General features: G+C 38.6%; 1 protein-coding gene and 1 non-coding gene across 3 annotated transcripts; one reads left to right on the top strand and one right to left on the bottom strand.

Moving 5' to 3' along the window:
• The first annotated feature begins 97,405 nt into the window (after window positions 1-97,405).
• Peli2 (pellino E3 ubiquitin protein ligase family member 2) lies at window positions 97,406-272,289 on the top strand. Of its 2 annotated transcripts, XM_076850452.2 has the most exons (7): window positions 97,406-97,554; window positions 131,638-131,677; window positions 147,498-147,627; window positions 252,515-252,616; window positions 262,237-262,434; window positions 263,835-264,023; window positions 267,547-272,289. In XM_076850452.2, the coding sequence occupies exons 2-7, from the start codon at window positions 131,670-131,672 to the stop codon at window positions 268,111-268,113; spliced, it is 1,194 nt and encodes a 397-aa protein (XP_076706567.1). In that variant the 5' UTR covers window positions 97,406-97,554; window positions 131,638-131,669; the 3' UTR covers window positions 268,114-272,289. The 2 variants fall into 2 exon arrangements, with proteins under 2 accessions (XP_076706567.1, XP_076706566.1); XM_076850451.2 differs by lacking the exons at window positions 97,406-97,554; window positions 131,638-131,677 and adding an exon at window positions 97,889-98,221.
• LOC143395974 (U6 spliceosomal RNA) lies at window positions 189,965-190,068 on the bottom strand. The gene has a single exon (XR_013090879.2). It is a non-coding gene; the product is annotated as a U6 spliceosomal RNA (small nuclear RNA).
• Window positions 272,290-288,358: the final 16,069 nt, after the last annotated feature.

Below are 288,358 nucleotides of genomic sequence, written 5' to 3'. Positions count from 1 at the left end.
TTAACACTCTCCTCCTGACTGACAGACTCTCAAGACATGAAAGTACAATCATGGGAAATAGGACACAACTTATAAATGGCCACGTGGACATATGCTTTTCTGAAAACCTAAGAGCCGTAGGCTAAACTCTAATACCACAGTTCAATAAATTTAATTTTGCATTTTTTTCTTTCCATTCATATTGTCCCTTAGAATTGTTTTTTAAATGTTAGATGGCTTTGGAAAGCTGTGTACTAGCCGCAGATTGCATAGAAAGCTGAAGTCAATAGTATGCAGTGTAGACCGTGAGCATTATGGGTGTTATCGGGAATTCGACACATGTTTAAGGTTCATGCAGCCTTCATGAAGCTTAGACCCTGCATGAGATCTCATAAGTGGCTTGATGAGGATTTTAATATGCATTGTCACTCCCATTTTCTTTAAGTTGAGCTCTCTCCAGTTCAATGTCAGCGGAGGAAAGTGGAGTCACTCGCCCTGGGCAAAATGTCATAATCCCATGATGCATAGAGAGAAGGAGCTGGAAGAAAGGAGGACTAACGGGAGGCCCAGGGTAAATGGTGAGCTGGCCTGTGCTAATTATGGCAATGTGATTGGTCAAACAGAATCACACAATCATGATGTCACTCTTGAAGTTTTTTCTTTCTGCCTTCTCTCTCTCTCTTTTTTTTAAATTAAATTTCTATTTCTTTTTATTCTTTTTTTTTTTTTCACCCAGAAACAAAAATATGTATTCAAAAGACAGGTCTTAAAAACTTGAACCAAGAAACATCCTTCCCAGTAGAAACATACTGAACCACAATTTGACTTGGGACCTGACGAAGTCAAGAAATGATCTTTTTAAATATTCTGATCAGAGGCTTGGAAAACAGAAAATGTAAAACTTCAGCTCAGAAGAGTGTGATTAACTCGGAGCGGATGTGCTGGTTCTAGCCACGTAATTTTAGGCATTCTAATTGGCAGTTTAAAAATAGCAGCCACAGCCTTCTCCTCTGCACAGTTATTCTCTTTGTTTCGCTCAGGACTTTGCATTGTATTTAGGGAGACTTCAGGTTGCAGGGGCTGCCAGGGCACTATGAGATTTCCCTTACCATCTTCCCAGTGGGCCAGACTCCACCCTGAAACCCTGCAGGGTTATACAAACCTGTGTTTTCTTAGGAATACAACCTCCAACTCATGGACATATTCCCCTTCCTTCTCTAATCACTAGGTGCTTATGGGACAAGCTTCTATGATGCTATTCAATTAACTCTGTTTCTGGGTACCTTAAGCTTCCGGCTGAACTGCATCATTTACTTACCAGGTAATAAGGAGAGTGAGGGACATCATCAGGAAAAAAGAAGATACTGATTTTAAATAACCATGCACTTACCAAACTCTTTCTGTATTCTGCAAGGATAGGTCTAGAGGCAGAAACAAGTGTTCGTTTCTCTTTGCTGCTATTTCAATTGGCAGCAAGATAATGCATCAGCAAAGGGACTCACAACAAAGCTACAGTTTTCCCTTTTGCATCTCTAAGGAGCCCTAAGAGTTCTATGTGGTGAGGCCTAAAGTCCCTCATTTTTACCTAATTGCAGTCTCTGAAGTTTCTTTCTGAGAGACTCTTGCAACTTCACTAAAAAGGGGTGAGATACAAAAATGGCTTGAGGTACAGAAGCTGCTCACAGCAACACAGGAACTGCTGCCCCGAGCAAAGGGTTCGCTGGGGCCCAAGCTGAGGGGTTCTCCATTGGCACCTGCTTTCCCTGTGGGACCTTGTTAATCATCCCCGCTTTGAGTTTTATTTACATGGAATTTCTCACTTCCTAACCAATGAGGCCACAAACACATAAACTATATTAAGCCCATCAATCCCAGACTGCCAAGTCCCTGGAATATCAGCTCTAACCTGCAGTGAGTAATAAATTGCCCTGTCCGTTTGCATGGGGAGCCTTCTGTGTGGGGAGAATGCTGCTCTTCCTGCTCCCCTCCCCAAGGGGACCTGTAGCCACTGCTCTCTCATGAATCTTAAATCCTCTTAGGCAGCATTTTGAAAAACAGGAATAAAGCAAAGTTGTTTTCTCCTGGCTGTCTGGGAGCAGAAGGGTGGAGCCTGTTGGTAGGATTCTTATCTTTCATCCCAGGCTCTTAGAAAGGTAGGAATGTTAATGGAGGCTTGCAGCCCTCTCCCTAGGACCTTGTCTCCTCCAAGCCCCTTCCTGTGGAGCTAGTAAGGAGAGTAAAGACCCACACAGCAAAAGGCCAGTCCTCGAGAAGACAGGTTGAGAAAGCAGCCTCAGTGCCCAGAAGGGATTCAGGGGGAGACTGTTCTCTCCAAGTCACCACCCAGCCCTTAAGCATGTCAGTCATCCATGGGACCTGACAAGTGCCCATGGAAAAGTGAGATCATCTGAGCTGGAGGAGGCCCTGCTACCTTTTCCAAGCATGAGGGTTGGTTAAGAACACACTCCAATGGTTCTCAGTGGGACGAAGCTGTGTTGGCAGAAATGGCTTGGGATTGTTATTGAAGTCACTTGTAAGGACACTGGTCCATTTTCCTTTTATAATACACAGAGAGTTAGGGTCTGGGACATCTAAGGCCCTGCATCCCTAAGGCTTAAAAAAAGTTTGGCCACACCCACTTTTCCTGGACTCATGGAATTGAGCCATGGTCCCTGGGTTCCTTGTTTAATCACACAGTATGGGACTCCCTGTGTGCTTTGAAAAGAAGCCTGTTTAACCTTTTCATTCCATTCTTCTCGTTCTTTACAACTTGCCAACCAGCCCTTCTGCATATCTACAGACCTCAGAGAGTGGGTCACCTTCCCTTGATTTTATTTTATTTTATTTTTTTTCATATTTGTATTTCTTCAAACTTCATGGATGAGATTTTTTGGAGCAGTTTTAGGTTGACACGGAAAAGAATGGCAAGTAGAGTCTCCACACGGTCTCTCCCCCACCCCCACCCCAGTTTCCCTTATGATCAGCACCCTCTACCTTATATCAACATTATGAAAGCCAGACAAGGAGAACTACTGTTATAACCAAAGATTTTCACCTCCGTTATCTCATTTAATGGAGACTGTTCAGGAAATAAGTTACATGATTGTGGACATGCATGTCTTTGATTATGGAGGTCCCCAGCATCTCCACCCCACTGCAGTTCTCAGGCACCTAATCTGTGCTCAGGATGGACTCATTCAAGGACAGGTGCTCAAGGTGAGTTGCTCGATACCCAGACTGTTTTCCCAGACACTGGACTATTTCCTATGGCTACCATAACGAGTTGCTCTAGATGCAGAGGCTTCACAGAGCACAAACTTATGATCTTTTAGTTCAGAAAGTCAGAAGTGTGAACTGTGTCTCAGTGTGTCATTAGGACTGGATCCTTCTGAAAGCTCTAGGGGAGAATGTGTTTCCTTGACTTTTTATCTCTAGAGGCTGCCTGCATTCCTTGGCTCTAGGTCCCTTCATTATCCTCAAAGCCAACAATGGTGGCTCCATCTTTCTCACATCGCATTTCTCTGGCTCTTCTTCTGCCTTCCTCTTCCATTTATAAGGACTTCTGTAATTAAATGAAACTCAAGTGCCTAAAAATGGGTACTCTTCTCATTTCAAGGCCAGCTGATTAGTGATCTTCATTTCCTCTCTGGGTTTAATCTCCTCCTTGCCTAGTGAGGGAACATAATCTGGGTTTCTGGGAATTAGGATGCGGACATCTTTGGAAGTCATTGTTCTGCCAACCACATGGGGCATTCTCCTGGAGCAGCGAAAGCCAACCTTATCCTGGCCCAGGAGTAATCGGAGACAAAGCCCAGCCTCTTCATTCAGTTCAGCTGTCCCTTCCTCCACAAAGCCCTCTGTCTTTGCTGATCACTGAAGAAGACAGTGGACATGTGTGGCTTTTGAGCATTTGAAATGTGACTGATCTAAGTATACTGTACATACCAGATTTCAAAGCCTTAGTACAAATATAAAAGACCTTACTAAAGTTTTTTTAAACTATTGATGACATGTTGAAATGAAATATTTTGGAATATTGGGTCAAGTATATTATGAAATTAATCTCACTTGTTCTTTGATTCCTTTTAATGTGGCTACCAGAAATTCTAAAATAGTAAATGTACCCTGTGATGTGCTTTTTTTTGGTCACTGCTTTCTACAGTAGCTCTGGGATGAGCCCAGAGCCTCTTCCTTTGCTCCCGCGGCTCTGTATCCCTGCCTCGAACATTTACACTGTAATTATCAGTTTGCATGTCTACCTTCCCCACCGCGTGGTGAATTCTTATGTGTTATTAACCACTGCATCTCTACTAGAAATGGATGATAAACTGACTCTAGGAAAGAAGCAGGGATAGACAGGGGGAACTGCAAACTGCCTCAGAGTCTTCTGCACACAACCCACCAAGGACTTGGTGGCGAGATGGATTGTGCTAATCCTATCTCACTGACTATAGTGGATTTTACTTTTTAAATGTGGTACCAGGAATTAAACCTAGGGGCATTTAGCCACTAAGCAACATCCCCAGTCCTTTTTTATATTTTCTTTAGAGACAGGGTCTCATTGATCATTTAGGGCCTTGCTAAATTGCTGAGGCTGCCTTTGAACTCACAAACCTCCTTCCTCTGTCTCCTGAACCGATGGGATTATAGATGTGCACCACCGTGCCCAGCTGACTGTAGTGGCTTTATACTTCAAGATTATTATAGCCCAAACAGAAGAATCAAACCAAAATGTATGAGTTAGAAATCACAATTTTAAAAACAAAAACTTATTTTGGTCCATGATTCCAAAGTAAGGAAGGAGAAGGAGTCAAGACAGGCCACTGATGGAGTTTCTCAAGTGACCAATAAATTGTTGACTTCTTAGCACGTAACACTGGGGTCGCTTTGCGTGGGTCTGTCCCGGAGGCCTACCAACCCTGGCACACTCACACTTGCAATCTCTGTGGTTCATCTCAGACTGTTAAAAAGTCGAGGTCACCCTGCAAGGTGAGGTCTATAAATTTCCAACTCCCAGCCTAAATGTGCAGAAAGTACTATAGTGTCTCCAGCCAGATTTCACCGCCACAGGAGGTGAGGGAATCAAAGGCAGGGATTGGTCTTTAAAGGGCCTGACAAAATTTATGACTCAATTCAAAACCACTTGTAGTTTATCAAAGCAAGGGAAATGGAATCTCCGGCTCCAGGGCAGGAGCGGATTATCTGTAAGCCTGAAAGAGGAGCCTGTCCTTCTATCCAGTCTTCCATGCCAGCAGAGTCTTTCCCCAAATTTCACCCATTTAGCAGTTTAATCATTTCATGCACTAATTATACAAAATTTATGAATGACTAATTGGAGAGTCCATGAGCCTCCTGGTACAGCTCAGTGACAACCTGGAGCAGGAGAAATGCAGAGCATGGGGGGAGGGGCAGAGTCCAAGGCTTTGGGTTTAGTCTCAGTCTTGATCACTTTTCTGAATGATCTTTGCCAAGGCAACCATATTCTTCATCTAACAGATGAAGAGAGTGAAATGAATGGTCCCTCATCAGATAGTCTCTAGCTCTTTGCTAGTAGAACTAGAACTTTGGAGTCAAATCTGTGAGTCACAAGAACAAGTCCATTGAAGCACATTGTTAAGTTTCTGTACATTTATCTTAGGCTCTGAAACATAAGTGTACCTAACAAGAATTGCATAGTTTCAATTCAGTTGTCCCTTATAGCTGCTAGGAATAAGGGCCTGGCCGAAATGTCTTGAACACACAGAACCTATTTCTATTATATATTAGGAAGTCTGGGGGTACATAGAAACTGACTTCAGTTCAATAGCACAAAGATATCAGAGCTGAGGTCTTTGATTTGCCTGAGTTTTTCCTCATTGTCTCAAGATGGCTGCTGGAGCTCCAAGCATTACTGGACATCAGAATGAGCAGAAGGGAAAACAGGGCTTTATTGGAAATCCCCACTAGTGACTTTTGATTACATCACATCTGGCACAACTAAGGGTATAGGAGGCTGAAAAATTTAAGTCATATTTTCCCTCTGGCTAGGTACATTTTGGGCTCTAATAACACAGAGAGAAGAAGAGGAAGATGAAGAGTAGGTGAGCAACTAGAAGTTTTTTTTTTTTCAATTCACAACCAGCAATTCAGTAGTGTGGGAAGACAGGAAGCCAGTCTTGAGGTTCCTGTAACTAAACTTATATGAGGTCTGATCAAACTTTTCTATCTACTTGTATTACTTTTCTCTCTCCTTTGAATGTTTACATAAAAAGTTATTTTGCTCTCCTTAAGTTCCCCAGAATTGTCTTTCTTATTTGCTCAGTGACCAGCAAGGAACTTGGCCCATAGCAGGTTCTAAAAACCATGCTATTAAATTGAATTATTGGATGAATGTAACTAAATTGGGTGCTTGGGAATAGAAATATTTTCATACATATGTACATATCATATATACTGATAAAACAAATCATTAATAGTCTCAATTGTTCCAGGTAAAGAAAACAGTTCCCAGGGAAGTATGCCTCCTTTAACATCTCTGCAAGTTATATGACCCTGCAGGAAGTTGCTTGAATGATGGAATAAACCCAAGCTTCCTGCTCACCCTTCTATGCCCCTCTGGAGCTTCTCTCATTTTGTAAAACTTCTCTCTCTCCTTTGTCTAAAAAGACAAGACTCCTGTCACTCACAACAGCACCTGCCATGCACCATGCAGGTCAGGGTGAAGATTCTACCACTGATCTCTTATCCTCACTATAAATCAGAATCATAGAGGAATTTAAAAATACCAATTCCCAAGACTCTGCCCTGGCAACTTGGATCCAGCAAGTCAGAGATGGTGTTCCAGGGTCTGTGATTTTATAAAGTGATCCAGGCAACTCTGATGTGCAGCCATGTACAGATGTCCCTGAGGCGGTCCTCTCTTCTTTGTCCCAGGTCATGTCTTTCCTGTGGAGCACTTACCATCACCATAGGAGCTGGCTCACCTGCACTAACCTGCCCAGGTGGAGGCCATCTTTTCCCTTAACGTTCCCATCTGCAGCAGATATCCAGTGCCCCGTGCCTGGGAGGTGCTTTGTAACTGTTTGTTACAGTGTTTGAATAAATTGAATGGGTAATTATTCACCTCTGCAGACTCCACGCCATGCTGAGAACACTAGCACAAAGTAGCTCATCTCACCTAACATGCAACTTGTCTTACTTTAGAACTCAGGGACAGAATACACTCTGGAAATGACCAAAAAGGCATTTCTAATGCACTTGGTGGTAAGTCACCCTGAGGAGTCTTGAACAGAAGTTACCTTTTTATAAACAACATATTTACAAATGATTCTGGTGCCAGTTACCTAGAAAGTTGAACTGAAATAATTCATATAAAGTGCTTGCTCAGCACAGTGCCAGCAGTCAAATGATTGTTCAATGAATGTTAGATGATGATGATAATGACAACTATAATTACAAGAGTAACTGCTGCTCATCAAAAGAAACTTAGAATATAAAGCGTAAAGAAGAAACCCAGTCTTTACCCTTAATCTTATCCACAGAAGCAATAGCTTTGAGACATGATTTCTTCTGGTGTCCCCCCCAGGCATCTATATCAACAAGTATTTTTAAAATATAAGAAGTATATATTGAAAGTATGAATGTTGTATTTTCAAATGTTTTACTAAATCATTTTGAGATATGATGACTGTTTTAGATATATTTATAAGAAATATAGGATAAATTTAATATTTTATATTTCATACAATACATATATACATTTATATAACCTATAGAATACAGCATGCGCAATATGAATATTATAACATGCATGCATATATAATTTATACTAAGTGTATATATATTATATGTACTACAGATACATATATGGATATTGCATATATAATACATTTGCATAAATACGTAATATACACATTACAGTATGCACATCTATGTGTATATTAGAGATAAACATATCCAGCTTTGTGTCAAGCAGCATTATTCCCCCAATGGCTCCTTGTTTCCCACTGTTTCCCCAGCTTCCCTGGTCTGGCGACCTTTGTCTACCAGTCTGTGTACCTCTGTCTGGAGAGCCATCCTCTGCTCACACAAGGCCAGCCAGGGTGGCAAAGCCAAATCAGTCTAACCAGGATGATAATGGTTATGACAAGGAGCCTGAGTAGTCTTTCCCTGCTAGAGGGTCTCTGCTGAACTCTTGGTCACTTTATGTTGCTAATGAAGGGGACTCTGCTCTCAAGCTGTGACCATGTTCCCTCAGTCCTCCCTTTCTGCCAGTCAGAAAGATGACATGTGGGCATCCCTCTTGGTTGCCACACGTTAAGCTTCATCTCACAATGGGCACTTGGTCTATAGTCATCCTGGACATTTGAAAGGGACATTGCTATTTCCTACAAGCTAAGTGAATCGTTTCTAGCCAAAGGTAAAAATTTGCATTTCAATGATCAGCAAGTTTGAGTACTTTTTAAAAACTGGCCAGAGAGGCTCGGCTCCCGTATACAGGTTTTGTTAATGAATTTGGCAGAGAGGAGTTGCATTCCTAGGCAAAGTATGAGAACAAAAAGGACCTGTTTTCCTATGTAATGAATTGCTGAGAAATTATTCAAAATGTGACTTAAAAAGCTTCTAGCCAGTGAGCTCAATTCTGTGAGCTGTGAATTAGATAAAGGGCTTTTATGAACCCACAGAGGGAGACCCTCTAAGGATTTATGTGGGTGAGGAGAGAATGTCTCTCCGGGGCCACCACCCCCTCCCAAGGACTGGTGCATGATGCAGAGGCCCAGAGACATTGCATACCAATGCCAAGACCAACTGGAGCTGCAGCGAGGGGCGGGCGGCGGGCAGCGTTCCGGCTCCACACTTGCCCCAGACTCTCGGCTGCAGCTCACACCAGAGCACAGAGAACTGCACCTGCCCTGTTCCAGGAGCCAGAATGGCCAAGAGGACAAGCAAAGCCTCCTCCACAGCCCCATCACCATCTTAATGTCTCTGTCCCGTTTCCCAGTAGTGATTCAGATCAGGAGATGTGAGCCTCCCACGACACTGAGACTTAGAGCTCTTGTGTGTACAGGGAGGAGTGTTTGGAGAGGATTCCATGAAAATGAAACCCCACCCAATGGGAACAGAATCCCCCTTACAAATGGAGCTCTAAGAGTGAAAGAGGAGTGCCAGCCAAGACTGTATCAGACAGCGATGACAGAACCTTGTGATGTCCTTTATCCACGCTTAAGGATAAGGGCATTCCTGGGCACACAAAACTATTCAATGCATTGACTCCCCTCTTCCCACCTAAATGTTTTCTAGTACAATGGACACAAACTCTATTTTTGTCCCCACAGGGGAACCTTGACTTTTTTCATTTTGGTTACCTATCAGGACTCCTGCCTGCCCTGAGCCAGGAACACCTCAGATTGACTCTGCCTCATGCCACTGCCCACTCCGGCTGTGTGTGCCCTTGGACTGCCAGCTTGGAGCTCTGGCCTGGCTCCCATGAGCCACTTGGGCATGAGGACAACCTGGATATGACATCTGTCGGCCCAATGGCGGCCAAGATAGTCTGGCAACACCTATGTCGTCTGATGCTAGAACGTTCCAAAAACTATCTAGCAATCTTTGTGACTAGTGGCCATGGAAGCCACAAAGGATTTCCTCTATTACCTGAGTTTACACATTGTTTGAGAAGAGAATAGCAAATAAGGGGCAAGAGGGTTTTCTTATATTGGGAGCCAGAAAAATATAATGGGCAAGAGTGTCCTATTGTGCCAGACCCTACCAGCATAAAAACTAAAACAAACAAAAAAAAAAAAAAAAAAACCCAAATTCCTTCTTAGATAGTCACTGGATTTGGAGATGTCATCATTCTAGGGGTGAAAATTTCACTTCCAAAAGCTATCTTCCTGAAGTTCTAGAAAGCACAGACCTAAGAACCCACATCACTTCTTGTGAGCTAGGATAGATCAATATGGACAACAGTTTTGGTGGGTCCTGGAGGCAAGGCCTGGAAGGTGTTTGGCTTAGCTGGTTAGAGCCCTGCAGCAAGCTAAGTTTGAATTTCCAGGTGGCCCAGCCAGCTTCTTTCCATCTGTGGCTCCACTTGTCACCCCTCGTTTTATGGATGGTCATATTAGAATAGATGAACGTGTGTTTCCTCCTTTAATCCAATACACCGGCATTGAGTACAATACCCAAAATTTTAGTAGGTGTTTCAAGATATAAAAATTAGTATAAGTTTATAAACTGGTTGAAGATTGCTTCAAATTTATCATTTTCTTTTTCCTCTTCTTTCTAAGGTTCTCACAGTTTATCTGGGGGCTCCCAGTTTCAGAGGTCTCGGTCCATAGATGGCAGGCTCCATTCCATGGGGGTCCGTATGAGAAAGAACATCATGGTGGAAGTGTGTGGTAGAGGGAAGCAGCTCACATCATGGTCAGGATGTAGAGAGAGAGACTCCACTTATCAGATACAAAATATATACCTCAAAGGCACGCCCCAAATGACCCACCTCCTCCATCCACACCTTATCGGCTTTCAGCTAGCACTCAGTTAATCCCATCAGGGGAAGGGGATTAACTCACTGATTGGGTTAAGGCTCTCATAACTCAATCATTTTTCCTCTAAACCTTCTTACATTGTCTTACACATGAGCTTTTGGGGAACACCTCACATCCAAACCATCACATTTCTCTTATTTAAAATAAAAAGATTTAAAATAAATAACTACCTTGTCTTTAAGATAATAGGAAATTAGCTAAGGACTTAATGAAATTGTGAGGGAGACAGGTGATAGCTGTTAATATACTCGTAAATGGAGAAGATGCTTGTTGTAAGTAATACACGAGGCAAGCTCACAGCAACCGACCAGGTTTGGCTTTTAAAAGTATTTTTTCTCTCAGAGGGAGTGTGACATTTGCAAATTAAAGATTTACTATAGAAGCCCAGATAGTTATGACATGAAAACTACAGTTTTCAAAAATACTGGCTGAAGTCATTGAAAATCCCTGCATGATCAAGCAAAGTTTAGGGAAACCCAACTGTTTTTCAAGCATTTGGAACTGAAGTGGAATGAATTAAATGACAAATCTCTCTGCCCTTCCACTTTGTCATGAAAATATTGAGTGCCTTATCAAATGAACGCATCATGATGCATAATTTATTTTAGGACTGGGATAATTTGCAGGCACTATCAGTTGGCAGCATAGAACAGAAAAAGTAGAAGTCCTAGTATTTGGAATAGGACAAGAGCTTACATCTATCCCCAAGGGAAGTCTGAAAGCAGCTAGGACCAGAGCTGTTCCGGGTGCTGTACTGAGTCCTTAGAGACCCAGGACCCTCACAGCTGTCTGCTCTGCCCTCCCTGGGGTCCTGAGTTGACCTCTTGTACTTCAGCCTGCCAATCCCTGCTCCAGGTAGCTAGGTGCACATAGGGGCCAAGAGCACGTCCCTCCCTTTACAGAGACTTCCCAGAAGCCATATGAAACTCTGTGACTAAACCTAGTTACAAGGTCATCCCACTCCTTTAGATCCGGCGAACATAGTCTGCCAACTGGGGGGTAGTAACTATCAGGAAAGAATAATATTAGCAGAAAGGGCGGGGCTAGGGAGGTAGTTCAGGGGCAGAGCACTTGCCTTGTACGTGTGCCGCCCTGGGTGCCATCCCACCAGCAGTGGGGAAAAAGGAAAAGAACAGGAAAAAAGAGAAAGAGGCTGAATGGATGTCTGGAGAAAACTAACAGTCCCCATTTGTGTGTGTGTGTGTGTGTGTGTGTGTGTGTGTGTGTGTAAAAGAGAGATAGGGAGAGAGAGAGAGAATGAATGGATGAATGAATGAATGAGAGAATGGCAGCAGGAATTCAGGAATCCTGAATCTTCCAAGGCTGAAAGATATCAGTGCTTCCTGAGAGGAAGCTATGGAATTGTTCATGACGGTGGATATTTAATTCTTACTTCTTTGTAAAACTTTGTATTCTGGCTTCCTCTGCTTTGTCTTTCATAAAAACATCAAGACCAGAAAATGCACATGAGACATTTCCATTAGGCTTGGCTTTTTATTCATTGTATCAGGTGGGCTGTTCGTATGTTGGCTGATAATGGCTACAAGTCAAGATTTTAATGATAAAAGTAAAATATGATGTAGCATTTTTCTCTCTTCCCATGCATCTTTTCAAGTTCTCTGAAAAATGAAAACAAACAATCATAGCTCTTAGACTCAATAAAATTTCATTTGGTTGAAACATTTGGATGATGGCAGAAAGGGGAATAATTCAGTTTGAAGGAGATAGACTTAAATAAAGCTCTTTCTCAATCATTGGCTGTCAACATCCCACCACCACCTCCCCACTTCTCTGCAGGTTTCCAGCATCTAAAAGGCCCTTTACAGGAGGGAAGTTTTCCATACACACAGAATCACAAGGGGATTTTAATACACAGCTGTTTGGTTGACTGGTGAGAAAGTGAGTTGCTTGGTGAGATAAGAAGGATCAAAGAATTCATAGAGACCTCCACCAAGATGTCACAATGTGTCATACTTTGGTGCCCTGTATGCAAAACATGTAGCAGAAATGGGTTTCTTAACGTGCCATGTGAAATTGTCCGTATTTGACATCACACTCGCCATTTCATGGGATTCAGTCTAGAAATGAAGAGAAAAAGGAAGAAAGCACAAAATGATATATCTAGGATCACGGCTCTTGGACTCACAGTGACATGTGGGAGTCTACTTCTGGTGGGATCACGAGGACTCCACATGCTCCATGCAGGATCCTTCAAGCTGTTACTTGAAGGAGTAAAGCTGCCCTCACCCTAAAAGGAGTCTGAATAAAGCCACTTGAGGCAGTGGCTCTTGGTAAGCTATAGGTCTAGGGAGCTAGAGAGACCCAGACTCAATCTCCCAAACGAAGACACCGGCTGGGTAGGTAGATCTGTATCTCGCCAACATCATCTCAGAAAAAAAACTGGACTACGGTTTATATAACCAAAACTGGGCACTAAATAATGACATCCATAAAACCACTGCACAGAGAAGATTGAGAAAAAGAAAGGAAAACACTGAAAATTGAACTGCAAACCCAAATTCCAAAAGATGTAAAGCAGTTGAGTGCTAACATAGGCAGTCAACTTTTTAGTCTTTAGCATGGATTTATTCAAGAGGAAATGAATTTTTTTTGTCAAAAACTTTAAAACGTGAATAAAAGAAAACAAGGATAAACTGAATAAGACTGGGAAAAGTATAACAGGAAATTTTCAAAATTCAAACATAGTCGAAATAAAAATGTAATAGATACAGTTTAAGCAAGATTAGAGTAAATTAAGAGACAGCAGATGAACTAAAAGTCTCCAACATATATCTAACAGAAGTTCTAGAAAAAGAGATGGGAAAGAGTCATAAAGTTATTCTTTCTTCAAATGAGAGAGAATAATTTGACTTCTAGTTAAAAATGCATTTACTACTACTTCTTGCCAAGACTTTACTAGCACGACAGTAAAATAATAAAAAGGACACAAATCTATAAAGTTGTAGATAAGAGACAAAAATAAATATGAAACTTCAGAAGATGGAAAGTAAATGAAAAAATTATAGCAGATTTGGCAGATGGGAGCTTAAAGCCAATCCAGAAAGGAGGAACTCAACAATAACCAACTTGATTCACACCATAGGATACAAGAATGACTCAAATCTGCCTTAAAAAAAAAATCTTCATAAATCTAACAAGATACCTAGATACTCTTTCTTACCAGATACATCCAGGTGATTGTTCCTTCTCATTCCCTGGGAGAAGACTGGAGTTTTGCTTTTTGAAGAAGTTGACTAAGGGACTGTGGACCAGGGAAAATAGGACAGATGAACAAATTGAGTGCAATTCCAAATACTAAAGAAATACATTTCTATATAGAAAAGACCACCAAATTCCACCCTTTCAAATGGAAAAGACCCATACTAACGTATGTCATTTTAGAATTTCTGGGCTCTGAAGGTTAAGAAGAGAGCCTGATATATTTCAATTACTGTTTCTAAGAATTAAAGCATAAAGTATCAAAAATAAAAAGTGGAGGGGGCTGGGAGTGTGTGTGGCTCAGTGATAGAGCAGTTGTCCAGCATTGGCTCTATATTTGATCCCCAGCACTACACACACACACACACACACACACACAAACACACACACACAATTCAAACTGCTCAACAGGTCTCCAGTCTAGAATTTTATACCCATCTGCCACAGTTCAGTTGTAGACCCATGTGTGAAATGCTTGGTCCCTAATATTGTGTTATTGGGAGGTGGTGGAATCTTTAAGAGGTGGACCCTAGAGGGAGATCCTCAGGCCACTGGAGGCATGACTTTGAAGGGGATTGTGGGACTTACACCCCTTCCTCTTCCTCTTCTTCTTTTGCTTCCTGGACATAAGGTAAGCACTCTAGGCCATTGTTGTCTGGTGCCCGCCGCCCCCCCACCCCCCGACCAAAGGCCTAAAATCAAGGGATACAAACATTCATGGACTGGAACTTCTAAAACAGTGAATCAAAATAAAACTTTTCTCTTTATAAGTTGATTTTCTCAGGTATTTTGTTATAGTAACAGAAAGCTGACTGACATATCAATCAAACTATTAATCAAGGGTCAACTCTGTGCTAAGTATAGTATCAACACTTTAGTGAACAAATTGAATGAGAGTGTGAACAGAATTAGAGAAGTAAAACATGAAAGGAGGGGAGGGGAGTTGCTTACAGAACAGAGCTATGGTCTTTAAACACTTCTATTCACATAACACTTAAAATAATTTTTAAAAACTATGAAACCTTTTGTGTATTTTTAGATTGACACCTGAAAATTTTTAACATAAGTTAAATTGTTACAAAGGATATAATTTCCAACCTATTGTACCTTTTGGCATTTAAAAATAGAACTTTTACATTGCCCTTTAAAAATTATCCGAAGAAATCTAAATATCATAGTAATCTCATACATGTTATCCATTTTAAAATGGATGTGTTATAGCTGAGAAAAAAATTCTATTGCTTCAAAGGCTATATAAAGATAATACCAAAATAGAAAACTCTATAAGCTCAGCTTTGAAAATTGAAAATTTCTACATCATTCTTTCTTCCACTCCAATTCCCCCCACAGAAGTTTACCTTAACATAGTGTTTTTCCTTTAAAATCTTACATTTATTCTTTGATTACTCTTTGTAACAAAAAAAATCATATACTGTACCCAGATATATAAATAAATTTAATTTTTTAAATTTTCTGTGATCAAGTCTTTGAATCATAAAATTTCTTCTGGATTAATTATCACTACAAATATTAGAAATATTAAGTTAATAAAAACAACAAGAATGTGTCACATTATTTGATAATTATTAAATGTAATATGAATAGGGCATTTACATTTTTCAACTTTTTCTCACATGCATCAATAGAGGGTATAATTGGTACTAAAAAAGTTATAATTCATCAACAATTCTATTTCCAATTTTGTTTTAATTGATATAGACTGAAAAGCCATATTTAGCACAGCATAGCCATTATCTTTACAGACTGTAGCACCAATCAACCTGAGTTCAAATCCCAACTCTGTCACTTACTACCTGTATTCATTAGTCAAAACCATAATTACATACCTGAGGTAAGCTACTTAGGAAGAAAAAAGGTTTATTTAGCTCACAGATTTGGAGGCTGAAGAGCATGGTGCTGGCATGGGTTTGGTTCTGGTGAGGGCCCTTTCAGCAGCATCACATCATGGAAGATGGCAAAGGTGGGAGCACATGTGGGAACAAGTGACTGTGTCTTGATACAAGAAGCTAGGGAGAGGCTGGATGAGGTCGGGCTGAGGCTTTAACTAATGATCCCCTTGAAGAACCAATGAGGGTTCTCTGAGAAATAACTTGACTTTCAAGAGCATGTCCCCAATAGACCTAAGGACCTCTCACCTTGTCATGTTAGGGACCAAGCCTCTAATGCATGAACTGTTGGAGGACAAATCACATCCAAACCAGAGCACTGTCTCTGTAACTTTGGACAAGTAGTTACCCTCTCTGGGCTTCCTTTATTATGTGTAAAATAAAGACAACATAAAATTTACCCTATAAGTTTCTTTGGAGTATTGATTAAATGAGTTAATTCGTGTTAAATGCTTAAACCTTAAGTTTCACATAAGCATTTAAGCAAAATGAGTAGATGAACTAGTTTTGCTATAGTAGCATTCCCCACTATGCTTATTCTCTGAGATATATGCAAAAAAAAGGAGAGAAAGAAATCACATGATGATTTTATTATCCAAAATTATTAGATGAAACTAGATTAAACTGCATTTTTGTTTAACATGTGCAGAAGAGCCCGTTATTCATGTTCCTGACAGAGACTCTCTTTGAGGTGTAGGACCCCAGAGCACTCCTGAACTGGAGCCACCTCACTTGAGAAGGGAATTGTTACCAAGTTATCAGAGTCATTTTCTTTCTCAGAACCTGCACTATTGTCATTAACTTTCCTTTGTCTGGTGACCCAGAGATCTGTATACCCATGGAGCATCCTAGTGCATTTATAAATGGAGCAGCAATAATGACTTGTTGCTGGAAGGCAAGGTCACAAGAAGACCAGTTACAAGGAAGGGTGTTCCTGGAAGTAAGGGTCTTCAGACTGGCCCCCACAGAACTTCCCTTGTCCTTGGCCATGGTTGGAACTCCCTAGCCGTGCTGCCCATTTGGAGGTCCACTGATGACATTCCAGCTCCAGGAGTAGAAGTGGCAGACTGGGGTTCAGTTCGGTATACCCCAAAGGAAGTGTCTGGAACAACCTAGTTTATTAAGTGACCTGGGAAGTTTAGATGCCAACAGTTTTGTACAATTTGTTCTTCAGTTTGAAGTAGAGGGGCCGAGACACAAAGCCATTCTCCAGAGCCAGAAAGAGATCTAGTTCCAAGGATCACCAAGACTTAACTCCCAAGATAAATACCACCATAGACCTCACTATTGCCTGTTAATGAATGGACTTGTGACTCTTTTTCTTACCTGGAGAAAATTAGCTTTTGTTTCTTAGTTAAAAACATGGAGATTTGTCTGCTGTTTGCTAGGACTGGGGGCTTCAGGGACATGGCCGAGTCGTTGGCCACAGTGCCTCAAGCATCAGTGAACATGGCCAGGCAGAGCCTGATGTGGACCACACTGTCCAGGTAAGCCACTCCGTGTTTCCAGGACCACCTCCTAAAGCCAGAGAGGGAATTTCCCTCTGTACTGGAGCATTCATCAGCCTGAACCAAAGGATGTTTGGTTAAATCCAACTGGAATCACCCCACACAATTTAAGTCAGAGATGTGTCTGGCTTTCCCTGTGCCTGTTGATACCAAATTCTCATATACACCAACCTCCACTGCATTGCTTGGAATGAGATTTTTTTTAGCTGTATACACACACACACACACACACACACACACACACACACATTTTAAACTCACAAGTGAATTCTAGTCAAATGGTTATTTTAAAAATTACCAGTTATTTTAAAGATTCCAGATCACTGCTGGCTGGAAAATGCTTCTTTGTTTTCATGAGATGTGTGTGGGTGAGCTATTGCCATGAGGTGCCCATTCGGACTATGATTACCCCAATAACACATCTAACCTTCTAGCCTCACACACTGACACATCAAATACCAATTAAATGTCACCTGGTAGAAACTGCTCTCAGATTATTATATTTTGTTGTCTCCCCGACACACATACACACTTTTTGGCAGGGCTATGATGCCCATTGTGCTTATTTACTTGCACAGAGATTCAAGAAGTGTGTTGAAATTCTATGTAGTTGTAAGAGGCTTCTCTTGGCCCCAGATGCTTTACACAACTTTACAAAGGTGTCCTGTAACCCAAAGCCAGAATTTAGAGAAGTTATAGGACGTTCCCATAGACAGAAAGAATGAGAAAGTGTCAAAGAAAAGGCAAAAAGTCACACTCTGAAAAACCCGAGGAGATTATTTGTAGAAACAGCCTCAGACAACGAGGACTGGCAAAATTATTTTCCAACATTTGATGGCCTAGTATCACCAAGGGAACTTTCCATCTGATTAAAAATAATTACTGCTGGCATTAAATCCAATTGGAATCACCCCACACAATTTATCTTCTATTTCATGCTGCTACCATATGCCCGACATTGTGGAGCAGAAACATTCTCTTTCATTCTGATAAATAGTACTTTGTAAATATTTAGAGACGGGAGCGCTGGATCGCTGAACAATTCTGACAGGGAACATGTGCAGAAGAGCCCGTTATTCATGTTCCCTGGCAGAGACTCTCTTTGAGGTGTAGGACCCCAAAGCACTCCTGAAGCTGTGAATTCCCTTCCCAAAAGTCTTGTTGAGAATCAACAGCAATTGCAGGAACACGGTTGGGCTCTCCAGCATGAGCTGAGCTTTCCAAAAGAGCACATGTACTTTGGAGTGAGACGTTTTGCTGTCTGGCTAGTGCTGTATTTGTTGAAAAACTGCTCTATTTAGTAAACAGGCTTTTCCTGGAACACTTGATTCAAGAAAGAAGCCATACCTAATGTGACTTTATTTGGAGAAAACAAATTCAATGCAGTTTGGGGATTTCTTTTTGTGTGTGGGGGAGAAGGGGCACTCAAACACTGAGCCACATCCCCAGCCCTATTTTGTATTTTATTTAGAGACAGGGTCTCACTGAGTTGCTTAGCTCCTTGAACTTGGGATCCTCCTGCATCAGCCTCCTGAGCCACTGAGATTACCAGCGTATACCACGCCTGGCTCTTTGGGGGATATCTATGGAAGAAAGTATTTTCCCCTAAGATAAAAGAAAGTTCTTCTCCACTCTATTTAAGAGAGAGCTGCTTAGTGGAATCCTGGTCATTCTCTCCCTCCCTGTGAAGAGATGTGGCACTGGGACATGGGGGACTGATTGTGAATGGCCAACTCTTGCTCTCTCTGGGGCTCTCAGGCCTCAGAGTCGCCTCTTCATTGCTCTATTTTTGCTTCCTTGCAGCAAACCATCTTCCTTACCCCCTGCACTAGGCAGCCAGTATCCCTTCTCCAGTATCAGTAAGCAGTAAGAAGTCCCAGGCCAGGCTCCACTCAAGTGGGCTCTCCAGCCAGTATCTGGAGTAGCAAGTTTAATAGTTTCATATTTGTGGTCTCAGTCCCTGGTGAGAATATTTTGGTGGCTGGAATTCTAGGATCTTTAAAGTTTGTCTGATTCACGTGTTGGACTCTCGTCTGGCTCTTCTGGGGACTAGAACATGGCTATGATGTCCATTGTGCTTATTTGTTTGTGGGTGTGTGCCCCTCAAAATTGGAACTGTTAGGGAAAGATAAAAAAATAGTCATTGCCATATTCAAGTACCATTGGACTCATGTTGGAAATTTCTGCTCATGGCATTTATGGGCATTTTACAATTCCCCTCCACCCTGCAAATGAGGAAATTTTCCCCATCAGTGATTCCAATGGGATCATTCGTGATGCTTTAAGAAGTGTAGAGAAAAATCATTCTCTGTTTCCAGAAAAAAAATTTAATGGACTTTTTAAAAGGTGTATCCCATCTGTCCATGGGGATCTTCATGGGGGGATCCTGACCCCATTCTGAAGTCTTTAGCTATAACCTTAACAGTGAGGGAGACCAAGGCTGAACATCTCAGGACATTAATCTACCTCTTACCTGCTCATTGTTAAAAGTCATTTATCCATCTTGAATATCTCCCTAAATATTTGTCAAGTGTAATTGATGAAAGTGAAAGAGTTTTTTTCCACTCAGCAAAGCCAGGAATGGTAGCTCTTTGATACAGAAAAAGAATTCTATGAAACTAATGTCAATGACCACTAGAAACAAAGAGAAAGGGGAAGAAATGGGAGAAAAATGTAAGGCCGGGAGCCACTACATTGTTATCACAGTGCCCAGAAAAGATGTTCTAAGGAATTAGAGAGGCTGCTCTCCTTTTTCTTCTGAAACTATGGACCAGAGCCAGGCAAGCAATCAGAAAGAGGGAGCAGGAGATTAAAAGGGGACTATTAGCAAAGTTTTGAGAAACAGGAGGGGAAAATATGTGTCAGCATATATTTTCTTCTGATTAAACATGCACAGATAAAATTAAATACCAGGGCTTTTCTAAATAGTCACCAATTTTTATAGCTAAGTAGTAGACTTAATGATACTTTAAAATAGCATTTCTATAGAATATGAGTTCACAGTTCTTTATCCTTTACCAAATAAAAAATACGTAGAAAATTTCGAGTTTTATAGGTTATGCGCCCAGCTGAGAAGGGTTTAACACCTCCTTTATGGAAAGAATGGATGATTTGGAAAGAGCAGTTTCAGCATTTTTCACCAAATAGTGAAAAGGAAAAGTTTTTTCACTTTGGTAAAAAGAATACACGCATGAGGACTGCAGCCAAATTTGTTGAAGCCTGAACAATTCGTTTCTGACGTGTGTAGCATTTTCTGGTTTTTCACCATGGTGGACTATGAGATAGAGGAATACAGTTTGGGAAGCCCACAGTCTCCTGATTCTTTTTGAAGAATATTGAAAAGTATGTTGTGGACCATGAAAGAGGAGGAGCCTCTTCTCCCATTGCTGAGACTTGAAGAGAACAACTCAAGGAACGAAGCATTGACGCACAGTGATAAATTAAACCCACAGCTCCATCTTACATTAGCTTGGTGACATGTTAAGAAATATGGGAAGGGGCTGGGGTTGTGGCTCAAGTGGTAGAGTACTCACCTAACACGCGTAAGACACTGGGTTTGATCCTCAGCGCCATATAAAAATAAAAGATATTGTGGCCACCTAAAACTAAAACTAAATAAATATTAAAAAAAAAAAAAGTATTGGAGACACTTTAAAAACAGATATGGATAGTTCCTGGCTAGAGCTTCGGGGCCAACTTAAAGGTACCACTATTAGCACGTGCCCTTAGTGCTTTTGAGAAGTCACTGGCACCTAACGCGTCCTGTCTCCTGGAAATGTGATTTTTGCACATGCCATCACAATGTGACCCTCCCCTCCTTTCTACCCTTCTCCATCTCGTTCAGTCTGCAAGGATTCTATTAAATCACATGTGCTGAAATTTCTTGACATACCCAGGTAGTTGTTATTTCTATATCAGCCTGTGAGACTTAGTATTTATATTGCCATGAATTTAGCTGTATTGAATTTATGAATTTTGCTGTATTACTATACTGGGGTGACATAAACTATCACTGAGTCATGATTCCATCCAGTACTAGGATACTATCACTTTATTTTTCTGAATCAAATTTAAAGAGTCAGAACCCGCACTGGACATGATGGAAAACAGCAGTTAGTTCTTATTGGGATTCCTCACTCCGCATGCCCCATCACATGAGGGCCCCATGGTTGAGGCATGGGCTGGTCTTCTGCCCTCACTGGGTACTGCTGAGGGGCTCCTTGTCTGTGCTGACCTTGTCCTTTGATCAAAGTCAGCTCTGCTTTCCATGCCACCTGGGATCTGAGAGTCTCCAAAATGGCTGTGGTGTCTTCTCTAAGGACATTACTCTGCCATTTTCCTCTTAGGTTTGGCAAACCTTATAGGGTACTTACTATAAGAATTAAGTCTCAAAAACCTTAGAATCTGAAAAGCTCAACCTTAGTCTGTTCTCAAGGAATCTTCAGCTCCCTGGTTCCCTGTATCATTTCCAACTCTACCACTCCAAACATTTCCCAGTAAACACATTTCCTTTGGCGAATCCAAGAGACTGTCTTTCAGTGACTCTTTGGAAGTACATCCTGAGCATGGTGTAGAAGAAGGATTACTAATGCCCATAAGTTTGTTTTTTTTTTCTTATTTACCCAATTATATTCTCATTTGGCACTCATCCATATAGAACTTTATAGTCTTACCTTTTCAAGTTCTGCCCGAGTAGATCATAGACACAGAGTATACATGAGAAGTCTTGGTGAACCTACAGAGCCAACAAACAGATGATCTATTTTTATTGAAAGACAGAGAAGAGCTAGGGGCACGGGGAGGGGGAGGCATTGCTGTTGTTTATCCTGACCATTATACCTTTTTTCTTTTTGCTAAAACTATCAATAAAATCAAGTTTCTTGTAGGGCTTGTAGGGTTTTCGGAGTATGTGTGTGTGGTGCTGGTGATTGAGTCCAGGGCCTTGGGCATGCTGGCAGTGCTCTACCACTGAGCTTTGCCCCAGCACCTTTTTGAAAGGACAAGAAGACTCATTTGTCACTTCTGAATTCTACTCATTTTTTAGACTTGGTTTAAATATCATCCGTTCCATGAAGCTTTACCTGACTTCTCTAAAAGGAGCGTTCTTTCTCTTCTATAATACCCCCGATAGCTTACCTTTTCATTCTTTTGCTCAGCTGTAGATATTGAAGAGGCAAGAGTGAAGTGACCAAAAGCACAGATTCTGGGGTTAAACTACTTGAGTCCAAAATATGGCTATGGATTTTCCTTAGGTTTGTGACTTGGAGCAGGCGGCCTCTCTTGGAAAATCATGATTCCATAGTACCAACCTCATGAGAATCATATGAGTTTATACATAGAAGGCACTTGGAACAGAGTAGGTATTCAGTATGTCTTAGCTGTGAACATATGCTGATGTGACTAATGCTATTTTAGTGTTAATTTAGACATCCCTGATCACAGTAGTGAGATGACAATCACCTGGAGTGGAAGGACAAGAGAAAAATAAAATTTTCAAAGAAAGAAAATTTTAAGAATTTTCACTAAGAAAAATAAAATTTTCAAATAAATCACTAGAAAACTCAATTGATAATGTGTTACCTAAATAAAGCCCTTTGAGAAGAAAGGGCTTTATAGAAGAAAATTCTTTAGTGAGCATATCAAAGAGTGCTTCTGAAGTGCCTGAGTGTTGAAAACAATTTGTTCCCTCCAGTACCTGTGAGATTTAATCTGCTTTAAACAGTGTATACGGGATCTATACACAGTGTTTTACAAAACCAAATAAATGAGTGTGGTTCTACTTTTTTTTTTAATTTTTTAATATTTATTTTTTAGTTTTCGGTGGACACAACATCTTTGTTTGAATGTGGTGCTGAGGATCGAACCCGGGCCGCACGTATGCCAGGCGAGCGTGCTACTGCTTGAGCCACATCCCCAGCCCTGGTTCTACTTTTAAAAAAAGAAAATACCATCTTATTTTCAATAAGTCCAGCAAGGCTCCGGGGCTCATGCCTGTAATTCCAGCTGCTCAGGAGGCTGAGGCAGGCAGGAGAATCACAAGTTCATATCTATCAGCCTCAGCAACTTAGTGAGGCCCTAAACAACTCAGCAAGACCCTGTCTCCAAACAAAATATTAAAAAAGCCCAGGGATATGGGTCATTGTTTAAGCGCCCTGGGTTTAATCCTTGTTACTAAACACATAAATAAATAACTGTAAAGTCCAGTTACATGATATCTAAAGGATGACAAATACTAATTTGGTCCAAATCAATGGAGTTTTTCAACTTTGTAATATTTCTGGGAGCTGATTGATGCCTATAAAAATTGGTCTTTAAAAGGGTAACAGAGATGTGACTTAGTCTGAAGCAAATTTTAATGGAAACAAATTTTGAGATGGAGATTTGTTTGCTGGCAGTGTATTGGGGGAGTGCTCAAAAACATACCTGTGAGGAAATAAAGAAAGCAGGATTGGGCAGAGGGAGAGGGGGTCTCTTTTGATCCCACAGGGAGCTCCGGAGCTTGGATGGCCCTCCCAAGTCATTTTATTGAGGGAAGGATCCAACCACCACTGTGCTGCCTGCCCCCACACACACTGACCAACCCAGGGAAGGAGAGGGCATAACATTGGGCAAAGTAGCTTCCTTCAGCTATTGGCAATTCCTAAAGGGCAACTTAGCCGTGACCTTTTAGTAGCTGACACTGTAGGAAGTTGGGGGGAATGAGTATCTAGATTCTAAACCCAGGATCTAGGTGCCACACCACAGCATCCATAACACTAAAGGGTCAATAATTCAGGTGACATAGACCCTCCTAGTGGATCCTGTGTTTAAAACACAGGCGCCTTATGTGTAAATTGGAGATGCTATATGAACAGTTGCCAGGTTAGAAGAAAAGAATCATCTGCATCTGTGTTAAATTAAATATCCACAGACAGACCCTTTTCAAGGCTTATACTGCTTTAAGGAACAAGTTACCAACCCCTTGTAACTTTTTCCCTAGGACCAAAAGAATACCTCATCCATCCCTTGCCTAGTGAATTTATCTTGATTCTCCTTGGGAAAGTAAGGGCGGAGTGGGGATAGGAGTCCATATGAGAATTATATGCACAATGAAACTCACAAGATTTTTCTTCCTCGCTATCAAATCTATACTGAAAAATGAGAAAATAGAAGAATTCTGCACATCTTTTGCCCATCTAACTCCTTTAAGAAGTCATAACTCAGAGTACTTGTTTTAAATCTGATTAAAATCCAGGAGTAAACAATGCATATTAATTGATCCATGCATTTGGGTGAATAATAAATTTGTGTCCCTAGATTGATTTTTCTGAGCAAGCCAATAAAGTGAGTAAACCTTGCATTATTTATCACGGATCATCCTGTGCAATGTTTAAGTCAACAGAACTGGTGTGCTTTCTGCTTCTCCTCCAGGAAAGCAGCAGGCTTATTTGGGAAATATCATATTTTTATACAGCATCAGATTTTTACTCTTTGTCTTTCGAATTTAACAGCAAGGCCATCCGGAGCATTCTGCCTTCTTGCCTATCAGGTAGGTGGAAATGTGTACAAGGAGAGATAGTCCATCTGTAACCTTAGAAAGAAAACAATAGACCAAAATGAAACCAAGTGTATTTTTACCAATCAGATGAGTCATTTCCCCCAAGAGGTTAATTATCATTAATGACTTTAATTAAGGAGTCATGTGAAGTATTTATCTTAGAAAATGTGGATCCATGTGGGTTTGCACTATCGGATTTTAGCTCTCTGCTGTGATAGCACTCTTTCAAAACACTATTAATGTTAAGTCTCTTTGGTGCTATAAGCTAAGGCTGTGTAGCTTGAGGGCATATTTTACAGTGACATTGGCCAGGTTTCGCCTGGCATTTAACTAACTATGGAGCCAGAATTATTCTTGCTCATTTGAGGCTTCCAACTTGGAATTTGTAAGATAAATGAGTCAGTTGCATCTATTCTGTAGCAATTAACTGGTAATTGGGGCATTTAATCAGAAAACCGACTTGAAGGACATTTGCCTGATTAGATGCTGTTGGCTTGAAAAAAAAAAAAATACTCCTAGTTCATCTCATTCATAGACTGTATTCACACCCTAAGTCCAGATCACACCCAGATCTAGCTTGTCAATTAACATTTTACAAATAAATGGGTACTTAAGAAAATGGGTACTTATGAAAAATTAATAGTTTTAGGAGCAAATCTTATGCAAAATACTCAAGTCAATAATAGTCTATTTTAAAATTGTTTATCTTCTTGGTGCAAGGAAGTTACTTGTAGGGATATAAACAAGAATGACATAGTTGTTGAATTCAAGAAGCCTAGAAGACCTATGTTTTATTTCAACCAGAGTATAAATCAAGGTAAATAATTGCCTCAATTTCCTCTCTGAAAACCAGATGACTATCCAACTTCATAATCTACACAGTGAAGACATAACCTATTAGCAACGCTTTGTGGTTTATTAGCAAAAGTCAGTAGTTTAAGTCCTGGCTGTGTATTAGAGTCACCTGGAATGTTTTCACAGCATGATTCCCGGATAACACCTGATATGGTTTGGATGTGGGTTGAGTGTGACATCAGGGACTCATGTGTTGGGGGCTTGGTCCTCATTGTGGTGACGTTGGAAGGTAGCAGAACCTTTAAAAGGTGGAGCTTAATGCAAGCTAATCAGGTCATTAAGGGTTGCTGCACTTGGAAAGGGCTAGCGTAGTTCTCCTGGGACTCAAGTTAGTTCCCATAGGAAGGATTATTATAAAAGAGCAAAACTGGCCCTCTGTCTTCCCTGGCTTCCTTTCTTGCCACGTATTTGCTCTTGTAGGCATTCCTGACACAGTGATGTCATCTGCCATGAGGTCCCCATCAGCTGAGGTGACGCTGAACCTCTAAAACTGTAGGTAAACTAAATAATCCTCTTTTCTTTACATATTACCCAGCCGCAGATATTTGTTATAGCAATGGAAAATGGACAATACAAATCTGTTAAACCAGAATATCTGGGCATGGGACCTTTACATCAATTTTTAAAAAGTAAGTTTGATGACTTCAGTGTGTTAAGAAATGCTGATATAAACCCGGAACAGTATGCACACCTATAATCCTAGCAGCTTGAGAGGCTGAAACTGGAGGATCACGAGTTCAAACCAGCCTCAGCAACATCGAGGCACTAAGCAACTCAGTGAGACCCTGTCTCTAAATAAAATACAAAATAGGGCTGGGGATGTGGCTCAGTGATAGAGTGCCCCTGAGTTCAATCCCCGGTACCACTCCTCTCTCAAAAAAAAAAAAAAAAAAAAAAAAAAGAAATGCTGATATAAGCAAATAAACTATTATTTAGATTTAAAGGTATAGATATAGGATTGTGGTAGGAGTTGGTAGATCCCAGCAGTCTGTGAGCCATAGGAAACCATAGGAATGGATACAAAGGAGGTGGCGTGGAGGTTGGGGGCATAGGAATCAAGAACTCATCCTCTGGCCATCGAGTCTGGCCCTGTTGTTGCCTCTCCCCTCATGAAGGTGACCTCACTTGCCAGCAGAAACTGGTGGAAGAGGATGGATAGCCTCTGCGTCATATCCACCTTCCAAATCCCAAACAAGTATCATGTGAAGGCTTTGCACCTCTGTAGAGTGAGAAGACAACTGCAAAAGCAGGGTGAAATGTGGGTTGAGCTGGACAACCTAAGTATTCTTCATTGTCCCCAATACAATGGCAGGGCAAGAGTTTAATCAATCAACCAGATTATTTGATCGGTTTTCATTTGTGCCCTCCTTTAAGGCTTCCACCCGACCCACATTAAGTTTGGTGTCCCCAGGGCTCTATCCTAAGCCTGTGATGTTTTGTGCCCAACAGGCTAGGAGCCCTTCCGAGGAAATTATCCTTATCTCCTGGTCTTAACCACTATCTAAATGATGTCAGTCAAACCCATATCTGTAGCTAACACCTCTCCCTGGACTTTAATTTTGTACATTTAATTGTCAGCTCCACAGCCCCTCCGAGTCCATGTAGTGCCCCAGGTCTACTTGTCTGATGATTCTAGTTGCTATGAATGTCACCTTCATCCACCCAGGTACCTGCTGCATTCCTAGACTGTAGGTTGTCTCCTTGATTTGCCTCATCTCCCATATTTACTCTGTAACAACTCTGAGTTTTCTCCTGTTTTAGTTTTTGTCACTGTGACCAAAAGATCTGACAAGGACAATTTAGAGGAGTAAAAGTTTATTTTAGTTCATGGTTTCAGAAATTCAGTCCATGGTTGCCTAACTCCATAGCTCTGGGCCCAAGGTGAGGCAGAACTTCATGGCAGAGGAAAGCAACTCAGGACATGGTGGCCCGGAAGCAGAGAGACAAAGAGCCCTGCTCAGCCACACCCAACCTGCCTGCAGTTACTGCCCAGCTAATCCCTAAAATTAATCCATGGATTCTGTTACACCTCTCATAATCTAATCCTTTCATCTCTAAATATTCTTACATTGTCTCATCCATGAGTTTTTTGGGGACACTTCATATCTAAATCATCACAATATCTCTCATTCATCCTGTCTTCTCCAGCCCTATTACCACTTATTTTAGTTTAAGCCCACATTGTCTTTCGTTGGATTCCTGCAACTGCTACCTGGTTGATTTCCCTAGCTCCAGTCTTCGATTCCTCAAATCTGTCCTCCATATAGTTGACAATAATTGCATTAAAAACATGATCACATCAGCTACCCCTCAGACCTCAGCTATAGCTCTTCATCACATATTGCAATGACATTAAACTCACATTAAAATCTATGAGTCTATTTTGAGACATAGCTTGGCAGCTTTTAAAACTATGTATGCCTGACTTAACTTTTCTTCTAGTATGTGCTGGGTTTCTGGCCTAATGCCTAGGTCCTTGATCCACTTTGAGCTGAGTTTTATGCAGGGTAAGAGATAGGGATTAAATTTCATTCTACTACATATGGTTTTCCAAGCACCATTTGTTGAAGAAGCTATCTTTTTCTCAATGTATGTTATTGGTGCCTTTGTCTAGTATGAGATAATTTTATTTTTGGGGGGTTATCTCTGTGTCTTCTATTCTGTTCCATTGGTATTCTCCCCTGTTTTGATCCCAATACCATGCTGTTTTACTGTAGCTCTATAGCATAATTTTATGTCTGGTATTGTGATGTCTCCTGCTTTGCTTATCTTGTTAAAGATTGTGTTGGCTATTCTGGGCCTTTTATTTTCCAAATGAATTTCATGACTGTTTTTTCTATTTTTGTGAAGAATGTTATTGGAATTTTGATGGGAATTGCATTGAATCTGCCTAGAACTTTTAGTTGTATGACCATTTGACAATATTAATTCTGCCTACCTGAGAACATGAGAGTTCTTTCCATCTTCAATGGTCTTCCTCGGTTTCTCAATTTCTTTCTTCAGGGTTCCATACTTCTCATCATAGAGGTCTTTCACTTCTTTTGTTAGATTGATTTCCAAGTTGATTTTTTTTTTTTGGCTATTGTGAATGGAATGGTTTTCCTAATTTCCCTTTCAGCTGATTCATCATTGGAGTATAGAAACACAATTGATTTATGAGTGTTAATTTTGTATCCTACTACACGAATGAATTCATTTATGAATTCCAGAAATTTTCTAGTGGAGTGTTTTAGGTCTTCTAAATATACAATCATGTCATTGGTAACCAGAGCTGATTTTTATCTCTTCTTTAATAAGACTTCTAAAGTGCAAGAAGTAAAATCAAGAATCAATAAATGGGATGGCATCAAACAAAAAAGCTTCTTCACAGCAAAGGAAACTGAAGAGAGAGCCTACAGAATGGGAGAAAGTCTTTGCCACCTGCACCTCAGATAGAGCATTAATTTCCAGTTTCCATAATTTTCCAGTTCCAAAGAACTCAAAAAACTTAACACCAAAAACAAAACAAATAACCCAATCAATAAATTGGCAAAGGTACTGAAAATGGCAACAGTCAAGAATACAAGTAACAATAAATATTGGCAAGGATGTAGGGAAAGATGTACACTCATACATTGCTGGTGGGACTGTAAGTTGGTGCAACCACTCTGGAAAGCAGTATGGAGATTCCTTAGAAAACATGAAATGGAACCACCATTTGACCCAGCTATCCCAATCTTCAGCTTATATCCAAGAAACTTAAAATCAGCATACTACAGTGATGCAGCCACATCAATGTTTATAGCAGCTCAATTCATAATAGCTAAGCTATGGAACCAAATGAGGTGCCCTTTAGCAGATGAACATATGTTGAAAATGTGGTATATGTACACAATATTACTCCGTCATAAAGAGGAATGACTTTATGACATTTGCCAGCAAATGGATGAATCTGTAGACAATCATGCCGAGTGAAGTAAGCCAGTCCCCCAAAAAGCAAAGGTCAAATGTTTTCTCTGACATGTGGAAGCTAACCCACAATAAGAGGAGGAGTGATGGGAAGAATAGAAGTGCAATAGATTAGACAATAGGGCGTGGAGGGAAGAGAGGGAGTATAGATAAAGGAAAGACCGTTGAATAAATCTGATATAATTTTCCCATGAACATACATGAAAACAACACAGTGAATCCTACTAACATGTACACCCATTAGAATGGAACTCTTAACTAGAATAAATATACCCCCAGCTTGTATAGTTATATCAAATGGATTCTGCTGTCATGTATAACTAAAAAGAACCAATAAATAAATTTTTTTAAAAAACTATGCCTGAGTACCACTTCAGATCAATCAAATCAGAATCTGGGGAGAGAGTTTGGGAATCAATATGTATTTTCTTAACTTCCTAATTATGTATGTAGCTAGAGCACATTATATCACATTTCTTTTTTTTTTTTTTTAAAGAGAGAGTGAGAGAGGAGAGAGAGAGAGAGAGAGAGAGAAATTTTTGATATTTATTTTTTAGTTATCGGCGGACACAACATCTTTTGTTTGTACGTGGTGCTGAGAATCGAACCCGGGCCGCACGCATGCCAGGCGAGCGCGCTACCACTTGAGCCACATCCCCAGCCCCATATATCACATTTCTATTGCTAAAAAACAAAACTTAATCGATCAACAACTTAATAGCATAAAACGGTCACTATCTTATTTTACCTCTTAGTCTTGTGGATCGTGAAATCATACAGGTTTTGCCTGGGCAGTTCTGCTCTAAATCAACTGAGATCACTTGCTGTTATTTAAATGGTAGAGGGTGCATGATGGCATCACTGAAGTCAGAACAGGTGGTCTTCACTGAAACCACAGTGTCTTCACATGGTCTCTTCAGCACAGCAATCTCAGATTAGCTGGTCTTGTTACACAGCCTTGCTGCACCCATCATGGTCGCTAAGCCAGCAGTACTGAAAGCTTGTTAGAAAATGCAAAATCCCTGGCCCCACCCCAGACTTTCTGGATTAGAATCAACATTTTATAAGATCCCTGAGTGATTCACGTGCCTACTAAAGTTGGAGAACTACTGACCTACAGGCCAAAATCTGATTTCCTTATGAGACTTGATGTCTTCTTTTATCTGGCACTTCCTACACCTCACCAGCTTAAATATTCTTCATCTTCCCCTCCTGGACTTTGAGCTGTAAGAACATTCAACAGCTTTTAGTTCCTTTCACTTTGAGCTCCAGGCTTTTACACATTGTCTTCTCTTCCTGTGTTAGATACTGACAAAGACCCAGCAGTAGAAACCAACCGAAATGAAACACAAAGAAAAAAAAAAACAAACAAACAGATAACATAAACAGCAAATCCGTGAGCTGTGAGGCAACATTAGGTGACCCAGAGACAAGACATGAGAGTCAAGGATGGAGAGATCCCTGCTTCCTGGTTACCAAGTGCACAGCTCTGCTCCACCATATGCTCCCCATTGTGGTGTCAGTTTACAAAATAAATCATAGGATTATAAGTTATTTTTAAAAAGGAGGACTGAAAAAAAAAATATATATATATATAAAGAAAATTTCCCCCAAAAGTTTGCAGATTATAATCCTATAGTTTCAAGAAGTTCAATAAACTACAACCACAGACTGAAATATGAATAACACTACACTAAAGACATCATAATCAGATTGCCTAAAATTAGCCATAAAGAGGGGGATCTTTAAAGCAGCTACAGCAAAATAGAGAAATTATTTTCAGAAAAACAAAATCACAGCACACTGAAATCACCAGAAACAGTGACAGTCAGGAAACAAGAAGGCTGTATCTTTGAAGTCTTGCAGGTAAAAGTTAAAAGGACAACAACAAAACAATAACAACAAAAGTCAAATCCAGAATTCTATAACCAGCAAATTTATCTATCTGAAGCAAAGATTTTCAGACATACAAAAACTAGAAGAATTCATCACTGACAAACCCTTCATTTCTAGAAATGTTATTGGAAGTCCTTCTAGCAGAAGAAAACTATTACCAGATGGAAATCTGAATCCACACAAAGGCACGAGGCACCTTCTTGCCAACAAATACTTTCTTATTTTTAATCACTTAAAAGGACAACTTGCCATCTAAAAGCAAAACAGTAACCATGTACTGTGAGGTTTATAATATCCATAGAAGTGAATTATATGAGCACCATACACGAAGACCTGGAGGAGGGAAAATTAAGATCATGATGTTAGGTTCTTATGCTGTACGTGAAGTGGTATAATATCACTTATGGGAGATTGTGATTAAGTAAAGATACATAATATAACTCCTAAAACAATTTTTAAAATAAAACAAAAAAAAATTATAACTAAGGCTGGGCATGATCCCAGGGGCTCGGGGGGCTGAGTGAGGCAAGAGGATGGCAGGTTTAAAGTCAGCCTTAACACGGCTGTAACCATCTAGAGAGGCCCTGTCTCAAAATAAAAAATGAAAAGGGCTGAGGATGTGGCTCAGTGGTTAAGTGCCCTGAGTTTAATACCTGGCACCAACAAATAAATAAATAAATAAATAGTAAATAAATATATATAGTAATTTTACACACACACATACACACACACACTAAGGAGTCCAATAAGATCACACTTTACTTCCAGAACTCTAAAATGACCTTAATCACATTAAGAGATTTAGTTGGGCGCAGAGCCCCTGCAGCAATGATGAGTGAGACTCAGCCTGGGATCCCACCTGCCACTCACTTAACATGGCCACTTAACGTGGATAGTGTCAGGCCAAGCTGGGAATCTGCAGCCCTGGTCCTTGCAGGTCCACAGAGCTGCCCCTCTGTTCCTCTAGCCACCTGTGGAGGTAGGAATTCACCCCTCCCATTGTTGAGAGACTGGAATGATGCTACTGTACCCTGAGGCCAGAGATCTTGTCACCTCTCTGGCAAAGAAAGAAGAATGCTCTTCTGTATTTAGCCCAGGTAGAGAGAAGGGAAAAGAGGACAAAGGGTTGTCAGTAAGGTTTACTGAGCCCCGAAGTGCTGTACCGCTTAATATAGAGCTTGTTCTGTTTCACACAACTATGCACTGTTTCTACAATGACAAACTGTGTCACCTAGGCTAGGTCAGGAAGATTCTGCTGTCAGCTGTTGGGCCATTTCTGGAATTACCTCTCCATTCCGGCTCTCTGGGCCCTCCTCCTAGCTCCCTGGGATAACATCTCTCCAAAGACTCAGTTGTTCTTCTGGCTCCTATTGAGGCCAACCCAGTCCATCAGAGATGGCTGTTTGGATGTGATTCCCAGTAGTGGACAGGATTTGAGTCCTTTGTTTTCTCCTGGAGTCTTCAGCCCCCATGTAAATTAGTGGACAAGGAAGGAAATGTCAAGGGGAGGAGCAGAGTCGAAATCTACTTACCAGAGACCTCCAGGGCTCCGTTCCTGCCTGATGGAGACTCTGCACTGTCAGCATGTTACCTTTATTTTTCCTTCACGAGTTCCATTTGATTATCACATGCACTCTGTGAGCTGGATATTATCCAGGTACTTCAATCGAGGCTCAGTGAATTATAAGTGAAGTAGTAGTTTTAGAGACAACAGAAATTAGTTGGAGAAGGTAAGATGGGCCAAGCTTTGAAAGAGAAAGATTTAGAAATTATCTGTGACAAGTGGCATTTGGAATGCTGAGTCTTTGGACAAGGTCAATAGCCTTCGCAAAGAATTCAAAGACAGAATGAGCATGATATGCTGGGGAGGGAGTAAGGAGACAGCCCCCTGGGACAGAGCTCCTGCTGGGAAAAGGCTGGGGTGGGTGTGGTGGGCTGTCTCCAGGGGTATTCATAGTCAGGCAGGAGAGGTGAGGTAGGTTATTGAGCAAGGACAGAAATGTCTGCCTAGTATAAAAATGACATGGGATTTTAACAGGGTCAAGAGCTTGAGAGGAGAGAAGAAACTTGGGTCAGAAATTGCTATAGAACGAGAATGACCTGATGTGAGGTGAGGACATACCAAAAAATGACAATTAAAAGAGGTCTGTTGAAAAGGAGAGCCATTTTGGGAGGAAAGACAAATTCTCTTTGGGACATGTTGAACTTGAGGTGACGGGAGAGTTTGAACTCTAAAAAAAAAAGAGAGAGAGACATTCTTAAAGGAACACATCTATTAATTATAAGGTTGGAGTTCAACTCTTGAGAAGAGTGAGTGAAGATTGAGTTCCCTCATTATAAAGCAACTCTGCAATGTCTGGCATTTCCCACAGGTGGACATGGAAAAGTGGTCTTGGGAGTTATAAATAAAAAGAAAGTCACCAGGAAAATATTCTGAACTGGGTGATGGGTGACCAGAGGACACAAGTGTTAGTGCGGAGGGCAATAGTGTATTCATTTCTTCTTCAGTCAAATCAATCAGAATCAGAAGGGTGCACCCAATGGAAGAGAAGAGAACAAGTTTCTGAGCTCTCCAGGGCTTTGGGTATTATTTTAGTAAAAGACATAGTTTAGTTAAAAATCTTAAAATGTCGATGGGAAACTTGGGCCAGAAGTTCGAATTGATTCTATAATGTGAAGAAGAAAAGTTGCTGCTCTAATCACAACAGTGTTCTGGAAAACCCTTTGACCCACTGAACATCTTGTAGGTCTTAGTCATGCAAATCTATTCCCTGAGCATTAGAAATTCCAATGGATATAAGTTAGGTGGAGAGGAATTGGAGAGTGGGGTTTAGAGGTGGCGGGGATCACTTGATATGCAGGGGAGGGAGGAATAGAAAATGAAATTTGCCAGAAGCATCTCTGTAGAGTGGTCAGTGTGATATCTTTGTGGAGGAAAGGCAAGCTGGATGGTCTAATGTTCAAAATTGCTAAGATCTTAGGTTAAAAACACTTCTTCTTTGAAAGAATAAAAAAAAATCCTAAGATAATTTAAATAAAACACAAACCGTGAAGAAGTTTGATAAATTTGATTTCATTGAAATTTAAAACTTTTGCTCTTCAAAATACAACATTTAAGGAAACGAACAGGGAAATCACAGAGAGGGAAAAAATGTTTGTAAAACATGTAACCAGTAGAGGACTTTTATCCAACATATAAAAAGAGCTCTTATAATTAATTAGCAGGAAGATAAACAACATAGTAAAAATGGGTTAGAGATTTGAACACTTACCAAAAAGGGAAATATGAATGGCAAATAAACTCATGAAGAGTACAACTAACTATTCTTAAAGGGAATGCCCATTAAAATCACAACTAGGTATCATTACATGATCCCTAAAACAGCTAATTAAAAAAGACTGCCAGTGATAAGTGTTGGCACAGGTATAGAGGAATTAGCATTCTCATCCATTGCTGGTGGAATTCTCAAATGGTACAATGGTTTTGAAAAAGAATATGACAGTCTTATGAAATTAATTGTACCTACATGTGACTTAACAGTTACCAATCTTGCCTATTTTTTCAAGAGAAAAATATCTACACGCAGACTTTTAAATAAGTGTCTATAGCAGACTAAGCAACAATCAGCTGACAACTCAAAATATTCAGATGTCCACTCACACAGGAATAGACACTTAACAGTATACTTATACAATGGAATACTACTCAGAGGGGGAAAATAATACCTAGATATTGATACAGGTATTCACCATCTAACAAAACAAAACAGACACAAAAGAATATGAGTGTATTCATATGAAATTCTAAAGTAGTCTATAAAGACAGAAAGCGGATGAGTCATTGTCTGGGGCTAGGGTTGTGGTGGGAATGACCAATGGGCTCAGAGCACTTTTTGGTATGATGGAAGTGTTCTGTAGCTTAATTATGGTGGTGGTTACAGAATAACTACATTTGTAAAACCTCATTTAGCTGTGCTCTAGAAAGTATGCATTGAGGTATAAATGATACCTCAATGAAGTTGATTTTTAAAATATTTTCTTACCCCCCAATAGTCAATAGAATATCTCCCATTGTACAAAGAATTGCACAAGTGTTTTTAGAAATTAAAACACTTCCCATCAGGTTTAACATGATGTGAAATAAAATAACATATTTGCCTCAGTGAGAACAACCAAAAATCCAATTATTTGAGCAAAGACACACTCCTTGAGCCAATGACAAAAACGCGAACATGAACTTGAACTCTCCCATTCCCACCATCCACTTCCCAGAATATGACAGAAGTCTCAGGGTTGGGGATATTTGGACCTCTGTAAGATTGAGAACCTCACAGGAGGAGGAACCCCTCTTGTCTAGATCTCAACTCCCAGAAAAACCTTCACCCAGACCATTCTGAGATGGTTTGCTGAGTTTGGATCAGTATTTGAAAGCTTTGTATCAGAGATTAAAGGATTTTTTAAAATAAATTCTCAGTGCCTGTTATTCTGTGATGAGATCCAGTGATGATGTGAATTAAGTCCAGCCATTAAATTCTTTTATTTCTTCTCTTTGCAAATACTTGCAAAGTCAATCTTCTGTCTCTTCCCCATTCCTCCATTTTTCCACCCTCCTCCTCTCTTCTATCTCTGCTGTGCTTCTTTCTTTTTTAAAAAATTTTTTTTAGTGTTGACGAACCTTTATTTTATTCATTTATTTATATGCGGTGCTGAGAATTGAACCCAGTGCCTCACACATGTGAGGCAAGCACTCTACCACTGAGCCACAACCCCAGCCCCTTCTTTCTTATTTTCTGCTTCTCCATTCTTTATCTATCTTTACTGACTTAAACATTATCTTAAGCAAAGCACTTCTGCCCCTCATAATGGGACCATTAATTATGCAAGAATAAAAAAATTATTGATTCTATAATATTAGGCATTATTTTTGTTTAACCCCCAATCACCTACACACACACACACACACACACACACACACACACACATGGCCATGCTGGACTTCAGATGATTTATTTAAATGGTAAAGTTCATGAGGGTGGATTGGATCCAGACTATTGAATTATCACCTAAAAATAAATAATAAAAAAACTGACCAAAAGGTCTAGCTCATTTATGAATGAGAGCTTTTTATCACTTCACACAAAACACAGCTGTCCTCATATTGTCCTCCTGTTGCTACTTCAAGTCTGTAGCATTTCATAGTAAATAACCATCAAGTGATGCTACACCAAGTTTTTGCAAAGAGCTAAGCAAATTTACTGACAAGAGTGGCAAAGACGATAAGTGTTATTTTTGTGTTTCTTTTGTTGGGTTGGTTTTTTAAGTCCGAACTTGGTAAAACTAAAAACACATAATCAGTTTTGAGACAGACATTAAAATCTTCTGCAGTTCCCTGGAGAGAACAAAAATAGAAAGCTTCCAGAGCGAGAAATAACTGTGGTTATGTGGAAAGCTTCAACCCTCCGTTTTCTCTCTCCATCCATCCAAGGGCTCCAAGAGCAGCTTACAATTAGGGAGAGAGAGAGAAAAAAACCTTTGAGAACTTGTTCTAAAGGGGGTTATTTTGGGGAAAGTGTAATTGAAAAAAAAAACCATGGCCAGTTGGTTTAGAATTTGCTCATGTAAAATGCATGCCTTCCAGAACGTACAAAGGATTCTTGTTATAAACCTCCCTGGTATCACTGAGGAGACTTGGTCTACTGGCAAATTTATCGAGGGATTTCTCAGCTTAAGTACTATTTGCCTGTGAAATCTTTTGCAGATGGTAAAATTATTTTAGTTCATTCTGATGTCCTCCCAATGTGTTAAGAAAGAAAGAAAGAGAGACAAAGAAAGAGAAAAGAATTAGACCTATAAGTTGTTAATGCTAGAATCTAATTAGACACATCATCCAGATATTTTGCAAAAAGTCATAGTATCTAGTTGATGTCAGCAAACCTCATTTAAAAATAGAAATAAAGAAATATGTCCCAAATAATTGATGTTTTCTGGCAGCAAACAGAAAACTAAAAGAAAGAAAGAAAGAAAGAAAGAGAAAGGAAGAAAGAAAAGGAGGAGGAGAAGAAGAAGGAGGAGGAGGAGGAGAAGAAGGAGAAGAAAGAAGTTGGGTGGAAGGAAGGAAGAAAGGGGGAAGGGAAGAAAGTCAGTAGGAAAAAAGGAAGGAAGCTTCATTTTACTTCAGAAGGAGAATTTTTTTACTAGAGAATGAAATCCACTCATCTTCTACTAAAAGTGTCAATTTTCAGCACATGGATCACCGCTTCTGAGTAAGATGCCAACTGTGTGTCATACATGCTTTTGACAAGAAAAGGTTCTACTTTAAAACCTCAGGTTGGCGTCATATCACCAGAAAGTCAACCAACCATGAGAGCTAAGGGGTGGCATTTGTATTAAAGACTCCTGATGAACCCTGGAGGGAGAGGTGAGCTCTCTAGCCCACAATACTAAATCACGTTAAGGAAAACAGTGGACCCAAATTCTCACTGGGGACTGGGTGACCACAGCTTACACAGGGGTGAAATGCTGGCTCCTGGAGGGTAGGGCACACATTTTTCCCCATGCAGTGGATGATAATCATAACTGGGGTTCAAAGGAGAAAACGGAGGAGCCTTCACTTTGAGAGATTAGATAATGTGACCAAGTCAGAAAAAAAGAAAGAGCAGAATTTTAACTCCAGTTATGTGACCACAGGTTTCACCTCCCATGGTGTATGGACGGAGAGACATCATTAGGAATACTACTGCCTATTTCCAATTTTCAGAGGTTTTTTTTTTCCCCTATGGTCCATTAATCACTTCTTTACTTTATCTCCATCCCCAAACGGCAGTGCAGAGAAAGGCAAAGATGTCTCTGTAGATTTATACAAAGAAATAAACAAAGGCCTACCTCCCGGATACCAGCAGCTTGACACTGAAGCCCTGAAAATCAATGTGAAGATGGGGTGGGAGGCGTAGGTGGAAGGAGCAGAAATGGGACAAAGGACATGCTAGACACAGGCTGCATTTTTCTGTTTACCTAAGGATTTCTGGTTCGTACTTATCTTGGTAACTCTTCTGTGCTTCTTTTAATGTAGAAAGGAAACTGTGTCACAGAGAGCTGAAGAGAACTCTGAAGTTTTGGGGAAGAGCCAAGAGATTGCAGTCAACTGGAAGAAGATGAAGAGGGTCACTATTTATGGTCCTCTCCGACTCCCGTGGCTAGCATTCCAGCCCAGAGACAGGTGAGCACACCAACATGTTGGAAGATGAACCATTGAAAAATGGTTCTAAAAGAAACATCTTCCCTTTCTTGCTTCAGTGTTCAGGACTCCCCCAGTGGGAAGACATGGACTGTCCACCATTAGATATTCACACAAGTAAACAGACTGTTATAACGGATGGCCAAGCACAAAGCCCATTGCTATCAAACATAGGGACTAAATGCACTGACATCAGAAACCTCCTAGGAAGGGCAGCCTGAGAGGGCAGCCTGGAGGGACTTCATTCTGATGTTCCTGGGACAGGAATTCAGATGTTCCCCTTGGGGCCCTGAGCTGTCCCGCCTTTTGTTGGTCTCTACCTAACACTGTTTCTAGACCCCAATCCCTATCCCCCATCCCATTTCCATTTCCCTCCTCAACTTTCACACGTCAATGAAGAGATCCATGTGTTTTAACAGTTCCCTGAAACCCTACATGCCCACCCTTATTGACCTGCCTTTTTATTAAACATGTTAATCTAATCATTTTAATAATCCAAGTCTGCCTCACTTATTTAATAAATATCAGCAAAGATTTGTTACATAGATGTGTTTAGTGAGAGTTTCTGCAAACTAGGATAGTCAGTGCCCTGCCCTTGAACCAAAATCAAGACTTCTTTCAAGAGGCCAACTTTTGGCAAGAAATGCCCTGTTAATGTGGAACCAAACATGTTCTTTCCCAGTAATAGAGCAAAATAAAATAAAAATTTGGGGAAAAATGTGCAACTGATTTAACTATGGATTCAAGTATTATTCAGTAGTTCAAAGCATATTTTTTTCATAGGCCTTCTTTGTTCTAATTTTTTCTGCAAAGTTTGTGTAAATATAAGAAACCCTAATAGGAAAAGTGGGATTAACTGAGGGTTTTGCGCTAATTCCTTTATGTGCCTCCTGCTCAGGTCTTGAACTGGTAACAGAGTGTGGGTGGCCTGAAAACCACAGTATAAGCTAAGCCTGTGTTTTACAAATCAGATTGATGAGTATCTACCAGCAGTTTCAAAAAATGGGGGGAAAAAGAAAGGAATACAATTATCAGCATTTGTCACATATAGAAGAGTTAACCTCTTTTCATTGGATGTTTGCTTCTGTTGTATGTGTTGGTTCTTAATTTTGATATTTCTATGGATCTCATAAAAAAATTGAAAGCTAATGACCAAAGAGACAGCAGAGAAAATAGTGGTTTCTGTTAGAGGAAGAAAGTTGTATTCAGGATGCTAAAAAAATCAAGAGAAGGAGTTTGGTTTGGGGTAGAATCTATTGTACATTCTTAAGTGGAGAAATGATATGATAAAGGTGAAGTTTTTTAAAGAATTTTGCATGGGTGGCATGCGTGATAGCTTGTTGTGGTTAGGGCCAGATAGGGAAACTGGAATATTTTTGAAGTTTCTTGAAAGAGAAGCTGATTCTTGCTTGATCATGAAAAGAAGTTTTCATATGAATTACTGCATCACTCATGGAGATGCTGGAAAAGTTAGAGAACCAGGTTCAGTAAGTCAGAAGAAATAAAGGGCGCTATAGAGCAAGAGCCATGGTGGAAATGACTCCTATAAAGCTTGTCTGGAGAGGATTCCTAGAGTACAGCTGCTGAGTACTAGACCCCGGAGCTGACCTGATGTGGTAGAACCCCCTTGAGTCACCCTAAAGACATCTACAGGCATTGCTGGAACTACTGCAAATCCTGCCCCTGTTAACCACTAAGCCTACACTTAGTGTCCAGGGTGAGTACTTCTGATTAGCCAAGTCCAGATGTGCATCTGAGCTCCAGCAGCAAGAGAAGCTGCTCTTTTTGGCTTCTCCAGCAGAGAGAAGTCTCTGCCTCCCATCAAGATTCACACACTGGAGAATTCTCTTTACACAGGAAAAGGACTCAGTTGATAATGGACCTGCTACAGTAGTGTGCCAGTTGAGGTGGTAAGGGTTTGGAGCAGGATGGTAACAAAGAAAAAGAAGCTGAAAGAACAAAGCGGAGAGATTGGGGAAGGAAGAAACAGAGTTGGTGATGGACTGTGTATAGATGATTAGCAATGGGAAATGGAAAGAGCCAACTCCAGGCTTCTGTCCTGAAGCTGATAAGAGCAGGTGGTACTGCTGACAGTTACAAGAACTGAGAGAAGAGGAAACCAAAAAAAGATCATGAAGTCATATTTAGTGGGGACAGATGGCCTAATTGTCTTTTGAGTTAGTGGTTATGGTAAATGTAGCTCCTTCAGCTAATCCCAATCTTTGAGATCATCCATAAAGACCAATTGCACATCATTGTCTTGAGTGGCTCTTCTGTATAGTGTCACTGGAGGTCTGACCTTCTTGTGGGTTCAGGACTTCCCAAATCAGTGTTCCCATGTAGCCTGTAACCTGCACCCTACACCATTTTGATATTTATTTTTACATGCATTTTAAAGACTCAAGTTAGGAAAAAGAACTTTAAAAAATAATGCTTTATTTCTTTTAAAACTCTAACACATAACACCCACAAGAATGTCAATTTCCATTGAGATTTAACAAATGAAAAGACCCAAGAATGTGTGTATAGTGAAGAAACAGAGGCACAGATATGCACTGGATGAGAAATCTACATAGCCCTTCACCACCCATGCTTTCCCTTGCCAAGATGAGGTGATGTTCTCTGCCTGTCATATCTCCAATGCCTTTTGTTGTTCCCACTTGGGATTAGGACTAGAACCCCAATCCATTGATCTATCATGATGGTGGGTAAACTTATTCATTTTGCATCTTAATTCTGACTACAACTTCTCACTACTCCTAACTTTGCAATTAAAAAAAATGTAGTGGGTTGGGTTGTTAAGAGCAGATGAAAAGAATAGACCAGAGAGGGGTTCAAGTTAGTTTGCAGCAGTTCACATCTACAAGAATGGACTTGAAAACCACTAATGGTCCTGGAGTATGACTTCCTTGGTATCCCCTTTCCTAGCTATTCTTTCCCACATCTTTCCAAACGCAAAGCCCATCTTATGTGTTTCAAATTTCCTTGCTTTTAAGATGAAAGCAAGATATTACAGACATATTAGTAATCCTAAAGCTCCTATTTCCCATCTGGCATCAGGATCTCTGTGTTTCCCAAGTTTTCTTACTTACCTTGTATTACAGAAAAAGAAAATGAGAATGTAGAAATAAGGGATTGCGTTTTAATGGGAGTTGGGTGAATGTCAATAAACTGGGAAACTCAAGAATGTTTTCCTGTTCTAGAAAAATATAAAATAAGACTAAAAACCAATGCTTTGATATGTTTAAAATGAAGCCAAATAAATTATTTTTATAATTTTAAAGACCATTACAAACCAGGACTTCAGACTCCAGTTTTCCCTTCCTCACAGGTGCTAGACAAGGGCAAGTGCAAGTGCTCTACCACCCGGGTCCAGGAATACATCCTTTTGTTTGTTTGTATGTTCTAGCATCATGCATAGGGCTCAATAATTGTTTCCTAGTTTATTAATTAATCATGAGTCAGGGCCCAGGTTTCAATTGTAACCTTGATTCTAACTAGCTCTTGGGCCTGAAAAGATTTGTTTTCTTTGGATCTTGATTTCTTCATCTATAAAAATTTGGGGCTGGCTAATACCTCTGAACTTCCATTCCAGATTTCATGGTCCTGAAATGTTATGTGCAAAATTGTTTGTGGGTGAGTCATGTAATATTAAAGTTTGCCTTTAAGAAAATTTCTAGAGTAAATCCTCAATGACAGGTGAAGGTAAGACTCCTCCTCACTAGCTCAAACATCAGGACAAGAAACCTGATTAATTTGAGCTGGGGGAGGATGCTTATTTTAAGATGTTGGAAGGTTTTATGAATTCCTTAGGTTATCAGTTCTGAAGAAATTCAAACTTAGAAAATCTATGAGAACAGGGTGCGGGATGGGGGAAGCATCCGTTAAAAAGAAATGACAAAAACTGCCACAGGGACGACTCATGGGAAAATAAAAAAGGAAACATTTCTGTCGACAGATATGTACATGTATTTTGCCTTGCCTGGGTGGATAATGGATCTTTTTGAAAGCAAATTGTTGTATGCTCAAATATTTTGTAAGTGCAGGTTTTTATCTAATGGGATTCTTAAAACCATGCCCAACCACATTTTGATCTTTCTGCATACTTCTTCACATCAAATTCTGCATTCTACAACCAGAAAGCCAGTTTTTAGAAAGATGCCCTGGTTGAAGAGAGGTTGAGCTCCACCTGGGTCCCTGAACTAAATGCATTTCCACCTTAGATAAGGACCAGAAGGAAATATCCTGTGCTGATATTTGAAACACAGATAGAAGGTGTTTGACAATTTTGCCAATGTCTTTCATAAAACATCTGAAAGAGCAAATACCACCCGACCATCTCTGAACAGTATCTCATTTTGCTTTAGGACATTGATCATATTCTGTTCCTTCCTCTGCTCTGCTTTAATCTCATGGGGGTTTTCATTAAAAACTGATCTGAGGAGCAGAAGCCATGTCAATGTTATGAATGGGGTCGAGCTTCTGATAGCATCTCTTATCAGGCTGGGAGGGAGATGGCAGCTGAACTGGCATGCTGAGTAAAAAACAAACAGGAGCCTAGAATCTGCCCCGGGGAAGCAGCAAGGAGAGTTTGACTGCTGAAAGCTGGTGTGGGTCAGTGCTTCTTGGGTTCGACAGCTCGGACTTGTAAGCCAGTGCCAGTTAGAGGAATGAAAGAGAACATGAGGCTCATGGGGGCTCCTGCCCACAAGAATCAATGCCATTTACCCAGGGAAGGAGCGTGGAGCCAGCCCAGAGCACACTGCTCCAGGCTGCCTCTCAGCATGACCTGGGGCATGCAGAGCTGCTTCATAGCACTAACTCTCTAAGCCAAGGCAGGGAACCCAAGATGCTCAAAGCCAGCCATTTCCTGGTCCCCAACTCTAATATCCTTCCTCTCCTCTCCAGCAGGATTCAAATGAAGAGGTGGCAACAGGCCAATCCACCCAAACAATTAATAACCAATATTTGTTAAGTGGCTCTGAACCTAGCAATGTGCTAAGCGCTCTCTATACACTACCTCTTAAATCTGTATAGTCTCTATGGTGGAGAAACTATTTTCTAGGTAAGAAAACTGAAGCACAGAGTAAATAACTCACTCAAGGCCTCCTTGAACCCAGGACATGAGATTTCACAATCCACACCTTAACTACAAGGATCAAATAACTCCAAGCAGTTAGCAGAGGTACCTGACACAGTGAGTATTAACAGATGGATTAGCAGGCATGTGGCCTTGATCAGTTTTTTTAAAAATATATTTTTATTTATATTTTATTTTATCTTTAATTTTTTTGACAAGGTCTCAGAGACTCAAAAGTTGCTAAAACTGGCTCTGAACTTGGATTTGATCTGGTTTAATGGTAGGTATAGTAAAGATTAGTTGCAATAGACCCTGTCTTTACATAATTTATACCACCATATTTTATTACAAAGACTCTGCTTTTAATTTTAGAGATAATTAACATGTTGAAAACATGTAAAGAAATCATTTGTTCAGGATCAAAGTTCAATTAGAATTATGAATAAAATAAGGTTTTAAGATCTCTGCCACAAGAAAACCTTTATTTTTCTATGACTGATATTTCAGGGCTTATCCAACAGGGAAGGAGAAGTCCAGAGATTTGAGTGTAATTTTGAAAGATCTGCAGTCTGGGAGTCAAAGAGATCTGAGCCTTAGACTGTTCTGCCGCCTAAGACTTGGAACAAAGCTTTTAGAACTCAAGTTCAAGTTTCTCATCTGAAAACGGAGGGTGATTAGATCAGTGTCACTCTGGAGGCTGCTAAGAAAAGAACTTGCCTGTTCTAGGAACAGGGGATGTAGAACACTTGCATGGCACGTATGAGGTCCTGCATTTGATCTCCAGTGACCCCCACCACCACCAAATAATAATTTGTAATATTTGCCAATTTCTCTGGTGTAAACACTACTACCATGACTGATATCAAGCTCCAAGCTGATGTCACTGAATGCAGGGTGGAAAAGAAATGTGTGGTTAACTCTGGCCGACCATCATAAACTGCTCACAGTGCCGTATAGATAAATCCATCAGATTGACTGTCTCTGTGATTGACATACACAAGCAGTCAGAAAGCTCAGGATGGAAAAAGGGGTAACAAAGGCGAGGGTAGGATGAAAACAGGAAAGAAAGATGGGAGATGCTATCTAATCAGTGGTCACTCATTCAATAGGTGTTCACAAATAGCTCTTTTTTATAAGTTTCCTGGACACTGTGTAGTTGGGGGTAGGATAGCAGCCCCATTAAGATGGGAGCAGATATAACCCTTTTCTACAATTAATTGGTTTGCAATCAAGTTTTGCCGAGAGCTGACTACTGAATCCTGGCCAGTGCTCACAGTGATGGAAGGTGATCCTTTCTCAGGTTTTTACACTGAGGAAATGAATCCGTTGAAACAATAGGGAGACCTTGTGGATAAGGTTACTGTGCATTTGGTTGTCTTGCTATTAACATCTAAGGGAAAGGAGCAGAAATCCATATTACCATTTCAAGAAGAGAAGGAAAAGCAAGATGTCCCAGATGTATTCCACCACTCACACCGAAGCAATTAGCTACCATACTGCAATTGATTCTTTGGGCCCACTACCCTTGTTTTGGGGGTGGGGAATAGAGAGTAAAACAAAGAAACCAATTCAGGCCAACTGTTAAAACTGATTTGAAAAGAAGCTTGATCCAAAATTCCTGTTTTGCTTCAGTGGAAGAATTCGAAGATATAGTGATGGTACATTGCAATATCTACTGCTTGATATCTATTTTCAGGCAACCCCAGTTTAGCTGCCTGACATATTTATTTATTCATTCATTTCTGCATCAAGTATTTATTGAGGGTCTTCTAAGTGCCAGGCCCTGCAGTAGGTACTAGAGATACAACAGAGAATAAGAGAGCTATAATGACTCTCCTTATTAAAATCAACTGGAGGAACAAAAAACCAAAAATTAAAAATTAAAAAAAAATTTAAATCTACTGAAGGGATTCAGGAAGTAAAAAGCTGTCAAATCAATGGTAACCAACTGTGTAGGTACCGTTGAGCCTCCTAATCAACAAATCTGAATTCAGAAATACATTGAAAGGAAAACCTTTTTGAGTGCTGACTTGACATGATGTCCAAAAAGTTTCCAACTTCAGAGCATTTCAGATTTTGGATCTGTGAGTTTGGGAGTAAGGTGTTCTACTGGTGAAGTCTATGCAAACATTCCAAAATCTGGAAAACTCAAGAACAGGAAACACTCTGGGCCCAAGCATTTGGGATAAGGGATACTCAGCCTCTACTAGGAAGAAAACAAACAAGAAACTATGATAAGGGAAAACATTGGTAATCTCATTTTAGGCTACTCAGGAAAGTCCTGAATAGAGTGCATTCCATGTAGGCATGAAAGATGGGGGATCAGTCAATCAAGTTATAGAACGAGGGAGAAGGGGGAACTTAAGGGTAGATTGAAGAGCCTTTAAGGCAAAGAAAATAATACCTGCAAGGACCTAATGCAGGAAGGAGTCTAGTGTACTCAAAGCTAAAATTAAGACTAGACAAATCTACAAAGACAAAGTACATTAGTGGTTACCTTGGGCTAGGGAAGTTGGGGGGATATGAGAAGTGCTGGCTAATGGGTACAGGATTAGGGGGGTTATAAAATGTTCTACAGTTGATTGTGGTGATAGTTATGAACTCTGAGCATACTGAAAAATGATGAATCATATACTTTTTCAAAGTGGGTGAACTGTATGGTATTTGAATTACAACTCAATACAACTATTTTTTTCTTTAATTTTTTAAGTATCTTAATATCGGGGGCTGAATAATCAAGGATGGGGAGAGGAAATAAGATGAAGTTGGAAATTCTCAAGCAGGCCTATGAGCCCTTGGCAACAAAGTCAAATTTTATTCTAGGTTCAAGGGAAGCCATCCCATCAGTACTGTGAGGATTTGGGGTGGAATGGAGTGGGAAGGCAAGAATGGAAAGAGAGATAATAGTTAGGAAAACATCACCATAACCTATGTGAGATGTGATGACTAGATGACTAAACCAGATGGCAGAAGTGGGTATGGAACAGAGATGGGATTCAAAATCCGTTTTGAAGGGCATCCCTGATGGGAATTGGTGAAGAATAAACGTAGGAGGTGAAGCTACAACAGAGAGCAAGCTTTCTCATGATCTTCCCCCACAGCAGCTTCTAGATTTTGAAGAAGGAAACACAGATCACAAGAGCCCCTGTGGTCATTCTGGCCCAGGGCAGCCCTTAAAGACTGTGTTCAGGGGCTGAGACTGGAACAGGGGTGATGTCCTGCGGACGCCTAGACTGAACCCCCTTCCCTCTCTCCCGGAGGCCCCCTTCTTCTTCTCCATCTGGATTTGTTGCAAGACCCACAGATCCCAACAGCCCTTGCTGTGTCTTGCAAACTGTGGAGGATCCCTCCACTTTACATAAGCTGTGTTAGAAAAAGATGTTAACTGGGCAACGGGAAGAGGAGGGAGAGCCCAGTAAACAGAAGGCTGGATTTTTCTCACTTCCTTGGGAACCTGTCCACTCGCCGGCTCATCATCTGCACTGCAATCCCGTTTGGCAGGAAGCGAAGTGTGGGCTGGATTGGCCTCCTCAGAACATCTAACTTGTTTGACTCCCAAAGAATACTGAGACACTAAGCCCTGGGCCTTTGGCAATCTCTCCCTGTGTGTACACTGTGGATGTTGTCCACTCACTGACCCCAGGAACAGAGAGCCTTCACGGAACAGCCTGGACCCAACCGCAGCCCCTCTGAGTCCCTTTCTCCATCCGAGTGGCTGGAGAGTCCTGGTATCCATATGGCTTTTAGGCCAAAAATATGTATTCCCTCTTCCCTGTTCACACCTCCATCCCGTCTTTCCCACCTGCCTCTTGAAGCAGAATGTGGAGCATTGAAAAAGTAGTTGTAAAGCGTGGACTGCGGAAGCCAACGGAATCCAACTTGCTGGGTTATCTTGACCAAGGCACTAAAGTTCTCTGAGCTTCCATGTTACATACTTCACCAAGGGCTACCAAACAACAACAGCAAAAACATGGGTAAATATGAATAAAGTAGGACACAACACCAAACTGTTTCTTTGATATTCGACAAATATCGACAGACACCTATTTTAGGTGGGTCTTGCTGGTAATGGGGATACGGTGGTGAACAAAGCACATGAAACCCTGCACTATGGAGCTTATGTTCTTTTCTATAACTTTGAAAACTTTGTGATGCAGCATGTATACGAAAAAGGACACAGATACTAAGCATACAGTTTGATGAGTTTTCGCATACGTGCATATACCAACGAAAACATCAACCAGACAAAGAAATAGAACATTCTCCAAGTATCAGGCTTTCTTTTTTTTAATGCTTCTTCCCAATGCACCACTCCCACCCTACATCTGCCTCCACCAGAGGTAAACACTGTTCTGAATTCAATGACCATAGACTTGTTTGCCTCTTGAATTCATGTAGATGAAATTCATGTCCTTTTGACTCGCTCTTTTGTATTTGACTTCTTTTACTAAAGAAAAATGTTTGTGAAAGTTATTCATATTGTTGCATGGATTACTAGCTTTTTTCTTTTATATTGCTGTATGATATTTCTTTCTCTTTATTTTATTTTTTCAGTCCTGGGGATTAAACCCAGGACCTTGTACATTCTAGGCAAGGGCTCTACTACTGAGTTACATCCCTAACCCATATTGCTGTATAATATTTCATTGAATTAATATATTATCATTTATCTGTTCTAAAATGAATATGGACATTTTTATATATGTCTTTTGACGCACTTAGGCATTCACTTCTCTCATACATACCCTTAAGTGTCAAATTCTTAGTACATGCGTAAATTTTGGTCAACTTAGAGCACACCGACAGTTTTCCATAATGGCTGTAATAATTATAGACTCATCAGCAATATTCGAGATTGCAGTTGCCAGTGGAAAAAGGGACATGATGTAAATTTAATAGGTTATGCAGCATGTTAGAAGGTGATAAATGCTATAGAAAAATAAAACGGGGAAAGACAGACTTAACTTCAAATGGTATGCTCATTGATGTGTACCTGTTTTATTTTTTTCTAACGACTTTCTAATTGGCATATTTGGAGTTGATTTGGTCATTATTTAAATCAAGAAATATTTATTGAGCACTTACTATGTACTCAGCACTACATTAGGGGATATGAGAGCGTAAGGCAAATTCCACAATTTGAGGGAGTTTACCGTGTGGGTGGAGGTCACATTGAGCATAAGGATCTAATCAGAGGGAGCAGTGCTGTCCTGTCAGAGTGATGGGAGCTTTCCAAGGGAGAGAAAAGGGCCAATCCTACTAGCAAGGAAGGGGACTCCAGAAGAGAGACAGAATCATGTGCCACGATGTGCCTTTATTGTTTTCTCACTTTCCTCCTATTTTGGATCCTCTTCATTTGGTGTGTGTATATGCTCAGAAAGGCCTCTGATATCTTTGTGAGACTGTAATCTGACCTTACTGGAGGGCAGTGAACCATAAGTTCCTCCAGATGTCAGTCATGGTGGGTGCATTTGTCCTTTCAATAGACACATTTCCAGACTTGGGCCAGGTATTCTTCTAGATGAAAAGATAGAGCTGCATTCGAACGATCTTGGCCCTCAAGAAGTTGATGGTCCAGCAGGAGAGAAAAAATCAACATACAAATAATGATAAGGAACGAGAAAAAAAAATGTCATAAGCGAGGTGTTAGTAAAGCATTTCAGGCATTTGGAAGAGAAAAAGATGTGGAGAAATCAAGTCACCAGAATTCCATGCCAACAACACACATGTTCCCTCTCATTCTCTTTCCTTCTCCCTCTCTCACAGACGCTTGTGCAGACACACACACACACACACACACACACACACACACACACACACAACAGAATTAGATATTTCTGCAGCCAGGAGCAGAACCCATACTTGTCTAAATGACTGCATCTTTTCTGCTTTGAACCTTTTTCTATCACACTCTGAGAACTAATTCTCTAAATGCTGCTTATTAAAAACAAACAAACAAAAACCCTCTACCTTATGATCCCAGCCATCCTATAATGGGGATCTAGAATCCCCAAAGCAGCCTGAGGAGTCCAACCTTTGAGCTCAGAGTAGTACCTGCTGGCTGACAAGTGCGGCCTGTGGAAAAGAAGAAAGAGGAGAGAGAATGCAGGAGAAGAAAAGAGGTGTGATGAGGGAAGAGAGGAAATCCTGAAGAAGAGGGCTCAGACACTTGCCCTCATCTCCAGGCACCTCAAGATTTTATCTGTTTCTTTCATTGAATATGAGGCTGGTGATTGAGAAAAAGCCATGTGGATGGTGTCTATGGGACTGCCTGTCTTTTGTCCTTCCTCTGCTCTGCTTCTGAGAACAGGAGTGAGACAGCTGGAGCTCCAGGCCCCATCTTGGGCTGCGAGGTTAAGACCACACACTGAAGATGGCAGAGTTGGAAACGAAGATAGAAGAAGCTGTCAAGGAAGCAGAGCTGTCAAATCAGCCCTGGATTTTCTTCCTCCACAGAAATACAGTCCTCACTTGTGTAAGACACCGTTATTTTGGTTGTCTGTTATTCACAGTTAAACATAATCCTAATGGATACAGAATTGTTTCTGATACAGAATCATTTTCTTGACAAATTGAAATTTACAAACCAATTACCAGATGATTACTATTACACATGATGAGAGCTGCTATGATCTTTCTTCCAATTATATTTTAAATCACACAAGTAATTTCATACATTCAAACAATGTGAAAAAATTATAGTAAAGACTGACAATTACTCTTTAAGATTCTCCTCCCCCTCCTCCCCTACCCTATTCCATTCTCAACCTCCAAAGCAAGCATCCAAAGTAAGTGCGAGGATCATCTCTTAGGTCTCTCTCTAGACGTTTACAAACACATCAAGGCTCTGATGCACTTCTGTTTTAAAAAATGAGATCCTTCCCAGGGGCTTGGGAGGCTGAGGCAGGAGGATCGCAAGTTCAAAGTCAGCAACAGCGAGGTGCTAAGCAACTCAGTGAGATCCTGTCTCTAAATAAAATACCAAATAGGACTGGGGATGTGGCTCAATGGTAGAGTGCTCCTGAGTTCAATCTCCAGTACTTCCCCCCAAAATATGATTCTAACATGCATATTATTCTGCAGTGTTTACCATTTAATGATGAAATATGACTTCTGTCAAGGCTGAGATATTCTTTTCACCCCTTTGAAGTACTTCATATGTATGGATGAATGATAACTAATCAATTACACTTTAACATGGTTTACAACTTTCATATCATAAATAATGCTTCAATCAACAACCCTGTGCTTGTGAATGAGATTTTAGTAGGATGGATTTCTAGAAGTGGATTTGCAAGGTTTTGACCTTCTGAAGTGGACTTCAACTTTCTTAAAGGATTGAAAGCGATGTGGCAGGTGTTTTGTTTTGTTTTGTTTTGTTTTGCCTCCCAATAGCAGCTGCAAGATGATAGAGCTAAAGAATGAGACAGGGCTAATGGGAAGGTCAAGCATCCTGCTCACCATCTAGCCATAGGAAGCAGAAAATGGAGAGATTCTATCAACTGAGGGAGGCCTATGAGTCTAGTGAAGGGACAGAGCCTGTGGTCACATCTGAGCTTGTGACCAGCTGAGCTGGATACCCCCTTCACCCAGCTTCATGCATGGTTCTTTGTGGCTGATGCAGTGCCAGGCTGGATTCGGGAACAGAAAAGACCTTCCCAGGGACAGTTATGCAGTTCTGCCATTTGTTCACATTCCCCTCACCATATCTGATTTTAACATCTGCTGCGTGATGTTCATCCTAAGAGTGCCCCACTGTTCTGGGATCAGTGCACAGCATCACAACAGCTCACCATTTCCCAAGAGTAATAAGTGAAACCAGCCCACGGCACATTTTGAGTGGGAGACTGGATCTATAAAGGCCAACTATTTTGGGAAGGAGGCCAGAGGCTTCCTAACCAAACAAGCACAAATTTCGTTTTCTTTTGCATTCAACCATTTCCTTTCATTCCTAATCTATTTACAGATCCCCTGGGATAGGTCAAATCTGTCTCAGCATACCGCTGCTCAGCAGAATTATTGACCAGACTTGGGGCCTTCAAACTCTGGACCAGAAGTTCTTGACCTTTCTTTGGGCCATGGATCCATTTGGCAGTCTGCTGAAGCCCATGAATTCCTTCCCAGAATGATGTTTTTAAGCAGTCGATGTAAAATACATGGAGCTACAAATGAAATGAGTCATCCAAACGCAGTTAGTAAAAATGTTGAAAAATAAGTGTGTGATAGAGTATGCAGTCTTTCTATTTAACATTAAATAGTAATATTCCACAGCAGGAGGAGCGCCTGGCATCATTCTGAAGAAGTGACAAGTGTGAACAATGTTTGAAGATGTCTGCAATAACCAACAAATGATATGGATATATCTCTGATGACTAAGGACAACAAACTCAAGGATCCTACTAATGCCACTGTGGTCTGTTGCTACCCACAGAAAGCAAACAAAATTTGAGTCTGAAGTTCATGAAAAGAAAGATGCAACTTTTCTCCACCCTAGTTCACAGACCCTAAACTCTAGTTGAAGAACCCTCCTGTCCTCTTCCCTGCCAGCCCTCTCACCCTGGTGTCCCACAGGCAACTCCCAATCAGAGTGGAATGAGCTCATCATCTTCTGCTGCTTCTCCACTCCCCATAAACAGAGACACCCCACCCATTACCCAAGCCTCAGACCTGGTTCTGACCTGGGGCTGCCTTCTCCCTTCCCTTCTAGGTCATTCTTCTCCTTGTTCTTCCCCTCATGAGTCTCCTCCCCACACTGCTAACTCCCTCCATTTGGTGTCACCCGGGTGGGCTCTCGTACTAGCCTTCTGCCCCTCTAGTCTGTCCTCCACATGGCTATGGGAACAGTTGTTCCAAAACAGCAATATGTTTACAGCTTCAGTGTTTAAACCCTGCCATGGCTGCAAGATGGAGCCCAGAAGGCCTTCTGAGGTCTTCTCCTTAGTTTCCTCACCACCTAGTAAATACTTCATTAAAAGCTCCTATAATATTTTATTTGGCTTACATATAATATTTTATATAATATTTTATTTGGCCCTTGTCACATTTATTGGCCTATCCCTCGATGATCCCCTTACCAACACTCCATGTCCCAATCATAAGGAAAGGTTTCCACTCCTTCTGCATCCCAAGAGACCTGACCTGTTCCACTCCACTCCCTCTCATCTTGACTCATCTGGCAAGACTTCCACAAACCCTTTTTTATCAGCCTTCATCCCTGCCCCTGTCTTTCACAAGTGGCAGTGGACACACACACACACACACACGCACATGAAGCTGGTTGACCATTTTCCCCTTAGTTTCCTCACCACATAGTAAATACTTCATGAAAAGCCCCTGTAATATTTTATTTGGCGTATGCTTCTATGTGACAACCCTTTTCTAGTAGACACTGAGAGTTCCTCCAGGACTACGTTTCTGCTTTTGTTTGATTTCCTTTTGATTCTCTAAAATCCAACACAGTATCTAGCACATCGAATATGCTTAATAAACGTACGAGCATTTTTAAAAGATAAACAACCAAATAAAGACTACAATTATTCATGTACATTAATAAGAAGAAAGAAATGCACCCGCAACTTCTAGCATTTAAATAAAATGTCAATCATGGCAGCAGATCACAGAAAAGACTAGTGTGGAGTTAAACATGCAGAAACGCAGAGCACACGGAGTATGAGCTAAGAGGGATTTTCCAGCTGTATCAGTCAATCCTCTTTTCTGCATCAGAAAGAGGCACTCCTCCATCCTCTATCTCTTTTACTCTTTTACTCTTCCAGCCTTCTATTAAGCATGCTCCAGGAAGAGCTCCAGGAGAGAACTCAGGCATAAAGGAGGCCTGTATGTATTCTACTTTGTGTCTCAAGTCTGATAAAAAGAATCCTGAACTCACTCTGCATGATAGTGCACACCTCTAATTCCAGTGACAGGGAAGGCTGAGGCAGGAGAATCGCAAGTTCAAAGCCAGCCTCAACAACCATGGGGCGCTAAACAACTCAGTGAGACCCTGTCTCTAAATAAAATACAAAATAGGGCTGGGGATGTGGCTCAGTGGTCGAGTGTCCCTGAGTTCAATCACCAGTACCCCCTTATCCCCAAATAAGAGAATCCTGAACTCCATCCTTGGTATAGCCTGCTGACCTGCTATGAAGCAAGTCCTGGGAACAATAGGCATTGCTGACCCCAAGAACTTGTTTTCTTGTCAGTATTTGGGAATTCCAATTTCTATGTAAAACAAATTCCAGATTTGGAGATTTAAGGAGGTCAGTTCTGTATTTCCAACAGAACAAAAAAATATTTTTTTTTTTGGCTTTCTACTTTATCGGGTCTATGTTTTCTCTTTTCTGGGACCAAATGTCTGACATTCTTATTTTAACTCTGATCCCTTTCCTTAGTTCAATATATCCCTTGGTAAATGGTTGTTACTCCCCATCCACCATGTTAATTTGCAAGCAGCCACTAGACAGTTATTTACTGGTGCCATGGAATCTCTACCCAATTGGTGTGCAGTAGGGGTGAGGCAGGGATAACTTCTGTTTTCTAGAATTCTTCTAAATGAAAAATGAAATTTGACCTTTCTTCTTATTCTAGTTCCATGCTTGATATTGTATTATTCCTATGGGCTAATAAAGACATTGATGAGTTTTTATGTTCACAATTTGAGGATTGCTCGCTTTGGAAAGATTATTGCATTAGCATCCTATCTCTGTGTGCCTGTGGCCAGCAGAACTCCTTAGGCACTTAACTGTATGAGAAGTAGTTGGGCAGAAACAAGGGTCTCTAGTTAACTTACCAGCACCTTCAGCTTTCTCGTTAGGAAGATCCTCATTATCACTGACTTGAGAATTGCAGCTAGGTACAAGACAAATGGGATGGTGCCACAGTCATTCATCAAATGAAGGGAGAGTGTGACCTCTGCCATCCATTGGCTGAGATGAAAAGCTTTGGCATTAGCACAGTTAAAATGGTGGACATGCCTGTACCCATCCGTTCAAGTCCAGAGTAAGGACATGGCTAGGGGTCATTTGGCTGAGCCTTCTCCTCCTGCACAGAGAGAAGTTTTATATAATTCAGTCTCTAATTCCAAAAGTCCAAAGCCTTTCATTGTTTTCTATGTTGTGAGAGACTCCTCATTCTGGGCCTTCCACACTTTTAAGAACAGAAGAGAGAGATCTTTTGCTAGATGTTTTTGGGTACATAGGCATTTAGTGGCAGCTTTTTAGAGAAAAAAACAACTCTCCCACCAAAGAGCTATCTTTAGCAAGGTCTCCCCTTTTTCTTATTTTGGAAGCATGAAGTGCACATTTCTTTGGCTAATTAGTATTTCAAAAGCAAACCCAGACACAAGGCAAGGAATCCAGAAAGTTTTTAATTTGTAGAAATGTTTTAGTTTTGATATAGCCCAGGCAATTTAAATATATGCTTTATCAGAGGCAAGGAGGTTGGGAAATGAAGGTCTCCGGAACAGCCTTCAGAGGGCCTAGTATGGGCAAATGGTTTTGTGTGCTAAGGATGCAGGCTCGGTGGGTGGGGGTCCAGGAATGTGTCCCCTCAACTCAACTTCCTGCACCTTCACATAAATCTACTTTAATCCCCTGTCAGTCCCTCTACTACTCTAACCCTTAAAAATAGATGATTGCCTTCCAGGTAAAACTCGGGCAAATTAAAGTAAGAGTACCACCTGGGCCAGAGGGTTGGATCCTCTAAAGGTAGCAAGAAGGGTTGCTGAGCCATTAGCTGAGGCACCACCACAGCCCTGTATCAGGGACTACCAGGTTCTAGGATTCACGGCTGAGCCCAAAGAATCACGGCTGTGCCCACAGATGCCAAGCCAAAGGAATAAGGGAGAGGACATTCCAGGCCACTAACCCCAGATTTCTGAGATATAAAGCTTATATCAGAGCACACAGAGTATGAGCTAAGATGGATTTTCCAGCTGTACCAGTCAAGGGCATTCATGAGTTGACATCAGTCCTCTTTTCTGTATCAGAAAGAAGCACTCCTCCATCCTCTATTCCACAGATAAGCCTCCGTCAATGTGCTGGATTCACACCCCTTCCCTACGCCATTGTTATGGTTTGGGTAAGTGTTTCCCCAAGATTAAAGGCATGCTCCCCAGCGGGTGCTAATGGGAGGTGCTAATGGGGGGTGGGCTAGAGGGAAGTTCTTAGGTCACTGGGGACAGGCTACCAAAGGAGATCTTGGGACTCTCAATTGTCCTTTCTCTTGTTCTTGTTTTCTGACTCATGATGTAAGTTCCTCTGCCCCATATTCCTGCCATGATGTGTTGCTCTTGCCATAGGCCCAAAAGGATGGGGTCACTCAATCGTAAACTGGAAACTCCAGAGCCATGATTCAAAAGAAATCTTCTCTTTTTATAAATTAACTGCCCCGGATATTTTTTTTATAGTGACAGGAATTTGGCTGATTTAATATCACTGTGTTCTAATTATTCAGTCTCTGGTATCTTCAATCTTTCTCTCACCACTGAATCCTTTTTTTTTTTTTTCTTTCCCAAGAACTGAGGGTTGAACTCAGGGTCTTGCATATACCAGGCAAGCACTCTAACACTGAGCCACATCCCCAGCCTGTTCCACGGAAGGTTTCATATCATCCCATAAACTTGTTCTAATTTTTCCCACCTGAGGAAAAAAAAAATTCTTTCGCAAAGCTGTCTTCTCTCTTCTGTGACAGAGAGAGATGAAAGAGGAGGAGAAGGGGAGAGAGAGAGAGAGGTAGAGGAGAAAGAGAAGAGAAGGAAGTCCTTCATGTTTAAAAAAAGAAGAGGAAGGAGAAGTATATTACAGTTTTAAAAATTGAGAAATTTTTAAATAGTGAAAAAACAGCCCCACACCTTGTGCTTAGGTTTCTGTCTCTTCTCCAGTCTCTCATCCTTCTCTCCATGTACGGGTTCCTTCTCCAGCAGATTCTCTGCACAGCAAGAAAGTTTACCGTGGGCATACCACACAGTTTGCAATCCAGAGTGAGAAAGGACACGTTTTCTCTGATATCTATATCAAAATCTCTGGGAACACATTCATTGTCCTGCATGAGTTTATGCCCACATTGGGTGTTCATAAACAGATTCTCTTCTTGGTGGTGAGGAAGGGGACTGATTCATAGTGTCTGCCAATTTCTGTGGTGCAAAAATCCCCATCATAACAATTTTAAGATACCAGTGTGAGGTTCTTTGTTAACTGCAAGGAGCCCACTCCAGCACATCACTGATCCAATCATTGTAGTCAGGATGAGATAGATACTCTTTCCATCTTAGGGCAAAGGACCTAGTACAGTTTGTACAGGACAGCATGAACATCTACTTCAGCGGATTTACATGGAGTAGGGAAAGGTGGATGGCCAAAGGATAGATGAAGAATTAGGACCAGAAAAATGGAATGAAGCCCTGGCATTGAAAAACAGTACATGCCCATTTGGCTTAGGGTTTTGCTGTTGTTGTTGTTGTTGTTGTTTGTATGTTTGTTATCCTTTCTTCTTCCCAGTATGTGTGTTTCTTCTGTGTGATCCCATCTATCTCCAATGACATCTACACTCATGAAATAATGATGTGCAACGTCTTTATCTTCCACCTTGGCTTGGCTTCTGATCTCCAGTCTCATGTATCACCTGTCAATTAGATATCGACATCTGGATGCTCCCCAACCACAAACTGTATTTTCATAACTGAATTCATTCTCTCTCCACACAAGCATATTGACTTAGAAACACCAAATCATCTCTGAGTCATTTGACTCTCCTTCATCCCCACGCTCCCTCCCCTAACACACACCACTAAAGTCCTGTGGGTTTGTGCCTCTACAACATCTTTCAGATGTATCACTTTTATCTCCCTTCCAGGGCCACTGCCCTAATTCAAATACACAGTGACCACTGGCTGACACTCTTACAGTCACCTCCTACTTGGTTTCTAAGCCTCCTCCTATCCTGCAAACTCAAACATAGCCTTTCTGTGGTTGTGATTGTGCCCTGTCCTAGGGTCAAATCCCTGAAGGGTTGGTGCCTAGGATACAGTCCAGACTGTTTAGCAATGGTGCACTTGCACTTGGCCTTTGACTGTCTGGATCTATCTCCATCCCCTGATCATACCAGCATTCCCAGGCTACTGGCCTTCACATGTGCTGTTCTTTTCTGCCTGGGATTCCTCCCCCACCCTCTATCCTGATGCATAAACTCTTTCTTATCTTTCAAAGCTCAAAATGAGTGTGAATTTCCCCTCCCTATCCATCTCAACTCCAGAACTATCTATGCTCCAGTTGTTTGTGGTCTAAACCTTAATAATAAACCTATACTGTATCAGGATTAACCATTTATTAATAAATATTTTTGAATGAATGAATTCTAGGTATAAAGTGGATGAGAATGGCATATGATTATATTCACCAAGTTCTTTAGTATTGGTCTTTATTTCAATGATCCAAATTCCTGTTCTCCTTTAGAAACAGTTAAAGATTTGTTTCTGTGTTAACAAAAACAATAATAACAATAATAAGTCCTCTAGACAAAGTCTTGGCATTCATCAGGAAACAATTAGTTGAAAGATGCTGACAGTTCAAGGATAGCTCATTTCCTTTATTTAAAAAAAATCTGTGCATTTCATATCCAAATGAATACATTTTTCTATTATTTCATTTATAATTAAATATATTTTACTATTAAAAATTATTTTTGAGACTTTACCTTCTGCTGCATCTTTCTGTTAAAAGGCAAAGTGCTGCGTGATTTAACAACAAAACCTATTCAGAGTGAAGCTGGCATCTAAGTCATTTTCTGCTCTTGGTATGACTCAACATATTAATGTGCAGGAGAATTAACTCTTACATCTCTTACTTTGCCAAAAGACAAATTTAAGCATAAGAAAAGTCAAGTTTGACTTGAAGGAAAAGAATTGGATCAATGAGTTCCCATTCCTCACTCTAGTCTCTAGGATACACTTGCCTTCTTAAGGATAATTAAATAACTTCAAGTGGGAAATTAAATAAACAGAACTTATTACTAAATAAGTAAGGATTTTGTTATTATGTAAATGGTAAATGGTAGGACTAAAGCAGAAAGCTAAAACACAGTCTAATCAAAAAGGGTGGACTGTGGAATGAACACTAAATCCAACTACACTGGTTTCAAAATCTCATCTGCCATTTGCAAGTTCTAGAGGACAATATAGTTTTAAAGTTTAGTGTCATCCTTGTTATAATAATTCTCATAATTTCTTGATATTAACAATAACATTTGAGTGTCTACAACATGCAAATGAAGATTATTAATAGGTCTTGACTAAATTATCAAACATTTGACCCTAGATTGAAGCTACTATGGTCCAGTCCTATCCACCAGGATAGATAGAGGTCTGTGGCAGAAATAGGAAATACATGGGATTTAGCTGTTTTTTCCTTTCTCCTGCACTCAAAGTCAACAATAACAAAGTCATACCACTCACTACTGTGATCTGCATGCCAGTCTTCAAATCTTCAGTATAATATTGTTGGTACCAATCATCACTAAGTGATCACTGTAGCTCCACATTTTAGTCAGGAACTCATCAGAGCTGAGCAGATGATACACTCAAAATGGTCATTTTAGGGCTGTCTGATACAGAGACTATTGTTAACCTTTACCACTCATAGGCCTGAAGGAACAAATGGTTGTAAGAATTCAGAAGGAGTGGTTGTATGGAGAGAACATTTAAAGGAAGCCTTCAGTGGAATGAAACAGGAGAGCTTTTGCAACTGGGCAAGGAGGAAGATGGGAACACAAACACCCAGACTTCGTTCTTCTACTACATCCGGTCTCCTGACAGCGTGTTCCAGTAAAAAGCCTAGTTGGTACAGTCTGTCTGGGTCAGCTCCCTATTGCATGGAGCACACTGGAGAGTAGGTCTAGACGCAAAATGTAGGAAATCTGATTGCTACCAGGTTGAAGTATGCTGCCATTTGTAGTTTACCTCATTGTACTGTCTCCACATGTGAGTGCAAAGACCAAAAGACACATGGTGGCTGTGAATGCTAGGACACCATTGATTTTTCATGTCTTCATTTTCCCAGTAGTAAGGCAGGAGTGAGCCTGCAGACCTCTCCAATGGGTGATGCAATTCTCCAAGTTTAGCATTCTAAACCCACTGGATTTTTGGCAAGAGAGTATCAGCCGATGTTGTTAGAGAGATGTGATAGACTATTTTGTTTCTAACACGTCTCAAGCAGAGCACCCAAGAAAAATTTCCTCCTTCTTTTCATCTGTCTGCAGATGGGATCCTTGTTTCTCTGCAGTCATCTGTCAGAGTTACGATCTCCCCATCTGAGCCCCCAACAGGCAAAAGGGTGAGGTTTCCAGAGAGCTTATTCATACCCAGTCTCTGTATCCTTGAATGAAACTTGATATCTTGATTCTAAGTTTCTTATGATCACCCAAATGTGTCTTTGAGGTCTCAGCCCCGTGGTGTTACTTTGTTGGTTTCTTTTCTGTTGTGAAAAATGTTTGTATTCCAGTTTTTAGAAACAAAAGATTTTTAAACTGTCCTTGGGACATTCTAGGAAGGATGGAGAAAGTTTTGTCCAAGCAGGGTTTGCATTAGCACCTGGCCTGTATTTAAATGCTCCCATCAGAAGAACAGCTGTGGGAGCTCAGTGTGGTTAACCATAATATTTATTGTTAATGCAAAGAAAAATGGGAAAAGAAAGGGAAATATTTGGTAAAAATGAATTTACTATATATCACTGTCTCTCCCTTTTGGAATGAGGGAACCAAAGAGGGTACCAAGACAAAGAGATGCAAATATGTATTCTATATACAATCTATCACTATTTTTCAACTGGTCATTTAAAAACTCATTCAATATTTTCAGTCAGGGTGGTCAGTGTGTCTTATTTATAGTGTTTCATCAGGAAAATGAAAAGAATATTTCATGGCATATTTCCTAGTTGTATTTAAAGATGTTTGTCTCATTTTCATATTTAAAGACTACTTATGAAAAAATCTCTCTCCTTCTGACACTTTGTGTCTGAAGATATTCCAATTTTTTTTTATAAATAATAAGCTTCAGAATATCCTTGTTAGAAACATGATTTTATTCTCCCCGCGCTGGGGAAAGTAGAGAAATAAAAGCCCAAAGCCATGGGACAGAAGGAATGGGATTCCTCCCTCTTCTGTCTCCTCTGCCTCTGTGCTTGCCCATTTCCCTAAGCTCTCCTTGGCCTTCCCTTTTGCTCTGTCTCGATCTTCTCCCATGGTCCCATCAACCCCATGTCCTAGCCCCTTCGGTGCTTTATTCCTGTGATTTCCCTTCCTAACATTTATATTTCTTGCCTTCCCTGAGCCATCCTACATCTTGGAGTCAAGTTCCTAAGAGGTTGGGTAAACCGGATATTCGCTCACCACCCCCTTGTCCTTCCTCTGCTCTACTCATTCCATTCAAATTGATTCACCTACCGTGGAAAACACTCCATGGAGGTAAAAAGGTGCCTAAAATATGGTACCTGCCTATGGAGCTTAGAGTCCAATGACAGAGCCCCAACAGCTCAACGTTATAATACACACAATAAAAAATACAGAAATGGGGAGCTGAATAGTGGTGGGTTTTCCAAAGAAGAGCTGATTCTAACCAAGGGTGGAAGTTTCTACAAGATTTTGTGAACGAAATGGTTGGCAAAGGACCTCCACCCGAGGAGGCTGAGCAGGGAGACCTCCAGCCAATCAGAAGACCCACGGCCTAAGCTAGACATGTGGCTGCTCACCCAGGGACGAGGGAGGACTGTGAGAGTGACCCGATCATGGAGGCAAAGAACACAGCAGGGAAAAGAAAGGTGAACAGCAGAGGCCAAGAGACTGGCTATATTTGAGGAAAAGAAGAGGAACAGTCCTACGAGGGGGCTCAGAGAATAACTGTCAGAGATTGGAATAAACTAGGAGTCCAGTGGCAGGAAAATTTAAGAGATGAAATTCCAAAAGAGGGAGTAGGTAATAATAGTTATGAAAAGAATAACAACTAACTTTAATGGACTTTTTACTATGTTCCAGTTATTATTCTAAAGCACTTAACAAAGCTAAGTGGCAGAACTAGACTCGTACCAGACTTGACCAATGCCGACACTCTTTACTCTGCAGATGCTAAACAGAATGGAAACCTCAACCGTGTATTTTCCTAGGGTAGTCACAGGAATCCACTGGAGGAATCTCAAGTGAAAGATTTCAGTGATTGGGATAAGTGGCAATAAAAGGAAATAAAGGTATTGACATTAGTGTCTTCTCCAAAATGTTAGCAGCAAATCTTAAGAAATAGGGCAGTGACTTAAGGAGATAAGAAGATACTTCCTAAAATGGGAGCTACTTAGATATTAGGTTGATTATGAGCTTGAAAATTTGAGAGAGATTCCTATTGAGAAGGTAGGAGAAAGTGGGATCAAGAAGACAATAGAAAGATTATCTTGGAAAGATGAGGGACCTGGCTCGTGGCCTCTGAGATAAGAAAAGGAGAACAGGATAAGTATTAAGCAAATCAGACGCAAAGTGTGGCAGAGTGTGAGGGAGTTCACCAAGGTCATCTCCACCTTCCCACCAAAGGTTGCTAATAAAAGGACTGGGAACTCTGAAAACAGAAGACGGCGTGACCCTGTAGGTCACAGGCTTGGAAAAGCAGAACTGTACAAATTAGCAAATCTCAGAAGTATGTCTGGGACACAGAATTCAGAGCAGAGAAACAACATTTCATGAATGGAAACTGGTTTTGAAAGTAAACCATCCCCCCATAAAGCAGATTCACATTCCAGTTGGGTGCCTAGACTTCTACTTTTATTCATTTTTTGGTTAGAAAACAGTAGACCAAATAGTTGGGACATCTGTATAACAGAGAGACTGCTGATAAATTAAAAGTCACCTTGGCAGAAAGCCGTGTTCTGAATGCCCATTGTATAACAAAAGGATCTTTGTAGCAAAAACCTCACAGAACAAGGGCTTGAGGTAGGAGCTCCTGCATTACCCAAAGAGGTGAGGGCCAGGTCAGGAAAATCCTTCACTTAAGACACTCCATCTGCCCCTTCTGGATGATCATAGAGCAAAGTATAGTGAAAAGAGTGTAGCTGTTGGTCTCTGAGAGCCCAGGGTTCAAGTCTATGGCCTCAGTTGCACCTAGTGTGCAGCTTTTAACAAGTTACTTAATCTTTCTGACACTTATTCATAAAATGGAGATCATAATACCTACCATCCAGAACTGTCAGAATTAGACAGTGTGCGGTGGCGCACGCCTGCAATCCCAGAGGCTCAGGAGGCTGAGGCAGGAGGATGGAGAGCTGAAAACCAGTCTCAGCAACTTAGTGAGACACTTAGCAACTCAGTGAGACCCTGTCTCTAAATAACATATTAAAAAGGGCTGGGAATTTAGCTCAGTGGTAAAGCACCTCTGGGTTCAATCCTCAGTACCAAAAAAAAAAAAAAAAAAAGAATTATTGCAACAAACCCCTTTCCTTTCCTTTAGCTACCTGACCTGCCTGGACACCTTGAAAAACCTCTGATTCTAAGTTGTGGAAAAGAGTTCAAAAATCATGAAAGCAGAGCCCTACCTTGTGTCTCACAATGTTCCTGCCCCTGGCCCAGCCTCTACCTTCTCTCCTATCAGTGTCATGCCCTGGCCTTATCCCTGTCCATGGCCACAGTTACCTGGGCGATATTAGTTCTGTCCTTCCCACCTACCCAAGAATGTTTGCCCTCGTACTTCTCCCCATCTCTCTCCTGCATCTTCGAGTTTTCTCTCTGCAGGATCCTCCTGATCAGCTTGCAAACATGCTGATAGTTTTGCCCCCCCCCCTTTGTCTTCTAGTTAGACCCCATTTTCCTCCTTCCTTTTAGAAGGAAACCCTTTGAAAGAGACATCTGTTCTTGTGACCTCCAGTTGCTTCTCTCTCTCTCTCTATCTCTCCTTCCTCTGCACTGACTGTTCAAGTTTACCAATGATCTGCTATATTGCTATTTTTTTTTTAGACTTCATCTTGGTTGACATACAGGCAGCATTTGACAAAATGGAATATTTTCCTCCTTAAAACACTTTCTTGTCTTGGTTTCCAGACTTTCCTGGTATTTCTCCCTGGATTCTGGTCAGTGACTTCACCCCTCCAACCTCTATATATTGAACTTCCTCAGGGTAGTCTATGAATGATTCACTCTTCTAATTACATTTTCTCTCTGGTAAATGTTATGATCGTTTGGTTTTAAGATTAGCTCTGGGATGATGACACCCACAATTGTATCTTTAATCTGGACCTTTCCCTTAAACTTATAGAAACATCTGCCCACTTGACATCTCCAATTGCATACCTAATTGGCAACTTAAAACTTAACATGTCCAAGATGGGGCCCCTAGCAAAATCCCCCAACCAACTTTTCCTGCAGTCACTGGTTGATGGCTATTTCATGCTTCCAGTTATTTCATTCAAAAGAGCTTAAGAGAACTCTTGAATCTTTCCTTTCTCTTTCTCCCTCCATGTATATGCTGTTGGATCTACTTCCATAATACATACAGCATTTACATTCTTCACCTTCCTGCTACCATCCTGGTCCAATTCTCTATCATCTGTCATTACTGTGGCCATCTCACTAGTCTCTATGCTTCTCGACTCTTGGACCCAAGCAGGTTCTTCTCAATCTAGCAACCAGAGCTGTCCTGTTAAAACATAAAGTCTGATAATGACATTCATCTCATTCAGAAGAAAAAAATCAAGTCCACACAATGATGCCCTCTTATCTCTTGACCCCCTTGTCTCATTGATTTCCCCTCAATCACCTCAGTTCTTCAAATGTACACAGGGTCTTTGCATTTGCTTTTCCCTCTGCCCAGATTCCTCTTCTCCCAGATTTTCTTATGGCCAGATCCCTCACCACCTTAGTTACACTAATATAATCACTTCAAAAAATCTTGTCCTACTATTCTGTTCCATTTCTTACATCTCCATAATATGTAACACCATTTAACTATATGTATTACTGACATTGTTTTTTGTCTTCCCTAATAAAATGTGTGTCCTACAGGGTTGGTTGTTCACAACTTTATTCCAGCACCTACTACAGCTCTTGGCACATGGTATTTGTTGAAAAATTGAATCAATTTTTATTAATTGAATGCATTTGAGCAGCCAAAGAGATGGTCATCATGTGTTTAAAAAGCTATTTAGAGGGAAAGGGGGCAGAAATCTAATGATCTAGAGTGTTTACACATACAAAGAACTTGGGAAAGTTATCACCCAGTGGGAATTTGGTGAAATGATGGGTGTCTCTTAGTTGCATGCTGATGGCAGTACTCCGGCCAAAAGCCTTCCCATTGCCAGTAGAGAAACAACTCTGACTCTCATGCTAAGAGTAAGACTAAGGTGGTCCCAATACCCAGACAGTAGAATTGCTCCTCAATGATTTTTAACATTGAAAGCATGGGATAATGTTCCGGGGCAGTGAGGGAAGGTGGAGTGTTATGGTCTTGGTTATGATTATGGTTATAGATGGGAACATTTGTTCCGTCAAGCTTGTGACCCAGTCACATTTAAAGGTCTCAGAAACCTGAACTGAACTAGATTTAATGTTCCTTTTGTGTGAGTGAAACATGACCAACGTGGCCTCTTTTGTTCTGCAGATGGAAGCTGTACTTCCAGAAGCTGGGTATGAGCTTCATGGATAATCAATATGAAGTAGTGCCTGAACTTGCAAAGAAATGCCAAAAACTTTCTCCCCCAAATATTAATTAAATGACTAAATATGTGATGTCGGAGAAATTGCTTGACCTTTTGGAACTATAATATCCACATCTGTAATATAATAGAGTACCCCACTATTTTGCCCTTATAATCTTTTGATATAACATTAATTAACTCTTTTCTTGTAAAATAATAATCTTTGTTCTACATATTTCTTATTTTGCTTATGAGCAAATATGTTCTAATAAGTTATGGTATAGTAAGCTCTTGGTTAACAAAAACATTTTGCCCATACAAAGCATTTATTATTATCATTTTGCACTAGTTTGGTAAAATAGGCTTAGAATGTTACTGTTCCTAAAACATTATAAAACTCTAATGAAAAACAAATTTGACTATGCCAATATATAAACACACTTGGATAATTTTCATTGAATGTTTTAAAAAGTAAGTTAGCAACTATGATTTTGGGGCTGTTTGTCGCAGATAACATAATTCAAATCAGCCCATTCAAAAACTTGAATAAAAACTGAAGAGTCCAAGGAATATCAGCTTTGGGTGTGGCTTTATCAGGCTTCAGTGATGTGACCAGAAATTGATTACTCTTTTTGTAGATCTGCTTCCTCCCTGTCAGAGCTATTCTCAGGTATTCTATAATCATAAGATGTCTTCCAGAAGCTCCAAGACTATCACCTTCCAAGTTTGAATATAACAGGGATTATCAAAGCCAGCCATTGTCACTTCAATCTTAGCAAACATCTAGCAATTCACATTGCAAACCTACTGAACCAATTTCTGTGACCAAGAGAAAAACAATATTTTCACTGAGTATATGCTGTATGCTAAAGCAGGAGCAGAGTAACCCCACCCCCCAGACCAGGAGTGAGGCAGGAGCACATCCCTCAACAAAAATTGTTTCATTGAGAGAGAAGGCAGGACACATGCATGTTTCCTAAGAAAAATAGAGGCATCAGCTCCTGCCATTACTGCTGTATAATTTCTCCAGTTGCCAAGAAAGCAGCACATCCTTTCTACTGTGCAAACAAGCAAGCTGCTGGGAGACCATATTAACTTTTGTTAATAGAAAGCTTTGAGTTTGCAGAGTACAGCCAAATCTCCCTCAAGAGCTGGTGCAGTCAGCTGTGTTTATCTTGTCCTTGTTTTCGGGCAATGCTGGCTGGAACAGATCAGCCATGCCATGATAACCATGAGAAGTGCCGTGTCGTGCCCAGGCTCTGGTACAGACATTTTCTGGGGCGCCACAGTGAAGCATCACTCATGCACAGTTCAGGGAGGAGAACTCGGTGTAAGCTCCAAGAGCAAATTAAACACAACTTTGTGGGTTTCGTGGTTAGCTGCCAATGAGAAGACTGATCTCTGAGTTAATAGTTCATGACAGGATGACTCCAGAGTTCTTGGCAGGAAGCAGTGTTCCCAATACTAACCCTCCTTATGGCGAGCAAGACACATATGCTAAGTTGTCCATATTCACTGGTGGTATTTGCATAAAGGATCAGCTCTATTATTTTATTCAATGCCAAAATTTCCCAAGATGAACAAGATGGTGGATCTTCAGCATGAATATGGTGATGTGACTGATGCCTTTAGAAAAACCCTGTAAACAGTGTAACCATGGGGGATGTGCCATCAACGTGACAGGTTCTCACATAAGATCACACTCTCCCATGAATATGAATTTCCCTCTGTGGCATGTGAGGCCTGAATCTTATAATGTAAGCTCTGCTACAAGGAGATTTGGTTAAGCTGTCAGACCGTTAAATAAATGGTCTCACAATTTGTTTATACCTCTACTGAGCACAACATTTCAATAAAGAAGAGAAATTTTAACTGCCTGAAGGGAGATGGGAAAGAGATTACAGGATCTATGTTGGTGGCTGAACTTCATCTCATTTCAAGGACTTTATTTTTCTAAGCAATTGAGGAGAAAACATGAAGAAAGTTGCTTCTCAAGATTCTAAGGGAACCCCCCCCCCACATCTGCTAAAATAACTAAGTGAGCCCCTGGTAGCCAACACAGGGTCTTTCCTACAATAATTTGCATTGAGAAATGGTCATCAAGGTCAGTGGTGGCCAGAATAAATTTACCTTCTAACACTAGATTAGTCCCTGTGAGAGCAAGATTGAAGAACTGAAATACTAACCTAATCTTTGGGGTTCACATTCTTTTTCTTGCAAAGAGTTTTCCCGCCTAAATATTTTGGGCTTTGGGGTCTATGTGCTTGCTAAATTTTGTCCCAGAAAATTTGTCATCAGGCAACAATTACATAAAAGTTTGTTTAACAACGAAGCACTAAAAACCCCCACTCCGGCTAATTCTTATGTTCCCAACTGTCAGAACCAGCTGCTCTCTACAAGGATCACATCTCTGGCTGGGTCTGTACTCTTGTATACAACACGGCAGAGGCCTTCGTCTGTTTGAAACAAGATTGGCAAACATTTCCAAAGTGAGCTTTCCCTTGAAAAGTTCTAGGCAGACAATCATTTGCATTTACATTTATCAAAGGTAGGTGGGCAAGTTTCATGGTTAAATGGGAGCAGATTGTCCTACCTAAGCCACCTACTAGCTGTGTGACCTTAGGCAAGTCAGGAAATCTCTCTGATTTCCAGTTTTATCTCTAACATGAGGACAATAGTAGCATCTAATGCAGTATCATCTTAATCATTAAATAAGTAATGAACACAAAGTTCTTAGCATGGTTTCAGGCTCATAATGAATAGTGGGTAACTATTAACTGTTGGTATCTGATTTAAATATGTGCTTTTGTTCCTACTAAGTGAAAACTCTAAAGGCAGAAAAATCTATAATAATGTTAGGAAATGCCTGTCTCCATGTTTTCAGAGACACAGATAACCAATCTGTTTGACTCAAACATATGAAATTTTGGAAGCCCAAGCTTTTAATTCCAAGACCTAATTAGATGTGGCAAGGGATTTTTAATTTGGGGGATAGCATAAGGTTTATTCAAGGATTACCTGGTGGAATAATTACTTTTATTTTGAAAATGCTGTTTCAGAAAAAGCTACTGAAAATTGTCAGACAGGCTGTGAAGATAAAATACAAATTTCCCAAATGATGTGTCTCTCTGTCTCTCTGTCTCTCTCTCTCTGTCTCTCTCTCTGTCTCTCTCTCTCTCTCTCTCTCTCTCACACACACACACACACACACACACACACACACACACACACCATCTGAAGCAGAACTGAATTTTCTCTCAGACTAGAACAGCCACCTCTTTGTGTTACTTCTGAATTTGCAGGAATGTTTTCATTCATGGTAGTACATTTGAAAAGGGGATTAAAAATGTAAAGTCTTGTCTTTGTGAACTTGACAGAGTTAGTCATATTCTGGGGGATGCCTAGGCCTCTGGCCTTGAGGAGACCCAAAAGGCCAATTTCTACTTACTGATCATCCATCAGCGCCTGGGCAGATGGTGCAGACGGGGAGGGAGAGGACACAGCAGGCCCTGCAGCCTCACTCTGGCACCTGGCGGAGGGTTACCCAGACCTCCTCCCTGCATGCTGTATAAAAGAAGAGAAAATGCAAATTCCAAATCGACATGCTCTGGAAAACCACCATACAGGCACAGCTGTGTGTACTGGTTTTAAGAGAAAAACATCCTGCACATTTCCTTTCTATGAGAAAGAAAAGAAATATTAAGTAAGGAAAATAGGTGATGAGACTAAAAAGATTGTTTTATTTCCTTGGCCAATGACCTTTGAGAAATTGAATTTCCTTCGGAGGAGTTCAAGTGGAAAACAAGTGAAATCTCAGGTCGCCTTCTGGCTTCCTTTGTTACCCCACTCGTTGGTCACCCCTGCTAGGGTAGCCACACTGCCGAGGATTTATAGGCCGCAGTTGTTGAGCCATGGTCTCAGGTGGCGCTTTGCAGGTCACCGAGGCTTTGGCCTGCAAATGGAATGAGAAGGCCATTTAACAGTGTGGCGCATTGCTCATTAGTGGCAAATTTGGCCAGTTTCTGCACGTAAGGAAGCTTGAGTTGACTCTGGCCCCATCTGCTCTGAAAATGATGATAACTGGCTTTTATACAAAGGCTTGTCTTTCTCGGGGAATTCCTCCTCGTTCTTTCACAGGAAAATGATCTATAAAGATTTTTGTTTGCACCATTGCAGTTATTTGTTGTTTAGCAAAATTATGGATGCTTCTGTGTGTGATGGTTGTCAAGGGTCTGGTTAAAAAGCCCTGCAAATCTGAGGAGGAGTTCTCCTTTTCTTTGTTAAGCTAATTCACCCACAAACTCTGAATTCTGCAGAAAACCTTCTAGAAAACTCAGTCTGACCTTAGCTCTGCAGGGTGACGTAGCATCCCTTTTCTCCATCTGCCTCTGTTCATCTTTTACTGCTAGACAGAAGAAATGGCTCAGAAGTTGGTTTACTGGAGGTTAATTTTTCTTGGAGAAAAATGTCAGATCTGCCCTCTCCCTACTGTGGTTTCTCAACTGGGCAACTCATTTCTTCTTGTTTCAACTCACTTCTTCTTCTGGGCAAGAATTACTGACTTTGTCCTATCCTGATCATATTTACTTAGGCCAAAAACCAGAAACAAAGTAAATAATAACAAATACACACACACACATACACACAAACCACCAAAAATAGTGTGTGGCTTTTCTCAGATCCCATGGATTCCAAAAAATAAGTAAGGAGGCAAATGTACAGACCTTTTAAATTTTTCTTTCTTTCTAAAGGTCTGAGCAGAGACATGTCCCCCTCCCTTTTTGTTGTGTCAATCTTTTCCTGGATTTTCTAGGAGCTTTCATGCATAACTCTCATTAGCTGGATGCTCCAAATAACTCCCAGCAACTCGTTTTCAGCAGTGTCTTTTTTTTTTTAAATCAGAAAGAATGCAAAAGTCTTTGTACCACTTGCAGCAGATAGACATCTCTCTGTTAATTAAGTCATTATGATCTTATTGCCGTGAGAGGGATTTGGCCTGTATATCCACCTACTCTGTAGCCCGGAATAATGAAAACTCTGCAAGACCCTTTGCTGATGGGTGTACCTTTGAGTTTACAGAGATTAATGATTTTTAAATTGACTCCACAGACCACTAGTAATGAAATTGACCATATCCAATTTTGAAAGCCCTAAGACCTCAAGAGAAACTGCAAATTAACAGTGAGAAGGTAGCATGTCCCTAGTGATGTGAAGCCCAAGCTGATATTGGTTCGCTGAAGTGTTGCAGAATTGGGCAGGTTAGGTTAGTATTGCTGCATTAGGTTAAAGATCAACCTGGATATGAAACATGTGGGCAGCCTTAGGCCTGGTAGATTTGCAATTCCTAAAGAACTGAAGTAGTGCCAGGACATTATCCTGTACCCTAACGGTACCCTAATGGCATGAGACACCATTAAAAAGGAAGTAGCTTGGGCTGATATGTTGCTTCTGTTAAAGTAGCAACTATAGTAGCAAAAACAGGAGCTGATAGTTTTTGAAATATGCTATGCTTCAGACACAAGCATTTAATATGCATTATTTCTTTAGTTCATTATTAGTTCTCGCCAGAATCCAAGTGGGACACAGTTTCACTATTGTCCCATTGTGCAATTGCAGAAAATAAAACCTAGGGAGGCTAAATGACCCATTTGGCATAATCAATAGTCAGGTCGTGGATCTGACAGTGGAGCCTCCATCTGATTCTACAGTGAAAGAACTCGGTCTTTCACTGCCTCTCTGTAGACCCTGCTGCGATGGTTCATAGAATCACAAGAAAGGTAAACGTGGAACCAACGAGGCCCCTACAGCCCAGGCTTTCATCATCTCCAAGTCTTTTAAGGAACATCTTCAGCTTCTTGTGAAACCTTCTCTTTATTTAACAATCAGCTTAAATTCCTCAGACTGCCCTTTCAAAGTATTTATTTATTTATTTATTTGGGTACCAGGCATTGAACCCAGGGGTGCTTAACCCCTGAGCCACATCCCCCAGCAACTTTTAATGTTTTATTTTTGAGACTGGATTTCACTGAGTTGCACAGGGGTCTCACTAAGTTGTAGGCATTGGCTTTGAACTGACAATCCTCCTGCCTCAGTCTTCCAAGCGCTGCTAGGATTACAGGTGTGCACCACCGCACCTGGCTCTTTCAGACTCTTAGCTGTCACTTCCCCTTTGTGCGATTAGAAGATTGTAGTCAATCAATATGATCCTCTTCTTTCCTCAAAGGAAATAGCAGCAAAGACAAGTATTAGAGTTCCCACACCACCTTAGTTATCATCTCCAGATTCCCATCAAGCCCTTGGTGAGTACCATCAAATTGTAAGTTTGGGCACCCTGCTGCCTGACATACAGAAACTGCAATACTCAAATACCTATACCCATAAGCCAAGTGACTGAATGCTAGGGTGCAAGTCACCAAGAGGGAATCCAGGCATGCGCCATTTCACTGTTCTCCAGCAAATCAATTTCCCCCTTCAAATATTGCAACATGGCCTTTGAAATTCAGCTGAGGAAAGATTTGTTCTCATGCCCCCACTTTTCTTGGTTGTTGTAGGGTAAAGGAAAGTGTGATGTTAAAGGTTGACTTTTATGAGATCTAAACTCTGTACTCACCTGTTTTTCTTCTCTTACCCTCTCCACTGCCCAATGCATTTAGCATTTCTCAATGATTTTATTCTCAGCAATACCACTTTTAAATTGAACGTGTGCTTTACAGTAACAAAAGCTAAAAAGTAGTGTGTGTTCTGGATTGATTTTCAATTTCTTTTCAAGGAAAACCAAGAAAGCTTGTCCTGAAAGAAAGCCAATCAGAAAGAGAGTGTTCTCCTTATTTCTCTCTTCTCAATACTCAGGGCTTGGTTTCCTTTCTTATTTTTTTCTTCTTGGAGTCTTAGTACAGATTTTGGGCTAGCCTCAGTCTCAGTCTTCTCCAGTCTCCAAGCAACTCCTATTTATGTGATAGAATATTAGAAAAATAAGAGGAGTTTGTCATCGCCAACACTAGTAAAAATACGCCATGTCACTTTGCAGTTCTTCCTACTCCATCTTTCTCCCCCACTCCATTAAGCTTCAGGGCAGCAAGGATACTCGGGACCAAGTATTCGCTCTAAATGAAGCTCCCTCAAGTCTGGCAGTCATAAAATGGGACATGTAAATGACTTCCTTTGTCTTTATATGACTGCTTTATCAGTTTAAGAAGGCAAATGAAGCACAGGTTTGCATTTCTATCTCATAGAAAATGGCAAAAAAAAATAGTATTTTTTTTTTGATAGCCACGTCATAGTTTATCTAAATTTGAGTATGTGAGACATAAGAACCCATAGTTAGGTTCTCTGGCTGATTTCTATAGCAACTGGAGTATAGTGTTATCTACAGGGGAACCGCTCAATATGAATGTGCCAACTTCAGCACCTCTCAGCCTTACACAGATGCTGGAAGGCTTCAGCAACACCAAAGAGATGGAGATGAGAATGACGGGCACAAAATAAAAAAAAAAAAGGAATGGGCTAATATCTTAACTGCCTGCCTGGAGCCTTGTCCATTATGAGATTGTGGGCTGATGGCAGCTTCTGATTTCTATGGGAAATTAAAGAGAATTCCCAATGAATCCACCAGAAAGAAAATGTCTCTGAAACATTGAAGTATAGAACTGGAAAGCAAAATTGAACTATTGAACATTAGGGGACTGGGAACTGTGACCCAAATATGATGACATCATTTCATTTAAAAATATGCTGAAACACAGAAGACCAGGATGGCATTAACAGCAGAGCTGAAATGTTTGTTCATAAATCAGAGAAAGGCCAGGATGGGGAATGATTTGAGCCTTGAGAAAGGAACATGGAAGAGAAAGCCAAAAATCTGCAAAGGTTTCTGCTTGTATGTTCAGCACTACTTCCTGCAGCCTGGCCTGCTTCCCGCCTTCTCTCTGAAGTCAGCAATGAGATGAGAGCTGGAACGTACGACCGCCAGCTCAGGGAGGGAGAAGGAATAAGGGGAATATTTTTTTACCAGTTAAATACACATTTGGGACCTGAGGCTCCTCTTTAAAAGTAAAATCAACAGTGAAGATTTCATAGGGAAACAATGAAATAGAAAGGCACGGAATTAACTGTTTGAGTCTTAGCTCTGAGACAGGGTCAGGTTACTGGACCTTTGCCAACATCAGGTGATTTATCTGTCAAGGTGAGAATAGATATCTACTTTTGTCCTTGTGAGGGGGAGTTGTAGGAATAATGTATGAAAAAGTCACTGTTTAATAGGTCCCCTAGAATTGAGGTGGTCCGGGTTGCTGGGTGTATTTGTTTCCTAGGGTCGTCATAACAAATTATCACAAATCAAGTGGATTTGAACAACATAAGTTTATTCTTTCATGGTTCTGAAGGCCAGAAGTCCAAATCAAGATATTGACAGAAGCATGCTTCCTCTGAAGGCTCCAGAGGAGGATCTTTCCTTGCCTCTTCCAGCTTCTGATGGCTCCAATAAAACCTTAGCTTGTGACTATTTGACAGTCTATATTCTAGATAATAACGAATGTGCAATGAACATTCAGTTACGTTGTAAGCACTGTTCCAGGTTCTGATGACATTTTATTCCTTTAACTCTCATGAGAATCTTGCCAGGTAGGAAGACCATTGCCTCCACAGTGAAGAGACTGATTATCAGAGAACTTAAATAACTTGCCCAAAGTTGTAGAGCTAGTAGGAATAAGATCAAGGAATCAAATCCAGGTATCTCTAACCACAAAACCAATGCTGTTAGCTACAGTCCTAGAGGTTTACTTACTAAGTTCCCTGCACAGGAGAGGGAAATGGAGGGAATCAGGCAAAGAGCAGCTTTTTACAAGAAAGAAGGGCTCAAGGTCCTAAGTATCAAGACACATGACATGAACAGTCTGTCACTGCCCAGAACTCTTGCCTCTCATGCCTTCCTCTGTCAACAGCCTCTCTCAAACACTTATTGGACAGAATGGATTGCCTGCCCAAAAGAAGATGGTGGAATCTAATGATATGGTAGGTTTTCGGGTCAGCTTTTACTAGAACTTCTGCTTTGAAATCAGGGAATCCTGAAAACACACACACACACACACACACACACACACACACACAACAGATGGTTGTTCTCAGAAAAGTTTCCTTTAAGAAACAGGATTCTCAGGACTTATTTAACACAAAACCAGTGCTGTCTCTGGGTGTCCTGTGTATCTAGCCACAACTTTTCCACTTTTAGAAATGTAAGAGAGGCCTCTCCATAGTGACAGCATGATGAGAGTGGCACAGTTCACAGAGATTCAAATGCATATAGAAATGTTAATTGATAGAGACCCTTTCCCCATGTTAGCAAGTTGCAGGGAATAATTCTATGTAGGAGACCACTGGTTATTTAAAATGCTCAGCAATAATTGAATACAGCTGTTGGAATATTGCTAAATGATTTCTATTTCAGAGTTAGGAAACACCAGAGAGACTTTCATTGCTCCAGTTACCAAAAAAGATTTTTTTTTTTCCCTTGGGAACTCTAATTCTAGAAAAATAATTGTACACGTGTTGGAGGAAGAAAACCATGCAAGCCTTTTTGACATGTAATATATAAACACCCAGTTCAGGCCTGGCTCATCAACTCATAAAACAAACATATAATTTAAAATGTCTACTTTTCAAGTTACTCCCATGAATAATTGTGAAAAAAGTCTGTATTTTATGTTTAAAAGGTTTTTTTTTTTGTTAACTACAAAAAAGTTGATAATAAAGATCATTTCTCCTTGAAAGAAAGTATTCTAGTTACTATTATGGCATAATTAACTATCCCAACTGTTCTTATTTAATACCATAACCAGTTTAATATGCTCAGAGACTCTGCAGGTCAGGAATTTGGAAGGTATGTGTTGTTTCTGCTCCACGGAGGCTGTGCAGATGAGGGTGGCTGAGCAGCTGGCAACCCATATCCCTCTCAGATCTGGCACAAGCATTCAGGTGACTTGCATAGTAGGACTGCAGACCAAAGCACCTGTATGTGGCTTCTCCGTGTGACTTGACTTCCTCACAAGCATGCAGGTGTTCCAGTGGCCAAGGTAGAAGAGGAGGGACCTGCCATCTCCCATGGCATCACTTTTACTGCCTTCCATTGGCCAAGCAGTCAAAGGTTCCCCAGACTCAGGAGAAGGGGACACCACTTGTTGATGAAGACATGACAGTTCATATTGCAGAAGAAGCACATGATGTGGAAATTACTGTTGCAGTTGTCTTTGGAAAAAACGCAATCTTCCATAAGAAGGGATAAGAAAAGTGAAAATAGTTCAAAATGGACATTATTATCCAAGAAGGAGTTGATGGAGGGAAAAATGTAAATGGAATAATCTCCTAGTGGGGCATATGTTAAACCTAGGTTTCAGGTAATACTGACGGTAATGATAGTTACTAAATTTTACAGTGTTCACTATGTGCCAGACAATGTTCCAAGTGGTTAACTTACATCAATTCAGTTCATCCCCGGTGGAAATGGATATAAAGATGTTCAGTAACCAACCAAAGTTATACAGAAAGCAGTAAGGCTAGGCTGTGAGTCCAGGCAATTCATTTCCATGTGTTAAGTGCCTTAACTACTCTGCCATAGTGCTTCTGCAATCTAAGGGAAGAAACAGGAATAGTATAAGGAAAAGCAAACTCTAAAGTGGCATTTGTTTCAAGGTCCTACTTGGGAAGGAAGATGATCTTTACTGATGCTCACCACAGGCCGGGGATTGTGCTCTGTACACTACAACTCTTCCTTCTTACTACAACCCTAATGAGGTAGGTATTATTACTGCCACATTATAGAAAGGAGAACCGAGGTTCAGAGGCATTAAGTGACTTGCTCCAAAGTCACAAAGATGACAAATGGTAGCCATGAGTTTCAAAGACAAATCCATCTGACTTTACCTGTTTTTCCATCTTTCTCCAGCTACAGGGTACCTTCTCCCCGGGGTTTTTGTGTCAGGGTCTATGTGAATCCTGAGTTAATTCACAGTGGAGTCTTTTGCTTCTTGATAGCATGACCTTTGATAATACCTGATAGCTGAGCATCCAAAATCCCTTGGTTTGATTATGAAGCTTTGGGAACTAATATTGCAACATTTGTGTTTGTCTTTACAAATTCCTGTTGGACACGAACTATGACTTTTATCTTAGGTAATAAGCCTGAATTCTGGAAGGATACTCTTTTCTCTTTCTAAGAATATATCTTATTGACTACCTGACATTTTCAAGAATTTATCCTTTGCCCTAACAAACCATTAAGCAAGCAGAAACTCCTCTGAAGAGGTCTTTATTTCACTTGGGCTTCAGCTTTAATTTGATAGGCACTCAACCATAACATCATGATTATGAAGCACTTAGAACTGTGCATCTACAAGATGCTTTCTAAATATATATATATATATATATGTATATATTGTTCTTCACCCTCTAAAGTCTTTAATCTCAACTGTGCTCATGTTTTTAACCCATTTTGAGAAAGATCCTTGAGCTGCCATGGAAAAAAGAGGCAATTGGATTTGGGAATTCAAAGATATTTGTATATTTTACTTTTTTTTTTTCCATTAATGTGACTGACAGATTCAGCTCTAGTGTCAGATAGTTCTCTTTCAACTTCCTTCCTGTGCCAATGACTGAGGTTTTAACTTGCTCGTGACCTGTGGATTCAGAGGGCTGAACCCCCTTGCCCTTTTTCTTTGACAACCAAAATGGTTTCTATCATTACGAAAACTAAGCAAACTTTCCTAGACTCTGTCCACAAATTGAGGGTTTTCAATTATTAATATTCTTTCCAAGTTATAATGGCATTATTTGCAATCACAGCTATTCCTAATGGAGCAGAATTTAACTAATGATGGGAGATCAGGGAGAGTCACAAAGGTCTTAGACAGCTGCAGAATCTACCAACACAGTAGTCAGGCATCAATATACAAACAGGAAGCTAGGGAGTGAGTGATCTCTCTTATCAGAATATAAAAGCTATTTGGATGTGTTTACCTTAGTTCACTTTCTGGAACAAAAGCTCTTTGACAAAGAGTGAAGCCTTTTTCATCTTAGTGTATGTTCAATGCCTAGGACATAGTTTTTAGTAAGTGTCTGTTGACTTGTTCAGAATTGTCTCAGAAACTTGTTCACAGCACTTTGTTTAACTTGGAATCGATTGTCAGAGAGGTTCAAGGAAGAAAGGATTGAATTTTTCATGTGTGATTCAAACCTCCCAACTTTCCAGTTCAGTGCTTTTTGTTTTAAATCATCCTTAGCATTCAGGGAGCTAAAATGTATTATACAATAGCTGTGATGTACTCATTGTCCTCCTGAAAAACTTTAGTTATAACTCATCTAATCTCCTTGAGGGCTCCAGAGCTATTCACGGTACCTGGCTCATGTAATGGACACTCAATATAATTTGCTGAGTGATTACAATGACTGAAACATCCATCTCATTGGGAAAAGCTTTGCTATCAAGGCCCATTTCAGTGGCAGAAGCTGCTCATTGAGTCCTATTCTGGATGAAACTGCTGTTCTTTGCAAATGCTTATGATATGCATGCTTCCTTGCTTGCCTTCAGTTTTTCTTCAGAGAATACTGCAAGGGGTTGGAGGCTAGCCTTTTGATCTTTTAAGGCCTGCTAAATGTAGTTTTTAATCCTGGATTAAAAATATGCACACAAGAAAAGAATTATCTTAATCTCATTACAGCACAAAGAAAAAACTCAAACTAGTAAAGAAGAATCTATGTTAGGGCCTGGAATCCTATGACTAACATATAGCTAGGATTTATGGGAACTCAAACATATTGGAGCAAATAATTTATCTTGGTCCTTCTCACTACAGAGTCTTCAATCTCTTTGCAAGTCGCCTCCATCTTCCCTGGGGAAAAAAGTTTGTTTATTTTTGTTTGTTTGTTTTTAGGGGCTGCTTCCCTGTACCTTCAGCTACATTTAACTTTGGGGTGCTCTAAAGCCAATTCTAATACAGATTGAGTATGTTATCCAAAATACTTGAGAAATGTTTTGGGTTTGAGCTTAAAAAAAAAAAAAAAATTACACGTCTATATAATGAAATAGCTTGAAGAGGGAACCCAAGTGTAAGTATGATATTCACTTATATTTTATATACAACTTATAAATACAGGCTGAATGCAATTTTAGGAAATATTTTTAATAATTTTGTGCATGAAACAAAGTTTTGTGGTGGGAGACTTTCTACATGGCCTCATGTTGGCATTCAAAATTTCAGACTTTGGAGCATTTCAAATTTTGGATTTTTGAATTGGGGAGGCTCAACTTGTACGAATTCTACTCACTGATTTATTCAATCTCTATGTTTCAACTTCCATATTTTCTGGGAGTTAGGATTCGAATGACTCAATTGACTTACAGGTCCACTTTTGGTCTAATTACCAATGGGACAAGTTAAACCTTTTTCAGGCAGGGTTCTTAGCAGAAAAAGTTTTCAATTAAAGAGTGTTGGCAGGAGGAAATGATGGACAAGTCTTCAAAAATTACCATATAAATCTATCTTTGCTAGAAGGTGATTTTGAGTAGATTAATCATCATGAAAACATTTAAAATAAAAATAATGAAAATTAGTTTCAATCTTTGTACCTAATACTACCTCATTTTTATTGCTAAACTACCTCTTTATCTATGAATCTCCTAGTTCTCTCTCCAAAATTATCTTTAGAGGATAATTTTGTGAACCTTGACCTGAACATCTTATATTAGAAGCCAAACAATAAGGATAAATCCTTTGAACATTTCTTGTTGCTTCTGGTAGCTTCATTTGTAATGACTATTTGCCCTAAATTAAAGTGAGGTTGGGGAAAGTAGAAATCAAACTCCAGGGAAAAGATCTGAAAAACTGGGAATACTTTTGAAGCTTAAGAAGATGAAAGAGATTGTAAGTAGCCTCAACCTTTCTTTGATAATTTACTCATGTAGAAATCTGCTTTCTTCAAAACAATGCATAAATTTATTGAAAAATGTACTTTGAAAAGTATGGGTAATCTTATATCTTAACAATTTAAATAAAGATGGCTATAAATGAATGGCAATTGAATTTTTAAAAAAACTTTAATGGTCTTGATTTGATTTAATTTGATGTTTAAAACTGATAATGTAAATACCCTATTACCAAGATTTTGCTTCAGTTGTACCCCAAATTTACTAAGCTTGACATGTTTGCAGCCCCTAGCGAGGTGAGCTTTATTGAGAGAATGAGAGCGCATGTGCGAAGGGACAAGGGCGCACAGTTGGCAGCCGTGTTTCCATGCTCGACTCTTCCTCACCCCACTGATGATTGGACAAGGAGAGAGAGCCCAGCCCAAAGCTAGCATATATATATATATATATATATATATATATATATATATATATATATATATATAAAAAAGGCATTGAGCCAATCAGATTCTATCTCTCAAAAATGTGAATAAATGACAACAGAAGGAGTCTAGGAAATATTATTAAGAGCAAAAGGTGGCCCATTATGGTATGTAGAGATTTGATTTCCATTGGGCTATGCAAAAGCCAAACAGAGAAGAAAAAATGAATCAACAGAGGAAGCCCACCTAGAAAGAGAGAAAAACAACTTCTTAGTGATGTAATCTCTTTTAAGAGATGGACAGCCCACTGGTCCCTAGAGCAGCCCTAGTTCAGTTCATGTTTTAATGCAGGTGGAGACTTGCAGCAAAACCTCTGTTTTCTACAACTATCTTGAGTATCTCTGTCCCTTATAATTCAAAAGACCTAACTTCAACACCCGTCTTATCCAGGGCTCATTATGAAGGCTAGGGGCTGCCAACTTGCATGAAGCAATGGAACTCGATAATTTGACATTTAGGAAACAGACATGGATCCTCCCAATAGTGAAATTTGAGCAAATTTGGAGTTAGCAGAGATGAAAATATTTGCACATTGGCTTGCTTTCTTGGGTCAAGTTTGTCTCTCTCCCTCCCCAGTACTAGTGTAGGCAAGTCTAGCTGTGGTCTAGGGACTCATCAACAGAGAACACACACCCTATCAGAAGGAGGGCCAACCTGTGTCACTTGGAGGTCCATTCCAGTCCAGGGTCTATTGAGAATTATTTGGGGGATAATTTGGGGGGGCGTTTCCTCTCTCTGAACAAGGAGGGTGATTCCTCAGCAAGGCCAGGAACTCTGATCCTTGTGAGAGGAATTGGAAGGGCAAGTTGAAGAAAGTTTTTTAGTCACCTTGCATATAGTAGAGTCAACTTTAGTACCTGGGCTGGAGGTCATCTGGGAGTGAAGCTGTGACAGTAAGGAGAGTGAATGACTTTTATACTCTGGGTGTGTGTGCATGTGTACACACATATGTGTGTTGCTGAGGCAGCAGAATAATGAGCAGAGATGGAGCTTTGAATCATGCCTTTCTCAGGAGAGGGAGGGCTGCTGGTGAGCTCAGGGAGAGTGTTGGATGCTTAATCTGGCCTCAGGAATTTGAAATTCACTGGAGGGTTGACCAGCACAGACTATGATTCCCCCTTACAGTGCCTTCAAACCAACATCAGAGGCCCTGTGATTTTTGTTGCTTTGGAGCAGGGAGATAAAACAGTAAATTGGTTTAACAATCCTTCCTGCTAGTGTATTATGACAAAAACTGATGACCATTGTAAACATATAAAGAACATGCAGAAACTATTGCCAATAGGTATCAAGTAAAAATACAAAAAGTTTTTAAGAGGTGCCATAGCATATTGTTACAAAAGGCATGAATTCTAGAACCAGACATGTTGGGCCTAATGCTGAGTACTATCAACGTATTAGCTGTGTAACTTTTAGCAGGACACTTAAACTCTCTATGCCTCAATTTCTTCTTCTCTGTAATGGGGGCAATAATAACAATAGCCAATACTGCATTCAGTTATTGTAAGGATACATGTAGTTTTTGTGTGAGATATGTACATGGCTGGTACATAATAAATATTCAGAGCTGGGCACGGCGGCACATGCCTGTAATCCCAGTGGCTCAGGAGACTGAGGCAGGAGGATTTTGAGTTCAAAGCCAGCTTCACCAACAAGGCCTTAAGCAACTCAGTGAGAACCTGTCTCTAAATAAAAATTTTTTAAAAGGGCTGGGGATGTGGCTTAGTTTTTAAGTGGCCCCTGGGTTCAATTTCTCGTACTAAATAAATAAATAAATATAAATATTCGGTGTTAGAGATGTTATTATTTGCTGCACTTCAAAAACGAGGTATTGAGCTGGGTACGGTGGCATACACCTGTAATCCCAGTGGCTCAGGAGCCTGAGGCAGGAGGATCCTGAGTTCAAAGCCAGCCTCAGCAAAAGTGAGGCAAACAAGCAACTCAGTGAGACCCTGTCTCTAAATAAAATACAAAATGGGGATGTGGCTCAGTGGTCGAGTGCTCCTGAGTTCAATCCCTGTTACCTGAATGCGGTATAGAGATACACTTGTTGAAGGTCATGTGGTGGTCCCCTGCAAGGATAGGAGAAATTTAAATTCTGTTTGACACTGGTTCTTTTTTTAAAGACACTACTATAAAAACCAAGCTTTGCATGCATCTTGAAGGAAATGCAATGTGGACCCACACTTTATCCTCAGTTCCGGGTGAGAAAACTAAGAGAATGAAAAGTGAGATGTGTCTCTCTGATATGTCTATTTCCGTGTCGCTGTGCGGTTCTGACTCTGTTGGTGTTCTCTGCAGTAATATGTTATTGTCTCAGTAACATGCAGCCCTGGAATCCTTTGCCCCACCCCACCCATCCTCCAGGCAGCACATAACATACACATGCTCTAGATCTACATAACCTCGTTATAAATTCTATGTTTAATTTTTTTCTCTTTTTAAATGTATATGACAGTAGAGTGTATTTTGACATATTATACACACATGGAGTATAACTTATTCTAATTAGGATCCCATTCTTGTGGTTGTACATGATGTGGAGTTTTCTATGTCTTTATTTAAGATTGGCTAAATAGGTAGTTTTCTGATAATAGTCACCAAAGACCTTTAAAAAAGACTATAGTAAATAGAAGGATAATGTAACTTATCTTGTTTCTTCTGTTACTGGGTTAGAAATCACCCCAAAAGTTTGCATATAGAAAAACAGTTCTGAGACTAGGGGTGTAGCTCAGTGGTAGAGCATGCACAAGACTCTGGGTTCAATCCTCAACACTGAGAAAGAAGAAGGAGAAGAAGAGAAATAATTCTGTAGATCAACAAATAGTGCTGAGATCAGCAGGATTCTGATGGTCTTACCAGGGAAATTTCATGCAGTTGCTGGCATCTGACTGTTGTAGAGGGCTGCACTTGCATGACTGGTGTTGGTATTGGCTGTTGCCTGGGTGCCTCAGTTTGTTTTTGTGGGTGCTCATCCTTCAGTAAGCTAGGTCAAGCTTCCTCTCATGCTAGTGGAAGCACTTCAAGAGCAAGCCTAGTATGCAAGATTTTCAGAACAGTAGCCACTGATCACAAGCAGCTATCAATCACTTGCAATGCAGCTACTATAACTAAACTTCTGAATTTTTAATTTTATTTAAATATAATTCTTTTTCATTTAACTGGATTCATGGGGATAATGGCAACTGTATTAGTGAGACTAAATAGTTCTATTTAAAAGAAGAAATTGACAGAATGGTCTAAGAAGACAATACTATTGCTGCATACAATAGACATACTTTTATACAAAGACAAGTTGAAAGTAAATGAATGGAGAAAATTACAGTGTGCAAACAGAAGCATTTGAAGACTTGGGCAAGTACTTTAATATCAAATAAGATACAAAACAAAAAGTGTTCCAACTTCAGTGCCCTTTATAGCATATGGAAACAGACCCCTTATAAATGATAAACAGGACAATCCATCAGGAAAATATAATTCAAAGGTATATGCACCCGAAAACAGAACACATGAAGACAAATGTCAACATTAAAGGGAACCAGACAACCCTACAATTACAGTAATAATTATAGTAGATTTTAACAGTACTCTTTCAGTAGTTGAGAACTAGACAAATATTAATATAAACAACAGTATCAAAACTATTGAGCTTGATGTGGTGGCACATGATTATAATCCCAGAAACTCAGAAGGCTGAAGCAGGAGGATCTTGAGTTCAAAGCCAGCCTCAGCAATTTAGCGAGACTCTCAGCAATTTAGCAACACTCTGTCTCCAAATAAAAAATAAAAATTGCTAGGGATGTAGGTCAGTGGTAAATCCCCCCTGGTAGTTTTCTGATACTAGTCACTAAAAACCTTTTTAAAAAGACTATAGTGAATAGAAGGATAATGTAACTTATCTTATTTCTTCCTACTACCAAAAAAAAAAAAAACAAAACAAAACAAAACAACTTAATTGACTACTACATCTAGTAATTTCAGAGTATACATTCTTTCAAAGTACACAATACATTCTCCAAATAGAACATGCATAGAGCAATAAAATAAGAACAATAAGTCTCAATATACTTAAAAGAACAAAATAATAGAAAGTGCTTTCTCAAACTACTACAACGTTAAATTAGACATTAGTAAATACATATTAAGAAAAACCCTGAATATTTGAAAAATAAAAATTTTAATTATTTATTATAAATAATTCATGGCTCAGACAAAAATATCATAACAAAGTTGACATGAGAAGAAATACAAAATCCCAGTAGTTTTATGTCAAACAATAAATAAATAAATTTGATATCAAAAACAAACTTAACTCCAAAAGACAAGAATATGCCCAGATGACTTTATCAGTGATTTTCATCAGATACTTTGGAACAAAATAGAATCAATTCTACACCAACTTAAAAAAAATAGATGTGGGATCACTGTATAATCTGTTTAATGCAATCATCGTAGCCTAATAAAAAGTCTGATAGAGACATTCCTGAAACAAAATTACAGACGAATTTCTCATTAATATAGTTGAAAAGATATGTAACAAAATATCAGCAGATTACATTCAATTGAATATAAAAACAATAATATAACCAAATGGGACTTATTGCATACAATCAAATTTAATTTAACATTTGGAAAAATCAACCAGTATAACTAGTATAAAATAAAAAAAGAAAAACCATAAAATCATCTCAATAGATGCAGAAAAGGCAGTTGATAAAATTCAATGCTGTACTTTAAAAATAAACTCCTCCAAAATTAGGAATAATAGGGAATTTATTAAAACTGATAATGGGCACCTAACAAAAACTTCAGCTAACATTATATTTGATGATGAAAGGTCCAACTTTTCTCTCTTGAGGTCATGAATAAGGTAAGGATGCCTGCTTTCATCACTTCAACTGTACATTTTCTTGATGTCATTGCCATTTCAATCAGTCAAGGAAAAGAAATAAAAGGCATAAAGATTAGAAAGGATCCCTATAGTACGCTTTTTTAAGGTCTTCAGGGAATAGTCCGAGAAGGGCAATAACTGGGTCAAATGCCACATCAATGTTCATAGCAGCACAATTCACAATGCTAGACTGTAGAACCAACCTAGATGCCCCTCAATAGATGAATGGATAAAAAAAAATGTGGCATTTATACACAATGGAGTATTACGCAGTACTAAAAAATGACAAAATCATGGAATTTGCAGGGAAATGGATGGCATTAGAGCAGATTATGCTAAGTGAAGCTAGCCAATCCCTAAAAAGCAAATGCCAAATGTCTTCTTTGATATAAGGAGAGCAACTAAGAACAGAGCAGGGAGGAAGAGCATGAGAAAAAGATTAACATTAAACAGAGACAAGTGGTGGGAGGGAAAGGGAGAGAGAAGGGAAATTGCATGGAAATGGAAGGAGACCCTCACTGTTACACAAAATTACATATAAGAGGTTGTGAGGGGAAAGGGAAAAAAAAACAAGAAGAGAATTGAATAACAGCAGATGGGGTAGAGAGAGAAGATGGGAGGGGAGGGGAGCGGGGATAGTAGGGGATAGGAAAGGTAGCAGAATACAACAGTCACTAATATGGCATTATGTAAAAATGTGGATGTGTAACCGAAGTGATTCTGCAATTTGTATTTGGGGTAAAAATGGGAGTTCATAACCCACGTGAATCAAATGTATGAAAGATGATATGTCATGAGCTTTGTAATGTTATGAACAACCAATAAAAAAAAACATTAGAAAGGAAGAAGTAAAAATTGTCCAAATGTTAGATGATATTGTCTACACAGAAAAATTCAGAGACTCTATAAAACAACTATTAGAACTGATAAGAAAGTGTAGCAAGTTCAAAAGACAGTATGTAATATTTTTAAAAACAGATTTCATTCTCATATATTAAAAAATTTTAGAAAATCTTATTAACAGTTGTGCTGCAAAGACCCTTACAGTGCCTGGGAATTTTTTTTTTAAAACTAACTAACAGAAGATAGTGCTCAAATGAAAACATTGCTGAAGAAATAAATCTCAAGAAATAGAAAAATAATCATGTCTATGGATTGCAAATTGAACTATAAAGGTTTAACAGGATACCAACCAATATTTCAATAGGATATTTTGTAGAAATTAACAAGGTAGTTCTAAAATGTATATAGAATACAAAAGATATAAAATAAATCAAAGTAATTTTTATCTGGAAAACTTTTCCTATGTAATTTTATGACTTACTCTTTAGTTAATCAAGACAGCTCAGTATTGGCGAAAAACAGACATACAGGTCAATGGAAAAATAGTCCAAATAAGGACACATGCATACAGGAGCAATTCATTTTTGGACAAAAATGGTATGTAAATGGAGGAGGGGGGGGAGCCTTTTCTACAAAATATTTCAGACCAACTAGATATCCGAATGGGAGGAACAAACATTAACCCTTACCTCATACCACATAAAAAATGAACTTGTCATGGATTAGAGACATAAAAATGAAAGTTGAAATTGTTATACCTCGAGAAGGACATCAAGGAGAAAATATTTGTGACCTTCAGATATGCAAAATGTTCTTATCTTTCTTCCTGTAAATAATCACATGCAACTAAAAGAAACCAATTGATCCTTTTAACATTCTGGCTGGAAACTTCCTTGGCTAGATGCACAAGTTCATTAGGTACATCTTTGTTGTTTGTTTTTGACCTTCCAGGTTTCCTTGGCAATGTTTTGGGAGTGCCGCTGCCACTGCATGCCGCTGCCACTGCATGATGCTGTCTTGTCCTGTCTTCCACCCTCCAAGAGGACTTTCCTCACCGCCATTCTAGCCTCCACTGACAGCCTCCTCCCAACAGCCTCTTTCTTCTGTCCTCCTAGCTGTTGTCTTCAGTCCAGTTCCAAAGCCATGAGCTTTAAATGTTCATTTTGGTAGCACCCCACTGACAGACATCAATATCTTACCTCACTCTTGAACTTGGAACTTCATGGCTCACCCTTTTGGAAAACTGTTACCTTATAAAGAAGCCCAGTGAGTGCCCTTGAAGCTGAACCATCTTGTGGAAAGAGAGACCACACTGAGAGAGAAAAAAGTCCCACCAGTGAGCTCTTCTAGCCAATCCAGCTGAGGCTCTGGACATGTGAGTGGCACCTGGGACATCCAGTACCCAGTTGACCAGCACTTGACTGTAAGTGCAAGAGTGAGCATCCACAAAGGATGGGAGCAGATCAACCAACCAGCTGAGCTTAGTCCACATTTCTGACTCAGTCTCTCATGAAGAAATAAATGGATTTTGTTTCAATTTGGAGAGTTTTGTTCTGCAGTAATAAATAATTGATGTAGTCATTATCCTCAAAAGTTGCTTAATGAAATCTAACTGTGAATAAAAATTTACTTACAGCATATTTCAACTTAATATCCATATGATTCTATTGTGAAAAGATTTTTGCAAGAACTTTCTCTGCTGAATATGATCTATAGGACAAAACATATGGTAGGTCTGTGATAAGCACAGAAAAGATTGTGAATTTTAAAATACCTAGAAGAGGAGGGGGGAGGCAAGTTTTGAGTTTTTAAATTTTTTTTAAAACTGGCTTTTAGCATTTGTTTTTCTGGATGAAGAAGAGGATAGAGCTAATAAAATGTTTAACATTTAATAAAATGCTCATCATTTCATAAAAGAAATAGATTAGCTCTTTTCTTTCAGAAATGAATTTCTCTTAAGTCTTGGAGCTCAATTAAGAGAATTCCTCTTCCTTGTTGCATATTTGTAATTTGCTTTTTGTCAACAGCAAATCTTTCTGGCATATTGACTTCAGCCAATCATGACACAAGAATAGAACACAGGAGAGGAAAGTCTCCTCAGACAATTGACTAGTGGCCAAGTGAGAAGAAAGGCTAATAGGAATTAAAATTTACCAGCAAGTGAATGTTTTGTGAATTGACAGTTTTGATTTTGTGGATGTTAAAGGGTTTAATTTTCCCATTATTGTGGTTAAGCTTCAATCTTGGCTTAAGTACTTTCAAAAAGCATGAAAATGTCATTTTGTCTTACTATTTATCTTAAGGGAGTAGTTATACCTTCTACCTGTTATCTGGTGCTCATTCCTACTTTAATGGTTGACCATAGGGGTCAGTTCCATCTGTGCTGAGCTGCGTGTGTCAATGTGCCCTTGGATTTTTTTTTTTTTTAATGTGAACTGGCACATGGGAATGGAGATTAGCTCACTCTGCTTGGTATGTTGATTTTGCAGCTAAACACACCCACTGGCTTCACATGTGCATAATAGTGGTTGAATTGAAAAGATTATAGAAATGTAAGAATAAAATGATTGGATGCAGCATCATTTAAGGTCAAATGAACGTTTATTAGCTAGGTGGAGATGACTGATGTATTGGATTGAAATTTTAGCTCTAGTTTCCTGATATAAGTTGATCTCTCAGTACTTCCTCATCATACTATTGTATTTCACCTTACAGATTAGAAAGTATTCTCATTTGGATTCATTACTTTCTTTGATTCTGGAACATTTTCACAACTAGCAGGAAAGCTACAAGATTGTGTGGATTCTGCCAGCCAGAGAAAATTAAATTATTTCAAAATGTAAATGACCTCAAAAATATAAGCCCTTGGGACTTCTGGATAACAGCTGTCTTATTTGCAGCTGTATTGTTGATGTAACTATCACTGTGCCTCCAACATCATAGACACTGAATAAATATTTATTAAGTTTGCTTATTATTATAGGGCTACTCGTTATCAGTACAAGAAATTTTCAACACATATTTACTAAAATGTGATTGTTTAATAGTCCCACATATTCTTTCCCATAATGTTGTTCATATAATTTTATTAAACAACAATAATAATATACACTTGTAACACTTTGCAGTTCAAAAATTACCATCACATGCATTATCTTATTTGATTTCCTCTAAAACCTAGTGAGCTATATAGGCAAAACCTAGTGAGCTATATTATTACTATTTCACAGATGGGATAACTGAGGCAGGCATAAGGAGATTAAGTGATTAGAACCGAGTCTCTGACTCTGAAGCCAAGCCTTCCTTCCCTTTATTAGGGTGCCTTTCTCAGTGGTGAAGATAAGGAAAGCTTCTCTCAGTACCAACTCACTGTTACAAGTTTGTTTCCTTATTGGTGGTAATTTTGGCCTTGGGCTAAGAACATAAGAATGAATTCCTTTATTAAAGATAGTTTATTATGTAGCTTCTAAAATGTGTACCCTGATTTCAGCAGAAGCATTTTATGGTTTTTCATGATATCTATGTAGGTAAAATTGTTAGATGATTTTTTTTTTTTAGTGTTTAAATAACTATACACAACCCTTCAGTGATTTCCAATACAAAAGGGAAACAAATTGAGTTGGCACATCATTACTCTGAAGGCTCTGTCTGGTCTGGCTCCTACCCACTTCTCCAACTTTATCCTGTATTTCTTTCCTGCTCATTCAGTGAACTTCAGCAACATGAATTTCTTTCTTTATAAAATATATGCCAAGCTTGTTCCAGTCTCAGGACATTTGTACTGGCTGTGTTTTCTGTATGGAATGTCTGTAGTCCATTAGATCTTGCACAAGTAACTCTGTTGCATCATTTTCTCATCTGCTCAAAGGCATCCTTGGAAAAACCTTCCCAGTCTCCTTGTTGAGTGCAAAATGCTAGGAACATAACAGTGTGCTTCCATGTCTGTATCTTTTCTTAAATGTTCATTATACAAACATATAAACATACATGGAGAATATTGCTGGAAAAATACACAAGAAAAAAAGAACAGTGGTTTTACTACAGAGGAGAACCATAGGATGAAAGTAAGAATAGGTATTTTTACTCTTTTGTCTTATTTGAATTGCTTATCATCTGTATGCACTAGCACTGAGATGACTAAAACATCTATAAAAGAATAAAAAAAAATTCATCGGTTTGTCTGAGACTCAAAAATTGGAAATAGAAGAATAATAAATATTTAATATTTCACTTAGATTCAATAATTCAACTGTGTAAGATCTAGTAAGATAGATCATGTTTAAAAGCTATTCATTTGACAAAAAATTAAACTAATATTTTATTAACCCAACCACTTCACTGTGTTGAATGTATCAGCACCAGCAGCACTACATGTTGTTTTCAAGTGCACACAGAACTATCTCTAGGAGAGATCACATGTTTAGGTCACAAAACAAATTTTAACAAAATTATATATATATATATATTTGTACCAGGGATTGAACTCAGGAGCACTCAACCACTGAGCCACATTCCTATCCCTATTTTATTTAGAGACAGGTTCTCATTGAGTTGCTTAGCACCTGCCTCACTTTTGCTGAGCCTGGCTTTGGACTTGTGATCCTCCTGCTCAGCCTCCAGAGCCACTGGGATTATAGGCATGTGCCACCAGGCTTGGCTACAAATTTATAATTTAAAATAATGCCAAATATCTTCCCCAAACACAATGGGGTCACACTAAAAATCAACAGCAGAAGGAAAGTTGGAAAATTCACAAATGAACATGTATTAAATAACGCACCCTTGAACAACCAAGGGGTCAAGAAGAAACCAAAAGAGAAATTAGAAAATATTTTGGGACAAATAAAACTGAAAACACAACATACAAGACTTATTGCATACAGCAAAAGCAGCACTAGGAATGAAGTTTATAGTAGTAAAAACCTACATTTAAAAATAAGGTTCTTAGATAAGCAACCTGACTCTAAATCTCATGGAACTAAAAAAAGAAGAATGAACCCAAAGTTAGCAGGAAGAAGGAAATAATGAAATTGGAGCAGAACTTAATAAAATAGAGACTACTAAGAAGTGGGGGGAAATAAAACAGAGTTAGTTATTGAAAAAACTCAATAAATTGATAGCTAAATTTTTATAAGGAAAAAAAGAAGATTCAAATAAAATCAGAAATGAAAGAGGAGACATTACAACTGGTGCCATAGAAATGAAAAGGGTTGTAAGAGCCTACTGTGAATACTTGTAAACCGACTATTTCACAATCTTATGGTTTAGATGTGGTGTCCCCTGAAAGCTCACATGTGAGACAATACAAGAAGGTTTGGAGGAGAAATGATTGGTTATAACCTTATCCTAAATAGTGAATTAATCCCTAATGGAATCAAGTGAGAGGTAACTGGAGGCAGGTGGGGTATGGCTGGAGGATGTGGTTCTTTCCCCCAAAGAACCATGGCTATGGGAGATATATATTATCTCTCTCTCTTGGGCACTCTCTCTCTTTTCCTCTCTCTTCCTCTCTCTTTCTCTTTCTTCTCTCTCTCTCTCACCATAATGAGCCCCAAGGAATGAAGTCTGCTGCCTATGAATTGAGATCTCTGACACCATAACGCCTAAACTTTTCCTCCTCTACAGTTGAGCTCATCAGGTCTTGTAGTTACAGCATAAAAAAGCTGACTAAAGCAGATGACCTAGAAGAAACAGCCAAGTTTCTAGAAACATATAATCTCTACCATGACTGAGTCATAAGGAAATATAAAATCTGAACAGATGTACAACTAAAGTAAGGCGACTGAATAATCCAAAACCTCCCAACAAAGAAAAATCCACCATCAGAGGGCTTCACTGGTGAATTTTACCAAATAATTTATGAACCAATGACAACCCTTTCCAAAAAATTGAAGAGGAAAAAATACTTCCAAACTCATTTTATGAGGACAGCTTTATCCTGATAGCAGAGCCAGAAAAACATATAAGAAAAAGCAAACAAACAAACTATAGGCCAATATCCCTGGTGTACATACATGAAAAAATTCTCAACAAAATACTAGCAAACTGAATTCAATAGTACATTAAAAGAATCATACATCATGATCAAGTAGGATTTACCTATGAGATGCAAGGTTTTTTCAACATATAAAAATATTGTTACAGAATTATGTTACAGAATACAAGACAAAAATCATATGATCATCTCAATATATGCAAAAAATATGAAAAAGTCAACACCCTTTCATGATGAAAACTTTCAACAAACTTGGAATACGAAGAAACCATCTGAAGCTATAAATAAGAAAATAGTAAATGGAAAGCAGTAAAATTATCTCTGTTCATGGATGACATAACTTTACACATAGCAAATATTAAGGATGCCACAAAAACAGCTAATAAATTAATTCAGTAAAGTAAAAACCTTAAGAATAAACTTAATCAAAGAGGCGAAACACTTGTACAGTAAAAACTATGAAGTCACTGAATAAAATTATAGAAACAAAAGATATCTCATATTCACGGATTGGAGGATTTAACTTTGTTAAAATGTCTGTATTACTGAAGACACAGATTCAGTGAAATGCCTATCAAAATATCAATGATCGTTAAATAGAAAATAACAATGCAAAAATTTATATGGAACCATAAAGGACCCTGAATAGCCCAATCCGTTTTGAGAAACAAGAACAAATCTTGAGGTCTCACACTTCCTGGTCTCAAAACATATTCAAACAATATGGTATAGGCATAAAGATTGACACATAGACCAATGAAACAGAAAAAGAGCCCAGAAGTAAACCCATGTGTTATGGTTAGATATGGTATGTGTCCCCCAAAGGTTCATGTGTTGGAAGCTCAGTCTCCACTCAGAGGTGATAGAATCTTTGAGTGGGAAGGCTTACAGGATCCTCAGAATAGATTAATGCTATTCTTTCAAAGAAAGTCCTCATGGGGTCGGCTGTTATAAAAAGAGCAAGATTGATTTTTCACTACTTTCTGACTTCCTATCTCATCATGTGATCTTTCCCTCTTGCACATGTTCACCCTATTGTAATGTCATCTCACCAGGACTAAGGAGAAGCTGGTGTCAAGCTCCGAGATCTCCAGAACTGAACGATAAACTTCTTTTCTTTACAAATTATCCAGTTCATGTATTTTGATACAGAAATGGAAAACAGACAAATACATAACGTGGACCATATGTATTTGGTCAGCTAATTTTTGACAAGGGTGCTAAGAATACACTCTAGGGAAAGGATAGTCTCTTCAACAAATGGTGTTTGAAAAACTGGATATAGAAATTCAAAGGAATGAAACTGGACTTCTTATTTACACCATTTACAAAAATCAACTCAAAAAGGATTAAAGACTTGAAAGATCTCAAACTGTAAAATTCTCAGAAGGAAAAAGTGGGAAATTTTCATAGCATTCATCTTGCCAATGATTTCCTGGATTATGACACCAAAAGTACAGGCAACAAAAGCAATAACAGGCAAGTGAAACTCTATCAAACTAAAAAACTTCTGGGAGAAAATTTTTGCAATCTATATATCTGGAAGGGGTTAATTTCCAAAATATATAAGAAACCTCTACAATTCAATAGAAACAAACTCCACCAAAACCCCTACCAAAAAAACTGATTGAAAAATAGGCAAAGGACTTAATATTTCTTTGAGGAAGACATATAGAAAATAGATCAAAAGATGCTCAATATCCTTAATCATCAGGGAAATACATACGAAAACACAGTGAGGTGAAGCCTGGCACGGGCGGCTTGGGAGGATGAATCAGGCAGATGGCAGGTTTGGGACCAGCCTCAGAAACTTAGTGAGACCCTGTCTCAAAAAAAGAAAAAAAAGAAAGGAAAAAAAAAAGAGTCTGGGGGATGTAGGTTAGTGGTAAATTGCTCTTGGGTTAAGTCTCCAGTATCTCCAGTATTACTGCCCCCCACCAAAAATCCACAATGAGATATCACCTCAAATCTGTTCAGATGGCCTTATAAAATAAAACATAACAGATAATAAATTTTGTTGAGGACATGGAAAATTTGGAACCCTTGTACACTGCTTGTAAAAATGTAAAAGGTGTATCTGCTATGGAAAACAGTACGGAGGTTCCTCAAAAAATTAAAAATGTAACTGCCATGTGAGCCAGAATCCTCACTTTTGAGTTTTTATCCAAAAATAATTGAAATCAAGATCTCAAGGAGATATGTGTACTCCCATATTCATTGCAGCATTATTTTCAAAAGCCACTCTAAATGTACATCAAAGATGAATAGATAAAGAAAATGTGGTATATACATACTATGGAATACTATTCAGCCATGAGAAGGAGGAAATCCTTTCATATGCTTCAACATGAACGTGGAGGCCATTGTGCTCAGTAAAATAACCTAGCCCCAGAAGGACAAATACTGTGTGATTCACTTATACGGGGTATTTAAAATAATCAAACTCATCAAAGTAGAAAGTAGAATAGTGGTTGCCAGGGGCTAGAGGGAGAAAAGGAGAGTTGCTGTTCAAAGGGTATAAAGATTCAGTCATGCAAGATGAAAAAATTCTAGAATCTGCCACAGACTATGGTGTTGATAATTAACAAAACTGTAGTGTACACTTAAAAATCTATTAAGAGGGTAGGTCTCAGATTCTGTATTTTCTTTACCACAATAAAAATAGTGAATGCCCTGCATAATAATAATCACAGAAATGCAAATAAAAATTATCACCTGTCAAATTAGTAAGAATTTTAAAATGCTGGTGAGAGTTCCCTTAGGCAGGTTCTCATTTAGTGCTAGTTACAGGATAAATTGGCAGGCACAACCGTTTTGAAAAACACTTTGGAAGTACACATCAAAAGGTCTTAAAAATGTTTATACCCTTTGATGTAAAAATTTTACTTGTAGAAATCTGCTTTTAAGAAATAACAGCAAATATAAATACGTTTATTATTTATAATAGCAAAATTTAAAACTCCTCCAAATGTCCCATAAAAGGAGCATGGTTAATAAATGTTGATAATTACTATTTTAAAGGTTTATGAGGTTTTAGTGACAACAGAAAACTTTTTACAGCATAACACTAAGTGGAAAAAGCTAGGATAACAAACTTCATAAGAGATATTTACACAGAGTATTATCACCACATTGTCAAAGAAAGAGAAAAAGATGTACAAAATACACAGAAATGAAAAAAAGGGGGGGTTATTTCTGAGTAAGGAGGTTATGGATGGTTTAAGACAAGGGTTTTAAAAAAATCCTTTTCCCATGTTTCCCAAACTTTTGACAAAGAACTTACATTACTCTTTCAATCAGGAAACAAAAAGATGGAAAAATCTTTTTGTTTCCTGATTGAAAGAGTAATATAAGGTTTTATCCACAGAAAAATATATTATATCCTGATCAAATCTATATTTTTCAAACTGTATTTACTCTTTACTCTTTGCAAACATAAATATAGGAGATAAAATGTACAGTGACCAAAAATTAAACTCTTCATGCTAGAAATACTTGGAGGTATTTTACTGATTTTACTTAAGGTTTGGTTAAAATAAACAAACTTTTCCACTAAATCTTTTAATTCTAAAGCAAAAGAGGAGGCATATCAGGAGAGAAAGCAAGAGAGAGCATTACATTGTCTGTATAGTAAACATATGGCTTCTGGTAGCCCAAGGAAATATCATTGGGTTCCCACTGTGGGATACCGTGTGCATCCTCTTCAGGAGAGTGGTCTGCAGGGACATTAATGGCATGACCAACAGGAAGAGTAGGGAAGGGTCTGTCCTGGCAGCAAGGACAGCCAAACCCACCATGGCTTTCAGTGGATTGGCAGATGGCACAGCCAGATTGTCCCACCAGCCTGGAGCTACTAACTAAAACAATTACATTCAAGAGAGGATAAATTCATGCTACAATCAGATTCCTAATATTAGCTGGGATGGTGGGGGTCATGTTTCAATTGGTTTGGGTTGTGAGCAGATAATGAATAAGGGATGGGCCAAGAGAGGTGCAAGCTGGCTTCTTTAGGGACATAAGCCATCAATTCTGAGAAAATCAAGTTTACTGCCATGGCCCCAGTCCTCCTATTTGATGCCACTTGAGAAGTGTTCTTTTACTTTTACTCATATGTTTCCTTGAAATCAGAGAAAGTCAATTTGGAGATTTTGGGTACAACTTAGAAACTTGACATGGTTTTGGTGGGCCTATGAGATATTTAAAGGTGTGTGTACTGTGGTTGGTGGGGGAAGCTTAAATGTGTTGCTGGCAGTTTAAAATTGAGAAATTTTGACATAATCAGGATTTGGGGTTTTTAAACAAGATTAAATCTATCAAGGGTAAGCTGTCATTGTCACAGACCACCAGTATACCACAGTCTTCACTCAGTTCATTATCTCATTTGGATTTTCATGCATGGAGTCTGTATGTATTCCTAAACCCTGATCAATAGGCTTGCTCTTACCAGTAGGAAGCTTTCAGCATAAAGAGAGACATGACAGAGCAGATCTACTCATAAGCTCTGAGCTGCCTCCTATAAAAAGCTTCCATTGAGAGAAAAATTCATTCAAAGCAACACTACCTGTAAGTAACTCTGATAAAGACAAACCTGATGGAGCACTATAAAAATGCTCAAAGACTCTCTGGGGGATAAGAAAGATGCCCCTCTGGAAGTCATGGGTGCCCTATGCAGGTAGTTAGAATGGACAGGGCTTTCGAGGAAGACTGGGACAGACGGTGGGATGCTCACAGTTTAGTATTTGGAACTTAGTAGGAGGTTAATAAATATTTGTTTCCATCTTCCTAACAGCAGATGCAGAGCACAGCAAGGAAGAAATGGAGCCAGAACAGTGTAATGCAATGCACAAAAGCACAGCATGCCAAGAGAGAACGAGGTAATTGTAGCCTAGAGATCAGTAGATGCACTAGAATAGACCTTTAGTAGTTAGGATGACAGCTCCAGGTACCGTGGGGACTGCAAAACTGCAGCATGATTCTGACAGATCTTTGATAGTTATACATCTACATGGTAAGTTGGAGCATAGGATAGATGAAAACAAGCAGAAACCAAGCAGAAATTTAGGTAGAAATCACACCAACACTGGTGTGAGGAGAAAGAACTCAACCCTTCAGTGAATGATGGTTTGTTAAAATCATAACAAACTCTTTATAACATAAAAATATAAAAAGTATGTAAAACATGCAGTATAGCCATTTTCAGTTTAGGTACAGGATTCCAGTAATTAGTGGAAATAAGTTAACTGTTTAATAAAATTTATTTTTGGCTTATTGATGGTGCAGCTTGTGTCACTTTGGAATGATTTATTGCTAAAGCCTCAATTTAAAAAAATCAGTTACTAACTGAAATAAAACTATCAAAAGCTTCATTGTTACTACAGTGATAACCTGTCAGAGAATGTTACAGGAAGGGTGTTGAACAGCAGAATGGAAGGTTACAGATGCAATTATTTCTTCTCTAGGTCATAGCCAATCAGTCGCTGTTTACACACAGGGTAGCTTCTGCACTATTTATTTCTTTAAATATTTAACAGTTTTGAGAGGCAGCGACTGACAATAGTCTATAGAGTCTCTAGCATGTTATGAGTGTTTAATAAATGTTAAAATATTTAATAAAATTCCGTATGATGAAAAACAGCAGTCAGTAAAACTGTTATAGCCTACAATATTTTAATGCCATAGTAGTAACTATTTAAAAATATAAAAAGCAAACAGTGCATTGACTAAACCATAATAAAAAGGAATATTTATAGTCACCAAAAAAAAAAAAATCCACTTAGGTAATTTCCTCCTAAATTCCTTAGGGAATCGTAGGAAAGTGCATAGAAAATAGATTAAAAAAAAAAAAAAACTTCTTTGGAAAGGAGGTGCGTGTGTGCGACACTTCCAGATGTAAGCCGGGTCGCAGTGACACGCAGAAAGCCAATGCTCTGACACAGCAAGGAAGTTCTTTATTTCCGTCTAATCCTGGGAAAACGTCCGCTAGGCTTGGGAATCCTGACTACACGCTTCCCGCATCTCCTGCGCAGCCCCCAGCCGCTGAAGTCCCCGGCGGCGAGGGCTGAGGACCCCGCTCGCCAACTTTAGAGAAGGAAGTAAGGAGAAAAACAGAGCTGCTCCTTTAAGAACTCCCCTTCCCTTTTACTCTATGTTTACATAACACGGGGCCAGTCCAGGGCCGCCCGTGGGGGCGGGGAGGGGGCGCGGGCGGCCCCACGCGCTGGGGGCGGGGTCGGAGGGCGGGGGGCGGTGGCGCTCTCGAGGGCGGGGCCCCCCACCTGCCCGCGCCGGCGGGGCGGCTCCGCGCTCTGGCCCCCGCCCACCCCGCCTCTCGCGCTCGCTCCCTCCCTCCCTCCCTCCCGCGGGGCTTCGGCGGCGGCGGCGGCGGCTGCAGTGGCGGCGACGCTCGGCGCTCGGCGCTCGGCGCGGGCAGGTCCCCCTGCTGCCCGGTCCCATTTGTTGCCGGCTCTGGCTCGGGGCGGCCGCGGCGCGCGGAGCTCCGGGGAGCCAGGCGGGCAAACGCGCAGCCACGACGGAGCAGCAGCGGGACTGGCCGCCCCGCGCCCCCTTGGCCGCGGTGCCCTTCCCCGGCGCGCTCACCCCCTTCTCGGGATGGGATTGTAGCGGCGGCGCGGACTCGGCGGGGATCGCGGCGGAGGCGGCGGCGGCGGCCGAGCGGGGCTCCATGTTTTCCCCGGGCCAGGAGGAGCCCAGCGCCCCCAATAAGGAGCCGGTGAAATACGGGGAGCTGGTGGTACTGGGGTGAGTCCGGGCAGAGGGCGGGCGGCGAGCGTCCCCGAGTGGGCCCGCGGGGTGGCTCGGGCGCTCTCTGGGGACCGCTGAGGCGGCGGGAGCGGCTCGCCAGAGGCCGGGATGCTCCGGTCCGGGCGCGCGGGACGCTGCGGCGGGCGCCGGGATGTGCGGCGCGCGCGGAAGCGACTCGGGCGACCCCGCGGGGCACTGCGTGGCCCTCCCGGACCCAGTCCTCGGCGGGTCCGCGTGGGCCAGGGCTTGACTTCTCGCGTGTGGCTGCCCTCTCGGGGGCCGGGGAGGGTGAACAGGAGCTCGGGCACCTCGTGGGGTCGCTTTCCGAAGCTGGGGAGCCAGCCGCCGCTGCCCCTGGGGGTTCTTAGTCTCCCGAGGACCCTTGGCCCGGAGCACCCGTCTTCGGAACCCCGAGTGCGGGCTGTGGGCTCGCGCCGCCGCGGACAGTGGGGCTGCGTTTTGCATATTGTTATGGTGACCGCCGCGGGCGGTGAACTGTCTGTGACCCAGGCTGGCAGGCTAGCCCTGGCTTCTCAGAGCAGGGAGGGGACGAGCAGGGACGCTGCCCTGAGGGGCCTGGACACCGGGCGCGGGACCGCATTCCTCCAGCCCCCAGCCCGGGGCCTCGGCCTCGTGGATGCCCTCCTGGCGGCTGGGCAGCGGCAGGGAGCGAGCCTGCCGCCTCTGCTCCCTCTCCGCTGGTGAAAACCACATTTTGAAGATAGTAATTATCTACAATCGTTAAACGGCAGCAATTAGAGACTTCATCTACTTCCTGATTTTCCTTGTGACATTTCTATTGTTTACCCTTAATAAACCAGGAGAGAGGCTTCGCGGGATTAAAGCAGGATAAAGTGGGCAGTGAAAGGGGAGTGGAAGGGGGAGGAGAAAAGTGAAGGAAACTCGGGAGAAGGAGCAGCTTGGCTTTAGTGTTGGAGGAGAAAGGATTATTTTTCCCTTTGGATGTGCCGCTCCTGGGAACCCGCGCTTTTGTCTTCCTCTGTTGAAAGACTTGTATTCAGAGCACCGTGAGTGCTGATAGGTGGGTTTAGCACACATGTGAGAAGTCCTAGCTATGGAAAGACTTATGGGACTTGGAGAAACGTGTCTTGATAACTTGAAGTAAATGCCAACTTAAAGATAATATTAAAGAGAAGCTCCCAGAGACAGCTGCCTACTCTTCCTCACTTTGTTGCTAGAGTAGTAAATGGGATAGTGCTGGAAATCCCATTACTGGTCTTGAAACTGTCTGCAGCTAAGCGTTTTTCACACCTGCATAGTAATTGCACTTAAAAAGACAGATATTAGGGTTCTCTAGACAGAAGGAGGAGTGACAGAGAAAAAGCCACAGTTTGGTCTGTCTTATGTAACTTCAATCCAACCTAATTTTGTGAAGTTTTGATTTCTTTGTGTTGCTGGCTTCAAAGTATGTTTAACACTGTGAACTTGACACGGAAGATTAACTTATGCCAGAACTTTATTTAATTATTTCCTTTTGAGGCAATCATTGTTGAGATGTTTCAGAACAGCAGTGAGTGGGCCTGGAGGAGATTTTGTGTTCATAGTTGGAAGTGAAGGGCATTCCAAAGCCAGCAAAAGGATTTATATTCTGGATTGTCCTGGTGTCATGGGCTTATTCCAAAGTAGGCTATGTAAATCCATTGCTAGTTGTATATGAACTGCCTTTTATTAATGCTTTCCAGGAGACATTAAGTCTGACATTGCTGCTGCTTACCTGACAGTTGGGGTCAGACAGGCAGAAGTTATTTGTGCACCTATTTGTGCCAGCTCTGTTTAGGCATTGAGGATCCAGCAGTGAACCAGGAACTTTCAGTTTAGTGTGGAGTGTCAGGCATAAACAGGACAAAAAAAAAGTGAATAAATTAATAAATGACAACTTCAGGTGTTGCCAAATTCTCAACAGAAAATTGGTTAAAGAGTGACTGCTGGATTTTGCTTTCTTCAGGTAAGTCAGGGAAGGTCTTTCTGAGAAAGTAAAGTATGAGTAGAAGATGCTAGTTGTTTTTTATATAACTTGAATTGTCTTTGTTTGAGAGTAGGTTTCTGACTCTAGCAATATTAAACTTTACAGAAAAGGTAAAATAGTGAATAAGTGGGTATTTTAAAGAGGCCCTTATTGAATTATATCCTAATCTCAGGACTTGAGACAGTGTCTTCCCTTTTAAAACAACAATAACATTCAAAGAACAATCACTATCACCATTGCATGTCTGATTTTCTAGGAGATATATATATATATATGTGTGTGTGTGTGTGTGTGTGTGTGTGTGTGTGTGTGTAAATAATCTATTAGATTTTCTTGCTTGTTATTTTTGAGGTTAAAAATGCTTAGTGTTTTTTATTGATGGAATTCTTTGCTTATACAGTATATTGTTTTTTGTTTGCATTTTCTAAAAGTTGTTGTGACTGTCCCTCTATGCTGTCTTCTGAATTTCATAGTAAAATCTTACCAGGAAATTCTAGAGGTCAGGCCAAAAGGTTGATAGATATCTGTATCTTTATACAGTATTCTGCATCTTTTTATTTGTTACAATATTAATCAATCCTATGTAGTTAGGATTTTATTGGGGTTATAACTTTTTGTCAGATTAGTGAAATTTAAATTTTTTCATAATTCCAGCCACATTTTTTTGTTGTGCCCACTAATTAATTGAATGTGCAGGAAAATGTCTACTCATTGGGTGTTTCTTGCTCTTAATTTTAAACTTGACTAACATTTTAAGGTTGGGGAAGTGGCTTAGGATTTGAGAGGCAGTTGAGTGGGGTGGGAACAGCAAACATTCACAGTTAGGGAACCTGATTCAAGTCCTGCATTCTTGTCATGTGGCTTTGTGATTTTGACTTACTTCCTCCCTGTTTTTTTTAGCAATAACAAAATATGATTGGATTAGGTTTTCATCAAAAACCCTTGGTCTGTACTCTGGAATTTTGTCATTGGCTCAAATGTAGAAAATGTATAGTTAAGTTACATTGTCCAAGTTGCTTGACATTTGTTGATTTTTATGTATTAAAGTGAGGGTACTAGAATTCGAATAGGCACACATCCTGCATCTGTAAAAGAAAGGCTAATGCTGTGTTTGTTTTTTATGAAGTAGACATACATAAAACAGGCTTAAAAAATTAATATTATACATATACTTGATTTCTTGGTGGTAGGTTATGCATGAGAACATTCAAATTGGGTAAAACTTGCTGTCTCAAATTTAAGAAAGGCAAAGATGGTTTGAAGTCAAGCTAAATAGATTGAAATTCTAGCATAAGGAGGAGATAATCTAATGGTAGAATTTAGGACTGGAACGGGCTTAAGAGGTGTTGGTATATATTCAGCCCTTTTATTATTCACAAACTGGGGATTTGGAAAGGAGATTTTTTTCGAGTTCCTACTTCTTCCTGGTTGAGCTGGGTCACTGTATATACTGTTTCCCAGTGCTGTCAGCCCCTCAAAGTACCCTTTTTAGATTCAATTTGAAGCATGCAGCTCTCTTGCTGACTAATGGCCCATCATGGTTTTTGGAAAAATAATGCTTAGTTCCCCTCACCTCATAGTTGAATGGATAATACATTTTGTAATACATTTTCATTAGATGCTTCTCAAAATGTATCTCAGCCAAGGGTTCCTAACTGAGGGTCCACAGATGGAATTCAAGGAATCTACACATGTGAACAGGAGAAAAACACATCTTTATTTTCATTGTATTTATTAATTCAGACATTGTATTCAGATGTATGTAGCATTTTGCTTTATTATCAGCATATGAAACAAAAAGGTCTACTGCTAGACTTGTCATTTAATGCCTCAACATAGAAGTACATGTATGATTTTTTACAATTTAAAACTACTTGGATAACTTAGTGTAACTGATTTCTTTGGTATTCTATTTTATACATTGAAAAAACCCATTTGTCTGAGCAGAGTTGAATAGGCTTCATCAGACTACCAAAGAGATCCTTGGCACAAAAAGAGCTTAAGATCCTTTACAAATGAAGTTTATAAATATTACTGATAAAATGAAGTTAAGTATCTTAGTGGAAATATTAAGCACTACTAAAGAGGAGAGATACCTGCCTTGTTTCCTTTGGATAGTGCAGTTGCCTGTTAAATAAAACAAAAAGGACTATTGCTTGAAGAAGTTATGTGTCTTTCTTTTTAAAAGGTGATCCCCAATTTTTATATGTTTTTCTGTTATTCCGTAGAGACTTTGCCTTGATTCTGCCTCCCTTTGGTGATAATAAGGAACCTTAAAATGTATCCTGACACTTCTTATTTTCTGATCCTCCACTCTAATTTGGGCACATAGACTTCAAACACTAGTATCTTTTATAGACTTAAAAGCCTTTGAACTGTTTTTTTTTTTTTTTAATAAAACAAAATCTTTGTTGTCACTTAGCATGAGGGGTGATCTGAAGAGTTCAGATCTGTTTGTGTGGACATAGTGTCTCATTCTGTAGGCTGTTAAGGGTTATGATGTTACTGACTTTGGTTGCTATATTTTTCTTTACTAACTTTAGCCTTGTTTGGAATATGTTGCTCTCTGTGTGACTTTGTGGCTTCTGGTCTGACTTTCTCAGATTTATTTGTTTCTTTAACACAACAACGCTGGAATTTTTATTAGAACTTTTCACTTTGGGTCATATTTCATCATGTGATCATTTGGGGATGCTTTTTATAAACAAATAAAAGCAGCTTGATTCAAGTTCTAGCAACTTGACCAGACATTTTACCTGAAAGATAAAACGCAGACATAGAAGACCAGAACAGAATAAAACATAGCAGTTGCTGTATTGGGGTGACACTGATGTTTTGGACTTGGAGCCATTGTTCTGTGACTGCTGTGCAGGGGTGGCAGTGTGGCCTCCCTGAAAAGAGCATGTGAGGCTGTAGTTGGCTTTTGAATGAAGACAACAGCAACTGGTGGACCTCATTGCTATGGGAGAAAAATAACTGTGAGAAGGAATTTCTAACATCTTTGAGTTAATTAAAGGTTTCTCCTGGGGTGTGCAGTAATCTACTTTACAAAAAGAAAAGTGAAGGTTTGAATGATTCAGTTATTAGTTCTTACTGAGCTTATTGTCACCATCTTCTGGAAAATAAAATAATAAGAGCAGAAAGTGCTTCATATTTCTTAGCATTGCCTAAACCAGCTGTTCTCAACCACTATCTCAGCCACCTCATGATCAGTCTTGAGGTATGTAGCCAGTAATTTATGACATGTAATAAAGTATGGATCTTTCAAATGATTCAGGGATGTTTTAGTAATGGCATTTTTACCTACATGCATTCTGATCTTTCCTCAAGTGGGAGAGAAGGGGTGGAGTCACAGTAGGCAAGCCAGAAATTTATTCATTCAGCATATATTCACTGGGTATCTTCTAGGTTCGGGGAATACAGCTGGGACAAGGCAGACGGATTCACTGCTCTGGTGAATTGCTAGATGTTCTTGTCATAACTCTTAAGTGAGCAACTGCTGATGTATAGTGTGTATGTATTATCCAAATATTCAGTACATATAAATGTTTGTCAGGTTTGGCATTAAGGGATACACAGACAGGCATGGTTACAGCCACTGTGGAATTTACAGCCTAGTTGGGGAGAGTGAAAGGCTGTGATCCTGGTATGTCAGTAGGCTCACATAACCTCTGCCTGAATGCAGAGGGGGTGGCCCACATGAAGTTTCATGGGCAAGAGAGCTCTAGAAAGAGTATGCTAAGACCTATGGGCAAGCTGCTGCATGTAGCTCCTTTAAAAAGCAGGGAGGAGCCCTGAATGGCTAGAAAAGTGTTATTGAATAAAATAATGGGAAAGATGAGATGGAGGTAGGTGAGGAGGGGCTTATAAACTATTGGAAGGGTTTTGAACTTCATTCTAAGGGTGTGGGAGACTATCACAAGGTTTTCAGAAGTGAGAGGGGTGCAGGCAAAGCCTTCAACCAAGAGAACACAGTGGAGATGGAGGGAGGAACTGGGGCTAGAGCCCACCAAGGCAAAGAATGGAGTGTGAGCCAGAGGCGGCTATCTGGCTTCCAGGTCCTACTGCCTGTTCCTCTTGAGACTGAGTTGCCTCTCTTGTCCCTTGTTTTGTGTGGTTTACCAGAGAGTGCTGGCTGGGGATCAGTCCTGTTCTCTGATCCTGATGCTGGGTTACAGGCACCGTCCCTGCCTGCCTTCATTTATCTCACCTTTATTGGGAGAGATGGCAAGCAAGCAGGTAGATAGAAAGTGGAATTTCAGAGAGTGCTGTGAAGAAAATACAGCAAGATAGGGAGAAGGAAAGCTGATGGGAAGGGCTGAGGGGACTAGCAGGGTAAAGTGGTAGTGATAAGGTTGCGGTGCTTTTAAATAGAATAATCAGGAAAAGCTTTCCTAAAGAAATAATCCTATGTCTTTTGGGAGTCCCCGTTTTTTTCAGTGTTCATTTACACTTTTTTTTTTTCTGGTTCAGCCACTTAGAGGGGGTTCTGCTCTTACAGCCAAAAGATACTGAATATTCCATTAGTTAAGAAGCAAAATGTATAATCTGTCTACAAAGGGAATATAGAAGAACAAACAGTTGTAAGGACACATACTTACTGTTCCTCCACATAGACATGGTTCAGTGCATAGTGCCACTTGCCACCAGCCCAGAGTGATAGTTACATTCTACCAGAGTTCATTGAAACTGTCTTCCCTTGGAGTTTGCTCTTGGGGTCAGGGATGCCTGCCTGACTCCACCCTCTGTGGATTGTGGGCACACCTTTCTGGCACACAGTGAGCATTCATGGATGTCTTTAGGAAATGGATTTTTAGGGACACACCCCAGCCCCCTGCTTGACACAGGTGACACCAGGTTTAATAGATGTTTCTTAATTTGGAAGGAACACTGCTTCTGTAGTACAGTTGCACTTCTATGAACAATCCTGCCAGCCTATAGGGCTCACGTTAAAGATTCCCCAAGATACTAAGCTACTTTACTGACATCATCTATTCCAATTTCAACTTCTGTTTGTTTTTCTTTTCATGAGTTACCTAACAGTCATTTTGTCACCTGCAGAAAGTTCTGCCTTGAAGGGAAGTGGGCCATCTGTTCTAATTCCACCAGCTGCTGTGAACTGCATTGCAGTGCCATGGTGGCATTGAAAGGCTGTGGCCATTAATGCCTGTTAATGATGGCTGGAGATACTGTGGCATACAAGACTCTTAGATGATAAACCTAATAAATATGCATCGGGTATTTTCAGCAGTGGGTTTAAGTCTCGATTGAGGTTTTCTTTGCAGCCATCCACATAATGCTTCTCACTCTCAAACACTTAACTCTGCTTATTCCCTGCTTTTCTGCTCATGCAGAATCTGTTTTTAGGATAAGAAATCATTATTTCAAGCTTTATACTTCCATTCTAATTAGTACCAGTTTAACAGAATCCAACCACAGCAGGCGGTTGTATGTTTAGTTTCTAGACTATTGGTAGGAAACGGGGTTTACTATTGCCAAGTGCTTCTGAGGAGCCTGGGCGGCTCTTCCTCCCTCCTCATTTGTACCTGCTTCTCCCGCTTCCTGCTCCTCATTTGTAGAACACTCTCATTGTAATGAGAACTTGTGATAGGTGTGCAATTAAATTTTCCTGAGGCACTTGATTGATTACTTTGAGTAAAGGTCATTTCTGTACAAGGACCATAGACACAAAGGAATATGTGCTTTCACACCAGATCCCAGAAAATTATGCAGACTAGGTCCTTATACTTCTCAAGATAGTTTTTCACACATTCAAACTATTTTCACTTGGTAAGCATTCAGTTGTTTGACCCTTCAAGCCATCTGTGAAAGAACTGTAATAAAGACTGAGTTACTAAGGTGAAGATTACCCAGTTTTTCTATTTGGTGTTGTAGATGGTTGGAGATCATATAGGCAATTCAGGTTTTTTACTTCATCTCATGTTTTTCCCAGCCAGTGAGAGTTCCTCCTATCCCTGTGTATGCGTTCCAGACCTCCCATCAGAAGAATCCTCTCTTTGAAACAGGTCTGGTTCTGCAATTGCATTGATCCCTCCACTTGGTACAAGTGATGCTGTGTAGCTTCTGGGTGTTGCCTTAAGGGATGTTGTAGCCTGTCTTTGCCCTCCGTATCCATAATAAAATACAACTTGCTGGGGGCTTCAACAACAGAAACTTATTTTCTCACAGTTCTGGAGGGTGCATTTCAAGATTAAGGTGTCAGCAGGCACCTGAGACCTCTGCCCTTGGCTCACAGATGACCACTTTCTCACTGTCCTTACATGGCCTTTTCACTGTGCATGCATATCTGGTGCCTCTTTTCTTATAACACTAGTCATACTGGATTAGGACCTTCCAGTGTTACCTCATTTTAACTTTGGTTTTCTGAGAGTTAATACTTCATAAGAATTTTAAGGGGTTACAGTTCATACCAAAATGTTCTGTTAGAGGGCAGCGACAGCTGACTTATCACAAAAGTCTGACTACCTTGCTGAAGGTAGTTGCTCTGGCAGATGAGAGATTATAAAAGGGGAGGAGAAGTTCTTCCATCCCACAGCCATTCCAGCCATCTCAGCTGAGGCAGCAGACCTGTGATTGAAACCATCATGGGTCCTTTGGCCCATCATGCTGCGAACCCATATCATACAGAACAAAGATGAGCTCTTTCCACCAACCTCTACCCAAATGAAAGCAGATAAGCAGCAGTTGTTTAAAAACACTTGTTTACAGGGGATTTGTTATATTGTAGTAGACAAAGCACCAGAATACTATGTATGCAAATGGTTCTGTGGTCAGATTTGACAACTCTAACATGAAATAAATTCACTCATTTCTTATTGAATTTTTTTGCTTCTTTCAGATTATTAATTACTTTAATGTGCACATTTTCAGCCTTTTGGATGAGTTATTCCAAACATGTACTGTGTGGTTTGAAAGTCTTGGCTGACAAAAGCATTTGTGGGGTGATTTTATCACATGCAAGTCACCTGCAGGTTTCCGTGCATTCCTCCTCCGTAATCAGTACAGTCTCCCACAATTCACTGAGCAGTTGAATAGCCCAGCTGAGCCGAGAACCATGATTCTGGGAGACTCCCACATAAGCAGCTTTCACCCAGGACAGCTAAGTGCATGACACAGATTTTCAGGCTATTAAAGGTCACCTGACATGAAATAATAGAACTAGCAGAGATTTGAGTAGGGGAAGTAATATATATCAGCATTCTGCAGGTATAGGGTGCCAAGTAAACCAAAGAATGTTTTAATACTGCAGTCAGGTGGTTAAATGACAGGATGAAAAGCTCATTTATATTGGTTGTACCTGTCTGTGACTGCAGGCAGTAAGAATGTAGGATGGCTCCTGAAGTACTTCACATGTCTCATGCTTGAAATGGAGAACAGTTTTGTGTCAGTTAAGAAATAAGCAAAGGCAGAAGATTGTTCTGGTGCTCCCAGTTTTGGGTGGGCCAGTATACTCTGTTCACAGAAGAGGCCAGGTGTCCTAGCAATGCTGCTGCCAGCCATCTGCACAGCACCATGGGTGGAAGGACCTGCAGGCATGGGAGCCACCACCTCCTTCCAAACTGGACATGTCACCATAGAAAGAAAAGGGACTCCTGTTGTAGTTAGCTGATGAGACAAATGTAACTTCTAAACCTTTCCAGTGGGGGAATTTTTCATTTTTAATCAGAGTGAGAAATGAAAAATCCAGACTTTGCCTTTAAAATCGATCAACTATGTGTTAAACTTCCAGGGATGGAGTTGTAACTCAGTGTAGGGCACTTGCCTCACAAGTGTGAGGCACTGAGTTCCGTCTTGGCACCACATGAAAACAAATAAAGGCACCAAGTCCATATACAACTAAAAAAATAAAAATAAAAAATTAAAAAAATGATAAATTAAACTTCCAAATCACATATTTTGAAAGTTTAAAGCTTTCATAATCTTTTAGATTTTAAAACAACTATGGTAAGACTTTTGGGACTATATATAAAATTTCATCTGTTGTGAATGGGTATGTCTAATTAAAAATGGAATCCACTGTACATCCAGAAATTGAGCAGTCTAAACATGTTCACCAAACGTGAGCCACTCGGTTTGTGCTAGGTGATGCTGTTGCTGCTTCATAATGATGATTAGGGGACCAGGGGTGCCAGAACTCACATGTCATATGAGGAAATGTGGAGCAATAAATTGTGGCTGGAACAGAGGAAGGATGGTTGGAGGGAACCGATATTCTGGGAGCATTGTGTGCCAGGTTGTGTTAGGTGTTTTATGTTGTTGTTCCATGAACTGTTTTTTGTTTTGTGGGCAGTGAGGCTCAAGCTTAGTGACTTGTCCAAGTTCATTCCACTTGTGGGTGGCAGAGCCTGGTTGAAAGGTAGTCTATGTGACTCTGAAGCTGATTCCTTCTACCAGGTGAAGGTGGGAGGCATGTATATTGCTGGGAGATTGGAAAGGATTTCCCGGGGCAGCAGGCTTTGAGCAGAATTTTGAAGGGTGACCTGGATTTTTATAAAACAGTAGTTATGAAGGCAAAGGGCTTTTGGAACATGAGGAATTTTGCTGGAGGTTGAAATTGGGAAGGAGATGAAGTTGGAAACTTAGGTTGGAGTAGGATCAGGGTGTCAGCAAATTTTGTACTCTTTGTGCAGATCATCATTTTGGTCTAGGGCAGGTTCTTTGCTCTGTTGCAGGTCTCCACTGCCTTCGTTCTCTATTGCTGAGCTGTTATAGCAGTAGTGTGGGACATGTGGGCCTGCTGTCTCACCCCCAGACCAGCCCTCTGATGATATACCGGAGAAGATTTCTCGTTTTTGCCATTTGCTTGCCCTGGCCGTGTACTCTGCTCAACCTTTGCCTTATCTTGTGGTGTGCCACTCCTTTTGAATTGAAGTGAAGCTTCCTGAGTTTAAAATCGTCATTAGAGAGGAAGTTTTAGGATCTGAGCTTTTTAATTTATTTTCCTACTGAAATGAGGGAATTCCAGTTAGAGTTGCTCCTTAGTGGCCTGATTCTGCTTCCTCTTGGAGGTGCCTAGAGGGCTGGCTCACACAGGTCATGATGATGGCATCTGTCCTTCCTTGAGAGCTTTCTCTCAGCCAGGTCCTGTGCAGAGTGTTGACTTCTCTGTACTATAAGGGAAGTGGATGCCATCACTTACCACTCCAAGTTAGGAAACTGAGTCGTGGTGCCTGAGAAACCTGTCCAGATCCCTGGACTGACATATGACTAAGCTCTGATTTGAACTTAGGCCTTTCCGACTCCAACACAGTGGTTCTTAGATCCTGCCTTTACTGTATAGGTTCAGGAACAGTTTTGCACTATTTTAATTACCTTTTTTTTTTTTTTTTAGCCAAATACTTGCATCCTGGGTATTCTCATTAAACACATGACACAAAGTTTCCCACCTTTAATGAAGTTACTGGCAAGGTTACAAAAAAGTTTTTTTCTTATATTCACAGCCTAGATTAACTTTTTGGGAAAAAAGTTTGCTTTTTTTTATTGTGTTTTTGTATTGTATGTTTAAACATTATTAATGTATGATTTCCAGGAAATAAAAACTAATCCTCATAATATCTACCTTCTTATTTTTCTGAATGTTATTACAGTTGAATTAATACTTCAAGGAAGACCTGCCTTGGTCATGTAGAGGAATTCAAAGTTTATTCCCCTAGTTTCCAAGATGATTTATTGAGATATTCTTCCCCGACAGAACAGCTCTGTGATTGCACAGTATGGCATAGCCCTTGAAGTCTTGCCTTTGTCTTTGTTGGTGATGATAACTTAGGGATTTCAATTTGACCCATAGCTTGGAGAAAGAGCTGTGAGGGTTTTCCCTCTCCAGTAAAGCCTGGGATCTGCCTGGAGACTAATGCTACTACATGTGGAGTTTTCTCTTTCTGTCTTTTGATCTTCCTGTTAGTATTGATTAAGGGGAAAGAACTTCACAGCTTCTGTCTCCTTGCTCACAGTACTTTGTACAAGTTGTTCCAGTAGTGGCACTCATTCAGCTAATCTAAAAAGTACAGGCCAACAACAGTCCAGGAAAACTGTCTTTTATTTGCTTACACTGAGTGTTAACTTGGACCAGATGAGAACTTCAAGGCTTTCGTGAAACTCAGTTGATGTAGACCCTTCTGAAAACTGGCATAGCTTTATGTTTTACAGTTTTAACCTTCCTGTGATGGCAGTGAAATCTTTTCAGTGACATATGTTGGGAGCTGCATATGACCCAGGGTTTCTGAAAAACATTCTTAGCAAACAGGCATCCTAAGATATCAGATGGTGAAATACCAGAGGACAAATACAGCATCTTGATAATCAATATTAGATGTTATATGGGGAAAAAGCAGAGAACTGAAGCACTGCAGGGAAGTAATTCAATCAGCAGATTCTGATAATGTAATAAACTACCACAGGGTGAAACTTGAGTGGTTTACACACACCAGAATGCCCTTCAATTGAATTATTGTCTCATAATAGTTGTCTGCTCATGTACTACTATTTTAAATATTAAAAGACAATGCAAGTCACTTTTCCCCCTCAGATGAAAAAGAAGACACAAATCTTCATCATTTTAATAATTTATATGCCACCCCCGTGACCGTCCGAGCTCATGTTTTGGATTTATTAGTTGGAAATCCTGTTTGGGAGAGCAGAGCATGCAGACTCTGTATTGTGTTATTTGTAAAGCTGCTCCTTCATTGTGCAGGTGCCCTGGAGAGTTGCTTCTCTCTTGGTGAGGAGGACTGAGTGGAGGGCCCTTTCCTCACTGGGTTTTCTGGCTCATGTATAGTTTGCAGCTAGGAGGCAGGCATAAAGAACCTTCTGGGGCAGTCATGGCTTGAGAGGCATACTAAAAGCCTGTGTAGCTGCCACAGGCTAGGTGCTCCATTATAGTCCTGGAGGAGGTGATGGAGGCAGGGAGGCTAAGACCTTGAGAGATTAGTGTGAGGATGCACATGACTAATGGATTTTGAAGTTCAGGAATTTGAGTCTGGATCTCAAATTCTAAAGTTCATGCATATTCTGCTTCTCAAAACTGTAGATACATCTTAAGCTTGTAAAAGGGCTTTCTAAGACTGGACACACTGCATTCTGAGGCCATGTCGTTATCAGTGATAACTTTTGAAAATTTATTTATTTATTTTAATTAGGTATATATAACAGCAGAGTGCATTTTGATTAATCATACACAAATACACGATGCAGCATCATACTCCATGCAGTCATACCTATACCTAGGGTAATGATGTCCGTCTCATTCTGCCATCTTTTCTGCTCCCATGTACCCTCCCCACCCTCTCTCCCTTTTGCAGTAATAACTTTTGATAATGACCAGAAAGGTATAATTCTTCAGGTCTGGCATTAAGTACAAGAGTTGTGATTTTAACTAGAAATGCTGGTGTAGTCTCCACTGGACCAGGATGAAGAGGGCTGCAGTATAGGCTGACAGCCCTGTGGAGCCGCACCTCCCCTTTTGATGGCTCTGCCTGTTTACATTTCCCTTTCTTCTCTTGCCTGAGGCCCAGGAAAGGGTCAGAGGATGCCTGCCCCTGTTTTTCCTGTTACCTCCACTCACATCCAATTCTGACAATAGAGCTCAGCTCCCTTGGGAGAAGAGCTTTCTGTAGCCCTTTAACTCAGTCTAAGTGAATCTTTCTCTGATCTAATTGGGTATTTTTATCCATTTGAACAGCATCATGATAATTACACAAATCACACCCTCTTCCATTGGGTTTGTAAAAATTTTTTATCCCAGTTTCTTCTAGGTTAAACTAGTTTCAGTTATATATCATGAATTCTTATAACTTTTAGATGTTAACATTAATTCTTAACACTAATTATATAGCGTTCCTTCACTGAAAAATTTGTAAATGAAATGTTTTTTAAAGGTAGAACATTTGCATTCAGGTAATATGGTATTAATTTAAAAAGCTGTATGCTGAAAGCATATATAAAGAATATTAAAAAAAATTTGGAAGAGGGAAGAAAAATCACCCATGATGCTAATATTCTTTTCTTTGTTTTCTCACACTTACCTCCATTTATGATCCATATATGTCATTATTTTTATATACTTCATGTTATACATGGTGTATGTGCTTATTTTTAAAGGATTAGCTAATTGACCTTCATTTTTAGGAGAATATGATTACTAAAAAAAAAAAAAAATTAAATAGCCAAATATATTTTTCTTGATCAAAGCGGGTATGTGTTAATTGGTTATTTAACACAAATTCTGCTCTTTTGGAGGGGCATCAGGATTTGCTCTGTGATTTTAAAGGTCTCTATCTGTTCTAACAATGTATGGAAGGAGGAGAAACAGATTGATCTCTGTCTTGCTTGAGGTCCCCAAGTAGAGCAGCCTGTATGTGAAGGGCATGGCTCCAGAAAATGTCTCCTAGGTGCTGAGAGGAAAGGACACTTTTGAGACAGTAAATTCTATACATGTGTTGTCCAGAATAACTTATTTCTTGTCCTTGGAGCTTTCCCCTGGACCTCTGTGATGTGTCTGTATAACCTTCCTCCTTCTCTTTTTTGCATCTTCTGTGCTTTTTGCACATATAGTTCCCTCTGCCTGCCTGCAGTTCAGTTCTTTCTTCTGCGTTTTCCTCACCTGGTTATGTAATTCAGGTGTCACCTCCAGCAAGCTGCCCTGGTTCTCCTCTGTTTTCCTCCATCCAGAACCAGGGATTTGTAGTGACATGCTGTGCCGTGGAAATGTCTCCTCCTTATTGGGCTCCTTCAGGGCAGGGCCTGGGGCTTGTTCAGTGGCTCTCCTTCTCAGCACTTGGTGTAGTACCTAGCATTGGATGGATGGAGAGAGGGATGAAAAGATGTTCTCCTGAAGAAGGAACATTCTACTGGGATGGTGTTTTCCCCTTTCCTTTGCTTCCTGCTCCATTTTAAAAGAATTCATTGTTAGTTCTAAAATAGGTATTTGGTTTATTTGTATTTCTTTAATAAACATTCTAAAGCATTCTGTTTTTGTCTTCCAAGGTAAGCTAGATTATCAATTTTTTCAGCACATAAACATAATGGGTGTTCATTTATGATTGGCTGACCCTGAAATGAGGTGGTAATGACTCTGAAATTTTTCCCTTTAAACTTTTTTTTTTTGAAATTTTTTGTAGTTATAGATGGACAGAATGGCCCTATTTTGTGTTTATTTTTATGTAGTGCCAAGGATTGAACCTAGTGTCTCTCACATGGTAGACAAGTGATCTGCCACTATGCTACAGTCCCAGCCTTTTTCTTTAAACTTTTAAGAAAGAGAAGGGTTAAAGCCGGTGAATACAGGATATGACTGGAAGCCGACAGTTATTTAAGCTTTTGACTTAAAATGGGCTTCCTTATTGTGTAGTATTAAAAATCTCTCCAGAAAAAATCAACAAACCCAGTCACATTTTGACAGTGATAAATCTTTATTTTTATTCAAAATTTGTTGCTCTGAAAAAAAAAGTTAGTTGCTGTGGTTTCTTATCTTTTCACTCAAAAGTCACAGATAAATATTTTTTCCATTATTTTTTCTTGATATTTATCATAGTCGCTTTTGGGTCTGTGTGCTGGCTGGGCTTATTTGTGTGTGCTTTCACTCTGCATCATCTACATTTCAACTTCTATCCTTTGATTCTTAGAGAACTCTATGCTTGCGGTGCATATGTGATGTTTGCTGTTCATCCAGTTTCCAGGTAGTCTTTTTTCATATCCTTACAGACACACTTGCTGTTGGTTGACCCCTTCTCCCCCATAATACTGTGTTGAGTGCCACTTGTTATAGATTTGCAGCAAGACAGCTGGGGTACTCTGAAAGCCAACTTGAGTTTATGTTTTTCCCTTTTTTTCCCCCTTTCTTTTAAAAAAACATCTTAAACATTTTAAAATGTGAAATTATTATATAAAACTTAAAATTTTGTGATTTTATTCTTTGACTCTAAGAAAAATGTTTTTATCAGACAACCTTTCCTTAATTCCCTGTCTTAAATCTTTTAAAAAATGAATCCATAAAAACATATACAAAAAAGGAAAAAAACCTCATTATTATGAGGAACCAGAGATCTGGTCATTAAACTATTTGTTTTTGCTAGAGAGGGTTATGTGTAGCAGGTTATGTATAAGGCATCTTTCCTTCTGATTTTTCTTTTTTTGTCCCCCTTCTCCCCAGTGCAGTCTCCTACCCATCCTCCACTTTGTAGAATTCTCAAATGAATATTCATCTCCTTTCTCCACTCCCACTCCAGTTCTTATAAGCAATACAATATACAATGAAATGTCTAAAATTTAGATTATTCATGGGATTTATAAGAAATAAAAAGAGAATGTGATTTTTTTAAAAAAAATTACATATACATTGGAGAGCAGCATAATAGCATAAATTATTGTGAATTAAGGTCTTCGTTCCTAGTGGTGTCGGCAGCCCTGAAGCTGTATTCTAAGTATAAAACAGACACAGACACAAACCAGCCTCTGTGAGCACGTGCACTGCCTCATGACGTGCCAGCAAGAAGAAGGGAGATGGTCTGCTGCTCAGTGTGTGTACAGATCTTTGGGAGAAAACTGCAGTTCAAATGATTTGTGAACTGTGGTTTTATAAAGTAGCTTAATGAATTTGTTCATTTGGTTTGATTGGATTATAAGAGACTGTCTTACAGTGTGGATCTGGCTGATTATTTTTGCCTTGTAGATTTTCTTTCTGAGATATTATAGGCACATGCTCAATAAAAAATGACCCAGAAATTGCAGGTATTTTCTCAAACTGAGAAATAATGCTCAGGGATGGTTGCCCAGAGACTTGGTGGAATATTGGTGGCCAATGAGTCAATTTATTGCTGATGATCTCTCTAAAGTGAGATTTCTCTAAGAGCTGACATTTTTTGGCTTTTTATTATAAATGTATTAGCTACATATGATGACTATTATTAAATTGGAAACAGCCTTTATTTTTCTGATAGAATATATTTCAAAATCTGAAACACTTATTTTCCTGGACTGAAAATAACTGGAATAAAAAAAAAGACCAAGGCCAAGAGTATAATATGCTGAATATATTGCTCACTATGAATACTGAACAGTCAATAGCCTCAGTGTTACGTAGTAAAGACATCCAGTTAGAAAATGCTGCAGAAGTGGCCTGCTTGTGGACTACTGAGGTTCATGTTAACTGATGATTTAGCAGAAATTTCTGTAGAGGATTATTATAATTTTTTAAGTTGGTGCTTCTCTTTTTCAGATACAACATTTGGAGTCTACTTGAGACTTTCTTTGATACATGGGGCTTATCTCAGTGACCTTTCTGCACATTAGGGATCTTTGAATAACTTTGTAAATTTAAAAAACAGAAAACTGGAACTCAAGAGAATCCTCTGAAGGTCCCTTTCAAACATTTCATTCTACAAATAAAGTTAAAAAGTAAAAGTTGGGGCTGGGGATGTGGCTCAAGCGGTAGCGCGCTCGCCTGGCATGCGTGAGGCCCGGGTTCAATCCTCAGCACCACAAACAGATGTTGTGTCCGCCAAAAACTAAAAAATAAATATTAAAAAAATTCATTCTCTCTCTCTCTCTCTCCCCCTCCCTCCACTCTCTCTTAAAAAAAAAAAAGTAAAAGTTAAATGTTTATTATAAATTTGATCTCTGTAAGGGCAGAATGTGTGGAGGGCATTTCTGTCACCCAAGGGTGTCATTGGTTCACTCATGTTCTTCAGAGTTGAGTTTTTCACTGTCTCTGAGGGGATGTAGTAGAGTGTTGAGTCCACAGTGTCTTTGATCATGCCCTTAGATAGTGTGGCGACAAAACAAACATGTTTGTTTAGTCCTTTTGTGGAGCATACAATTTAGAAGCATCATTGTTAACTTCTAGATTGTATTTTTAACCTTTTGAACTGGCAGTTTCTTGAAATGTGTTGAGCTTTTGAAAATGAAATTAAATCAAGGTTTCAAGTAAGAACTGGGACCAGAAAGCAAAGCTGTAGATTTTGTATGTGATCTACCATTCTCTAGAATTGTTCAGTCAGAGGGATGCCTTTTGTTTAAATAAGAAGAAAAATAATAACTGACTACTTTGGCCTGCTGACCTTGGTAATTATTAGCTCCTCTGATGTAATTTATTAGTGTAATTTATTGAGTGCCAGGGGTTTCAACTGATGTATGAAGCACAGATTTATATGGGACTCCTGCCAGGGTCTCACTCTAAAGTCAAATACGGATCTTTCTTTTCTTTCTCTCTTCCTTCTCTTTCTCTCTTCTTCTTCCTCTTCCTTTCTCTTCTCCGCATTGTAGGTGTGTATGCTGACTGACATCATTTCTTTCTGGTAGACCTTGTTGGTTTGCCTTTTGCATCTTCTAGGAGTCTTACATGGAGAAAACCTTACAATGCAGAATTTGTTTTCCAGCTCCCCCTTTGAAAAACCCCTTCACACTTCTTTGCTTTCTGAATAGAGGTAGAAGTATTTTGCCTGACTGGTGTGTGGTCCCACATGAAAGGTTTGTTTGGGCATTTAGCAAAACAGTGATTTCTTTTTTTTTTAACCTTCCCAGAAGAGACTTATTTTCATTTACTTACACCACAGGAGGTGACAATATCAAGTTTACAAGAAAGAGTAGAAAATAAGTTTATAATACCTTTCAGAAAGTGTTTTATATCAACATAAGAATCCCATGTAATTTGTTTCCTTAGAAGGGAGATACCATTGACTGTGCATAGTAAGAGGATTTTCTCCCATGAAATTTGAGAAATTGCTTTCTTAGTCACTGATACAAGCAACAGAGGAGAAAGAGCTTTTTGGATTTTGTGACATATAATTGCTCTGTGTCTGGATTAAGAAGCGGAGTAGGAAAAGGCAAGCCCAAACTACCTAGAGCTTAGCAGGTCATTGGATCCTGTTTCATTGCTAGGACTCTTCTAGGTCCCTTGTAGGGTGTCCTGGCTCTCGTTCCTTGTTACCTCTAGAATGTTGCTGACCTGAGAGTCTTAGGTTTGATTCTTCTGCTGCAGGTACGGCTTGTGTGTATACAAAGGAACAGTTTAGGAAAGGTGTGTTTGTGCATGCCTTCTCCCACTTTGGGATATTTAGCTGTACAGTTAGTACATGATAAATGATCATTCAACATTCATGTGTGGGGTTCTGACTTTGTCATCCATTTTTTAAAAAGCAAGATTGTGATCCAATTTAAGGCTGTTGGTTTGAATTGAAGATATTAAACTGTTCTGAGTTTGTATAAGTTGCTGATGTGCTGTAGTGAGTAAAAAATAGATGATCTTTGCAGAGGAGTTCAGAAACTGTATGGTTTGGAGCTAGTGTTCCACAGTCTCATGTGTAGAAGGTTGATTTCTAGTCTCCAAAGCTGTAATGTGCAAAGGTGGAGCATTTAGGAAATGACAGGATGAGAGGGCTTTAACCTCAACAGGAGGGATTAATTGATTTGATAGATTAGCAGTTTGGATGGACTACTGATGGTGCGAACTGTAGGCAGGTGGGACGTAGTTGGAGGAAGTTGGTCACTGGGGGGGCATGTCCTTGGGAACTGCATCTTATCCCTGGCCCTTTTGCTTCCTGCCCTATGAGCTGAGCAGCTTTCTTCTGCCATGCCCTTCCTTGTTTCTGCCTTGGAGTCAGCCAGCCATGGACTGAAACCTCTGAAATTGTGAGCCATAATGAATGTTTCCTCCTTTAAGTTGTTTATGTCACATATTTTTGTCACAACAATGAGAGACTAACACAGAAACATTTACATTAATGCTTGGGTCATTCTCACAGAAAAGTTATTTGATTCTGAATATTAGTTCTGAATATTTCCTCTTGAAATGGGACAACAAACACACCTTCTTGGGCTTCCTTCCTTGCTGGATGTCACTTCTTTACCTGTAGAGTTACCTGGGCTCTAGGAGGTGTTTTCTGGGCGTACTTGAGGGCTGCCTTGCTGGAGGCATCCACTGGAGGAGGCTGCTTCATGAGCTCTCAGAGGTCAGAGATGAGAATCAGCCAGGCCATGTGCCCTGCCTCATGCTGACCCCCTCCTGCACCATCTCACGCTGACTCCTGCCTCTGTTATGTGCTCACCAGAGCATTACAATGCTCAGAAAATTGCTTTCTCCAAGAACTGGCTGTTTTTGTGTAAGGTAGTCATTTTTCATGAGGAGGTAAAAGTAACTTCAGGAATATTCTTTGAAAATTGCAGATGTAGTTAGCAAAAATTGCAGTCTCAAAACATAGTATATTTTTACATAGATTTTGACACAGAGCACAATACATTTGGAGTTATGACCTTATTGTGGGATTAGAAAAGACATTTTTTTTTTTTTTTTTTTTTTTTTTTAGGATTTAAGCATTTCCTGGATTCAGAATTTTCTGGCAGCTTTTAATTAAATATAAGTACAGATGTCACTATGGTTCTTTTTGTCTTTCAAAAACTGGAAATTATCATTAATTTTCTATAATGCCTATCTGTAGCAAAACACTAGGGTGGCAGCTGCTGAACAGGGGTGTTACATAATAAGGAATTTGCTCAATTTGAATTTGTCAAGTTCAGACTTTAGAAATTCTGTAAAATGTCCTCTTTGGCACATTTTTTAAAAAATCAAGTTTTACTGTTAAAGATACGTGAAAAATGATAGCATATTAATTTTTTAAAGATTTGATTCACCAAACTAATCTTAGCGTTTATTCCATTTCTCCCTGTAAATGATTTGTGACATCACTGAAAGAGCAGATTGTTTTTAATCTATTGTCGATCAAGTCTGTGCATTCGCTCAATTTCTTTGAAATGTCAATAGTGGGATTGTGGAGACCTTTAGTTCATGTTGAAACAATTCTTTCTCATGTGTTGTTGGTGAGTTTGTTTTCTCAGATGTCTTTTCACAGCCTAGCTTTGCTTCTTCCCTGCTGACATAATTGATGAGCATGTGGGGAGGTGGTGGGAAAGAAGTAGGGTTACATGTGATTCAAGCTGGTCCAGCTGACAGGGACAGGGATATGGAGGGATTTTCAGAATGTGGCAGCACATTTAGAGGGACTACTGGGTAGAGGTGGAATCATTGGATAATCCTTAATTATCTAACCTAGTGCCTTGCCTCTGGGATACCCCAACTGATAGGGTATTATATAGAATGGGGAAGGTGCTGACCAGGACTGGGAGGGAAAGGAAGGAAGGAAAGAAAGACAGACGGGCCAGGGAAGGGGGGGAGAACTGGCAAAGGATGTGACAGGAGGAAGTCTGGGTCTGCTGAACAGAGTGGGTTTTTAAAATACTGGGATTTATTTGTATTTGGTAGTTTCCTGATTTAATTGTCTTAGACTAATTATGAAGCTATGTGAAAACTGACCAGTATGTATTTTGTAGGCAATTGCTTATTTTCTAAGTAGAGTTCACCCTGTGATTTCTTGCTTAGAACCATTGAAGTTCACTTCTTACAGAACCTCACTCCCTGACTCTTCCCTGTTGTTGCTTCTTTTATCATTGTTTACCTTTCCTTTTCTGTCTTCTTTGGGTACATTTTTGTTTTGGTTTATTTTTAAAATCTTTGATTTACTTGAGTCAAGTGTCTGAGTGTTTTTTTTTTTTTTTTTTTTTTTAATGCTGCCTTTAATGCTTGAGCTTGCCACCCCCTATCCCCCGCAGAGTTGCAAAAAAATTTTTTAGAGTTAATTTTCTAAAAATATGATTCTGGTACTCCATGAGACTAGCACAACTGAGAAACAGAAAAGCTAGGGCCAGCCAGAAGTCCTGAAAATAGACCTGTCACAAACCACTCCCATGCTGCAAGGTTCAATTTGGTAAAATCTGGCTCCATTCTTTAAAAAGGGTGGTGCAAACCAACTTCTTTACCAAAAGGAAAAGGTGGGATTTTGATAGTTGAGCCTGGCCCTTGGCAAGGCATTTAATTGCTGCTAAAATTGGCCTTTATCAGAAATGAATAATTGTTGAGAATGGGTCTTTCCTCCTTTATGTATCTGAAAGGAAATGAACATGCAATTCAGTTGATTATGGCTAAATCATGCATTGTGCCTTGAATCTGTTTAATTCAAAACTGAGTGCCTTAGTTGAGTGTTCTTGAGTCTGAAAGATCTGTACTTTTACAGAACTGATGCATCCCTCTCATTACTATTGTTAGGACTTGTAAAGAACATTTAAATAACAATCTACTTTCTCCAAAACAAATTCCTACCCATTTGTAGTTATTCATTTAAAATGAGTTAAACAGTATCAATGTTTGCTTTAAATGAAACTCATTTGAACATATTTGTTAATTGCAAATTAGTTTTTCATAAGTAGACCAGTAGTAACCACAGCTATAATATATCCTTAAGTTTGTTTTTTTTTTTTTTTGCCTTTATAGTGATATCTAAAAAAAAAAAATACTAACTTTAAGCAAACCTTTGAAAATGACTCCTTGGAAAGAAGTTTCTTTTGAAAGTTTCTTAGTAAAGACTATTAGATTAAGGAGTTCTGTGCAGATGCAGCACAGCCAATAGAATCACTAACTACCCACGAGGGTAGTTACAGGGTAGTTTACAATGAAGATGTTTAACATTCTCCAGACATTAATCTGTCTGTAGTGTGTATTGTTGAGAGTGCAGTTAGCCTCTGTTTATGAATAGCAGTAGGAAAAGACAACGTTGAAGACTTAAATTTATTTATTTAGAATACAATTTATTTGTTTTATTAAAAATTTTCCTATATGGAGATGCAGGATGGCCTTAGAATTTTGCTCTTTGGCTCATTAAACTTATTTTTAGTTTTTAACTTTATGTTGAGGACCTGATAGTGTTTTCATTTTGAAATTCTGATTTAACCACAAGAAGGGAAAAATTGATGATGTAAGAGCTAGCCCTGATGAAATCAGTTGAACAGGTAGAGATTGACTTGGTATCACAGGAGCTTTCTAGCACATTCAGAGGCCCAAGAGGGATGGCTGAGTGTTTTAGTCAGCTTTTTCATCACTGTGACCAAAAGACTTGACAAGAACAACATAGAGGAGGAAAAATTTATTTAGGGTTCCCAGTTTCAGAGGTCTCAAACATGGTTGGTAGAGTCCATAGCTCTGGGCTCTGAAGATGAATATGAAAAGAAGAGCATGGAAGAAGAAAGTAAGCTCTGGACATAACAATCAGAAAGCAGAGAGAGAGAGAGAAAGAGCTCTACTCACGAGGGACAAAATATAAACTTGAAAGGCATGCCTCCAGTGACCTATCTCCTTCAATTACTGGAGACCTGCCTATATTTACAACCCAGTTAATCCATATCAATGGATTAATCCATTGATTAGGACCCACTTCATTAATATAATCATTTCATCTCTGAAAATTCTTACATTATCTCACACATGAGCTTTTGGGGGACACCCCATATCTAAGCCATAACACCAAAAGAATGGGGCAGATGTGTTGAGCTGGCAGCTTTGCTGGCCAGAGCATGTGGATGCTGACAATGCAGCTGAGCATTGATTTCTAGCCTCTGTTCCTTGAAACTTTATTATTTAGTTATCCTCTTAACCAAGGAGAACTTGAATGCAGTAATGTACAACTGGAGTTTGGGCTGGTTGGTTTGGAACTTCAAAGGCTGTTGGCAAGGCTTGGGCCAGCAAGTGGGCAGTCACATAGTTCTGAGCTGTTTCCGAGTAAGTCTGAGCTTCCCATGGGTGAGATGAAAGTATAACTTGTTTTAATTGACTTATGACAGAGGAATCATTTGATTTACAATGAAGATGTTTAACATTCTCCAGAGATTAATCTGTCTGTAGTGTGTATTGTTGGGGAAAATTAAGTGGAGGAAGAAATGTTGTGAGACCAGTGTCTTTTGTGGTGCCAATGTGCCCCTGTTGGCTGCCTCAGAAACAATCAGAGGACTGGCAAAGGCTCATGAATGGCAGATAAGCAAACCAGCATCTGCTCCTCTGTGTCTGCTGTCATCTTTCTAAGGCAGAATTTGCCCCATAGTTTTTGGGAGCTGATTTGTGTCATGGACCATATTCCTGTATTTGAAGTATTTCATTACAAGGAAAATGCTTTGTAGTGTTGTACAAAGGCATTGGCAAAGCTTAAACAACTGCAGTGTGTGTTGCGTCGAGTCATGCAGTACAATGTCAGCATAGTTCTGATTGTTTCCAGTTCTAGAGGGTTCTTTCATGAGTGCTGATCTCTTAATTTACTGTGGCTTGAACCTGCCCATCCTTCCGTAGTGGCCTTTACTGTGGATTCATGAGCAGAGCTTCAGATATTATGCTAGTCTCTATTTTGCCCCAAATTTTTTTGCTTACTCTTTAAAGTTTAATTGAACTCAACTTTTCATCAGATAATTAGGCAACAGATATATCACTCATTTATAAATCTGTGGGCCTTTCTGCATTCTGAATGATATTATTTCTAATAGGGTCTTGGTCCACTGCACAATCTGAGGGCAGCTTTCAAGAAGAAGCTTCCACCTATCATTGTACTCTCACTTGCTAGTAATTGTCTTGGGATATCTCACAGTTGATAAATTTTCAGAATTAGGAGTTTAAGGCTTCAAAGTGATAATTTTCTCAACTAACTCTGACCTTCTTAGCTAAGAGGTATTGGACTTTAGAAACTTCCAGAGTGTATTTCATATAAAGTCATTTATTTCCAAATATGAAAATGAAATCATTTTCTGTTTTATCAGGCTCTTGAATACTATTATTAGAGAAAAAGGGCTATAATAGAAAATCTCAAAGTTACTAGAAATCTATAGTTATAGCAATGGCAAATTGAGAGATCTCCATTTTTTTTTATACAAATAATTATCTTTCCTTAAATAAGCTTTAACTTGTTCATTGTTGAAGATGTGCGAAATACAAAATTATATGAAGAGACAGACCATAGTCAACCAGAACCCAGCTCTTGGAGGAGGCAACTACTATACTGGAAGTGTTCTTCTGGCCAGAATGGGTTTCTTCCTGCTCCCCTGCCTTGCTGTACTACAGGGCAGCTTGGAGACCCTTTCAGAAAGTTGAATCAGATCTGGTCATTTGCCTGCTTAGCTAGTCTGGACTCCTAAGACCCTGGTGATCTGACATGTATTGTGTGTTCTCTTGCTGGCCTTTCAGTCTATCACAGCATACTGTGTCCTTAATAGACCATATCTTAGTTTGTGAGTTTTTTTTTTTTTTTTTTTTTTTGCTTACTTTTTGTCTTTCTTTCTCATTGAAATGTGAGCTCCACAAATTTGGGGAGCATGTCCCAGTATTATCTTTGGCAAATATCTGTAATATTGTAGGGGCTTAGTCGGAGTTTATTAAACAATGAATGAATAAATGACTCCTTCAAGCCCTTCTCTTTGTAGACACATGTTCACATAATTACATATACATTTGTCCTTACAAAATTCTCAATTTTTTACTATAGTCATATTAACTTGGCATATTACAACTGACCATCCCACCTATTATTATGCAAAATGTGGTTACAGAATTATTAATATTTATGGATATGATTGTAAAATTTTATAAAATTTTAAAGAATTGTAAAGGTTACAAACTTGTTAGAATCTTAGTTGTCTTCCCTATTTATGATTGTTTACTGTTTCTTTTCCTCTCTGGGCTCCTATCCCTTTTTTCATGTATCCCCAGCACTTAACTAAGTGCCTGCAGTGGCTACCTGTTGAGAGAACAAATTGAAGAAGGCTATCTGTTCTAATATTTCCTTAGTACCAACTTTCTCCTTTGCTAATGTTTCCATTAAGAGAGAAGAATGAAGTGGAAGAACCAATGTATAAAGAGGTTAGAAAGAGACCAAAATGTGAATTTAGGTTAAATCCTGGATCTCAGGTAAATGTTTTATAAATGTTCTCTTCACTTTGGGTTAGTATTGAAAGAGTTCACTGCTTGTTTATCCTCCCTTGCTCACCCCTTCCCACCATCCCTTCTTCAAGTTCTGCTTGGTTAGTGTTTATGCCTAACTCCCAGAGTTTTAAAGCTTCAAAGTAGGTTAGTTGAGGCCAGTATTAGGTAGTAGCATTTCACATTTTTGTTGTTTTGGAATAGGAACATAATGCAGGCTCATTTATTCAACCATGTTTTATGAGGGCTTTTCTTACACCATGCATTTGGGCTATAGAGAGGAAAAGATACAGCCTCTGCTATTGAGGGTACTATATTGTAGTATACTGCCTCTCTAATTTGAATAATAAGTGGCTCTGTTTCAAAGGGGGAAAAAGTATCTGAAATCCCTAGTATTGACATAGATTACTTTTGTTATAATGTTACTTAGATATGCAGAAAACTAGTAACTAGAAATAAACACCTTATGCTTATATTTCTTTTATAACTATAAACAAAAGCCACTGCATAATGAAATCTAAAACTGTAGTCATTGAAATCCAAATTTACCAAATTAATTTAATGTGACAGATGATGTTGTTTTGCTAAAATAAAAACACCGTTTGCAATACAGAATGCTGTGCTGACTGTGCAGGCAGGGTTTTTAAGTTTGGCGTCCTCTGCTGCCACAGGCTGCCACAGGTTTCCCACGTCTATCTTGGAACTGCTGAAGTATTGGTTCTTGGAGAATGTACTATGGTTTCATGTGGCCTCCTGTAACCCCAAATGCATCATATGTCCAGTAGGTCTACTTCTATTGTTTTCTTGTTAGTGTTGGACACTGAAAGTGGTAAGTTTGCCTTTCCTCTATTCAAAATGCATTACAAACTGGGATGTTGAAAAGAAAATTAAAAATGCTTCTTGACATATTGTGGGCCCCTAGGAACATGTCCATGAATCTGTCTTGGAGAAATATTGGTTCAGTAAAGAGAGGGAGAGGGACACATAGGATACCACATTATGTGCTCATTGCTGTATCAGAGTGTACAGGTGCCATGTGGTGGTAGGAGAAGGTGTTAGATTTTATGTTGAAACCCTGAGGCAAGAGAGTTTATGTGGTTGACAGGCAGGGGAGGGCATTTTACGCAGAACTATTGGTCTGTGCAAGTTATGGGCGCAGAGGCTTGGATATTCAATTCAGTACTGTTTGAGTATCCTACAAAAGGAGAACTTTTGAAGTTGAAGAGAGCATTCTCACACAATCTGCATATAACGTTCTTAGATTTACATGCTGACAGATGGATTTTGCTTCTGTTAGAACATTATAAGATTGAAGTCTTTATTTTTTGAGGTATGATTTATATGTCACACAGTTTATCCAGTGTACAGTTTAGTGGCTTCGTAAATTTACATATCATTTATAAATTCACCACAGCGAGGTACAGAATACTTTCAGGTTCCTCAGTGCTTCTTCCTCCCAGTTTATAGTTAACTCCCATTCCTAGCCCATCTCTAGGCAACCACTGATGTGTTTCTTTAGTTTTGCCTTTTTTTTTTTTTAGCAATTTCATATAAGTAGGATCATATAGTAGGTAACCTTTTGTGTCAGGCTACTTTCATTTAACATAATGCTTTCAGTGTTCAGCCATGTCATAGCCTATATCTTTGTTCCTTTTTATGACCAAATTATATTCCATTACATGGATATATTGCATTTGATGTGTTGACCAATTGATGGACCCTGGAGTATTTCTAGTTTTTAGCTGTTATGAAATAATTCTTTTATGGACTTTACTTGTGAGTCTTTGTGTGGCTATGTTTCAGATTTTCTTTGGTAGGTACTCAATAGTAGAATTGCTGGGTCTTTTGAGTGTCTGCTAAACTTTTTAAGAAACTGACAAATGGTTTTCCAAAAAAGCTCTTGCATCTTGCTGAGTATATAGTCTTATTGGCAGCAAGCCATAATGTTGTCATTTGCAGTTAGGATGAACAGCCACATGTGTATTTGGGGTAGAGGAAAGAAGATGGGAAAGTTACTGTGGTAGGTTGGGTTCATTCTTTGTTTTCTACTTGGTATTTTTAATTTCTATACCGGTACCAAAAAGCATGGAATGGTGTTCTGAGGATATTACTTTCTTAGTTCTGAAGTTTAATGTTAATAATAATTCCTTTTATCTTTATGAGCTCTGGTTTTATGGGAACTATTAGTCACTGAATTCTGGAAAAATTCTTCTGTAGTGATCCCCAACTGGGTTAAAACAAGACACCCCCCCCCCAATAACTGTCTTGTGATGGAATTTTCTGGCCCTAGCTTTTAGAAAGTTAGAGGAAAGCCATGAAGAGTGAAAGAGAAATAGCAAGTATTTTGAAATATGTGGTTTGGGTGTGTGTCAAAAAGGGAAACTAGGTTACTGTTACATTATTACCCATGTGGTATTTTGACCACAACATTATTGGTGTGACAAATGATCTTGGAATCAGATTTAGGACAAGTCTGAATGTTCTGTGTAAGTGGCTTAGGAATGGACAGGTTTAGGATGGTGTTGTGGTATTGTTTGATGGAAGTACAGACTACTTCATACCTTTGGTCACATGTGAAGTTCAGCACCAAGATTGTTATTTCTCCCCTGTAAATCTGCCTCCTTCTTCTCAGTTCTCTCCAGGCAATTGGAATGATTCTCTGTGCCAGCCAGAAACTGGAGGTCAGCTTGGATCCTTCTCTCACCTTTCACAGCATGTGTGTGCATCATTGAGTTTTTAAAATTTTCTTTCTTGCAGTCTGACTTCTCCTTTCTATCCTGGTTGTGGCTGTAAGTCTCCTAATTCCTTTTCATCTTTTCTCTATTCCAGTGTATCCTTCACTGTGCTGCTGGAGAGGTCTATCTATCAACAACGAAAAACAATTTATATGACCTTGTTAGGATTTATGGAAAAGTGTGTGTGTATGGGGGGGGGGTGTTTTCTCTGGGATAAAGTGTAAACATTCCATGGTGTAAAAGGGCTTCATGGTGATGGCATGCTGTCCTCATCCTCCTGCATCCGCAGTACAGTCTGCAGCCTCATGAAATGCTTGGAGCTCCTTAGTTGTTCTCTGCTTTCTCATTTTCGGGTATTTGGGAATCCTGCTCTGGTTGTCTGGGATACCTGCTCTTCCCCCACCTTTGTCTGCGGTGAGCATGTAAGTTCATGCTTCCAAGACAGTGTACCTCACCTACCTGAAATCTTCTCAGACTTCACCTGGGTTCTTTTTCTTCCTGGGTTCCCATGGTACTTTCCCAAACTTTTCTACTCAATTTTATCCCTGAGTAATGCCTTTGCTCTGTTTCCCTGCTGGACATACACTCTTTGGTTGCAGGTACTTCTTCTATATAAAAGAAGTGCGACCCTGGCATCTAGTGCAATGCTTGCCACCAAGTGTGCATTTAATAGGGACATGCAGATGAAGTGGGAAGAGGAGACAGAGCTAAAGGGAGGTGGGAGCTGCAGATACTTGTGAAAAATGAGAAGCAATCTGTGAACATCAGAGGAAGTGTGTGGGGTCATTGACTTCCAGGAGATGGAGACCCAAGCCATACACTGATTGAGAGAGCTTCATAAGAGATACCACTTTCTTAGATGACTTGTTTCAGCAACCAGAAGAACTCATGCCTAGAAAACAGACTGATACTTTACCAAAATCCTTTATACCAGGGTTTAAGCCTTAGTATATATGGATCCTTCTGTGAAAGCAGAGCAAACACTTGAAGCAGACTTGTAATAAAATTGAAACAAGAGTTGTAAATTTAGATGCCTAAGTGTGTGTGAACCTACTAGATGAGATTTAAAGCACATATCTGTGCTCATTGAAAAGTGAGCGCTTTGCAGCAGTGTGCTTTTCCTCCTCAACTTTTCATAGTTCTGCTGTGTGTATTCTGGCTAGGTAATCTGCATACTGCAGTTCACTCTGTCCTTTTTTTTATTTCTACAACTTGCCAAGTGTAATCATGCGTGGAATTATGCTTTATAAAGCAAGAATGCCTGCCTGAGGAAGCAGGGGAGTCCAAGAAGAAACATTGTTGGGGAAGAGTTTAGTGATATTTTCTCCATTTTAGTCACATAGTTCAGTTTCCTTGGAGATTGGAGCCCACCTTGTACTTTAGGGTTTTTCTGAACCACATTGCAGCAGTGATGGCTTTTTATCATTCTCCATGGCCTTCAGGACTCATGTCACCTCTATTTGTTTCTGGATTATTTTCATTCTGCAGCAACTATGAATAAGATGTTGAGATCTCTACTTGAAATATTGTATACTTTGTATTTTTGTTCTTGTCTAAGAGCTCAAGTCTTTCATGGAATAATGCAAATATTTTGTGTTTTACTCTTGATATTTTAAAAAGACATTTAACATCTTCCCTTCCATGATTGGAACATGCATTTTTCCTGCCTCCTTCCTTTTTTGGTGCTGGTGAGAGTCTCAACAGGTCCTGCTTTCCTATGATTTTTTTTATGCTGGCCTCAGCTGCATTGTGACAAGATTGATGACTTTTCTAGAACTCTGTGGCATCGCCAATATTGTCATTAAGAGGAAATTTGAATAGCATGATCCTCCCTGATTGCACTTGCTGCCTTCCTTCTTAAGGCAGAGGTGATAATAATTGAAGAAAAGTGTTTTGATAGCTTCAAAAGCAGAATATTTTCAGGAAGAAATATTGTAGGGATTAAGTCCCTGGCAAAAAGCACAGTGTAACTTTAAAGTGTGGCTGGTGGTTAACATTAAGATCTACTGTTAACTGCCAGCAAACCAACATGAAGGAAACCATTTCCCCACATATAAGCCAAAATAAAGAAATTCATTGAAACAGATTTTGAGAATGAAGATGTATTTCACAGAATGCCCTGTGTGTTGATTGATCCAATGTAATCTCATTATTGATTCCATTATCTGTTACCATTATGATTATTACTGTCATTATTTTATCATTTTTAAATGCTTTCAGTAGTCCCTTTAAGATAAGCAATTTTTTTAGATTAGCCTACTTTCTAACAGTAGAATATTTATGAGTGAATTTTAAGAGTAACAATGTTTAAATATCTGATTACACATATTTGGAGGTTTTATAGCACTTGGAAAATACCTTACAACCTTTTATTTTTAAAATAAATATTTGAAGGATCAGCTTATTTTAAAATAGCAAACTCATTTTTGATTATTAAAAAGACTTGATACAAACACCAGGAAAATTACAACAAAGAAAGCAAATTGAATTTAACCCAAGGAAGACCCTTTCCACAGACTTGGGCCCCGTCATGAACTGGCCTTCCCTGTGACTGTGTTCCAGTAGGGATGGCTGGTCCATCCTCTGCCTCAGAGCTAGCAGAGTGGATACATGGTAGCACTGGAGTGGCTGGACCATGTGCCCCACAGTTCCTTCAACCCTGGATCCTGAGAAACCTGATAACCTGATATCGGTTTATAGATAAGGTTGAATTCTATTCAGATTGAATGATTTTGCCTTTCAAATATAAGAACTTAAGGAAATGAGAGGTTCAATCACCTCTGGTGATTTTGTAGCTATTGTTATGGTTTAGATATGGTGTCCCCCATGTTTGAAGCTGGAATTTAGAAAGAAAAAGTTAAAAATGAGATTTCAGGTTAAGTCGGCACTGCCTTCCAGTATTCTGGCAATGTTATCTGCTCCCCCCCCCCCCCCCCCCCCCCGCAGTACCCTGTGTAGCCTCTTTGAAGCATCTTTGGTAGTTGTAGGAGCAACTGTAGGAGTTCAAAGCCTCATAGCCTTTGCCTGTGCAGTTCCTTCAGTTTCTACTTCCCTGCCACCTGGTGATTATTTTTTTTACTTGCATCCAGCACGTTGCACAAGGGTCATCTCCTCTTTTGACCCTTGTTTATCTTTTCTGCATGCTTACTGGTTGTCCTTAATGGCCCCAGGTGCTCTGACCTTGGTGCTCCTTTAGTATTGTACATAGAGCTATTTGAGAAAATCACTCTGTATTTTAAGTGTTGTACATTTCTCAAGGGGCTGAACTTCCTGAATAGGTTTCATGACCTTGTTGGTACCTCAGCCATTCATACATACCTGTTCAGCTACGACTTGAAGTATGAGTGTTTGGTTTCTATTCCAGCTCTGTCACTTCTTACCTATATGATGGTGAACACATCATCTAACCTGTGCCTCAGTTTCTCATCTGTTGGATGAGGATATTAACAGGTTTGTTATGAAGACTACTGCTAAGTTGAAAATCCAATTTTATTAAGAAGCAAATTATTAGTAGAGTTAAAGAAGGGAAAGAAAGTTTGGAGCCAAACAAAATGAGATTAAGTGTCTTTTAATAGATATGCCCCAAAGTTACTGAAAATGTATTAGGGTTCTGTAAAGGAACAGAACCAATAGAATATACATACACATTATAACTGTTTTAGTCAGCTTTTTCACTGCTGCAACTAAAAGACCTGACCAGCACAATTTTAGAGGAGGAAAGTTTATTTGAGGGATCATGGGTTTAGAGGTCTTAGTCCATAGAAAGTCAGCTCCATTCCTCCAGGCTCCAGGTGAAGCAGAATGTCATGGCAGAAGAGTGTGACATGATGGAAGGAAGCAGCTCACATGATGATCAGAAAGCATAGAGAGAGACTCCATTCTCCAGTTAACAAAATAAATAGTCCATAGCCAGGCCCCCAGTGCTCTACCTCCTCCATCCACACCCCACCTGCCTCCAGTCACCATCCAGGTAATCCCATCAAGGATCAATTCACTGATGAGGTTAAGGCTATCACTCATTCATTTCTCATCCAAACCTTCTCGTATTGTCTCACACATGAACTTTTGGGGGACTCTAAACCATAACAATAGCTGCAAGAGGGGATTTATTATGTGGCTCATACAATCAGAGAGTGGATGGTTCCACTGTGGCTGTCTGTAGGCTGGAGAGCCAGGAAAACTAGTAGCTGTTCAGTCCAGGAAACTGGAGCCTCAGGACAAAAGGGACCAATGGTGGAGTCCCAGTCCAAGGCTGAGTTCTTGAAAGCCCCCTGGAGAGCTGCTCCTGGGAGTCCATGTAGGCTGAGGAGGCTGGAGTGGATGTTTCTTCAGCGTGTCATCTGGACCCCCCAGCGTGCTGGTTGATGCCTCCCACATTTAGGGTGGATTTTAATCCTTTAGTTTGCTGTCCCGAATGCCAGTTGTCTCAGGAAATATGCTCACAGACACACCCAGAAGGGTTCTTTACTGTATTTCATAGCAATCTCTCAATCCAGTCAAGTTAACAAATCAAGATGGACCCTCACAAGTAATATAGGTGTTTCCTCTGTATGAATTAGTCCAAAGTTTAGCAGTCCACGGCTGCTGGCATCTAGAGGATCATTCAGATATTCTGCTTCCTTTAGTATTGTTACTTTCAGGAATTTGGTCTCACATGGTAGAAGCTGTCAGGTCGCCAGTCTGTTCCAGCCTGCAGGGCAAAGAAAAACCAGAGGAAGTGGTTTCAACCTTAAAGAGAAGAACCAGAAATTTGAAGTGTCACTTATGGTCACATTATCCCACATAGTCACATAACCACACCTAATAGCAAGGGAAATGAAGGGCATTTCTTTCAGATGGGCTGGTTAAACCTGGGACTTGGGAAAATTTCTTAACCTCTATGCCTGTTTTCTTTTAGAACTGGGAGCCAGTAGGAGTACCTGCCTCATAATGTTATGGTAAGGATTACATTGTTAATACACATGAAGCATTCAAGACAGGGCCTGAAACAAGGAAGCATTAGATAATCATTAGTGATTTTGATTATTGTTTTACTTAAAGGAACAAGGGAGAATGAGCATTAGGGGACAATGAACAGTCTATCCATGGGAGAAAAACTGGAGGCTGGTGGCCACAGGCTTATATTTACTGTTGGTCCCAAGAACTTTTTGTTTCCTCCTAAGTCTGCCTTGCTGTTAGGTCTTATGTAGGCCTCCCTTGGGTCCATAAGAAAAAGGTTTATCTGTCGTTTATGGTTTTGACCTCTCAATTTTCATTTCTATTTCTTCTCTCATTGTAGCTTGCCATGTATACTAAGGAAGTAAATGAAAAGAAACTTGCTATTTGTAACTATATTAATTTATAATTATAATTTTAATTCTTCCTTATATGTGTAAAAAGATGGCTATAAAGTTAAGTTTTATATATTGAAACCTTTTTTTTTTTTTTTTTTTTTTGTAATGGGGATTAAGCCCAGCGTATTTTTACTGCTGAGCCATCCCCAACCCTTTTCATTTTATTTTATTTAATTTTGAGACAGAGTCTCACTAGGGCCTAGCTAAGTTGCTCAGGCTGGCCTTGAACTTGTGCTCCTCATGCCTTAGTCTCCTGAGTCACTGGGATTACAGGCATGTGCCACCCTGCCCAGCTTTGAAACCCGCTTCAAATTGCTATCAATGACAGAATGTGTATTAGTAGGCAGTATGCAGTATAGTTGTTTCTAACTGCTGCTCTCTCTTTAAAGCAACATCCCATGCCTTTGTAGTAACATGGTGGACTTCATAGTATATATACACACCTTCCTGACAGTCCCTAACTTCACTGTTGAGAGCACTGTTCTAGGAATGCACCATGGTAGTAGGATAGTAAGGCAGGTGAATTTGGTGTCTTCTACTTGGTGGTTGGTAGAGTATATTAGCATTTGTGTATGTTTTTAAAAAGCTGTGAAAAAGATGATAGAAGAAAAGTCTGTTGAATTTTGTTTAGATCATTCCACACGCTCATTTGAAAATGAACATGTTTTGGCTTGCTGATTTGTTTTTGAGGTGCACCAATGGGACCCTTCTAGGAAGCATGCTTTTTCTGTGTGCTGGTTTTGGCAGTGTGAGCAGTCCTGATCCATCTTAAGATGTTGTTCATACCACACTACTTACTCTGAGTTGCCTGCACTTTCTGCCCTTGTCGTTAGAGTTCTAGTAAATAGAAAGCCCATACCCTGTTCATCTAGAGAGGGCATCAGGAAGGTGGTCACTCATGAGAAAGGTGGCAGTTTGAGGTTACCCAATTTCAAATGATGAGCATTCTGTTCTAATTTTAGGAACTAATTGGGAAGCACACTTTTCAAATTTAAACATTTTTCAACGTATATCTTTAGACCCTAGAAAACAACTTGGTACTCAATGGCAAATTACTGAGTTAAAAATTTGACTGATTCTATATGATAGAGTGAAACATATTCACATCAAGCATTATCTGTGGTAGAGGCTGAACATTGGGGAGTTTATTTGTTTATTTGAAAAAGAAACTATGAGAACAATAGGTGTGAAGAGTTGTTTTTGTTTTTTGTAGAATAACCATTTTTCCAATGGTGTGGTATGTTTAAAACGGACAGCATCGCTGTCCCTCATGCTCTGCTTGTGTGCCAGAGGTTACCCCTGTGTAAATGGTGTTAGTGAATGTGGCCACTTAACCACATGTAGAATGTGGCATGCTACAGTGTAGAAATTGAAATTTTCTTCTCATTCTAAGGGTTGATTGTATTTCTGGGTTTTCTTTCAAATCTCAGCTGAGTAATACTTAGAAATTTAAACAGGACACCTTATTTAACAAAATGCACATTTTAAAAAATGTTCTAATTTAAAGAAATATACTAAATATAAACATTTGGAAAAATATACATCAAGTAGAGTCACAATTCTTTCTCAACCACAGCTAGTATTTGGCATGTTTATTTCTGTTTGTCCTATGCACATTAAACATTTTCAGCATATTAAAGATACCATAAACATCTTGTATTCTTGGGTTTTCATAATCCCTTTTCATTACTATTAAGAATTTATGGTATATATTTTGCCATGTAGAATTATACAGCCTAATTAACCTGTCAGGGGTTTTTACCCCCCTCCCCTCCCCGCGGGAGAAGCGGGCCCACCACCCTCCCTCCCTCCCTCGCCTGAGTACAATCAGATGCTTCAGGGAGAGTGGAAGCAGGATCTCCTTTATTGAGGAAGTACGCACAGCTTATATACTGCACAGGAGCCAATCAGGATAAAGGTCAGAGGGGTGGAGCGAGTTCACATGTACACCCATCCCATAGTCCATAAGGGAAGGCATAAGCTGTCCATCAGGGCGGAAGAGTCCTGGACCTATCCTGGAGGTGGTCCGCCTTTTCCGTCACCGCCCACAGCTCCACTTCCTGGCTGATCGCCAGGTGCCATCCCAGCCACATGTGGGGCCCCGAGACTGGGAAACGGGCAGCAAGTCATGCCCTACAATTAATCCATTATTATTGAGCATTTTTGTTGTTTGCTATATTTTTCTATTACAAATAATGACATAATTAACAACACCTTTGTGCCCAAAACTTGGTTTTCATTTCAAAATTATGTCTTAGATGATCCCTCAAATTAGAATTACTGGGTCAAATACATGAATACTTTTAGAAAGGTGTTGGTTTGTGTTTCTAAAATATTTTGTGGAGAGATTATGCCAATTAACATTCTCTCCAGTGGCATAGTAGAACACTGTGTCATTTGAGCAGAATTTGGTAATTCCATGGGCAAATAATGCATTGTTTAAATTCCTGACGAGATTACACTTTAAAAAAAAATATGTCCACTAGTCATTGTTTTTTTTTTTCCTTTCTTTTCTTTTTGATACTGGGTATTGAACTCAGGAGCATTGAGCCATATCCCAGCCCTACTTGTATTTTATTTAGAGACAGGGTCTCACCAAGTTGCTTAGCTCCTTGCTGTTGCTGAGGCTGGTTTTGAACTTGCTATCTTCCTGCTTCAGCCTCCTGAGCCTCTGGAATTTCAGGCATGTGCCACTGCACCCGGCTAGTCATTGCTATTTTTTCTTTTCCTCTGCTAATTGTTCTTTGAACATTTTTCTATTGTGTATCTATGGGGATTCTGTGTTTTCTCATCCTTTATTTGTAAAAACATATACCTATTAAAGACAGTATTTTTGTCATATTATTGCCAATATTTTTTCTAGCTTTGTTGAATATATAGTTTTATAACATCTGATAAAGAAATTTCATAATTTTCACATGTTCAGGTGTACCAATTCTTGATTTTGTGTTTAGAACATTACATCTGATTTAAGAGTCACATAATCAACTTTGTTTTCTTTAATTCTTTAATTGTGTTTATATTCATCTTTTGAGTATTTTAGAAAGTATTGTGTGGTGATGTAAGATGCAGTTATGAGTAGTGTTTTTTTCTTTATTTCTAAGGAGCTTCAGTTTCCTCAGCAAAGTTGATTGCTTGTTGTTTAATTAAACAGAAGGGGGGAGATGCTGAGAGCAATAGCCAAGTAGGAATGAGGCATGGCATTTTTGGTTGGAAGGTGACCCCAGCAAGCCATTGAGATGATAATGATTATGTTAAAATGCGCATTCAATTGGAGATTAGACCCCTGCTGTCTGCCTAGGCCTGCTACTTTGGAGCTCTGGTGGGACTCCAGGAGAGTTCCCATTGGTTGGGGAAGTGTGGTAGGAGGGAATTCCGGAGGGGGGATTTCCTGTTGGTGTAGTGTGACCCGGGAGAACTCCGTGTGTGTGGCTTGGCATATTTCCTGGGAGAGTGCGTGGCATTGGCGGGAGTTTCAGAAATAAAGTTTGTTCCTGCTTGAGTGGGTCGTGATTTTGTGCCCAGCCAGACTGAGGCACTAAGGAGCTTCAGTTTCCTCAGCAAAGTTGATTGAATTACCCAGATTTATTTCTCACTGAATGGTGGTCCTTTCTTCATTGCATTACTTATTCTAGGGTCTATTTCTGAAGTATATCTTCTGTTTCATTGGCTAGTGATTTTTCTTCTCAAGTAATACATTGTTGTAATTATTGTGGCAATAACACTAGTTTTGTACCTTCTTCACCACAGTTAATACTTTTACTGTCTTATCCTTGAATAATTATGTGAAAAAAGTATTCTTTTAGTCTCTTAAAAACATTAATCTGGAAAGGTAAAAAATTTTATCTTAAGTATGAATTTGGAAGTCGTTTATCAAGTGAATTTTTATGTGAGACTCACACTTTGTTAGTAACTTACATTGTAAATTCCAAAGTGTATCCTTAGAGGAAAATGCTTTGGCCCCAAACAAAATATATTTTTTGATGCCAGAATATTTCATTTCCCTTAAAAGAGAGAACATTTTCTTAATTACCAGTCAGAAAAAACATCTTCAAGCAGAGAGATGGAGTTTGAGAATGTCTTCCAGCATTTTTCCAAGGAACTCGTTTACAAGTATAGTGTCCAAAGACTGTCAAATTCTAGAAATCTTAAGGATAAAATTGAACTAGCATTCAGGGTCACTCTGCTGATTGGCTCTGTGGCCTCAAAGATGCCTCTTCACTTGACCTGCTTGAAGGTGGATGCATGTGTATCTAGTAGGCCTTTTGTTGAAGATGAAAGTGTTGTATCTGTCAACTGTCCAGGGAGGTAGCCATTGGCCATGTGGCTCTTGAGCACTTAAAGTGTAACTAGTATGACAAACTGAATTTTAAATTTTATTTGATTTTTACTAATTAAAATTGAAATAGCTACATATGGCTTTTGAAAAATATGGATCTATTAGTAAATCTCCAAGGTCATATACAATTCTTGAACTGTGCCTGTGAACACTGGGAAGATTTTTCTAAGAATCTTCTTGTATTTTAAGAATTTGTAAATTAGAAGATTTGGGGGAAAATCTCTTGAATTGGTAATATGCATAATCTATTCAGATTATGTGCATGGTTGTTGACTCCTAGTAACCACATAAATATATTATTTGTGATAATTGATAATTAATTCTATATTTATTTTCATGGTGAACATGAAAGGGTTTTTTTTTCCCCACTTTTTGTTGTTGTTGTTGTTGTAGTCATTGGGTTAATGCTTCAAGTGAAAATTAACTTCTAGGTAATATGCTTCTGTAGCACTGAAGAGTTGGTTGTGGAAAATGTCATTTACTACTGAGAGGCTCAAAGCACTTTTATGTAGTTAACATTCTTCACCTGCTACTTTGCAATTACAAAATGCAGCTTTAAAGAGTGCTTCCATTTCTTGAAATAAACTTGATTTTGTATATATTTTTATTTCTAATATTTTCTAATCTCATGGTTCTGCTATTAGTTATTTGTAAATGTTTTGGAAGTAGAAAAATCTTCTTTAGAAAATTCATGAAAGGGAGTGAATCCGTGGAGCATCAACATGCTTTGTGTAAAACCATGAATGGCTTTATGCTTCATAGCTCATTAAAAATATTTATTTGGTATAAAGTAACTTTCCCCCCTGAATTCTGCCATGGATAATTGAACAAAGCTAAAATATTTGTAACAAATTGCCTTGAGAATTTATTTTTACATATAGTAAGCAATTATTTATTTCTTTAGTAAATATTTAGGGCATTGCCCAGTAATGTTCAGAGTTGAATTTTCTTGCTCTGAATTGTATGTATTTCTAGCAATTTCTAAAAATTGTGCATACATTAAAAGTTTAAGAGTAGCAAGAGGGGCATGCCTTGAAAATTTTAAAAAGGAAGTTGGAAGTAATTATTTTAATAGTTTGGATTAGGATATAGAGATTTTAATGCTAGTTTAAATTTCTGGCTTACCACTTACCTTCACACTTTTTGGTTTGGGGGAGTAATGAGTTTTCTTGACACCATTAAGTTTCTTTATTTGAAATATCTGTAGCTGAATACATGTTGGATGATGAGGCCAATGCTAATTTGGGCAGCTTTTAAGATGCTCATTTTTAGAGGTTTCTTACTATAGTAGAAATTGTATATAAATGGATTTAAAAGAATCAGTGTTTTGCTGGATAATTACTGTCTTAATTCTTTTGTCTAAATTTGATATTTAGAGATTAAGAACTTTGTAGACACATATTATTTGTCTTATTTGAGGAAATGCAGATTTTAATGGAGAGATTTCAATAATGATTTATTGAAAAGAAAGATAAAATACATACAATTTTGTATTGCCATCCTTTTTCTGTTTAAACAAGTATGCATTTTTATTTTTATTTTTGGTAATATTGGGGATTGAACCCACACATGCTGGGCAAGTGCTTTACTATTGATCTATATCCCCAGTGCTTTTTTAAAAATATTTTTCCTTTGAGACAGGTTTTCACTAAATTGCCCAGGCTGGCTTCAAACTTTTGATCCTCTTGCTTCAGCCTCATGAGTAGTTGAGATTAAAGGTGCATACCACCTTGCCTGACAAAAATTATACAATTGCAAAATCTTATTTTTTATAACTCATTTTAAAAGGGATGCATTTGAAATTAACTCCAATTTTAGATTTCTTCTGATTCTTTAGATTTCAAAAGCTATGTAAGTTTATGTTTATTTAGCCCCAAATATTTAGGTACTAAGGGAGTTACTTAAGTTAATTTGCCTTTGAGATGCACAGCATCAGTTAATTATTGCCATATGCTCTATATAATCAATCATCCCAAATCTCAGTGACTTAAAAACAACAGTTATTCTCATGTGTCTGGGGCAGTTGAGGAGACTGCTCTGGGCTATGGTGAAGTGGCTGTCCTCCACACTGCATTTCTGTGGTTTGGTGCTCCTCCAGGTTTCTCTCATTCTCCTTGGCATGGCAGGCTGGCTGGACAGGTTCTCTTATGGCCATGGCAGATGTGTTGGAGCATAATTTCAAGTATCCAGCACATTTCAAGCCCTGTGACCTCACTTTTGTTAGTATCTCATCTATGGACCACAGCAAGTCACATGACCTAATCCAAAGTCCTGAACAAGGAAGTGATAATGATAAATCTACCTAATACGTGAGTTGTACAAGTCATACACTACAAATCCATTTCTAATTATGCCTCATTTTTTTTCTTTTGGTGTGATATTTTCTCTTCATGAAATCAAAAGTACTGCAAGCTGAGCGTGGCAGTACATGCCTGTAATCCCAACAGCTTGGGCGGAGGATCGCAAGTTCAAAGCCAGCCTCAGCAACTTAGTGTGGCACTAAGCAACTCAGTGAGATCCTGTCTCTAAATAAAATACAGAAAGGGACCGAGAATGTGGCTCAGTGGTTGAGTGTTCCTGAGTTCAATCCATAGTACCTCCCCCCCAAATTACTGCAAGATAGTACTTAAAAAGTAATTTTTATTCATATAATACTCTTTGACATAAAAAATGTAATATTATATTAATACAGACTTAATTGGAGATATTTTGAATTGTTGGAGCCATAGGTAGTATAAAAGTAATAGTCTTGAAGTAGTCTTGAACAGTGACATAAATAGCCTTCCCCATTCCTGGCAGTTTGCCTGTCTTTAGGTGTTCATTGAAAACCATTTGCTGTTGGCTCTCCAGCAATGCTCAAAAATCAAAGATTCAATTCATTAAAACACACACACATACACATACACACACGTCAGTGACAGTCCCATTGTGAAATGAAAAAAGGAGGAGGAAGACTTCAGAAAAGCAAATAGCTCAATATAAGATGATATTACTCTTTTCATAGACTGTTAATTTTTTATTTTAGGTACACTGGATTTGCTTTGCATACTTTTTATTTTTGGTGTCCTTATTAGAAGAAGAAGTGGGGAAGTTTGACCTTCAAAAATCAATAGGAATTGAATAAAAGCAGGAAAGAACAGTGTGTTTTCCCTGGGATCAGTGTAGGTGTGGTGCTGATGAGGCTGCGGTCAGGGGTTGAGGCTTCTCATGAACTGGTTAGCTTTGCCCTCAGATCCCACCACCATACCATGCCAGAATCCAAACTAGAGAAGGTTATGCCTTTCTAGTTTATGGGGAAGGAAACTGAGACTCTCAGAAGCTAAGGGACTCATGCGAGGTCACATAGGAATTAGAGGTAGCACCAGGCTACAGGCTTTTCCCCCCTCACATCAAGCTTTTTGACACAAAGAGTAAACCCAGGAAGAGCCCATGAAAGTCTGCTGAATGCGGGTCCAGTACTATATTTTTGATATCAAAAACTTTTTTAATGGCTAGTCTTAGGAAATATTTTGGCATAAGGAAACTAGAAAACTTCAAGATAAGAAAAAAGACTACCTAAAGTAAACTGGCATTTCTCATTTGTCATGAAGATATGGGAGTCTTCTGTACAAAGTGATTGCAATATACATCCAAGATGAACTTTACTCTTTTTAGGCAGGATGCAGGTATTTTAGTTGGCTAGGAATACCTTCTGTATCCATATTGAGAGAGAGTTGGGAATCTCTTTAAACACTGTATTTGTAACTTTGAGGAATCAAAGGCCCATCTTAATTAAGATTAGGTACCTTCACATCCCTAGCTTAAGAAAAGACCCGGGGCTAGATTTCCTTTCTCCATTCTTCCTGCACTGATGTAGTCACTGTTATTATTGAGTCATTCTCTGCTTCAGGGTTCCAGGTAGAGGCAAAGGGGATATGAAAGAAACAGGGAGCTGCTCAGAGAGCACCCAGTTCAGAGGTGGAAGGTAAGTGGAAGATTAGTTTCTGTTGTTACACAGGTCTGGTATAGAAGTCTTTTATTAAGGTGCCATGGACTGGAATCACATGTGTAGGACATGTCAGTAAATACATCTTCAAAGACACTAGGGCAGTATTCTAATTCAAAATGCACTGTTCAGGGTCTGTGGTGTAGCCGGAGGGTAGAGCAGTGCATGTATGAGGCCCTAGGTTTCATTGCCAGAACCAAAAGGCAAAACATAATAAAACCTAAAAACAAAACTTGCTGTTCTGATTTCTCTTTTATTTTTTTTCCTATTGTGTTTTCTAAACCATTTCTGTCATCATTTACCAGTGTTGGTTTATATCTGTCACCTGGCTGCCTTCCCACATGGCTGAATTCATCAGAAGACACGGTATCTTTGTGTCTCCTTAGCCCTCAGCCTGACACACCCCATGCACTCTGACTGATCCATTTTGAAAGAATATATGTATCCCCCCCCCCCCCCCCGCCCCATGTTCAGTAGGTCGTAAGTGGCTCCTTGGAGCAAAGACCGTTTCCAAACATAAATGGGGACTTGAGAATCTTCCATGTAATGCCAAGGCCAGGCAGATTTTCTGAATGAATTGATGTTTACAAAGCTGTAATAGGTTATCTCCAAAGGGAATAGGCTGTTATGTTACTGACATAATTAGTTCTTTGGCTAGAAATCAAAGTCTGCCTTTTATTTTATGAGACTCCATTGTGAGGCATTTCTTAGGCACATAGAAGTTAACGTTGTTGTGTCCCTGGGCTTTATAGTTCATTGGGGCAGGGAAAGTTCAGGTATATGATAGCTTAAATAATGAGGGAGTTGGAACTATAATTATGTAAAACCAGTGTTAGGTATTTATTAGTTTATGTGCGTTTTCTTACGGTTGCATTTGTACAGAAATGGGAGTTAGTGTGAGCTGCCTTAAGACAGGTGCCACATCAGACTCTGGGCCCTGCCTTTAAGTCTCTTGCTTCTAGAGTCACATCCTGTTTATCTGGAATGTATAGTCTCCTTTGGGTACAGTCATTGCCTGTGATTTATTGGTGTAAGTGATAGAGATGTTGTTTCTGAGGGAGGGCAGAGCCTTCAGTCTATAATGAAAAGCCTGGCTGCTTCTGGAACAGGCTCATTGGGTGCTGATGACACCTCCACTGTTGGAGCCCATGGCTGTTCTATTCCACATGGATGCTGCTGTAGGAGCTCAAGCTAGTTAAGATCACATGGAATGTCTCAGATGTGGCCAAGAGTCCTGGCATTCCTTTTCTTGCTGCTTTTCCCTATAGGAAAATCTGTCAAATGCATTTTTGGCGGCAGGCATCTTTTCAAGACTATATCTTTGCATCATATGCCAAGAATTGCAGTGTCAGTGTTGTCTTCTAGAAAAGAGTATGAAAAAGTATCTCCAGACTGAGTATGGCTTTGGGTCTGTCTGGCCTTTGCTAACTGTGTCTGTATGTTTCAGCATTCTGAATCTTTCACACGTCTACCAGGAGCAGTACCCCTTAAATAGTGTTTCTTGACCACAGCAAATGTTATTCTTCACATTAATATGTCAACTCTAGATTGTTGATCAATAATAATTCTGTATTACTTGGTGAGGTGTTTTCATTATTCTTTGCAGGTTCCAAATATTTCTACTATTAAAACCGTCTGTTCTCCACATATGAAGAGTTAAGTTTTCCTCACACATTTACTAAATAAATGGATATTTTAAAAAGTCTTCAGAATTAAAAAAAGAAAATTGAATCTTGAAAGTACCCCCCCATACCCCCCAGCTGCTCACTAGCTATGTCAGCAGCACATAGAGATTTTATTTCTACTTTATTGACTAAAAGCTTGCCAGACCAGGGAACATTCTGACCTCCTTTTGTAGAACAATAATTTTTTGCCTTTGTAAGCAGAATTTCAACTTTACACCTGGACTATACTCTACAGAAGATGGTCCTTCTGTCGGCAGATGGTCTGGAGATTTCAGTGCCTAGTGTGTAACCCCCTGCATTGGCCAGGTACCTTACTTTCTTGGAATCAGGAGGCAGATGGGCCAGGTGAGGAGGTAAGGAGGACAGAGGGGAAGAGCTGGTGATGGTCATCAGGAGTAGGTGACTTGGCTTCAAACAGATCAGGGGCCAATGCAGAGACTGTGGAGCTGGGGAAGTGAAAGTGTGCCGAGGATTTGGGGCTTGTTGTTCCAGGGATCTATTAGTGCATAATCAACTACCCCCAAACTTAGTTGCTTAAAGCAGCCACCATTTTATTTATTACACAGTTCTAGTCAGGAATTTGGGCAGTTCTCTCATTTGATGTCATCTGAGGTCACTTGGTAGTAATCAGGATGGACTTATATGGGGAGGCCATAGTGGCCTCAACCCATTGCACACCAGGATCAGCTGAGACTGCAATTGAAGTGCCTTTGTGTATCTTTCCTAGCATGCCACTCCCAGGGTAGTTGAGTTTCTTATGAGACAGCTCAGAGTCCTAAGAGAAGGACTAAGGCAGAAGCTACAGGGCCTTTCCACATCTGGTTGTAGAAGTTTTAAGACCACTGCTTCCTCTGTATCTTGCTGGTAAGCAAGTCACAAGTCATGAACATCAGTACATATTTAGAAACAGCACATATTTAGACAGAGGAGAATTTGATTCCATCGATTGGCAGAAGTAATGAGGAATTTGTGGCCCTTTTTCAGCTGCCACATGGTGTTCCTTGACGGAAGATTCACTGCAAGAGACTTTAGGAAGTGACGGAGGGATGCTGGTGTATAAGATCAAATGTATTTTTCACATTTGGTGGCCACGATCAGAAGACTGTGGGCTGAGGAGTAGGCAGAGGCTGAGAGTGGGATAGCAGGCAAGGATTACTTTTTCAGGATTCTTGGTTGTGTGTGGAAGATGGGAACGAACCTGGAGGCTCAGAGGAAGGCCTGGGTTTGGAGGGCTTGTGTGCTTGACTTTGTTTCATTTGAAGATGGGTGAGGTCACCAGTGGCTCATGGTTGCAGATTGTGAGTGTGCATTTTCATTCTCATGAATGACTGCTGAACCGATGAACCCTTGAGGAAATTCTGTCTGGTTTTTGGTGATATAACTTTCTTCTGGTCCTAGTCCTTCTGCCTGTGTTCAAGAAAGGGTTGTTTCTTTTAATGGTTGTATTTTCTAAGTACGGTCTCAGTCTTCTTGCTTCCTTATTCTGTGCCCTTTCTTTGAAGTCCCATTTATTCCTGTGATTTTAACAGACACACATGATGAAGGCCCCCAGATCTTATTATGTCCAGAACTCTAGCTCTGCCTATCTAGTTGCCTTCTGCATGTCTCCCCTGAATGGCCCTTTAATTCCTGTTTCTGTTCTAATAATTTCATTACCTTGGCCAGGCCAGATGCCTCCTTGATTTTCCTTTTATCTGTCCTTCACCCTCTGCATCCAACAGGTCAACAAGTATTGTTGATTTTGGGGTTCTTAATTGTGGCTGCACAAAAACATTACCTGTGGGGTTTTGCAAATGCAGACCTAGAGTCCATTCCAGACTTCCTGAATCAGAATCTCATGGGATTTAACTTTCCATATTTTTATAAGGCTTCCCAGGTGATTCTGATGTTTACCTCACATTGAAAACAACTCTAAAACTTTTCTTTTAATACTTCAGCTCATTTCATCTACAATGCTTTAATTCAGATCTGTTTAGTTTCTTGTGGCTCCTATAACAAATTACCACAATTTGTTGGCTTAAAGAGTGAAGATGACCAGACTATGCTTTGCACATTGAATATATCAGAATCCATTCCAATTTTATATATAATTACAATGCACCAATTGAAAAATGAACAAACAAAAGGAAGACCAGTGGAGCCGAGAATGGGAATCAGGAGGAGGGAAGAGGGAGGGAAAGAGAAAATTGTTGGGATTGAAATGGAGAAAACTATTTTATATGTATTTATGAATATGTCAAAATGAACCCCATTATTATATGTAAGTATAATGTATCATTTAAATGTAAATAAACAATTTTTTCTGTCACAGTTTTGGAGACCATGAGTCTGAATCAGGGTGTTAGAGGGCTATGCTGTCTCTGAAAGTTCTAAAGGAGAATCCTTCCTTACCTATTTCAGCCTCTGGTGGGTCCAGGTACTCCTTGACTTGTGGTTGCATAATTCGAGTCTCTGCCTCCATTTTCACATGGTCACTCCTTTGTTTTTTGTGTCTCTTAGAAGACATTTGTTGTTGGCAACGGCCTACCAGTAATCCAGGGTGATTTCATCTTAATTACGTCTACAAAGACTTTTTCTAAAAAGTTTCACAAGTTTCAGAACATGGTCATATCTTTTTGAGGGCTAGCATTTCCACTACCACATGCTCCCTCTGGCTATGATGGTTCTCCCAGCTGATCATCTTGCCTCTAACCTGGGTATATCCTCAAGTATATTCATCATGTGATCCATTTGCTTACATCTTACCAGACTTCCCATTCCCTTTGGGGGAATAAGTCCTTTATCCTGGAGAACCTGCCTCTGTCTGCCTTTCCCATCCTTTACCATTGATTCTTATGCTCTTAAACTTCAGCTTATGGCATTGAACTGCCTTCATCCTCCCTGCCTTGTGCAGGCACTTGCCTCATATTTACAAGTTCAGAGTTCTGGTTAGATTCAGGACAGTGCAAGCAGCATCTTCCCATGAAGCCTTCCCTAAGTCCTCTCCTCTGTGCACTGCCAGTGCCTCGTGTTCTGCGTGTGTTTTTTTTTTTTTAATAACATTTGTTTTTGTGCCTTTCTCTCATAGGCAGAGAGCTCTGTGAAGGCAGGAAAGCTGATATTCATCATTGTAGCTCTAGTACTCGGTACTATAAATATTGAATAAATGGTGCTGTAGCTTAACCTAATTAGCTGCTCATCTCATCTTGATTCTGGTTTTGCCACCAGTACTTTAAGTTTTCCTTAGGATTTTTCACCTAACATTATCTAGACATGTAAGTAAGTAGGCAATCTATAAGTAGACTGACTTTTTTATATCTTTAACATGCAATACTAGTGGCTTCTGTGTAAGTAATTTAAATTAAAATGTTTCTGCATGCATTAAGGTTGACATTTCTGGACCCTCCCTCACTTTATGTTACATATGGCTTTGGAGTTGTTAATAGCAGAAACAAACTTGAGTTAGCTGAAACTAAAAAGAAATTTATGTACAAGGGTCAGAGTACAACTGGGCTAATGGATTCTTTCTATCTCTTTTTGCTTCTTTTCTGTATTCATCTGCTTCATTCTTCAATTTATCTGCTTTTTCAGCCAAATACAGGTTGGGACATGCCCATGCCCCCCATGTTTACAGAGACAAGCAGCCACCCACAGAGGCTGGCTTGGTTAGTTGTTTCTCTTCCCAGTTTTGTGTTTTCCAGGATGAGGATGTCATTGGCCAGCTTGGGCCTTATGACACCTCTGGCCAGTCAGCTGCAGAGTGGTGGAGAGGATGCTGGCAGGGCTGTCTCTTCCAAATGTGGTGCTGGAGCTCACCCTTGGGAATTAAGGGCTGGATTCCAGAGAAGGAAGTGCTATTGTGAGAAAATAGCCTAAAAAGAGCTGAACCAGAGGTGTGGTTGAGGGAAAGATGCAGCAAGGGCTGGGTTAAAACCAGGGGCACAGGAAACCTTGCTAGATCTTGTCTTAATTTTCTGTAGACCACAGTAGTGAAAATGTTTTTCAATTGTTTACTGTCTTGGCTTCATTTGGTTTGCATATGTTTCCTTTAACACAGAATGTTCATCATGAATAAAGTGGTGTGAAAATATCTTAAAACAAAGTGGGTTTATGATGTTTGTTTACTTATGGATGTTCCATAGTAGTGATCACAAATATGTTTAAGAAAGTAATGTACATTTTTCTGTCTTGCCTGAAAAGGAGAGTAATAAGACTTGAAACAAAATATCATTTATTCTAGAGACATTTTTATGTAGCTGACATTCCTTTTTGATGGGAATGGAAACAGATTACAAACACAGTGGGAATAACTTCTGCTGATTATGTAAAACCATTATCAGACTGCAGATACTGACTCAATTCTTAAAACACCCCAAATTCCTTTGTTCCAAAGTCTGTGGTTCCCAGTGGCCTCATGTCCCTAGTTCTCTACCCTGGTGCCCATCTCCTCTTCTGGGTAGAGCTGGAGAAGTGGAGAGAGCCCAGAGATCTGTTGGACAGGACCCTTAGGTCAGAAACAAGATACTAGAACGACTGTACCCTGACTTTGGTATTCTGAGGGAGCTTTGGAGCAGCCATATTTATCTATGTGCATTTTAAATGATTCCTTTTCCTTTTCTTTTCTTGAAAGGAACTTCTGCCAGTGTAGGCAGAGAATGAAGAGTCATGTTAGTGTGGCCATAGGGGACAGTGGTCCGAATAGTCAGGGACAAGTTAATTCAAAGTTAGAATATGCAGTAAATTTAACTAACTGCAACCTTGCCTTTCTTTTAAACTCTCATATTAGCAAAATATATAGGAAATCTGTTTAAGGATATTATGTGTTTTTCTGGTGACTTTATAAATTTTTGACAGTTTATGGACTATAAAATTCAATGCATAATTTGTATAAGTTATTTTTTGCTAACCTAGCATTGTAGGGTTCAATGAGAAATGTGAGTGAATGAATGTATTCAGAACTTTAAAGAAAGCAGGTAACTATATTTGGTCTTCTTACAAATAAAAATCTTATAGACAACATTAACATGATTTGAGAATGAGGTGTGAGGTTTAATTAGTATGCTATTTTCTAACTAGTTCATTTAAAAATATTTCTTAAGATTCTCTGGGGTCCATTAGAATGGTGCTAGCTGAATTGAGCCTGTTCTTAATATGGCCTCTGCAGAATCTACTTATTTATACTCTGTTTCAAAAAAGATTTGAAGAGTGACTCCATAGAATAGGAAATCTATAATTACTTGTACATCTCTCTTAAATTAAGTTTCTGGAAGTGATTTGAATTTCATTACAGCTAAAGTCTGTTTTGTAACCCTTTCCTTTTGTGAGTGGTTTGGTGGGCAGTTCTTTAATCCTGTCTTTTCCATTATTTTATCTAACTTTCATGCCTAAAACTTTTAAAATCCACAAATAATTAAACTATCTCATCTCTGTTCTTAGGTACAATGGTGCTTTACCTAATGGTGACAGAGGAAGGAGGAAAAGCAGATTTGCTCTCTATAAGCGGCTGAAGGCTAATGGTGTTAAACCTAGCACAGTCCATGTGATATCCACACCCCAGGCTTCCAAGGTAGGTGACTTTGGCCTATTTGGGAGGACCTTGCAAACGGTGATTTATGATTATTCCTTATTAGCTGCTTTCTTTCCTTTACTCCTGTTCTTGTATAGGACATTTTCTCAACCATCTAAAGCAGGGTATATGTTGGGAGGGACTGTGCAATGTGCTGTAGAATATTTAGCAGCATCCCCAGCTTCAACCCACTAGATGCCAGTGGCACTCTCCTCTCCCCACCCCTAAGTTGTTCAAAGCCAAAACAGCTTGACATTGTAGGATGTCTTCTGAGGAGGGGTTAGTAGGTAAAATCTGCCCCATTTTAAACCTCTGCTTTATGATGAAAAGTAATTACCATTGTATCAATTTAGAATTGCTGTGACTGATTGTATATTGTGTGCATGCACAAATATGTAACAACAAATCCCATCAGTGTGTACAACTAATGCTCCAATAAAAAATGTGTGTGGGGGGAGGAATAATAGCTGAAAGATATATAATGTTCTTTATTCTAAAAAGTTTTTGTATTGAATCTTGATATAAACTGCAAAGATTTGTAATTTTCGTTCTATTATTTGGATATATTTTGTGTTTTCACATATTGTCCATGAGCATGTAATTTAATTTGTGTGATTATTGGAAAGATAGGAAGAAGACAGACCTAAGTGATGTAAGTCCACTGTACCTATTTGAAATAAATAGAATGCTATATTTTAAAAAAGGATTATTTAATTTGCTTCCTGATATACAGCTGGGGGAAAATAGGAGCTTTCATTTTGGTTGATATATTTTACATATTAGACTTAAGAAAGTTTTTTTTTTCAATAAGATGAGTTATTTGAGGTATATAAAGTTTTGTTTTGTAGAAAGTAATTATATGTACCTGTAGTATTTTATATGGGGCTACTAGCTGTACATGTTTATCTTCATGGGTTTTGGTCACTTGGAATAAATCAGACTTGATTCCCATCTTACTGAAAACTTGTATTGAGGGAGAAATGATGGCTTTTTGGAAGCAGGCTGGTGTTTATATGGTGATAATAGTATGGATCACCTTTGTGGGTCCTTTTATTTTTAAAAAGCCCTTATTGTTCCTGAAGCAGAGCTATGGAAAGAGTTTGTTAGAATGTACCAGTTAAGATTGTCTTGTACTAATGAGGGAATGACTAGATAAAAAATATCAAGCTCCAGGGAAACAGAGGAGAAGAGTTTAATGTGGGCAAGTTTTCACCAGGGAAAGAGAAATAAAATAAATATTTTAGGGAAGAAAGAACATTTTATAAGGAAAACAAAGGAAATCCAGCTTTACAAAGATTCTGAAAAAAGAAGTCAAATAGCAACAAAATCTTGGAAGGTCAAGAACTAGGAGAAACATTTTATGTAAACAACAAAAATATTTGGTGTAGAAGAAAACCAAGACAAATGTTTTTAAGCATGTTTTGAGTGTCAAAACTGTACTGATACTATAGAGGTGGTACTTATAATTTTGCATATTTGTTGACATTCATCTGTGTCTGTACCTTGTTATTGGCTTTTTAAAAAAAGTCTTAGGTGTGTAATAGAATGGCTGACATTTAAAAAGTTAGGAAAATAATTGTTTTTCAGTGAAATATTAAAATTTACTACTATAGGGATATCAGTGGTTTTTATCATTCTCTACCTCCCACATTTCCCATTTTAGCCGAAGTTTCACCTGTATATCTAGATTTTACTTGAAGTTACTTAGATTATACATCTCTGTCTTAAGTTTGTGTTTAAACATATTACCCACAGTACTAAGAGTAGGTCACATCAGGTTTTGGTCTTTACCTTTCTTATGTTGTAATCTGGGGAAAATGTATTCTAAGGGTCTTATATTACTCATTTATTAAATAAGCAGATTGCCTACAGGCAGAAACAGTGTTGAAACAGATAATACACTTTGGTTATAAGCAACAGAAATTCTGAATTTAAATAAAAAGCAAAGATGGGGAAATTCTTACGGGATAGAATAGGAGTAGCTCTCAGAATCAAGGAAAAGTTGGGTAACCAGGTTTCATTAAGAGGAGAAATGGAGTATCAACAAGAGTTCACTTGGATATTCTTTTCATGTGCAGTGACTTGATTTTAGTCACCTTCTGTCTCCTCAATTTTCCAAGAGAGAGAATCTGATAGACTGCACCTGGGTCACCCAGTGCGGTAAAGGAAGATGGCAGACCAGGCATATTTATTGTGAGTTGACTTCCCAGTGCTGTCCTAACCTCATTCATCTTCGTGCCTCTACCTTGAGGTCCTTGTACTTAGTAAGTACTGAATAATGGTTAGGACAAGGAATAGATACTGAATCTATTTTCTTCTTCCCTACATGAATTTCTGACCTCAATCACAAATCCTTTCACTTTCTCTGGTCCCTGCCAAACTGGCATCCCTCAGCAGCTTGGCCCTACCACTCCTCCTGCTAGGTTTGCTCTCTTGGCCCCTTTCACTTTGAAGCCCCATTCAGATGTAAACACAGCCTCTTGCATATTTAACTTGATCTGATTGTATTTACTATGCACTTCTTATTTCCGTTTCTTGTAGTTCATAGAACTAGCAATGATTCTATTTTGCTACTCCATTCCAGTCTCTTCTTGTTGAGATTATTAATCTAAGCTATCTTTCCCCCAGATTTGTGGACCTTGCCGACCTATAGCTCGCCTCTGTGTATTTTGGTGCCCCAGTGCAGTCCTGTGTCTTTTCCCGGGACCCTGTAGCTTCTCAGATTCATTGTACTTTAACTCTTTCAATTTCAGAAGCTGTCACTTCTGCTCCACTTTCCCACTCATACAGTACACTTTACAGCCAATTGTCACTTGGAAGTGAACATAATGTTCTATTCATTCTACTTGTGCATGCACACTTTCTTATCTACTCTCATTACACATTCCATTCTTCAGTCTGTCCCTATTTGCTATGGTTATTGGTCTACTTGGCTTCTCCAGTTATATGTTAATTTACCCCAATTTCTCTTTCTCTTTGGTGCTTTTTGGGACCCTTTCTCCCTGAGTACCTGGCTCCAGACTCTGCTGGACTGTTTTGTTTGTCCTGCTTGTTACTTACACCATGTCCCATGAGAATGCCAGTCCCATGGCAAAAACTATTTCACCTGAAATGACAGTAGTTTGTATGTCCTAGAACTTTTGATTTTTTAGTATTGGAAATAAAAGGTGTGTCTTTTTTAGGGCTGTGAAAGTGAAATCTAGAAGGGTGGGTATGTTAGGACTTGAGCACTGTGCCTTTTGTCTGTGTTGTTTCTTTCTTTGCCCCACAATGTAGGGCTGAACAAGGATGGATAGCCCTTTGATGATTGAAGAAGCAGCTGGGAAACAGGACCTCTTAGTCTCCTACGCATGCCAATGTCCAAGCAAAAGCAGATTAGGGTGGCAAACATGTGCCGCTGTTGTGTAATCTCTGTTTGTGTAGTCTTTATTTGTGCAAATAATTGCTCTTGGAATAATACAGGTATTTTTCTGATTATTTAATGCATTTTAAAAAAATCAAATGTCCTGTTTTATTTCTGGCTGTTCTGTTACATAGGCACAGGGCCTTTAGTAATTTATTCACCCACTCATTTACTCAACAAATATTTATCCAGCACCTTCCATGACTAGGCATTATGCCAAGTATTGGATAGACTGCAGTGAACAAACACATCAGTATGGAGCTAATCGTCCAGTGAGTAGGAAACAAGAATCATGTGAATACACACGAAACTGCACATTGTGAAAAGAGCTGTGAGGAAAGGGGGTTCAGAATGGAGACTGGGTAGACAAGGAAGGATGTCTGAGCAAGTGGTGTATGAGCTGGAGGGAAAAGGGATTGACCAGGACAGCAGAGGGATTCAGGCTATTGTGGGCCTGGCTGTAGAAGATTTGAGTTTTTTCCCAAAGGGAAACATTGAAGAGTGTTAAGCAGGAGGAGTGACATGCTGTGAGTCAATTTATATATGCTCATTTACTTTTTAATATATAGGGCAACCATTTTGCTACTATTACTAGTGAATAGTGAGTGTGACAGTTGTGGTTGTGGTGATGATGATGATGCCTGTGCCTGATAGGGGAATATTTTGCTAGCAGCATGGTTGAAATTTAGCTATGGAAAACTCTCTTCCATATGGTTTTTTTTTTTTTGTGCTTTTAAAGATATATATGACAGTACAGTGTGTTTTGACATATTATATGTACAAAGTATAACTTACTCTAATTAGGATCCCATTCTTGTGGTTGTACATGATATGGAGTTTCATTGGTGGTGTAATCATATATGAACATAGAAAAGTCATGTCCAATTCATTGTACTGTCTTTCCTGTTCCTGTCCCCACTCTTTCCCTTCATCCCCCTAATCCACTGAACTTCTAATTCTAATCCACTGAACTTCTACCCCTCTCCCCTGTTGTATGTTAGCATCTGCATATCAGAGAGAACATTCAACCTTTGGTGTTTTGGGGAAAACTTTTTATCATGATTTTCCCTTCCTAGATGATGCTTTAATGAAATATCCCTTTTAAAGGTATTTTTGCCTTCAAAAAATAATTGAAAATAATTTTATTCCAGTTAGCATATTTCATAAAGGAAAATATCAGTGGTTTTTAAGTGATAGTTTAGTGAAAGATTAGTACTACTTAATATGATTGCCATGACCAGGCTGAATCCTGTGTCTTACTACTCTTTGTGTTGCTACAATATAGTACCTGGTACTAGGTACTTTATAAAGAAATTTATTTGGCTCACTATTCTGGTGGCTGGAAGGTTCACATAGTATGGCACCTGCATCCTAGTTGTATCACAACATGGCAGAGAAGCAAAAAGGGAACCAGCCAAGATCCAAGATACAGGTAGGGAAGCAGAGAAGGGCAAGGCTTTTTTTTTTTTTTTTTTATAACAGCCGGCTCCCATGGTCACTAACCCAGTCTTCAAGACCTCATCTACTCTGTGAAACCAGCATTAACCTCTGCCCCAGGTGGTACCCCCCATGACCTCCTAATAACATTCTGCTAGGTTTCTCCTCTTAGAGATCCACATCTCTTAACATTGCCAGACTGGGCACCAAATGTTCAGCACATGAACCTCTGGGGACAAACCACATCCAAACCATAGCAGCCTATTTGAGCTTGTATGTCTCTATTGATTAGTAAAATATTGAAATTCTTCTGCGTCAGTCAATGAATAGTAATAATAGTAACCGCAGAAAGTAGTAAAACGAATACAATTTTCAATGTGAACTCATTACCCCAAGCTAATTTTGCAGGATGTAGAGAGGTCCACTTCTGAAGCCCTCATTGTCTCTGCAGTCTGTATGTATCTTGGTGCAGTAGATGGTGTGTCTCCACTGCATATTCAAATGAGGCTGGAGCCTTCTATGATTTAGGGCAGTCATCAGTTTATCAATATTCTCAGACTTTCTAATTACTACTCCTTTTAAAGAATTTGGTTTTATTTTATTTTATTTTTTAAAGGAAAGATAGTTGTAACACATACAGCAAAGTTCTTAAATCTTTTTTTTTTTTTTGGGCAGTGCTGGGGATTGAACCCAGGGTCTTGTGCATGCAAGGCAAGCACTCTACCAACTGAGATGTATTCCCAGCCTCTAGAATTTGGTTTTTAAATAGTTGTTATTTTGGTTTCTTTGATAGTTCTTGTGTTGTAATTCTTGGGTAAGTAATTTTGGTATTTGTTATTTTTAAGTTCAGTATATAATTTGATGAAGTAAATTATACTTTAAAAAATTAATTTAATGAAGTATTTTATTATAAAAGGGAAATGTTTGGATAAGGTTTATCCTTTTAGATATCATAAATATGAATATTGTGAATCTGTAAGAGAATAAAAAATAATAAAAAATAAGAGAAGAAAAAAATAGTTAATTAATTTAATAATAGTAATTACAGCCCATAATATCTTTTGATTCCATGCAGAATACAAACCTAAAAATAAATCATTTGTATTTCCAGAATGAGAAACAACTAGATTATTTCAATAAAAAAAATAAGCAGTATGGAGATTCCTTGGAAAGCTGGGAATGGAACCACCATTTGACCCAGTTATTCCCCTTCTCGGACTATACCCAAAAGACCTAAAAAGAGCATACTACAGGGATTCAGCTACATCAATGTTTATAGCAGCACAATTCACAATAGCTAGACTGTGGAACCAACCTAGATGCCCTTCAATAGATGAATGGATTAAAAAAAGTGGCATTTATACACAATAGAATATTACTCAGCACTAAAAAATAACAAAATCATGGCATTTGCAGGGAAATGGATGGCATTAGAGCAGATTATGCTAAGTGAAGTTAGCCAATCCCTAAAAAACAAATGCTGAATGTCTTCTTTGATATAAGAGGGGCGACTCAAAACAGAGCAGGGAAGAAGAGCATGAGAAGAAGATTACCATTAAACAGGGTCGAGAGGTGGGAAGGAATGCGAGAGAGAAGGGGAATTGCATGAAGAAGACCTTCATTGTTATACAAAATTACGTATAAGATGGTGTGGGGGGGAAGAAAAAAAAGAGAAATGTGTTACAGCAGATGGGGTAGAGAGAGGTGATGGGAGGGGAGGGGGGATAGGAAGGGCAGCAGAATACAACAGACTCTAGTATGGCAGTAAGTATAAACGTGGCTGTATAACCAATGTGATCCTGCAATCTATACACGTGGAAAAATAAGAATTCATATCCCATTTGAATCAAATGTATGATATGTCAAGATGATTGTAATGTTTTGAGCAACTGATAAAAAAAAGAAATAAAAAAATATATAGAAATCCGTTTCCAAGATATTGGAATAACAACTTTCAAAAACTTTTTAATAATGAATATTGATAAAGCAAAGGCAAAAACATTCAGGAACTATCAATATAATATGCTGTCAGTTAAAAATAATTTTCTGACTTAGAGTATATATTAGGACTTTAGTTTTATAGGACTGTATCATGTCAGTTTAAATTTATGGTCCTGATTGTAGCAAAACATCTATCTGCTGAGATGAAAAAGCACTTTCTAGAAGATTTATGTATCAGGGCAGTAAAATTTAGACATCATTGACAAAGCTCCAAACATTTTACCTCGACATAGTTGAATAATTTACTTAAAATGCAATATTTAAGACTTTGAAGATAGTATGATGGTTTTTGTTGATTCCATGGAGCTAAAAGGAACATCTGAAATATATTAAGCTTTATTGTCATACTGAAAAGAAATTGTTTCAATGAGAAATATTTACGTGAAAACCTTATGAATTTTGTACAGATGGTACAAGTATAGTGCTGGGAAGAAGAATTGTTTCAGCTGAAGTTCTAGGAAAACCTTTGGATGTTTTTGTTTGATTATGTCTTATTTGTCATTTTGTTGTCTCTGGATGATTGAAAGTTAAACCAAGTAAACCACTTACCATTTTTTTCTTGAAAATTTTTGTTACCTTACAGCAAATAATTACTAGAGAATTAATTAACATTTTTAAAATTTGAAATTTCAATAATGAAGTATTTGAGCATGTGGTACTACATATAAATTCAGTTTAGAAATTGTGTGGACTTAAATATGTGAGATAGCAGTTGGACAATTAAACATTTTAGAGATTTGGCTTTATCACATGATATTCTAACCAATATCAAGATTTTCCTTGGTTTTAAGAGAATGACAAATTTCAGTTATTAACATGGACAGATTAGTTGACAAATAATTGTGGGAGGACATATAAATCAAATACAGATTCAATTCTCTCTCCCCATCCCCACCCCTTATTATGGGTTAGCTTCCACATATCAGCAAAAATTTTGACTTTTGGTTAGCTATATAATTATATCAAAATGGATTCTACTGTCATATATATATATATATTTATTTATTTATTTATTAATATTTATTTTTTAGTTTTCGGCGGACACAACATCTTTGTTTGTATGTGGTGCTGAGGATCGAACCCGGGCCGCACGCATGCTAGGCAAGCGCGCTACCGCTTGAGCCACATCCCCAGCCCTGTCATATATATTTAAAAAGAACCAATGAAAAATACAGGAAACCATGATAAACAATCAGAATATTGGAGAAAAACAAATTTAAAATAAAACAAGAGTAATTCTAGGAGAAAGTCTATCAAGTTATCCAACAAATTATATGAATATGTGCGTATTTGGTGACATTTATGAGAAAACAATTAATTTTAATAACATACTTTTAATTTATTGATTCTTACAACTTGGCCAGTTGATGTTTTCAAAGCACCATAGGTTGAAACTGATTTTCATGGCATAGGTGATAACAGAAATGGAAAATATAAAAACCTCAAGCAGGAAAGCTTGATTCTAGCACTCAGCATATTAATTATCAGTGCAATTATCTGCATTACTGATATACAATAATAATTATAATTTTGACTTGATGCATGTATTAGTTGGAAAAATCATTTAATTTGTGTTGTCCTTAAAGCACAATTTTATTAATGACTTGCTTTTAACATGTCAGTGTGGGAGAATACTTATATTTATATTTATAATTATACTTTAATTCAAACTTATTTTAATTATTACCCTGATTTAGATACTTGCTTTTTTTTTCTTTTTTTGGGTGGAAGAAGAGTCTTTTGCTATAACCCTTGCTTTTCAAAAACAACATTAAAGTTGGAAGGAGGTTTTATTCAGACCATCTTCTTGAGAGGAACTTTAAAAAGCCCTGAAGAGCCCGCACTACGCTGGCTGTGTTGCCAAGGACCCAGCAGTGTTGGTCAGTGTTGGTTTTGTGTGTCCTCTTTACTGCTGCAGGTAGTAGGTGGAAATGCTCTGAAGGGTGGAACCAAAGCTGGTTCTGTTTCTCTTTCCCTCTTTCTCCCACTTCCTAGGAGTGTGACTTGAGAAACCCATAAACTAGGACTGCTGTAATGATAAAGTTGATTAATGTGGCACTTGTCAGTAAAAATCAAAGTTGCTTTGTAGACTTATGGGATAGTAGTACTGTTTGTGAAATCAAGTGCTCTGCAGAGAGCCTTTTCTCCAAAAAAGAACGATGATGGTGGCTTGAATTTAAGTAGCTGGTTTGTTTATAGCGGTGGTTATGATAGCATGTAGTGGATAGTACAGTGAAATAGAATTCTGTACAGTGGAAAGGAAGTCACAAAGGAGGGTCATGGAGATATCATTAGCTGACTTGGAATTGTTAGTCCTCTCTTTTGATACTCTTTTGACATTAAAGTGCATGATGGTCCTTATCTTTTCAAGAAAGTACTGTGAGCCTCTTGAAGTACTAGTTATGGATGACTTCATACAAGTGCTTACATACAAGCTCTTGATTGGTTGCACCCATGTTCCAGAGGAGATGGAATGAGTGGCTTCAGGAATTTTTGGTTTTGTCCAACTCAAGTTAGAGTTAATGGAGACCTTAGTGAAGCCAGTTCAGGTGCACTCAGATGGGCAGCTCATTTGTGCTTCTCTCTTTGCTTATTCTGCTGCCACATAGTCCCTGTAGGCTTCCCCAATCTTCTGCTCTGTATTCCCCAGGTGGCCATGTTTTCTCTCAGATGCATACCTTTGCTGGTGATGTTCTCATTGCTTAGGATGTGCTCCAGCCTCATATAGTAACCTATACTGCCACCACCCTTTATAACACAGCCCATATGTCCTTTACTTCCAGAAAGTCTCTCACTCCCAGCCTGAGGCAGTGTATGCCTTCTTTTTTGAAGCTCTAGAACATGTTTTGTGTGTCCTCTCCATTGCTCTGATGTTGGGTTAGAAATGTTAGCTGCCTTATTTTGTTATCCTGGACAGCAAGCTCCTTGAAGGCAGCAGTCTTGCATTTCTGCACTTTGGCTGCCTGGCACAGTTGGTTGACCAAATGTGCTGGACAGCAGGTGGTCCTAGTAGTAATAGCCAAGTGGCTTAAGATAAACACTTGGAACATATCATATGTCTACTACATGGTAGCAACTGATTAATGTTAGATAATGTTATTAGTGATGGTTTCTCTGGAAATCTGTTATAAGAAATGATGAATAGGCTCAGGATAAATTGAGACAGAGCATGCACACTTGCTTATTTGCTATCAGTTATACAAAAAACCTTTCTAGCTAAAATACACTAATTGGGCTGGGGATGTGGCTCAAGAGGTAGTGTGCTCGCCTGGCATGTGTGCAGCCCAGGTTCGATCCTCAGCACCACATACAAACAAAGATGTTGTGTCTGCCGAAAACTAAAAAATAAATATTAAAAAAAAATCCCCCCCTCTTTCTTTAAAAAAGAATAAAAAAAATACACTAATAGATTAAACTTTAAAACTGCATCTTCATGACTTGAATGTAGGCTTCCTTTGTAAATTTCACAAGTTAAATTTATTGTTTTCTTTAGATCACAGTAGTGAAGCTTTAATAATGAATAGTTTCTGAATTATTGAGCCCACTGACTTTGAAAGTCAGAGCATTTCCTCACTGGAGAATGTACTTACCATTTAGAACATTTTGATAAGGCATTCTTATTTGAAAATGCATCTGGCTAAATCGGTTTAGTTCCTCATGCATTCTTCAGCTTGCCAGCATTAGTTTCATTCCTTGTGTTGTGAACAAAGGAGTAGTTCTGTATTTTTTTCAATGTAGATTTAAGCCTTTATTTCATACGAATAGTTAGGTTTAAAATTTTTTTTCTTAAGTTGTTTTGTAGTGCCTTGTTGAAATTGTTGACATGAATATCAGCAGTCTTTTCCCCAGCATTTAAAAAAAATCATTTTTGTTATTTTCTCCTGCAAACTAGTATCATAAATCCAAGAATGTCATATTTTAAAACTTCTAAATGTCATATTTTTAAACTTCTTAGGATGTTATTAAATTAAATTAATAAGTTATTAAATTAAAAAGTTTTTGCCCAGCAAAGGAAATAAGAATATGAAGAGAGAACCTATAGAATGGAAGAAAATCTTTGCTGTCTTCTTTTATGACAGGATTAATAATCAGAATACATAAAGAACTCAAATCTTAACACCAAGAAAAGCAAATAACCCAATTAATTAATGAACAAATGAATTAAATAGATATTTCTCAAAAGAAGAAATAAAGATGGCCAACCAATATATGAAAAATGTTCAACATCATTTAGCAGTTAGAGAAATGTAAATCAAAACTACACTGAGATTTTATTTTCCTGTAGTCAAAATGGCAGCTATCAAGAATACAAACAATAATACTTGCTGGAAAGGATGTGGAGAACAAGAAACACCTTTAAACTGTTGGTGGGATTGTAAATTACTATAACCATGTGGAAATTACTATGGAGGTTCATCAATAGGCATGGGACCACTATATGACCCAGCTATTCCTTTTTTTTTAATATCATCATTTAAATTGCTTTTATTTTTAAAATACATGACAGTGGAATGCATCACAATTCTTATTACACATATAGAACACAATTTTTCATCTTAGAGTGGTTTCGATTTGCATTTCTGTAATTGCTGGTGAAGATGAACATTTTTTCATGTATTTGTTGATTGATTGTATATCCTCTTCTGAGAAGTGTCTGTTGAGGTCCTTGGCCCATTTTTTTATTGGGTTATTTGTTTTTTTTTTTTGTTTGTTTTGTTTTTTGGTGCTTAGCTTTTTGAGTTCTTTATATACCTTAGAGATTAGTGCTCTAACGGATGTGTGAGGGGTAAAAATTTGCTCCCAAGATGTAGGCTCTCTGTTCACCTCATAGATTGCTTATTTTGCTGAGAAGAAACTTTTTAGTTTGAGTCCATCCCATTTATTGATTCTTGGTTTTAATTCTTGCGCTGTAGGAGTCTTATGAAGGAAGTTGGGACCTAATCCCACATGATGAAGATTAGGGCCTCTCTCGTTGAAGGAAGAAATATTCTATATATGTCAGTAAGTCTAAGTTATTGATTGTATTATTGAGTTCTATAGTTTCTTTGTTGAGCTTTTGTTTGGAAGATCTAGTGATGAAAGAGGTGTGTTAAACTCACCCCAAATTATTGTGTTGAGGTCTATTTGACTCTTGAACTTGTGAAGAGTTTGTTTGCTCAAAGTAGATGCTCCATTGTTTGGGGCATAGATTTTATGATTGTTAAGTCTTGTTGGTGTATGGTTCCCTTGAGCAGTATGTAGTGTCCTTCTTTTTCCTTTTTGATTGACTGTAGTTTGCTGTCTGTTTTATTTGATATGAGGATGGAAATCCTTGCTTGCTTCCACAGTCCATGTGAGTGGCATGATTTTTTCTAACCCTTCATCTTCAGTCTGTGTATGTCTTCCAAGAGATGAGTCTCTTGGAGGCAGCATATTGTTGGGTCTTTTTTTTATTTTTTTTTATTCCAATCTGCTAGTTTATGTCTCTTGATTGGTGAGTTTAGGCCATTAACATTCAGGTTATTATTGAGATATGATTTGCATCCCCAGCCATTTTTGTTTAGTTTTGGGATTTCACGTGACTTGGTTTCTCCTCTGATTTCCTTTAGTGTAATCCCTCCCTCTGCTGATTTTTATCATTGTTTTTCATTTCCTCTTCTTGGAATATTTTTTTGAGGATGTTCTGTAGTGCAGGCTTTCTAATTGTAAATTCTTTTAACTTTTGTTTATCATGGAAGGTTTTTATTTCATCATCAAATCTAAAGCTTAGTTTTGTAATGAACATAGATGCAAAAATTCTCAATAAAATTCTGGCAAATCGAATATAAAAACATATCAAAAAGATCATGCACCATGATCAAGTAGGATTCATCCCACATATGCAAGGTGGTTCAACATAAGGAAATAAATAAACGTAATTCATCACATCAATAGACTCAAAGATAAGAGTCATATTTTCATCTCAATAGACGTAGAAAAAGCATTTGACGAAATACAGCACCCCTTCATGTTCAAAACACTAGAAAAACTAGGGATAACAGGAACATATCGCAACATGACCCAGCATTTCTATTTCTTGGTATTTATGGTAAAGAAGTAAAGTCAGCATATTATAGTGATACATGCTTACCAGTGTTTATAGCATCACAATCTACAATAGCCAAACTATGAAACTAGCTTAGTTTTCCATTAGCAAATGAATAGATAAAGAAAATATGGTATATAAACACAATGGAGTTTTACTTAGCCATGAGTGAAAGTTGTGTCATTTTTAAGCAAATGGATGGAACTTGAGAACATTATGCTAAGCAAAATAAGCCAAACTCAGAAACTCAAGGGTAGTATGTTTTCTCTTATGCACAGGAGATAAAGAGTAAAAAGGAAAAGAAAGTTATGTGTGGGGGTCTCGTGAAAATTAAAGGGAGATCAGTGGAGTAGAGGAAAAGGCTCAAGGGGTGGAAGATGAGGCGTGATATTGGCCAAATTATGTTTACATTGTGTGCATGTGTGACTATGTAACAACAAATCCCATTATTATGTACAACTGTAATACACCTGTAAAAAATAGAGGAAAATGTTCCAGCAAAAAAGTAAAACAAATCAATGAATAAAGAACATTGATATTTAAGTCTCATAAGCTAGGTAGAACTTTGTTTTTGGCAAACAGGTCTTATTTAGTATTTTTAGTTTTTTCTTGTTTATTTGGTGGTGCTGGAGGAGTCAAACCCACGGCCTCTTATATGCTACCCTGAGCTACATATACAATGCTAATATTTTTTTATTTTAAGACTTTGTTTAAATTACAAATTCTAAAGTGTGGAGTTTGATGAATCTTCATAAAGTGAACATGCACATATATATACAGTACTCTGACCAAGAATCTGCGCATAAGTAAGAAGACCCTCTTACTCCCACTCCTAGTTGCTGCCCCTGCCTCCCAAGCAGTAACCAGGTATCCATCATCCTGCCTAACACCAAAGGTTGTTTTTTTTTCCTTGCTTTATATAAATGGACCCAGAGTACATACTATTCTGTTTATGACTTCTTTTACAAAGCATATTTTTGAGTGAAATACCCCATTGATATTTAATATTCTACTGTGTGAATACTCATTTTAACACTTAATGTGCTTTAAAGTGTGATAGCATTAAAACTTCAGTTAAGTTTTTGTAAATTATTAAATATATTCTAAAAAGTTATTTTACTGTAGGGTATGAATTCAGAATAAATAGAATTCAATACTAGGTGCCAACATTCACATTTGTACGTTGCAGCAGTTAAAAATCTAGCTGTTTGTTGTGCAGGTGAAGACTGTATCCTCACTTAGAAAATTGGTTGGCCTGCTAAAACAGTGATTTTACAGATTTTATAGAATTAAATATTTGGGAAAGAACTAGAATTTTATGCTAACCTTTGAATTTTATGGTCTATTTTCTTTTCTGAAAAAAAAACCATATAGCTGATACAATAATGAATGTTGGAGAAGGGACCTGCATATCAAATTTTCCTTAGGTTTTTACATTTATGAGATAAGGAGGTAGCCTGACAGGGGAGACAGGAATGACATAGACTTTGATGTCAGGTGAACCTGATTGGAGTCTTGTCTCTGCTCTTTTGCTAGCATGAGACCTGAACACAGCCTTTGAGTAGAGTCGTAGCCTTTTCAAAGTTGCTCTTGAGAATTAGATAGGATAGATAGTATATACAGCTCCTGTCTGGGGAATCAGTAACTGTTCTTGTAGTTACCGAGCAAAGATATTCCAAAGATATAATGAAATCATATGATCTTTTGAAAGCACTCTATACTGAATACCAACATAAACATAATCAATGCATTGAGAAGACTTCAGACTATTCCCTTTCTAAGTATATAAATTCTCATTCTCGTTGTCTGTGTAGCTCATTTTCAATATTTAAATATAAGCAAATCCTTAATATTTCCTTTGGTAGGCATGTGGCAGAGTGAATGGATATCAAGCTCATCTGACAAGTTCCTTTTCTCTGAGTAATTCAGTGCTGCTTAGCAGAAACCATTGCTTTAAATCAGGCTTTGTGGAGATAAAGGGGGATTCTTTACAATTGACTTCCATATGGGGTTAATCTGTCTTTGGCCTGAATTAAGAAGCATTGGTCTCAGTTCCGTGAGCCTCTGCCTTCCCAGGGTTGGCAGCACATTTCAAGACCTGTGTTCCTAGCCCAGAACAGGGTAGTGAGAAGCCTGTGGGTGGGAAAAGGAGCTGGAAGGAATGTTGATTTTCTCTATTGCTCAGTCAGTGGAAGCTGCCTCCTCCCTGAATTCAATCCATTATCTGATTTGACAAGGATGAATTCATTTTGCCAAAGACTTGATTGTGGCAGTGATTGCTAATTTCATAGAGTGAAAAGAGAAGGACTGGGTGGAGGAGAAAGAGCAGCAAAGATTATGTGGAGAGAAGAAAGTTTTCCTAAAGTTCAAGGATGGAAAAGGAAGAGGAGAAACTGCAAATAAATATCAGTCATACAAACCAAAGAAGACTTTAAATAGTTTAAATTAGCCAAACATTTCCGATGATACATGCAACTGAATTATACTCTCTAGTTTGAAGGTTCAAAAAATCCACAAGAGTTCACCCCAAATAGGTTAATGACATGTATTCTTTTAAAATTTTGTCAATCTTCTGACCTTTTATTTTGTTAAATAATTAAATTTTTCAGTAAGCTTTTAAAGGTGACTTTTGACTCACACAGCGCGCGCGCGCTCTCTCTCTCTCTCTCTCTCTCTCGCTCTCTCTCTCTCTCTCTCTCTCTTTTTTGTAAATATAAAGGAGTGCAGTCAACCCTTGCAATCCATGGGGGATTTGGCCTAGGATCCCCCTGCCCCCTGCAACCACAGGTACCAAAATCCAAGATGCCCTTATATAAAATCCAGGATGTCCCTTATATAAGATGGCATAGTATTTGCATAGAACCTATACACATCCTCCTGTATACTTTAAATCATCTCTTAGATCAGTTTTAATACCTAATGCAAAAAGGTATTATTTTTATTAATAAATATTATTATTTTTAATATTTTTAAAATTTTATTATTTTATTAATAAATATTATATTATTTTTAATAATAAATATTATTATTTTCAAAGGTGAAAGCTTTGTAAATTGTTGTTGTACTATAGACTACAACAGGCCATTTGTGTACATCATTTATGTGGATTCAAGGTAGTGCTTGAAAATTAAAGTTTGGCTTTTTGGAAACTTCTGAAAAAAAATTTTTTTTTCAAATCTTTTTTCCATTGGTGGTTGGTTGAGTTCACAGATATGGAGGACATACTGTATATAATTTGCTCCTGGTTCAGACTACATTTTTAGAGTGTAACCTAAGGAAGATTCTTATTCTCCTGCCTATGTTTCCTAGTGTGAAAACTAATGTCTAGAATTTCATAGACACCTTCTAAGATTGCTTCTCTGGCTTGAGCTTCAGGCTCTTATTTCGGTTAATTTTTTTTTTTTTTTTAATGTCTGGAGTCTTGGTTTGATAAGTTGATAAAAGTCTTTTAACCACCTTTTTGTTTTTCAAGTAGTAATGGTTTCTAAGCTTTGTGAACCAATATGTGGCACTAAGCTGAATGTGAGGCATTGACCTTGAGCAACACAGTGAACTTACCCTGAAAACACTGCTACTACAGTGGTGTCTTTGCCCCTCTTCCTGCTAGAACAAGTACCTGTCCCTGACCTCAGCATCTTTGGTCACTTTTCATCCTGCTTCATAGGCTACATGGGAAACTTGGTAGCATGCTTACAGTTTTCTCTGTCTCCACACCTAGGACCCACCCCATCAGGAAGTCTCCAGACCCTGCACAGTCTGCTTTTACCCTATCACAGCCTCAGGCCTCAGCATTTGAAATGGTAGTTCAAGGATGAATGGATGGTTGAAACCCTAACAATTTCCCCTTTGCCCCAGGCCATAGTTTATTCATGCCTATCAGGGGTGACTCTTAAGTACTAAATATGCTTCTAAGATGACTTTCCTTCACACTCTTCTAAGAACTCTTTCCTTCACACTCTTGTATGTCTTGCCCAGCTGAAAACCTTGACTAATTCTCTGGTGTGTACAAGATGGGGCCCTAAGTCCAGGGAATGGCACACAGTCTATACCTGAGTGGTCTCATCCCTTTTTGACCTCCTTTTTCCATCATTGTGCTTTTTTGCTGCTTCAGAATTCAGTTGGTGGGGAATTGTTAGAGCTTATTAGTACGTTTAAGATCTACACTTTATGGAGATGAAAATAAGGACTGAGTGTTGTCCCTGTTATTAGAATTCAAGAACCAGCTGTGTGGAATTAAAATACCCCAAGCCTCACTTTGCAGTGATGACCCTAATGAAAGCAGCAGAATTCACTTTCCACTGATGGGAATTCAACCTAAAACTATAAAAACTGGATGTTCATTAATTTAATGCTTTTAATTGACACAGCTTTCTGCAGCTTTTGGTAAGATGTTTTTAGGCATTTGCAGATGGAAGGATACATGCCAGCCATAGGTAAATATGTCTAGAAAATGAACAGTGTATCTTTGGTGTTCCTTGTAACCATCCCTGTAAAAGAAGAGCCCCTGCCCACATTCCCAGGGCTCAGTCTTTGCACTGTTTGCTTGTAATGTTGTTTCTTTATATTTGCTTGTTCCATTTTTCAGTTTCCTTGTTTCTGGTGGGGATGTGGACATGGAGAGACAAACACTGAAAGTCCCTGGGGAGAGGTGGATTTCTTGACCCCCACCAATTTTTCTTATTTACCTTTGTGCTCCATGCCATCATCCCTTCTCCTTTAAAATGTGTGTGAGGCCGAGGCAGTTTTCCACAGCACCTGTTCACCACAGCAGTTCTGAAGCTAGCTGGGCATTGTAGTGGCCATAAAACAGGTTGCTGTGTGGAAGACTGATAAGCCGCCAGCTAAAGGCCTTAGAAGCACAGAGATGTTTTCACTCACCAAAATTGTTGCTAACGAAACAGGTAGGGTTAGCTGTCCTCCAAATGTCAGCACCTCCCATATTAAAATCCCCCATACCACCTGTCAGAAGAAACTCTCCTCCCTTTGTTGTTTCATTTATGCTACAAGGTGTCTTAGGTTTGGGAAAATTCTATGGAGACCTTTTGGTTTTTAAAATGTGGTTCAAATGTCAGAAAGCCTGATCTGTCCAGCAGGCAGGTGGGAACCCCATTCTCATGGGCCCAGCATGTGGCTCTCAGGAGTGGGGATGGCCTCCTCACAGGAGCCACCTTCTCCATTATTCCCAGTTGGAGGAGTAGGACCTTTGATAAATTCCAAAATGTTAACTTGTGATTCCTGGGGGTGGGTGACTCTGATGCGGGAAGTGTTTATTCCCCTTAACAGATAAAGCAGTAGAGGACAGAAATGCTTAAAATGCTATGACTGATTTTCAAGTATGATTTCTAGGATTGCCAAGATGACATTATGTAAATAGGATTAATATCAAGTGAATTTAAAAGTTAAGAGAGAATGAGGAAATTCCTTATAAATGATTTCCTTCTTAAAACAACTGTTTCCTTTCAAAGTATGTTTTTGTTGTTTTTTTTCTTTGTATGTGTATGTGTTTTCTTGTGTGCAGGTGGTAAATCCTGTGTTTTAATTTCTGAAGAAGCTGCTTCTAAATCTGTGTTTCCTGAGCAGTGTGAGCCATAGAAAAGTTTTAGTTCTTGATATCCCGACATCTGGCCTTGGTGGTATTTCTGTCACCACCTGTGTTGGTCATTTTTCCTTCAGGAATGGTGGATCCTCTGCTGCAGACACACTTTTCATTTTTATTTAAAAAATATTCATTTTAATTTTTGCAAATCTGATGGTTAAGATTGAATCTGTTGATCTCCTGGCATTTATTATTCTTTGTCTGCATTTGAACTACATTATTTGACCACTTTTTTGTTTTAATTTGTAGGATCTCTGTTACATGTGTTGCTGTGTTTTCTCTTTTAACTTTATGACTTATGATTCCATATTTGAAGATTTTTTTAACCTCAAGCAATAAAACACATTTTTTCATTTATGATTTATTTCTGTTTTGATTAAGAAATACTCATTGATCCAAAAGGTTATCCTATTTTTAAAATACATTTATGGTTTTAATTTATGTATTTAGATTTTTCTTCACTTAATTTTTGTTGTTGTTTATTTAATATTGGTTGAGCATGCCCTGTGTGCCAGACCCTGGGCTCAGCATAAGATTGAAACAAACATAGTCCCTGCTCTAGAAGTTATAGTTGCAGAAGCAGGCAGTAAAGAAAGCAAGTAAATATATACTCATTTGTGCTTGGTTCTCTCAGCAGTAGTGGAGATCCTGAGAGGACCAAGGACACAAATTATGCTGAGTTATGAAGGGGTACACAAAATTTTGCCTTGCAAAGAGAAAGGGGCAGAAGTGTAGCTGTCATCATACTCCAAGACCCTGAGACTGACCTGAGGGCTGGAGACTTGGAGCCTGGGATGAGGCAGGGGTCCAGAAGTAGCAAACCCTTCAAGTCTTGGTAAGGGGCCTTGGTGTTAATCTAAGGGCAGCTGGAAGCTGTTGGTGGTTACAGGGAGATGTGTGAAAAAGATGATATTCTGGCTTTAATATGGAAAGTAAAGATGGAAACTGAGACCAGTTAGGCTATTGGAGGGATTAGACCAGATAAGGTGGCTTAGAGTAGTATGATGGTTAATTTTATGTGTTAATGTGGTCAGGCCTTGGTGCCCAGGTATGTGGTCAGCCATTATTGTGAATGTTTCTGTGAAGGTGTTTTTGGATGCATTTAATGTTTAAATCTCTGGACTTAAAGCAGATTGCCCCTTGCAGTATGGCTGGGTTTCATCCAATCAGCTGAAGACCTGAATAGACCTCCCTTGTGCAACAGGGAATTCTGAAGCAAACAACCTTAACACTCACTCATCCTCAGTGTCATTGGCTCTGAGGGACTCCAGCCTTCCTGCCTACCCACGCTGCAGATTTTGACTTGCCAGACTCCATAATTATGGGAGCCGATTCCTTAAAATAAATCTCTCTATATATTCATGCAGCCTATTGGTATATTTCTCTGAAGAACCCTGACTAATATGACAAGAGTGGTAGCATGGAAACAGAGAGGTCAACATGTTTTTGAGGAAGAAGCAACAGGACTCTCTCAGAGGAAGAATTTGCTGTAATTAATGAATGGCGATGTCATTCACTGAAGTGAAAGTAAAGGAGCCAGTTTAGGGAGAAATTTAAGAGTTTGGTTTGGGCCAGTTTAGTTTGGAGTGCCCATGCAATATGAGTGGAAGAGTCAAGGATGCAATTGGATATGTGATTATGAAACAGGGTTCCCCTGTACTATTTCCTGGAGGAGCCATGTGCCTCAGCCCTTTATTGAACAGTCCATCGTTTCTTCACTGACTTTGCATGCCTCGGTTCCCATAAATTGAACTTCCACCCACTGCTTGGATCCTTCTCTGGCCCTTCATCATGTTCCCCAAACTCTTCACCTTTTGTGGTGCTGGCACACTGCTTTGCTGACACACTGCTTTGCTATGGGGCACAGCAGTTTCCCCCAGATGCACAAGCAGTAGTTTCTCCACACCTGCCACCTAGGTGAGGCTGCATGGTAAGATCTAAGTTCATCCTCAGTGTCATTAGCTATTGCGGTATTGTCTTTAGAATGTGTGTAGCAGTTCACAGTTCTACCAGTAATATTTCTACTTCTTCACATTCTCAGAAATGTGGAGATGTTATCAGATTTCATAGTTGTGTTTTGAGAAGAGATGTTGTTGATCTCCGTCTTTCTGGGAATCAGAAGTGTTTAATTTTTATGCAGCCAGGTAAATTTGTCTCACTACCACCACTTCTGTGGCTTGGGCTTCTGCATCTTGTTTAAATAATCCTTCTCTACATTCATGTCATAGAGATCATTTCTGATATTGTCTCTTAATGTTTTAAGGTTTTTCTTTTTGTAGGTAGGACTTTGAACCATCTACAATTTATTTTGTGTAGGTAGTTAGCTTTGTAAAGATTCAGTGTTTTATCATGTAGATAAGCAACTTTTTTCAGAACTTTCTCTCATTAACTGGTAATAACTTTTTCATCGTGTGCAAAATTCCCACAAAAACATGGGGAGACCCACATGTATAACTCCGGATTCTCAATTAGTCTGTTTATCTCTGAACCAACACCACACTATTGTAATTACTACATCTTTATGAGGAATCCTCATATCTGGTCAGTGCAGTCCCACCCACCTTGCTCTTGAGGAATTTCTTGACTACTATTGACTCTTTTTCTCTATGTGAACTCTGGGATTAAATTGCCAGATCTCAGCAAAAAGCATTTTCCAGTTTTGATGGGAATCACATGTAATTTGTAGATTAATTTGGAGGAAAACTGTATAGTATTGAATCTTTCTATTCATTAACTTGATCTGTAGGTCATCTTTTATGATTTTTAATAAGGCTTTACTCCATAGATATCTTCTGTATATTTTAAAAGATTCTGATAACTAATGGTTATGATTGCAATCAAAGTGTTTCTGTTAAGTTATTATGTTTTGCGGCTGGGGATGTGGCTCTAGCGGTAGCGCGCTCACCTGGCATGCGTGCGGCCCGGGGTTCGATCCTCAGCACCACATACCAACAAAGATGTTGTGTCCGCCAAATACTAAAAATAAATATTAAAATTCTCTCTCTCTCTCTCCCTCTCTCTCACTCTCTCTTTAAAAAAAAAAAAGTTATTTTTTATAGTTTTTTGTTGTTGGTAACAAGAAGTGCTGTTGATTTTTATATATCCATGCATAAAGTTAGTGATTCTTGTTTTCTGGCTATTTTTGTAAATTTGGTTAGTTTATGTTTTGTTGGAAAATCTTTGCATTTACTAAGTTATAATAAAAAACTTCTTTTAATTATTCATGTCTATAATCACATTACTTTTTCTGTTCCTAATATTGTATATTCTTTTCCCTTTAACTTTTTTCTTTCTTTCTTTTTGCTTAGATAATTTTTACTCATTTCAGAAGGGCAAATTTTGACTTCACTTTTTTCTACTATTACTTATTTTCTTAAAGTTTATTAGTTTTAGCTCAGATCTCTTCCCACTCATCTTACAATAATTCTCTAAACAAAAATAATTTTATTACAGTCTTATATAAGCCAAAAGTTTCTATGTTGCTGCCCAAAGTCTTTATCATGAGGGATCACATGATGCTTCTGAGTCATCTTGAGCGACTGTCCTGGATGTCTCCACATACCCATGTTTGGGAACTGAATGCAGCAGTGCATCCTGATGGCTGTTTATTCTGTTCTGTTTGTGTTTATGCAGGAAACATTTTAGCTGGGTCACTTCTCTTCACATGTTGCTGCTGAGACAGAGTTCAGTTAAAGAACAAAGAACTATGTGATTGAAAGTGTACCACTAATCACAGATGGTAGATTCCCAAATGTAATTTTAAAAACTGTTCTTTATTATTAGGAATATTAAAATGGAAGAATATATTTAAAATAACACATTAATTAAGTCCACCCAGTGCTTCATGGTTCTTTCTGTTGATTTCTCAGAGTGTGAGTACAGTGAACCAAAGTTTATAACTAGCAAGTCAGAGTGAAATGCTCCTTATAATTATGTTTAATGGCCAGTTTGGCATAAGTTATGGTTTAAATATGTCCCCCAAAAGCTCATGTGTTAGTCAATACAAAAATTTTCAGAGGTGAAATGATTGGGTTATTAGAGCATTAACCTAATCAGTGTCTTAATTCACTGTAGGCAGGTAGGGTGTAACTGGAGAAGGTCAGTTACTGGCGGCATGTTTTGGGGGTTTATATTTTGTCCCTAGTGAGTGGAGGTCTCTCTGCTTCTTATTGCCATTTCCTAAATTGCTTTCCTCTGCCATGGCCTTCCTCCATGATGTTCTTCCTCACCTTAGGCTTAGAGGTGTAGAGTTGGTTGATTATGGTATGAACCTGTGAAACCATAAGCCAAAATAAAATTTTCCTCCTCCATGTTCTCAGATCTTTTGGTCACAGCAATGAAAAAGCTGACTAAAACAGCATATTCATCCAGATTTAAATATAAACCCTACTTGTTATATAGACAGATAAAAGTTGTTTTGGAAATTAAATTATAAGAACATTATGATAGACCAAGGAGGTATTTCTTCAGTGTTTACGTGTAAGTTTCGCTTAGCTTGCCAGGATTCAGGGATTTAATCAAGTTGTACTACAGGTTCTGTTTAGGGGCATGCCATATACACAGGTGGTGCTTGAGAGATCTTTGCTGGCTTGATGTTGATTGAGTGTACCTGAAAAAAGTTTTCTAGGTCACTAGAGAAAGTCCTCTATCTTACAGAGTAGTAGTATCAGGTGTGTTCACCTGGTAGCCAGCAGGTTTTCGGGAACTCTGTAGTCTGAATGATTAGTAAAGAATGCTTCCAAACAAAGGGATGAGTTAGAGCCACAATTCAAGGCCTTAAAATGTTTCTAGTCTTAGTGATGTGTGTCATATTGCATTTTCCAGATATTTGTTGTTGTTGTTGTTATTTGAGGAAAACAGGATGTGACTCTACTGACTTTTTTTGTACTACTCTCACCCATACTGCCCCAGTAATAATGAGAACTCCTTCATTGAGTGCTACTCCTGCCAGGTATTGTGCCAAGAGGTTTCACGTATTTCTTTATTTTTCCTCACAACAGTCTGAAGTAAGGATTTTATGATTGCTATTTTCCCAGTAAGGAATCTGAGTTGATTCAGTTACTCCTCAAGGTCACACAGCCGGGGAGGTGGAGGGGGAGACTCAAGTCTGAGTCTTTTTGGCCCAAGCCTGCTTTCTTAACTGCCACAGTCTTCTGTTTCCATGTAGGTAATGAAAGTATTCCCCAGATGGGAAGTTATGCTTTTAGAAGGAAAGAAATCTTATTAAAAGGTGGTAAAGTTATCAGTAGAACCACCATTTAACCAAAGATATATACTCTTGTATTGAAATACTGAATTTTTTATTTTTGGACTGCTAATGCTTTTAAGTTGCCGGTCTACAGTTTAGGCAAAGATTATTCTTATTTGAGTAAATGAATTCCTGATTCAGGTGTCTCCTTATTAAAGTTACTTTCAGACTAGTTTTTGATATTATAGTAGGATTTAGCAGAAGAACTCTGGCATCTTTGTTAATTACCTTACCTTTGCGTTTCAAGCAAATATGTTTAGCTCATGGGTTTTGTGTGATCTAAAAGCTATTAGTGATCATTATTCAGTGAAACTGTCTAAAGATTTCACAAGCCATTTGGATTTCATAGGTCTTCTTTTTTACATCAAAAGCCATGCACAGTCATCTTTAATAATAATATACTTTTGATCTAGGCATAAAACACCAATTAAAATAACATTAAAATTGGTCTTTAAATGTGAACCCTAAGAAGAGCACTGGCCTGTGAATTTGAAAGCCTGGAACTTGCTCCCTGCTATGATGTGGTTCCAGACAAATGATGTATCCTCTCCAAGGACACTGTAAAGTGCAACTGTAAATAAGCCCCATTTCCCTGCAGTTCTTCACATTCCATTATTCTATCAAAGGATGATTCTGAGTTTGCTGGTTGTTTTTCCATGAGAGCATTATTAGGAGAAATGCAGAAGATAGAAAGATTAACTAGAAACTGGGACATAGTATTTTGTTTTTCATAGAGTAGGCCTGTAAGCCACCTTTCACTTATTATAATTGTTTTCCCAGAGTCTTGAACAACAATGGTACCCATAGTGACAGTTATCCAGGAAAGATGTATGTATTTTAAAAAGTATATAGGTAGTACTCTTAAGTGTTTTGTTTCTGTGAAGAAAGGATTTTCATGCATTCAACGAACATTTTAAGGGCCTCCCATATAGATATTATTTTTGAAGAAAGAAAAAATATTGCCTGTATAATTTGGTTGAATTGTGTTGTCGAAGTAGCCATTCTGTTCTCTTAGGCTTTCGTCTACTTGATTTCAGAATAAGGTGAGGTGCTGCATTTCAGAGTAAGGTGAGTTGCTAAACTTTTGCTTTAGTGGGTGGCTCAGTTGTACTTGGTTTACAGACATACAGGAAGGATTACTTAACCAAGAATTCAGCTCCCTGTTTACAAAAATCTCATCCATGGTCAATCAGTATACATTCATTTTTCTACAAAAGTTAAGTCCTTATGGTTCAAGTCATTTTAAAGTTAAAAGAGGCTTCTTAACCACAGTTATTAATATTAATAGCTCACAATGACTACAGAAGTACATTGAACACTTCCGTGTGCTAGAATACCATTCTAGCATTTAACATGTGCAAGCTTGTTAATTCTCACAACCCAATGAGATTATTCCACATGATAAATAAAGAAACTCAGGTAGAGAGATGCATGAGATAACCTGACAGTGTCATACCTGGTGGTTTCCTGCCTGTGAGGTTACATGCCAGGTCTCCAGAGCTCATAGCCTAACCAGAGTTAAGATTATTCAACTGGGCCATATAAGATGTTTTTTAACAAATAAATATGACTTTATACCTCTTGTCCCACAGAAGTGTAAATCTCTCTTTAGCACAGTCTAACTTATCAGTGATCTGTCAGTTCTCCTCTTCTCTTTGGAAACAGCCCTCCTGCAGCCCTGCACTCCTGATCTGCTTGCAGCCAGCGTCCTGCTCATTAGAGGCTCTCCTAATCACCTGATGGCACTTGGATGTCTGTTCACATGGAAGGCCAGCTGAATGAAACCTGGGTACAGGGCTCCTGCAGTCTGGGCTTAGTTGCACTGTGACTGAGTAGGAACAAGAACTGTGTCTTTTGGGGAATGTGTCTCCCGATGTGCTGCAATGTGAAGTACACAGCATCATCTGCAAATGTTGTTAATAGTATTTTTAACCTAAATTGAATTATTATGATACAGCTAGACAAATAACAGACCAGGCAACATTTTACAAGTCTCCTGGCCTGAGCTCTTCAAAAATGTTCATCATGGAAGACCAAAGTGCTAAATAAAAATAAAAGGTAGAGCAGCTGTTCTTCATTAAAGGAGATTGAAGAGACAGTTCAACCAAAGACTCTGTGCAAGCATTTCTTGAATCGTAGGTTTTAAAAACTATGCTACTGCAGTGCATTTTTAAACTGATTGAGAAAGTTGGAATATGGAATAAATTACAAATGATTGTATGAAGGGTTAATTTCTTAGGTGTGATAATGGTATTATGATTATGTAGGAAACTACTGCAACTTATGCTAAAATAGTTAAGCCAAAAAAAAGAAAGCATGTTTATGCACATGTATCTTTTTTTCTTTGTGTGTACACATGCATGTGCATATATAAAATATGTGTGCATTGTTTGCATATGGATGTCTTCTGCATCTGTGACATTCTGGGAATTATTTACTATGAAAACATTATTGTTTATTTTTCAGAGTTGAAAAATGAAGGACAATGCAGTGATTCAAAACACAGGGCAGTTTAACCATGATGTTTGTGAGGCCATTTACTAACTTTATAATTTATTAAACAAAGATTTATGAAGTACTTGCTAAGGGTGCCCAGGTGCCTGAGCAAGGTTGAGGCCTAGTCAGCCTCAAAGCCCAGCGTTAGGTGTATATAAGTTATTATGGCATCTGTTTTGGAAAGGGATCATGGCTGTGTATAACAGTGGCTCTCACCCTACTCTGAAGTAGACAGAACTGGCTTATAGACAGTGACTTTTCAGTTCAATATCCTAAAAGAAGGAGTAAACTGTGCCAAATGGGGAGTTGTACTGGAGGATGGAGGTGAAGCCCTGTATGAGAAGAAGATGAGCAATTCCTACACCCAGAAGCGGTCAGATAGAGAGCAGAACAGGAAATAATGCTGAATTCCCAGAAGGACTTGTCAATCCAGGCATCAGGCAGGCACTGGAAGGCTTTCAACGGGAGACTGAACCATGGTGTTTACTTTTTATTTTAGAACAGTTGGTATTCTAAAAGTTGATGAATACCAGGAGATACATTAGAATTGTTGTTCAGACAAGGTGATGTGATGCTATAGATTGGGTTGGTGAAATGAAAGTAGAGAATAGCAAACAACTTAAAGTGATATTCACATAGTGGGTTAATCTGGGTGCTTAGCTCAGTCTTCAGGCTGGTTGAATGTCGTGGATAAAAGCAAAAATGCTAGGATGACTGTAAACTTTGGTTTTGAGGAAGGGGAGGTACACTGTGAGTCTTGGGGGAGGCCCAGGGTCTTTTAGTTTTGGGCAGCAGAGGGTGAAAGGAGTTGGTTTCAGTTTGAGATATGCTGAATTTGAAGTGTTGTGAGACCTACAAGTGCTGGAATTCAGAAGGCTCTATTATATATGGGTCTGGAGCCCAGAAGTGAGGTTTGGGTAGAATTAGGGAGTTTCTGGCATGCAGGTGATATTTGGAGAAAGAGGGAATGAGCTCCTCTGGAAGAGCATTTAGACAGTTTAGAAGACTGTTGTAGTTGAGGGCCTGATGGAGAAGGAGGTGTCTGCTAGGTAGACCCCAGAGGGCAGGGAGAGAACTTGGGGTGTCAAGGCCAGGGAGTAGGCAGCAGATTGGAGCTGCAAGAGGCCAAGCAGGACAGGACTGAGGGAGCCCACTAGCTTCACCAACATGAGGAGACATGGAGTGCTGGGTGGTGCTGGTACAATTGGACTGAGCAAACTGCAAGCAGATGGGGAAGTGGAGGCAGAGCCCAGGGAAGCCATGTATCTGAATAGATGAGGATGTGATTGGTGGGGAAGCAGAGTCAAGGAAGAATGTACTTATAAATATGTTTTAATATGGAGAGTCTTGAGCGTCCTTCAACATGAATGGTGTGGACCTGTGGAGATAGGAAGGTTGAAAAAGAGGAGGCAAAAGACTGGGCAGGATCCTAGAGAAGACGGGAGGAGTGGCTGGAGTTTGGTTAGAACTGGCCTGAGGAAGCATAAAATTTTCTCCTGTTGGAACAGGAGGGCAGAGGAAAGCTTGGGTGTGTAGGTGAAGGCATTGACTCAATAGGATGTGAAAGTGAATATTTACAAGCAAAACCATTCTGTGATTTTGAAAGTAAATAAAATTTGCTCCTTTAGATAGTATTCATGTGGAGCCATGATATGATATGTACTCTTGCCAAACATAGCATGGCTCCCAGGGGGTGCTACAAGGCCCTTTGGTGGCTTTGCAGGACCCCTATGCCCAGAGGAACCTCCTATTGCACATACCTGACCCTAGCTTGGACGCCACATTTTGGGGTTAGAAAGTAGTTTGGAAAGGGAAGAGGGTAATTAATTAAATGCACTTGGGCTAAAAAGTTGTTCAAAGTATTATGGGTGTTTAAGGAATAAATGGAAAGTTGGATTTTTCCCCCTGTGAACTAATCAATAACCATTATTTTGATGCAAGAAAAGATCAGAGATAACCAACCAAACAGCAGTCAGCTTTCCAGTGATGCTTCCCAGCAGGAAGAACGGCAGAAATTCACAAGTACACTGTTGTTTGAAAAGGTTGAGTACTGAAGTGACACACTTCATTTACTAGGGTATTTGCAGTAGGAAAGTGACCTAATTAGAACAAATGGTAACCTCAGGAACTTTCTCATCTCCTGATTATGGGGTCAGTGCCTCTGATTATTTGCCTTTATTTGACCAAACAGATTAGCTGTGATTTATTTTTAGATTTAATTCCAAAGTTATATTGGAATATATGTGTAGGCCCTACTGAAATCCCAGCTACTTGGGAGGCCCACCCAGGAAGATGGCAAGTTTGAGGCCAGTCTGGGCAAAATTTAGATCCAAGGCTGTCTCAAAAAATTTAAATGAAAGGCTGGGGATATAACTTAGTGGTAGAGCATTCCTGGGTACAGTCATCAGTACGGCGCTGGGGAGTGTAGAAAACGAAAAGGGGTTTGCATATCATCCTTCCATTTCCCTTTTAAGGAAAAAAATTAAGTTATTCTAAGTTGATGAAAGTGTTTCTTCTACCTTTTCTCACCTACAAAGTTTTCTTTGCCAAATGGATCATGCTTCGTAAGGCATTCCTTCAAGTTTAACTTCACTGTTTAGAAAGTTGTCATTTCAGAATGCAGTAAATGACTCTTAATTTGCTAGTCTGGGTGTGATATTTTTGCTTCTAATTTTCCATAAAGTGCCGCTTTGTTTTGCTAATAGTTCTCCATACCTAGAAAACACAGTGTTTCCCCTTCAGATGTTTTAAAATAACATAAAAACCCTGGACTTTTTCACCAGTCCTTGCAGTAGTCTGTGACTTTTCTCTTTTCTTCCTTGAACATTTCCTTTGTTTCCTGCTGTTGGGTGTTTTATCAATCTAATAACAATTTCCCTCTCAGCGTATAGCTCTCATGCACTGGCTGTTAACCTTTGATATGGAACTCTGTCAAGTGTTCTCTGAATTACAAGATCACTGCCACTCCTTTTATTAAACTTGTTGGTATTAACCTCAGGGGGATTTGCTGCATGTTATGTGAGAATGACTTGCTATTCCTGAAAGCGGGTTGGCTGTGCCTCATCCAAATGTGCTCAAAAAGTTATCAAATAAGGCCCTTAGTTTTCAGTGATTACATGGCTATTGAATTGTAAGTCTTCAGTGAAATCCTGGGGAGACAGAAATTAATAACACAAATTACTACCCAAGAGCAGAGTGAGCCCAGAGTCTTAAGATTCATGAATCGCATCATTTCTCATTGCCCTTAGACACATGCTCAGATTATTAGATCCTAATAAATAATATGCTTTACACATTGCCAACAAGGCCAGTAGAGCAAAAAATTACTATTCTCTGTATAAATCCTAACATTCTTGTAATTGTCATCACATCAGAATCAGAACAACTTCCCTATGGACTGCTTGCTGACTGTGTCCCAGTCACTGTGCTAAGAACTTATGTACTTTATCTACATTAATTGCTTCAGCAGATATTTTTGAGTACCTACTTGTATCAGGTACTGTAGTGGGTACTGGGAATATTATGCTCACTACCCTAAGGGATTGTAACTTGATAGGAGATTCCAGAAAAAAAAATTAGAAGTACCACTAGAAGATGATATTATAGGGATATATTAGGAACAGAAAACTGGGTGGAGTTCAGCACCAGCTACAGGCTAAAAGAGGTAGGAACTATCAAAAGACAGTTTTCTATGTGACCAAAAAGTAGGGAGACCTGCATTGGTAGGGACCGTTAGTATGGAGCAGCAGCCCTGACCAGGAGTGGACCTTGGTGCCTTCAGGTATCCTAGGGTCCTTGGCTATTGTGTCTTTACTCTGGATTGACCCTTGGACCTTTGCCCAAATGACAGGCACATGGGAAGTTGCCAGGCATTCAGACTGGGACTCAAAGGAAAATATAAAATTCTAATCATTGTTAGGTATATAGGCAATAAAAGCCAGATTCTTCTTTCATGGGGCAAGATGGCATTGGTGCCTAAATTCAAAGTACTGTATTATCAAGGTGCCTCAGCCAGCTTTATAGAGAGAGCTTTAACATTTAGGAGTCAGCCTAATCTTTCTTGCATGCTTGCCAGGATGGATGCAGGCGCCACTGGGAAAGGGAGTGTCTCCTGGCTCCTACTTAAGCCCACTCACCACTGCAGACAAGTGTTATGGAAGTTCCTGGGAGGGCACCTGACCTCATCTCAGGGCGGTGGAGAGGGCTTTGCAGAGGAGATGACATTCAAGACCTGAAAAATAAGTCAAGGTTGGGTAGAAGGGGAAGGAAGAGAGGGAAGCAATTGTTCAAATAGGCACAGCAAAGTTTGCTCCAAGAATTAAAGGTATCTCCATTTGCTTGGGAAGTGTAGGAGAAGGAGGGCTGTTAGCTTTCTGTTACATTTTACTTTCTCCCTGTGTTGGCATTTACACTAATGGTTCAGAAGCAATGGTGGGTAAAACTGCTGGCACTTTAGCGTGAATCTATGTAGTGGCTCCAAACTATAGTCATTTTGTTCTTTGTTGCCACAAAATACCTGCAGTTTTAAAAAATGCAATTTTACTTGTTGAAGTAGTAAATATTATTTTTCTTAGACTTCTACCCTTAAATACAAGTCTTTATTTTTTGCATGATGAAGTGAGACATGCATACACAGAACTTCTGTCATGTAACAGAGCATGAGAGTTATCTCTTAAGAAAAGTACTTGTACAGTTGTTTGACTTGCAGGCTGCACTGGCCACTTTCATAGAACACCATTTTTACCTGAAAGAATGATAAATAAATAAGGTTATTCATACTTGGATATTTGGCAACCAGTTTCGAAAGGGAAACTATGCAGGACTTTTGTTGGCAATGTTATAATCAAGCTTTCAAGCAAAAATTAGGATGTTGACTTGAATCTGCTACCCAGAACTTGACAGTTTCCAGTATAATTAAAATTCTTCTGATGAGGTTGGTGGTGATATTAATAAATATGAGTTTTTCATATATATAATGACATATGCCATCATTTGGAAGATCTATATAACTCTTTGAAGTATTTTCCCAAATGACCAATGCATGATGATATAGAATCATACATAGTTAAAAGATCCATTCAGTGTTAAATTTAGACCAATGCATTTTGATACAACAAGGTAAGAAACTCTTATCGCTATAGTTTCAGATTCCACATTGTAGCTATCTTTTAAGAAAGGACTGGTTGTCAACTTTTAGTGCATTATCACAGAAGTATTTATAATTATCTGAAAAGGCTATTAAGATTTTCCCTTTTCCAGCTGCCTATCTATGGACGGCTAGGTTTGCTTCATGTACTTCATCCAAACTGTTATATATCACAACAGGTTCACTGCAGAAGCAGATGTGAGAATCTAGCCATACACAGAATTAAAGAGATTTGCAAAATGTAAAACAATGTCACTCTTGCCATTAAATTATTTTTTCATGTTGGAAATAGAAAATTGGTTTTCATAAACTATTTTATGATAATATGTAGTGTTTACTATTGTTATCCAGTGAATTAATGAATATTTAAGTTTTTTATTAGTTGCACACGACAATACAATGATCTTGACGTGTCATACATTTGAATCAAATGGGGTATAATTTCTCATTTTTCTGAGTGTACAGATTTCAGAATCACATTGGTTAATTTATAATATGGCAAATGCCTCTAGAAACAATACATGAACAAAAGCTTTGGGGGATTTTTCAATAGTTTTTAGAGAATGTAAAAAAGTCTTGAAAACCCTCAAAACTACAAAAAAAAAGAGAACCAGTGATCTGAATATTTAAAACTGAAAAAGATTTAATTCAGGGAATTAGATGCTTACCAAATAATTGACGATCTGGAGGAGCAAAGATCAGGGAGTATCCTCAGTAACTCTTAGGTTTACCTAAGTTCAAGGAAGTGAGACATCAATACTGAAGGGGAGTCAGGAGCTATAGGAAGTTCTCAATGACTTATACCAGATGAAGGGAGATGAGGAGAGGAAGCAGGAGAATGAAAAGCCTACTCAAATCCTGGATTGGATTGATAATGGGCGTAACGGGAAATTTGATTCAAGCTGTAAAATAGACATTATTACATTAATGTTAAATTTTTCTGAAGTGTGTAATGGTACTGTGATTATGCAAGTGTCCTTGTTCTTAGAAGCAATCTAATGTATTTAAGAGTGAAATGCCACATTTTAAATTGACAAAAAAGAAAAGATACATATGTAGAAAGAGCAGATGTCATAAAATGTTCACAATGGATAAATCTAGTTGAAAGATGTTTTTTTTGTAGTTTTGAGGTTTTTCAAGATAAAATGTTGGGGAAAAGTATAATGCCAGCATAAAATAAATCAATCAAAGGTTTAGAAAATAAAAGGGAAACTATCTCTTAGAATGTAGAACAGAAAAACAAAGTAAGGAAATTAAGAAAGAAAATTAAAAATTAGAGGATCAATCTAGGAAGTCTAGCATTTGGTTAGTACAAACTTATAGCAAAGTGGGAAGAAAAGAGTTAATAAAGAATAATAGAATGAAATATCTCAGAACCAATTAAATGAATCTCCAGATTTAACTCTCACACTAAGAGCCCAACAGAGAAACTGAAGAAAAGAGCCACATCAAGGCATATAATTGGGAAATTCAGAATACCAGAGATAAAGAGTCCTAATAGCCTCCAGAGAGAAACTCATCACATATAAAGGACCAGGAATTAGAAAGTCTTCTCACCAGCAACACTGTGAAGCAGTGTTTTCAAAATTGTGAATAAAAATTATTCCCAGCCTAAGATTCTGTTGCTTGCCAAATTTCCAGTCAAGTATGAGGATAGAATGAGGGCATCTTCAAATATGAGATGTGAAAATGTAACTGCTCTGTACCCTGTCTCATGAAGTTACTAGAAGGTAGACTGTCTAAATGAGGGAAGAGGGAATTCATGGGATCCAGGAAACATTCTACACAAGGGAGAAACAAAGGATGTCCTGGGATGACAAGGGAATCCCAGGATAGCAGCCGGGGAGCAGACCTAGAGAACAGTCTGTCCAGGTTAAAGCATTAGACTCAAGTTTTATTTGGAAGTGGGAATATCAAAAGCAAAAACAAAAATGCAACCAATGGATTATCTAATGCATATAACTGTATTGACAGAGATTTGTACTTTTATAGGAGAGTTGGGGTTCGTTAGTCATTGATAACAAATAAGCAGATCAAAATTAAAACTACAGGTAAAAGAAAAAGTTGAGGAAGGGAAACTTTGTCATAGGTCACTGCAGGGTTTGGCTTTGAACAATGTTAGTGTGGTCACAATAATATCAAAATTAATATTGATTTAACTAAAAACTGTACTATAACTCTGTTGGAAGAATAAAAAGAAATATGTGCATATATATATATGTGTGTGTGTGTGTGTGTGTGTGTGTGTGTGTGTGTGTGTGTGTATTGATGAGAGAGGGGTGTATCAGGAATAAGAACAAAAGAGATCATGTGATTATTGTCTGAATTTGAAAAATATGCTGTTTAGAATTACAAAAGTAATTAACCAAACAGCCCCAAGAGTTGAATAGAATTAACTTTTTGGAAGCCTAGGGAGAAGCGCATTTCATAGGCAGGGCTAAACTTAAGAAGGGAGGCAGGAGACAAGCCCATGGGGTAGCTTAGGGCAGTTACCAGGCGGGGGCGGGGTCAATGCCAGATTACAGAGAACAAAATGAAAAAAGAGCAAGGATTGAAGGAATGTGAGGACTATTTTCCCTAAGAAGCTTGGTGATTTGATGATAAAGGGAAGGATTTGGGTGATGGCAGTGTGTTTTTAGGATGGAGGGAGCACAGATGTGCTGAGATGAAGTTGGTAAACCTGTGGTAGAGAGAGGAACTGAAGTAACAGGAGAGGGGCTCAGAGTGAGCAGCATTGATCATGAGTAGGAAGATGCCAGAAAGGAGCATAGGTTTATTTATTTTGTTGGCTTTCTATCAGTTTTCTGAGTGACAAGTATGTACCTTGTATGTGTTAATTTTTAAAGTCTCATTATAAAGCTTGTCCTAATGTCACTGATATAATTCCCCAAAACTCACAGATCTCAAGCTGGGTTCCACAGGGAAGTATACTGTTAAGTTAATTGTGATACAGGGCTAGAAGATGTATCTTGTTTTCCCATCTTGAAGGGATGGGAGTCTGCAACTTTGAGGGAAAGAGGGTGGTTGGAGAGGGTGGGGAGAGAACCAGAAGGCGATGGACCCTGTGCTGTGACTTTTACAGGTGCCATGGTGCATTTGGGACAAGAAATGATGCTCTTCTTTCTCTTGATCCAGTTTTGGATGTTGGTGGTATTCCACAGTTGGATTAGTTTGGTTTGGAGAATATTGTTTTACAGTATCTACAAATGATGTGATAATAAGCATGTGCCATTGCTCTGGTATACTATCCTTACTTTTAGTTTTTCTTCCTCTCCTAGACTTTGCCATGAGCAAGACCAGTGGGGAGAATTTTATCAAGTGGTTTCTTTATTCTCTTGGTAGGAAGAGGGTGTGGGACCTGTTTGTCCCACAGAGAACTAAGTTACTTCTCAATGACAGGGGCAGCCCTGAAAGGGCCTGGAGGACATAAGCAGCTCAAGGACTTCCAGAATTTTAACAATAGATACTCTTCCATTTTGGGTGGAATATTAAATGTTCATTTGATATTCATGCATAAGATATACATTGTACAGCACAAAAGAAGCATTTTGAAGTTCTGTGACTAGTAGGGAAAGGAGACACGTGCCTTGAATGCCACAGGGAGGTGTTCTTTTAGACTTCTGGGGCAAGATGCCAGGGAGAGAAAGTCTAAGAGAGCTCTTTTCCTCCGGATGAGGAGGTGACTGCGTGGGTTTGTGCTATCCAGATCATCCTGTTTTGTTTTTTTTTTTGAACTTAGAGATGCTGGACATTTTAGTAACTGTTTCACTTAAGCCTGTGTTTTTGAATTAATGGACATAATTGCTTAGTAATTTGAGAATAGATTTCAGTAATTTAAATATTAGTGTTTTACCTAGCTTCAAGATGCTGACATATGTCATTCATGAATCACACATTGTAATTATGTGCATAACATTCTCACCTGGTAATGTAGATGACAGTGAGACAGCTCTTTATCAGTCTTGACTCCCAGTCCTTGGGATTACTTTCTGTTCTATCTTTAGAAGTGTATTTCTCTCTAGGAAACACTGCATCTTACAGGCTAAGTCCTGTTCATGAGCACAAGGAGCTTTGGGGAGAAGGTGTTTAAAAGTGGATGCCCTTTTGTACTGTTGATAGTAAAACACAGCTCATTGGAAAACCAGCTGAAGGGAAATGTGGCTGATTGTATTGTAGGCAAACGTACTTCGGAGTTCTTTTTATGTGCTTTTCAGTTTCCCCAGTAGGCAAGTAGAAGGAAATAATCCTTATTTTCTAGCTTTATGACTTATTTCTAGCTTTGTAGAAACATCATTAGTTCATGAATCAAGTCTAAAAGAGGTGACCAGAAATAAAATAACTTCAGTCAGTAGTTGAAATTTTGTATTTGATGTTAAACTGTAATAAATTTTCAATTGAACTCTACATTTTGGTAGCAAAACACATGAATTAAGGAGCATGTTATTTTCAAAATTAACTAGGTCTTAAGAAAAAAATCCAAGTCTTGCAATATAGCCTAGTTTTGCAGATAAATTTTTAATTAAACTCACTGTTGCTTAATGATGCCTGTCCAGTTTCGTCACTATCACCAGTGGTACAGTATTTAGGTACCTAATGCCTGTGGTCATCAGTAGGTAACCTAAAACACATAGTGTGACCACAAAATAATGACACTGTTGGGGCTTATAAAAATTGTGAAGTTTTATGTTGTCACATATCACATTATGATGCTGCGAAATTTTATGAATTACATTGTAGCTATGGCTGTAATTTAATTTTTATGTGGGAATGTGTGCCAGTACTGCTCAGGAATTTGCTTAGTCTGGTTTATATTTTTCAGAGATGTCATCTCTGGGCTTTCAAGGTGGCAATTAATTTTGCTTCATTCTTTAATCAACATTATAGAAAGGCAAAACTAAAAGCCATATGATGATGCATTTTCTTTTTATGTGACTATGAAATGATTAATCTTTTATTTGGTTTAGATTTCACTGTAAGTGTATGAGTTCTTGAGTGGGGGTAGGGTGGAGCTTGTCAAGGTCATTTGCACTTGTGGGGTTGTAGCATTATTTGTTAAGGCTCTTTGCTGTTTCATTTTCTACTTTCTAAGCCAGTTGTGGAGTTCCACTATGCCCAGTCTTGTTCTCTAGCATCATTTCCCAGTTCATAATAAAGGCGAATTAAACTACTTGTTCAGCAGAGTGTAGGCTAGTATTGTTGAGTGTTCAGGCTGCACTGTTATTTTGTAAAATACACATACACCTTCCCAACAAATCATAAGCTATTTTGTGCTGCAAACATAGTCTCTCCTAAAAGCAGATATTTCACATAATTCACATCATTTTTGTCAAATTACAATTCTTAGTTGTAGTGACTGAGTTTTATACATTTGATGATAGTTTTTCTGTGTACACTGGTAGGTGGTTTGTTATATACCAGTTGTAATTGTATTCATTGACAAGAAAGGAACAAAACTCTGTAGTCAGAGGCTGTGTTTGGAGCTCCATTGCTATCGAGATTCATGTCATCAGGACTCAGTTTTCTGGCTCCTGAAAAAGCTGATTCAGTTTCTTCACTTACCCAGCAGAAAATTGGCTCTTTGCCAGGAGCTGTTGACAGTTATTGCTTCTCTTTAGGCTGATTAGCATGCAAGGTTACAGTGTCTTTAAGAATAATTTTGCTTCCCTATATAATAATTTAAGAATTTAATCATTTCCAAACATGTTCTAAATTATTCAGCCCTTTGTCAGCATCTCAATTCAGATCTAGAAGTTTTTTTCATTTTTCTTGTTTTTTAAGTTCCCCTTGGTTGTAGTATGTTAAATACATTAAGGAAAGTGTTTCCAAATAGGTTGTTGTTTCTAACAATAGAGTTTCTTACATTTCTTAGGTGTATTATAGTTATATATACACATCTCCTTTGAGGGTGATGTCGGTCCTCTGAGTTAGAAACATCAGTGACGTGTCCCCCCTTCTGTTGACAGAGGGTGGACTGGGTCCTAGAGCATAAGGGATCGTCCAGAGTCATGTAGCTCCCCAAGCATTGCAGGGGGTCTGCAGGCCAGACCTTCTTCCCTGTCACCTTCAAGCAGGCCCACCCAGGCTTTCCATCTTTGTAGAGAGAAATTGGCATTGGAATCAGCTAGAAAAAGGAAAGAATGAAAATGTCCTGTTGAATATCACAAGGTGTTGCAGTGACAGTTGACCTCACAGATGAGATGGGTCAGTTATGCTGTTATGGTAGGAGGAGGGCTCCTCTGAGGCCGGCACCCTGTTTGGCCAGGGGTCCACCCTCTGTCACTTTCTGTGGCGCTCTCTGACGGCTGGGGAAGGCTCACTGCATCAGGAAGTCTTTCACATGTGCCGCATTAGAGGTTTCTATTAGACAAACGTTCAAGACCCTTTTTTTCTGCTCTATCCTGGAAATTTTATTACAAAGAAAGACAAAAAAGCCAATGATATAAAAAGGCAATTGGTTTATCATTTTCTAATCTCTGGGTTTTTAATGTATTGACAGGCACTCTGTTCATATTCTCTGTGTCATTTTTCTCTCAATTTTGGTCTAATGTGGCATTATTCTTTTTGTTAGACTTGCCTTTCCCTCTGCCTGCTTCTTACCAGTGTCATCCTACTCATCTCTCTGCTCTTTTATTTATCAAACATCTTTTTTGTATTCAAAAACTCCTGCTCAGCTAATAAGAGCTACTTTTTATGAAGCATCATTCCCTAGTTAAGCACCCTGCCGAGTACTTTTCAGACAGGATCTCATGCAGTTCCTCCAAGCATCTTCTCAGCTGGGTGTGCTAACGTCCCAACTCATATGAAAGGAAATCAAGGTACGATGAAGAAACCTGATCAGTGTTACAACCCGGATTTGAACCATGTCTGACTCCACAGGCAGTGATTTAACAAATGAACAGACTCGTTGTCTTCTTGTCTTCTTCCTTGGCCAGATTACATAGCCATGCTTTGCCATTATTTTCTGGAACATCTCCTTTCAGAGAATCTAATCTTAGGAATTTTTTGTTTGTTTTGTTGTTGTTGTTGCTCCCAGCTTCTGCACTTTTCCTGGAAGTAGTCTGGTGTTTATAATATAAGCCAAAAGTTTCATTTTCTTCTATGTATACCTATATAGTCCTAGAGTAGATAAATGGTTCCAGGTGGATCTCCTGGTAATAAAAATGATTGGTGCTGAAGCTAACATTTTCTGCTTCTTTAATTGTTGTCTGTTTTTTAAAATATTTATTATTTAGTTTTAGTTGGACACAATGTCTTTATTTTTATATGGTGCTGAGAATCTAACCCAGTGCCTCACACATGCTAGGCGAGCGTACTACCACTTGAGCCACATCCCAGCCCTTGTTGTCTGTTTTGACACAGCTAAATACTGTATAGCCAGTGGTGTAGTCAAAAATGTACATGTTAATATTTTGTGCCACATTTTAAGATTAATTTCTTGCTGCCTACTCTTATACCTCCCAAAATATTTCCTTTATTTCCCCCAAGAGATGGAAATTTTATTCCTCTTTATCTTTGTGGGCAATACATTAAGAAAATCATATCTTTTGCTTAAGACCTTTGTGTGTTTGCACAAAGCAGAGAGAGAGAGAGAGAGAGAGAGAGAGAGATATCGAGATCGAGCAAGATTAATTTTGCCCAGATTATGCTACTAAGAAAATGCTATGTGTGTGGTGCACACTCTGGTTTATAGACACAGAAAAGTTGGTCAGAGCTAAATTTGTTGGGAGTTTAGTTCTCAAAGATGGTTGAAAACTTAGCTATGGGATGTTGGGCACATACCAGAACTTCAAGTAATGTCCCTGTGCTGCTTTTGTCTAGGTTTTAAAAGATGCCTAGTCCTTTCACTTTCATGGGCCTGAATGAATGCCTTGTGTTTTCCCTTCACTCCTCTTTTTCTAATAGTAAGCAGAGTTGTTGGAAATGAACACATTCAAGTAAAAGCCATTATAGAGTATTCTTGTCACTTCATTCTGTATAAATTTTTTAAAAATTAATATTAATTTACCTAAAGCTAAAGCTTGTCTTCAACTCTGAGCACTCCAGGTGTCTTTAACTGACCAGGTCCCCTCCTTCTTACCATCCTGTCTTTTCCCGGTGATGGCCAGAGGCTCTGTTTGACCCCAAACACTCAGCTTTCATAGGCCCGACTCTGTCTCCAGCATCCTCTGCTTCCATCTGGAGAGGCTCTGACAGTGTCTGCAAGAAGTCAGCTATGGCTTTGGAGCTACAGTCACTCCTAAAAGGCCTCCTTAGTCCCACCCAGGACACACTTGTTCTTGTTAATAGTCCATTCTAAACTGACTGGTAATTCCCTCCCATTTCTGTCATCAACTTAAAAGCTAAAAATTTTGATGGGGAAATGATACGTTTCTTGGTAAACTGAAAAGTGGCATGACACACATTCCTTCTAGTTGGCTCCAGACATTTGTTTATTTTCACATTTATAATTTGCCCTGATGCACAAAGGACTTGAGGCCACTGCCATCCTTACAGAGAATCCCTTGTTACATCTTTAATGGATTCGGCCTCCTTAAAGGAGCTCGGGATTGAAAAAAAAACTCCTGCAACAGAACAGATAATTTAAGTGTTCTGCTAACACTTTTTATTGCTTTATTAATGCTTGCCATGGGAGTCATTGGAAGCAGTGCATGTGAACAGGAAGCTAACAGCAGACACTAAGAATTGTGCTGTCTCACAGATGTGTGTCTTATCTGCAGACTGCAGACACTGAGCTCCAGCTTGTTCCTCACTTCTCTCTTCATAAGGCTCTGAACAAGAGGCGCACAGCAAACGTGTCCCTGCTGTTGATGCCTGTGACAGAGTACCATCACCAGCACTAGGGTGACTACAGTGGGCCATGCCGTGGGAATAACTGTTTAACTCTCTGCAGCTTTAAAATCAGATTGATTTCATTCGGGCAAAGGCACATCGGCAGGGGTGTATTTTACTGTTTGACACACAGATGACAATCTAGCTGGAAGCTAGTATTTTGGAAGAAAATACTGAAAAGAAAATGATGGTTATGAGACAACATAGTTATAAGACACAGCGTGTATCTATATTTTTCTTGTGAGAAAAGTCAAATTTTCACCCTGGAAAAACACCCAGAAACCAAGCAGTTGCATCCCTGTGTTTTGGCATTTATATAACAGTTTGTATAAAAGAAAAACACAGTAAAAAGTCATTCCAACACTGCGTGCTAATTTGCCAGAGCCACGAGATGAAACAATCAGCACATTTGCACTTTTGTGTTGAATATGTGAGGAGTGTGACAGTACAAAGGGAAAAATAGGAGAAACTTGTCCTGCCATTGAGGAGGACAGGGCTGTGGCATAGCTTTGCTCCAAGTTGCTCCATAACCAGTGTCCAGAGAGGCACCACCAGGAGAGGAGAGAATAAAGGAGGCGCTCAGGAATGTGGAGAATGGCTAGGACAAGGCAGCAGGCACAAAATGGGCCATCTTTGGTGACTAAAATCCAAATCACACAATAACTTCCAGAAAATAAAAGCAGTTGCACAATTCAAGTTAATATGCATATCACACTTACTCAAGAGTTTTCATAAGCACACGATTCTGTCCATCCAATAGCACTATGCAGGCGAGGCATACAGCCCCAGTTTATAAACCAGTTGCAGTCAGGCCCTGTGAAATGCTGGAACAAGGACAGCTGCAACCTACTTGAGACAAAGTCCCCCCTCAATACTATCCATGCTTTCCGGAAAGCTAAGGTGAAGTTCCGTAGTCCACACCTGAGAATGGGAATATCTGATGCTGAAAAGAACAAACGTCATGTGAGGTGCTTAATTTAGGCATTTGAAAAGGAGAAGAAAGGCCTGCCTAGGGAGAATTTGGGCCTAGGGAGCGCTGCTTAGTCCTAGAGACAAAGGGAACAGCAGCAGCTGGCTAAAGAATGAAGGAGCAAGTAGAAGCAGGCCCACCAGTGAAGGTCCCATAGAACGTGGAGAAGGAGTTCCATGCTTCAACTGTGGGCACTTGTAGTACTAGAGACAGATTCCAAGGATTTGCCTGTCAGCTGTGGAAGCTAACAACTTGGGAATAGACACACACTTTTCTCCCCCAAATCTCTATTTAACCTAGTGCTCAGGATTAATCACCTCATTTTATAAAACAAACTATAGAAACTTCTATTTGCCAGATTCTAAATTAGGAATGAGTACCTTCTCTAAAATATCTTTGCAGCCAAGACAAGTTCTTTTACAACTTGAGGAGCCAGGCTGAACACAGCCCCTGGGTGCCATATATACTATTTAGCAGAGCCATCTGTCCTTTTTTGTGTGTAGATGCACAAAGGGAAACCTTATTGGTGCAAACCTTGAGTTTTATAAATAGTTGATGGTGAGAAATATTCAGATTTTCTTTTAACCTTCTTTTGAGTGTTTCTATCCTTCCTTGAGACCAATCACTCAGGTCCTTTTATATGGAAGACGAATAACAACTCTCAGCTGTTAGAACTGTGATGAACTTAGCATACACATCCTGATGATGTGGGGGCAGCCATGGGAAGAGCTCCGTCAAGGTTAGTTTCCTGCCTTATGCCTTTCCCAAAGAATGCAGAGCAAGATGTAGTCGACTTGAGTACAGTTATTTTGCATTAAAGTATATTTCCTCTATGCATAGTGGCCTTAGGCTGCTATTCATTTTTAGTTTCAGATTGCTATTTAATAGTTTCTTCACCTTATTAATTCTTTTCAAAATGTACTGAGCTCCTGCTATGTTATGCTTGAAGTTTTTTCTATCTCACCTCACTTAATCTTCATAGCAAGATGTCCTTTTCATTGACCTGCACATGTGTAGCTTAATTCAATACATTTTGCATCTGTGATCCATTTTTTTCAAATTGCAGAAGTCATGTTGCTGGATGTGGATCACTCTGTCCATGGGACAAGATACTAATGTAATAGTGTGCCTTAAAATGGCAATTAAAAAAAATAGGGAATGCTTCACAAATTTGCGTGTCATTCTTGTTTAGGGGCCATGCTAATCTTCTCTGTATCATTTCAGTTTTAGTATATGTGCTGAAGAGAGCAAAACAAGTTTTTTTTTTTTAAAAAAAATCAAAGGCAATTTGAAAAGTATTTGTTTTGTCGGGAAGAGCTGCCTTTTTAGTCCACATGATTGCATAAGAGGGTATAAAGCAGAGCTAACTGTAGTCCATACAAATTAGAAAATGATGCCCTCTCTGGGAAGATACTATCCTAAGGCACAAGACTTGTGCATGGTGGTGCTTTTGCACAAAATGGACCAACAAAGGCTTCTCTTTAGGTGGGTAGACACAGCCTGAAGCCATAGTGTGTGGCTCGGAGAGCTGACAGCAGGATGGCTATAAGCTTCTTGTGCACTTTGTGCATTGCACAGCCTGGCCCAACTACATTATGGCTGAGGTGTGTGTGTGTGTGTGTGTGTGTGTGATGCACACATGGAATGTTTGATGGGAGATGGAGGTGTTGATGGTGAATGGGAGAGAATGAATGTCAGTAAGGGGGAACAGGTACAGGACAAAACAATAGATCAGCAACTGGTAAGTAATCAAAGAAATTTCATAGAATTAGAAGGGGAAAGAGAGAGCCTATAGCTGATTCTTGCTCAGGGCATGCAAGGCAGTTTGAAGCCTGTGGCCAAAAACTCAATGGAAAAAAACCAGCAAGTCATGCTACTTTTACCACCACCACTGTCACTGTCAAGGCAATCTTTGTTAACCCTGACTCCCTCTCCTGGTGCTAATTTCTCCAACTGCGGCATTTTAATGCCAAGCTTGTTTTTAGGGAGATGATGGAGAAATGGTGTGAAGTGCTCTAGAGCCTGGATGCCCTCCCCTTGATTCACACCGGGAGATCTCCAGAACAAACAGACCCTGCAGCCCTGTTCTTCAGCATGTTAGTGGTGAACGCTGTCCCCTGGCCTCTGAGGAGCAGCCTGCTGTCTACTCCCATATTACTCTGCTTCCTATAGACAGCAGATGTGCAGAGAAAGGCTAAAATGATGCGTCTGTGCAGTCATAATAATAGGAAAGCCAACTACGGAACCAGAAGTGAATGGAGTGTGCAGAGAGGAAGATCTATTTGTTAAAAGCCTGTTTAAAAATGGGGTAATATCTATTTTCCTTCCTTTCACACTAGAAAATATTTGATCACTTATTATTAACTTCATTAAGAATTAGATACAGATTTGAATGCCATGCTTAGTAACTTTCAAAAGTTGCAGAAGGGTAAAAGAAACCACAGTAGGTTTTTGTACATTTTTTTTACTCTAATCATTTACTGTAATTATACAAGGATTGAAATCTGCTAAAATTCTAGAAGGAGGTTAATTTACCAGTTCGTGTTATATAATACTTGTTTTCCTCCATCCCCATACCCATATGGCAAATATAAATATATGAGGATGCCAGAAGTAGTGGTGAAAGTCTATAATCCCAGCAACTTGGGAGGCTTAGAGGGTTTCAAGTTCAAGGCCAGCCTCAGCAAGCTAGTAAGACCCTCAGTAACTTGGCAAGATTCTGTCTCAAAATAATAAATAAGAAGGGCTGTAGATTGTAGCTCAGTGGTAAAGCACCCCTGTGTTCAATTACGTGTGTGGGGGGGTGTGAATGAGATATAATGTATATACATAGGGAAAGGTAGAGATCAATCTACTTTAGATTGTATTTTTGAGAGCTGATGATTTCATAGTTGCAGAATAATGGAACAGTATAAATTGATCTTATTTGGAAATATAGACAAACGTGGCTTTTAAAAGGAGCCTGATGAATGTGTATATGTACTTTAAAAAAATATCTTTTAGATATTGATGGACCTTTATTTTATTCATTTATTTATATGTGGTGCTGAGAATTGAACCCAGTGCCTCACACATGCTAGGCAAGCGCTGTACCACTGAGCCACAGCCACAGCCCCTTTTAAAAGTACTTTTGAAAGTTCTGGTTTAGAAATCACAGTGGGCTCATATGTATCCAGAATAATACCTGGATTGCTTTTGATGTTCATTTGAATGCTCTGATTTCATTTAAAGGACCTTTTCAATCACAGCAATACTTGCTTCAGTAAAATGTTTTTTGCCGCCCCCAAACAGGCATGGGCAGCTGAACTAAGGTCGCTTATGTGAATTTGCAGGGACGCAAAATAAAACAAACAATTTACCTTTACACAAGCTTCAGGATGGCTTCCCCGGCTTTCAGCCTCAGGCTCCCCAAAAGGGAGAGCAAGAGAAAGGGGAGAGAGAGAGAGAAAGGAGAGGGGGGCGGGGTGAAAGGGAGGGAGGGAGGAGGGAGGGAGGAAGGGGGGAGGGAACAAACACGTTTGGAAGTTAGCTTTTATTGGGAGGACACTGTTCTTAGGAAGTTCTACCCATAAAAGGGAAGAAAGGGTAGGACTACAAGGGAACAGGTGAGTGTAACTCAACCCTAGGGTTACACCCCTTGCTATCCCAGTGGGTCACTGCCCAAGCCACAATGAATGCAGTGGTTGGTCAGAGCCTGATGCATCAGGACTGGAAGGTGTGGTCATTTAGTGTGGCTCCCCACAGATTTTATGTTGCTTGCAAATGTAAAGGCTTATGATTTAGACCCAAGGAAAAGGAGATTCTGGCATTCATTTACTACCTCTGTCCCAAATCTTATATCCCACTTAATAGTGACTATGACCTAGTATGATCTGCACAGTTAATAAGTTGTAATCTTTTAACTTGGAAAGTCCACTATGATTTTTGCCTGCTGGTGGCTTTTTAAAAAGTCATTAATGGCTTACTGTGAAACCTAGCTAGTAAAATTGTTGCTCTTGAGAACAGGGTCATCTGTTCAAAGTTCAATAGAGATAAAACTCTTAGCACAATATAATATGTTTTGAATCTTTCCCTTCTATTAAATACTGAACTTACAGACAAGTTCTGCCCACTGTAGTTTGTCAGAATTTTGTTTTCATTATTAACTCATAAAAGCAATTCATACCTTAAGTAATATATTTTATGTGTAATTATTTCACTTCTCTGTGTATTCAGGAGGGAGGTGTTTTGTACATTTGTGCAGGTTGTGTTACATTTTAGCAAGGAAATCTTTTCTTCATTGGACTTGGGAGACTCATAAAGATGTCAACATGTAAAGTATGGTTAAATCTGAATGCAAAAACGTGGACCCATACCCATACCTGCCTTCTCCGTGTCTCCTTGTGCTCTGTATGCAATACTGTCATAGTTCAGAAAGTTCATAGCCTCTCTGCTGTATAATTGCTGATTCACCAGTTGTTTCTCCCAGAATGCTCTGCCTGCTTTGAAAGTCTTGGTATGTGAAGATAACTGTGCACCTTTAGTGTGTGTATTCCCAGAGCCTACTGAAATGCTGGGTGCTTAGCACATGGAGAGTAAATAAATAGAGGTGAGCACATACTGATAGAATCAGTATTTAGTACGGATGACCAGTGAGAATGGAGGTCTGTTCCTGAGAAATGGAGAAAGGAAAAGTCTGGTCCAGGAAGTCCCAGTATTGTTGTTATAACATATTGCAAAGGCAATTAAACTGTTTTGCTGAGTTGCTAAACTCTCCATGTAATAATAATACCTCATTCATTGTTGTGGTCATCTTAGGTAACATGAGCCGTCTCCTTGTAGTTATTTAAGGGAAATATAACTTTATTAATCTTCATTTCAAGATGGATCTAAAGTTAAAGACTTTCTGTAAGACATGTGTAAGACTGGCTGTATTTTAAAAGTTATCTAAGGAGACCACTCATACCAGCCTGCTTAGGACCAGGCTCTCAGTAGGCCCAGTTCACCCTTCCAGCAGACTACATGGGAGGTCAAACCTGGTGGTCCAGATCCACCCACACCAGCCTTTGCAGGTCCCAGGTGCATAGCAGGCCTGGTCTACCCCTCCCTCAGCAGGGCAGACACCTCCCAGAGCCAGCCTAGTTTCTGGAGTGGGACCGCCCCTTCCCACCCGAAAACTACTGCGGGAGGTCAAGCCCATAGGCCTCTATCTACTCCAACTTGCACAGGACCCAGATCCAGAATGCAATAGCATTCATTGAGGGACACCAGCAGGGTCTGGAAGCCCAACATCAAGGTGAGGTACAAACAGTCTGCATGGGTATTACAAGAATATAGGGAAGAAACTGTAATATTTCAGATCCACACTGCAAGAAAGAAAGACACATAGACAACATGAAAAAATAAGGGAGTCCCCAAACTAATGAGGACACTATAATAACAGAACCCAATGACAGCGAAGTTGATGAAATGTCAGAGAAGGAGTTCAGAAGGTTCATAATTAAAATAATCTGTGAATTAAAGAATGACCTAAATGAACAACAGACAAAAATTGATCACTCCAACAGTGAGATAAGAGAGAGCAAATACAGGTAACAAAAGATTACTTCAAGAGAGAAAGACTCTGGGGGGGAAAAAAAAAACAGAAATCCTTGAAATGAAGGATACAATAAGTTAAAAAACTCAGTAGAAAGAATAACCAACAGCCTTGAAGATGGCGGCGAATAGAGTGCATCACCCCCGTGTACTGCGTCACTGTGCAGATGAATAACGAGTTAGAACAGCCAAAAGCTATCTTGTTAGGAATTTCCAGCAAAATTGGGGTGCACCGAAACCTAGAGGAAGGATTTACATCGCCCGAGGTTTGGTTACTGGGGCTCAACCGCGAGTAATCCGTGCACCCGGAGATTCAGGATGTTTGATCGGCCGTCCGCCCTGCTGCTAGAGACTACGGCACGCCGGGAAACGGCGTGCCAGCAACACAGAGGAACAGTGCTGCAGATTCTGTGGGGTCTTGCCTGCTGGGCCCTCACTGTGCTCCAAGCTGAGTTCTGGGTTTGAGACGGGGGAAGGAAGCGGTCCAGTTCTGTCCTCCACACCGGCAGCCCACCGAGGAAGCCAGCGGCCACCATCTTGGAGAGCTGACGTCACCATTGCCAGTTTTGGACAGATTGCAGCACGCTCAACGATAGAACAGGTGTGTGTCATTTAGACCATCTCCATACAGCGGGGAAATCGCATAAAATCTCTCCCCGGCTTTCTGGGGGTGTGATTAACAGAGTGAACGTGAATAGAGGCGTGGGGAAAGGTAAAGGCACCTGACCTCCAACTCCGCCCCCCCACCAGCCGCAAAAACAAAACCTGTCTCGCCAGCTCTCGGAGGAGGGGCTAGCGGAGGGAATCAAAACAATAGGGGCCGGTTCCCAATAGCCGCGCTACACATCCAGTAAACTGCAGGCCCAGAGTGTAGCTTGAACTGCCGAGAGGTATCACACTGGGAAAGGCCTGGCTGGCAGTTGAGAAGCGAGGTGACTAGAGACCAGGAATAAACCTAAGCTAACAGGTTTTGAGAGACACTGGGGGGGAGAGGGCGACCTCATACGGAATGTTTCCTACAGCCTGAGGGCAAAATCTTGGCCTGGAAGGCACAGCACCACCTACTGGAAGCGAAGAAAACAGAAGCCTAACAGTGTCCCCCCCTTTTTTTTCTTTCTTTTTTAAAATTTTTAAATTTTTAAATTTTTTTAATTGTAGTTTTTATTTTACTGCATTTTATTATTATTATTTTTTTATCATTTCTTTTTCTTTTCTATTCTTTTCTTTTTCTTTCCTCTCTCCCTCTCTCTTTCTTGGTTTGCTTTCTTACCTTTTCCCCATCTTTCCTCTTAAACATGACCACCCAGATTACGTAATGCAAATAGGTGAATACTACGAATCGGTCTATAGTCCGCCTAAGCCCTTAACTACCCCCAAGTACTCCTGTCTATTCTTTTGTTAATATCCGCCTGCATTTGAGCAACCCCCAAAGAAGCTAACATATACTAACCTCCATACCATCAAATCGCCCGACCTCAACATAAAATCCTAAGTTCAAACCTCAATTCTATACATGCCATCAAAATCTGTAGGCCTTTAATGAAACTAATGAATTTACCTTAAATCACAATTAAATCCAACATCTCTAAACATTGTCTCCCAACACAAAGGAGCAATATTGGAACTATAAAAACGAAAACAAATTTAAAGGAGAAAACAGAAACACAGCAAACAGAGTTGGAAAGTAACGTGAGCACCATGAAAAAACAAGGGAAAAAAGGATTACAAACAATGCAGGACAACTTAAATTCACAGGAGAACCTAGAGGCATCAGAAAAATGGACAGAGAAAGAACTCAAGGCATACCTAATTCAGATGGAACGGAATCTTAGAGAAGACTTTAGACAGCAAGTCCAAACAATGAAAGTATACTTTGAGAACGAATTACATAAGCAAATTCAAATGGCAAAGAATGAGCTCTACCAGGAGATAGAGATTTAACAGTAATCCTAGAAATGCAGGAAACCATAAACCAAATTAAAAACTCAAACGAGAATATTACAAATAGACTAGATCAAATAGAAGTCAGAACATCAGATAATGAAGACAAAGTTTATCAACTTGAAAAGAATATAGTCAGCACAGAGAGGATCATAAGAAATCACGAGCAATCCATCCAAGAGAGATGGGATGTCATAAAAAAACCAAACTTGAGAGTCATTGGGATAGAAGAAGATGTAGAGGTTCAAACCAAAGGAATAAACAATCTATTGAATGAAATAATCTTAGAAAACTCTCCAGATATGAAAGATGGAATGGATTGCCAAATCCTAGAAGCCTACGGGACCCCAAACATACAAAACCGTAATAGACCAACTCCAAGACACATAATTATGAAGATATCCAACATACAGAACAAGGAGAGAATATTAAAAGCTACGAGAGAAAGGAGGCAGATTACTTCAGGGGTAAACCAATTAGGTTAACAGCTAATTTTTCGTCACAGACGTTGAAAGCGAGAAGATCCTGGAACAACGTATTTCAAACGCTGAAAAATAATGGATTCCAACCAAGAATACTGTATCCAGCAAAATTAAGCTTCAGATTTGACAATGAAATTAAAATATTTCTCGCTAAACAAAAGTTAAAAGAATTCGCAGCCAGAAAACCAGCACTGCAAGGCATTTTGAGGAAAACACTACAAGAAGAGGAATGAAAAACAGCACCCAAAACCAACAGTGGGAGGTAACTCAGTAAAGGGAAGAAAAAAAAATAACCAAAAAGTAAAAACTAGCCAAACTAAAATAAGGAAATAAATAAGCATGACTGGAAGTACAGATCATATATCAATAGTAACCTTAAACGTTAATGGCTTAAATTCACCAATCAAGAGTCATAGGCTAGTAACCTGGATTAAAACAACAAATCCAACAATATGCTGCCTTCAGGAGACTCAATATGATGGGAAAAGACATACAGAGGCTGAAGGTGAAAGGTTGGGAAAAATCATACCACTCACATGGTCCTCAGAAGCAAGCAGGAGTGGCCATACTCATATCGAATAAAATCAACTTCAAACCTAAGTTAATCAAAAGGTATAAATAAGGACATTATATACTGTTAAAAGGAACCATCCACCAACAAGACATAACAATTATCAATATGTATGCACCAAACAATGGTGCTGCAACGTTCATAAAACAAACTCTCCTCAAGTTCAAGAGTCAAATAGACCACAACACAATAATTATGGGTTACTTCAACACACCACTCTCTCCATTGGACAGATCCTCCAGACAAAAGCTGAATAAAGAAACTATAGAACTCAATAACACAATCAATAACCTAGACTTAACCGACATATATAGAATATATCAACCATCATCAAGTGGATACACATTCTTCTCAGCAGCACATGGATCTTTCTCAAAGACAGACCATATATTATGCCATAGGGCAACTCTTAGTAAATATAAAGGTGTGGAGATAATACCATGCATCTTATCTGATCATAACGGAATGAAACTGGAAATCAATGATGAAAGAAGGAAGGAAAAATCATGCATCACCTGGAAGATGAACAATATGTTACTAAATGATCAATGGGTTACAGAAGACATAAAGGAGGAAATCAAAAAATTCTTAGAGATAAATGAAAATACAGACACAACATATCAGAATCTATGGGACACAATGAAAGCAGTTTTAAGAGGGAAATTCATTGCTTGGAGTTCATTCCTCAAAAAAAGAAAAAACCAACAAATAAATGAACTCACACTTCATCTCAAAACCCTAGAAAAGGAAGAGAAAAACAACAGCAAAGGTACTAGAAGGCAAGAAATAATTAAAATCAGAGCAGAAATCAACAAAATTGAAACAAAAAAAAAACATTGAAAAATTGATAAAAATTGATAAAGTTGGTTCTTCGAAAAAATAAGTAAGATGGACAGACCCTTAGCCATGCTAACGAAGAGAAGAAGAGAGAGAACTCAAATTACTAACATATGGGATGAAAAAGGCAGTATCACAACGAACACTACAGAAATACAGAAGATAATTAGGAATTATTTTGAAATCCTATATTCCAATAAAATAGAAGATAGTGAAGATATCGATAAATTTCTTAAGTCGTATGTTTTGCCCAGATTGAGTCAGGAAGATACACACAATTTAAACAGACCAATAACAAAGGAGGAAATAGAAGAAACCATCAAAAGACTACCAACCAAGAAAAGCCCTGGACCGGATGGATATACAGCGGAGTTTTACAAAACCTTCAAAGAAGAATTAATACCAATACTTCTCAAGTTATTTCAAGAAATAGAAAAAGAAGGAGCTCTTCCAAATTCATTCTATGAGGCCAACATCACCCTGATCCCGAAACCAGACAAAGACACTTTAAAGAAAGAAAACTACAGACCAATATCTCTAATGAACTTAGATGCAAAAATCCTCAATAAAATTCTAGCAAATCGAATACAAAAACACATCAAAAAATTGTGCACCATGATCAAGTAGGATTCATCCCTGGAATGCAAGGCTGGTTCAATATTCGGAAATCAATAAATGTTATTCACCACATCAATAGACTTAAAGATAAGAACCATATGATCGATCTCGATAGATGCAGAAAAGGCATTCGACAAAATATAGCATCCCTTTATGTTCAAAACACTAGAAAAACTAGGGATAACAGGAACATACCTCAACATTGTAAAAGCTATATATGCTAAGCCTCAGGCTAGCATCATCGTGAATGTAGAAAAACTGAAGGCATTCCCTCAAAAAACTGGAACAAGACAGGGATGCCCTCTCTCACACTTCTATTCAATTTAGTTCTCGAAATACTAGCCAGAGCAATTAGACAAAAGAAATTAAAGGCATAAAAATAGGAAAAGAAGAACTTAAATTATTACTATTTGCGAATGATATGATACTATATCTAACAGACCAAAAAGGGTCTACAAAGAAACTACTAGAGCTAATAAATGAATTCAGCAAAGTGGCAGGATATAAAATCAACACGCATAAGTTAAAGGCATTCCTGTATATCAGCGACAAATCTTCTGAAATGGAAATGAGGACAACCACCCCATTCACGATATCCTCAAAAAAAATAAAATACTTGGGAATCAACCTAACAAAAGAGGTGAAAGATTTAAATAATGAAAACTACAGGACCCTAAAGAGAGAAATAGAAGAAGACCTTAGAAGATGGAAAAATATACCTGTTCTTGGATAGGAAGTACTAACATCATCAAAATGGCGATATTACCCAAAGTTCTCCATAGGTTTCATGCAATGCCAATCAAAATCCCAACGACATTTCTTGTAGAAATAGATAAAGCAATCATGAAATTCATACGGAAAAACAAAAGACCCAGAATAGCAAAAGCAATTCTAAGCAGGAAGGTATAGCAATACCAGATTTCAAACTATATTACAGAGCAATAGTAACAAAAACAGCATGGTACTGGTACCAAAACAGGCGGGTGGACCAATGGTACAGAATAGAGGACACAGAGACCAATCCACAAAATTAAAACTATCTTATATTTGATAAAGGGGCTAAAAGCATGCAATGCAGGAAGGATGGCATCTTCAACAAATGGTGCTGGGAAAACTGGAAATCCATATGCAACAAAATGAAACTGAATCCCTTTCTCTCACCATGCACAAAAGTTAACTCAAAATGGATCAAAGAGCTTGATATCAAATCAGAGACTCTGCGCCTGATAGAATTAAAAGTTGGCTCCGATGTACATATTGTGGGGTTGGGCTCCAAATTCTTAATAGGACGCCCATAGCACAAGAGTTAATAACTAGAATCAACAAATGGGACTTACTCAAACTAAAAAGTTTTTTCTCAGCAAGAGAAACAATAAGAGAGGTAAATAGGGAGCCTACATCCTGGGAACAAATCTTTATTCCTCACACTTCAGATAGAGCCCTAATATCCAGAGTATACAAAGAACTCAAAAAATTAAACAATAAGAAAACAAATAACCCAATCAACAAATGGGCCAAGGACCTGAACAGACACTTCTCAGAGGAGGACATACAGTCAATCAACGAGTACATGAAAAAAATGCTCACCATCTCTAGCAGTCAGAGAAATGCAAATCAAAACCACCCTAAGATACCATCTCACTCCAGTAAGATTAGCAGCCATTATGAAGTCAAACAACAACAAGTGCTGGCGAGGATGTGGGGAAAGGGTACTCTCGTACATTGCTGGTGGGACTGCAAATTGGTGCGGCCAATTTGGGAAGCAGTATGGAGATTCCTGGGAAAGCTGGGAATGGAACCACCATTTGACCCAGCTATTGCCCTTCTCGGACTATTCCCTGAAGACCTTAAAAGAGCGTACTATAGGGATACTGCCACATCGATGTTCATAGCAGCACAATTCACAATAGCTAGACTGTGGAACCAACCCAGATACCCTTCAATAGATGAATGGATAAAAAAAAATTGTGGCATTTATACACAATGGAGTATTATTCAGCACTAAAAAATGACAACATCTTGGAATTTGCTGGGAAATGGATGGCATTAGAGCAGATTATGCTAAGTGAAGCTAGCCAATTCCTAAAGAACAAATGCCAAATGTCTTTTTTGATATAATGAGAGCAGCTAAGAACAGAGCAGGGAGGAAGAGCAGGAGGAAAAGATTAACATTGAACAGAGACATGAGGTGGGAGGGAAAGGGAGAGAAAAAGGAAATTGCATGGAAATGGAAGGAGACCCTCATTGTTATGCAAAATTACATATAAGAGGTTGTGAGGGGAAAGAAAAAAAATTAAAAAAAACAAGGGAGAGAATTAAATTACAGTAGATGGGGTAGAGAGAGAAGATGGGAGGGGAGGGGAGGGGAGGGAGGATAGTAGAGGATAGGAAAGGTAGCAGAATACAACAGTTACTAATAGGGAATTATGTAAAAATGTGGATGTGTAACCGATGTGATTCTGCAATCTGTATACGGGGTAAAAATGGGAGTTCATAACCCACTTGAATCTAAAGTATGAAATATGATATGTCAAGAGCTTTGTAATGTTTTGAACAATCAATTAAAAAAAAGAATAACCAATAGACTAGATAACTTGGAAGAAAGAATGTCAGATAATAAAGACAAAGTATACAATCTGGAAAATTAAGTTGATCGCACAGAAAAGATAGTTAGAAACCATGAACATAACATCCAAGAATTATGGAATAGTATCAAAAGACCAAATTTAAATTTATTAGGATAGAGGAAGGCATAGAGTTTCAAACTAAAGGAATGCACAGTCTCTTGAATTAGATAATATCAGAAAACTTCCCAAGCACACACAAATTGGAAAACCAAATACAAGAGGCTTATAGTACACCAAATATACAAAATTACAACAGATCTACACCAAGGCACATGATAATGAAAATGTGTAGCATACAGAATAAAGATAGAATCTTAAAAACCACAAGAGTGAAAAATCAGATCACATATAGGGGGAGATCAATTTATATCTCAGCAGATTTTTCAGCCCAAACCCTCAAAGCCAGGAGATCATGGAGTAACATATACCAAACTCTGAAAGAAAATGGATGCCAGCCAAGAATCTTATATCCAGAAAAACTAAGCTTTAGATTTAATGATGAAATAAAAACCTTCCATGATAAACAAAAATTAAAAGAATTTATAGTTAGAAAGCCTGCACTACAGAACATCCTCAGAAAAATATTCCAAGAAGAGGAAATGAAAAACAATGATGAAAATCAGCATAGGGAGGGATTACACTAAAGGAAATCAGAGGAGAAACCAAGTCACAAAAATGGCTGGGAATGCGAATCATGTCTCAAAAATAACCTGAATGTTAATGGCCTAAACTCACCAATCAAAAGACATAAACTAGCAGATTGGATCAAAAAAAAAAAAAAAAGACTCAACAATATGCTGCCTCCAAGAGACTCATCTCATAGAAAAAGACATCCACAGACTGAAGGTGAAGGGTTGGGAAAAATTATGCCACTCACATGGACTGTGGAAGCAAGCAAGGGTTTCCATCCTCATATCAAATAAAGTAGACATCAAACTAAAGTTAATCAAAAAGGATAAAGATGGACACTACATACTGCTCAAGGGAACCATACACCAACAAGACTTAACAATCATAAAAATCTATGCCCCAAACAGTGGAGCATCTACTTTGATCAAACAAACTATTCACAAGTTCAAGAGTCAAATAGACCACCACACAATAATTTGGGGTGACTTTAACACACCTCCTTCATCACTAGATCTTCCAAACAAAAGCTGAACAAAGAAACTATAGAACTCAATAATACGATCAATAACTTAGACTTAACTGACATATAGAATATTTCATCCTTCAATGAGAGAATGTACTTTCTTCTTAGCAGTACATGGATCCTTCTCTAAAATAGACCATATGCCACAAAGCAACTCATAGCAAATATAGAAAAATAGAAACACTGCCCTGCATTCTATCAGATCATAATGGAATGAAATTAAAAATCGATGATAAAATAAGAAATAAAATCCACTCTAACACCTGGAGATTATATAATATGCTACTGAATGAACAATGGGTTACAGAAGACATCAAGGAGGAGATTAAAAAATTTTTAGAGGTGAATGAGAACACAGATACAACATATTGAAATCTCTGGACACTATGAAAGCAGTTCTAAGAGGAAAGTTTATTTCATGGAGTTCATTCCTTAAAATAAGAAAAAGTCAACAAATAAACGACTTAATATTCCATCTCAAAGACCTAGAAATAGAAGAACAAATCAACACCAAAAGCAGCAGAAGACAGGAAATAATTAAAATCAGAGCTGAAATCAATGAAATTGAAACAAAAGAAACAATTGAAAAATTTGACAGAAGAAAAGGTTGTTTTTTTGAAAAAAAATAAATAAAATTGACAGACCCTTAGCCATGCTAACGAAAAGAAGGAGAAAACTCAAATCACTAACAAAAAGGAAGTATCACAACAGACACTACAGAAATACAGAAGTTAATTAGAAATTATTTTGAAAATTTGTACTCTAATAAAATAGAAAATATTGAAGGCATCGACATATTTCTAGAGTCATATAATTTGCCCAAACTGAATCAGGATGATATACACAATTTAAACAGATCAATTTCAAGTGATGAAATAGCAGAAGCCATCAAAAGTCTACCAATCAAGAAATGCCAGGACCAGATGTATACACAGCCGAGTTCTACAAGACCTTTAAAGAAGAACTAATATCAATATTCTCCAGTTTATTTCAGGAAATAGAAAAAGAGGCATTCTATTAGGCCAACATCACTTTGATTCCAAAACTAGGCAAAGACACATCAATAAAAGAAAACTTCAGACTAATATCTCTAATGAACATAGATGCAAAAATTCTCAATAAAATTCTGGCAAATCAAATATAAAAACATATCAAAAATATCATGCACTGTGATCAAGTGGGATTCATCCCAGGGCTGCAAGGTGGTTCAACATATGGAAATCAGTAAATGTAATTCATCACTCAAAGATAAGAATCATATAATCATCTTAATAGACGCAGAAAAAGCATTTGACAAAATACAGCACCCCTTCATGTTCAAAACACAAGAAAAACTATGGATAACAGGAACATATCGCAACATCATAAAGGCTAAGCCCCAGCTCTACATCATTCTAAATGGAGAAAAACTGAATGCATTCCCTCTAAAAACAGGAATAAGACAGGGATGCCCTCTCTCACCAATTCTATTTAACATAGTTCTTGAAACACTGGCCAGAGCAGTTAGACAGATGAAAGAAATTAAAGGGATACATATGGGAAAAGAAGAACTCAATTGGCACTACTTGCTGATGATAATGTTCTATACCTAGAAGACCCAAAAAGTTCCACCAGAAAACTCCTAGAACTAGTACACGAATTCAGCAAAGTAGCAGGATATAATAACACCCATAAATCAAAGGTATTTCTGTATATCAGTGACAAATCCTCAGAAAGGGAAACGAGGAAAACTACCCCATTTACAATAGCCTTAAGAAAAATAAAATACTTGGGAATCAACTTAATGAAAGAGGTGAAAGATCTATACAGTGAAAACTACAGAACCCTAAAGAAGTCAAAGAAGACCTTAAAAGATGGAAAGATCTTCCTTGCTCTGGGATAGGCAGAATTAATATTATCAAAATGACCATACTTCCAAAAGCACTATACAGATTTAATGCAATTTTGATCAAAATCCCAATGGCATTTCTCATAGAAATAGAAAAAGCAATCATGAAATTCATCTGGAAAAATAAGAGACCCAAAATAGCTAAAGCAATCCTTAGCAGGAAGAGTGAAGCAGGTGGCATCACTATACACCGGACCTTAAACTATACTACAGAGCAATAGTAACAAAAACAGCATGGTATCGACAACAAAACAGGTTGGTAGACCAATGGTACAGAATAGGGGACACAGAGACTAACCCACAAAACTAAAATTATCTTATATTAGAAAAAGGTGCCAAGAACACCTTTGGAGAAAAGATAGCCTCTTCAACAAATGGTGCTAGGAAAACTGGAAATCCATATGCAACAAAATGAGATTCAACCCCTCACCTCTCACCACTCACAAAACTCAACTCAAAATGGATCAAGGACTTAGGACTACAGCCAGAGACCCAGTGTCTAATAGAAGAAAAAATAGGTCCTAATCTCTAACATGTGGGGATTAGGCCTCAACTTCCTTAATAAGATTCCTATAGCACAAGAATTAAAACCAAGAATCAGTAAATGGGATGGACTCAAACTAAAAAATTTCTTCTCAGCAAAAGAAACAATCTGTGAGGTGAATAGAGAGCCCACATCCTGGGAGCAAATTTTTACCCTCACACATCAGAAAGAGCACTAATCTCTAGGATATATGAAGAACTCAAAAAGCTAAGCACCAAAAAACAAATAACCCAATCAATAAATTGGCCAAGGACCTGAATAGACAATTCTCAGAAGAGGATATACAATCAATCAACAAATACATGAAAAAAATGTTTATTTTCACTAGCAGTTACAGAAATGCAAATCAAAACCACTCTAAGATTTCGTCTCACTCCAGTCAGAATGGCAGAGTTGAAGACAAACAACAATAAGTGTTGGTGAGGATGTGAAGAAAAAGGTACACTTTTACATTGGTGGTGGGACTGCAAATTGGTGCAGCCAATATGAAAAGCAGTATGAATATTTCTTGGAAAATTGGGAATTTGACCCGCTATCCCTCTCAGTCTACCATTTGACCCAACTATCCCTCTCCCCAGTCTATTCCCAAAGGACTTAAAAACAGCATACTACAGGGACACAACCACATCAATGTTTATATCAGCACAATTCACAGTAGCTGAACTGTGGAACCAACCTAGATGCCCTCCAATAGATGAATGGATAAAAAGAAATGTGACATTTATACACAATGGAATATTACTCAGCAATAAAAGAGAATGAAATCATGGCATCTGCAGGTGAATGGATGGAGTTAGAGAAGATAATGCTTAGTGAAGTTAGCCAGTCCCCCAAAACCAAATGCCAGATGTTTTCTTTGATATAAGAAGGCTGATTCATAGTGGAATAGGGAGCGGGAGCATGGGAGGAATAGACAAACTCTAGATAGGGCAGAGGGGTTGGAGGGCAAGGGAGGGTCATGGGGTAATTAATGATGGTGGAATGTGATGATCATTGTTATCCAAAATACATGTATGAAGACATGAATTGGTGTATATATACTGTGTATACAACCAGAGATGTGAAAAAGTATGCTCTATATGTGTAATAAGAAATGTAATGCATCCCACAGTCTCATATAAATTTTTTAAAAAAATTTATCTAAGCTGTAGTGTTTACATTATGACCTTGTAAAATACATTTAAGGTATATATGTGTATTCTTAATAGCTAAAATAATGTTAGTTCCTGTGGTCTGCTTTCCAAATTTTTTTGCAGTTCTATGGAATGCACTTATAAAAAGAAGTCTATGTTATTTTATTTTATTTTTTAAAGTACCAGCTAAATGATGGTGGGGGCTCCAGACGCATACATGAAGGTAGTTGTTAGACTGTTGTTAGGACAGAGGGACTGACTGCTCCAAAATTCTAGGCATCTGAGGGCACCACCTGAGCACAGGGTTGTTGAAGACAAACAACAATAAGTGTTGGTGAGGATGTGGGGGAAAAGGTACACTCATACATGGTGGTGGAAGCGCAAATTGGTGCAGCCAGTATGAAAAGCAGTACGGAGATTAGCTACAAGGTTGAGGTTAACTACAAGGACTGACAGTGACCTCAGTGCTGTCAGGGTTAGGGGAGCTAGGAGCCCACATCAGGCTTGTGCACTGCTCTCCAGGAACTCCCTCAGTGATGTGAGGTGGCTTCTATGAGCTAACTGAGCACATTTGGAATGTGGCCCTGTGCTAGTACCAGGATGCAGGCTGTCCTCCATGGGGTACATCAGGCGGCTGCAGTGAAGAGGGTCAGTGGTCATAACTCCCAGTAGTGTTTTCCTTTCAGGAGAAGCTCTGGTTCTTCTGTTTTTATTGTCCTTGAGGAGGAACAAACTCTTAAGAAGGGCACTAGGGGAAATCTATGTGGAGAAGGCTCCGACTCAAGGCAGCCCCCAGACTACTGCCCAGGCTCCCTCCCCTGATCCAGCTCACCAGCAGAGTGAGGCAAGGGGCTCCTTGTTCCATTAGTCCCCGTTCTGGTGGTTAGGATATGTATTCAGGTTGGAAACTGAGGTACAGAGAGGTTGTGGACCTTGCCCAAGGTCACTCAACCAGTACACTGTGAAACCTGGATTTGAACTCGGTCTGGTTTCAGAATCTGACCTTTTAACCCTAGTCTGCACTCCAAAGGAACTGACTATCCCAAGCAGAGTTGCCAGGGAAAGACCCAGAAGACCAAAACAAAGCTCCTGTGGCCCCCAAAAGTTAGGTCGAGGAGACTAACTCCTAGGAGACCAGACTTCTAAATCAATATTTCCAGGAACTTAAATAACCCTAAAATTCTATTGATTGCCATATGTTTGCACTAAAATTATGTTACGAATTCCTAGTTTAATCCCCCCTTCCGGACTTAGATGCATTGATTCATGTGTTAGGATGACTTTTTTGTAATCCTTTAAAAACTTCCTGAATGTGCCCTTTAGTTTATCTTACTGAAAAAGATGATAATGCTCTGGGGCTCCTGCATTATAGAGAAATGGTGTTTTGTTTGTTTAGGCACTATAAAATCCTGGAGTACATGGATGGTGTTTAGTGTTATTCATCTCTTACTCAGGTACTAGCACTTAAAAAAAAATCATGTTTGATGAAAAGCAAATTTTGCAGAATAGCTACATTAGTAGGGATTATTCACACTACAAAATGACTTTCTGCCTTATGAAATGACTCACCACTGTGTTCCTTTAAGTGGAAGGCCTCAAGGGCTCTAAAATGGAATTTCTATAAAAGCTTAAATGGAAATTTTCAGGAATGTACTATTATATAAACTGAAAATGAACCACCTAATAAAATACTAGTTATATTTTATTTTAAAGATTATTACCAGGTTTTTATTCCCTCTTCCTTAGTAGTTTACCCCAGAAACCATTAGGTGCAACTGGGAAGGGTACCTTTGTATGGGGGGACCATGGTGGTCTCACTGGGGTACAGGAGGGCTGCCCAGCACACATTTTAGAGCCAAGTGGGGGCCATTGGTTATGGCCCATTGTGGGGTGAGAAGGACACTAGGTGTTTGATTCTGAGAGGGGTGAAGTGGGGTGTGTGGGTGGTGTGGCATGTGACAGTAATGAGTTTGAGTCCAGGTAGAGTAAGGAGAGTGCCTCACCTGGACCAGAGGCTCAGTGGCAGCAAGCAGTGGAATTGAGAAGACATCAGTATAGCAAAGATCAAATACCCAGATCTTTCACTTCATAGGAAAAAAAAATACAAATACGAGGAAAAAAACTGAAATGAACACTTTTGTAGTAGATTTTCAAATGGGAGGTATCAGCATAAACTTGTTGATTTTGCAAATGTAGATATATGGAAAATGATTTATAGATGTGCACATGTATATATGCAAATGCACTTGTAGAGTTACCTGTAGTCCTTGGTAGAACTCGCAACAGCAGCACTCCAGTAGCAATAAGCACACCTAGCATCCAGATCTTAGATTGTAAAGGCCATTCTCCCGAGAGGAACCAGGGCTCCTTGGAGAACTAATTTCAGGGCTGGGAAAGGATAGTACACAATGAGTCTGGATATCTTACTGTACTAAAAAGTAAGGAAGTGCTCAGAAATTATAGAGGCCTGTCAAAAGGGCTCTAAAGTCATGTTGAAGGAGCCCCCTAGCATATCTGGACCGTTATGAACATCAGATTAAATTAGGATGCTCCTTAAAGAAATGCTGGTCCAAACTGAGAAATGAATCTGTGCCACTGCTAGAAATGGGACTAAAAACCAGGGCCACCTCATTTTTGCATATGGGAGTCTAGTCTAATATATCACTGCTAACACACACAGTACAATGTTTTAAAAATAGAATCTGAATTGAAGAAGGCCTTGCTTCCAAAGAATCCCCGGACCTTGTAACACTGTTTCAATTTAGAAGTAATTTGATGACTAAAACAATAGGTGCATGTAAAATATACCATCTTATTTAAAATAGGTATTCAAACATTTCTCATTTGTGACAGGGACAGTATTAGATTATTTTATTATTTTAAGCCAAACATAGTGGCTTATCTTGTGGTCTGTAGTTGCTTTTTCTCAGCAACGCAGAAACACCCTTTTAATACCACTCTGGGGACCTGTGTCCATATCTACTGTAATAAAAAACAATTAAAAAATTAAAGAGTTAAACTTTTGTATTTTACTATTTTTCTATAAATTTCTAGTTTTAATCAAGCATACCGAAGTAGAATATCTTACACATATTTATCTTGTTGACAGCTGTGCTTTTGCTATTAGGTAACTAACTTTTGTGTGTAACAGGAAAAACAAAAACAAAATACAAACTTAACCTTTTATAAAAGCTAGAATTTTAAAAAAACTAGTCTACAAAATTCACATTGAGTTAAGATTAAAAAAAAAAAAAATAGGCAGACCTGGGTGTGTGGTGTCATTTTATAGGAGGACTGAAATGAAGGGAAGAAGGCACTGATGTTGGAATAGTCTGGAGTATGTAGATCTGGTGAACAAGGCCACCCACTGGGACCCACAGATCTAGCTGCAGAATGTTGGCAGGAGCTTGTGTTACCCAGACTTGACATCAGGGGCTAGGGAGTATGGTTTTCCCAGTAGAGAGTAGTATGGATCCTTCCACTTATATTCTGGGGAGTCTTATTTGTTTCACCTCTAAGAAAATTGAGACAAGGCTTAGGAAAGTATCTCAGGAAAAAAAATGGTAATCTCCATCTCGAAGTTTCAGAGTCAAAATTCCTTTACTATAACTACCTGGGGAGTGGGGGTGTAATGTTCTAGTGAATACCTGCTTCAAAAGTAGTTAATACAAAAACTATTAGTAACTATTAAAAATAGTATTATAGTACAATGTTGAGGGGTCTATCCTCCAAGTATATGGGCACTTTTCACAGAAATCTTTGAAAATATCTGTATTGCTGTCAAGAGACCTAATGCCCTCTATCACTTTATTACAAGGTCATCTCTTCAGTGGTGCTGTGGGGTAACTTTGTGAAGGCTTACTGTTTTCAGTGTTTCTAAACAGTCACACATGTGTTTTCCCAAGAAAAACTATCCTATCTTTGATAAAAAATAACATAAATATTTGCTGTTTCCCAGCAAATGGTAATTTCCCCCATTAACTGATTAGAATATTAGTGATCACTAATGGGGTGGATCCCTGTCCACCTTCTCCTTACTCGAATAGTGTGCAAGGTGTTGAGGATCTCTGTAGTCATCTCAGTGAAGGAAACAGGTTGAGATTACAGAGCTGGTTACTGTGGTGTAGTCAGGATTTCTTTGATGCCAAAAGAAACTCACTGGAGTTGGGTCAAGTGGAGTTGACAGAGGGTCAGGGTATCATGGGGAGAATTCTGGTGCCACTGGGCTCTCATTCTTTCTGATCCTTCTTATGAATCTATTTGGGTCTCCTTTCTTTCTCTGTCCCTATCTCTGCTTATATAGTTACTTCATTCTTATGCTTTCCACCTGGGTGTGGCCCACTGAGAATTTCTAAGATCCAGTTTACCTTGTCATCTTTCATCTTCTCTACTACGTGAAGGGGTGGCATCTGTCTGTGTTGTTTAAGTCTCATGTGAGAGCCAGGCCCAGAGAGAGCTGCTGCCAGAAGTGCTGCAGCCAACTGTGCAGGGACTGGCCCTGCCATCATGCCACCCAACATGGGACAGCAGTAGTCTGAGCTGTACTTGTTTGTAGTACATCATGTTCATGGCAGAGCCAGATCTCCCAGTTATATAGAAGGATATGGAAGGATGGAAAGTGACAGAGCATTTCAAATACATAAGTACAGAAGGGAGCTCTCTGTCCAGTTTTGTTGTTGGCTCTTCTCACTCCAGGGAATAAGGTGACAGGCAGTGCTGCAGACAGTCAGGTATGATTCTGGATGGGGAGACTACTCTCTGCTCTGTGTGCTTACGTAGTTTTTTAAAATTTAGTTTCATTTGCTGTGTAAATAAAGGAATCAAATTCAGGAAGTAATTTAACTCTTTCTTGGTCCTTAAAATTTACTTTTTCTTGTGGCTGGGGTTGTGGCTCAGCGGTAGAGTGCTCCCCTAGCATGTGTGAGGCTCTGAGTTCGATCCTCAGCACCATATAAAAATAGTAAAATAAAGATATTATGTCCATCTGCAACTAAAAAAGATTTTTAAAATTTACTTTTTCTTATTTTAGTGTTAGTGGGGTTTCACTCCTTTCCCTTTTCTGTGTGTTGCTAGTTATTTAGTGGGATAGTGGAAGAGGTTGAATTAGGAGCAGTATAGCTGGATACCCTTTCAAATTTGAGCACTCTTTTGAAGGTTTGAGGCTCTGTTTTAACATGTGTTCCCATGTGTATTGCATCAAAAGATAACTTCGAAGCTTTGATTCATCCCTCTGATTCATCACTATCAACTTTAAGATTAATAGTGTTAGAAGTGTTTAGACCTTGACCAACCTTTCTAGTATAGGAAACATGTGAGGCAGTGCCAGGTTCTGAATTTCTGGCAGCATTAGATACCTTTTCTTTGGGTTATTGAAACCTGTGGCCCAAGAGTGATGCTGTCCTTGGATGATCTTGCCTGACATGTGTTTAATAAATGCACATTAGCACTAACCTGTAAGGGAGGAAGTTCTGGATAATGGAGAGCCAAGGGGGAAATGGTCCAGACACTGCACTTTTTTATTATTGTAAACCTGGACAGCCTGTTTATTGGTAATAGAATTTCCTCATGTTTAGTTTTTATTTAGTCTCACATTCGATTGGTTGAAGACTAATTCAGAACCCATATTGATAGGACCATATTCCACCTTTTCCTCCATAAAAGGGACAGATGGGTTTACAGTAGAGCATTCCAGTTTCCAAGTGGCAATATCTGTTGCAGAGCTCATGTATCACTCTAAAATGTTTGTGTGTATATTGTGATATTTTTTAGTCTACTGTCTTGTGAGGTTGATAGAATTAAATTTTTAGAGTGTATAAATTGGACTACCCTTTACTACTTTAGCGTGTTTCAAAATAAACATACTTGTTGACTTGAAGCATATTTTTCATGCACACAGGCATGTATGAACAAGGACTTGTGCAGCATTATTCTAAGTTGCATCTCTATGCAGAGATAAGCTGTAGCATAATGAATGCCTGGAGGGAGGAGACTTCTGTTCGAGGGTTTTAATTACACTTGTGCAATAACTTTTGTAGCATTTCTAAGGCTCCACATTGAGATGCTTCTGAAGAGCAAATAAGGTTTCAGCATAACCTGCTTGGCTTTGAGTATGCTGTGTGTGATGTGTATGTAAACGCAAAAGGCTTTCACAATGCTGATTCTACTGTCTATTTTGCTGACTCTTACTCGTGGTGCCTTGTTTTTCTGTGTATTTACTTCCAGTGTTTTACCCTGAGTTCATATTTCTTAGTTTTTTCCTGTGGCTGTTCTCTGGAACCAAACCTGAGGGTGGATTGCTCCAGAGGGGAATTGCTTATTTCTCAGGGGTAGCTGGAGTCACTGCTGACCCAAGGACTTCTAGGAACTCAACTGTCAATTTGAGATTTGGGGAGCCCTAAGTTATTTCTGGCTACAGATTTACATCAGGGCTGGTTTGTGATGACAAATGGATCTCTCTCCATTCACTTAGTATCAAGGTTTGGGGCAGGCAACTTTCTTTGTGATCCTGATGTGTTAGTTTAATCCTACTTCTCCCAAATACAGGGGCTGTGGTCCTCTGGTATATCCTGTTAGATGCTCCACTTTGCTGAGGGTTTCCCCTGCTTCTAACAGTGCTATGAGACTGAAAACCAAAGCTAAAATCCATCCTTCCTTCCATAAATGCTCCAAGGTAGGAACCAGTATTAATCCCCTTCATACCTCTGGAATTCTCGTCTTCACTTAATCTTTAACTTCTAATATTCCTTACTAATTAGACAGGTCACATTTACCTGTTGATCTGTCCTTAATGCTTTACTCAACTTTTTAGTTCTGAGTGTGAGAATCAGTCAGAGTACCTCCTTAGACATATCCTCAGAAATGGAAGTCCTTAATTTAAGATTGCTTTGGGCTCTTCCTTGTTACCCTATCTACCTCCCACTACAGGAGCTGGAAGGATTCACAGAACTTATAGCTGTGAGCTCTTGGGACCCTGCTTTGTACTAGTACTCTCTACTTGTTCAGAAACCCAGGTGAGTCAGTCTGTTTCCATGTTTTAGGTGCTTTGGAACTAAATTCTATCTCCTTAGAATTTCTCCCAGTTAATATTTTGTACCTTGAAGCAACAAAGATAAATGTCCCTTTTTCATGTGGTGTCTGATATTTTGTGCCTCTTGTTTCCCCAACTTTGCTAAGCTTCCTATTCTCTGGGTTAACTTCCCTTTGTGTCTCCAACTATATCTTGGGCAATATGATTTCCGTCTCCATCTCCATATCCTGTCATCCATTAGGACTGATGATGATTTTCTCTATTTGGCATATAGTTTGTGTTTTCTCAGACATTGCATGTTCATAGCTACACACAATATTCCAAATATGATTGTGCCAGAGTACTTTTTCTAATGCTATCTTTGTAGCCTTGTGTCTTTACAGTTGACACAGCTAATAGTCGATCACTTCTCCCCTCCTCACTTGTTACTCCTTTTGCCCCCGACCCTGATACCTTTGTTGTATAAACTGTTTTAAGCTGGATCTTATTCATCTTGGAACTATGGATAATATGCCTTTAAAAAAAAGTAAATGAATGGTATTAGCTCAAACTAAGAAGTTTCTTCATTGCAGAGGAAATAATCAGCAGAATTAAGAGATAATCCATAGAATGAAAGAAAATGCTTGCAAACTATTCATCCAGTAAGGGATTAATATCTAAAATTTCTAAAGAAATCTATCTAAAAAGGTGAACACCAAAAAAAAATCCAATTAAAAACTGGGCTAAAGAACTAAACACTTTCCACGTGCATATATGATTACATGACCAATGTAATTCTACATCATGTACAACCAGAATGAGAAGTTATTCTCTCTATCTGTATGATATGTCAAAGTATATTCTACTATCATGTATAACTAATAAGAACAAATAAAGAGGATATATCATTGAGCAACAAGTATATGAAAAAAAAAAGGCCAGTCTCACTTAACATCAGGGAATTCAAATCAAATCCACAATGAGACATCACTTCACTACAGTTAGAAGGGCTGTCATCCAAAAGGCAGGAGAGGATATGGAGAAAGGGAAACTTGAAAAAAAGACTGTTGGTGGGAATGTATATTAGTATGGCCATTTTTAAAAACATATATATTTATTTTTTAGTTCTAAGTGGACATAATATCTTTATTTTTACATTTATGTGGTGCTGAGGATCGAACCCAGTGCCTCATGCATGCTAGGCGAGTACTCTACCACTGAGCCACAACCCCAGCCCCAATATGGCCATTTTTGAAAAGAGTATGGAGATTCCTTTAAAAACTAAAAATAGAACTACCATATGCTCCAGCCATTCCACCACTTGCACTCCCATGTTTATTACAGTACTACACACAATAGCCAAAATACAGAATTAGCCTAGATATGCCTATCAGTAGATGAATGAATAAAAAAATGTGGTATATATACACACTGGAATATCATTCAGCCATTAAAAAAAATGAAATTCTATCATTTGAAACAAAGAGGATGGAACTGGAAGCCATTGTGTTAATGAAATAAACCAGACACAGAATGACAAATACCACACATTCTCATTTGTGAAAACTGGAAAGTCAGTCTCCTAGAAGAACAGAACAATAATGGTCACCGGAGACTAGGAAGGGCAGAAGGGAGGGGCAACAGCAAGAAGATGGATAAGGGGCCCTAAAACAGAGGGAGAATTAGCTCTGGTTTTCCTGTAACACAATAGCAGGATTATTGGTTAGAATAATCTTTGATATATTTCAAAATGACTAAAAGAGTATGAAATTCCCATCCCATAAAAAAGAGATGGAAGTGTTTATCATATCAATCATATCAGGGGTGATATGATTATCACACATTGTGTACATGTATCAAATAAACCAAAATATGCCCTGTGAATATACAAATATTATGTCTCAATTCAAGAAAAAATAAACTGAAAAAGGTAAATGATGTGCTGCTATTTAATCAATTTTTGAATGAACATATGAAGCCCTGATATAATTCTATTTATCTCTGTTTAAGAATACCTTGAATAGAATATTATCTTGAACCACAAAAATCCTAGGGTTGTATAAAAGCTTTCACTTGGATTTAACATGTTATCAATAAATTCTATTTGTAGAAGGTGATAGTTATTCAGGTATAATTAATAATAAATTCATTGATTTAATATGCCTGTTACAGTTGTTATATTGACTTTAAAGGATTATATTTTACAGAGTCATTTCATTTACCATCTTTAAGAGATTAAAATTTATAAAAACTCACTTTTCCAACATTTGATGTCAATTGTCATTCTGTATTGACAACATTAATTAGATTTCCTGTTGAGTTCAGTCTTCTAGTATATAATATATCAAAAGGTCTATTAGTTATAATTTAGGTTCTTGTCACAAATGTTTTCAGAAAGCTGTTGTAGCAGGGGTAATAGTAGTTAAAGGTGTTCAGTGTTCTTAATCCATCTCTTAAAATGGGTTTTGTGCTTCTCAAAATAAAAAACCATGTCTCCCTTGCTCAGACCCTTTGGGTTCACTGAGTTTTGACTGTAGGACTCCTAGGTTGAGTATAATTATTATGATTACGTTAATAATAAAAGAGTTTTGTAAATTTCAGACGGTGAATTCAGAGTGTGATTAACCCATTACTGGGAGGATTCATGACACTCATTGTGCAAAGCATGAAGCGTGTGTCTGAAAGCCAAATGAGTGAGCACAATTGACAAAGATGTTTACCCAGGAGGATTTGTGGGTTAAACTTACTTTGAAGTTCACGTGAAAGGATTGTTCAGTGAACTTGAGAAAAAAAAAATCCTGTTGTAGAGTTAAAAGATGGTAGAAGAGTAACAGGTTGGGAAAGTAGCTGAAAACTTTCTTGATGTGATTAAACCAACTCAAACAGTAAGTTAAGCATGTTTTTTGGTTAATGGTGAAAAATGTTTTTTTCAGTGGTTCTGATTGGAAACATGAACTAACTAGTCTTATCACGTGTTTTTCAGAGAGAACTTTATATGCCAATAGTTGTAAGTGAACTGGAGATACTGTTTGAAAGTATGAAATGATTTTCATAACAGTGCAAAAGTAATTTAAAACATTATATATTAAGCTACAAATGATATTTATTGCCTGTCTTCATACAGTTTCATAAGTATGAAATAGTTGCTTTGTTGGTTTTATATAGTCTAAGTTGAAGAATATTTATGTGTTCTTTCTTTGCAATTGAAAACAAGGAAATAATCCTCAAGAAAATAATAATTTAGAATATCTTCTTCTGAAAATTCCCAGTGGGGCTGGGGGTGTATACAGCTCAGTGACAGAGCACATTCTTAGCACACATGAGACCCTGGCTGAAACTGCAGCTGAGGTTCCATACCTAGCACCAAAAATAATTCTCAGTAGACTGCACTGGAGAACCTAGCCTTATCTAAATGAACTTAAGTGATTGATGTTTGGTGGTCCTGTGGACAGGTGAGAACTTACTGTTTAAGCATGGAGGAATTTTGGATTGGGCAAAGGGGAGGGCAGGGAGGGTTTATGAGAATAAGAAATATGGTGGAATCAATGGACATCATTACCCTATGAACATGTATGATTGCATGAATGGTGCATCTCTATACATGTACAACCAGAGAGTTGAAACGTTGTACTCCATTTGTGTACAATGAATTGAAATGCATTCTGCTGTCATATACAACTAAGTAGAACAAAGAATAAATAAATAAAAATAAAAAAAGGAAAAAGAAAGAAAGTGAATGGGTAAGCCAGAGAGTAGAAAGAAATTTGCAATTCATATCTTATTCATATATGTACTTAGATATTTATGAATATATTCATATATATGAAAACACAAATGTGTGTGTGTGTGTGTGTGTGTGTGTGTGTATATATATATATATATATATATGAATTCCTGTAAGTCAATAAGAAAAAGACCACCCATAGAAAATGAACTTCACAAAAGAGGCTCTACAAAATATCAAAAGACTTATGAAAACATGTTTGCCTCATTTGTAAGAAGACAAATGCAAATTCATACTTTTTGGAGATGTTACTGTATGCCCATGAGAATAGCATAAAAAATAACAACAGCATAATATAAACAGGAATATATATCATGAGTAATCACCATACACTTCTGGAAGGAGTATAAATTGATAACAGTCTTCTGAAAGATATGGTCTGCTTCTACTGCTGATAATAATCTGACATAACCTATTAAAGATGAGTAAACAAACAAAAAGAATAAATGGGTTTACTGCCATGCTGTTTTGTTAAGTATGTTCTGGACCTTTGTTTTTAAACCTGCCTCTCTTAGCACTAATTGCAACATATGTATAGGGTACTTTCCTCTTTCTCTACTCATCTGATTTCCACAAGTTTGGGGATTCTGCTCCTTTAGTGAAATTATTGGGGCTCTTGATCACCCAGTGTCAAGAAAGAACTGAAAATTCAACATTTGGTAACCAAAGATTAAAGCAGTTTTAATGATAGGAACATAAAGATGAAATAAACATCCCAGAAATTAGAACAATAAAAGAATATTTGGGAATTAATCCAGGAAGCTCAATACCCAATTAATAATGATTTCCAGAAGTAATGGGCAGAAAATTATAAAGAAGGAATTCAGGAAAATATGTGTACTTCCCAATTGAAAGGTCTTGGCAGACGTGGGCACATTTGTTGTTTATTCTATCTGTGTTCCTTAAGTGTCTACTTGGACAGGCATTGTTAAAGGCAGGAGGACTGCACAAATGAGGTAGGCCAATAGTCTGTGCCATCATGGAGTTTACATTTTGTTGGAATTACTCTGGAATTTAAAAATAGCTCATACCAAAGCACTTCATTGTGAAATTTCAGAATACCATGGATAAAAGGAAGATAGTAAAAATTTCCACAAGGGAGAAAAGTCAGGTCATATTTAAAGAATCAGGAATCAAACAGAATTGATCTTCTCAATAGTAAAGCTCTGTGCTGTTCTTGGGAACAAATGAGTGCCAGCCACTAGTTGTATGCCCAGCCAAATAATTACATGTGAGAATAAAACTAAGACATTTTAGATAGGCCAGAAATATAAAAATATTTAGACACTGGGGATGTGCTTCACAAATAATGAAGGAATGAAATTCTGAAAGAGGAAGACAAAGATGAGATTTAGGAAATGAGACCTAACACAGGAAGAAAGCAAAGGGAATTCTGGGAAGTCTGGAGGGCATGCAGCTCTCTCCTGGTCCTAGGGATCGGGACACCCAAATGGAGAGAGGCAGAGGCCTCTGGATGAAACAGCCGTTTGAGAGGGGTGTGGGGACAAAAGGACTCACTCACTGGTTAACCACCTTGTGGGTTTCTGTACAGAGAAGGTTTATAGTTGTATCAGAAGGTTTAGGAATAATTTAGTAATAGGAAGATAGCTAATTGACAATTAACAAAGTTATAGTTTCAGCAGAAATAGAGTTATCAAGAAAGAAAATACACTGATGATATACTACAGACACAGCTGTGAACTTTATAGTCATAGTCATAACCATGGAAACAGTGAATTTTTAAAAACCAGTATATTAGCAGGATAGGGAAGGGGGAGTCTGAGTAAGGTGGTTGCACCTTGCAAAGTAGGAAATCAAAAATAGCATCAAACCAGATGCTGTGGTGCAGGCCTATAATTCCAGCTGCTCGGGAGGCTGAGACAGGAAGATTTCAAGTTCAAAGCTAGACTCATCAATTTAGTGAGTGGCAATTTAGCAACTTAGTGAGACCCTGTCTCAAAACAAAATACACAAAGGGCTGGGGATGTGGCTCGGTGGTAAAGTGTTCATGGGTTCAATTCCTGGTACCAAATAATAATAACAACACGTCATTGAAAAATCAAGAAAGAGATTAACTTGGTAGGTTGTGTGACATTGAAACAACCTGTCAAGGAATTCTGTGTAATTTTCACCCCAGTGTGACTTAAGGCACAGGATAAAAAGCCATAATTCAGGAATGTGGCCTTCCAGGGTCCTTGGCTAATAACTTCCACAGCAGACAAAATCTCTGGGGGAGGTGGGGTGGTCCCTCATGGAGCCATCCAGGGCTTCCGAGGGCAAGCTGGTTTCAACAGATCCCTGTGAAGGGCTCCTCCTGGGCTACGAGGACAGCATCATGCCTTTGTTTTAATTTATAAGGCACTGATCTCTGTCCTCATTTGAGATGGATTAGAGTGTGGCATAAGTCTGGTCTCAATTTCTGGCATTTTGTGACCCTGGACAAGTGAAGCCACATTTTAGTTTTCCCATCTGTAAAATGGAGATAATACTACTACCTCCTTCCTAAGGTGGTTTTGAAGTGTAAATCAGTTAAGATGTGTCAAGTCTTTCAAAATAGTTGATGGAACACAGTAGACATACTGTGGTATCTGGTTTATTTTTACCTACCTTTGTTGACCTTTGTGTTTGTTGTTGTTCCCCCTCCCCCCTCCCCTTTCCCTCCTCCTCCTCCTCCTCCTCCTCCTCCTCCTCCTCCTCCTCCTCCTCCTCTTCTTCTTCTTCTATGCTATTACTATTGTGGTATTTTCTTTATTCAATTCTATCAATAATTTAGAAGTGGTTCTTTGAAGTATAAAAAAGAGTGTCAAAAATAAGAATTAAATACTACTACAGCTCAAAATAACATTATAAACAGATAGTGAACAGAGACCCAGAGTAAGTATAGGCTGTGAATCTTGAGTGTCCAGGGACCAGTGAATCTGCCAGATTGATCATTTCACTCAAGTAACTGAAAAAGGAAAATCATAAGTAGAAAGTACCACAGTGACTCTCTGAAAATTGAATTTTACTTGGCAGGTGATTTATTTGTGCACAGTCTCCAATGCTTTCTCTGTTATGAAACTTTGTCAAATAGTGGTATGAAACCCTGAATGCTTTTGAGTCATTTTCAGGCAAAGTACAGCAGTCTCTCTAGTAAACCAGTTGAGTTGTCCCAGATCAAGTTCAAAATAGTATTTTCCAGGGTGAAACTGATTAATTCTGTCGCTGAGGGCCCAGAACAGAAGAAAGCCTCAAAGGCATCATTCAAAGTTACATTCCTCATGGCAAAAGCAGATTTGCTGAGAAGTTTGCAACATCAACCTCAAAGCTGATGACAAACATATTTAAAGGGAAAGAAGAAGTTTTTGGCAGAATCCTTTATCATACTGTTGTTGCCTGTCATGTAATGTCAGTGGTGTGCATTATGAAGAGCAATCATTTGTGTGAATGACTGTTTCACTTTTTAGTTTTGTTGAAGTCACTTGTGGGCAGGGTATGCATCTGCCTTTGGCATATGTCTGGTGATACATTGACTTTTCATGTGGTTTGTCACTGAAAACCTTTACTTATTTTGTTGGCTCCCCTATTGCTGGGGAAGTTCCTTGACATTCCCAGCAACAGGCACCAGCTGAGAACTAACTCAAGGAAGCTGCTGCTCGGGGAATTCTCATCCACACCCCACTTCTCCACAAAGATGGTGATGAAAGCTCCCTCGAAGACCGCATTTCCACTGGGCTGTATGAATTTCTCAGCAAGTAGATACCTTAGCTCTCCTTTGTTGAGTTTTGCTAGCTGGTGAGGAAATCTTTTTCCAAGAAGGTATGAAATATTTCTTCATGGTCCTGATGCAAGTAAAGAGCATTTCTGTGATATTGGATGGCTTAATCCAATGGCATAGTGTATACTTTTATCTTCTCCCACTGAATCTGTCTCTTCCTGGCCAGAAATAAGATAATGAGAATTTACAAGAATTGCATGATGATGCTGATGACTGAATCACTAAGAATTGATTCTTTACTAGCCTGTTCTGATTTTCACTGGGAAGTTGGTGATAGTTTGCTATGTTAAAAAAAAAAATGAGGCAAATAAGTACATGATTGAGGTATCATGTACTTCAAGCACTATTCATCTCTTTCCCAAGTTGAAACGTTCCATCTCCCACCTTTTAAGAATAACTTAGGTTCTGGTAGATACCAAAGGAAGCCTTTTAATAATAATACTTAACAAAGTATTTGGGTTCATTCTTTCTGTGTTTGTTGGCGGGGGTGAGGTACCAGGCATTGAACTCAGGGGCACTGGATCACTGAGTCACATCCCCAGCCCTATTTTATATTTTATTTAGAGAAAGGGTTTCACTGAGTTACTTAGCACCTCGCTTTTGCTGAGGCTGGCTTTGAACTTGTGATCCTCTTGCCTCCTGAGTGGCTAGGATTACAGGAGTGAGCCACGCACCCGGCATCTGGGCTCATTCTTGATGCAAATATTTAATGCTGCCTACCAAAAATCTTGATGCTACCTTACCAGAAATTGCAACAAGTCCCAGCGGTCTGTACAGTACAGTGGATTATAGTCTTCCAATTGTTTAAATTAAAATGTATTAATTGGCTTAAATATGGAGATAGGCTATTGCTAAAGGTAATCATGTCTTAAACACAGATGAGAAATTGTGCTGAATATTTGTAATTTTAAAATATTACATGTCACCAGTATTTAAAATTTAGAATGAACATTTAAAAACTATTGATTACAGTAAAATCATCATACCCAGTGAGTGAATTCATAGTTGGCAAAAGTTTGGAATGTATTGCCTCAGGAGTTGGAGAGTTATTATTCTGGTTTGATGTTTATATGTCTGATGTTTATGTGACTCCATACAGGTAAATTGTCTTCCTTTGGGAACTATTTCTTCGTCTATAAAAATGAGAATAGCTAGACAGTTTCCCATATCAAAATGGTAATTCTTACTAAACCAGTAGACATTTTCAACTGAACAGCTTCTCTGAATGTCATAGGTCCTGTAAATCTTAGTTACAGGAGACTTTAGAAGCAATCTAGACCACCCTTCCTTGGTAAGTGAGAATTCCTCCGCAGCACACCTGGTGTAGTCTCAGAGCTTTCCTCTGTAGGGCAAGCAGAGGATGTGAAGCTTTCTGTGATTTGGGAGGGATGGAAGTCCCATGCTAGGCAACTCGGAATCATTTTCAGCAGCTGCAACTCAGATAAGATTTATTTGTACCCAGATCTGTTTGTCTCTCCCTATAATGTTTATGTATTTATTTCAATTCTGTCCATCTACGCCAGACTGAAAAAGATAAAATTTTCTTTTATATTAATATCTTCTAATTATTTAAGTTACCTCTAATCCTCTGCTCTTCTAGGGCAGAGTGCTGTAGTTATTTCAACAGCTCCTCCTGTGTTTCTAATCTCCTGTCTTGGCCCCTTTGTGCCTCTTCAGAGTACCCTTCAGGACAAATGTGATCTATCTATATAGATCAGTGATTTTTTGTTCTGTAAAAAACACTGTTTACTAAGATAGACCAATCATATGCCAGGACCTTCAGGCTTGGCCCAGGCCTGTATTATTTTATTTCAACAACTTTGCCAGAAGGTTTGATTATCTGTAGTGTACTGATATGAAAACTAAGACTCAGGTATCAAGTTAATTGCTCAAGATAGCTAACCCAGGAAGTAGCACAACTGTGACTTCTGTTCCTTTTAATTATAGCATCACACCATTGACTCATATTGTGCAGTCATTCTCATACATGCCACCAAGACACATTGCTTTGGTTGGATTTTAAAAATATTACATTCTTCTTAGAATCTTTAAATATATAGAATTTATGTAAGAAAACCCTTCCTTACCCCAGTAGCTATGCTGGTAGTATAACGTGTGATTGTCTTTTACATTCTTGTCCTACCACTTACTTTCAGAACCTGAACAAAATGGAAGCATGAATCTATAACTGTTTTATTAGAAGAAATGAATGAGTTAATAAAGTACCTGCCAAACAGTCCTTGGTACATAGTAAGAGCTCAAATGTTGCTATTGCATACAGAAATGCACAAAGTACATGCATAATGTGTGTGCGAAAATAAACACACATACTTAAGTAGAATTCAAAGCAAAAACAGTAAGAACAGTCTGTTTATAATGTCCTCAACCTTCTTTTATCACCCAAAATTTATCACAGCATTCTTCCATATCATAATAATTCAGTCCACTGTAGTATTTTTTTTCTTTTTTGCAATTACAAGGTATACCATAGCCCCTTAATTTCTTTACTGATGGATGTTTAGGTTCTGTCCATGCTATAATAAGTAATGGTTCAGGATATTATCTTGAAGTGCATCTTTATTCATGAGAACTGATTTTCTGAACCTACACTGGGAAATTTACATTTATCTCTTAAAAATGGTTTGTCTTGTTATATTTGGCATGCTTTCATAATATATTGTCACCAAACATATTTTGACCATGTTATCCAGTGGATTCACTGGGTTTGGTTTTACTTCATTTTTTTTAAGTGGTAATCAGTCAATTCTCCTTAACATCTTAAAAATCATGGATTTAAAAAGGTTGAATTCAGCAATTTAGGACAGAATTCTGTAGTTGCCACCAGAGGGCTCCTGTTATGTTGCAACTGATCTTTTAGGAGTAAACATTCACCTAGGTGTAAATCTACTTAGGATATTACCTTATAATTGTATTTCTCCAAGTGTGTGTACAGACTTGTCATAACAGACTTGACAGGTGCCTTCATTGGATTTTGTTAAGGTTGTCATTTAATGAGCAGTCTTTGCTCTCCCTAGTCTGGAAGAATGATACTGTACTCTATATTTGGAAAAGCTTGAAATATAAATGACAGACATCTATTCTTTGGGAAATGTTTTAAAAAAAAAAGTCTAAATTTTCCAATTTTGTTGCCCAAAAAATGAAAACAAGAAGTGTAAATGCTATTTTGCTTTCATTAGGCTAGCTGCCACATAACTGGCACCAGTATTGATGTTCCACTTGGAAATTTTTTAGCAAGATCAGATGTAATATCATCATCAGTTAAAATAATCCAGATTACTGGATTGGTTGAAACCATTAAAATTGATGCATAAATGTGAAGTAAAAGTACAAAAATAATTTTCAGTATCTACTATGCTAACATGACAAAGAGCCAACTAAGAATGTGGCATCATCACTGAACGTAGTAAGTAACGAGAACATTAAGCTTTGTGTAGGTTTTTATTTATTCCTTAACTTCTTAAGGTTTTAGAGATTAGAGCAACCATCTCATTTGAACCTTTTAAGAACTCTGAAGTGACAGAGTACAGATGGTTATTATCCTTTTTTTAGTTGAAAGGATTGAAGCACAGAGTAATTTTAAAACTGCCCAGAGAAAGGAGGGTGATGCATTCTGATCATCTGGAGAATCTTGGAAAGAGTTGTCACATAAGGGTTGTCATCAACCAAGGTTTCGTATTTTGTTAAGTGAAAGCATGACAAGAGGCATCTGGCTGAACAGCGGAGTGCTTGGGAAGTAGAAGGAAGGTATGTGGCATGGGAGGCTGGGCTGAGAGGGTGAGGCCAGTAGGCCAAATCATAGAGGCCTCAAAGCCATGCTCCAGAATGTGGCCTTCAGTCTGTATCCTGGACAAGTGAGGAGAGGAAGGGGAACAACACTAATCAGACTGTAGAGTGGATACCATGAGGATTGCTCTGCTGCTTCTCACCCCTAGGCTTCACTGTGTGGAACTCATGGGATTTCACCAAGTACCATGGAGAGGGGTTGTCAGTGTGTTGCCATATGGAGTCCCATATCCTATTGGGAAAGGATGTGGGTTTTCCTCTGAGTGAATACCTGAGACATGGTTAATCATCAGTTCAAAAAGTGAAAAGTACTATCTCAGTGTCTACCTGGACCTGTCTTTGAGAGGGCCTATTGGGCTTCTTGCATGGAGGCCTGCATCATTCATCAGTCAGTCCCTGAGGTGATGGTACTGCAGCTTGGCCATAGGAGATGCATTATGTGAGCTTATATTTGGTTTTAAAAGGCTGATATGGGTCCAGGTATGGTGGTGCACTGCTATAATCCCAGAAGCTTGGGAGCCGAATGCAGGAGGATTTTAAGTTCAAGGCCAGCTGGGTAACTTAGTGAGGCCCTTAAGCAACTTAGCAAGACCCTGTCTCCGAATAAAAAATAAACCAGGGCTAGAGGTATAGCTTTGTGGTTAAGTGCCCCTGGGTTTAATCCCTGGTATCAAAAAAAAAAAAAAAAAAAAAAAAGATTGATATGGATGGGTATCTTTTACTTTCTGGAAATTCACATATGAGAATTCTAAGCATAAGGAATTCTTAAAATTTAAGCCATGGTGAGCATTCACTCTATACCAGGAAGTAGGGGATGAGAGGAAAGAAAAGTAAGGCCAATCTTACTTACAATTAACTATTCCTATTTTTTCCCCATTCCTTTGCATGTGTTATACATTTGCCAGTCAGTCCTTGTCACAATGTTTGGTGATTCTGTCTCCATCACTGTGAAGTCTTGTCTTTCCCCATACCTTTTTGCTCCCATCTACTTCCTGCTGCCTCAGCAAGGAACACTTCTTCCTGGAATTCTTATCCAGCTCTTCCAAGATGTAGTCAGTTTAATGCAGCAGATACTTCTAGAGCAATAGTTCTGTGCAGTGTCCTGTGTGACAAGAACTGTCCCTAACTTGATCCATATAAGCCCAGTTCTCACCATGGGTCAAGGCACATAGCAGGGGCTCCAGATATGTCTCATGAGCAAGAAAGGAGCTGGTGTTCTCTTGAGGAGGCAACATGCAGACACACACCAGCGAATTAAATAGCATGTGGGACAGCATATGGCTGACAGAGTGTGTGGCCCATGTTCAGTGGGAATAAGCTCATGACTGGAAAGGATTGTCCTGAGAAGTGCATTTCTCTTGTCTGTCCCATTTGATGTATGCCTTGACTCGGTCATACATCAGAAGGTCATCTGACCAGGTGCTGCCCAGGGATCATGCAAATCTCAGTGTCATTTAAATACTATGGGTGAGGAAAATGTTTGTGATGGAATCACTTGAATAGACCAGACCAGAGGGGAGTTTCCTATAGGAAGAGAGAAGGTGTTCTCTGGTATTTCCAGGGGACATAAGATGGTCCAAGGGGGGCTCAATCTCACTGAGGATGCTCCTAGTGGGACTCTATCCTCTCCTTCCTGACACCATGTTCCCTGACTAAACTTGGTATCAAGCATTGGCTGGACTTGTGGGGCACTGTCTGATACATGGTGGTTCCTAGTGAAATTCTGGGCCATGCTGGAAACGTTCCCATATGCTGATGGCTGACAGACCAGCCAGATAAGCCAGCCCTAGAAGATAATGGTGGTGCCTTAGATCAGGTTGCCTAGAAACAAAGCCTGTAAAGTGCTGAGGAAGTGCTTTCAGGAGAAGCTAGGGAAGAAACTCATGCCCTGATCCCCCAGGAAGCTCTGAGACATGAGGGAGACCACACAGTTGCCCCACCTTGAGGCAGAGGCCCAGTTTTCTTTTCTCTTTTCCTTTGTATTGGGCTACAGGTTGCCTCAAGGGAAGGGTGCCATCTCCCAGGCATTTGTGGATTGGCTGGTCCAAAGAAAGTTCTCAAGAGAAGGGCTTGGCTGTGAATACTCAGCTGTCCATATACTCCCTCAGCAAGTGAGCAGGTGCTCCACACAGGCCCAGGAACACCATCCGCAGAGGCACCTTCAGAAATCAAAGTTGTAATTCTTAGCCTTAGTGTTCCACTTCTCACTCACAAATAGAATTCTCTGAGGAAGATAGTGGCATAATATTCATGCAAGGATGTGGGTTTTCCTTTCAATTTAAAAAGCCAAGAATTCTTATTTCATTTTATTCCTGCAACAACCCAGTGAAGTAGTTAGGTAGTTACTGATCTTTTGCAGTTGAGAACATTGCAGTTTTGTGAGAGATGAGTGACTTAAGTTCAAGTACCAGTAGTGTTCTCTGGGTATTCGTCTGATCCCTGCAGCAGCTCTGCAAGGTGGGTGTTCTTATTAAGCCCATTTGTTGGCCATGATTCAGGCAGGTTAGGTGACATGCCTGTGTTCTCAAAACTGATGTATAAGTAGAGCTGTAATTTGCCTTGTTTTAGTCTCACCATACCCTGAAGCATCTGCAGTCTGTAGCAAAACCAAATCCAAAACCCAATTTTTGATACCTAGAATCTTGGAAAGAGATCTCTGGGCATAAATGATGGGAAACAAAGATGTACAATATTAGCTGTGTAAATTGTTTAAAGCTAGTATGATATAGCAGGATAAGTTGTTAAAGTTTTACATTAAGAGCAGTCACAAATGTGATGTTTTAGTTATTCCATTTATATTCATCTTGTGCTGTCATTTAGGTTGACATGACAATGTGAGGTACCAAATGTATGCATCATAATTCTTTTTTTATAATAAGACACTCACTAAATTGATTATGAGATAAGTCTCTGAGAACAGTGAACTGCTTATTTAAGAATAACACAGGGTGGTAACATCTCAGGCACCTGGAATGCTTGAGAGGGTAGTATATTCTGTTCAGTAATTAGTGTGTCCAGGAAACACTGAACACCCTGTGCACCATTTATGCTCTGTGCAGCTATACCCTGAGGAGGTGACAATGTATTAGCAAATGAATAGTTACCACAGAAGAGGGTCAGGGTGCTGTAATAGTAGCCAGACTTGAGAAAAAGGGGTATAGGCCTTTAAAATTATTGTCGTAGTTAAATGGTAGCATACCCCTTTTCTATCATATGATTTTCCAAAGCAAAACATTCCCACACTGTTTTCCTTAATAGGGCAGTGTCTTTATTGGGGCACCTATTGTGTGTAAAGTACCATAACCAAGTCTGCCACTTGCTGAGTTAAGCAGCTTTGCATGAAGTCTTAGAAAATGCAATTGTAAAATTATTTGTGTAAAAGCACTTTTAACCTATGACTCACCATATGACATGTTGGTGGTCGTAATGGAGTCAGTTTGGGTTAAGCTAGAAAAAGTATATCATTTGCTTTAAAATAAAAATTAGTTAGAAATGTAAGAAGCCAGGTGTGATTCCTAAGAGTATCTACAAAGCACTACTTATTGAATCTGATTTAAGATATAAATGAACTTCATTTGTTTGGGAATTTATACAAAGATTTTATGTAGAGACTAAATCTGTTTTGTTTATTTAGCACAAAATGTAGTTAGAAATTTCAGATCTTCAAAAGTTCTTCGGAAATAACTAATATGTAGAATAAATAAAATTCCGTATTAACCTCCCTTATAACCTCTTAAGTAACCAAAGATTTATTTGAAGATAGATTTCAGACGTTTCTTCTCCTCTGCCCTTTATGCTCCAATTAGTACAGTTCACACTTTTCTAAAGCTTTTGAGAACATGTGTTCTGTTCTCAGCTTTTAAGAACATATATTCTGTCTTCAATATATAGCTTCCATCTTCAAATTCATACTAGTGAATGCTGCTGGAAGGTGCCAGTTGCCTGAACATCTACATAGAATATTGTGAATCATTGCCTATTACTTACTTTGATAAAAATTAGTACTGTTATTTTTCCTTTCAATATGTTTATCTTTCTTCTTAATATTCTCCTGTTCTTGTGTAGGACCCTATTTTAATAATATATGGTGGGAATCAAGGGTAAAAGTAGGATATTATTGAACTAAAATTAGTTTTACAATAAATATATTTTCTACAATGTGAGGGGTATTTACCAAGTCAAAGAATAGATAGATGTCTGCAGTTAAGTAATTGTGTTCTATGGTATGCCAGGAATTATTCTAGAAACTAGAGATAAAAGCAATAAACAGTATAGAAAATGACCCTACCCTCTCAAAGCTCATATTGCAATATGGGCTGAGAGAAAGACAGTAAATTAAGTGAATATTGGCCTCTACTAAGTGCTTAGAAGAAAATAAAAATAAAAAGATGGAGGCATTGCTTAATATTTGATGTTAATTAGAGTGTAATAACTCAAGAAATTGATTTGTTTAAAATTTCCATCACTTTAGGTGTATTGGATTTTTTCTTCCTCTTGCTACATATGTATGCACTGGGGAGAGGGCAGAATCTAAAATGTGTGCAAAACAAAATTTCACTTCTACCCATGAAGATTAAGTCTGCAGAAATTTATTTTCTCTGCTGCAAACAACTGGAACACCAAACAAAATATATTAAATAACTGGTTGCAGACACTGGACAGCAGGTAGATCAGGACTCTGATCCCTGAGAGAAGGGCATTAAATGAGTGAACCTCATTTTACTGCCTGAAAGCTATTTCAAGGCCCAAGTGCAGGGATGAGGAACCAGACAGTCCTGTGACTGCACTGAGTTGAGGAGACAAAGATCAGTTTGAGGGGCTGAGGTAACTAGAACTTGTCAAGGAGAATACCAGAGACAAGGGGTCTTCATGGAGGGAAAGAGCTTAGATAGCTAGGGTGGCTACTCCTTGGCTAAGTACTGCTTTGCTTGTGTGTGAGGTGAAAAGTGTTAGACTGGAAAGTGATAGACTGAATAATTCCTGTAGCTCACAAAGGGCTGGAATTAGCTCATGTTCCCACCTGCAGAGTGGAAAGGCCTCATAATGTGAGGAAAACAGGTTAGAGTCTGTAGAAGAGCATCATCTAAGTAATGAGGGTGAGCTATCCCTAGATCAAAGTCTGCCCTGGACTTGCCCAAACAAAACTTAAAAGCAATCCTTGAGAGATAAACTGATCTGAAGAGACCTAACTGCCTGCCACAACAAGCCCAACAAGCTTAGCAAAACCCAGCATCCAAAAACATAAAATCAACCATGTCCGGCATCTAATCAAAAATTACCAAAACTGCATAAAAACTGTGAAATCTGGCCCTTTACCCTAGGCAGGGGAGTCAGAGAGTACAAGAGACACAAACCTAGAGATTATAGATGGAATTAAAAAACAAGAAAATTAAAGCAGCTGCTAAAATATATATTTCCTGGGATCCTATGGATAGAGGAAAACATGTACATATTACAAGAGAAAAGTAAGAAAGAATAAGGCTGAAATAAAATTTCCAAAATTGAAATCTGAATTATCTGAAATGAAAAATACACTGGACTGGGCAATAGTACATTAGAAACTGAAGAAGAAATCATTATAGAACTTGAAGAGAGAGCAATTGAAGTATCAGTATGTGGCAAGAGAGGAAAAATACAGAAGTGAAGAGAATCACAGTAAATTTTGAAAAAGTATCTAGTTCTCTCAAATTTGTATAATTGATGTTCTAAAGCAAAAAAAAAATGAGGATAGAAGAAGTGGGGGAAATGCTCAAATGTGATGAGAATGATAAATTTAAGATCTTAGAAGCTTAATGAACTCTAAAGAGAAGATAATCACCACAAGACACATCACAATCAAATTGTTGAAGAGCAGTAATAAAAAGAAAATCTTAAAGGCACCCAAAGAAAAAAGGTGATATGTACAGAGGAACAGGATAAGAATGAAAAATAAAATAGAAACAGTACAAACCAGAAGACCATGGATCAACATCTTTGAAGTACCAGAAGGGTGAGACTACCAATGGAATTCTTACCTAGCATAAATTTTTTCAAAAGTGAAAGAAAAATGAGAATTTATTTCAAAAAAATGAAAGCTTAAAATTATTATCACCAGCAAACCTGCACAACAAAAAAAATATTAATGACCTGCAGGCAGAAGGAAAAATAGTGTGTTAACACTTATAAAATTTGGATTTACACTAAAATTTAGAGTACCAGGCATGGTTAAAATAAAGGTAAAAGACATTTCTTTCTTATTTTATCTTTTTAAAAAACAATTGTGTAAAGCCAAATTAATGATAATGTATGGAATTTGTAACATATTTTTTTAAAAGTGCCAGTAGTATCAAGGACAGGAGAGAGGAAACTGTTAAATTCTTACATTATTTATCCTGGGAATCAAGGTTGGTTCATCTTTCAAAAATCAGTCAATGTAATTCACTGTATCTGAAACTAAAAAGAAAATGACACAATCATCTTAGTAGATGTACAAAAAGCACTTGGTGAGTTAAAACACTCACTATAAAATCTCTCATGAAGCAAGAAGTAGAGGAAACTTCCTAACTTGATAAATAGTGTCTATGAAAACTTGCAGATAATTATACCTAACAGTGAAAGAATTAACATTTTACCTTTCTTAGACTGGAAGCTAAGCTTTCTACTTAATATTGTGCCAAAGATCTTAGCAGTGTAGTATAACAAGGGGAAAAACAAAATAAACATGATTGGGGGATAAAGGAAGTAAAAGTGCTTTTATTTACAATGTGATTATATATAGAAATCCTACAATAGATACAAAAAACAAAGAAACAAACTATTCACACTGATAAATAAATGTAGTGGGCTTGTAGGATTCAAGACTGATATACAAAAACCAATTATTATTGAGAATGAAAACTTTTTAAAAAAATCATTTAATATACAAGATGAAATATTTTGGGATAAATTTAATGCAATATATGCAATACTACACACTGAAACTGCTAAAACAATGCTGATATAAAGAAGACCTAAATAAAATCCATTTATTTTCAGATATGAGAAGACATACCTTGTTCATGGATTGGAGGACTAGTTATTTAAATATCAATTTTCCGAAAATTAATCTATAGATTAAACCCAATCTTTATCAAATTCCCAGATTGATTTTTAATGGGAAAAAAGTTAGATGTATATTTATCATATGACCCAGCAATCCTGTTCTAGTTATTTAACTAGAAAAAATGAAAACATAACCATAGTTATATTCATGATGGCCTCAAACTGGAAATAATCTAAATATCACATCAATTGGTGAATGGAACAAATAAACTATAGTATTTATATAAATAAATAACCACTAATAAAGAAAAAGGAATAGAGTGCCAAAACACACAATAACATAGGTAAATTTTCAAAGGTTTTAGTATTTAAAGAAGTCAAGCTGGGTGCAATGGCGCATGCCTGTAATCCTCCCAGCAGCTTGGGAGGCTGAGGCAGGAGAATTGTGAGTTTAAAACCAGCCTCAGCAATGGCGAGGTGCTAAGCAACTCAGTGAGACCCTGTCTCTAAATAAAATACAAAATAGGGCTGGGATGGGGATGTAGCTCAGTGGTTGAGTGCCCCTGAGTTCAATCCCTGGTACCATGTCAGAAATGTCAGAAAGCCTATTACTGGTTTCTGGGAAAGATGAAGGAGTATTTATTGGATACAGTCCCAAGGGGATTCTTTGTGAGGACAGAACTATTCTATATCTTGATAAAGATCATGGTTCCATGGATGTTTTCAATTGTCAAAACTTCTCAAATTGTATACCTAAAAGTGATGAATTTTAGTAAATACTAGTTATTAAATAGCTGATTTTTACCACAGTGATACTCCACATTATGTACAACCACAAAAATGGGATCCTAATTAGAATAAGTTATACTCCATATATGTAAAATATGTCAAAATATACTCTACTGTCATGTATATCTAAAAAGAACAAATAAAGAAAAAAGCTGATTTTTAAACTTTAGAAAATAAATTTTTATGAAGTAACTTTATAGTTTGATAATACTCCTTGTGTGGGTAAATAGTATGATGGGTACTTCAAAGAGCTAACACACTTACACTAGGAGAAATGAATGCTGCTTACACTAGAGTGATGAAAGCAGAATTGTTGAATTTGCTTCCAGTGGTACATGTGTTCTGTAAAGGAGACTTCAAAATGAATGTAGACAGACAGATCTATGTCTGAGAAAGTAAAGGAATTTGAAGCCACGTGTTTTGAAGAATATAACAAGGCAGGAGGAAAGATCCACTAAGAGAAGCAAATACTGGAAGTAAGGTTCAGTGTGCTGAGGAGGTCTCCAGCTAGATATTTGAAGGACTCTAATATGGGAAGAGATTGGGGTATTTTTTTCCTCCCTGAATATCTGACCACAGGAAGACAGGTTTCTATCCACCACAATGCTTTCCGGCTTATTATATAATTTTTTGGACTGAATATTTGAAAAAGTATATTACTATAAAGGAGAGTCTAAAACCTCTGAAGAATAAGCTTGTCATGGCTTGTGTTGGTAATTTTTAACTATGTCCCTAACTCCACAAATGACTTGTATCATTTCTCCTGAGTGATCTCTCTACCTCAGCTGGTGCTTGTTTTTATAACTCATTCTAACAAATTTCACTTGCACAAAGCCATCCTTTGCTTGTTCTCTTGCTTTTTTAATGATGTTCCTTTCCAGTGATGAAGAGAGTTTGATAGGTCACTGAACTGCATCACTTTCTAAGTGATTTTCAATCTTATGATCTCATAGTTGTGAGTGATTATGGAAGTTTACGTAAATCTTCTCCCCTGAACTTAGAAGCTCTTCTGTTATAGAGAAATGTGATGTAAACTCACTTACTCACCTGGAAATCCCTCCAAGTGAGTTTCCTTGTTTTTTATAGTAGAGATAACTATACCCACTTCATAGTTATGAGGAATCAAATAATTAAGTAAAATAATATGTATGAAAATATCGTACCTTGAAAAGACACTGTATAAGCAGAAATTATTACTAATTTGGTTATGAAGGTGATGTGTATCATTTTATAAATTTGTTCGGGGTTTCTTTTTGTTGTTGTTGTTACCTAGAGTTGTATTCAAATAGGATTTTATGTATCCAGAATGCTAATCTAATTAAACTTAACAGATGAGTATCTTGATGGAATAATGCTGAGTTTCCTTGTACCATAAATAAGATTTGTCTTCTGTGGTTCTCACATAGCTTTACTCTCTAAAAGTTACTTTAGTAGGTGGTATCTTTAGAGTTTACCATTGAGCACAGACTTCACCCACAGATAGCAACACATTTATTTTATTTGTCAAATTTATTTATATCCTGTCCCTTCCCCCAAAAGTACTAGAGGCAGGGCAGGTTTATTTTAAGCAGCAATTTGCAGAGTTCCAAGGCAGATATGTCCTTTGATTTGTCTTCCTTTACCAACATAGTAGTGTAAAAACCCACCATTGACCCTGGTCATTTTTAGCTCCAGTTCTAAGGGTTTTGTTCCTCAGCATCACCTGAGGAATAAACATTGTGTTATCCAATGCATGGATAGACTTTTTAATCAGTAGTAGTAGTCTTTTAAAAAATATTTTCTTTTCTTCTTTTTTTTTTTTTTAGTTGTAGTTGACACAATACCTTTATTTTATTTATTTATACGTGGTGCTGAGGATCAAACTCAGGGCCCCGCACATGTTAGACAAGTGCTCTACCACTGAGCCACAACCCTAGCCCAGTAGTAGTAGTCTTATTAACTTAATAACTGAATGGGTTCTGAATCCCTGGTATAATTAAATATCAAGCCATTTCATCTTTTCTGCTGGTTTTTTTTAATGATAGATTATCTACAGATATTTCAGATCAAACTGTTTTTTCAAATGTGCCCCTCATCCCCTATTCCTATCTTTTAGTCTTTTATTTATTTCTCAAGAAATGTAAACTTCTTTAAATATTTGAAGTTGGGGAGGAGATTATAAAGATAATTCTTCATGATATATAGAATGTATTCTCACAATGGAAACTAACTTTTAACACCTGTGCACTGTTCTCCTCTTATCAACTAGTAAGGTTTTAGTTGCATGGTTGTGATTCATGTTAACTGATACAGGGACTGAGCCTTAGACTGTTGGACTCCTGTCCTGACATTCTCCATTGGCACAATGTGTCCTGTGCTTATTGATTACTATGTTATAGAATATCCCTGATCATTTTGGGTCATGTCCTTGACAAATACGGCCAGAATGTAAACATTTAAATATATTATGCACAGCAGAAAGCCTTTTTGTGTATGGTACCTTTCACTTTTTTTTTTTTTAAGCAACTATTATCACCTGGGGGTTTTCAGAAGCTTCCTGCCAATGGCTACAGGATTTGATTCTCTGACTCAGGGAATTCATGAGCTAATGACTCAAAGTTTCATTACTTACCCCAAATTTTTGTTAGATATACAACCATTGAGCAAGTATTGATGAACCCACAAGAACTCAGGATATATAATGTTTATGGCCCCTTGCTGAAGGAATTGCTGGAGGAGAAATTTCAGCAACGCCCCCTCCCCCCCCCCAAAAAAAAATGAAAGAAAAGAGGTGAATGGAGTTCCTATGGCAAAGGGACTGTCATTTAAGTGGTGAATCTGCTTCATCTGTAGGAATAAAACAAAGCAGAAAGTGATTACTTCTGACTAGAATGTATTATAATTCTGAAGTGTAGAATGAATACAATTAGTAAAAGATGGGAAAGAAGGGGAGAAAAGGAGAGAGGTAGTGTGGGCATGCTAATTATCTTCAGATTTTATAACCAAGAGACAAAAACTTATCACTTATGACAGGTACATATATATATATATATATGTATGTATTTTTAAAGGTAAAAAGCAATCAGCAATAATTAGTATAAGAACAAAAGTGTGTAGAGGATGGTAAGGAGAAAATATTCTTATTTATCATTGCTTTTAGTAAAGTAAAAACCATATTTTATAGTTGTATACATAAAAATAACCACAAGAATAGAAACATATCCCTTCTAAGTAATTACATGAATTAAGAAGATAAGGCAAAAAAAAAGGACAGATCATAATTCAAAAGATTTTTCAAAAGGTAACAGAAGTTCAGAAATTGAATTTTATCATTTACAAGTGTATCAAAAATGTAGAATATAATTGATCCTCATTATTTGCAGATTACATATTACAAATTCACCTACTCACTAAAATTTATTTGTAACTCCAAAAACAATACTCAAGGCCCTTTTGTAGTCATTTGGCAAATTTTTTGAATGACCTAACATTCACATTCCCAACTGATGTACAACAAAGCAAATATCTCTTCCTTTTGATTCATCTCTATTTAAATAAGTATCTTTTACCTAGTCTATTTAGTGTTGGGTTTCCTTGTTTTTATGCTTTTTCTTGGTAACTTCTTAAATCATAGTGTTGACATGATATCAGGTATTCCTCAGTATAGGAAAACTGTGGTGTGCCTTTCAGAAAAAAACACGTGTGTTAGATAAGCTTTGTTCAGCTAAAGTGCTGTTGATTGACTGTGAATTCAAGAACCTACTCCAGAAAGTGCTAAAGTAAAATCTTTAGTATATGAGTTAACTACGGAAAGGTGGCTAAATTTATGGACTCATGAAAAAGCATAGTAGTGGGTAGCATTGTTGTGAGATTGAAAGCCAAAAAAATTTGTAATCACATTACCCAGGATCAGGAACATGTTAAACCTTTTTCAGCTAGTCTTTTATTATGAAGAATACTTTATGTAGTTGTTTGTAAGAAATATATAGTAGATGGGATCCATGTTCATAGCAGCACAATTCACAATAGCAAGACTGTGGAACCAACCTAGATGCCCTTCAGTAGACGAATGGATAAAAAAAAAAAATGTGGCATTTATACACAATGGAGTATTACTCTGCATTAAAAAATGACAAAATCATAGAATTTGGAGGGAAATGGATGGCATTAAAGCAGATTATGCTAAGTGAAGCTAGCCAATCCCTTAAAAACAAATGCCAAATGTCTTCTTTGATATAAGGAGAGTAACTAAGAACAGAGTAGGGATGAAGAGCATGAGAAGAAGATTAACATTAAACAGGGATGAGAGGTGGGAGGGAAAGGGAGAGAGAAGGGAAATTGCATGTAAATGGAAGGAGACCCTCAGGGGTATACAAAATTACGTACAAGAGGAAGTGAGGGGAAAGGGGGAAAAATATAAGGGGGAGAAATGAATTACAGTAGAGGGGGTAGAGAGAGAAGAGGGGAGGGGAGGGGAGGGGGGAGGGGGGATAGTAGAGGATAGGAAAGGCAGCAGAATACAACAGACACCAGAATGGCAATATGTAATCAATGGTTGTGCAACTGATGTGATTCTGCAATCTGTATACGGGGTAAAAATGGGAATTCATATCCCACTTGAATCAAAGTGTGAAATATGATATATCAAGAACTATGTAATGTTTTGAATAACCAACAATAAAAATTAATTAAAAAAAAAAGAAAATGATCAACCCTCAATCACAATATTAAAAAAAAAGAAAGAAATATATAGTAGATGGGGTATATTTAAACAGAAACATAAAAGCCAGATTATGTATTGATCAGTTGATGAAAATGTTTTTATAAGATACTTAAAGGAACCTAATCTTAATCCCAGGAAAAATTTCCCCTATGAGCAGTGGCTTCACTAATTCGATATTTGTGGCAAATATTCACTAATATTTGTGGCAAATATTCACTAATTCGATATTTGTGGCAAATCTATATAACATGACTACTGAGAATCATTATGATTGATTGTACTTAGGGATAAATCGAATAAAAGACATGGAAGACCTTTATGCTCAAAACTACAAAACATTGCAGTCAGAAATTAAAGACCTAAATATCTGGAGAGATATGCCATGTTCATGGATTTGAAAACTAAATATTGATGTGAATTCTGCCAAAATTCATCTGTAAATTCAACATAATCACAATCAAAATTTCAGCAGATGATTTTTATGACAATTAACAAAGCTGATTCTAAAATTCATTTGAAAATGCAAACCTAAAATAGCCAAAACTACATTACAAAACAAGAACAGAGTTGGAATATTTAATTGATTCCAAGACTTATAAGTCACAGTAAATAAGACAATGGTTTAAATAGGTCTTCAGAATAGAGTCCATGTGATTTTTGACAAAAGTTCAAAGGCAGTTCAATTTAGCCTTATATTTATTTATTTTATGTATTTATTAGTTCTAATCAGTTATACATGACAGTAGAAAGCTCTTTGGGGCTGGGGTTGTGGCTCAGTGGTAGAATGCTCGCCTGCCATACACCAGGCACTGGGTTCGATCCTCAGCACCACATAAATGTAAAATAAAGATATTGTGTCCATCTAAAAAAAAATACTTATGAATAAATATTTTTTAAAAAGAAAGAAAGCTCTTTGGTTCATTGTACACAAATGGAGCAAAATTTTTCACTTCTCTGGTTGTGCATGGAGTCACACCTTTTGTGCCTAGGGTAATGGTGTCCAACTCATTCCACCATCTTTCCAATTCTTTGCCCCTTCCTCCCCTCCCTTTTGCCCCATCCAAAGTTCTCCACTTATTCCATACCCCCGCCATATGGATTAGCATCCACTTATCAGAGAAAACATTCAGCCCCTGGATTTTTGAGAATGGCTTGGCATGATATTCTTCAGTTCAATCTATTTACCTGAAAACGCCATAATTTTGTAGAATGACCTTTTAAATAGACAGTGATTGAATCTCTTGGGAATTCATACACTGAAACATGAACTTTGATCTGACCTTTGATCATCGTTTTAGTCTGCTCTTGTGTTGCTATTACCAATATACCAAGAACAACTTAGAAGAGGAAAAGTTTATTTTGGCTCACGGTTTCAGAGGTTCAGTCCATGGCAGGCCAACTCCATAGCTCTGGGCCCAAGGTGAGGCCAAACATCATAAACGAAGGGAATGGCAGAAGAAAGCTGCTCAGGACATGGCAACCAGGAAGTAGAGAGAACACCTGCTTACCAGGGACAAAATATAAACCCTAATGGCACACCTCCAGTGACATCCTGCTTCCTGCCACACCCTACCTCTCTACAGTTACCACCCAGTTCCACTGATTAGGTTATCCTGCTCATAATCTGATAATTTCACCTCTGAAAATTATTGCATTGTTTCACAAATGAACACCTCATATCTAAACCATAACAAACATATACAATAATTAAATCTAAATGGATAATATACCTAAATAAAACTTTTAAAAGAAAACATAGAAGAAAAATCTTTGCACCTTTTGGTTAGGCAAAGTTTTCTTAGACATAAAACCAGAAACACGATTCACATAAGAACCAATTGATAGACTGGTGTTGTAGCTCAGTGGTAGAGCTTCGCCTAGCACGTGCAAGACCCTGGGTTTGATCCTCAGTATCACATAAAATAAAAAATAAAATAACAGGTATTGTGTCCCTCTAAACTTAAAAAATATATATATTATAAAAAAAGAACCAATTGATAAGTAGACATCAAAATTAAGAACTTTGGCTCCTTGGAAAAAAAGCTATTTAGAGATGAAAAGACAAGGTGCAGACTGGGAGAAAATAATTACTTATTACTTATTATTTGAAAAAGGATTCAAATTCAGAATACTTACAAGAACTCAATAATAAACTAATTTTTGAGAATTAGCAAGTTAGACTGAGCCTTCATAATGCATGAATGGTATATTAGCATATGAAAAGATTCTTAGTGTCATTTAGTCATTAGGAAAATACAAATTAAAACCCTAATAAGATAACACTACACACTCATAAGGGTGGCTAAAATTAAAAGACTGACTGTCCCAAAAGTTGGTAGGAACTTACATTCAGTGTTGATAAAAAATGCAAAGTGGTATAACCAATTTGGAAAATAATTTTTAACAGTTTTTTAAAAAGTTAAACATGTACCTGCCATATGTCTCACAGTTCTACTCCTAGGTATTTACCCAAAAGAAAGTGAAATGTACATAGCATCTTCATGGAACTAATCCAGTGTTCATCAACTGATGAATGGATGAACAAATTGTAATAGATCCTTATAATGGACTACTTCTCAGCAATATAAAGTAATGAACTATTGACACACATGTGCTGAAAACAGAAATTATACTTTTTTTATAAGCACCATCACTAAAAATGTTTTCAAGTAATATTTTTTAATTTGAAAAGTAAAACCCTAAATATATTAAAGAGAAATGAAGAATTAATTGCTTAATCTAAGAATGAGAAAACCCTTTCAGTTATGAAGGAAAAACCCAGAAATCATAAAAGAAGAGACTGATAATTTTGTATAGAATTCTTAAAAATCTGCATAGGAAAAAAGTACTTAATGTGAAAACACAATGGTGGGAGGATCAGCAACTCCTATTGCTAAGACAACAAGCCAAAGAGTAATGGGCAAAGGATAGTAATAGTACAAAGAGATAACTTTTAATATTCTTAAAAACATGTTAGCCTTATTAATAATAGTAGAAATTTTTTGAAAGCACAATGGAATTGTTTTTTGCATATCAGAAGGTAAAGATTATAACAATAACTCCTTGTTTTGGTGACAGTGGAGAATATACTCTCATATACTTCTAGTGAGAATGTCAATTGATACTACTTTCATGAAAAGTAGTTGGATAATAGCTTTTATTATTAAAAGTTCACATACCACATTTCATTTGGTTCAGTAATTTTATTTCTAGGACTTTATCCTATAGATATATTAATTTAGTTGTTGATTGACCTTTATTTACTTATATGTGGTGCTGGGAATTAAACCCAGTGCCTCACACATGCTAGGCAAGTATTCTACCACTGAGCCACAACCCCAGCCCAGGATAGATATATTAATTTATATGCAAAAGAATACCTGAATATTTATTACAACATTGCTTATGAAATTTCTTTCTAAATGTTAATGGTTACCAATAAGAGTGTTAATAAGAATACACACACACACACACACACAAACACACACATGAATGAGATAGCAATTTACACGTTATTGTGATAAGGGAAAGAAGCAGTATCAGAACACTGTACAGTGTGCTATCATTTCTTGTCTAAATTCTGCTAATATAGACTTAGAATCTGGGAGAATACACAAGAAACTGATGATGGTGGCTCTTTGATAGGCTGGAATTGGAAGGAGTATGCTATTTACTGGTTATATTTGGTACTTTGTACACATTATACCTTGTTGAAAATATTCTTTGCCTCATAAATGCCATCAGTATCCTGGAAGACTCCATAAAGTTATTAAATTCTCTAATAGAGTTTACACATTCTATAGTAATCAAAATAATTGACTATAAGAGTAATTGTGTTGGGCATTGTAGTCTGGGTCTTTACAAACATCATCTGAGCTTTTCCAGCAACCCTTGGAGGTAGTGGTAATACTTTACAGGTTAGGAAATTCAAACTACAGTCCAAGGACACACACCTAACATGGAGTTTGTAAGTTCAGTTTAATGAGACTTGAGACATATAACATCCAGCATACCTAAACTTTTGTCAAAAAACAGTTGCAAATGGTTTGGGGTGGTAGCAGGTACTCCAAGAAAAGGCAGCTATTGTCTTACAATCTTGTGTGTTAAGATTGAGATTTGCATGATGTAAGCAGGCTTAACATCTTGAAAGTACCACCTGCCAATATACCTGTTGTCTTGTGAAAATAAATATTTTGATGTTTCTATGTAAGTAGAATTTCAGACTTACGTAGGATAATTCCATAAAGAAAATGAGATTCTTCAACAGATGGACAAAATTTAAATATAGGCCAAATCGTCAAACACACAAAAAATCAAGTTTAATGAGGGACAAATTTGAACTTCTCCCTTCTTTTTTACAACTTTTAAATAAGGACTTTTGCTTCTATCATTATAAATAATCAATAGGGTTTTGTATTTTGTTTTGTTTGGTATAAGAGTAATTTCAATCTTTTTATTTCTTGATACTCAAGAGGTTGTTTGAACCGCCAATAAACTGGCCTATATATTAAAATAATTATATGGTAGATCTTGGGTTATCTTAGTATAAAATCAATTTATGTCAGATCCAATTTATAGCATCTGGAAATCTGCCTGCTCAGCCCAACAAATTTACTACTGACTCACCAGAGCACACAGCATATGTGGATGCCTATGTATTTCTTCTCCAGTGCTCTTTGGAAATAAGATATACCTTGTGTTATGGTTTAGGAGGTGTCCCCTGAAAGCACACACATGAGACAATGCAAGAAACCTTAGCTGGGTCATGAGAGCCTTAACCTAATCAGCACATGAATCCCTTGATAGAGATTAACTGGACCAGGCTGGGTGTGGCTGGAGGAGGTGGATCCCTGGGAATGAGCCTTTGGGGTATATATTTTGTCCTTGTTGAGCAGAGCTCTCTGTCTCTGCTTCTTGGTGCTTTGCTCCCAGCTGCTTTCCTCTGCCACACACTTTGTGGTATTCTGCCTCACCTCAGATCCTGAGAAATGGCATTGGCCACTTATGAACTGAAACCTCTGAAACAAGGAGCCCCCAAATAAACTTTACCTCCTCTAATTGGTATCATCAGGTCAAACACCTTATGTTACCAAACAAATGTATTATTAAATGAGGAAAATTATTAACCAATGAATTTTGCTTTTTCAGTGTAGTCATTTGCAAGATGCTTTATTCTTATTTATGATTTATATTTATTAGAGTTTAGTCTTTCAATGAGCTTTGCTTCTTGGGACAAGTAGCTATTGCCTGTATGTAAATATTTAGAGAAATAAATGTTAGAGATCATAGCAGACAGTTTTACATACATCCTTTAAATATCTTCCTCTAAAGTTTAACAACTCCTGTTTTTATATGTACAGGAGTTAGGTTGCCCCTAACTCCAGATTAATCTTAAGGTATTCAACAATGAGAAAATACTGTTTTATTTTCACTGAAATACTTGGCGCTTCACAAGAATACTGCATCTTCATTCTCATGCTTCTTGCTCCTGGCTAGAGCTGTAAATGTAAGAGCAAAGGCCCTGCTGTTTCAAAAGGAGTCTGTTGAAAGTCACTTTCTCTACCTCTCACTAAGAGAGGCTACCCCATCCCCTGCCCCTCTGGTGACCATGCACGAGTGGTCTTTGTTGCAGAATCAAGCCCTGGGTGGCCAGTAGTTCTAATGCCTGGCCTCCAGACCATTGCCTTCTGCCATGGATATGGTACTCAGGACCTCATGCTTCCTCATTCCCTCCTGCTCTGTCAGGTGCCACCACACAGACAGTGGGGCAGATGTTACCAAGAAGCAGTAGAACTTTAAAGTCTTGATTTAGAATGACTGTCATTTTATAGTAACTAGTGCACAGTGCGTGTTTAGCAAAGTGAATATGTTTATATATGTAGACATGTGTCCAAGTCAAGAAGGTTGCTTAATAGGAGGAGATTAGCTTAATAGGTTTAGAATCACAGTGAAGTACTCCATACAAACTTGAGTATAACCTTTCACTTGTTCAGCACTTTGTGATATACTTGGTGGATACAGAAGTAGCTGAAACATCTCTCTTTTCTATAGCAGTGACTTTCCTAGGACAAGACTGCACAATGACAAAACCAAGACGCAGACCAAGGCTCAGAGCACTTGAGTAACTTGCATAGAGTCCCATAGCCAGCTGATGGTACAGTGGCAATCTGGCCCCATCTGTACTATTAACTGCAAAATATACTGATGGAATTGGAGGCTGATTTAAAAAGACAGTTCTTCCCTCCAGGAACTTTTTATATGGCTAGAAGTTGTATAGTTCCCAGGGACAGATCACAAAGCTTATGAACTTGATCTTGCTCAGTTCTCTAGCTGTAGCCCTTGGTGTTCTTATCTTCTGAGTCAGGTCATCTATCTTTGTAATCTGAATCATCAACCAAATTCAGCTTCATTATAATTAGGAGAACCCCCAAATTAGAAACAGGTTCTCCTCAAATGCTCTTACCCTTAGGCATCTGTGCTCACTGATTCTCTCTGCCCCACTCCTGTCCAGGCCTGTGCATGCTGTAGGTTCTCTGCCTGGTTTACTGAATAGCTCAATAAGCTGATCCAGGATGGGCATAGGAGTGGCCCCCTGCCAAGTTCAAAGCCATTGCCTCTAACAAATAGACATATCATTTTTATTTACTAGGAAATACTGTTGATTTTGATTAAAAAAAAATAAGTTAGCATTCAGTGACTTTTGCTACCATACCCATGGGCAGGGCACTCAATTGAAATCTGGTTCCTTGGAAAGATAGAATATTTTAAAGAGGTGCATGTGACATAAATTATAAAATTTCTTTAGCCACCTTCTCTCTTTAGAAATAGTACTCATACATATTTTATTCATAAATTGACAAGGATGGCAGAGACCTCATCTTCCCTGTAGCAATTTGAACCAGAGTGATTGAGGATTTATTGCCTAATTATACCTGTCATCCTGTCATAAAAGTCATTAGTTCTGGAAAAACAAGTTTGTCATGCCAGGATTATCCCTAATTAATACAGTCAATAGCTAATGTATATTTAAAGCCAAGAGAATAGCAGCCTTCGAGTAATATGTTATGGACTACAAGGAACTGATGGAAAACATCTTTGGGTCATGAAGCAGTGCTCAAAGTACAGATTTGCATCTGAGGGAAGAAAATGCCACTTTACACAGCGTTCCCTTTGCGTTGAATATAGTGAAATTAGTGCAACTGGCATTGGCCCCATTTGTTGATGAATTATAAAAGTAGTAACTGAAGAATCAGAGAGGTTATTTAATCTGGTTTTAATTGATGAGAACCCAAACTACTAGCCTTCAAGCCTGATCTAGAGTGGTGTTTCCTCAGCATTAAAATCTACTAGCCAAGTTGATCTTGGCAGTATCCACATAGGGATTCTGCTTTCCTACATGTAAAGTTGGAGCTCAGCAGAATGGACCAAGTAATCACAGTCAGAGAGCCACATTGGCATCAGTGTTTTTTTTTTTTTTTGGCCTGATGTTCTGGCATGCGCTGGATTATCAGTGGATACTGCAGCCAGTGGTCCTGTTATACGTCCATATGTGCTCGATAATCTCTAGTACCCACGCTGTTCTGCCCAGCATTACAGTGTACATGGGTTTTGGAATGGGAAAAATCACACAGCAGTTATTTCCAGGCTGCCATAAAGTTACAGCAAAATCATTTATGTACATTTCTGCCACAAGCATACATATCAAAAGTTGTTTTTGAATTAAATTCATTGGCCCCATCCAGACTTATCCCCAAACAGTTTTGTTGTTGTGTTTTCCCACAGTAGTTAAAAAACTTCTCCAGCAACATACTCTGTTATAGACTGTTTGTGTTTAATAACCAAATCTTCATGAGAGGTCAGGATAGTTATTTTTCTAATTTTTATCAGGTCTTTTCTGTAGTAATCATTTTGTATAGCTATTTTCAAGTTGTATGATGGGTTGAAATATTTTATTGCAAATAAGAAATAGCAGTTAAAGTGGGTGAAAATAAAGTTGCCCTTTAAAGTATGCAGACTCCTCAGCAGGGGAGCCTCTACTTGGCCCATCAGTCCTAGGCAGAGGACCTCATTGTGCCCATCATTTAAAGGCTGTTGAACACAAGTTTAGATTGTTTTTCTCCATGGACCCCAAATGACAAAGGGCTCCCAGCTCCCAGAGTCAACTATGAGGACACGTGTCAGCCTGAGAGTGCCTGCAACCTCTCCCCAGAGAACTAATGATGGGCAGTGGCAGATGAGGGGCCCTGGCTCTGTCCCTGGTAAGGGACTCAGCGACCATGCAGTGGGTTCCATTACCCTCACACATCAGAGGCAGAGCTCTCACACTGCTGTGAACACTCCGGATCTAGCTGGGAAAGGCTCTTTCAGCCCTTGGTCCTCTCTTCTGAGAAGCAAATGCAGTGCCAATTGTGCTTACACACAGAGAAGACGGTGCAGGGCAGGCTTTTCCAGGAATTGTCATGAGAGTTAGTCACACCACTGTGTGCCCTGTGGTTCTATAGTAATCAGCATCCAGGATGTCTAGACAAAGGCATTGTTAAACCTTCGAGTCATTTTGTTCTAAGGAAGACAGTAATAGACAAATTGGGTGTAGTTCTGAAGAAAAAGAATTTCATTTCTCTTCATTCAAATCTCTCTCTCTCTCTCTCTCTCTCTCTCTCTCTCTGTCTCTCTCTCTCTCTCTCTGTCTCTCTCTCTCTCCATTCCCTTAAATGAGGCAGACTGTGGTTTAGAGAACATACCCTTTTAGTATTCATAACGCGTGGAGTTTGCCAAAGTTTGGCGTCATCATTTCTAAAATAAGCAGTTATTTTCTTCTGCCTTCTTGGTGTCCCCTCTATTCCTGCTCCAAATGTGTAAGGACTAAAAAATGTCCCATGTGACATGGTTGGTGGCTTTTGCCTCCTCTGACAATGCTTTAAAAGAATGCCTTACAGATAAATTTCTTTTATACATACTGATATATAAATAATAAGTTTAGATAGTGATACAAATTTTTCTTAACAAGTCTTCTAACAACTGAGGAGTACTACAGTACAAATTTATATTTGTTCTAACTGTAGACAGTCTTACCAGTTTCAGGAGCCCACAGTACTTCTCTCAGTAGCATCCCTCTGCTCTATGGGAAGACTCTGCTGCCCACTGTAGTAGATACCCTAGCCCTCACCCTTGGGTGTAGGTAAGCTGTACACAAAAGTCATAATGTCCTCTGTGATGAGTCACAGAGATAGGAAAAAAAAAATGGTCTGGCACTGAGTCACCTTGAAAACTGGTTGTTCCATTTGTCTCTTGTGTGGCAAATTATTCCCAAATTGGTGACTTTACAGAAATCATTCCATTGTTTATTATTTTGTGGGTCAAGGCTGTCGCTAGTCTGCGTGCTGAGTGCTGAGGCAGCTAGAAGGGAGTGTCCATTCCCAAAGTGGCTTCCCACTTGCATGTCTGCATCCTCGTGCTCCTTGGCCTCCTTCTCCCCACAGGGCAGTTTATCCCTAGCCACAGCTGAGAACTCATGTGGGAGCTGAGGGCTTCTCCATACCCAGCCACAAAAGTTCCAGGTGTCACTTCCATAGCATTTTGTGGTTTAGGCAAGTTCCTAAGGCAGACAGATTGAGAGGAAGACAAATTAGATTGCACCTCCTTGTCTAAAGAGCAGAAAGTTATGGGCCATATATAGGAACTGATATAAAACTCCTTCAAGGGATAAATGTTTTGTAAGTACTGGTTGCCCAAGAGCTACTTTGTATTCAAGGAGAAAAAGTAAAATGTTATACATTGTTTGCTCTGCTTTGTGTTTGAGTTTTGCCTTAATATCCTGAAATCAGTGAACCTGGCTTTGACTCCCTGTTGATTAATTATGATGGAATGGCAAGAGGGAGCTCATAGGTGGGAGAAAGTTTTTGGAATGAGGGACTGGGAATCTGGCAATGCTGTAGACTAATAGGAAACCCAAGAGGAGAAGGGTGTTTGACCAAAGTATCAGGATACTTTAGACTACAGGTAACAAAATGTAAAGTGCCCGACCAAAATCAGCCTAAAATACACATTTCTATTAGAAGACTGGGGATAGGTAGTTCTAGGTTTGGCTCAGCATCTCAAAGATATCATGCTGTCAGTCACCTTTTCTGAGTCTTTTGACATACTGTCAGTCAACTTCTCTTGAGAGTCTTTTGATACCCCTCTTATGTTGCAAGATAACCACCTCAGCTTCATCACCATATCATTATAGTAATGACAGAGAAAGAAAGAGTCTCTTCTGATGTCTTTCATCCCCAGAAACCTGACAACAGATTTCTATTGAGTCACACTGGCCAGAATACAGCTACATGTTCATGGGCTAGCCTCTGGGAGAGCTGGGTTAGAATTGGTCAGGCTTTCCCAGGGAAGTGAGGAGAAAGGCATTAAGTGGCACCAGCCTGGCTGCCACAGAGTCATATGCCCCCTACCCTACATAGGCAAAGTCCTAACTATAAAAATTAATATTTTCTAGAAACCAGTTAATTTCTCTATTGACTTTCTCTTGTTTACTTTGTGTTTGAGAGCTACTCCCATTTCCTCTTAACAAATAAAAGAATTAATTTTCCCACATACTTTAAAATTTGAATGAAAGCTCTTTGGCTGCCATGAAGATGGGTTTCCTGGAGATATCTTGTAGGATTGCCCTCCTGCTGCCATTACTTACTTCATACCCCTGTAAGTGCCTTCGTGTGCATATAGGTTCACATAAGGAAGGACTCTAGGCAGGAGCATGCTTGTTTTAGAGTCTGGAGACTTAGAGAACTCCCTGACCTTTTTTAGTTATAAGTTGGACCAGGACACCAATTTTAACTATTCTCATTCCTGAATGGCAAAGGCTGGCTGAACTGAGCCGAGTCAGTAACACAGTAGCATAGAACTGAAAAAACCCAGATCCTCAACTAAGAAGAAAACACCTTGATCCAAAAGGGCCTGGTGTGGGAGAGTGGGGAAGGTTGCCGTCTTCTCTGCACAGCTGCATGAGAGAAACGTTGTCTATGTCTATCCCACATGCTGCTAGGGCCCATTTTCTTCATGATGTTAAAAGGCTGAGTTTTCAAAGTAAGCTTGTAGGAAGATCATAACATTATGTTATAGAAATTGTGCTTGAACTGAATTACAGTGAATGTCAAAAGAAGGCCTATCTACCTATCCTCCTTTCTGATATTTCAGAAATAGATTTCAAAACAAATGTTTTGGAGAAATTTTTATTTCCAAAATACCTGAAACAATTGATTCACGTCAGTGAAATCTATTTCTAAAAGTGATTTGTTTTCATTACCATATTTCTGATTAATATAACTGTACATAATGGTGGGATTTATTGTTACATTATTCATACATGAACCCAAAATAACAATATAATTTGGCCAATATCGTTCCTCAATATTTCCCCTTTCCCTCCCCTTTTCTTTCCCCCTGCTTGGTTGCCTCTACTATCTCTTCCAATTTTCATGAGGCCTTCCCTACCAGGAAGTCGTATTTTAAGTGTTAAAAAATATTGTTAAAAAATTGATACTTCTAGTAAAAGAAGGGGGGGATGAGTGCTTTATGTACTTGTAGACCACTGTATAAGATAGAACCCAAGAAAGAAAGTGAAAATTGATCTCCAGCTAGATAGCTCCTATACTTTCCCCCAGCCACCTAACTCTGACCGCACCCTAGTGTTTAATATCCACAAACAAGATCATGCAAGCCCTAATTCATGTAATCAGGGAAATCTGCACCTCTCCATCTACTTCTGAGGATCTTAGTGGTGGCCTTAGTTTCCCTAGTTTTGACTGCCACCTTTTGCTCCAAATTCCAGTTCTGAATTAGGTCTCAGTCTTCTCAGGCTAACTCATCACCATACTCTGCACCATGCAGGTGCAGCTGGTATGTGGGCTTCTGAATAGGCAGGACTCCTCTCTGGCATTGCCTCAGAGAAATCCCTGCCAGAACTGGAAGGGACTTCCAGGTGGATGTCACTGACTCAAAGGGCACCAGCCAGCCCCCTACAAGGCTTGAATTATGTGTGCCTCAGAGCCACTCACCACTACTTAGGGCTTGTGTTTCTCTTCTCTCATTTTCCCATCTTCCCCAAATCTTCATATTATAGTTTAGCAGTCTTCCCCAGCTTTACTGAGATATAACTGAAAATTGTATATTGCAAGGTACCCAATATGATGATTTGATATATGTATACATTAAAAAATGATTTCCACAATCCAGTTAAAATTATATGTCTACCACATCCACTTATGTCACATTGAAAATAGTTCTTTATAAAAAAAAAATATACCCTGTTCAGGGATAGGCAGAACTAACATCATCAAAATGGCGATATTACCCAAAGTTCTCCATAGGTTTAATGCAATGCCAATCAAAATCCCAACGGCATTTCTTGTAGAAATAGATAAAGCAATCATGAAATTCATATGGAAAAATAAAAGACCCAGAATAGCAAAAACAACTCTAAGCAGGAAGTGTGAATCAGGCGGTATAGCGATACCAGACTTCAAACTATACTACAGAGCAATAGTAACAAAACAGCATGGTACTGGTACCAAAACAGGCGGGTGGACCAATGGTACAGAATAGAGGACACAGAAACCAATCCACAATATTACAACTATCTTATATTTGATAAAGGGGCTAAAAGCATGCAATGGAGGAAGGATAGCATCTTCAACAAATGGTGCTGGGAAAACTGGAAATCCATATGCAACAAAATGAAACTGAATCCCCTCCTCTCGCCATGCACAAAAGTTAACTCAAAATGGATCAAAGAGCTTGATATCAAATCAGAGACACAGCGTCTGATAGAAGAAAAAGTTGACTACCATCTACATACTGTGAGGTCGGGCTCCAAATTCTTCAGTAGGACACCCATAGCACAAGAGTTAATAACTAGAATCAACAAATGGGGCTTACTCAAACTAAAAAGTTTTTTTCTCAGTAAGAAACAATAAGAGAGGTAAATAGGGAGCCTACGACCTGGGAACAAATCTTTACTCCTCACACTTCAGATAGAGCCCTAATATCCAGAGTATACAAAGAACTCAAAAAATTAAGCAATAAGAAAACAAATAACCCAATCAACAAATGGGCCAAGGACCTGAACAGACACTTCTCAGAGGAGGACATAAAATCAATCAACAAGTACATGAAAAAATGCTCACCATCTCTAGCAGTCAGAGAAATGCAAATCAAAACCACCCTAAGATACCATCTCATTCCAGTAAGATTGGCAGCCATTATGAAGTCAAACAACAACAAGTGCTGGCGAGGATGTGGGGTAAAGGGTACACTTGTACATTGCTGGTGGGACTGCAAATTGGTGCGGCCAATTTGGAAAGCAGTATGGAGATTTCTTGGAAAGCTGGGAATGGAACCACCATTTGACCCAGCTATTCCCCTTCTTGGTCTATTCCCTAAAGACCTAAAAAGAGCATACTACAGAGACACTGCTACATCGATGTTCATAGCAACACAATTTACAATAGCAAGACTGTGGAACCAACCTAGATGCCCTTCAATAGATGAATGGATAAAAAAAAATTGTGGCATTTATACACAATGGAGTATTACTCTGCATTAAAAAATGACAAAATCATAGAATTTGCAGGGAAATGGATGGCATTAGAGCAGATAATGCTAAGTGAAGCCAGCCAATCCCTAAAAAACAAATGCCAAATGTCTTATTTGATATAAGGAGAGTAACTAAGAACAGAGTAGGGAGGAAGAGCATGAGAAGAAGATTAACATTAAACAGGGATGAGAGGTGGGAGAGAAAGGGAGAGAGAAGAGAAATTGCATGGAAATGGAAGGAGACCCTCAGGGTTATACAAAATTACATACAAGAGGAAGTGAGGGGAAAGGGAAATAAAAAAAAAACAAGGGGGAGAAATGAATTACAGTAGATGGGGTAGAGAGAGAAGAGGGGAGGGGAGGGGAGGGGAGGAGGGATAGTAGAGGATAGGAAAGGCAGCAGAATACAACAGACACTAGTATGGCAATATGTAAATCAGTGGATGTGTAACCGATGTGATTCTGCAATCTGTATGTGGGGTAAAAATGGGAGTTCATAACCCACTTGAATCAAAGTGTGAAATATGATATATCAAGAACGATGTAATGTTTTGAACAACCAACAATAAAAATTTAAAAATAAATAAATAAATAAATAAATAATTTGGCTTTCAGACAGTGTTACACCAGCACTATGGAATTTATCTGATTCAGATCAATGAAAATTTAGAAGATTTTATTTGTTAATGAAGTTAAATAGTTTAAGAACTATTTTTCAGATTCCTGAACTTATTAAAGATCTGTATTATCTTTAATGCTTTTATTATCTTCATAATAACATGTAAAATAAAACATCAATTCAATCACAAAGTTCCTTAGGGCAAGTGATTAAATAATCATGAGATTAACCAGGTTCACTTCAAAGATGATTTGGAATGTTGTACTATTTATTGCTCTAGGCAATTGTAGTAGTCAAATATAAATGTTCACAGAGTACATTTTCATTAACATGCTGTATATGTCCAGCTACTTCCATATGTTTTCTGGATTTCACACAATGTCATCATTAAATAAATATTTAATAGAAAGGCTTATTAAAGTTTTATTTTACTTAAAAGAGTAGAAATGAAGATAGATTAAGTTAAAAGTAATGGAGAAATGTAATTGAAATAACTTGGAAGTACAATTTAAATCAATACCTTTCTTAATTTAGAAATATTAAAAGTATATGACCACAATTTAAGATGTGTTTAAATATATCATTATGGAGAAAATAAGAGCAATATCTTATCTCACTATTTCTATGTTATTTGAATAAGAATATTAATTGTTCTTAGTCTAAAACAGAAAAAAAGACAAGTTAACTACCTTATTTATCAACTCATTAAAATATATTGATGTGGCTGTCATTAGCACATGTGTATTATTATATAGAAATCCTTACAGAGCATTGACAATTTTTTTCAGTGCTTATAATCAGTGCTTATAATACTGTGCTTATAATCTCTGTATCTTAGGAAAAATAACATAACATAATGTTATTGACTTACCTATTGTGTGAAATACATTTTAAAATTTTAAATAAATCACTATATTCAGTTTAAAAATTCTATCATTGAGTTTATATAAATGGAGAAACTATGTTTCTCTGGAAATGTTAAATCAAGTTGTGCAAGCTAGTAAAATAGCTTTGATTTGATTTAAATAAAATATTGTTCACATCAGGATATATGAAAAAACTAAAATTGTGACTACTGGCTCCTCTGTGATCCAGGAGACAGAGCACAGGGATAGACTCTTTGACTATGAAGAAAACACTGTCCTGTGCTAGGTTTCCTGATAAAGTAATGAATCCTAACCAGAAACAGACCTGTAATAATTTGTTAAAATGAACTTTTGATAAATGTTTTATTTATTTGTTTGTTTGTTTATTTCATGATCAGGCTATCAGCTGCAAAGGTCAACACAGCATATCCTACACTTTGTCGAGAAATCAGACTGTGGTGGTCGAATACACACATGATAAAGACACAGATATGTTTCAGGTAACATCTTTCTTTTCTAATTAAAGTGTTATTTTGCATTTTCCCTTTACTTGAATATTTTGATATGTGACTAGAACATCCAACACAGTAGTGTTTGATGATGTTGATGGGGAAGAAGTTAGGATAATATAAAACTTATTCCTATTTAGTTTTTAAAAGATTTAAAAAATTTTTAAAATGTAAAAAGAAATTATAAATGCCACATTGTCAGATCTCAGTGCAATAAAAATAGGTATTAATGAGAATAAAAAAAATTTAAGCCAACCACTTTTGAAAGCTAACATGAATATATTTATACTTTCTAAGTAACACTTGGGTCAAAATTTCAATTCTAGGCCTTTTAGAAAAAGCTGTGGGAACACTTTATAGCAAAAGTCAACATGATATAGCCAACATCTCACTTGTCTTCTAGAAAAACATAGAACTTAAATATTTTTATTATTAAAATATAAGAAAATAAATGAAGATAAAGGTACAATTCATTTCAGAAAGTTTTTTTTAATGACAATAATAAAATAATTAAGAACCTAGTTAACTAAGGATGGGCTCAGAAATAGTTTTAGTAGTACATAATTGCAAGTTCACAAATATTCCAATAGAAAGCAAAAGGAAAGAAAGTCCTCAATTAATGAATAGAATTGATAAATAAATCCAAGATTTGACACTTTAAAACATTGAAAATCAAAATTTGGACTAATAAAAGAAGCAAACATAAGTTGCAAACAATTAGGTTTTGCATTCTATGTGGAGAGTTAAATTCTTAAATAATGATGAAACAAATGTCAAAATGTTTGCTAGATACTGATGTCATACCCTAGGCCAAAATAAATATTAAAGAGAGTAAGCATTTAAATGTGAAAATGAAAGAACAAAAGTCCTAGAACAAAATTTAGCTGAATTCATGTTTTTGGAATGGGGAAGATTTAGTAACAAATAAAAACATAGATTTTGCTACACAACTTTGTGAATGTCAAGAAATTGAAAAGCATTTAAACTAGGGGACAATTTAGGCAACAAATCAAGTAGACAAAGGACTGGTGACTATAATACATCAACTGCCATTCACTAACCTGAAAAAATGGACAATGAGCAAAACATGTAGTTCTTAAAAGAAGAAATATATCCAGGCACAGTGACACACACCTGTAATCCCAGTGACTTGAGAGGCAGAGCTAGGAAGACTGCACATTCAAGGCCAACCTAGTAACTTAATGAGACCCTGTCTCAAAATAAAAAATAAAAAGGGGTGGGAATGTGTCTCAGTGGTTAAGCACCCCTGCGTTCAATTCCTGGTATTAAAAAAAAGAAGAAGAAAAAAAAAAGGAAGGAGAGAAGGAAATGAAGGAATATAAATAACTAGTAAATATATTTGAAATTTTTAAAATGCCAAATAAATTAATAGTATAATACTTGATTACCTGTTAATTGGAAAGTGTAAACATAGCACTGTAAAGCCTTTTATGGAAATGACACAGCATTTAGCGCTGTGAATTGTGCAGTGTTACCAGTAATTTAAAACTATCAGACCTACTGGCCCAGTAATTCTATCACTATCAAGTTTTTATGCACAAATAATTAAGGAATATGAATAAAAATTCAACTACAAAGATATCCATACAGCATTACATATACTAATAAAAATCTAGAAATAAATTGATACTCCACTGTTGGATGAGAATGGTTACAGTAGGGTACCTTTAAATGCAAAATACCATGTAGCCATTGAATGACTATTAAATAAGAAATACAATAAAATGAGTTTAAAAAGCATATGTACACACATATATGTGGATAAACATGTACGTGAAAGAGAAATGGACTGGAAAGAAATGCCCCAGCTCTTTTACCCTATTTTCTGTAACATCATGGAGTGCATTCCTAACATGGACCACCTAGGTCAGATCTAAAAGAGAAATAAAAATCTAAAATAAAATAGTCTGCTTCCTTTAAAAATTCTCTCAAAATTTGGGAGTAATACTACTTTTTCTTCTGTTTATCAAATTAAAAATTAGTGGCAAAAATACAATAAATTAGCCACCTGGGGGAAAAATGTTTTACCATCTAATGCCATCAAATTTCAAATTAAAGATTCAAAGTATTTTTCTAAAAAGTTCAAAGTATTAGAAGAAAACATGAGGAATTATTATTTAACTTCAAGTTAGGAAGAACTTTCTAATTCTTAAACAGAACCCACAAAGCACAAAAGAAATGATTAATAAATGTTGGGCTTTAGATAGATAAATTTCTGTGTGGCCAAAATATAATAAAAGTAAAAAAAAAAAGATAAATGGGAAAATATTTACAGTTCATATTACAAAGGGTCTTAAACATGTGAGGTCCTCCTAGAAATCACTAAGAAAAGACCTACAGTTGAATAGGTTAATCAGCAAGGAACCAGACAGGGGAAAGGAAATATGTCTTAGCTAAGAAAGTGCATTGAACTTCACTTTTTAAAAAAGGAAATGTGAGAAAATCACACAGAGATAATATTTTTTACTTACCAGATTAGAACAAATCTAGAAGGTTTTGTCAAGGATTTGGGGAAATAGACACTCTTTTACCTGCCATAATTGATATGACCTCTATGGGATAGTGATTTAGAAATGACTATGAAAATATGAAATACTTACATATGTTGACTCAGCTCCTGTCTTTATAATGTCTTCTCTTTCTCGAGATTCAGCTCAGAGATATCAGTACATAAATGCAAAATGACTTTGTACAAAGTTCTTGCTCAAAGCATTACTTAAAAAGCACCATGGAAGTGTTTCAAGGAATTAATTAATTTAAAAATATGATTATGCTATTCATTTGGATTTTGTGGTATTTATAATATTTTAAATTTATAGTTTGTTGTGATTTTATATTTATTGTAAATAGATGCTTTCTCTCATTTAAAAAAAAAAATATATTGTTTAATAGCTAAAAACTAGAAATAACTGTAAAGTCCTTTAGTAGGAGACCAGGTCAGTAAATCTGAGAAGAGCCATACAGTGGACTTCTCCACAACTGTAGCAAAGAAAGGCTCCATGTATAAACTCAAAAAAAAGTTCTAACATATAAAATTGGATAAAATTAATATTATTAAATACATTGAGTCCTACTGATATGTTAGATTCAATTAAGATTGCTTGATGTTAAATATTAGTAAATAATGATGTTAAATGTTAAATATCACATTAATAATAAATATTACAACAGTTATTAAATGTTAAATTAATATTGTTAATGGTTTAAATAATGCTTATATGAGTTAAAAATCTCCCAAAAGGTAAACAAGACATTCACAAAGCAGTGGGGAAGGGGTCTGGGCAGGGGGTATGCAGGAAGATAGTTCATACTTTTTGGTTTTGGAACCATATGGATGTGTTAGTTGTTTTAAAAAAAAAATGATCTTAGATGAAAGACATGGTCATAAAATAAACATAGTATTCTAAGTGCCATTTTGGACTCAAAAGTAAGATTCATCTTATTTTAAGCAAAATAGTAATGGTAATTTTACTCTCTATGCCTTTCTATTATATAACCTTCTAAATGTCCTTTCTTCTCAATCTACCAAAGAAAACCCTCTTCCTAAATAGGAGGATACTATCCTATTCTTCCCTGGTGGTGTTTTTATGGAACTTTATCATGATTTTTTAAATATTTAACAAAATTATGCATTTTCTACTTATAAGCTTTTTTACTATTTATAGTGAAGATTATAAGATTTTTATGTAAATAGGGGAAATTCCTACAAATGAAAAAATGAATCAAAACTATATTACCATTGTCACCACTAAAATCAATAATTTCAAGTACTACTAAAACATAAGACATTGAATTTTTTTAAAGATACTTAGCAAATTTCACGTAGTATTCTTTAGTGACATGTTGTGACATAGTGTATTCTACACTATTATACAATTACATTCTATTCTCATTATTCACTTCCTACCTTCTCATCTCTGCAGAATGAATTAAAGTTTTAGTTAGATTTTTTAGTTTCCTGTTATTAATTTCCAAGTGCTTCATTTTGTTACCCAGAGTATTAGAGCACTCAAGATTTAATAAAATTAATAGGCATTTTTTTTAACTGCAAGTGCATGGCAGCAAAGATTGCAATGACCATTAGTATACTCTGGTGTACTGCCTTGAGTTGCTAAAGCACCTGCTCTGTTAGCCACTGTAGCTTTAGCATCCTTCCTGCAAACACCAGTACTGGAGAGGCAGTGGCAATCTTTGTATGATATGGACCTGGATCCCTTGACATGGGCTAAGGGACAACCCTCAAGGTTTCGTGGACTGTGCAACACCTTGTTAATTTCATAGATTAGAAATATGGTTCTTCAAAAGAAAAAGAAACTCAAATTAAACTCAGAGAAGGCATTAGTAACAGCAATAAGATTTAGGTCTCCTGAGTTCTTGGTCCTCTACACAGTACTAATGCAACCTCTTTAAAAACATAGTAAGCTGAAAAGAATTCGTATATTTCTTGAAACATAACATGTTTTTCATTTTTACTCAAGCGATCAGATTCCATTCACAGGGTAACTGGATGTGTTAGAGGATTAATGTCAGAACATTTGAAGTAACTCTGAGAAGACCTTGAGAAGGCAAGCTTGTTTTCATGTTTACCTCCTCATAACAAGTTATATGTCCAAAGCCCAAGTATAGACCTTGATGTAGAGAGCCGTTCATGTTAGTTGCTCCCGTTAGAGTGATATCTAGGTTAACTGAGTATTTAAAAGAAGAATACCAGAAAAGGACCTTGTACTCCATGTCCCATAGTGGAAGCAGAGAGTAGGCTCAGAGCTTAGCAATATTACTAGCTGAGGGGAAAAAAGAAAATCAAAACTAGATCTGGATTTAAGGGAGCAGGATTAAGGGCAAGAAAATCTGAATTAATATGGTCAAATAAGATCTTAGTAATTATTTTCTGGAGTAGAGGTAAAAAAAAAAAAAAAAGAAAAAGGAGTCTGCAATAAAGTAAATATAACTCTGACTTCTCAGTTTCAGTCTGTGAACCTGGGTGCTACAGTGCCTCACATTTTGGGTTTCTTCTTGTTTGTTTTTTAATTGACTTGGTTTATTTCAGTTTGTGATGGTAGCATTTAATTAAGATCCATTTAGTTAGAGAAAATGTTAAAGAATATCTTCATTTTTCAGAAGTTATTTCTTTAAAATTTACTTAAAATTGCACCTCCAGGGCTCATGTGTATGTGCATGTATCTCAGAGGATTCAAACTCACTGTCATAATCCCCCCAGTCATCATTGTATTTCTTGGGCGTCTATTGTGTTGTATACTCATCTGGGTCCTGCAGCTAAAAAGCTGAGGCTCCCTCTTGTGCATGCAGCCTGTGTTCTGGAAGAGGGAGAGAGACATTTCGTCAGAGAAAGCAGCAAGTGGAAGAGCTCCAAGTCAAGAGCAGAAACAAGGAAGAGGGAGTAAAATTAGATGAACTTGGAGCGACCAATAGAAGCTGAGAAGGAAGACCTTCAGGTCAGGTCAGGAGTCTGGGTTTTATCCTAGGAGTTTTGGAAAGCTGTTAAAAAGATTTTAAACAAGAGAGAGATAATCTCTTTTATATTTTTGAGATATCTCTGTGTATGGAGAATAGTCTAGGAGTCAAGGATGAAAAAAGGGATTTGGGAGGCTAAGGTAATGGAGTCCCAAGTAAGAGATGGTGATGACTCGATGAGATGGGGAAAATGGGAAGATAGAAGGTATAATTGGAGGTACAGTGGATGAGGTTTACAGAGGGATAATGTGGACATGGAAGAATGAGAAGAATCAGGATAATTCTTAGGTTTTTACTGAGCTAATTGAATGCCAGTCAGTTTTTGCCAAGGGAAAAATCTAAGGGTTGAAGGTGGATCAGTGTTCTGTTTGAAGCATATTATATTTGAGATGCTTGTTAGGACTAAGTGGAGATTGGGTGTGTCAGTCTGAAAACTCAGGGGAGAGATCAGGACTTTTTGACTAATGAATGGAATTTGATGAGATTGCCTAGAGAAAGAACAGAAAGAGGAGGAAGGTGACTGGACATATTTTGCCACTTTAATACCAGGGACAGATGTGCTGGCTGATTATAACCTCTGGATTTAGCAGTATATTAGTCATGGGAACCTTAGTATGAGTGGATTCAGTAGAGGTGAGGGGAGGGAATCCCAGCTAGGGTGGGTTTAGGAAGGAGTTAGAGATGGGCAAGGAAAAGGAGGTGGTATCTGATGACAGATTTCCCAGGAAGTATTGCTGATCAGTGAATCTGAGACACAGGAGGAGGAAAGCTTTCTCAAGAAGAGAGATTAGTGTTGCAAAGCTGTTGTCACTGTGCTCTATGAGCAGCAAAATGTTTGTAACAGTACAGAAAGTGATAGGCTGGAAATTGAAATTTTTATAGCATTTTGGCATTGCTGAGACATGCAAGCAAAGAACCATTTTTCTACTGCTTGTTTTTTATTATTTTTTAAAGGTATCAGTGAGGTTGGAATTTTTAACAAAAACAAGTCTGCTCCTCCAGCCACAGTTTGAGAAGTTCCAGAGATAGGATCCAGTATGAAGGAGTGAGTAGTAATTCAGGAGAGAGGGACAAGCAGAAGCAAAATTCACAGGAAGGGAAGACTGTTGACTACCAGGCTCTTTGCAGAGATGGGTCTTGGGTAGTAGCAGCAACAGTTGAGTCTTATCATAAGAGTGAGGCTGTAAAATAAAGTTATAGATGCAGGGGAAGGGGAGGAGAAATGAGGGACACACTCCCAGTGCTTCATGCCACCCTGCTTGAGCTGGCCTCAACCAACATCCAGGCAAACCCTTACTTTTCTGATACACACACACACACACACACACACACACACACACACACACCCTACCTATATATTTTAAAATACATTGGTTGGAGTAAAATATTTGCTACCACTACTATTTGAAAACTAGCACTCTGACTCTCAAAATGAAATTCAGAAGCATTTTGGCCTCTATACTATATGAATATCAGATGAAATTCATCTTGGCCTGTCTTACAAAACTGCCTTTAAAAAAAAAAAAAAAAAAAGTGGAGCTGATCTAGCAGCGAGAAGAAAGGCATGCTGCAGACTTTCCACACTGAGTGAGTTTTCAGTAAGAAAGTAACTTAGATTTTTTTTTTTTAACAAAAGCAGCATGTGGCTTGTGTCCTAAAGTATAAATTTTACTAGAACTCCAGAGGTTAGATGTAAATGAAAGTGAATTGATGAAAAAATCTTATCTGGCCAGTCAGATAAGATCGTGGCTTAAAATAATTGATCCTAGCAGAATGTTCCAGTTGGATTAAATATCATGTTTTAGAGTCAATTTCCATTAATTCATGAAGAAATTAATATAATAAATTTGGATGAACTCAGAAAGTGGCCTTCTAGAGGAGAATAAATTTTGTAGACAGGAAGGAGCAGAGGTTGAGGGTATAGCTCAGTAGTAGAACACTTGCCTAGCATGCAGGAGGCCCTGGGTTCGATCCCCAGTGCTGTAAATAAGAAAAAATAAGAGAAGAGAAGGAGTAATTGTGTGGCATTCTAAAAGAGCACAGTTTAGCTTTGAGCTTAAAAATTGAGAAATGAACATGGCTTGATATAGCTGTGCCTTAGAAGGCAGTTAGGACACAGACTGTCATTTGTGGGGCCTCCTGTTTTGTGATATGACCAGGGGATTTTGAACTTTTCAATTTATTTCACTCCTAAACTATATTGAAACAGAGGTTCAGGACAGGTACTGGAGTAGGCCTTTTTTTCTCCTATATGCTTTTCTGTGTTTGTTAAATATTTTGCAATAGGTATTTGTTACTTTTCTAATTGTTTTTATTATAATTTTTGTGGAGGAAAAAAATCACAGCATCATGGACCAATAGAGATATTGAGCTACACATCCAGCTTCTAAATGAATCTAGCAAGATTGTACAATCTGAGAAAGATAAATTGTATGATTTGATTTTATAATCTCCCTAATTTAAATGTTGTATTTTTTTAACGAGTCATTTTTTTTAAAAACCTGAAATGCACACATTCAGGCATTATACATCTATTCAAGTTGATGAGTTTCAGTAAAACCAGAGAAGTTTAGTTTATTCCAGGCATATTTCATTAGAACAAGAAATTAAGAGTTGTAAAAAAAAAAAAAATGAGAACATAGATGCTTGTTGTTTTGGTTTTATAGGGTTAGTCAATGCATGAGAAAGTGTATGAGAGATTTAAAAAAGAAACAGTAATAATGTTTCAGGAAGGAAGTAGAGCTAAGTGATACAGGGTATTTTTTCTTTACTTCATTCATTTGGATAAAAAAAATTTTACATTGCTTATGTTTTAAACGGAATTTTATGATAAGAATAAAAATACCTTAGAAATTGACTTTCAGAGCCTTATACATATATCTCAGAACTCCGGTGTACCCTCCATTAGCAACTTCAGAATCAAAGTCACTGTTGCTAGGAGCGGACATTAAAATTATATTTGGTGAAAAATTCTTCATTTACATATAAGTGATTTTGATTTAAGAAGGCTTTTTGGTACATAATAACATTTATCACTTTTCAAGTTATACATTCATAGAACATCATTATATAAATGTTTTAAATTCTATCTTGAGGATTTCCTTAGTTTAAACAAATACAATTTCCTAGTTCACAGAGAAAGCAATACCTGTTTTATTTGAATTTACTGAATAGGAAAAGCTTTGTTAAAGAACTCTTAAGATCTTCCTAATGAAATGTATTCTTTCTGGAAGCATTTAAATCTTGCCAAGCAGAGTAAACCAATATAACAATATTAGCAACTTTTTAGATTTTCCCCAGAGAAGTATTTTTTCCCAAAAAAAAATCCAAACTTGAAATGCCAAGACCAGCTTTTAAGTAAGTCTTTTATTTGGCTACATCCCAAGCTTTTGGCTGACTTGTATAAGCCCTTTATATGATTCTCAGACACACTGAGTAATGGCAGTAGACATTTTTACTCTGCATGTGGGTATGGGCTGTTGCTGCTCAGTGCTGTGAGTCACCATTGGATTTACTTAGGAAAGCCATTTTCAGGAGCTGAGCAAGGAGAGGGAGGCAAGAGTTCCTTTGTTTAAAAACTTGCTTTTCTCTAGATATAGAAAAAAAAATTTTCAAAGAATGATTTGCTATAAAAGTGCTTTTTCTACCCAGAACCAGGAGATAATCTAATGTGTGGAGGATGATCTAATATTTTCCTCCAGAGTAGAAAATTAATCTTTCTCTTATTATTTAAAATCTGATGGTCTAAGCAACAGGCATAGCATTTCAGTTAAGAAAGATAAAAACTTCTAGAGATTTGCTAAATGATATGTGTGCCTGTGTACAACAATTCCAGTATTGTGCATTCAAATATGTGGTGAGGGTAGATCTGATATTAAGTTTTCTTACCTCGATAAAATAAAATTGACAAAGTTTTTTAAAAATCTAGAGATGGGGTACCATAATTTCTTCCCCTTAGTTAAATAGGAAAAAGAACGCAACTGAAAGTTTTTTACTAAATTCCGATCCTCAGGGCAGAGATAATGAATGATGAAGGGCTTCTGAATACCCATCACATGTGAAGAAAGTATGGTAACCTGACTTTTTAAGCAAATCATGAGTGTGTTTGATTCACTCAGGTGGGCAGATCAACAGAAAGCCCTATTGACTTCGTGGTCACAGATACCATTTCTGGTGGTCAGAGCAATGATGAAGCCCAGATCACTCAAAGCACCATATCAAGGTTTGCTTGCAGGATTGTGTGTGACAGAAATGAACCTTATACGGCGCGGATATTTGCAGCTGGCTTTGACTCTTCCAAAAACATATTTCTTGGAGTAAGTACTGGTAATAACTACAAATTTCAGGAAAAATACTCATTGTTAGATATAGAACATTTAATGGAGACCAAAAATTTGCTTGTGATGCTTCTAGTTAGATTTTGAGATTTTAGTTTTCAGGTGGCCTGTTTGAAAAACTGTTTTTAAAAAATCATTTAATCTGGCTCCAGTGGCTTAGACAGGAGGTTCACAAGTTCAAGACTAGCCTCAGTAATTTAGCGAGACCCTAAGCAACTTAGGGAGACCCTGTCTCAAAATAAAAAAATAAAAAGGGTTGGGGACTTAGTGGTGAAGATCCTCTGGGTTCAATCATCAGTACCAGAAAAAAACTCTAATCAATGATTAGATGATTAATAGTATTTTGTAAGAAAACAAAATGGCTATGGCTTGTTGGCTTAATATATTAATAAAGTCATTTTTTCATGATTATTCTTTTTCCTATATCCAAAGATTAAACAAACAACAGTTATTGCTTGTTATTTGTTATGTTTGCTCTGTCAACTATAATATGTACATTAACTACTTTTTAAAGTGTAAAAATTACCATTATGCATATGTATTTACGGTGGATTTAAGAGGTTTATTTCAGGAAGAAAAAGTAGCCAAATCTAGATAATTACAGTCGAAGGAAAATGTTAGTGAGTTATTCATTCACTCATAAATGTTTTCCTAAGTATTTTCTGTGTTCCATACTGAATTATAGATATGGTCTCACCGAGAATTAAAAAGTCCATATCTTTATAAGTTTCCTTATAAATGAGCCCCCCAAGTTTTATTGAATGATCAGTTTTAATATAGTTCCTTCTCAAATCAATATTATTTTTGCAGGATAGGAAAAAGAAAAGAAGAGGGGAATTACAGTGGCACAGGCAACCAAGAGTGTCTGTCCTGCCACTTATGCCTTCTGCCTTTGAGTATATAAATGCTGATTTGTAAGAAGACAAAATGGCCACTATTTGTTGGCTTAATGTTTTTTGAAATTTTGTACCTTTAATAAAGTCATTTTTTCTTGAGTATACTTCTTTCTATATCCAAATAATGAATGCATGTAAAGCATTTTTAGGAAATAGGATAAAAGCACGGCACAAGTGCAACCAAAGAAAGAAAACAGATTCTTGGATTCATGCAGGGTATGGGGGAATCTGATGGAGATGCCCAGGCATCAGGGATTTTTCTTAAGCTCCTGAAGTGAATATAATGTATACCTAGTGATAAATAATTTATCTATTTTACCACATCTTTCATATTGTCAGAATAATTGCATATTTTATCCTATTATTATTAGCTTTAAGTAGCTCCCCTGTACCCCTACCTAGTATTTTAAAGAGACTCCCCAATTCCCTCATTTTGAATGTTACCTTAGCGTATTTTTTTATGGTCTGTGATGTACTCTCCAGGAAAAAGCAGCAAAGTGGAAAAACCCTGATGGCCACATGGATGGGCTCACTACAAATGGTGTCCTGGTGATGCATCCCAGGGGAGGCTTCACTGAGGAGTCTCAGCCTGGTGTCTGGCGTGAGATCTCTGTCTGTGGAGATGTGTACACCTTGAGAGAAACCAGGTCAGCCCAGCAAAGGGGAAAGCTGGTAAGTGGGTCCTGCTCTAGGACACATACCAAACTACAGGAACTCACTCTGGACCGTCATTTTCCACTCCCCTGAAGCTCAGAAAACCTTTGTACAGGTCTAAGTGCCAAGCCCCCTGACCCACGAAAATGAGAATTCTTAAGTTCCGAAAGTTAGAGGGACATGGCCGTCCTTGTGTTAATGTTTAAACTCGTTCATAGTGGCCATAACTTACCTTTTGCTCCTTAGTATCTTAAGAGCATACTCATTTATTACCTAACACACTACAAAATTCTACTTAAATCCACTCTAAGGAAAATGAACTTAAATTTAGAGTAAAGCTTTATTGATTTGCAAAAATCCTGAGTAATCCAGGACAAGTTGATGACATTTTTTAATTAGAGAATGATACAGACTTTCTAGAACTAAGAATCAATTAAGTTTGCTTTTTTCCCCTTAAGTTCATAGTAAGAAATGAATATAGAATTGCTATATAATTTTTTCCAAAGTCATAGTTACAGCTTTTTACTTGATGATTCATATACTGTATTGACCTGGCTTGTTAATGCTTTCCTGCAGTTCTCACCACTTAGAGTCAGGCCCTAGAGCAGTTGGTTTGGAGCCGTTTCTTCTCTGGAGATTAATTATAATACCTTAAATGGGAAGCTTTTGGTTTCTGATCTTGCCAAAAGTTTGTGGCACAGCTTCCAAATACTTCTTAGTACACTTCACAGTTTGGACTTCAGTTAATTGTTAAGTTGGAGCAAGAGGAAACAAATGCCTTCTCTAGATGCTAGAGAAGAGGAAGTTCTTCAAGATCCCCTTAGAAAAATATAGAGAACGGAGGATGTGAGCTAGCATTTTGCAGGGAGAAAAATGATAATCAAATATTACTATTATAGAGAAGACGGGATTCTTTTTGTAGACCTGGTTTGCTGTTCTCTCCAAAGTGTTTGTTTTAGCAGAGTTGTTGCTGTTATTTCTATTTCACACCATAGTTTAGCCATTGGCATAGCGTCTGCATCTATAGTAAATCCTAGTCTTGGAGCATCATGGCTGAATGCATATGAAAAGCATTTTCCTAGAAAAGCCAACCAATTCAATAAGTTTTTTTAAATACTTTCCAAGAAATTATAAATAGGAAAGGTAATATGAATGCAATTTTTCCAAAAACCTTTTTTTTTTTTCTGGTTATCTGGTAGTTTTATATAAGACTGACCTAGATCAGCCGAACTGGCTAGTAATCATTACAACAGCAAGAATTAGAAAGCAGCAAGTGGTTATTGGGTGCTGGCATTATGTCAACACTTCAGACTTCAGCTCATTTACCCTGTACCACAGCTCTCCAAGGAAAGAAGAATCAGTCCATTTTATGGCTAAGGAATATTTGGCATGGATAAGTTAAATGCTTCCCAGCATCACAAGATTCAGAGGTGACTATAGACAGGGTTTAAATTCAGCTCCTCCTGGCTGAGAGTCTGTGGTCCTGACTGCCACTCAGTACCATCTCTTGGGAAGCCACACTTAGCTCTCACCAAGAGGGTTTGCACAGATCATTTGCCTCCTGGTGATTAGAAAGCACATCCTGGACTCCACAGAGAGCTCCTTAGGTCAGGAGGGCATGCCACAGAGTGTTCCTTATCCACTCTGGTCCTTATAACGTAGTTTAGATAAATGTGTATGCCAGGAAATTTTGCCAATGCTGCTGAAAAGAAACCATTCCAAAAATGGCTTCTGTTGATGGGTGGGTTGTACTAAAGAGAGACTAATTTTGAAATTAGTCCCTGTAAGTAATGCATAGATCTGTGTTAAACTGTAGACATCTTCCTCAAATCAGGAGTTCACAGCTCTTGGATTTTATACTTGAACATCCATTCCCTGTGCCTCTTAGCTATTGCCCCATGGTATTCTTGGTTGAGGCGCATTCATCTTCTTTGCCTAGAAAAAGAACCCACCCTAGCTGACTCTACCTCCTCTCCTCTGAGACCCCTCCACCATCTTTCAAACATGCAAACCGATTTTTACAAGGCCACCGAAACCTCCTCTGACTCCCTCAGGCATGCAAGACCAGCCAGCTCTTCAGCCTGGCCCAGCCGTGCCAGAGCCCCAGCCTGGTCACCTAGCTTTGACTTCAAGTTAACTGTTGTTCCCTCAGCACTTTCTGCTGAGCATTCTTGTGCTTCCTGCACGTGTGCCTTCCTTGTAGCCCACCTCCTGACTCCTGATGTCTTGCTCAAATCTCTGTTCAAGGAAAACACTTTTAAAAACCATTGCTCACCTTCTAACTTCATTACAGTAACAGCAGCAGCTGTTTATGAAGTATTTACTGCTTGCCAAACCTTATCCTAGGAACTTTATTTGTATTAACTTATTTAACCCTCATGATCGCCTTTTCTAAGTTTTACAAAGAAACTAAGGGATAGGGTGCTTCAGTAACCTGCCCAGGGTTATACAGTTGCTAGATGACAGAGTCAAGCTCAAAACTAAGTAGTAAGCTCCAGAGTCACAGTCTGAGCCACAGTGAGGCTGTGGCCTCATGGCTTTTGACTGGCCCTTCCTCACTCCTGGGTCTAGGAACGTCTGCTTCCCACTGAAGAAGAGGACTCTGTTTTCTTGATTTTGGTACGCTCAGGGCTTAGCATTATCTGGCAAAGGAGGCAGAGGTCAGACTCCTGCTGACCACGTCCAACAGTGCTGCTGTCAGCTGGTCATCAGTCTTGTAAGCACTTGGTACACAGCACAGACATCCTTTGAAAACAAAGGCTCATAGTGAAAACTTCAGCTTGGTCCTTAGAAATGAGGATGAAGGACAGATTCAAGGTATGTGGGAAGCTAAATGTCGCCAGGAGAGTGTCAGACACTTCAGTAATGATTTCAGCCCCAAAGGATCTTCTGCATTGGCTCTGGTCTAAATGAGTATGAGTCTTTTCCACTTTTACTGGTGGGACATCTCTGTCCTTTAATGAGATCAATGATTAATTATATTATCAACTTAAGGAGTAAAAAATAAGAGTCTAAGCTGAGCATGGTGGTAAATGCCTGTAATCCCCAAAACTCAGGAGGCTGAGGCAGAAGGATCACAAGTTCAAGGCTAGCCTGGGCAATTTAGCAAGACATTGCCTCAAAAATGAGAATAAAAAGAAGTGCTAGGGATGTAGGTCAGTGGTAGAGCACTTGCCTAGCATGTGTGAGGCCCTTCAATCCCCAGTAGCACCAAAAAAAAAAAAAAAAAAAAAAATTATTTTTTCAATTTAAAGAGATTTGTGAAGTTCATTAAAATAACTGCTGTATTAACTGAACCTAGGTGTTTTGTGCTCGAGGCTTTGCATCCTGGACATATATATTGTCTAATATTTAAATGAGAAAACTGAAGCTCAAGGGGGGTAGGTTACTCCCCTAGTCCTGTTTGAAGTGAGATAAATTTCCTCCCTGGGTCTTCTTCAAAACTGGTTTTCTATTTATTTTGAGAGGAAAGTCAGAGTGATTTGCTCCATGGTTTTCAGGATTTTGCTTTTAAAAGGCATGTCTGTCAAACCCATTGTAGGTGGAAAGTGAGACTAACATCCTGCAGGATGGCTCCCTCATTGACCTGTGTGGAGCCACTCTTCTGTGGAGAACAGCAGACGGTCTTTTCCACACTCCGACTCAGAAACACATCGAAGCTCTCCGGCAGGAGATCAATGCTGCGCGACCCCAGTGTCCTGTGGGGCTCAACACCCTGGTCTTCCCCAGCATCAACAGGAAAGAAGTGGTAGAGGAGAAACAGCCCTGGGCATATCTCAGCTGCGGCCATGTGCACGGGTACCACAACTGGGGCCATCGGAGCGACACAGAGGCCAACGAAAGGGAGTGTCCCATGTGTAGGACTGTGGGCCCCTACGTACCTCTCTGGCTTGGCTGTGAGGCAGGATTTTACGTAGATGCAGGACCACCAACTCACGCTTTCACCCCCTGTGGACATGTGTGCTCAGAAAAGTCTGCAAAATATTGGTCTCAGATTCCTCTGCCTCACGGAACTCACGCATTTCATGCTGCCTGCCCTTTCTGTGCCACACAGCTGGTTGGGGAGCAAAACTGCATTAAATTGATTTTCCAAGGTCCAGTTGACTGATACCCTTGACAGCCATCTACTATTAACAAGTTACTGTGAAGATTTTGCCACTAACTAGAATTCTACCTTTTTGTAATGCTGTTTATTAGGGAGAGGGTGGACTGAGACTGGGAAAAAAGGGGGGACACAGTGATGAAACATGGCAGGAGTTGAACAGATACCAGTGGTATGTTGCATGCTCAAAACAGCAGCATCGTCATTGAAGTCTGCTTGATTAAACCATAATATCTGTGTAATAATTGGATTTCAACTGCCAAGCTTTTATTTTTAACCTTGGGCTTTTAACCAAGTTTTTTTTTTTCCTTTGTAAACTTGGACAAGATTTTACAATATAGAAGAAATTTATTTGAAAGTCACTGTAAACGTGCAGCCCTCCGTGCTGTGTGGGATGGCGTTACCCAAAACATGTACGGTGTCTGGAGTGCCTGACGCAGCTAGGGTGGCGCTTTGCACAGGACTGGTGAACAGGAGACCTTAGGCATAGGGGCTTGTTTTGAAATCCGGGGCATTTTTCTAATTTATTTTTCTGACTCTCTTGGAAGGACAATATTCATATATTGTGGGATTTTTTTTTAACTTCAGTGGAATTCACTTACATAGTCATTCATCAAATACTTGGCATTTCAAACAAAGAATTTTTCCATAATTTCTTAGTCTGCCTTTTGTTACTTCTGCCTGATGTGGTTTGTCCCTTACCCTCATCTTATATGGCCAGGACTGTTTGATTAAAAAACAGCAGCTCTTAAAAGTTCTTTAATGGAGGGTGACTATTACAGCAGTTTTCATGGCCTAGGTACTATAATACCAACTTTATCTGCATATTGAATTATTTAAGATTTAAGAGTGATTAAAATTACACTGTTATTTTTTAAAACCACTTGTTGGGGTTTTATAGGGTTTCTTCTTCTTCTTCCTCCTCAAGAAAGCCAAAATTCTATGAGCCTAAAAGCAACAAATCACAATGATACAGTCATTTTTGTTCAGTCGCTTTCCACCATCTGTCACCTTCCCTTGCTGTGAAAGAAGCCCTTTAAGTTTTGAAAATGTTTGCAAATCAAACTAAATTTAAATGTGATCATTAGATATACACAAAACCAAGTGGTACATCTGCAGAGATAATTTGAAATTTCTGATTTTTGAGAGCAAATGAGTGTTTACTGAGAAATAATTAAATCAGAATTTCATATGAGCTCCTCCATCCCTCTCTGTTAGTTTCATTTCATTTTGATTAATAATTCTTGGATGCTCATTCTCTGTGCTTGGTACCAGAGTATCACTGCTCCCAGAATGCAGAGAATCTGTAGCTAATAATAGGCCCCTGCTCGTGGAGCAAGCATTCATTTAAACTAACATCCTCATACATGGACCATCAAAGATTTGATTTACATTTTCTAACCTTTGTAAATATATGTAATTTATATGATTCTAATGTACTATATTCATACTTGAATTGGTTTTTCCATATTTTGCCTACTGGCAAATAGTTTGCCTATTTCCCGTCATTCTAACCTATTTGAAATACTCTTTTCCTTAAAGTGATAAGATTTATTACTCTTAATTGCTGCTGCTTAATTTGACTTAATATTTTTAAAGTTCAGCCTGTCAGTTTTAAAATAGCTTTATTTTTCAACGGAGATCATTGTTGAGGATGAGATATTTTTGTTTTGGGTTTTCTTTTGGTAATTTTTAAGTGATGTAAAAATCCTACAGCAGTTTTCTTATTAGTAGCTTCCTCTATTCTGTATATCTTACTCTACCTGCAGACAGAAAATGAAAGGAAAAGATGAAATTGCCTAGAATAGTATATTAAGTGCCATCTGATCTAGCCAGAATCTCTGATGACTAGCTTTGTTGATAGAGTTGTCTTTTCAGCCTATGAATCTATGGGCTCTGAAGAATGATAAAGGAGGTACTTGTCCCTTTTCTTGTTTTATAGCTAGAGAGTGGTTTGAGGGTTCTTGATACTCCAGGAGTATCTTGTAAGGTAAATGGTCTTGTACCCAGAAAGGCTGATTTTCACCTACCAAAAGAAACACAACTTTTTTTTCTAGAAAATTATGCTTTGATATCATAATTTTCCACATCAAGGACTATTTATAAATCTAGTACTTCTGCATGTGATATATGCCCAAAAGTAAGGTTACCATCTGAAGTTTCTGATTTTTACTAAACTCAGCTTAAGTGCAAGTTGAAATTTGGGCAGTAAATTCCAAGCTCTTGGAAGGGGTGAGAGTGCCACCTGCTATGGCTACACATCTTTTCCTTTGGCTTCCAAATGAGGTCCTCTCCCACCCTGTTGAAGGAACCTCAGAGAGGTGGCACATCTGTAAAAGGAAACCACACTCACCTAAGCTACTCATATAAGATTCCCTTATAATTTTGACTATTGAGATTTTTTTTTTGAAGACTTGAAAGCAACTTAGTTTGTGAAAATAAAAAACTCTAGCTCACCAAAGTAGAGTAATACAGTTGAGTAAAGGTCATGTCTCCAAGGTCACTTCTTGCTTTTATGTCAGGCTTTTATGCCCCACTCGACCACTTGTACACATAAGGAATCCAATTGTCCCCGTCTCAGCCTGAGATGCCTTTTTCAAATAGGTTTCCAGAAGCAAAACTCCAGTGATGTATTTCCATAGATATTTTTCTTTCCAGTTGTTTAGGTCAGTTTACTACAAAAAAAAAAAAAAAAAAAAAAAGGATTCAGAGTGGATGGGGGACAACTCTGAGTATTTTTCTAGACTGAAATTTTTTATTAATAATCGGTGCTGCCGGGTCATGCATGCTGCAACTCTCAACATTTCCCTTATTTGGTTCAGCTTTTTGCAAAAAGGGCTACAGGTCACACTGCAGAGTTTTAAGCTTTCTGGTGGATTTTTTTTTTTTTACCCCAACTATGGCCCAAAAGAATTAAAAATCTTTTAATATAAATAGAGAACATATTTATCATTCCTCAGTAGTTAATTAGAGTTTGGTACCTTTGTGCCTCAGGGAAGCCACGTGATATAACTGGTTATAGAATTTCAGGGTTAGGGTTTAAGGAAAGGAGAAAGCCATTGGAAAACTGATGGGCTCCATTAAGGAGACTAATGAATCTGGATGCAGAAATGTGCCAGGAACTGGCATAAACATGATTGTAGTAGAATTTATTTTCCAGTACCAATAGGAAAATCATTTTAAGTTATTATATATACTGTATTAGGAAAGTTGAGGTGAACTCTTCCTAAAGCTTCAATGCCTTTTGTTTTTGCTGACATAGAAAAATCTCAAACCTTTGTTATTTGGGAGCTCAGTATTGTTATTTGGGCACTTTTGAGAGTTTAAGGAGCACATTTTCTACTTAATTTATATGTATTATATGTTATAGAATTGTTACCTGCAATTCTTGGATTTTGTTCCACTTTTCTTTTTGAAAGCCATTCTGTCCTTTGGATGTGCACAGGAGGTGTGGTCACACCATTCATTGTGCTGGATGAACACCTGCTAATGTCATGTGATCTTGCCGCATAACAGTGGCATTTCTGATAGAAAAAAAAAGCATGGGATTTTGATTTTAAGCCAGACGCAGGTCCATTCCCTTGGGTGTTACTCTTATATCCCCATAGTTTAGCCTTTGTGGGGCAAGATAATGAAGTTCTTCCTGCAGCTGTGGACAGAGAACACCACCCTGTTGTCATTTATGACCCAAAGGTCAATGAGACAACTTCAGGGTCTTTTTAAAAGAATGTCTTTTTAAAAGCATTGCTGAAGCAGTAAAAAAAGAAGGTTCAGTATTTTCTTTTTAATAAAACTTACACCCTTTCAAATAAATTTTCACCCTCGTGAAGAACCCCTAAATGAGGATAGGGGCAACTATTTTTCCAGTTGTACGTAACCATTTCTTAACATGTTTCTAAGCAAACAAAAAATAAACTCAATGAAAGGGAAGTGTTTCATTTTTAGCTAAGATGGCAGATTGCTTCTCTGTATTGAATAGTCTAGAAGTTAAGGGGGTGGTCATATTTACCATGTATAGTGTTATGAACAGTTAAATTTTATGAATATATTTGTAAAATTGTTCTTTTATATTTCATGTCAAATTAAAAAATTTATTTCTTCACTATTGTACCTGTGGAAATACAAGCCATTTTACAGGAAAAATCTTCAAAAACTATTAAACAGATCTCACTATGTTTGTGAGTCATTTGTCTTCAGACTCTGGTTGTCATTGGGTTCATCAGGACATTCATCAGGATAGTAGGAGGAAGATACAAATGTAGGTTTGATTTCTGCATTTCTCAGACTTCCCAGTTAATCCCAAATAGTTGAGTTTATTATTAATTGTTTTATACTCTGCACAATACATATTTAAATCTGGGTTCTGAAAATCAAAAATTTATTAAAGTTGGTGCTTATATTATCGTTTCTTGGGACATTTTATCACTGCCAAATAAATCTAATTTCTAGGAAAATTTAACCTGGATGATAGAATTAATTTTCTTCATGGTCATTATAGTCATGTTACTGCTTTTGTAACAGTCTCTCTTCATTTTTAACATAATAAGGATTGTATTAAAGCCTTCAAGCCTTAAGATGGTGTTTCTGTCATAAGAAAATATATGCATGTATGACAGTTTTTTTCCTCATCCCATTGATATTCAATGATTCTTAGTATTATTGAGGGAAATAGATTTTTATTTCCCAAAAAAATGCACTTATATAATAAGGTTTTTATTTAAAAAGGTAAGTGTTCCATACTTTTATCAAATCTAAGATGCTATGAATTATAAGATGTGTTACTATAGAAAAACACATCCAGTTATAATTGTAAGATATATCCCATTCAGCAAGGCACCAAAACTGTGTACGGTGGGGGCCTGTTAACAAATGGAGCTAAGACAACTGGATATCCACATACTAAAGAATGAAGTTGGACCCCTACCATTGACCCTAAATGGATCACAGAGCTACAGCTATAGAGTTCTTAGGAGGAACGGGGTGTGTGTGGAGGGGGAACCTTGTGACCTTAGTCAATGATTTCTTAAGATTCTACACCAAGAAAACACAACAAAATGAAAAAGGAGGTAAATTGGGCAACCAAAATTTTAAGTTTTGTACATTATTAAGAGAGTAAAAAACTCGTAAAAAAGAAAATAAATATGTGAAGCTCAGATTGGCAAGGAACCTGTGTCCAGAATTGTGAAAAAAACTCTTATAATTCATTAGTTAAAAATACAACTCCACTAAATAATGGTCAAGTATTTCAATAGACTTTTTACAAAGAAGATACACAAATGGCCAGTGAGCCCATGAAAACATGTTCAACATCATTAGCCATCAGGAAAATGCAAATTAAAACAATACAATGCCGTTTTATATCAAGATGACTAAAATAAAAAGGAAACAATAACAAATGTTGGCAAAGAAGCTGGAATATTAGAACCCTCAAACACCTGGGATGGTAAAATGATGCAGCTGCTTTGGAACAAACAATTTGGCAGTTTCTCAGAAGGTAAAATATGCAGTTATGTGATCCATCAGTTCCACTCCTTGGCATATACCCAAGAGAATTGAGAACATTTACCCAAAAACATGAACACAAGTATTCATAGCATTCATGAGAGCAAAACAGTAAAAACTAATCAACTGAGGAATAGATTAGCAAATGTAGTATATCCATAGAAATAATATTTGGCTATAAAAATGAAGTACCAGTACATACTATAACATAGATGAACCTCAAAAACACTTAATGCAAGAAAACAGATTCAAAAGGCCACACTGTGTATGTCAGAAGTAGGGAAATCCATGGAGAAAAAAAGTAAGATTAGTGATTGTCAGGGGTTAAGGAAAGAGGAGTAAGAAATGAGTAGTGTTAAGTACAGAGTTTATTTGGGGGTAATGAAAATGTTCTAAGCTTTTGTGTGGTTGTACAACTATGTGAATGTACTAAAAACCACTGTACACTTAAAAGGGGCACTTTTATAGTGTATGAATGATAACTACTTAAAATATGCATTCTAAATTCAAAGATGTTAGATTGTGACAAATTTTGTCTTAGAATCAAAATACCATTTTATAATCTTAGGTGATTTCAGATGAAAATACGCAGAATCTTTCAAATTTTGCCTAATTTGAGAGATGTTTTCCATAGGTTCAAACATAACTCATTCCACTTTTTTAAAAAATGAGATTTATTGTTGCATATTCCTCCATGCACAAAATAAAAGAATATAATTTGGTCAATACCACCCCTCAGTGTCTCTCGCCTCCAATACTCCCTCCCCCAGGCCTTTTGCTTTCCTCTCCTGAGGTCCCCCATACACATCTTTTTTCCCTGTTTTCTCTCTAGTTTCCCCACAGGAGTAGCTCACTCTGTCACACTGGTACTTGCCCGTTAAAGAAAACATAAACATAAGCCTTCCAAAAACAAAAGATTAGAAGACAGCTTCATATTCTTATGGATCGACTGCTTTTTTTTTCTTCTTAGAATGAAAGCATAGAATGATATTCTGAAAGCCTTCAACAACTACATTACTTACTAACAAACTGTTGTTCTAAGTGGAATAAAGACCAATACGGACCTATTGTAAAAAATCTAAAACATGGGAAATATAAAGAGAAAAAGCCATTTATGATCCCATCACCCAGAGATTAACACTTCAAATATTTGGAAATATATCTTTCTAAACAAAAAAAGGAATTTTTAGCTGTGATGTCACCTTCATTTTGGTCTGTTTGTCAATTATTTCACCAGAAAGACTTGTTATATGTCAGTTTTGAAATGTGGTTTTGGGAACCAAGGGAAAAGCAATTAAGTGCGCATCCACAGACTTTGTGTCTTGCAAAAGGAGGCCACAATTGTCCTAGCTGCAGAGCTATAAGCCTCAACAAACTGCTTCGAACTGTTGTGCCACCCTGAAGAAAATTATGCTGCACTGGGGTGCCCAGAAATGTTCTGAAGCTTCACGTCATTTTTGTCTTCTAAATAGGTTCTAGCTGAAGAAAACTAAGGTCATTGTTGTTAGATAAAAAGGGTATTATGGTCTTTTTCTTGCCTAATTCCAGGTCTGAACTTTAAGCTTCCATCAGTTTCCTGAGACTCTGGCTTTAAGTAGAGATTCTTTAGCTGCATCAAAAAGGCTACATTCTTGGTTTCTAGGTCTCTCCAGTGTCCCCCAAAAGCTCATGTGTGAGACAATGCAAGAAGGTTTAGAGGAACAATGATTGGGTTTTAAGAGTCATAACCCTATCATTGAATTACTCCTCGGACTGGATTAATTGAGTGGTAATGTAAAGTAGGTAGAGTGTGGCTGGAGGTGGTGAGTGAGTGGAGGCATGCCTTTGGGGTATATATTTTGTATCCAGCAAATGGTCTCTTGCTCTCTCGTGTTCTCTCTCCCACCCCCCACCCCCCCGCCTGATCATCATGTGAGCTGTTTCTCTGCCACATTGATATTCTGCCATCTTAAACCCCAAGAAATAAAGCCAGTTATCTATGGACAGAGTCCTCTGAAACTGGGAGTCCTTAAATAAACTTTTTCCTCCTCTAAAATTGTTCCTGTCAGGTCTTTTAGCCACAGCAGGAAAAAAGCTGACTGAAACACTCCAGGGATTCTCACTTTGGACAAACCACCTACAGAACAATGCAGGTGATCCATGTTCCATACTTTAAGAAATGCTTCTTCAACTATCTAATGATACTCAGCATATGCCTCTGCTGGGCTCATCAATTTGGGCAGACCCAGCATGGTTTCCTGGGAATTTGAGGTATGTGGCCCCAAACAATCAAGTGTCCTTCCTGCCCTGTGATTCCAGCTGCCATTTTCTCTCAGGGGAATAGACATGACTCTAACTCTTGCATTCCATATCCTTTGCCATTGGTTTCTTTAGTTCATTTCTTTAAGTATTTTCTTCCTGCAGAAAACAACCTCTAGAGATTTTCAAACTGGTTTGAAGAAGTTCAGAGTTCAAGATGAAATTTATACATAATTCTGGGAACTTGCTGAGTCCTCAGAATTCCCATTAACATGATGAAAACTTGCTTAGGTCAGCAAACCAGATCTCATCAGTGTACATTTCACCAACCTTGGGTTTCTATCATCTAATGATAAAATTTGGAAAAGGAATGCTTTTTAAAATTTCAGTATTTGAAATTGCTTAGAAGTATTGGGTTACATTTCCTCATCTCTAAAATAGAAGTATTTCTTCTCCTATAAAATAGAAGTAATAATCGTGCTCCCCTCCTTAAATATCTTATAAAATTAGCATAACTCATTCATTGTGATATATAGTAAGTGCTTAATAGATGATAGTTGCCTATATTACTTCCTTGCAAGTACATTACCTGAAGAATCTTCCTTAGAACTTGAGTCTCAGAAATATCCTGCCAAAAAGGTCATCTTACAACCTTGAGAAATAAACTAGCACATCCGTTTATTTGACCACAGACTCTTTTCCTTTGTATTTCGTATGTTTAAATCTTGATGAATGCTAAAATTTATGGGCTTTTGCTATTCTGGAACTATTGCTTCACATTCCCAGTATTACTTTTATTTTAAATGATATCATTGTGAACCCAGTATTGGCTATAGCTATTCAGATAACTCTAAATCCTACTCTTTAAAGAAAACTACTGTTATTGCTCATGCACAACTCTGCATCAAGCCTCTGTGACTCTAATAAGTTTCACTTGATATTGCTAATGATCATGGAAAGATTATTCTATGAAAAGAAACACACAGCAAATATAATTAAGTATGTATTTAAGAATATAAGACTATTGACAACTAATGTACCACTCTTTCAGTTGCTAGTGTTTATCAATTTTAAATGTATTTTTATAACTTCAAAAACATTCTGTAACTTAGAACTAGCTTATTTATTTGGAAAAATGCATCTTTTGAATTGGGTGGATACTGAGCTGAATTATCACCCATGTTGCTGATGGAAAGCCTCAGAATGCCTGACCAGTTCTCTTGTTCATTTCTTCTGCAGAGAAAGAATGAAAACTCATTTAAATTCCCACAACCTTTGCTATAAAATCCAATAAACTATCCAAACTTGAAGTCCCTGCAGGCCACCAACATTTCCCTATTTATCTGAACCAATTTATGGTAGGTTAAAACTTTTAATGGATTGAATTCTCACTTTACATTCATGAATCTTTAGGTTGAAAACTGCTTTAGAAAATAGAGATTTCAATGATAAGTTTAGTCTGAATCAGCATGGCTGAAATCAGAAAATGCAAAATGTCAGTGGGAAAAGCACTGAGTTAGGTATCAGTTTCTGATAATTGTGTGATTTCTGCTTAATCATGTGATCTGATGCAAGTTACTTAACCTCTGCTTGATTTTTACTTTGTGAGATGATGAAATTGGACTAAATCAATGATTTTCAAATTATGGGTGTATGTGCACAACACCTTTGCAAAATCAAATAAAATTGCATGCAGATTCTCAATATGTAAAGACATAAAAATGATATTTTAGTGGTATAAATTTTGTGAACTCAAATAGATAAAATTATCTAATGAGAAAAAGACTAAAATCTAGTGTTAGGGAAAATAGTTGTGTCAGCCTTATCTCGTTTCTGTGTGTGTGTGTGTGTGTGTGTGTGTGTGTGTGTGTGTTGGATAAAAAGTGATTTTTAGCTCATCTAAAACCTTAATACTCATTCATCAAAATCAGAAGCTTGAAAGAGGAGTAATAGAAAATTTCTTTCAAAGTTAAATCATTTACAATATTTAACAATTACATCCATTCTTATTAATATTCATGTCAGATAAAAATTACCTAATAGAGTAAGTGTAAAATCATCTGTGATATAATATCTTGGCATAGCTTACAAGTGTAGGTGGGCACCAAATAGACCTGAACTCCATTCTTATTATAGGGCCCAAATTTTTAAAAAGATAAAGAATGATATTCATGGAGAACTCATGTTGGTAGAATCCTGTGTATAGTGTCAGCTCTCAGCTCTGCTGTCCAAGAGCCTGCTGTCTAAAGTGGCCTTACCTGACACATAATTATGCATGCAATTGTTAACCCATCATTTGAGAGCTACTGATAACTCAAACAGGACAAGTTCCTGCTTATCAAACCCTTTCTTTTCCACCTAAATTGATGAATGAAGATAGCAAAGGAAAACTTTAATTAAATGCTTTAAAAAGACTGTTTTGAGCATGAGATAAAATATAATTTGTATTAAATATATTAAAAAGGAATTAAATACTTGACTAGATATAAATATTACTATTCTATGTACATGCAACGGTGATGTATGTATTCACTATTACCCATCCTTTAGTATAAAGTTTAATCAATACTTTAAGATAGTTTAACTTGATTAGTATTTATACTATCATATATTAAGTACACTGGAATACTCACACTTTGATAATGACATCTGCACCTCATTCTAATAACACATGCTACAGAATGTCTTATCTGACTTCTACTTCACTTCCTGTGGGATGGACCACTGCCCTCCATTACTTTTGGAAAACAGTGACAAATGCCCATGGCATGTCCATTCTCCCAGCTAGTAATCCACTCCCTCTCCTAACACAGTCTTCAGCTTCCACCAGTTGAAGTTCATGCTTACCAAGAGTCAACTATATTTGTTCCCAAACTTACACCAATTGTCCTATTGATATTATGTACTTATGTATTATGTAACCTCATAAAACAGGAATATTTTTGATATCAGAGTTGTTTCATTTGTGAAATTTTTTAAAAAGCAGTTTCAAATATGGGCAAGGAAACTGTAAAACATTGGTAAATGCATGGGGTTTTGTGAAGTTTTTGCTTAGAGTGTACCTGGTGTCTTTTGGTTCTCACTCTAAGGAACTGAAAATCAGAAATGATTCCTTGTAAATGTGGTTTATTTAAGGAAGAACACTTGGATTACTGGCCAGTGGACCAATACTGAAAGAAAAGGCTTTGGCACACTGCCCAAAATGTTAGTATGCGAATGTGCATTTGTGTTCTAAAGTTAAAGTGAGACATTACAATAAATGCAAGAGGTATGTGTTCTTTTTTATAGATTTCAATTAACTGAGTAACCACCCTTCCAAACTGTTTGGATAAGAGTTTCTGCTATGGTTCAAATTAGTTTTTGTGCACTCAACTACAAAACTGTATCATGATCTGTTTTCCAAAGGTAAGTTGGATGTCGAGCTTGTTTTTATTTATCTCCTTCATTTTCAATTCTATCAAAAAATATCTAACACCACTATGTTCCAGGTACTATGCCAGAGGCTTGAGGAAATAAGGTATGTACAGTCTGTGGCCCTAGGTTAACTTTTCAGACTGGCAGGAATACCAGCAAGTTAAAAGCAAGCACAGAGCCAGGGATCCCCTGAAAGGAAGTCTGGCCTATATTTGGAGGATGGGAGAAGTAGATCAATTATCGGAATTGATTTATTTCCCATTCTTACTCTTGGAATTGGATTAAGTACAATTTTTTTCTTTTTGTGTTTTGTTTGGTTGGTTGACTTTAGTGTTAATTATTTCCAGTTTAAAAAAAAATTAATCCTTCTTCAAAACTCTTTGGCCTGGAACCAAATAACAATTATCTTTGACAAATGATCAACTTTCAACATATCCCTGTGAGTTCTGGCATTACCAATTTTATAAGCCACTACCATACACTCTGGAGGCCAGCTTTTTACACACAGATACACACCATACACCTTGGCACTGTTTCCCTGACTGCCTGTCATGACTGTGCCCCCAGGAAACCTGAGTTCTGCAAATTCAGAAGACACATGACAGCTGTTATCACACTAATTACCAAGTGTGCTGCTGGTGATTTTTGATGGTGCTTTGAATGCTGTATATTAAAAGGAGAAATGCAGACTGCAGCTGTTCCCCTGCTCTTCGGGAGTCACACTGCCCTTTGCTTGGAACTGATCAACACTTACTATGCTGAGTCAAGTCTAGACTGATAAGGCCTTCAACAAAGACCCTGGTTTATTCACCTTGTGGATCCTGAACCATAATCCTGTTGCCTAAGCACAGTGATGAGTAGACCATTCTTTACAGAGGTTTCTGCTCACATTTTAACCTTCTGTTCTGTGAAAACCTACCATGTACCAATCAGTTTTCTGTCTCACCAGGATCTTGGCCTCTTAACTTTCCAATTTTGTCTTTTTTTTTTTTTTTTTTTTTTTTTTTTGAGTCCTGCAAGATAGTCCAGAGCTCGGCTGTTTCCTCCACCTCCAGTAGCCGACAGTTACTTCACATAGCTGCAGTCGGTCCCAGTGTGAAAGAAGCTGTGGACCAAGAGCCACCTCTCTTCAGACCATGGCCTTTCCAGTCTTCCATACACCAGCAACCCTCCTGTATCTTGGGACAGAGTTTTAATTTCACTTCATGTGGCCTTTTTAATTGTTCATGGTGGGAGCATCAGTCTGCACCATAGTATCCTCCTCAGGGGTAGGAGGAAACCCTAAGCTTGTATTTGAAACCTCAGAGAAGGGACTGTGTTCAAACACATAGCTTTTATTTATCCATAGCTTCTCTGCTCACAGTTGACATTCCTCAAGATTTAGCAAACATCCCAAAGTTTATCTTTTTCCTCCTTTTAATTCCAAATGGTGAGGTTTTCTTACAAAAACATTCAATCAAACCCCACTTGGTGATTCTACTTTCAATGTTCAGTGAAGATTTGTGAAATCCACTTCATTTTAGAGGGGCTTGTAGACTCACTTGAAGTGGACCAGAATTGATTTGGTTGGGGAGATGCATCCTTTCTATCTCCTGAAGAAGCCATTGTGCATGGAAGCAAAAAGATGGTCCAGGCTTTGGTGTTCAGGCACCAGGAGAGACGCTGCAGTTGGTGAGTCTGGTCATTTGTGGGAAAAGAGCCAGTGGACTCAACCGTGGGGAGCCTCCTTCTCCCAGACCTCTGACCATACAGAGGGATCATACTGTCCTTAGTGAATTCTTAGCCGTTAGCCTTCCTCTGAGGCATGGCAACATGAGGCAGGGCAGAAGTCAGACCCACACAGAGAACAGATTACCCCAAGGCAAAGCCCAAACAGAGCAGAGGACTTGTAAATCCTGTCCGACAGCTTTGCTCCTTGGCTTACATTCACTTTGATCTAGGACCTGGAGGATATCAGAGTGTATGTCAATTTCCATTAAGAAAACAGAAGAAAAATGCTTCCATATTCATATTCCTCTCTTTCTGATCCTGAGTTCAGTGCTGTTACTTATCAATCAACTGCCAGGAAGATTCCCCTGGGCTGGCAGGAGCCTCTAGAAAGATCATTGCATTCTCTCCATAAGTACTCCTCTGTTTAAGATGCAACCTCTTGACACCCCACTGCAAAACATCTAAAGGTTATAAACCACGCAGCTATTTTTAACATGTGTCCTGTGCCTCTGCACCATGAGTCAGTGACATCTCTTTTTAAAAATACTTGGCATCCCTCAGAGGAAAGATACACCCATTTAGTGTTCTCAGTTTCTACCATTCTAATCTTAAAGTCAAGAGTTGCTCCTTTTCTTGGCTGTCCTCAGAGCCTGGGAACTGTTGGGCCTCTCCCCTTCCCCTCCCTCTCCTCTCCCTCTCCCTCTCCTCTCCCTCTCCCTCTCCCCATCCCCTTCCCCCTCCCCATCCCCTTCCCCCTCCCCATCCCCTTCCCCCTCCCTGTGTTACTGCTCATTTCAAAGGCAATAGCCAAGGCAAATGCAAGGAAGGTGCACTGGTGCTCATAAATTCAAGAGCTAAAATAGCAACAGCTGTGGCAATTTCAGGATTTCAGCAGGTAATCAAGTAACTAAGTGCAAAAGCTAGATTTGACAATTCTACAGGGAACTGGGACAGAGGGCAATGAGAAATTGAGCTTCAAGGAGAATCTTCAGGAGCTATCAACAAGAAATGTAAACCCAGCAACTTCACCCGGGGAAGTGCAGTCACCTTCGCTCTTGACTCTAATCCCTGAGCAGTAGGAATGCCCTTTCTCATCTCCTAGCATTTGGCTTTCTTTGATATGTTCATCCCATATTATATACTGCAGTTCACTCTATATTTGGGGTCACATTTTTGCTGGTTTAATAATATCTTTCAACAGACTCATGAAAAGATGGTCATGTGCCAACTGAGGTGAAGCTTGTGAGTAGCATTTCTTCTAAAATGCTCTTTTCAAGTCTAGAGGGCAGTGATTCTCAGTCTCTATGAAGGGTAGCCAGGCCCTCTTGTTCACTGTAGAAGGGTTAGAATAGTGTTCAAGTGATACAGTGCCTTGTTCTCTTTTGTCACTAGACATCATGATGAAAGAGGTCACATTAGGACAAAACTTGGTTATAAGCATTAGCATAGCAGCTAAGAGCAGAGGCTCAAGACAGGCTGCTTAAGTTCAAATCCTGGCTCTGCTACTTACAGGCCTGCAACATTGGGCAAATTTCTTAACTATTCAGTGTCCCAGTTTCTGCACCTATGTAACAGTGTGCACAATATCCACCTTAAATCAGTTCAATGAGAACCGATTGATCCACTACATGGAAAGTACCTACTATAATGCCTAGCATGTAGTAAGCACTCAGTAAATGCTATCTCATCTAATTAAACAAATTATGTCTCTCTTCAATAATAAGCATCTGATAAACAGTGGGAAACCCAGCAAATTTATAAGAAAAGTAAAAATAACCTTTTGATATTTTTAATCATCTTTGTGTTCATTGAAGCTCTGTTGTTTGCAGATTCAGAAATCAAATTTCTGAACTGATCTAGGAGGACAAAAAAGAAATTTATTGGCTCTTGTACCTTGGCTTCAGAAACAGCTAGATCCAAGAGCTCTGTCTCTTGGCTGGGCTCACATAGTTTTGCCTGCAGTCATCTGTGGGAAATATGGTTGCCCCCCCCCCAAACCCTTATTTATACCCTTCTGGCCTGAAATCTCCAGCAGAGGCATCCCAGGATGGGTTGGGATTGGCTGAGCATAGAACCAGTCACTATGGATGGAAGGATGTTGTTATCTAACCAGGATCAAGTGCCTTTCCCTGGAAAACTGGGGGTAGAGAGTAAGGAAGTTGGAGGAAGAGGCAAAACTTGCAATGGGTGTTCCAGCCAAACCACAACTTTGTGGAATCAAATCCCCTGGGAAAGAATGGTCCTAATATCAGAGGAAAGTGGTACTGGGGGATAAGGTTGTGCAGTCTGAAGCCATAGATCCCGTCTGCAGCTAAAAGGAAAGGACCTTCATTCTTTTGTATAGAGATGGAAACTATATGAAGTGTGTTTCATCTGTCATGCCAACATAGAAAAATTGCACGTGAGCTCCTAGAACACTGTATTGAAAAACATTCCGAGGTCGCTTCCTTGCTCAGACAAAACGATGACCTGCCATGAGTATGGTTTGAGGAGTCAGGGAACACAAGCCAGGTGATAACTGCCTGTATAATGCCAGTTGAAGAACACTTACCCACAAACTAAGGACACCACACTGAGGGATTTTCAACCAGGACCACATGAGCTTCCCAAGCACAGAGCTTCCCAACTTGAGCTAATTCAAACTGGCCACCTGACTGCCAAACCTGGCAGGTTATACACCTGGGAAAGCCACCTTACAGTACCACACACACTGACCCCTCTCTATTAAGAAGACAGAAAATGCTGATTTACCTCTTTCAAAGTCTCTTGTATTGGCCTCTCACAAAATTTACCTTGAGATTCTTCACCAAAAAAAAAAAAAAACAAAAAAAAAACAAAAAAAAACAAAAAATAAGGACAAGAATGTAATTTAAACTCTTTAATTTTTCTTTCTTATGGTTTTATACTTGAAATGAGATAGTATCTGTAGTGTTGTACCAACTCCTAGGTATTGCTCAGTACTCTTTAAAGGTAGTTCTTTTATGAATATTTTCACAAAAATTTTCTTTCTTATAAATCGTGCATTTTATCTCTAAATAAAAAGTGAGGACACTGTGCACCCAAATGTAGTTGAAAGATTTGCTTAGAAGATTTCAGAAAAGTTTCCCCTGTATTAATGATTTTTTTTTTTTTTGGTGTTTTATGCTTTGTCACTGGGGGCCTGTGGATTTGGGAGGGACTCTACCACCCCCTTCCCCTGCCCAGGGTTGGCTAATTCTTAGCTAACTTTGTCTGTCTGCATACCTTTCATTTACAAATCAACTAATTCACAGTTCATATCCCCAACCACTTCTTTTATTTAAAAGGGCCCATATTTCCCTTCCCTAAATCAACCCAGGGTCAAGGACCAAACTGAAAACTACACCCATAGCTTAGAGCCCACTGAGATTATTCCAACTATCCAACCCTACACTGCTTAATCTCACTACCCTGCCTCTCCCATTCTTTCCCTTGAAACGAACTGCAAAGGCTTAGTGTCCTGCTTCTGCCTCCTTGTCCCTGCCACCGAAGCCCTGCCTGACGTGGCATGCCCCTCCTCCTGGGAACTATAAGCAATACACTCTTCTTTCAAAGGCAGTTGTTTCTGTCATCCTACTACAGCTCATTATCACAAATCCCAGGTACATTTTTAAGCCCCACTCCCATGACCACAAACAATAGGGTTGAAGAATAATGGAGGAAGAAAAAACACTTCCAAAATTGAAGTCAAAAGAAAAATGTGGGAAAAGGAAAGACTCTGAATACAAATGTGTTGATACAGTTATTCATTTTCTTTCTGTAGTTTTGTTTGGAAAAAAAAAAGTTATCAAAACCCAAGCTGATATATAGAATTTCTATAGGAATAAATATCTATTTGCTATTGTGTTTGTGCCAGAGTTTGAACAAAATTATGGACAGTATTAACATTTGTAGAAGTTATCTCTGATATGACCGCTAGCAATTCCGCAGTCAGTCTCATGAAACACATTTGAACTTGGAACCATCAATTTTTTTTTTGCATTATTCTTATTTATTTTCAAAAAACGTTTAAGTGATTTCTTTTGTTTTAGTGGAAGTTTTAAAACACTAAGCTCTTGTGCTCTATGTGACACACTCATGTGTTAAGTTAAGCATCAGAAGAACCAAGTCCTAATGCTTTTTAGAGTAAAGAATGGAGAGGGGAATCACGATGAAGAAAAGGGTGGGCCTACCCATCACCGCAGTGTGCACAGGAGGGAGCGCCTCCTCAGGGACCATGCCAGGGGCTGTAACCGGAGAAAAGAAAGGAAGAGATTTCCAGGCTGAGAAAGACCCCATGGAAGCATCCATTTTTGGATAAACCATTTGTACTAAAGCAATGAACACTTCCTAGAGAGCTACTGGGGGAGGCAGATGTTTAGGTAATATATGGCTGCTTTGCATTTCTACAACACCTTTCATCTAAGAGCTGCAGAGTGTAACACAAACATTAACTAATAAATTAAGCCTGGTGGCACCTCTGCATGATCGATAGGCATAATAGTCATTTTTATAGTGTAGCAAAGGCAGCAACCTGCTCACAAGTGCTCAGGTCATTTACCCAAGGTCAAAAAGAGGGAAACTTTCAAAATAAAGGGCCAGTTCTCACCACACTCAGACTATGGGGTTTTTTTTTTGTGGTTCCCTCCACGAGGATTTGGTGGGCACCAAGAGGGGGCTGTGTGTACCCTGGTTTCCAGTGATTCACTTCAGGAGGTATCTCTTTAATTTAGCTTGGAGATGATTTGAAGATGGTAAGTCTTAGATGAAAGCTTTAACACCTATTTCTCCTGTTGACCCAGGAATTAATTTGTTTGCTAATGCTGATCTCTTTCTGGGGTGATGGTGACTAGCTCTGGAGTTATGTGTTCATGTTACTTAATCTCATTATGCAAAGGATGTAACATAATCCAAGAATATCAGCATGTATATGTAGACATTAATGGAATTATTTAAATTACTGTTTTTATTTCTGAACTCCTATAAAATTGTCATTGGAAATAGTGGAAATTCTCTATGGAAGTCAGTACCACATCACCAACAGAATGTAACTAGTTCATTTGTTCAGTATTTGATTCCTTGGTCCCACATCACTGTATTCCTTTGTAAGGGATGCTTCTTTCCACTCCCACAAGCAGGACTCAGTAACGACCTACCACAGTGAGAGTGTTCCACCTTTCCTTTCTATTAACCACATGGTTTCTTCAGTAGTATAATCAGAAAGAAGGAAAAATAATGTGAAGAAATTTAATATAAAAACTCGGGTGCTCACGCTCCCTTTTCCAAAGAAAATGGCCAATTCAGAACATGTCACCAAACTTCTCAAAGAGGACCTGACTCACCCCTAAGTCACTCATGTTCTTAATTTCCATTTTTATCTTTTGAAGATGTTTTAAGTGAAATAAGGCATGATGTGCATGTGACTGTTCTGTGTTCAGCCTCTTCCTCTTGCAGATCCTGTCCTTCAAGAGCAGTCACACTCACGTTGGAGAAGTCAGGTACTCTCAACTTCTGCAGATTGCTTTGTGTGATTCAGCATGTCCCCAATCTGTCCCCACAACACCAAAGTGCAGACACTGACTTGGTGTTGTAAGGTGACTTGATCCTTGATCCTAGGTGGCAGAACCAGTCTGGTCCCCATTTCCTGGTTTCCAGCCTGAGCCCAGTGCACTGGAAACCACGTGGAGTGAAGTCAGACAATGCTGGATACAAACCCAACTCTGGGAACTGGTTCTTCTAAAAAAATAAATAAATAAATCTGTTACAGTGCCCTATCGTCTCAACAAAAAGTGGGGAGCTTATCCAGATGGAAGAGTATATGAGTTTGTGGAGGAATTCCCATTGTTTAGGAGGAAAAAGATAACTTTTAGTGATTCTGGTACAGCCTTCTGGGAAGCTCGTTGGAATCATCCTCAGGGACAATGTAGCTCTTTTAAAGCACGTTTTGTCTTTCATTAGGATGTTAATAAGCTTTGGTGTACAATCAACTTCTGATACAGGCAAAAAGACAGGATTAAAGAAGAGCAAGTGATCAGAAACATCCACCAGTCAACCAGCAGTCCTGGGCCTCTAGAGATTCAGGGTTTGCCCTTCCAGTCCCTGTGGGCTCCTCAGATCTCTCTTGTTTGTCAAAATTGGTAAAGAAGGTCCAAAGACCTTAGAGAGGAGAGAACCACCCCAGAGCCCTTTGGAGTGAGAGTGAGGTCATTTCTCAGTGTGGGGCTCTGTGGTTTGGCCTTGGGAGCCTGGACCCTACTAAGCCTGTGGCTCATTTGCCTCCCTCTGGAGGAATAACCCAGGGTCGGCTAAAGGAACAGCCCTGTTGCTCTCGCCCTCATTGTTAAGGCTTTTAGGGAAAAGATGTGGTCTCTTTTTCAGGAACTCCTACTGCAATCTTTAAAGCAGCCAAGAGCATGAAGCCAGTCCTTTTGATCTTCCAGGGCATTTGTGTTGTGATACAGAACTATCCCTGCTCACTGGAGCCTCCGCTCGACCGAAAATGGACAGGGTGGAATGATTTTGTAACAAGGGAGGAAGATTCAGTTACGATTATCACTTGGTGACCAAACAGTTGAATTCTCATTTTGACTTGGATTTCAAGTGTGATTTGACAATGTGGGCATGATGAAATAGTTTCTCTCTGTATTAACAATGCAAAACACAGAGTAACAAGTTAAAAAAGAATTACTAGGAGGATTTTATTGCAGAATTAACAGGAGGACTGGACAAAGCAAGAAAATGGGCAGGAAGCAGAGGGTACGAGACACAGCAGAGCTGCCCGCCTGCCGCTGGCTCAAGAGAAGCCTGCAGCACCACCCTGTCACTCACTGCCCGCCCCCACTCCATGGCAGATCACTTCTGGCTCAGCCTCATCTTTGGTCCCTCCCTTGAAATTTAGATTCCTGGTCATTAACACTCTACCATCTATTCCCCAAATGCCACCACCCTTCATATCCATCTTGAGATTCCTTCAGAGTAGAAAAGGGTGTTAAGATGCTAGACTTCCAAACACTAAAATGTCTAGCGTAGCACAGCACATTTTTGTCTGCCCTAGGAATTCCCACTACACATTTCCTGCCTCATTCTGGAGCCTGCCGGTCTCTGTCTCTGTCTTTGTCTCTATCTCTGTCTGTCTCTCTGTCTGTATCTATCTATCTATATATAAATTTTATTTATTTATTTTTTTAAAGAGAGAGTGAGAGAGGAGAGAGAGAATTTTTTTTTTTAATATTTATTTTTTAGTTATCGGCGGACACAACATCTCTGTTTGTACGTGGCGCTGAGAATCGAACCCGGGCCGCACGCATGCCAGACGAGCGCACTACCACTTGAGCCACATCCCCAGCCCTAAATTTTATTTATTATAATAAGTTTTATTTATTATATACAT

Source organism: Callospermophilus lateralis, chromosome 3, assembly GCF_048772815.1.
Source record: "Callospermophilus lateralis isolate mCalLat2 chromosome 3, mCalLat2.hap1, whole genome shotgun sequence".
Taxonomy (NCBI): domain Eukaryota; kingdom Metazoa; phylum Chordata; class Mammalia; order Rodentia; family Sciuridae; genus Callospermophilus; species Callospermophilus lateralis.
The sequence above is the reverse complement of the archived record's forward strand: the minus strand, read 5'-3'. Positions and strand labels throughout refer to the sequence as shown.

Excerpts from the sequence above, each read along its gene's own strand:
- Peli2 (XM_076850451.2), top strand. The coding sequence starts at position 98,145 with ATGTTTTCCCCGGGCCAGGAGGAGCCCAGCGCCCCCAATAAGGAGCCG. Across the intron at positions 98,222-147,497 it reads GGGGAGCTGGTGGTACTGGG|GTACAATGGTGCTTTACCTA; the intron begins GTGAGTCCGGGC and ends CTCTGTTCTTAG. Across the intron at positions 252,617-262,236 it reads AAGACACAGATATGTTTCAG|GTGGGCAGATCAACAGAAAG; the intron begins GTAACATCTTTC and ends TGATTCACTCAG.